The sequence below is a fragment of the Choloepus didactylus genome, chromosome 2, assembly GCF_015220235.1.
Source record: "Choloepus didactylus isolate mChoDid1 chromosome 2, mChoDid1.pri, whole genome shotgun sequence".
Classification (NCBI taxonomy): Eukaryota; Metazoa; Chordata; class Mammalia; order Pilosa; family Megalonychidae; genus Choloepus; species Choloepus didactylus.
The window spans coordinates 185187751-185476108 of record NC_051308.1 but is presented as its reverse complement, the minus strand read 5'-3'; the positions used below and the strand labels follow the sequence as shown (position 1 = coordinate 185476108).

The 288358-nt window shown below is 39.2% G+C and overlaps 1 long non-coding RNA gene across 1 annotated transcript; it reads right to left on the bottom strand.

Annotated features, from left to right (window-relative positions):
• Positions 1-153806: 153806 nt before the first annotated feature.
• LOC119527237 lies at positions 153807-288033 on the bottom strand. Its single transcript, XR_005215349.1, has 5 exons — positions 287736-288033; positions 247466-247572; positions 187651-187811; positions 187141-187364; positions 153807-154140 (listed from the first exon to the last, which is right to left on the bottom strand). It is a non-coding gene; the product is annotated as an uncharacterized LOC119527237 (long non-coding RNA).
• Positions 288034-288358: the final 325 nt, after the last annotated feature.

Here is a 288358-nt window from a genome sequence, read left to right as displayed (position 1 = left end):
ATATCCAACACATCCAGGAACAAACTGGCTGAGGAATTTTCTAAGGGGACTACTTAGCTATTATTTTTATCCATTCTGGCCACGATGATTTTGACTGTAATATTAAATTAGTCTCACCAATACATAATGATACCAGAATGATTCTTTCCCTCAGAATTTGCCAAGTGATAAAAACATTTGTTATGGAAATGAGCCTAAGGGCATTCCGGGCAGAAGGCATATCATGATCAAAGGCAAGAAAAGCATAGAATGTACAAAGAACAAGTATAAATTGACAGAAAGAAACTTAGGATGAAAGAAAGTAGTGAGAAATAAACATTGGAAAGGATAGACAAAGTCAAATCATTAAGAGTTTGGATGATTAGATAAGCAGTTTGACCATTTTCTGTAAGCACCAAAGAATAATGCAAGGTTTTTCAGCAAAATTGACATAATCTGAACTTTGCTACAGGGAGAATTAATGTGATAGACATGTGGGATTGATCAAAGGAGGGGGAAAGAATTTGGAAAATCATTTAGGAATGCTAAAAGAAAATGTGATGAAAACAGGAGGCAGCAAAGTATCAGTATAACCTTGACATTTGTGAATTTCTTCATTTTTTTTGTGGCATGAACCTGAAGCATGTGCTTTGTAAGATAGATGTATAGAAATGAGTCCACTATTCTACTAAATGAGCCTAGATGAATGCCCAGTAACAACTTCTCAACATATTTCTCCACTTCCTCATCTACACCTAGGCATTAAGCAGTTAGTAGACAAAGCTTGACTGAGGAACTATGCAAAGACAAAACAGTAACTCCAGCTCAGCTGAATGAAGGATGTCAGGGGTTGATAATGGACAAAATGAATGTCTCCCAATCAAGGACAACCTCACACAAAGGCAAAAGAACCAATTTCTTCCATTGAATGATTTGACATGCTCCAAAATGCTCCATTATTAAAAATATTTTCCTCTAACAGCCTGCATAAAAATGTCCCCATTAAACTCTTTGAGTTAGGACCCTTGTAAAAAATACAAATTCCCTCACAAGAGCTGGAGACTATTGGCCAAAATTGTACTGACAGAAGCTTTTCCCATGAAGCTGTTTAACTCATAAAGAGGATTATAGGGATAGAACTGCACCAGGGCAATATTTTATTCAAAATAACCTGTGGCATTGTACCATAGAAGGTAATCCCAACTAATCAGGAAAGGAATCAATAGTCATATCAAGACATGGTTGGCCAGAAAGCCCCAACCAACATTATTCCTGAAAACCCTAGGGAGTGCCCTGAGCTCTATCTGAGTCTCTATAAAAGCTTTTCTTAGTAAGTTTATATTTTTAGAAATTTAAGGCCTCCTGATTGAGCCCATGCCAGATAAGCCCTGAAACCCAGAGGTACCAGTCTCTCCAAGAACATCAACCAGTTTCATCCAGTTTCATGCCTCTACCCCATTGGGTCAATGCCCATTTCCAGAACAAAGAAGTTAAAATGGTCATTGCCCAGATATCCCTAAGATTGAGAGGATGATCAAATGAGATGGAGGAGGTGTAACTGAGAAATCAAGATTTAACAAATGATATAGAGATTTTGCATAATTTCTTTTTAGTGTCTAGTGTTTTAGAATAGCTAGAAGGAAGTACCTGAAGTTGTTGACTGTAATCCAGTAGCCCTGATTTTTGATAATGATTGTGTAATTACATAGGAAAAAAAAAGAAAAAAAGGAAAAACAGCCAGTTGCCCATGTTTGTATGGATCTACTTCTGGAAGTTCTTTCTGTACCACTGATCTATATATCTATCTCTGACAATACTACACTGTCTTAGTTAACCTACCTCTATTGTAAGTCTTAAAACTGGGTAGAGCACAATACTAGTTGCCAATAAGGTTGGGATGGGGGGCATGGTAAGGGGTATGGGATGTTTGGGGTTTTCTTGTTTCTTTTTATTTATTTCTAGAGTAATGCAAATGTTCTGGGGATGATCATGGTGAGGAATGCACAACTATGTGATGATTCTGTGAATCATAGATTTTATACTTTGGATGGATTGTATGGTGTGTGAATATATCTCAATAAAATTACATTTAAAAAAAAGTTAAAGGTGGAGCCATTTTCTTTCTTTTTGCTGGCTCCCACTTACTTTCTTCCTCCAATAAATCTTAAACTTTATACTCAAACTTTGACTTGCTGCGTTGTGTGGATTCTTGAACGACTCTAACCCAACATCTGGTGTGTGACTCAGATATGGAGGTTCGACTGAAGCTTGAGTCTCCAGCCCCTTAGGGGCAATGGGACAGCCTCTTGGTCAACCCCGTTCAGAGGACTAACTGAGGTTTGAGTTTCCCAGCCCCTCGGGGCAACGGGGCAGCCTTCCAGTCGACTCTGTTCCCGGACTACACAGTCGTTCAGGTTTCCATGCATTCAGCAGCTTGAGTCCATCAACTCAGACCACCTTGACATGATGCTGGCTCACCCTCACGGCTCTCAGATATCTACAACTAATTCAGCCCTAGGTAAGTGATGTCTTTCTACCCAGATCCTCCCCTCGAGAGTTTTGTTTGGTGTCCCGGGGACACTTCAGCCCGCTCTAACGCAGCGACCGGCTTCCTAAGCCTAAAAATCTGAGTGCTCAGTCAAAACTCTCCAATGCTCTGGGAGCATTTTTTCCCATTGCAGCAGTCAAAGTAACTCAGGGGATGCCTTGAGCGAAAGACTGCATGCAATTTCCTGATCCTCAATAACAAACCAGGGATGCCTGCTTTGTTGTGATGGGTCGTGCAGATCTGGGTCATTAGTCTCACTTGAGCAATGTTTTGGGTGGCCTCTGTAAGCCTCTAAAGGAACAGGGGGACTGTGAGCCTCTCACAGGTGAGCTCCATAAGCCTCTGATGAGCAAAGTTCCCTAACAAACCACAAGCCTCTCAAATTCAGGGAGACGGTAAGCCCCTAAAGGAGCAGGGGGACTGTGAGCTTCTCATGGGCAATCTCCATAAGCCTCTGATGAGCAAAGTTCCCGAACAAGCCACAGGCCTCTCAAATTTCTTAAATTATCGTGGGTAATATCCAGTCACTTTTAAGTGACTCCAAAACTGAATTTCCTCCTAAATCTACTCCCCTCAAATGTTTACTCCACAATCTCAATAAACTTCAATTTAAAGGGGAAGTAAAACAAAAAAACATTTCTGTAATACAATTTAGCTGCAATATTCTTTAGAACAACAAAAACATTGGCCAGAAAATGGCACTTTTATTTGGCACAATGGCAAGTGGTCTAAAGCTCCTATTCTTAAGCTTTCTAAACTCTTCAGACCCAGATATTTCTGTGCCACTCTGTCGCCTCCCACCAAATCCTCCTCCTTTATAAAAAACCTTCCAAGTCTTCCACTCCCCCTCTACAGAAATTGCAAAACTCCCTTACCCTAAAAAGGCTTTAAACAGCTTCTCCTCCTTTAACACTGTGAACCATCCCCCTTATGACTATACTCCCCCTCTCCATTCTTCTCCAACCCCTTCCACTCCTCTCCCCTTGTCCTTAACCCCTTCCCTTCCCAAACTTACCCCCATCCATAACAAGCCTTAGCCTCTAATTTACAAACACTAAAGTTACATCCCAACCTATTTGATGCAAAATCAGGCAAGCCTAACTATTTAAAACTGTGTTTTCAAATGGTAACAATTAGCAACCATGAAGAGACACCTGCTGCCTTTACTGCAGCCCTAATCCATGTCTCATCAGCTGTGGGGCTCCCCTGGACCCCTCAGCTCTGTGCCTACCAGCTGTCCAAAAATCTTTCCTAGAGTACCAGGACTGGGAAGTCCAGGTGAAAGCACTCACCACAGACGAACACCAGGTGCATCTAAGTTGAGGTCAATAGCAGCCATGAATAACCAGCAAAATTCCAAAAACATACTCCTGTTGCAACAAAAATTCAAGAATTTGCTCCTGCCACAGCAAAAGCCTCACTATCAGCCCGTTCCTGCAGAAGATGTACAAGCATCAACTTAATAATGCTGAAACTTAGTTCAAGGTAACTTTCCCCAATTACATCCCCACCCAGCCGGAAGAAGCTAAAGAAAGAACACAATGCCCCAACTCCCTCTAAAAGTTGCCTTGAGCTACGTTAAAGCATTAACCCAAATTCAACCTAAACTTTTGCCAATTTTATTAAAAGTAAAATGCAGGAATGTCAGATCCCAGAAAAAAGAGTCTAACATATAGAAGGAATGTCTGATCCAGGGTCCCCACAGCTTATCTCATAGAAACCAGGTGCACCATAAACTAAGGTTTGAAGGCTGTTTTAGAAATCCCAGTCATAGTGGTGCCTCAATCCCAAGAGGCAGATAAGGCAAGATCAGATAGGTCCATAAGATGAATGACCACAAGCAAGCCAAAAGGCCTGCTTCCTCCACATAGATAATACAGCAGCACATCAAAGAAGAGTACTGTGTTAGAACCCTAGCAACCAACCAGCTCAGAAGTTGATAAGCCCTCACCCACTCAAAGCACAAGACACCCTTCCCTCCCCATGTGGTTTTTTTCTTTAAAAAATGCCACTCTCAGAAAGAGAGCTGGAGCCATTTTCTTTCTTTTCACTGACTCCCACCTGCTTTATTTCTCTAATAAATCTTAAACTTTATACTTAAAAAAAAAATTTAAAGAAATGGTTGGCCAGAAACATGTTTAAAGAGTGAAGTAACACATTTTAGTTGGTATATGAGTAATAAGGTCAAAAGTTTAAAAGATAGGGAACACATTTGAATCCAGTGCACAGTATAGCTTGGAGCAAGGAATTTAGGTCAAATATAATAAATAAAAAAGAGTATTAGGGGCTCATTTAATGCCTCTTGGTTTATCTTTTTCTATCCCTTAACTTTCAATCTTTCATGTATATGTGTTTTAGGTATGGCTCTTATAAACACTACGTATTTTGAGTTTGCTTACATACCCAATTTCATAATCTTTTTCTTTCAGATGGAGAGTTTAGTTCATTTATATTCATGATATTAATGATATACTTGAATTTATTGTTACCATGTTATTGTGTATTTGATCCCATGACAGAATTGTGTATTTGTATTGTGTACTTTCTCTTTTGTTTCATTTCCTTTTTTCTTGGATACTTTTAGACAGATTATTTTTCTCATTCAATTTTTGTCTCTCTACTTTATATAATATTTCTATTTGTTTAGTGGACATCCTAGACTTTTAATATGCATACTTAACTTACCAAAATCCAAATTTTTTCGACAACTTTATACTCCTTCTTATCAATACCCACCCAATTTATTTATGGTATTGTTGCCATGTATTTTAGTTTTACACTGTTTATTTTAGAGCCTGCTAAGACATTTTCAGTTTACAGAGTTAATATTTAATCATTTTGGTATTTATATTTGTTGTATACCATTTTACCTTACATGTCAAACTTCTAATCTGAGATATCTTTCTTCTGCTTTAAGTAATACTTTGCAACTTGCTGTAATGATTTGTAGGTTAACTCAAATTTGTCTGAAACAATTTTATTAGTTTCATTTGTTATACAATTCTAGATTGAAAAATATTTTCCCTCAGCATATTGAAAATATTATTCCACTGTCTTCCAGCTTCCATTGTTGCTTTTAAGAAGTTAGCTGACAGATTATTTAGTATTCCTCTGTAGGTAATCTGTCTTTTATCCTCTGGTGTTTCAAAGGTATTATCTCTGTCTTTTATGTTCTACAATTTTGCCATCAGGTAAATTTTACTCCCGTATTGCCATTATGTGTCTAGGTATAAATTTATTATTTTTAAAATTCCACTTGTAATTAATTGTACTTCCTGAAGTTGAGAATCATGTCTTCTCTAAGTTTTGAGAAATTCCAAGCCATAACTTCTACACATATTTCCCCTTCCTTAGTCTCTCCCTCTTCTTCTTTGACCAAATGTTTGTCAGGCATTCTGTCATCCAATCTTTTCCCCTCCTGTTCACATTTTTTTGTCTCTTTGTTTCTTTGTGCTGCATTCTGGATAACTTCTTCAGATCAATGCTCTAGAATGTTAATTCCCATCTCAGCTATGTCAAATGTGCTGAAAAATTCCATTGAATCTTCATTTAAATTATTATACTTTTCATGTCTATACATTTATCTAACTCTTCTTAAAATTTACTTAGTAGTTTTTATAGTCTGTTCACAATATTTTCAATGCCTTTTTCCTTTCTTTAAGCACAATAATCATACTTAGTTTAGTAGGTTGGATTATTGTCCATAAAGTATTCATTCTCCTTTTGCTCTAACTCAGTGGGAGACTTATTCCTCCTTGCACCATTGATGTTGGACTTGGACAGGACTTGCTTTGGCCAATAGAATGTGAGTAGATGTAACAGGCACTGTATTTGAGCATAGACTTTAAATGTGCTTGCATTACTTGGCTTGTCTCTTGCACTACTGTAATCCACCTTAAGAAAAGCATGTCCCAGGTAGCAGTTGAACCTTTTGTCTGAGTCCCAGAATTATAGGCATATGGATAAGACCTGAAGCCAACTTTCAGCCTGAAGTCAAGCTCAAACAAACCCATCAGATCCCAGGAAAAAAAAACAAAAACAAAAACAAAAAACAAGCAGAACCATAGACCACATACAAACCCTTAGCAAGAAATTAATGAATGTTTTAATGAACTGCTGAGTTTTTAGGTGGTTTGTTATGTATATTTATAGAAAGATGATTCATACATTTATTTTGTATTCTGCTCAATGATCTCAATATCTGAATTTTTTTGGATTAAGTCTGATTATTTTATCTGTAGTTTCTGCTAATTCTCACTCGTGTACATTTGCTACTATATAACTATGAATTTATATTTCTTGAAACTTCAAGTGTTCACTGAGGTTTAATTGAATGATTTTCACAAAGATTCATATATTTGCTTTGGCTAAGCATTTTGAATGCTACCAATCTAGTACTCTTTTAATAAACTCTCAAATTGAGTTAATTGTAACAACCCAGGTAGAAACAATTTGACTACAAATTGGAATTAGGGTACTTTATAGTTAAATTTCTTAGGATAGATAGTTTTTCTCTCCACCAAACACTGTGACAGACACTTTTCCTTGTTGTCTCCTCAGAGTTAGGAAATTCAGACTTAACCTAAGGATGCAGTAGGAGGTATCCTCAGTTAGAAAAAGGTGGGGTGTCATGGATCAGAGTCTCCAGAACCACTGACTTGATCCTTTTTTCCATTGTTTCTTTCAAAGTTATGCAAATTAAGGTAACTAGGGTTCATCAAATACCTTCAGAGCAAAAACAGTACGCAGTGATATTGTCCTGGGTTCCCATATCGTGTTGGTTTTAGCCTCCATTCCTTGCCAGCTATTCCTTTATTTTAAAAGACTCATAAAAAATTTAGAATTTCTGTTTGTTTTCATTAGAATTATCAATTGATTATCTAATCTGCCATATAACTGGAAATGAACTTTCCCACTTGCATTGTCTTTCATAAATTTGTTGAAACATTCCATCTGGTGACAGCCTCTCCTCTGTTCATTGTCTTTCATTTAATCACATATTTATTAAGTGCCTACCAGGTATCAAGCACTTTTCTACTGTCTGGCTATACATGAGTAAACAATAAAATGAAATCCTTATTTTCATGAGTTTGTATTTTTTGGTTGTTTTTTAAATTATTTTTTACTATATTTTTATCAAACTCAAGGGAAATAAACATGAGTGGTCAATCAGTCAGTGTTTACTGGAAATTCCACCAAATACTGTTCAGTTTCAACCTCTTTTGTTGAGCTTAATACACAATGCATGGTATTCACATTATTTATGTACTTGTTATATACTCAAGAAATGTTTAATCATATGAATCATGCACTTTGTTAACTTTGGTGAGCTAAGGAAATGATAAGTGTAACTAATGTTTCTGTTGTTACTAGGTTATAAGCTCTGAGGGAACCAGAAGTATATCAAAATTTTCATGTAACATAACATTTTACACTTAGCAAATGTTAGAACATATTTTTCAATTGAAAGACCCCACTGACAAGATGATGTAACGAAGAAAATTTCATGATTTATCATATATGAGAACTGGCAGGGACCAGAGCAGTGACCTAGTAAAACTCCCTCAATTTATCAATGATCAAATACTAATCCCAGAGAGGTAAAATTACTTGTGCAAGGTCTCATAGCTATCTAAATACAAACTGAAACCAAAGGTCTCATAGCTATCTAATAACAAACTGAAGCTTTTTAAAACTCTTTTGTGTGTTTCATTGAGGCAAAATTCATACATACTGAAATGCGCTGGTCTTAAATATACAGTTCAATGAGTTTTGACAAATAAATGCATTCATGTGACCAGTATCAAAAGCATAAAATAAAACATTTCTACCATCTCAGAAAGTTTCCTCACACCACCTTCCACTGTGTTCTTGTCCCCAAGAGACAACCAGTGTTCTTATCTATCAAGATAGATTAGTTTTACCTGGTTTTGAACTCTATATAAATGGAATCATAAGTATGCTCTTCTTTCTTTCTGGCTTCTTTTGCTTAAAGTAAAATCTTTGAGATTCACCAATATTGTTGCATGTATTAGCAGTCTGAATAATATTTTACAGTGTAAAGATGATACAATTTATCTATCTATTCTTCTATTGATAGACATTTGGGTTGTTTCCAATTTTGGCCTATTTGGAACCAAATACTACAAACATAATTACAAGTCTTTTTGATGACATATATTTTCATTTCTTTTGGATAAACAGCTAGGAGTAGAATTGTTGGGTGATAGGGTAGATGTATGATTAACTTTATAAGAAACTGCAAACTTATTTCCAACAGTTGTTTTTAATCTTATGAGCAATGTATGAAAAGGCTTGGATAAATGATATCATGAAATTTTTTAAGTGGTCATATTTACAAGTAAAGTATAGATCAAAAGGAATCAGAAACCACTATCGACAATTATATACCAAACACTTGAAAACCTAAATAAAAATAATTTTACCAAAATTATCTCAAGAGAACATAGAAAGCCTTGGTAGTCATATAAACAGTAAAGTAACTGAAATAGAAGTTTAAAAATCTCCAAACAAAAATCACCAGGCCCAGATGACTTTAGGTGAAATCAACCAAGATTTCAGGAAACATATCATCCCATAAAACATTGTATGGGGAAACCAAAACCAGACAAAGAGAATATGAGAAAGGAAAGTAAGCCCATTTCACTCATAAATTATGGAAGCAGAATCGTAAGCAAAATATCAGCAAACCAGATCCAATAAATATCATACACCATGAAGAACTTGGGTTAATTTCAAGAACATTAAGATGGTTTTATATTAAAGTATCTATAAATGTAATTTACAACATTGTCAGATTAAAGTGAAAAATCATATGCTTATTTAAAAGATGCATAAAAAGTATTTGCTAAAATTTTACTCTCATTAATTTTTAGTAGAAATGCAAAATAGTACAGCTACTTTGGAAGACAATTTGGCAGTTTTTACAAAACTAAACATTTGCTTATCCTGCAATCCAGCAATCACACTCTTAAAGCTTCCCCAGCAAAGTTGAAAGTTTATGTCCACTCAAAAACTGCACATGAATGTTTATTGAAGCTTTATTAATAATTGGAAGCAACCAAGATGCCCATCAATAGGTGAATGGATAATAAACTGTGGTACAGCCATACAATGGAATATTGTTCAGCAATAAAAAGAAATGCGCTATTAAGCCACAAAAAGACAAGGAAGAAACCAGAAGGCATATTGCTATGTGAAAGAAGCCAGTCTGAAAGGCTGCATACTAGACAAAGACTATGTCAACTATATGACATTCTGGAAAAGGAAAAACTATAGAGGCAATAAAATGACTATGGTGCCATGGGTTCAAGGGGAGGGAGGAGGGATGAATAGTGGAGCACAGGAGACTTTTAGGGCCTTATACTATAATGGTAAGTACATACCTTATGCATTTGTCAAAACCCATGTAGCTGTACAACATAAAAAATGAACCCTAATGTAAACTATAGTTTTAGTTATTAATAATGTATCAGTGTTGGTTCATCAATTGTAACAAATATACCTCACTAATGCAAGATATTAATGATAGAGGAAACTGGGGTGTGGGAGAGTATATAGGAACTCTTTGTACTTTTTTGGTGCAATTTTTCTATAAACCTATAACTGTTCTAAAAGTAAAAGTTTATTATTAAAATAATATTTTTAAAGTAAATGATATGAGACATAAAAAATATTCAACATACATTCATGATAAAACTTGTGGTGGTTTGAAGCTGTATGAACCCCCAAAAATCATGTTCTTAAATTTAATCCATTCCTGTGGGTGTAAACCCATTGTAAGTAGACTCTTGATGAGGCTGCTTCCGTTAAGGTGTGACCCACCCCATTAAGAATAGGCCTTAAACCTTTTACTGGAGTCCTTTATAAACAGAATGAATACACAGAGAGAGAGAAAGCCACAGAAGCAAGAAGCTGACATCAACAAAACCCAGGAGAGAAGGGAGAGACCAGCAGATACCACCATGTGCCTTGCCATGTGGCAAAGGGGCTAAGGATCGATGACAGCTGATCTTTGGGAAGAAACAATTGCCTTGATGATGCCTTGATTTAGACATTTTTTAGGCCTAAAACTGTAAGCTAATAAACTCCCATTGTTTAAGCCAGCCCATTTCATGGAATCTGCTTTAAGCAGCCTAGGAAACTAAAACCCGACTCTTAGTAAATTTGGAATGGAATGGAATATTTTTAGCTTAATGAATGAACAGGGGTGATCATTGTTCATTGATGGGATTATAAGTATTGGTGCCACATTGAAGGCGAGCATGATCAAAAGTGTTTGTTTAAAGGCATGTATCCCACAGACAAGTACTACAAATATAAGTGCATGATATACTTCTAAGGTATGACACTGGTACAAGAGTTAATAACAGAGTGGTATATGGGAAAAACTACCCACTGCATATTATAGACTATATTAAATAGGAATACCTTGTCAGTTCTACACTATCACTAGAGATGAATAATTAGGGGCTGATAAGAGCTTTGGGGTGTTTTGTGTACGATAATTGTTTAAAATTGAAAGTAGTGATGATTGTACAACTAAGTGAAGATAATGTGAGACACTATTTGTTTATCTTGGACAGGATATATGCTATGTGAAATTAGGAACCCCCTACTTAATAAGTCAAGCCCTCTATCCTGAGACTTGCTCTTGTGAAACTTATGGCTGTGAAAGTGAGGCTAAGCCTACCTATCATGATGCCTAAGAGGCACCTCCAGGGAACCTCTTTTGTTGCTTATATGTGGCCTCTCTCTAAGCCCAATCTCCTAATAAATTCATTAACCTTCCCCTCAACATGGGACACAACTCTCAGGGGAGTGAATCTCCCTGGAGATGTGGGACGCAACTCCAGCATTGAGCCTGGCCCTGGCATCAAGGGATTGAAAATGCCTGCTTGACCAAAAGGGGAAAAGAAAGGTAGCAAAATAAGATTACAGTGACTAACAGATTTCAAATAGAGTTGAGAGGTTATCCTGGAGGTTACTCTTATGCAAGCTCCTGCTAGGTATACCAGAAGGCCACGGTATGCCAAGCCCAACCAAAAGTAATCCCAAAATACTTAGGTCCCTGTCTGAGATTGTATAAAAGTTTCACTCACTAAATTTATATTTCAGAAACTTATATCTGCCTGAGTGTTCCTATGCCAGATAAGTTCCAAAACCTGGAGGCAACAGCCTCTTCAAGAACATCAACCAGATGCAGCCCCCTTCCACATGTTGACATCCCTTTTCAATATGAACAAGTTAGGGTGGTCACTGTCTAGATATCCCTGAACACTGAGAAAGTGATTTAACAAGAGGAAGGGGTAGCAACAGACAAGATGAGATTCAACAAAGGATTACAAATACTGAATCTTTATGTAAATATTGATAGATGATTGATAGATAGATAGATAAATGATAGGGTATTAGAATAACTAGAAGGAAATAACAGAAATGGTGTAACTGTAACCCATAACATTCTTTGAAATTTGCTGTATAGCTACTCGTTAGGTTGTACTTTAAAATTTATCGCCTTTCTGTATATAGGTTATATTTCACAATAAGGAAATAACTGAAATTGTGTAACTGTATCTCATAACATTCTTTGAAATTATCTATATAACTACTTTTTAAATCATACTTTGAAAGCTATCATCTTTCTGTGTAATGCTATATTTTACAATAAAAATGTAAAAAAATTTATTTACGAAAACAGGATCTATTGATCAAAAACACATAATAAATACTAATGGGAAACTGTAAAATTTTTAAAGTATTATTTTTAATTAATAATTTTTGAAAATTTTTCAGCATAAAAACTTTTAAAATAAGGAATTAGACATTTCAATCACTGCTTCCAATATTTCATTCAAGTTCTAGGCAGTACGTTAAAAATAGAGATACAGATAAAGATACAGATAAAGATACATTAAAAGCATGAAGAATGGCTATTAGGAAATTAAATTGTCATTAATTGTGGTAGATATGATCATCTACATGAAAATTCAAAAGCATTTATAGGTAAAAATTGGAAATAATAAAAGATTTTGTTACAATAGCTAAATCAGTATACAAACTCAATTGCATTTCTACATACCCAAACAGCTAGGAAACCTAAGTAAAAAGAAGATGCCACTTGAAAGAGCATCAAAGTATCTCAAATATTTAAGAACAGATCTAATAAAATAAATAAAATACTTGCAAGGCTTCTACAGGGAATATAATAAAATTTGATTATAAGAGAGCAAAGAAAATCTAAATAAATGAAAAATATACCACATTTGTGAGTGTGAAGACTTACTATTTTAAAGATGTTGATTCTTCAGTTATCTCCAAATTAAAGTACAGATTCAAAACATTTCTAGAAAAATCTCAGTATGGTTCTTTCAGGATATATGGTAAGCTTCAAAAATGTATATGAATTTACAAAGATACAAGAATAGTCAGGAAGAAAAAGAAAAGTGGAAGTATAAGAAGAAGAGTAAGGAGAAGCACTTTCCTTACAAGGTATCAATAGCTATTACGAAGCTCTAATAGCTATAGAAATTAAGAGAATGTAGAATTGGCATAGGATTAAATATATTTACCAATGAAATACAACTGAGATCAGAGAGACAGACTTCCAGATACACTAAACTTTAATATACCAAGGAAAATTAGTGAGGAAAAGGAGGACTATACACTAAATAGAGCTGAAAAAAATATTTATATATATGCAAAGAAAATTAAATTGGACCCATATGCAAAAATCAGCTCCAGATGAATCATGGACTTAACTTTAATATATTTAATAAAATAATATAAGTGACTTTTTCTGAGCTTGGATTTCTTAAATATGGTGCAAAGTGAATTAAATATAAAGAAAATTTGTCCATATTCCATTTAATCTTTTCTGTTCATCAATATAATTTAAAGGTGAAAAGTTAAGTGGGATAAAATACTGGCAACACAGACAATTGACAAAGGATTATTATTAAAAATATGTATGAAGAATATATTAAGACTATATTAAGAATCCTTACAAATCAATAATAAAAGGGCAAATAACCTAATTTAAAATTGAGAAAGAAATGAATAAGCATTTCACAAGAGAAAATACATATTGCAAAAATACCTACAAAGAGGTCATACCATTCAAATACCCCAAAAGTTAGAAACTCTGTCATTTGGAAACATTGGAGAGGAAGTAGATTAGTGGCTACTCATATATCACTGTTGGAAGTTCACAATGATCCAGCTACTTTGGGAGAAAAGCTGACATTACCTTTGTTAATGCAATTTTATTGAGATATAGTCACATACCAGATAATCATCCAAAGTGTACAATCAGTGGTTCACGGTATCATCATATAGCTGTGCATTCATCACCACAATCAATTTTTGAACATTTTCATAACTCCAAAAAATAGTAATAAAAATAAGAATAAAAATTTTAAAATACCCAAAACATTCCATACCCCTTATTCCTCCCTATTATTTATTTATTTGTTGTCTTTGTTTTCTTATTCATCTGTCCATACACTGGATAAAGGGAGCGTCATTCAAAAGGTTTTCACAATTACACAGCCACACCATAAAAGCTTTATACTTAAAAAAATCATCTTTAAGGATCAAGGCTACTGGATTACAGTTCAACAGTTTCAGCTATTTCCTTCTTGCTATTCCAATACACCAAAAACTAAAAAGGGATATCTATATATTCTCTATGCCTCAGTTATTCCAAACCTAAGTGTGTACCCAAGAAAGGCTCTTGCAAGTAAATGCCTGAGGACATGCACAATTTTAGTCATAGGAGTACTATTTGTAGTAGTAAATGCAAACAACCCAAATACCCAAGAGCAGAAGAATAGATTAATGTAATGTGACATCTTCATAAAACATATTAATCAGCAAACAAAACGAGTTATCTACAGCTACATGCAACACTGTGGCTGAAACCTAGAAATATATTGAGGGTATAAAGTAGTCTCAAAATACTTCATACAGCATGAGAATCTAAATTAAAAACAAATGAAAAGGAAGAATATACTTTTTAAAACTCTGTACAGATATGACTAAATAACTCTTGCTTGATAGATGATAGATTCTATAGGTAGATGATTGATAGATAGATGATAGATATAGAGATGGATGGAAAGATAGATAGATAGATAGATAGATAGATAGATCAGAAACAGAGACAGAGATGATAGAGATGAATGGATGGATGGACAGAAGGATGGACAGACAGATGATAAGGATGGATGGATGGATGGATGGATGGATGGATGGATGGATGGATGTAAGTAGATGACAAATAAAGCTAGATAGATGAATACAGATAGATAAATAGATAGATATAGATAGATAAACAGATTAGAAAGCTGAGAGACAGAGATACCTAGGGGATGGAGATTTTGCTCGTGTGCGTGTGTGTGTGTGTGTGTGTGTGTGTGTGTTTGTCAAGGGCATGATCAACATAATATCTAGGATGATAGTTTCCAAAGGTGGGGTAAGAAGGAGAATAGGATGGGAGATGTACATAAAAGTAGTTATTGTCAATATTCTGGTTTCCATTCTGGGTGGTAAATTCATGGGTAATTATTTTAGAACTAATAAACAGAATTAAATTAAGGTGGGCCTTTCATAGACAAATAATAAATCCAAATTATGGGTAAATAATAAAAATAAATTAAATTCATGCATGGACAAAGATGAGAGTGTGTCATGAATCAAAATGTATGGTTAAACTATTATGAATAGCTGACATCCAAGAAAAAAATTAATATGACACTTATTAAAGTTGCACATTCCAAAACATAGTCCTTATTTATGTACTTAAAAACAGATTGCAAATCTTATTACTCTATTTACAAGTTTAATAAATTTTAACAATCACTTTTCAAAAGCTATGAAAAATGGTTAGCCCATTGACCAAAGCACTTAAAGAACTTCAAATACTTTGAAATGCATTCATATATTAAGTATATTTTGTTTCATTTTTAGGTAAAACAAGTATTTGCCAAACTTTCCCATGAATGTAAACAATTCTAATAAAGCTATTCATTTAAATATATAAATATAGTAAAACATATGTTTCCTTAAATATTCTGATACTGGTCACAAGCCTGGTAAGACTGTAACAAAATCATAAATCTAAATTAATTAGTCAAAATCACATTTTAAATTAGAATTACAAGACTAACATGTTATTGTAATGTTCCCTAATTCTCTTAAGTAGGACAAGAATGTAAAATACCAAATATAAACAAATTCCTAACTTAAAGTATTTATTTCATTATTAATACTATTAATACTATTGATTTTCAATAGTATTGTTACTACTATTACTATAATAGCAAACACCTATAAAGTACTTACTATGTGTCAGAAACTTCTTAGTCCTCACAATGACCCTATTATTTTCTCCATTTTACAGATAAGGAAACTAAGGAGTTATAGAGAATTTAAGTAACTTACCCAAGGTCATACAGTTAGTAAATGACAAACATAGAACTGGATATTGGCATTTTGGCTTCAGAGAATATATTCTTGATCTCCACTATATTTCTTTATTATAATATTTCCAGGAAATAGGAAAGTAACCTAATAGGCAAAATATTATATCATACCACACGATCTTCTGTATTATCTTCTCCTGTAATATAGGGATTGCCTTGTTAGCTTGCTTCAAGTTCCGTAAAGACAACAGGTTGTGACTTCACAGCCCAAAAGTGGTTCTAATGTGTCCATAGCATAGTATTGAATTATACTTTACATGCCTACCTGGTGACTTAGCCATTTATTGAGACTTCATACTTTTTAATTCTTACTATATGTTAAAACCGTTAAACACAAAGAGAATCCAGCTTTAGTTCATCGACTTACAACACACACAAAAAAAAACCACTTTATGTACTTTAAAATAATGCACAATTGAATTTTGGATATCACTGTGACTTTGTTGACCTATTCACCTGTAACTTTGATGGTCATTCTACTGATTATGTCTCTCCATTCTGCTCCAGTTGTACCAAGTCCACCCTTACATTATAAAATGACCACACTCCATGCAATAGTGAATTTACACATTTATCTCTCAGACAGTGATTTGCTGAGGGCATGGGTTATATCTTTTTATCTTTGCATCTCCAGTGCCTAGATGGTGCCTTGGCATATAGAAGATCCTCAGGAACTTTGTTGGAGGAATGAAAGAATGAATGAATGGAAAGCAACAACCCATGAGGCACAGATGATAGTTCCTATTTGGCAAACAATGAAATGAAGTTCAGAATTCATGTGATCCCGCCAAGTTTACAGAATCAGTTAGTAGCAGAATCATTTGTCAGTCAACAGAGCCAGACTTTTGACCCAAAGCCACACTCCTCTAAATCACACAATGTGTGGAAAGGGCTTTACTGTATATTTTTACAGCAAGACCATAACTAAAAATCATGTGGCTTTCTATGTCATTTGTGTAAGAAAACTAAAGTTTAATGGATTATGGTGGAAATGCTAACCCTTATATCAAGCTTATAAACTGATCTCTAAAAACAGTTTATTTTATAAATATAGTAACATATGTCAGAAACCACCCCAAGCTTCTTTCCTATAAGAAATGCCCTATTTTTCTCTCAAAAAGGACATCTTTTGCCAACTCTGAATTTGAGAAAGTGTTAATGAAAAGCTGTACTAAAAAAAGAGTCAGATTCATACTTGCATGGAAAAATCATGGAGAATTGGAGGAATGCCAGATCACCAGACACAGGTTAATCCTGCTATAATGTCAAAAAAAGGGGGGATGGGGTGGAATAAGTGAATCCCAGGGAATTAAGATATGTAAGAGTGACATTTATTCTTGGCAAGAGAGATGATCATAAACAAATTTTCTTATTATCATTTTGGGAGACACAAGGTGATCACATGGAGCCATCACAGGTTCACTGGGGATACATTCTATCAAACAAACCTCAGGACAATACCATAGAGAAAGTTTGTCTAATATGATCTCTGACAAATTACAAAAGGGCCAAAATTAACCTTTTTAAACTTTAGTCAGATCATTTCATTGATCTGCTGAAAATCCTCAAATAGCACTTCATTTCACCATAGTAGAAGCTAAATTCCTATGAACCTATGAATCCCAACATGACCTAGTTTCCCCATTAACTCTCTCCTCTTCATCACTGACTCAATCCATCCTATTCCTCAGACATGGCAGACGCACTCCCACTTCAGGGCCTTTATTCCTTCTCCCTGGAATTCTTTTACCCAGATAGCCACAAAGTTCACTCCTTCACCCTCTTCAAGACTTTTCTCAAAGCTCACCTTCTCAATGAGGTCCACCCTGACCAGCTTACATAATACAACAATCTGTCCACCCATGCAATGAGCCTCTCATCTCTCTTAGACTTCTACTTTGCTTTTTTCCTTAGTAATTATGACCTTCCAATAAGCTGAGAAATTTCCTTCTTGATTAGTTTGAATGTTTATTACCTGTTTCCCTTTGCTATAATGGTATCTCCAGGAGAGTGGGATTCTTCATCTGTTTTCCATTGATGTACTCTAAACATTTAGAGGAGTACCTGGAAGAGTCAGTGATCAACAAATATTTGTTGTATTCATGCATTTTAGAACATTCCCCATTTTCAATATCCTAGGTGTAAGGTGATGAGAGCTCTACATTCTCCCAGTAGGAAAGAAAATCTCCTGATATCAAAGGATTTGAGAACAAGGAACTTCTGGGCCAGACCCTATATGATAGCATCAGAAAAGCCCTTTAACCCTTTGAACAGAAATGCAAATTCTATTTCTATGTCTCCTGGATGTGACTGGAAAGGTATTGATACAATGCCTGGTTGGCTTTTTTTTTTTTTTTTTTTTTTTTTTTTTTTGTTTGAGGGTCAAGGAGCTTTACTCTTGCAAATAATTAATACTCTTTCCCAATAACTGGGATGAAATAAGGACCTAACCAGATTTGACAGTTTTAAAGATGGATGATTCATAGATTAATGTCAACTTATCTCTGTTCAGTTTTGCTCCAACTAAAAGTGTTTGGCACACTCACGTAAATGGCTTTGGAATGACCTAAAGATCTGTCATAGCCACCTACAGTTTCCATAGGGGATTACTAAAGGCTTACCTTCTATCTCTAGGAAACACTTACCCTGGTTTGTTCTCCCCATATTGACTATGTTCCTAGATGCTTCTCTCTTTCTTATATCCCCCTTTGATACTGACCTTTCCCCCTCTGGGATAGAACTTCCTTGTTTATTTTCTTGCATAGCCTCTTAAACATTATCAAGAGGTACCACACCATCCCTAAATCATAGCAGTTATCTGAAATTCTGACTAGTCAGATTTGTTTTACATCCAGCCCTAACTAGATGAAAACAGGAATTTGGCAACCTAGAAGGAATATCGCAGTGGTTTCTGTGGGCCACTTTATTTGGCTCAATCCTGTTCTATGTTTTCCCTCAGTGACTTGAATAATTGCACAGATGACACACTCATCAAATTTGCAGGTAACAAACAACTGGTAGATATAGCTAATATTTTAGATGACAGACTCAAGATACTAAAATAACTTAGGCAATTTAGGAAGTAAGTCAACATGAATAAGTGTCAATTGTTAGGGATAATTAAACCAGTGTCTGATACATAGTAGGCACTCTATAATTGTTTGAGGGCTTAATCAATGACTAATTTAACAAATGCTGATTTTTTATTGAGATTGTGAAAATCAATTCCACACACCCAGGAGAGTTGTGACATGTGGGAAAATAGATTTAGAGTTTTATTGGACAGCATGGAACAGATGAATCAGTTCTATGAGAGAACAAGTCCATTGCTCGTGAAAACACACCTAAACTATCGTATTAATCTGTGGACTCCATATTTTTCAACTGATGCTGACAAATTTGAATGAGAAGAGTGATTGGAATAGTGAAGGGTTACATTTATTCATTCTTTAAGTTATCCTGAGCACCTACTTTGTAACCAGCTTTGGTCTAATCATCAAGGATAAAGGACATCCATATATGGAATGGCATATAAAACTGAATATATTTCTTATCATTTTGTTATTTTTAATTATAATGTAATAGGATTTTATGGCAATATGACATAATTTTATAACAAAATGCAATCATTTCCACTATAATAGTTAATATAATATATCAATATCATCCTATTTTGTCATATTATTTATATGACAGTATTTCATTTGACTCCATGTAGTAGTAACATTGTATATGTAATAAATCTTCTTTTATATGACAATCTTTCATAAATTGGAATTCCAGTGTAAGCTAGAATGCAGTTTCCATGAAGCAAGGATCCATTACCTTCATCTATGATTCCCAGTTAAATAAAAGTTTTAAAATATCTGAAAATAATCTAAATAACAGAATCCTTCTAAAATTGCAATTTTTCCCAATCTCTATAATAGAGATTGGTCACACCTTATTAGACGGTAATTCTTTAGCACTTACCTCTATTGAGCCTTTCTAAGGTATTTAACCTACTTCCATTGAGACAAAAACTGTCTTTTCCTACCAATATTTTCAGAGGTTACATAATATTTACTCAAAGTATACATCTACAGTCAGAACTATAAGTGGCATATATTATTTGGTCACTAAAACAGAGACTCTTTCCAAACATATGACTCAATTGATTGGAGCAAAAGTGTATGAGAGTGTTAGACTGTTGCCTACCAGTCACAAGGTGCCATGGAGATGGGTCAGAATGATTGTTAGGAAATTTCTAACTGAACACCAAGGCAACTTTCTTCCATCTCCCAGATGTCTCCTCCTAGAAAACAGACCCAAAAACATTTCATTCTTCTCCATTCAGCCCTTTGAGGGCTCTATGGTAAAATCACACTCCATGGATAGAATGATATGCAAGAGATGAAGTTTAACATATCCAAAACTAATTCCCTTCAGGTTATTTTTTATTGAGTTCCAGATATTTTATATTAAAATGAAAATTATGAAAATAATTGAGGCCTAGATTAATGTTTTCTGCCCCTGCCTCTGCCTGTGGCTAGGGTCACTAGCAGTGACACTCCATCTTACACCATGTACAGCAGTTGAGTCCCCAGGACAGCCAGATTATTTCTGGTTTACTAACACAGGTTGAATGGAGTGCTTCTGGTTCCTAATTCAATGTCTGAGGGATTTACTGGTGCTCCCCATCGGCAGTGGGCCATAGACCTTGCATCTCAGCTTCTCAGCTGTCTGTCCTTGAACTGGTAGATGTCCCTGGAAGACAAGCTGCTCCATATCCATGGGTTTCTTTCTCCGGAATTTGACCCTGTGATTCCTCACTGACTTGGTAATGTTCCTATTTCTTCAAGCAGATACTGTTGCTTAATGTTTTAGCCACTGGATTGTTGGTTTGCATTGCTTATTCCTATGTTATTCAAACCCACAGCCCTCAATTTTTTTTTTAAGTAAAGAAGGATCAGGCCATAGACTTGAGGCCAGAAGACCATAATACTATCTCTGCTTCTGTCATCTATTAAATATTCTCATAGTCTTAGTTTCCCATAAAATAAAGATAATAATATATCTACCTGCATTATGCAATTTACTGAGATGTTGGATAGAAAAGCATTATAAACTGTAAAGTACTAGTTAATAGATGGTTACAGTAATATGCATTCCTAGACAAGTGTGTGTGAATGTGTGTGTGTTTTGTCAGCTGTTACCTAAGAATAGGAAACGGACATTGGTTATAAGACAGTGTGTGGATTAATTTATCCTTTGCCAATGTAAATTTATTCATTCATTCATGTATTCAATAAACACTTATTGCATGCCTGCTCTGTCCTAGGCCTGGTGCTAAACTTGTTGATAAAGCATTAACACAGATCCTGCCCCACATGGATTCTACCACCTTCTAAAGGGCTTTCTGAGGGTTGCAACTTCATTCTCATGGACTTTACGTTGATTTGCATAATGATCTCCATCTATTTCTTAGACAGCTGATATAGTCTTCCCTCCTGATTTTCTAGCATCTACACTTTCCCTCTACAATTCAATTTCCACATAGCACCCGGAGAAAACTCTTAAAAATGTAAATCTGATCCTCTCATGTTCCACTGCTTCTAAGCCCAAAATCCTTAACATAGCCTAAAAGGCCCTGCATGGATAGCCCTTGCCTTTTTTCCAGCTTCATTTCATTCCAACATCTGTTTGCTTACTAAGCTCTAGCTATACTGGTTCCTCTATTACTTATTCCTAGGAAGCACAAAGCTCTTTCCACATTAGAGCTTTCAACTATTCCAGCTATATCAAATGCTCCTCCTAACATCATATACCTAATTAATACCTATTTATCTTTCACATTTCAACTGCAATGACACTTGCACTGTCTCTGACTCTTCCACAGCCCCCTGCTGTGCACACTCTTGCCATTCTGAGTGTCCCTATCATAATTTAACTTTAGGGTACTCATCATAATTTTATTTACTTTTATGATATATTATTTGTTAAATGTCCTATTTCTACTACTAGACCACAGTACTATGAGAATCCTGACCATATCCACATAATAATCTGTGAATTATCATTAAATGACATGAAAGGAATGAATGATGAATGAATGAATGAATGATTAATCACACACTGAAGTTGGGGTATCTGGCAAGGTGTGATAGGAGATAAAACTGGAAAGGAAGAAAGGGCTCTGTTTCTGAGGGGCCTTGAATGCCCTGCAAAGTAATTAAGGCTTTATCCTCTAAAGGGGAAGGAACTGCTGGAAACTGAGATAATAAAACTGACAAAGGCAAGAAGATGTAGAAGTTAAGCCCTGAATAGGAGGATGGCAAGTAATTCTATTTGGCAGGAAGATAATATGGTCTTGCCTCAGATCACTGAGTCAGAGAAGGGCAAATAAAAACATGTAATTTCTTAAGATACATTTGAATCCCTGATCTGGAGAACTGCTTTGCATTCTCCTGAGTACAAGATGCTCTTCTAAGGGAAGCATAATGGCACTGATTGGGATTAAACCTCTGGGGTTAATTCCATCTACTGAGCTAAACCTGGGAGGCAGGAACACAGCAGCAATGAAATATATTGATTGCAAATCTCTTGAGATTTGTCAAGGATGTTCCAGGATCATCAGTGCAAATATGAAAGCTGATTGTCTTAGTCTTAAATGGAGCCACTGGGGGAGAACCCATGGAAAGGGCCAGTGCATGTGAATAGAAATCAACACACACACACACACACACACACACACACACACACACACACACTGCTTGACTGATGCTCCCATTGCAGGATCTCAGCGGGTAACAAGGCATTTGCTCATTCATCCAGTAAATGTTTACTGAGCACCTTCAAGGGGCCAAGGTACTGATTCAAGGATACTCTAGGGAAAGAAAGATTGGGGAAGGGGGAGCTAGGGCTGAACAGTCTAGTTGGGGAGAAGGGCAAGATTCAGGCATTTAAATAAAGTGAGATAAGTGCTTTGCTATTATTAAGTATAAAATAAGTCCAGAACAGTGGTCTCTAATACTGCAGTGGGCTTAGGAAGGTTTTCTGGGAAAAAAGTCTCAACTTAGATGTGAAGGTAAGTGGAAATTAGCCTAGCCAAGGGGAAAAGTGTTAGTCACAATTTTGTTTCAAGCAGTAAAAGCTGATGCCAAATGATTACAAAGGAGAGGAGTGTATTGTTATTGCTATCATTAAAACAACATTTATTGAGCACCTACTATGTGCCAGGAACTATTCCAATCACATTATACATTTGTTTAATCCTAGCAAGACCCTTAGAAGTAAGTACTATCATCATCCCCATCTTACAGATAAAGAAACGAATGTAAAGAAAAGTTATGTAACTTGTATAGTATTACACAGCTAGTAATTTGGGGAGAGAGGATTTGGACTCAGGTTTTCTAACCTGAAAGTTCCTGTTATTGGTGTCTCTGTTAGAAAAATAAGAGATAACACCTTGTTTCTTCTGTCTTATATCACAAGCTTCTGAGTCAAATTCTGATGGGCAGAGCATAGGTCTCGTGCACATGTCTTAGCTGCAAGGAGGATTGGTGATGAAATATACATTTTCGACCCCTATGCAATAAAATCATCTTTGCCCCATACCACATCTCAAAGTGGAGAATCCCTCACACTTAGAAAATGGTCTAAATGCTAGGAAGCCAAAAGGAGTGATACCTATCAATGTCAAAGAAGAATATTCCAGGCACATGAAGATATTTGCAAAGGTGTAGAGGCAACAGAAAGCATGGATGGTTCAAGAAACTGCAGGGAGTTTACTATAGGCAGCACTTAGAATAAAAGACTGGAGTGAGTAAGAGATGAAGGTCCAAATGGAGCAGGATTAGATTAAGAAGGGCCTTATGCACTATTATAAAGACATTGGATTTTATCCCTAAGACAATGGCATGTGGAGTTTTAAGCAGAGGAGACATGCATTCAGATTTGTCACTAGAAAGATTCAACTGGGTGCAGAGAATAAAAGCAGGGAGTATCTAGGAAGCAACCACACTCACACAGAGCATGACTATAAAATTCATTTTGCCCAACAGGGACCCACTTAAAGTGAAGATAGCAACTGTAATTACACCAGAAAATAGGTGCTTATGGTCACCACACTTCGAATAAAGAGAGGAGCAAGAGGAAAAGACGGGAGAAGAAAAAGTGAATTATTTGCTGAATAGGTTCACCAACCATTGACCTAGACATTTCAAATACATTTTCTCCTTTACTCTTCTAAGGAGGTAGTTTTAGTTGTCCCCATTTTATTTATGGTAGGACTGAGGTTTACCAAGTCAATTGTCCAGAACTCCGCTGATTGGAAATCAGAGAACTCAGATTCCATTGCAGTTCTGTCCGATACAAAAGCAAGCCCTCTGTCCAAATCATCTTGTCCCCTTTGTCACCCCATCCCCAAATAATTATTGGCCATATGTTATGAACTAGCATGGGAGTTAAGAATTTGACTTTGGAGGCAGACAAGTCTAGGTTTGAAGACTGGCTTCATCACTCACTAACCAAATGAACTGAAGCAATTCCCTTAACCACTTATGTCTTGGATTCTTCTTCTACAAAATAAGAATTATGATAGTATCTACTTTAAAGCTTGTGGTGAGAATGAAATGAAACAGAGTATGCTAAGAGCTTATTACAGAGCTTGGTACACAAGTGATCGATAGCCAGTAGCTCTCATGTTACTGGAATACTTGGTACATTGAGCAAAAGTAAGGAGCAGTGACTAAAACAAGAGATTGTTTCCTTAACAGGGGCTAAAGCTATTCTGTCTGGCTTGTTACAGGAAGTGGAGAAAGACTGAGTTCTCTGGTGGGAGGATCTTTGGGCCCAGTCAGTTCAGCCTGGGGGAAATCAAAAGAGGTGGAGGATAATACATACTACTACATCTATAGAACATGCTGCACGGAACTTCTAGACAGACTAGAGGGTTACACACATTTATAAATGCACATTTTTGAAGAGACATTTGAAAATGGAATTCAGAGTGAAGAAGGGCTCTGGTGGTAAGGGGATGAGAGGAATGGGTACAAAAGTGAATTCTTTTTGCCCAAAGGAGAAGGTACTGACATGAGAATCTATTCATCATTTATGGTATCCTTATCCTATGGGAAATAAACTTCCAGATTTCAAAGAGCTGATTTGCTAGAGTATTTTGAAACAAACTTAGTCCCTAAGTTAGATTTTACCTCTTCTTCTGTCATCCTATTGTAGATCCATACCCATTTGTTGATTTATAATATTCTGAGAAATTTTCTCTGTGCTAGGTTGTGAGCTTGGCATTCTGGAGAATTAAATACGACTCAGAAACAGTCTGTCTTCAAGTCATGTATCAGTTTAGTGATAGAAATAAAATACATCCAGAAATATGTGACATTCCATACAAAAAGTGCTAAGTGACATAAAAGCAGAACAGATAAAGCATTAGGAATTTTAGAGGGAAAATAGATTGTTCTCACCTAAGGGGAATCAGGGAAAACTTCTTGATTGCATTGGCCTTTGAGATGGGCTCTGATGAATGTATGGGTGAAGATAGAGGGCCCTCAACCAAAGATCCAAAGAAGAAGAAACCAGGATACAAATGGAGAGCAAGTGTTCTTGAGATTGCTGCTAAAAAACAAACAAACAAACAAAGGAGGATTTTGGTTTTCTATAGTCAACATAAAAGAAGCAAACACTTTCCCTGTCACTAAAATGTTATAAGCAGGTTTGTCAGAGATTATTTGGTGACTTTTCCTTCTCTGTGAAACCCTTAAAGGGATATGGAAGATAGAAAAGATCATTAAAAAACCACACACCATCAGCAGGGGTTTTCAGACGTTGCACACATATTCCAAATGCCAACTCCAGCTCACGTTCAGTGCCGGGGCATAGACCTTCTAGCAAATGGCCAACAGAGATTTCTCTTCTTCTTTCTGAGCCTGCCTCACTGAGGTTTACATATCAAAGTCTTTTCACTAAAACTCTTCAAATTCAGACACCAACTGATTTTGCAGTGTATTAGTGGTGTATCTTTATTAAAGGTGAAAATATCCTAGCAGATTTCATCACTTTACAATTGTCAAACAGCTTTCAAATTCTTTATCCTTTTAACTTGCAGAGCAATCCTGGTGGTTAGGAGGAGAGGGACTATTATTCTCCTCATTTTACTGATGAAGAAATTGAAATCCAGAGAGTTTAGTAAGTTGCCAGAAATCACAGAGCTAACATAGGACAAAATGGGTATGGCTTTCAATGTTCTGATCCCCAATCCTATACTGCTTCCCACCTGGCTGGGAGACAGATGAGGCTGAAGCCTCAGGCATTTGCATTATTACCTATATTGTGTTTTCACAATATTAAAGAAAAATATAAAATAAGAATGTCTGAGGTTTAGAAAAAGATTGAAAACAGGTGACATCCTTAGTGTTTTCTATTCCCTCTCTTCCCCAGCAAGATCAATTCTAGAAGTAGGGGTTTTGAAGGGAGCTCTCCTGGCTATTATCAGTTACCCATCCTTTGAGGTCAGCCAGCCTTCTGTGCTCTGTGGAAGATCCTTACACCACTCAACCAGATGTAACTTGATGGTTAGGCTGTTTAAAATGATCAGAAACAAACACACACAATGCATTAGTAACTTTTTAAAGGAAATCTTAACTGTTGCAAATCCCAACCTCAGGAAAGTGGAACATTGTTCAGGAACTGGGAGGTCATTCTAGTGACCAGGTGTCTCAGTTTGCCAGGCTGCTATGACAAATTCTACACTATGTGTTGGCTTAAACAATAGGGGTTTATTGGCTCACAGTTTTGAGGCTAGGGAACGTCCAAAATTGAGGCATCAGCAAAACAATGCTTTCTCCCTATGGTCTGTAACATCCTGGAGCCCGCTGCCAGGAATTCTTCGGCTTCCCTGGCTTTGTATCCCTGCCTCATGTCTCATGGCAATGTCCTCTCCTTTCTCTTCTGGTTTCCACTGACTTCTGGCTTCCAGTTTCTTTCTCTTTATGAGCCCTCAGTTATCTGGATTAAGGCCCAACCTCATTCAGTTTGGCCACACCTTAACTAAAAATAACACCTTCAAAAGATGCTTTGTACAGTGGGTTCACACCCACTGAGATGCAGATTAATAACATTGGGTTACATATTAAATTGGGGTACGTACTTCTGCATCAGCAATAAATGTCTACTGGTCCTTACTTTAATGTTTGCAATTGCCATGACTCACCCATTCTTCTTCCCCTGGGTCCACTGATAAATTTCTGCCTAGTGTCCTTTCTTCTGTTTATTCATGTTTTCTTACTCATGTCTTCTACCACCTCAAACCCTCAGACTTCTACTAACTCCCATCTATTTGAGTACTGTGGCATCTGCCCCCACTACTAATTGCTATCTTTCTCTCTCTGTGTCCCACTCAGATTCACTGAGGTCAGGATCTGATTGGTTCAATTGGTAATTCACATGACTACTGGACAGCTCTTTTACTGCCCTTGATCCAGGTAATCACCTCTGAGCCAGTCAGCTGCAACCAGCCCATGAAGGCCCCAGCAGCTGCCCAGAGAGGAAGCAGTGGGTAGGACAGGCATAAACACCTCTCCAGTAAAATTTAAAAGGGGGGTGGAGAATACCTGACTTTTCAAAAGTATATTTACATGGAACCTAGAGGAAAATAGGTCAGGAGGGCAAAATAAGTGAGGTGATCCTAACACTTAGAAGAATACAAAATATTTAGTTTCAAGCTGTTTTGTCCTGATTCACTGTGGAGCTGCTAAGGGGATCATGTAGAAATGAAGCAGACTGAGAGGTATGAGTAGCCTCAACTGCTTTCTTAAGAAAACAAAGCTGATACTTGGTCGCAGAGTGGATGAATGGTGTGCTACATATTCTTCGTGTGGATGACATGGGATAATGAGAAGATCATAGACTGTGGAGGTAGACAGACATGATTTACACTCCTGGCTGGGCAGGTTCCTGCTTGGGTGACCTTGTACAACCTTGGGCAACCTTTACTATTTTTACCTCTGAACTGAAAACAGGATGTTATATTACAGAATGGTTGTGATGATTCACTGAAGGGAATATGTGTAAAGTGTCCAACTCAAAGTAGACAGTCCAGTGACGGTACTTAATACATCTTCTTTTACCACTAGTATTATTGTTGTTGTTCCTAAAACTCAAAAATGAATGAGGGGCCTCATTATTAAAACTCTTGTGCTAAGACTTGGGAGGTAGGTGCTTAATAGGTAAGGATGGAACCTCCTTTGATATTCTTATGTATTTGTGTATGTAAATCATTTATCATTTTGAATAATTTGTACAGCAAGTTTCTTTGTGGGAGTAGGTGTGAATACACTGGAGTCTCTGTAGTCCCTTGGGAACAATAAATAAAAATGTATGCAGAAACAAGAAATTTTTAAAGTAGTTTTTAAACTTTTTTTTAAAAAGGAAGATCTATTATTTTTCCAATGCAAAAGTAACATTTTCTTATTATGGAAATATGGTGAAAATGGAAATTAAAAAGTAAGGGAGGGGAATCACTCAGACTTTCCTACCTCAAAAGAAAACCCCTGGTGTTGGGCTTCCCCACCTCGATGGTTGCTGATGTGCTCACAGACATAGGGGACTGGTGGTTTGATGGGCTGAGCCCTCTACCACAGGACTTGCCCTTGGGAAGACTGTTGCTGCAAAGAAGAGGCTAGGCCTGCCTATAATTGTGGCTAAGAGCCTCCTCCCGAATGCCTCTTTGTTGCTCAGATGTGGCCCTCTCTCTCTAGCTAAGCCAACTTGGCAGGTGAAATCACTGCCCTCCCCCTTACGTGGGATGTGACACCCAAGGGAGTAAATCTCCCTGGCAACTTGGAATATGACTCCTGGGGAGGAAGCTAGACCTGGCATCGTGGGATGGAGAACATCTTCTTGACCAAAAGGGGAATGTGAAAGGAAATGAAATAAGCTTCAGTGGCAGAGAGATTCCAAAAGGAGCCGAGAGTTCACTCTGGGTGGGCACTCTTATGCACAATGTAGACAACCCTTTTGAGGTTCTAATGAGTTGGAATAGCTAGCAGTAAATACCACCTGAAACTATCAAACTACACCCAGAACCCTTGAATCTTGAAGACGATTGTATAAAAATGTAGCTTATGAGGTGTGACAGTGTGATGGGAAAGCCATACAGACCAAACTCCCCTTTGTCCAGTGTATGGATGGATGAGTAGAAAGATGGGGGGGGGGAGAAAGACACCCAGTTCTTTTTTACTTTAATTGATCTTTTTCACTTTAATTTTTATTCTTATTACTTTTTTGTGTGTGGTAATGAAAATGTTCACAAATTAATTTTGGTGATGAATGCACAACTATATAATGGTACTGTGAACAACTGAATGTACTCTTTGTATGACTGTATGGTATGTGAATATATCTCAATAAAATCAAATTTAAAAAAAAGAAAGAAAACCCCTAGTAGCACTGGGTTGTATTTCATTAGAGTTTTTCCCCTCTGAGCACACTTTTTGCTCATTTGTTTTATATCATTGATATCTTGCTGCATATAAAGTTCCTTATACTGATTATTTGCCTTTAAATAATACCATATCTTTCTATTTACTTAAATTTAATGTTAATGAGATTTAATATGTGTATGATTTTATTTAATATAAATTAAATATACTTAAGATATATATTTGGTAATTATTTAATAATGAAATAATTTATATTTAATATGTGTGTAATTAATATGTAATTAATTTATATTTAATAAGTGGCTATGTCTTGATTTACTTAATCTTTCTCTATAACCAATGGGCAAGTAGTTTCTTTTCCCTTTTTATTGCTTTCTTTTGTTTTGTTTTGGCTATTTTAACTAATGCTATAATAAAAAATCATTGCATAAATCATGTGCCAGTTCAATGTATTATGTCTCCCAAAATGCCATTATCTTTGATGCAATCTTGTATGGGCAGACATATTAGTGTTGATTAGATTTTGGAGTCCTTTGGGTGTTTCCATGGAGATGTGATTCAATCAACTGTGGACAAGACCTTTGGTTGGATAATTTCCATGGAGGTATTGCCCCACCCATTCATGGTAGTTCTGAATTAAATTACTGGAGCACTATATAAGCTCAGAAAGAAGGAGCAAGCTTGCTACAGCCAAGAGGGACACTCTGAAGAATGCCCAGGAGCTGAGAGAGGAGCTGCAGATGAGAGACAGTTTGAAGACGGCCATTGAAAGCAGACTCTTGCTCCAGAGAAGCTAAGAGAGGACAAACACTCCAAGAGCAACTGAGAGTGACATTTTGAAGAGGAGCTGTGGCCTGGAAAGGAACATCCTGGGAGAAAGCCATTTTGAAACAAGAACTCTGGAGCAGACACCAGCCATGTGCCTTCCCAGCTAACAGAGGTTTTCCAGACACCATTGGCCATCCTCCAGTAAAGGTACCCGATTTTTGGTGACTTACCTTGGACACTTTAAGGTCTTAAGACTGTAACTTTGGAGGGGGCGGGGCAAGATGGCAGACTGGTGAGCTGTATGTTTTAGTTACTCCTCCAGGAAAGTAGGTAGAAAGCCAGGAACTGCATGGACTGGACACCACAGAGCAATATGACTTTGGGCATACTTCATACAACACTCATGAAAACGTGGAACTGCTGAGATCAGCGAAATCTGTAAGTTTTTGTGGCCAGGGGACCCGCGCCCCTCCCTGCCAGGCTCAGGAGGGGCTGTCAGCTCCGGGAAGGAGAAGGGAGAACTGCAGTGGCAGCCCTTATCGGAAACTCATTCTGCTGATCCAAACTCCAACCATAGATAGACGGAGACCAGACACCAGAGAATCTGAGAGCAGCCAGCCCAGCAGAGAGGAGACAGGCATAGAAAAAAAACAACACGAAAAACTCCAAAATAAAAGCGGAGGATTTTTGGAGTTCTGGTGAACATAGAAAGGGGAAGGGCAGAGCTCAGGCCTGAGCTCAGGCCCTGAGGCGCATATGCAAATCCCGAAGAAAAGCTGATCTCTCTGCCCTGTGGACCTTTCCTTAATGGCCCTGGTTGCTTTGTCTCTTAGCATTTCAATAATCCATTAGATCTCTGAGGAAGGCCCTTTTTTTTTTTTTTTCATCCTTTTTTCTTTTTCTAAAACAATTACTCTAAGAAGCCCAATACAGAAAGCTTCAAAGACTTGCAATTTGGGCAGGTCAAGTCAAGAGCAGAACTAGGAGAGCTCTGAGACAAAACGCAATAATCCAGTGGCTGAGAAAATTCACTAAACACCACAACTTCCCAAGAAAAGGGGGGTGTCCGCTCACAGCCATCATCCTGGTGGACAGGAAACACTCCTGCCCATCGCCAGCCCCATAGCCCAGAACTGCCCCAGACAACCCAGTGTGATGGAAGTGCTTCAAATAACAGGCACACACCACAAAACTGGGCGTGGACATTAGCCTTCCCTGCAACCTCAGCTGATTGTCCCAGAGTTGGGAAGGTAGAGCAGTGTGAATTAACAAAGCCCCATTCAGCCATCATTTCAGCAGACTAGGAGCCTCCCTACACAGTCCAGCAGCCCAGAACTGCCCTGGGGGGATGGCACTCACCTGTGACATAGCACAGTCATCCCTCAACAGAGGACCCGGGGTGCACGGCCTGGAAGAGGGGCCCACTTGCAAGTCTCAGGAGCCATACGCCAATACCAAGGACTTGTGGGTCAGGGGCAGAGACAAACTGTGGCAGGACTGAACAGAACAATTAGACTATTGCAGCAGCTTTAAAACTCTAGGATCACCAGGAATATTTGATTGTTAGAGCCACCCCCCCTCCCTGACTGCCCAGAAACACGCCCCATATACAGGGCAGGCAACACCAACTACACACGCAAGCTTGGTACACCAATTGGACCCCACAAGACTCACTCCCCCACTCACCAAAAAGGCTAAGCAAGGGAGAACTGGCTTGTGGAGAACAGGTGGCTCGTGGACGCCACCTGCTGGTTAGTTAGAGAAAGTGTACTCCACGAAGCTGTAGATCTGATAAATTAGAGATAAGGACTTCAATTGGTCTACAAATCCTAAAAGAACCCTATCAAGTTCAGCAAATGCCACGAGGCCAAAAACAACAGAAAATTATAAAGCATATGAAAAAACCAGACGATATGGATAACCCAAGCCCAAGCACCCAAATCAAAAGACCAGAAGAGACACAGCACCTAGAGCAGCTACTCAAAGAACTAAAGATGAACAATGAGACCATAGTAAGGGAGACAAAGGAAATCAAGAAGACCCTAGAAGAGCATAAAGAAGACATTGCAAGACTAAATAAAAAAATGGATGATCTTATGGAAATTAAAGAAACTGTTGACCAAATTAAAAAGATTCTGGACACTCATAGTACAAGACTAGAGGAAGTTGAACAACGAATCAGTGACCTCAAAGATGACAGAATGGAAAATGAAAGCATAAAAGAAAGAATGGGGAAAAAATTTGAAAAAATCGAAATGGACCTCAGGGATATGATAGATGATATGAAACGTCCGAATATAAGACTCATTGGTGTCCCAGAAGGGGAAGAAAAGGGTAAAGGTCTAGGAAGAGTATTCAAAGAAATTGTTGGGGAAAACTTCCCAAATCTTCTAAACAACATAAATACACAAATCATAAATGCTCAGCGAACCCCAAATAGAATAAATCCAAATAAACCCACTCCGAGACATATACTGATCACACTGTCAAACACAGAAGAGAAGGAGCAAGTTCTGAAAGCAGCAAGAGAAAAGCAATTCACCACATACAAAGGAAACAGCATAAGACTAAGTAGTGACTACTCAGCAGCCACCATGGAGGTGAGAAGGCAGTGGCACGATATATTTAAAATTCTGAGTGAGAAAAATTTCCAGCCAAGAATACTTTATCCAGCAAAGCTCTCCTTCAAATTTGAGGGAGAGCTTAAATTTTTCACAGACAAACAAATGCTGAGAGAATTTGCTAACAAGAGACCTGCCCTACTGGAGATACTAAAGGGAGCCCTACAGACAGAGAAACAAAGAAAGGACAGAGAGACTTGGACAAAGGTTCAGTACCAAAGAGATTCGGTATGGGTACAATAAAGGATATTAATAGACAGAGGGGAAAAATATGACAAACATAAACCAAAGGATAAGATGGCTGATTCAAGAAATGCCTTCACGGTTATAACGTTGAATGTAAATGGATTAAACTCCCCAATTAAAAGATATAGATTCGCAGAATGGATCAAAAAAAAATAAACCATCAATATGTTGCATACAAGAGACTCATCTTAGACACAGGGACACAAAGAAACAGAAAGTGAAAGGATGGAAAAAAATATTTCATGCAAGCTACAGCCAAAAGAAAGCAGGTGTAGCAATATTAATCTCAGATAAAATAGACTTCAAATGCAGGGATGTTTTGAGAGACAAAGAAGGACACTACATACTAATAAAAGGGGCAATTCAGCAAGAAGAAATAACAATCGTAAATGTCTATGCACCCAATCAAGGTGCCACAAAATACATGAGAGAAACACTGGCAAAACTAAAGGAAGCAATTGATGTTTCCACAATAATTGTGGGAGACTTCAACACATCACTCTCTCCTATGGATAGATCAACCAGACAGAAGACCAATAAGGAAATTGAAAACCTAAACAATCTGATAAATGAATTAGATTTAACAGACATATACAGGACATTACATCCCAAATCACCAGGATACACATACTTTTCTAGTGCTCATGGAACTTTCTCCAGAATAGATCATATGCTGGGACATAAAACAAGCCTCAATAAATTTAAAAAGATTGAAATTATTCAAAGCACATTCTCTGACCACAATGGAATACAATTAGAAGTCAATAACCATCAGAGACTTAGAAAATTCACAAATACCTGGAGGTTAAACAACACACTCCTAAACAATCAGTGGGTTAAAGAAGAAATAGCAAGAGAAATTGCTAAATATATAGAGACGAATGAAAATGAGAACACAACATACCAAAACCTATGGGATGCAGCAAAAGCAGTGCTAAGGGGGAAATTTATAGCACTAAACGCATATATTAAAAAGGAAGAAAGAGCCAAAATCAAAGAACTAATGGATCAACTGAAGAAGCTAGAAAATGAACAGCAAACCAATCCTAAACCAAGTACCAGAAAAGAAATAACAAGGATTAAAGCAGAAATAAATGACATAGAGAACAAAAAAACAATAGAGAGGATAAATATCACCAAAAGTTGGTTCTTTGAGAAGATCAACAAGATTGACAAGCCCCTAGCTAGACTGACAAAATCAAAAAGAGAGAAGACCCATATAAACAAAATAATGAATGAAAAAGGTGACATAACTGCGGATCCTGAAGAAATTAAAAAAATTATAAGAGGATACTATGAACAACTGTATGGCAACAAACTGGATAATGTAGAGGAAATGGACAATTTCCTGGAAACATATGAACAACCTAGACTGACCAGAGAAGAAATAGAAGACCTCAACCAACCCATCACAAGCAAAGAGATCCAATCAGTCATCAAAAATCTTCCCACAAATAAATGCCCAGGGCCAGATGGCTTCACAGGGGAATTCTACCAAACTTTCCAGAAAGAACTGACACCAATCTTACTCAAACTCTTTCAAAACATTGAAGAAAATGATACACTACCTAACTCATTTTATGACGCTAACATCAATCTAATACCAAAACCAGGCAAAGATGCTACAAAAAAGGAAAACTACCGGCCAATCTCCGTAATGAATATAGATGCAAAAATCCTCAACAAAATACTTGCAAATCGAATCCAAAGACACATTAAAAAAATCATACACCATGGCCAAGTGGGGTTCATTCCAGGCATGCAAGGATGGTTCAACATAAGAAAATCAATCAACGTATTACAACACATTAACAAGTCAAAAGGGAAAAATCAATTGATCATCTCAATAGATGCTGAAAAGGCATTTGACAAAATCCAACATCCGTTTTTGATAAAAACACTTCAAAAGGTAGGAATTGAAGGAAACTTCCTCAACATGATAAAGAGCATATATGAAAAACCCACAGCCAGCATAGTACTCAATGGTGAGAGACTGAAAGCCTTCCCTCTAAGATCAGGAACAAGACAAGGATGCCCGCTGTCACCACTGTTATTCAACATTGTGCTGGACGTGCTAGCCAGGGCAATCCAGCAAGACATAGAAATAAAAGGCATCCAAATTGGAAAAGAAGAAGTAAAACTGTCATTGTTTGCAGATGATATGATCTTATATCTAGAAAACCCTGAGAAATCGATGATACAGCTACTAGAGCTAATAAACAAATTTAGCAAAGTAGCGGGATACAAGATTAATGCACATAAGTCAGTAATGTTTCTATATGCTAGAAATGAACAAACTGAAGAGACACTCAAGAAAAAGATACCATTTTCAATAGCAACTAAAAAAATCAAGTACCTAGGAATCAACTTAACCAAAGATGTAAAAGACCTATACAAAGAAAACTACATAACTCTACTAAAAGAAATAGAAGGGGACCTTAAAAGATGGAAAAATATTCCATGTTCATGGATAGGAAGACTAAATGTCATTAAGATGTCAATTCTACCCAAACTCATCTGCAGATTCAATGCAATCCCAATCAAAATTCCAACAACCTACTTTGCAGACTTGGAAAAGCTAGTTATCAAATTTATTTGGAAAGGGAAGATGCCTCGAATTGCTAAAGACACTCTAAAAAAGAAAAACGAAGTGGGAGGACTTACACTCCCTGACTTTGAAGCTTATTATAAAGCCACAGTTGCCAAAACAGCATGGTACTGGCACAAAGATAGACATATAGATCAATGGAATCGAATTGAGAATTCAGAGATAGACCCTCAGATCTATGGCCGACTGATCTTTGATAAGGCCCCCAAAGTCACTGAACTGAGTCATAATGGTCTTTTCAACAAATGGGGCTGGGAGAGTTGGATATCCATATCCAAAAGAATGAAAGAGGACCCCTACGTCACCCCCTACACAAAAATTAACTCAAAATGGACCAAAGATCTCAATATAAAAGAAAGTACCATAAAACTCCTAGAAGATAATGTAGGAAAACATCTTCAAGACCTTGTATTAGGCGGCCACTTCCTAGACTTTACACCCAAAGCACAAGCAACAAAAGAGAAAATAGATAAATGGGAACTCCTCAAGCTTAGAAGTTTCTGCACCTCAAAGGAATTTCTCAAAAAGGTAAAGAGGCAGCCAACTCAATGGGAAAAAAATTTTGGAAACCATGTATCTGACAAAAGACTGATATCTTGCATATACAAAGAAATCCTACAACTCAATGACAATAGTACAGTCGGCCCAATTATAAAATTGGCAAAAGATATGAAAAGACAGTTCTCTGAAGAGGAAATACAAATGGCCAAGAAACACATGAAAAAATGTTCAGCTTCACTAGCTATTAGAGAGATGCAAATTAAGACCACAATGAGATACCATCTAACACCGGTTAGAATGGCTGCCATTAAACAAACAGGAAACTACAAATGCTGGAGGGGATGTGGAGAAATTGGAACTCTTATTCATTGTTGGTGGGACTGTATAATGGTTCAGCCACTCTGGAAGTCAGTCTGGCAGTTCCTTAGAAAACTAGATATAGAGTTACCATTCGATCCAGCGATTGCACTTCTCGGTACATACCCGAAGATCGGAAAGCAGTGACACGAACAGATATCTGCACGCCAATGTTCATAGCAGCATTATTCACAATTGCCAAGAGATGGAAACAACCCAAATGTCCTTCAACAGATGAGTGGATAAATAAAATGTGGTATATACACACGATGGAATACTACGCGGCAGTAAGAAGGAACGATCTCGTGAAACATATGACAACATGGATGAACCTTGAAGACATAATACTGAGCGAAATAAGCCAGGCACGAAAAGAGAAATATTGTATGCTACCACTAATGTGAACTTTGAAAAATGTAAAACAAATGGTTTATAATGTAGAATGTAGGGGAACTAGCAATAGAGAGCAATTAAGGAAGGGGGAACAATAATCCAAGAAGAACAGATAAGCTATTTAACGTTCTGGGGATGCCCAAGAATGACTATGGTCTGTTAATTTCTGATGGATATAGTAGGAGCAAGTTCACAGAAATGTTGCTATATTATGTAACTTTCTTGGGGTAAAGTAGGAACATGTTGGAAGTTAAGCAGTTATCTTAGGTTAGTTGTCTTTTTCTTACTCCCTTGTTACGGTCTCTTTGAAATGTTCTTTTATTGTATGTTTGTTTTCTTTTTAACTTTTTTTTCATACAGTTGATTTAAAAAAGAAGGGAAAGTTAAAAAAAAAAAAAGAAAAAGAAAAACAAGGAAAAAAAAAAGATGTAGTGTCCCCTTGAGGAGCCTGTGGAGAATGCAGGGGTATTCGCCTACCCCACCTCCATGGTTGCTAACATGACCACAGACATAGGGGTCTGGTGGTTTGATGGGTTGAGCCCTCTACCACAGGTTTTACCCTTGGGAAGACGGTTGCTGCAAAGGAGAGGCTAGGCCTCCCTATGGTTGTGCCTAAGAGCCTCCTCCCGAATGCCTCTTTGTTGCTCAGATGTGGCCCTGTCTCTCTAGCTAAGCCAACTTGAAAGGTGAAATCACTGCCCTCCCCCCTACGTGGGATCAGACACCCAGGGGAGTGAATCTCCCTGGCAACGTGGAATATGACTCCCGGGGAGGAATGTAGACCTGGCATCGTGGAACGGAGAACATCTTCTTGACCAAAAGGGGGATGTGAAAGGAAATGAAATAAGCTTCAGTGGCAGAGAGATTCCAAAAGGAGCCGAGAGGTCACTCTGGTGGGCACTCTTATGCACACTTTAGACAACCCTTTTTAGGTTCTAAAGAATTGGGGTAGCTGGTGGTGGATACCTGAAACTATCAAACTACAACCCAGAACCCATGAATCTCGAAGACAGTTTTATAAAAATGTAGCTTATGAGGGGTGACAAGGGGATTGGGAAAGCCATAAGGACCACACTCCACTTTGTCTAGTTTATGGATGGATGAGTAGAAAAATAGGGGAAGGAAACAAACAGACAAAGGTACCCAGTGTTCTTTTTTACTTCAATTGCTCTTTTTCACTCTAATTGTTATTCTTGTTATTTTTGTGTGTGTGCTAATGAAGGTGTCAGGGATTGATTTGGGTGATGAATGTACCACTATGTAATGGTACTGTAAACAATCGAAAGTACGATTTGTTTTGTATGACTGCGTGGTATGTGAATATATCTCAATAAAATGAAGATTAAAAAAAAAAAATGTAGCTTATGAGGGGTGACAATGGGATTGAGAAAGCCATAAGGACCACACTCCCCTTTGTCCAGTTTATGGATGGATGAGTAGAAAAATAGGGGAAGGAAACAAACAAACAGACAAAGGCACCCAGTGTTCTTTTTTACTTTAATTGCTCTTTTTCACTTTAATTATTATTCTTGTTATTTTTGTGTGTGTGGTAATGAAGGTGTCAGGGATTGATTTTGGTGATGAATGTACAACTATGTAATGGTACTGTGAACAATCAAATGTACGATTTGTTTTGTATGACTGCGTGGTATGTCATTATATCTCAATAAAATGAATATTAAAAAAAAAAAAGACTGTAACTTTGTAACCAAATAAACCCCTTTTTATAAAAGCCAATCCATTTCTGGTGTTTTGCATTCTGGCAGCATTAGCAAACTAGAACAAATCATTAGGTGCATCTCTGATTATTTCCTTAGACTAGGTTGATGGAATGAATACATCTCTCTGAGCATCGAGAGTGTGCATGCTCCCACACCTTTGACAGTGTTACATATACTATTTTCTGTCCTTGCTGATTTCATAGTTCATATGCTAGGTCTCATTATAGGGGGCTCTGATTTCTGGGACCCTGTGCAGCTCCAGTTATTCTTTTCAGTTTCCCTGAAAAATTCCCCATTAAACCTTCTCTTAGTGAGACCATGCAGGAAAAAACAAGTCTGCGTCTGCTCCTACTCAACAGCCCTTCAGCTATCTGAGGACAATTCTCATGTGCTGAGATTTCTTTTTAGCAATGAGGAAAAGTTTCAAACTGTGGTTATATTTCTGGAGCAAACAAGCTTATAACAAATGACCCTGAACTTTTTGTAGCAAAGTTTTAAGTTTGAACATGGAGCTTCTCATGTCCAACACTTTTCTTGGCTGACAAGGTCATAGTTAACTCAGTGGAATAATGAACACTCTATTAGTGGAATAGAGAACTGAAACCAGAGCCCCTAAACAGCAATAACAGTAATAATAACAGCCATAAAGATGATAATAGTTAATGTCGGATTGTTTGCCATGTGCCAGGCATTGTTCTAAGGGCTCATATATTCTCTCAGTAATCCCCCAATAATGCTATGAAAGTAGTACACAATATTTATTCTCATTTTACAGTAAGGAATCCAAGGCACAGATTTCTGCAAGATCTCACAGCTGGTCCAGTGATGAGTCAATTTGACTCAAAAGGCCACACTTCTAACAATTGTATCTTAACAGGGCACAAGAGCAACCTCTGCCTTCACACGGAGTTAAATCTACTCCCTTCAAAAATGAAGAAGGGGAGAAAGGAAGAAAAAAACTCATAAAGCCATGATAGGTTAGCCTATGTATTATTGTTCTATAGCTGCTAAAACCGTAGATTTAGTGCTTAAAATGACGTAAATTTATTCCCTTACATTTCTGTAAGTCAGAAGTCTAATATGGATCTCATTGGGCTAAAATCAAGGTGTTGGCAAAACTACATTCCATTCTGGAGGTTCTGGGTGAATCTGCTTCCTTGTCTTTTCTAGATTCCAGAGGTTGCCTGCATTCCTTGGCTTATAGCCCCTCTTCTCCATCTTCAAATCATCAAGAGTGAGTTGAGTCCTTCTCATGCTGCATCTCTCTCACTTTGTTTCCATCATCACATCTCTCTCACCATGGCCAGAAAAGAGTCTCAGCATTTAAGAACTCCTTGACTCAGGTCCACTGGATAATCCAGAAAAATCTCCCCATCTTCATGTCTGTAATGTTAATCACATCTGCAAAGTCCCTTTAGCCATGTATGGTAACATATTCACAGGTTCCAGGAATTAGTGTGTGGAAATCTTTGGGAAACCATCATTTTGCCTAGACTACCAATAGATGTTATTTTGCTTATTCTTCCTGGGAATTCCACAAGGTACATTATCAGTTATCTATTGCTGTGTAACAAATTATCCCAAAATTAAATGACTTAAAATGACAACATTTATTAGCTCACAGTTTCCACTCAGGGTCAGGCATCTGGTTAGGCTTAGCTGAGTTATCTGTCTCACGGTCTCTCATAAGGCTACAATCAAGGTGTCAGCTTAGACTTCAGTCTCATCAGAGGGCAAAACTGAGGCTAGATCTGCTTTCAAGCTCACCACATGGTTATTGGCAGGATTCATAGCCTTGCTGACCAGAGACCACCTCTATTCCCTGTCATATGGGTCTCTCCATATGGAAGACTGCTTCTTCAGAGTGCCTAAGCAGAAGGAATGGGAGTGCCAACAAGATGAAAGTCATGGTTTTATAACTTAAGCTCAGAAGTCATGCCCTGTCACTTTTGTCATATTCCACAGGTTAAAAGCAAGCTCACATACAAGGAAAAGATATTGCACAAAAGAGTGAATATCATGATGTGGGGATCATTGGGAGGCATTTTAGAAGCAGCCTACCATGGTTAAGTATTTGTATAAGTGAGCAATTGCTGCATAACAAGCTGCTCCAACACTCAGTGGCTTGAAATGAAAATTACTCATTCTTGCTCACATATCTGTGGATCATACGAGGCTTGGCTGAACATCTCTGTTTCAAGCTTCAGATCTGTGTGTGTTTGGCTCCTTGCTGTGGATTGGGATGTAGGTCTCTGTCATTGAAGCTCAGGCTGAGGGGGCTGCAAAATCCCAGGAAAGCTTTGCTCCTGTTAATTGTTGAAATGCAAGAGGTAATGGGAAATATGTGATACCTTTTAAGAACCAAAGATAGGGCCTGTCTCACTGTCACTTCCTCCCATAGTTCATTAGCTAAAGCAAGTCACATAACTAAACCCAAAATAAAGCAACAAGGAAGTATATTCTGCCTCTAGTGGGAGAAACTGTTAAGCAGCATGGTCAAAGGAAAGGATTCAGGTAGAGGTGAATAACTAGGGACAGTAATTCATGTTCCCACAGTATTATCACTCACTCACATTATTTCATTTTATAGATAAAGAAATTGTGGCTCACAGAATCATTTTTTTTAACAACTCAAACCATCATATGTCTAATTTTCCACTAGCTGGTGAAACTGCTATTAAAATTTCAAAGGAAAAAAATCAATTTAAGCTTTTACTATATTAATCAGTAAGAAACATTCAGTAACAGATAAATAGTGTGTTGTTGCTTATTAATGGATGTGTGGCTTCTTGTGCTTTCCATCCAAATTTGGGGTAAAAATCCCCAATTACTTTGTATTCAAAGAGATTTGATTGTAAATTTACATTAAATATCTACACAAATCAATCCTTTCTTCAGCACAATTCTATCTGAAAATACTAGCAAATAGTGAAGACTCATGATGTTGTGTGAAAATGGTAATGTGACTTGCCCAAGTTCACAGAACTCAAACTCAAATTTTCCCGACTTTAAAACTCATGCTCCATTCTTTTATAATACAAGGTCTCAAGATACATTCTCTCTGAATCATTTCCTACCAAATAAAAGAGTTCACAAATTGGGATCTAAAAATTTCTTTTGCAAACAATTGTCAGAAATTCTACATTGCCTTTCAGTCGCCTGTTTGACTTTATCAGCCTAAATTTGTAACAAGGGCAAGAGCATGCAGATGAAATCAGCTCTGAAAATAAGAAAATGGATTTTCTTGCCATGCCTTCACATTACAAATGGGCTCAGTCCACGGTAATCATGGTTGCACGTGGAACAGTGCACAAGCCCCATGAATAATCCATGTTTCCCACACATTCTCCTCCCTGCAGTTCTGACTCAGCAACTGCTCTCCTACCTTCCGTAAAAGCAACGGCAGCATATAGATCAGGTGCAGCAGCACTAAGAATTCAGCAACACTCTGTACCTTGGGTTGAATCATGAGGGCAGACAAGGGACTTAGAAATCTAATTAGATGTTAACCAGCCTGTGGCCTTTCCCTACTTAGAACAGCTCATTTCCTTCAGGATAAAGTCCAGGCAACTTTATGTGGCGTGTAGGACCCCTCATGAATTGCCTTTCATCTTGAACCCTTCTGCTACCTCCATCTCCCTTACCTTCTGCCTTGGCTATGCCAAATTACTAGTACTTCCCCCAAAGCAAACACATTCATCTAAATTGCACAGGGGTCATGTTTTCCAGGGAGATTTTCCTAGCCTCATTCTCACCCCAGCTTCAAGCTCACTCAGGGTTAAAGGATTTTTGCTTAGGAAACATTTTTTGCTTCTACCATAGCCCTTATCAATTCATATTAGAATCATCTATCAACTTATGTGTCAATTCCACCAACCTTGGTCCATTTAAAAGAAATGATCTTTGGCTCTGAATTCACATCATTTTTAGCACAGGGTCCAGTGGATATTAAATCTTGTGGGAGAAAACCCTGAGAAGCAAAGGGAAGGGAAAAACAGGAAAGGAAGGCAAAAAGGGAAGGAAGGAAGGAAAGAGAGAGGAAGGGAAAGAGGAACAGGGGGAAGAAGAGAGGGAAGGAGGGAAAGTAGAAGGGAGGGAGGGAGAAAAAAAGAGATCATGAGTGAGAAAGGAGGGCATTTGTTTTCATCTGGAATATTCTGAAGTGCATGGTTGGCTTCTCTCATGGCAAGCCTGTCTTCCCTTAAAGCCTTCTACAACAGTAGCCCAGACCCACAACATCCTTCGTAAATTCAAGCAGGTGAGCTTTAAGAGTGAAGCCTCTTAACCAGCTCCTCAGTGTGCTCCAGTGCAATCAATAACCAATCCAAATGACAAATTAATGTTAAATACAGTCTGAAGCATGGCAAGAGAAAACATAGTAGGAGAGGATTAGCAGAGAGTCTCTCCACAATTGTGGTCTCACAGAATATTTAAAGACCCTGCTGTGATTCAGTGGATAAGAAGCAAAGGATTAGAAGATGGACCGTAGGTTGGTGAGGAGATGATCAGTAATCTGGCAGGTAGGAGGGTGCTCTGGAAATGGAGTTCTTATTTCTCCTGTAGAAATTGGACTCCTGAATCAACCCAAACAAGACTTTACAGGTAATAGTTCCAAATGCCAATTGCTGCTATTTTCGCTTCAGCACCACGGCTGGCTGAGTGTGATTGCGCGATGGTTTTGAAGCTGCCTTTACACTCTAATAATTGCACTTTCAGAATTGCACCTGAGGCATTACCATACCTGATAAGGCTCTTAATTGATGCTTTAGTATAATTACTTGGAAAACATATCCTTGGAAAGAATAGTTTGAACAGAAAACAGTTAAAATATATTTCAGGATTATTCTTTGCAGTCATTATGATAAGTGCTTCGCTCTCCCTCACTCCCTCCTCGGCCCCAAAAACAGTCTGCAGTTTTATGGTGTTCAGGCTTCAAAGAGTTGCTAAAACTCTGGAAGCTTTACTCTTCTAAAAAAAGTTGTTATTTTGTTTTTTTCCTGTGAATTCACCACAGCATATAGCTGGGGAGGGAAGACGCAGCTGCTATGATTTAAGATTGCCAAGCCCCTGACCCTTTAAATAGTGTTTTTATTTGAGTTGGACTAGGAATGAACTTGGAGCAAGGAGACCTTACTTGACACTTACTAGCTGAAACAGTAATTTATTTTCACTGGACTATTGTGAGAATACAATGAAACTTGATGGGGGAAGAAAGCAAAACAAAATGAGTAAGCTATTCTGTTTTGCTTGGGAATCATGGGTTAATGTTAGAATTGTGGGCTAGAATTAATTGAATGGATCCAGGGTACTCAAAAGGACTTCTCTTCAAAATTATCTCCTGTACCACTTACAGAACTCAGATATTGCTTTGGATTCCAATTATCATGTTTTGGGCTGATTCAAAATGTTGACTTTTCAAAGAAGTCTCCTCTACTGACCCTGCAGGGCTAGTCCCTGCCTCTTCTTTACACTGCCAGAGTTCTCCTCTTCAATAGTGTGTAGCTCCTTATGACTTTTCTGTTTTAGGAGGATGGCTGGTCTTCTGGCATAGAAAACATACTATCTTTTCAATTTCATGCAACCAGATGATTGGGGATTCTCAATATAGTGTGGTAAAAACATGAAATTATTTTACCTTTTCCACCATCATCTTCTTCAATACCAGTCTGAAAAGTCACCCTTTCCAATTTCTTTTCATATTTGGCAGGTTTTAGAATTTCCATTCATTTTCATGGAATTTCTTAGTAGGGTTCAGTTTAAAACTCATCTTTTCCCTTTTCCTGAGATCAGCCTTGGGCTATGACCCCAACTTATCAGAGTAGGGGGGATCAGAGATGAGGGTGGGAAGGCTTGGCTATGAGATCTGTGCAGAGCAACTACATTCTGGGGCATTCCACAAGCTGAGAATCATATGAGTAAACCCTGGATACATATATTGTATTCCATCTTCCAGGTTTAGTTATTTCAATTTGCTATGGAGGAGGGGAAGTAGCAGTCACCTTATTGGTAAAGGGAAGGCATCTCTGGTCTAGCCCTGATGTTGTCTGATTTATCTTCTGCTGGTGATTTCCACAGATAATTATAATAAATTATAACCGTAATAATAATTATATAATAAGTAACTCTTCTTGACCACCCACTACTACTGTATTTCATAAATTCTAAAATAAATTCTTTCAGATTTTAACATTTCTGAAATAGTAAGGAGATTTATAATTGATAAAGGGGCATAGTATAGCTGTAAACATTTTTTTCTCTTGTAGTTGTAGCAGTCAATGGCATCTTATGGCACCTTAGAACAGATGAAGTACAGAATGTGCAAGACACAGTTCTAAGCACTTCATATGTAATAACTGGTTTAAATCCTCAGGCAACACTGTGAGAGCCATTATGATTATTATCCCATTTTACATATGAGGAAACTGCATTAAGGAGATTAAGCTAGCCACAATCATGCCTAACAAATAATCTTTAAGTAGACGGGGTATTTGGTTTCCTTGGGGTGGTGTTCAGTTTTCTCCTGATTTTCTACTTCTCTGAGCACCCCTCAGAGAGGGACAGCCATGCCTCCTTCGATCCTGCCAATTGTCCCTTCCCCAAATGTCCTCTCCAGGTGGATGTCTCCATGCTTCTTGGCTTTCTAGACAGCCCCAGAGTGCATGCCACTTCTCTATCCTTTGGGCTCCTTCACATGGAGCCATATGATTGCTATGGTCTCCCTCCCAATTGTCCTTAAGGCTGCAACAACCAGATAAACTTATAACCTCTTATTGGCCTGTTAGTTCATAATGTGCTAACAAGCATCCAACAGTCAGAGAACTCTAAAAAGGAAAAGATAACCAGTCTCTGTGACCAAGTAAACCTCCCATCTTTCAGGTTCACTCATTAAGCTCTTCCCAAAACTTATCCACCAGATCCTCAATACAACATCCACCTAAGACCAGAATTTCTGAACTTAGTAAGCCCATTCAGCCAGGGAGCAAAATGCCAGTCTCCTCATCTGTTCCAGTTTGATAAAGCTTCTGGAATACAATATACCAGAAATGGATTGGCTTTTATAAAGGAGATTTATTAAGTTACAAATTTACAGTTCTAAGGCCATAAAAGTGTCCAAACTAAAGAATCCACAGAGGATACCTTCACTGAATAAAAACCAATGGTGTCTGTAACACCTATGTCAGCTGGGAAGGCACATGGTTGGCGTCTGAGGGCCCAGTGCTCCCAGCTTATGTTACTTGCAGCTTCTGATTCCAGTGGCTTTCTCTTTAAGCATCTTTGGGTTCTCCCTTAGCTTCTCCTGGGCAAACTATGGGCTTCATCTCTTAGCTTAGCATCTCCAAACATCTTTCTGTCTGCATCTCCAAGCATCTGGATCTGAGCTCTGAGCTTCTTCTCTCTATGAGCTCTCTTTAGGACTCCAGTAAACTAATTAATACTCACCTTCAATGGGTGGGGCCACATCTCCATGGAAATAATCTAATCAAAAGGTCTCACCCACAATTGGGTGGGTCATATCTCCATGGAAACAACCTATTCAAAAGATCCAACCCACAATAGGTCTGCCCCAACAAGAGTGGATTAAAAGAACATAATCTCTTATGGGGTACATAACAGATTCAAACCAGCACATCATCTTACAGTTATCCTAGGTTCTTTAAGTAACTCCTCAAAGCTACTTCTTACTCCTGCCCATGCCTGCCTTTCAGATAAAAGAAAACTTCCTCTACAGAAATATTATGGCTTTCATAAGTGAAAACACTATGATTCTCTTACATGGACTTAGGGAGGTATTTTAGTTTCCTAGGCTGTTGAAGCAAATACCATGAAATAGGTTGGCTTAAACCAAGGGAATTTAATAGCTTACAGTTTTGAGGCTGGGAAAAGGTCCAAACCAAGGCATCATCAAGGCAATGTGTTCTCCCAAGACTGTGGTGTTCTGGGGCTGGCTGCTGGCAACAGTGCTCTTAGTTTGTCACATGGAGGGCACATGGCGACATCACCTGGACTCTTCCTTCTCTTCTAGGTTATGTTTCAGCTTCTTGCTTCCTGTGGCTTTTTCTCTGTGTGTCTGAATTTCAATCTCTTATAAAGGACTTCAGTAATAGGACTAAGAGCCATCTTGACTGAGGTGGGTCACACTTTAACTGAAGTTGCCTCATCAAAATATCCTACTTACAATGGGTTTACATCACAGGAATGGATTAGATTTAAGGACATGTTTTTCTGGGGTGCATACAGCTTCAAACCACCACATTAGGAGAGAGGTCAGATTTGGCAGGGCCAGTTCTGACAGCCTTTAGTAAGTCTGAATACTGAGTGACAGCATCTCTCCTCAATTCTTTTTTATTTCTTTTTTTTTTCATTGATGGAGATAGAAGTTTAGTGGTTAGTGACAAAGCTTGTTGGGGAAAGTGAGTGAAGAGGGCATGTAAGGAAGCTTCTGGGGGTGCTGGTAATATTCTATGTCTCAACCTGAGTTCTGATTATACATAGCACTCACTGTGTAAAAATTCTCTGAGCTGAGCACTTACTGTCTGTGTACTTTTTTTTTAATTCATTTTATTGACATTTATTCACATACCATGCAGTCATACAAAACAAAGCGTACATTTGATTGTTCACAGTACCATTACATAGTTGTGCATTCATCACTAAAATCAATCCCTGACACCTTCATTACCACACACACAAAAATAACAAGAATATTAATTAAAGTGAAAAAGAGCAATTAAAGTAAAAAAGAACACTGGGTGCCTTTGTTTGTTTGTTTGTTTGTTTCATTCCCCCATTATTCTACTCATCCATCCATAAACTAGACAAAGGGGAGTGTGGTTCTTATGGCTTTCCCAATCCCATTGTCACCCCTCATAAGCTACATTTTTATACAATTGTCTTCAAGATTCATGGGTTCTGGGTTGTAGTTTGATAGTTTCAGGTATCTACTGCCAGCTACCCCAATTCATTAGAATCTAAAAAGGGTTATCTATATTGTGCATAAGAGTGCCCACCAGCGTGACCACTAGGCTCCTTTTGGAATCTCTCTGCCACTGAAGCTTATTTCATTTCCTTTCATTTCCCCCTTTTGGTCAAGAAGATGCTCTCCATCCCACGATGCCGGGTCTACATTCCTCCCCAGAAGTCATATTCCATGTTGCCAAGGAGATTCACACCCCTGGGTGTCTGATCCCACATAGGGTGGAGGGCAGTGATTTCACCTGCCAAGTTGGCTTAACTAGAGAGAGAGGGCCACATATGAGCAACAAAGATCTCCTCAATTCTTGATAGGTATCTTTTAAATGTGGGGAATTTGGATCTTTGTCCTCAATTCAGACCATATTCACTAATTCTGGAAATAGAAGTAACCACTGTCATTCTATTACATTAATTTTTCCCCTGAATCTAAAATATCATGTGGCAGCCAGAACTCCCTTTAAGAGAACCCTCTGTGAGGGGCGTAATTGACTGGCAACCTCCTGCTGCCACACCTTCAGATCTGATGTGGCATTCATACTCAGCCAGTACTTCCTCTGAGCTGTTACCAGCCAACAACTGAGTATGGTGGAAAGGTACAAGACACAGGTCATTTCTGCTCCACACAGGGTTCCTCTAATGGGCAACATTTACTTGGCAACTGCCCATTAGACCGGCCAGATCTTTCTCAGATCTGTGCCATGATCTGAGGGTTTTCCTACTCATCCTCCTCCTCTTTTCTCTCCTTTCAGGTGTCACACCTAAATCATGGTTTGAAATTTCTTCACACTTACTTCTGCTCCCTCCACCTTTATCCTTCACAAGCATTCCCCCCAGTAAATCTCTTACACATCTAATTGTATGGGTTACTTCTTCTTGAAGGACAAAAACTAACATATCTTACCTGCAGGGTAGGAAGTATTCAATAATCTGAAGATTACACAGGCTTTTTTCTATAAAACACAATTACCTCCCTAGAAGAATAAGATATATATCTATTTTAAAATGTGATATTGATAATCACTAGTTTCCTCCCTCAGCTTCTGACAAAACACACATATATAAAACTTTTAAGATTCCAGAGACTTCATAAACCTCCTGAAGTCAATGAGGCTATCTGGTCTATAAGATAAGCTCAAACTTCTTAACATGGCTTTCCAAATCCTTACTAAGCAGCCCCAACATCTTTTGAATTGCCCCAGCTGTTTTGATTTCCAAAGAATGGGTCCTTCTCTCTGAAAGTCCTTTTTCCAGTTTGCTAGAGATCCATTATGCAAAATACCAGAAATGGCTTCGCTTTTATAAAGGGAATTTATTAGGTTACAAAGTTACAGTTCTAAGGCCATAAAAGTATCCAAATTAAGACATCAGCAGGAGGATACCTTTACTGAAGAAAAGCCAAGGGCATGTGGAGCAACTCTGTCAGCCTGGAAGGCACATGGCCAGCATCTGCTTGTCCTTTGCTCTTGGGTTGCATTTCAAAATGGCTCTCACCAAAATGTCTTTGGCCTTGTGTCTCTTAGCTTCTCTCAGCTCTCTGCTTGGTTCTCCTGGGGCATTTCTCTCTAAGCATCTGGGAGCCCTCTCTTAGCTTCTCCAGGGCAAATTCTGAGCTTCATACCTTAGCTTAGCATCTCCAAACATCTTTCTGTCTGCATGTCCAAGCATCTGGGTCTATGTCAGCTCTTAGCTTCTCCAGGGGAAAACTCTGGATTACATATCTTAGCTTCTCTCCAAAATGTCTCTCTCAGCTTCTCTGAGATCCTTCTCTCTGTGAGCTCTCTTAAAGGACTCCAATGATCTAATTAAGACCCATCCTGAATGGGCAGAGTCACACCTCCATGGAAATAATTTAATCAAAGGTCTCACCCACAGTTGGGTGGGTAACATCTCCATGGAAACACTCAATCAAAAAGTTCTACCCTACAAGATTGGATTGAAAGAACATAGTTCTTCTGGTGTCCATAACAGCTTCAAACTGGTATAGTCCTCCTTATTTTCCCCTTTCCCCCAACTCATCTCAGCCATTGGCATTTTAACTGACTCTTCTAAGAGTCAGTTAAAATGACTCCACCATTTTGGAACCTTTTCCATGTGCCTGGCACAGATATATATCTTTGTATACTGCATCGTACTCTAAACACAGCTCTATCATGATACCAATGCCATTTGATTTACAACTGTTTACATGCTTTCAAGACTGTGAGCTCCCTGAAGGCAGGAACTCTGTCTTATTTTTCTTAGGTTCCCAGCATGTTGTATAGTACTTGCCACGTGGTAGGTACTAATAAGGTATCTGTTGTTACTGTCAGTAAATGACTGACCCAGCTACGTAATTGTGCCAGTTTGAATGTATTATGTCCCCCAAACGCCATTATCTTTGATGTAATCTTGTGTGGGCAGACCTATCAGTGTTAATTAGATTGTAATTCTTTGAGTGTTTCCATGGAGATGTGCCCCACCCAACTGTGGGTGATGACTCTGATCAGATAATTTGGGTTGGCCCACCCATTCAGGGTGGGTCTGAATTAAATTCTGGAGCACTATATAAGCTCAGACAGAAGGAGCAAGCTGCTACAGCCAAGAAGGACACTTTGAAGAAAGCACAGGAGCTGCAGATGAGAGACAGTTTGAAGATGGCTGTTGAAAGCAGACTCTTGCTCCGGAGAAGCTGAGAGAAGACAAATATCCCAAGTGCAACTAAGAGTGACATTTTTGAGGAACTGCAGCCTAGATAGGAACATCCTGGGAGAAAGCCATTTTGAAACCAGAACTTTGGAGCAGTTGCTAGCCATGTGCCTTCCCAGCTAACAGAGGTTTTCCGGACACCATTGGCCATCCTCCAGTGAAGGTACCTGTGCCAGTTTGAATGTATTATGTCCCCCAAATGCCATTATCTTTGATGTAGTCTTGTGGGACAGACTTTTGGTGCTGATTAGATTTGCTTGGAATGTGCCCCACCCAGCTGTGGGTGGTGACTCTGGTGAGATAGTCCCATGGAGGCGTGGCCCTGCCCATTCAGGGCGGGCCTTGATCAGTGGAGCCATATAAAGCATGCTGACTCAAGGAGACTGAGGGGAGTGCAGCTGTGAGTGATGTTATTTGAAGAGGAGCAAGCTTGCTAGAGAGGAACGTCCTGGGAGAAAGCCATTTTGAAACCAGAACTTAGGAGCAGATGCCAGCCACGTGCCTTCCCAGCTAACAGAAGTTTTCCGGACGCCATTGGCCATCCTCCAGTGAAGGTACCCAATTACTGATGTGTTACCTTGGACACTTTATGGCCTTAAGACTGTAACTGTGTAGCTAAATAAACCCCCTTTTTATAAAAGCCAATCCATCTCTGGTGTTTTGCATTCTGCAGCATTAGCAAACTAGGACAGATTTTGGTACCAGGAGAAGTGGGGTGCTTTTGCTGCTGAGTTTGCAAATGCCAAACATGTTGGAATGGCTTTTTAAATGGATAAGGGGAAGATTCTGGAAGAATTGTGAGGAGCTTGATAGAAAAGGCCAAAACTGCTTTAAAGAGACTGTTTGTGGAAATATGGACTCTAAAGATACTTCTGATGAGGTCTTGAACAGAAACGATGACTGTGTTGTTGCGAACTGGAAGAAAGACGATCCTTGTTTTAAAGTGGCAGAGAATTTGGCAAAATTGAGTCCTGGTGTTAGATGGAAGGAAGAATTTGAAAGCAACAACCTGGAATACTTAGCTGAGATCTCCAGACTACATGTGGAGGAGATACCCTGGCTTCTCCTGGCAGCTTAAAGTAAAATGCGAGCAGAGAGAGATAAACTTAGAACTGAACTCTTGGGTTCAAAGAAACCAGAAGCTGATGACTTGGAAAATTACGAGCTTCCAGGGGGTGGAATCCCTGAAGCTATAACCCAACATGAGGATGTAACCAAACATGGAACCCAGCCGCCATTTCAGTACAAGCCAAGATTGGAAAAGGAGTTAAGCAGAAAGGATTTGTGGAAAGTCCTATTGTCTGATGGCTTTGACCCCTGCGTGCTTCATGCAAAGCCAACAGAATTTTTGCTAGATCTTTATAGACAGAGCCATTGCCAGTCTGGACTGGAGGAGACAGACAAGGAACAAACTGAAGGAAAAATTTCTTCAAAGACAGAGCCATGGAGGTTGAGGTCTGGAGTCAGGAGGTCTCGGGCTGGGAGAGCGGAGCAGCCCACATGCATGGAAAGGGTGAGTTTGCCCTGGAGGTCGAGGGCGGGCTTTCCGCCTCGATGCTATGGAAGAGTTTTGCCACCTCAGGTCCCAAAGAGGTTGGAGCACATTCCCAGGGAATTGGGGAGAGCATGGCTGCCACCACACTGTTCTGAAGGGGTTGAGCGTGTGCCCCGGAGATGGAAGGGAATCTGGGAGCAGCCCCGATGTTTGAGGAGGGTGGGGCCAAGAAGGTGGTCTCCCCAATGTGTGGGTATGTTGGAGCACTCACCTAAGCATTTGGAGAGGAAAGGGCTGCTGAAAAGGCCCTTGGGAAGGGTTAGGCTCCAGCTCTCTCAAGCCCCAAGGATGCAACGTTATTCTGTTAATGACTCTCAGACTTTGAAATCTAATGGAGTTTGTCCTGCAGGTTTTAGGAACTGTTTTGGTCCTGTTAACCCTGTTTTTCTTACTCTTTCTCCTTATGGCAATGGGAATGTTTATCCTATGGATGTCCCTCCTTTGTATATTGGAAGCATATAACTTGTTCTAAGTCCACAGATCCAAAGCTAAAGGAAAAGTATGCCTTAGGACTGACCACACCTATATTTGATTTTGATGGGATTTTGTACTTAACTTTTGTTACTGAAATGATTCAAGTTTTTGTGATACTGTGATGAAATGAATGTATTTTGTATTTGGAAAGATAATGTCATTTTGGGGTCCAGGGGGTGGAATGTGCTGGTTTGAATGTATTATGTCCCCCAAATGCCATTATCTTTGATGTAGTCTTGTGGGACAGACTTTTGGTGCTGATTAGATTTGCTTGGAATGTGCCCCACCCAGCTGTGGGTGGTGACTCTGGTGGGATAGTCCCATGGAGGCGTGGCCCTGCCCATTCAGGGCGGGCCTTGATCAGTGGAGCCATATAAAACATGCTGACTCAAGGAGACTGAGGGGAGTGCAGCTGTGAGTGATGTTATTTGAAGAGGAGCAAGGTTGCTAGAGAGGAACATCCTGGGAGAAAGCCATTTTGAAACCAGAACTTAGGAGCAGATGCCAGCCACATGCTTTCCCAGCTAACAGAAGTTTTCCGGACACCATTGGCCATCCTCCAGTGAAAGTACCCAATTACTGATGTGTTACCTTGGACACTTTATGGCCTTAAGACTGTAACTGTGTAGCTAAATAAACCCCCTTTTTATAAAAGCCAATCCATCTCTGGTGTTTTGCATTCTGCAGCATTAGCAAACTAGGACAGTACCCGATTGCTGATGTGTTACCTTGGACACTTTATGGCCTTAAGACTGTAACTGTGTAACCAAATAAACCCCCTTTTATAAAAGCCAATCCAACTCTGGTGTCTTGCATTCTGGTAGTATTAGCAAACTAGAACAGTGATCTTAGATGATTCATGCCACAACTCTGGGCCTCAGTTTCTTCACCTATAAAGTAGCAATAATAATAACTATTTTCCTAAAAATGCTTTCACTGGCATAACTAATACAAATGGAATGGATGCATTTCAATCCTTTTCATACTGGCCCTCTCCAGTTTACCACTGTTGATGATGTCCTCCTTCTTAGAGCTTTCTGTTCTCTTCTCTTTTCCTTTTGTATATTCTATCTTATTTGGTTTCATCATAGTCATTCAGTTACCCAAGCCAAAATCTTGGGTGTGATCTTTAAGTCTTCCCTTCCGCCTTATTTGGCAGTTCCAGTCAATTACCAAATCCTGTATATTTTGCCTTCTAAGTATTTTCCCTATTTCCTCATTGATGCTAGTCTAGTTTAGGACACCTTCACCCCCTGGATTATTACATTATGTCAGCATATGATCATTCTGTCTACTTCTGGCCCTGACCCCTCCAATCCATACTCTATACCAATGCCATAAATATTACCATGTCATTCTGCCACTGAAAATGCTTCATGAGTCCCTAATAACAGCTAACATTTATGAAATGTCTGCCACTGCATGGCCAGAACAGAAATGAGAGGTAGGTATCATTATTATTCCTCTTATGCAAATGAAAAATTTGAAGTCCAGAAAGGGTAACAACTAGTCAGTTGCCAGTATTTAAATTTATTTCAAAGTTCAAGTAAGAGTGTATGATTCTATATGGTATAGCCCCTATTTAACTTGACAGCCCTGCCTAACATTTCATACATCACCTGTACAAAACTGCTTTCCTTCATGCTCTGTCTTGCCTCAGAGTCTTTGGTCATGCTGTTTCTGTGACTGGAATTCATTTTCTAGGCAATTCCTCTCCCCTTTTCCTAGCTAATTTCTCTGTTCCCAAGAAGATTAATTCTTACTGCTCAGTGATCCAGTGTACCTATTGAATATATTTGTCATTGCATTTACAACGCTCCATATGCATTCTTCTCTCTCTCAACATATAACAGTACTCATAATACTTATACTGCTAATAATAAATATAAAAGGACCAGATGACATATGCTAGAAGTGCATGCAAATTAACTCCTGATGGGATAAATGTTGACCAATGAGGAAAAATAAATTGAAATAAGCCAGGCAAATCATTTCTGTTTCCATTTTACCGCTCCTGCAATGCACTGAGGCATAGGTTCTATGTATAGCCTACCTGGAAATGTTTCATGAGGCCAAGTGAACCCAATTGCTGAGAGATCTGGGTTGCATATTTGTGGCACTTGTGAAGCAATGAATAATGAGCAACACCTCACCTAATCTTGCTTCCTAACTTCCAGGATGTGGAATATGCATTGAGCCAAAAAGCAATATATGGTATTGGGCCTGCAACAACTAATATACACAGGTCATGTGTAAGTGGTGGAAGTAGGCGTGGCCTCTTTCACTGTCACATCTAGGAACCCACTTGCAGAATTTGGACTTCCATCCCCACAACTTTGTTCTTGATTATAGGGAGCACATCCACCAGGGGATTCAATAATGGTTCTGCTGTGTGGGAAGCACTGTGACTATAACCCATTACATTAGGCTCATCCTTGGAACTCAGAGAACTCACTGGAGGTTCTCTCAGTATTTGCATGCCAAACAATAACCATCGATGGTCAATGACAGTAACCATAAACCATCAAGGGTATGGCAAGTAATGGCTCAGACCCACCAGGGATGAAGGTCTGTGTTATTCCACCAGGCAACTGACTAAACTAGCTTATGTACTGGCTAAGGGTCAGAAAAATCTAGAATGATAGAGAATGGAGGTAATGAACATAGTTTGGCCTCAAGACCAGCTCTAGTAACAAATACTGTAGCTAATTTCATTGACTCTCATGCTTTAAGTCTCTAGGGAAATTGTGAATGGCCAACACCTGTGAGAGGTTCTATTTGTGAATGAACCTGAACCTTCCCTCTTTGGGAAGATATAAGGGCAACTTGTTGTCAAAAAGTTTGGGAAGCTCCATATCACAGAATGAGAACCAGATATCATAAGAGAGCAGGAGTAGATTAGAATGACCCAGGAGGTGAATATAGGAGATATTTTAGTTTGGCTGTGGATTCTGTTAGCTTCACCTGTCACACAGGCCTTTGGATATTTGCTTTGCATTGGCTGCCTCAGAGTTAGACATACTGAACACCGTGTGAGACAGAACATACACTTGCTCAAGAAAGCTGAACCATCTTTCACAGCAGGCACCACGCAGCCAAGCCGATCAGCCATGTGTCCTGCATGGCTCCCTAGCCACTTCTGGACTCAGATAAAACACCATACCACAGGATGTGGGATCTTATTTCCCAACAGCTGCTCAAGAAACCAAACGATGTAGTCAGAAAGTTCAGGGAAGTTAATATCTAGTGGGAGAAATTTTAACCAATGGGAAAAAGGAGACTGGAGGGAGCCCTACAGATGAATTATCTCTTCTTTCTCATTCCAATGGACTGCTCTAGGGTATGCTTTCTCTTTACAGCCTATCTACAGACATCATCCCAAGTCAAAGCTACCAAGCTATCTGCTCTGTGTCATTGCAGTTTGCTATGAACTAGTGACCTGAGTGGTAGCACACAATATTGCACTGCTTCCTAACCTTCCTGTCTCAATTTTCTTTTCCCTCACTCTCATTGCTCTAGAGTTCCACCTCCCAGATAAAGAATTATCACTTAGTCTTGGCTCCAGCACTATTTTCTTGGGAATCGTGGAAATGACAGATATAACAACAAAACCAACCATAACAATAATTATCATAATAGTAAAGCTAACATTTATTGTACTCTACTCTGCTGGGAATTGTTCTATGTATTAACTCATGTAGTCCTTTGATAAAAGAAAGCATGTCTTGTCTTTGGAACCTCAGTACATAGCATGTAGCAGAACAGAGGGTATTCTCAGAAAATGTTTGAGAAAATATATTATCTTTATAAGGGCTTTTAAGCTGGTAATTTCCAAAATCTCCATTTTCATTTAACTCCATTTCTCAAGAACACTTCCTACTGAGCACCTACAATGTGCAGAATTTTTCACATCTTACTATCTCATTTTGTGCTCCAAACTGCCTAATGAGGTAAGATCAATATAATTCACCTCTTCTAGATGATAAAACTGAAACCAAAAGATGTAGAATTGCATCTCAGAATGGACATTTACTTTCCCTGAGTTAGAAAACAATAAGGAGCAAATTATTTAACATGTCTGAAACTTTTAAATGGTGATAATGGACAGTGAAGGCCCCAATTTTCACAAAGAATTGTTGCCAGGGTGAAATGTAAACTACTCTATCGTTACTATTTTCCATATATTAATGAGGAAATTGAGATTCAAATTTCAAAAGACTGGTTTCAACATCCTACAAATTGTGTAGTGCAAAAAGTTGAATCAGTCTCTGAATTAAATCCCTGCACAATTTATACTACACCTCATTGTGGGACCTTGAGCAAAGGTGGAGAAGAGATTTTAAGTAGTCCATTGTGTTCCTACAACACCATTCCAATGGCAGCAGGTAGGAGTAGACAAAGAAGAACTTTTTTAAATGGTGTGGGTACACTGACCCAATGAAAAGGAGACCAGTGCAATTTAGAACATCTCTGTACCAAAGTTTTCCATATTAATAAGAAGCTCTGGCACTTGGTTACCCTCCAAGGCCTTATTCTGTTGATATTTAGGTTGTAAGGTTAATAATTAATTCTAGATAAAAAGAGAAAGATAAGGATGGAGATGATGCAGAGATATCTACTTTCAAAGTAAAAACATTTGGGTTAAGAGTAAGGACAAAGGAAGAGTCATTGATAACAGTGAACAACACAACAACAACAACAAAACTGTCCTCTTAATAACTGCAGGGCTTGTACGAGAAACACAATGCAGAATTCTGTGTCAAAGGTATGGAGATAACATATATGCATGTGCCCAGACTCTTGTACTTCTAAGCAACCTATCCTTTCCTAAGAACACTGTGGATGGTTGCACATGGGTTGAGGAAACATGCTCCTTAAGTATGAAGTATGGAACATATACATGGTTACAGAGTTAGATTTTAGGATTTTCCATCAATGGATGGTGTTGAAAGGGAACTGGAACTTAGGAAGTCCGATGAGCCCTCTGTAATTTTCACTAGCCCATGCAGCTGGATAGCTAGAATTCTAAAAAGTGAAAGCAACTTGAGCAAAACCACAGAAGGGTGTTTGGTTCCATTTGGTTAAAGCATACAGAGTGGGAGGTATGCCTAGAAATATTGGGTTTGGTAAAACTGCAGATGCTTTGTAGGCACTGGTGAATGTTTATTAGGCTATGAGGAATTAATAAGATTTTGGCAAATGAAATAGTATGATTTAAAATACAATTTAGAAAAAAATAATCTCGATGAAATGTTCAGGAAGGATGCAAATAAATAAGACAGTTTGGATGATTATAGTAGGGCAGAAAAGAAAAAAATGATGATTTCCAGGGACTCATCTACTCTCTTCTCAGTCCTCAAGTAGTATTGTGGCTATCTGAGGTTGTCAGAAAAGAGATCTCCAAATAGAAGAGTAGGTGTCCTCAATCCTAGAAAATCTCATAGCAAAAGAAGAGAGATTTCTCAGTGAGAGCATTTCTGGAGAGAGAAGGCAGGAATAAAGAATATAAATGGCAGAGTTTGCTAGAAGCCATCCAATAAACATTTTTCCCTTCTTTCATTGTAAAAGAATCCTAATGTTATTTGAGATGACAATAAGTCCAGCTAAATGACTGCACTTCCTAGCCTTCCTTGCAGCTGGATGAGATTAACTTTTAAAAGATCTAGGCAATGATATTTAAGTAGAAGTGTTGTATGGAACCTCCAGAAAAATGGCTTACAGAAAGTTGACTCAGTTGGAAGCTGGACCCTTTTGTCCTATCCTGCTTCCTCTTGCTATCAGTCTGGAATGCAGATATCATGTTGTTCCAGCAGCCAACTTGCGCAATGAAGTGAACTTGAGAATGAAAACAATTTGTTGAAGGTCGAGAAACAGAAAATAGTCTAGAACATCTTTGGCATGAGAGATGAGTTCCTCTCTTATTATTGTTTGAGACTCAAATCCCTTAATTAGTAGGGAACTATGCCTGTTAAAGAATCATAGAGATGTTATTTAGCCTAACATCCCACCTCCTACAGAGCTCCAGCTATTTCATCTACTCTACATAAACACCCTTAGATGAAAGTGTTGTCAGTTCTTTCTCCATAAAATCTCTACAATGCACACCTTCTTTTCCATTCTTACCACTATAGCCTTAGCTAAGTTCCTCGCATTTCTCTGCCACACTTTCCTAGCCTGTAATTTTGTCCATCTCCCACCCTACCCCATTGCCTACCCATCTTCTACAATGCTAACAAAGTGCCATGTCAAAACCCAAATCCAATCACATAATTTCCTTACTGAAGACCTTTTAAAAGCTCCATATTGCCTGGCAAGGAATCTTTCTTCTTCAAACTTCTCTCTCCATAATCCACTCCATATTTTCCATCTGCATATCTTCTGATGCTGTTGAATATGCTCACAATGCTTCATGTCTCTTTGTCCTTTGTCAATTTACTCTCATGATAAAGTCCTTTGAGGCCCAAAAGGTTTTATTTTGATGCGGTTCTATTTATCTTTTTTTTTTTTTTTTTAATTGCTTGTGCTTTGGGTGTAAAGTCTGAGAAACTATTGCCTAAACACAAAGTCCTGAAGGCAATTCCCTATGTTTTCTTCTAGGAGTTCAATACTTCTAGCTCTTATATTTAGGTATTTGACTATTTTGAGTTGATTTTTAATATGTTGTGAGGTAGGGGGCTTCCTTCTCTTTTTTTGCAAATAGAGATTTGGTTTTCCCAGTACCATTTTTTTGAAAAGTCTGTTCTTTCTCAACTGACACTTCTTTTCCCCCTTGTCAAAATTCAGTTAGCCATCAATGAGAGGTTTGATTTCTGAGCTCTCAATTAAATTCTGTTAATCCATATGTCTGTCCTTGTGCCAGTACCATGCTTTTTCAAGTATAAGTTGTTTTGTAACAAGTTTTAGGATTGGGAAGTATGAGTCGCCCAACATCACTCTTCTTTTTCATCATGGCTTTAGCTATTCTGAGCCTCTTCCCCTTCCATATAAATTTGAGGATTGGCATTTCCATTTCTGCAAAGAAGGCTGTTGGAACTTTGTTGCATTGAATCAATAAATTGCTTTGGAAGGATTGACATCTTAACAATAATTAGTCTTCCAATAAATGAACATAGACTGTCCTTACAGTTACTTAGGTCTTCTTTGATTTCTTTTAGCAATATTTTGGAGTTTCCTGTGTACAAGACCTTTACATCCTTGATTAGATTTATTACTAGATATTCGATTCTTTTAGTTGCTATTGAAAATGGAGTTATTTTCTTGACTTCTTCTTCTGATTGTTCATTGCTTGTGGGTAAAACACTACTGATTTTGGGGTGAAAATCTTGTACCCTGCCACATTACTGAATTCACTTATTAGCTCTAGGAGCTTTGTTGTTGATTTTTCAGGATTTTCTGTATAAAGGATCATATCACCTATGAATACTGAAAGTTTTACTTCTTTCTATCCAATTTTGGATGCCTTTTATTTCTTTTTCTTGCCTAATTTTTCTGGCTAGAACTTCCAGTACAATGTTGAATAACAGTAGTGATCTTGTTCCTGATCTTAGAGGGAAAGCTTTCAGTCCTTCACCATTAAGTAGGATGTTAACTGTTGGTTTTCAATATATGCCCTTTTATCATTTTGAGGAAATTTCCCTCTATTCCTCGTGTTCTAAGTGTTTTTATCAAGAACAGGTGCTAGACTTTGTCAAATGCCATTTCTGCATCAATTTAGATAACCATGTGGCTTTTTTCCTTCATTCCATTAATGTTGTATATTACATTAATTGATTTACTTATGTTGAACCCATCTTGCATACCAGGAATAAACCCCAATTGCTCAAGGTGTATAATTATTTTATTATGCTGTTGGATTGGTTTGCTAGTATTTTGTTGAGGATTTTTGCATCTATATTCATAGAAGACATTGGTCTGTAGTTTTTTTTGTTATTGTCATATTTTTATCGGGCTGTGGTATGAGTGTGATGTTGGCCTCGTATAATGAATTAGGAAGTATTCCCTCCGCTTCAATTTTTTAGAAGAGTTTGAGCAGAAGTGGAGTTATGTCTTCTCGGGATGTTTGGTAGAATTGCCCTATGGAGCCATCTGGTCCTGGACATTTCTTTGGTGGGAGGTTTTTGATTATTGATTCCATCTCTTTACTTGTAATTGGTTTGTTAAGATCTTCTTTTTCTTCTTGAGTCAATGTAGGTAGTTTGTATGTTTCTAAGAATTAGTTCATTTCATCTAGGTTATCTACTTTATTGATATACCATTGTTCATAGTATTCTCTTATAGTACTTTTTCTTTCAGGGGGGTCAGTATTAATGCCCCCCTTTTCCTTTCTGATTTTCGTTATTTGTATCCTCTCTCATTTTTTCTTTGTCAGTCTACCTAAAGTTTTGTCAATTATAGTGATCTTTTCAAAGAACCAACTTTTGGTTTTGTTGATTCTCTCCATTGTTCTTTTTGTTTTCTATTTCATTTATCACTGCTCTAATCTTTGTTCTTTCCCTCCATCTGCTTGTTTTGGGTTTAGTTTGCTATTCTTTTTCTGGTTCTTCCAGTTTTGAGGTTAGATCTCTGACTTAAAGCCTTTCTGCATATTTAATGTAAGCATTTAGAGCTATAAAGCTCCCTCTCAGCACTGCATTTGCTGTATCCCATAAATTTTGCATTTTCATTTTCATTCATCTCAGGATATTTCCTAATTTCATTTCTGTCTTCCTCTTTAACTCATTGGTTGCTTAAGAGTACATTGCTTAATTTCCATATATTTGTGAATTTTCCATGTCTCCCTCTGTTGCGGATTTCTAGTTTCATTGCATTGTGGTCAGAGAATATACATAGGGTGATTTCAATTTTTTTTATTTATTAAGACTTGTTTTGTGACCCAACATATCCTTTATCCTGGAGAATGATCCATGTACAGTCATGAAGACTGTGTATAGTGTTTTTCTTGGGTGAAGTGTCCTATATATGTCTCTTAGATCTAGTTGGTTTAGAATATCACTGAAGTATTTTACTTCTTTATTGGTCTTCTGACTAGATTTTCCTTCCATTATTGAGGGTGGTGCATTAAACCTTCCTACTAATATAGAACTGTCAATTTTTCCCTTCAAATCTATCAGTATTTACATCATATATTTTGGGGCTCTGCTATTAGGTGCATATATACCTATAATTTTACATCTTCTTGTTGAATTGCCCCCTTTATCAGTATATCATGACCATCTTTGCCCCTCATAACTGTTTTTTTACTTAAATTCTATTTTATCCAATACTAGTACATACACCTCAGCTCTCTTTTGGTTATTGTTTGCATGGTATGAATTTTTTTCATCCTTTATCACTCAACCTACTTGTATCTTGTAATATGAGGTGAGTCTCTTGCATACAACATATAATTGGGTCATGCTTTTTTTTATACATTCTGCCTATTCCTACTTTTTGACTGGAGAGTTTAATTCATTTGTATTGAAAGTCACTAGGATAATAATACAGGAATTTCTTCTGCCATTATGCTATTTAGCCTTTGTAAGTCTTATATCTTTTTGTCTCTCACTTTCCTTAATGCCTACTTTTATATTTACTTGATTTTTGTATTGCAGCATATTGAGGGTCTTCTCATTTTTATCTGGATATATTTTTTATCATTTTCCTTATGATGACCATGGGGTTAAAATTTAACATCCTAAATACATAACAATCATATTTGGTTTGATATCAATTTCATTTCAAAAGCAGGCACATATACTTTTCCTATAATTCTCTGTCCCTCCACCTTTTTTTGTTACCACTTACATCTTTGTAGACTGTATGTCTATAATATAGATTTATCATTACTTTTTATGATTTGAATTTCAGCCCCTGTAGATCGCAAAAAGTGGAGTTAGAAAACAAAAATACACTACAATTATACTGGCATTTATAATTACCCAGATGGTAACATTTTCTGCTGGTTTTTAGTTCTTTTTGCTGCTTTAATCCATTGTCTAGTGTCCTTTCTTTTCAGTCTGAAAATCTCCCTTTAGCATTGCATGTAGGGGAGGTGTGATGGTGATGAACTCCCTCAGCTTTTGTCTATATGAGAAGTCTGAATCTTTCCCTCATTTTTGAAAGAAAATTTCACCAGATATGAAATTCATGGCTGAGAGTTGTTTTCTTTCAGCATTTTAAGTTTTCCAACCCACTGCCTTCTTGCAGTGGGTTGGAAAACTTCCATGGTTTCTGATGAGAAATCAGCTCTCAACCTAATTGGGACTCCCTTGTATGTAACATTTTGCTTTTCTCTTGCAGCTTTCAGAACCCTTTTCTTGTCCTTTGATAGTGTGATCAAGATGTGATGAGGCATTTTTTTTTTTTTAATGTTTATCCTGTTTGGTGTTCTCTGGGCCTTTATGATGTACATGTTCACATCTTTTGCTAAATTTGGAAAGTTCCCTGTCATTATTGCTCTAAATATTCCTTCTGTCCCTTTTCTCTTTCTTTTCCTTCTGGGACTCTCATAATGTTTATAGTGGTGCACTTGATGGTACCCCAGAGGTATCTTAGACTCTTTTCTCTTTTAATATTCCTTTTCTCTCTCTGCTCCTTAGCCTAATTCATTTCGAGTGTCTTGTCTTCAAGTTCACCCTCCTGGGAATTTTTCATTTCAGTTCTTGTGGTCTTCGACTCCAGTAGTTCTGTTTGGTTCCTTTTTAAAATTTTTGTTTCTTTACTAAGACTCTCATATTATTCATTCATTGTTTTCCTGATATCTTTTAGTTCTTTCTCTGTGTTTACGTTCATCTCCTTGAGCATTTTTCAGATCATTTTTTAAAGGCTTTGTCCAATGTGTCCGTATTCTGATCTTCTTCACTGGTGTTTTCTGGACTTTTATCTTCTTCTTTTGGATGGGCCATCATTTCCCATTTCTTTGTTTGTCTTCTTCTCTTCTGTTGCATAAAAGCTTGTCACCAACAAGCTAGCCAGGGGCTGGACACCTGGGTGGCCTGCCATGAGAGTGGGAGACAGGTGCTCACGGTTGCCATGTGTGGAGAGTAATTTACTGCTCCTTACTGTAATTCATCAACCTCTTCCTCTTGCTCTTCCCTGGATGCTTACAGTGTTCTTGCCTCCAGAGTTGTTGTTCCAGACAGTTCCTGCCTGTTTTATATTTGTTTTGGTGGAAGGACTGACCCCTGGACCTCACTATTCTGCCATCTTTCCACAATCCTCCTCCCCCATGAATGACTTTTTAACATGATTTAACATGACTTTTTAACATCATGCACGGATCTTTTGTAATATATTGATTTACTGAGCTATGCAGATCTTCCAAATGTTGATACATTGACTATAGGTAGTGTTTGGAATGGTGGCCCCAAAAAGATATGTCTACCCAGAATCTAAGAATATCAGAATATGATTTTATTTGTAATAAGGGCCTTTGCAGATGTATTGAAGATCATTCTGTATTTAGGTGGGCCCTAAAACCAAAGACTAAAGTCCTCATAAGAGATAGAAAAGAAGAGACACATGGGAGAGAGCCATGTGAAGAGAGGAGCAGAGACTGTACTTATGCTGACACGAGCCAACAAACACCAAGGATTGATGGAAACTACCAGAAGCTAGGAGAGAAGCATGGAATAGATTCTCCCTCAGAGTCTCCAGAAGGAATCAACTCTGCTGAAACCTTGGTTTCAGACTTCTAGTCTCCAGAACTGTTAGAGCATGATTTTTTGTTTTTATTTAAGCTACCAAGTTTGTGGCTGTTCGTTATGACAGCCTCAGGAAACCAATACACTATACAACATCAAAAACCACATTTGTTAATATCATCACAAATCTCATCAGAAAAGTTTAAATATTAGGAAACTGTCAAGCTCACAGTGGTCGATACAAGTTTTCCAAAATTCTGATTTTTATTTCAAAGTTCAAATTTTATCACTGGAACAAATATTGTCAGTTGTTTTCCTTGAAATGATAGGCTTACTTTTCTCCTGATATGTTTGCTTCACACCCAACTCCGAACAGCCATAGTTTTTTGTAAATTATTCTGATATTCCACGAAAAAGGAAGCTAGGTTAGCTTGCAACAAAAACAATTGCACAAGTATTTGTCCTCAAGGCAGCCCTTGTACTTCAGTTTGCAGCAAAAGTACTTTATACATGCTTCCTATCTTGAAGCAGATTGAAATAACATTCATAAGATGAGCTGATCCAGGCTGGGTATCATCAAGGAACAGGTCGAACTTGACATAGCTACTAACCACTATCACCAGAAGCCCAGCCTGGGCTTCCTGACTCCAAATTCTGCTCTTTCCATCACATCTGCCATCTCTCCCTGCTCAGGCAAAGAAAACTTAGGGTTTGGTTCAAATAAAAGACATGTATTTTATTCCATCTCTGGACAATTACATAAACAAATTTTGGGAAGAACTGAAAATTGATAGTATTTGAAGACATGACAGTAGGGCTAAAACTAATGACAGCAATTAGATTTGAAATAGGAAGCCATGAATTTCAGTCACTTCCCTGACACTTACTTGCTTGGCAATTTGGGTGAGTCTGTTAAGCAAAATGCACCCCATTTTCGTCATGGGTAAGAAGGAAGACACTTGTCTCATCCTACAGAGAAAGAGAACACACTCATTTTCTGAGCAGCTATGTCCTGGCACTTTATAAGTATTATCTCGATTCTTATAGCAAAACTTCTCAGTGTTATATATATTATCTCTATATTTTTCTGACAAGGAAACTGGGGCCCAATAAATTAATTTAATTTGCCCAAGGTCACGGAATTAGTACTTGTGATTCCTACCACCCCAAACTGTTCTACCTGCCTTAAAAGATTATCTTGAGATAAATTAGAATAAAATATGATAAGGAAAAAATCACACCATCCAAAGTCTGGTTGCATTGGTAAGAACAGTAGAATGAGCCCCGAACTGAATTCAAGTAAGGACACCTGAGTTTTACGTTCTCTCCTCACCACTTACTAAAAGCAATCTCGACAAATTCACTTCACCTCCCCAGCCCTCAGCTTTCTCATAAGTAAAATGGGACTCCCAGAGTCTCAGCCAGGCTCAGACACCTGCCTTACAGAGCTGTTCTGAGGCTCCAGCAGGATTGCAATTGTGAAAACACTTTGTGTTCCATAGAGCCCTATACAAATGTGTGGTATTACTATTATTGCTATTACCATTATTATTACAGCGTGTTCTTTGGGGAAGGCATTTATGTTAAACTGACACAGCACATAATTGGAGTGCTCAAGTTAAATAAATGAAGTCAGCTGTCTGACTCCTTTAAGATAAATGATGTTATTACAACATAATTGTATAACCCCATATAGCTTACAGCAGCAAAAGGATGTGTATTTCACATGCCCTCCTATAATTACATCCCCATTATAATTTTGCAGTTAGTTGCGATGAGCTCTGGTCATGAAAACATGCCAATTTTGTATGGGATTGAAGTCTGCCTAATTTTAGCAAATTGAGAGTCACACAAAAGAAAAGAGATAAATACTATGTTGTTATTTTTCATTAGAGAATTGCTATATTAAGAGGCTGCGATCCAGCTGTGTTTGTTTAAATAAAAGTGTGATTTGAATACCTCCTACAGCTAATGTTCCTGCCAATGAATAAAAGATAAAAACGCAGCTCTCGTTGGATGGGAGTCTCTGCGTTCTAGCTGACTCGGAGATTTATTGTTCCACATAAGGAAGTTGAAAGCGTGGAGGGCAGACCACATGCAGGGGCCTTTTATGTATTGTTTCAAGCCATACCACTAATAGATCTCTTCCACCGAGGCTCCCAGCAATTCAGCTGTGCTCAAATGCTCTACTTAACTGTGAAAAAAAAATAATAAAATAGTAATTATGCCTAAATGGCAAATGCAGCCCAGCTCAATGCCACAAGGAAGAAAGTAAACAGGAACAAATACCATTCAGAGAAGGAATGCTGTATGGTAGTGTCGTGGTGATAATGGATTTAAGCCGCCTTTACTTTCTCCAAACAGACTCTCTCACTTATTACCCGGTGCCTCTCTCACCCCTGTCTTCCCCAGTGAACTAGCAATAATCCCCTGGGAATAATCCCCTGAAATTCACTGGCTGGAGTACCGAGAATGGAAAAGGAAAGGGGACAGCCAAGTTGTAGCTACAGTGTAGTGCACTTCTAAAAGATCTTGAGCCTGGCTTATCAGGATACAGGCAGGGTAAAATCCCTGCCCCCTCCCCTCAGCCAACCCTGCAAATAAACTCACTGCCCACCCCCCTACGTGGGACATGACTCCCAGGAATGTAAGTCTCCCTGGCAACATGGGGCATGACTCCCAGGGATGAGCCTGACCCTGGCCTCATGGGATTGAGAATGCCCTCTTGACTAAAAGGGGGGAAAGAAATGAAACAAAATAAAGTTTCAGTGGCTAAGGGATTTCAGATAGAGTGGAGCGGTCATTCTGAGGGTTATTCTTATGCATTATATAGATATTCCTTTTTAGTTTCTAGTATATTAGAATAGCTAGAAGGAAATACCTGAAACTGTTGAACTGTAATGCAGTAGCCTTGATTCTTGATGATGATTGTGTAACTACAGAGATTTTATCATGTGACTATGTGATCTGTGAAAACCTTGTGACTGACACTCCCTTTATCCAGTGTATGGGCAGATGAGTAATAAAAAAAGACAAAAATATATATAGAAATAATAGAGGGGGATATGGGGTATGGGATGTTTTAGGTGTTCTTTTTTATTTTTTTATTTTTTTGGAGCAAAGAAAATGTTCTAAAATTGATTGTGGCAATGAATGCACAATGAATGATGATACCATGAGCCATTGTTGTATTCTTTGGATGCATTATATGGTGTGTGAATATAACTCAATAAAATTGCATTAAAAAAAAAACCCTGCCCTCAAGCCAATCACAGTCTTATGATGGACACCCTCCCCATTCTGCAGACCACTAAGTGTGACTTTAAAAAATACCACCATCTGGACACTGCCTGCCCTTGACCACTCAGTTCTTGCCACTCAATACCTTGCCATCTAACCTAGCCATACAAGACTTTATACACACACTCACACATTCTGTCTCTTACCTCTAGGCCTTTGCAAGTGCTACCTACCCCCTACCTGACTATCCTTCCCTCATAGTGAACTCCTACACAATTTCATGATTTAATGCAAGCATCATCTCCCAGAAGCCTTCCCTGCACCACCCTCATGCCCCAGGGGTGGGATGAGCATACCTTTTTTCTGTGCCTATAGCAGACCATGTTATCCTGTCACACTGATTCTCAGCTGAGGAGGCTGAACTAGAGACACATGCCTCAATGTTCCTACCCCATTCTGAGGAGGGGGACATAGCTCTTCTTTTCTCTCCCCCTTTTCCCTCCCTACCTGGCCTCACCATCCACCAGAATCATAGTCATCATGAGCAGCTATTACTGATAGGCTGCATTTTTCAGATATGTTAAGCTGGAATAAAGATTTTATATACAACTATACAGCTGTATTGCAATTTTGCTTTACTTATCTGTCTTACCTACTAGGCCACTGAGAGTGGGAACTGTGTCTTTTGAGCTCTGTGTCCACAAGGTCCACATTGGTGAACAGAACGTTAAACATATTTAGTAAATGATGGATGAATAGACGAATGGATGAACACATCAACATAATTTAAAAGAACATGTACCTAGCAACATACAAAAAGTGGAAACAAAATGAAATGAGAACCAAAATGGGAGAGAGTTCATTTACAGCTGGAAAAATCAGAGGAGCTTTATGGAGAAAGTGACTATTAAGCTGAGACTTACATACCTTGTGATTAGGAGCTGGACATTCCAGACAGAGAACAGGAAAAGTTCTATTTAACAAACTCATCAGAACCTTCTCTATCCCAAGAATGTAGTTTCTTTAGAAATCAACACTTTGAAAGGCTAAACACTTGTTCCAATAAAACCAACCTCAGAATGCTTTAGGAACCATCTTCAAGGCCTACCTACATAGCCACTAAAGAAAATCTATCCCAGATGGATTTTTAATTTTTAATTTTAAACTTAACTCTTGACTATCCAGTTTGATTTCCCATCTCACTCTTCCTTCAAAGGCTGAATACGTATGATTCACCTAAATAGGATGTGCTCAATATATTGAATGCGAGTGAACCGACAAACAGAATTGTCACTACCAGGGACAATAAAAGTGTCACATCACTTCATCATAGTCACCACATCATAGTGAAGAATTGCCTGGTGGGGAAAAAAATAAAAAAGAAAACACATACCACTTACTGACTGTGTAACCCTGTGCACATTATTTAGCCTTGCTGAACTTCAGTTTCCTGTTTTGTAAAATGATTTTAGCAACAGGTGCATCATAAGACTATTATTAAGATCAAATAAGACGACTATTGAGTTAAACCATATGACATTTTCATTTTGTAGGTGAAAGATCAGCAATTTCATGTGATTCAACCTAATGGAAAACCTAATAGAATATAGTAAATGCTCAGCTTATATGAGGAATAAATCTTTATTATATATATGTGGTAAATGCTAACTTATGTATAGCTGCGTTGTTTAATAGCAGTTAGTGAGCAAGTTAATTATTGTTCTAATTACAGTTTCTTTATCTGTAAGATGTTCTTGATGATATTTTCCTTGCAGGTATTCTATGAGAATAGGAAATTCAAAATATCTGTTACAAAGAGGGTACTGAACAAATAGAAGCCAGTATGACTGCAAAGCCCCGGGATTATTAAAAAGGCTACAGTATTTCAGAAAAGGATAGAAAGTTTATTCAAAAGCAGGTTTCAACCATAGGTACTCTGGTCTCATTTTGGAATATTGTTTAGTAAAATCCTATGAGCATGCACATAATTCTAAGGAAATGATGTGTTGGAGCTGACTTAGTTAAGGCCAAGTGGAGGACTGAGTGGCTGCTTGCCAGAAGCAGTTGACTCTTGAAGGCTCTGGAATGTCAGGGAGTCTGGTTTGTACTGTTTGAGTCAATTTAAGTAACCAGAATGCCTGAAGTCTAAAAATTCTATTCAAACAGTAACCTGCATGATCAAATTAAAAGTACATGTTTATTCTAAGAATACAGTATGGGGATCAAAACTAGATGTGAAATACTCAGAGGGATCTGATTAACAGCAGAAGTTTCTGACCTAGAAAACATGAAGTGTTCATTCCATCCATCAGAAATTATTATTATTAACGGCAATCATAATAAACCAAGTTTTGACAGCATTCTAAGGCACTGGGCAGACATGGCTTTTATCAAGTCGAAAACACTAATATTCATCCAATAAAATAATTGTTTTGGTTAAATTTTGGAGTATCTGAGAAGTAGTATGTATGGATTGTAAACGGATATGGTAGGGGAATGTTCACGGCATGTGCACAGGGGAGTGCTATAAAGATGTTTGAGAATGTGGGCTCCGGGACCTCAATCTCACACACAAAATTTAGAGGACACATCTTAACATCTTAACATGGTGTTGAAAACAATCACCAAATCTCAAGAGGGTTCTTCAATTACAAGAATTTGGACCATAAATGATGTGAAGTATCCTCGAGGGAACTTCTTGGAGATTATCCCTTTTTTAGAAAAGGAAAAAAGGAAAGAAAAATAACAAAATTCTGAATTACACTGTGAGGCATTCAAATGTGGGGAGGGAGAATGTTTCCCTCTTAAAGCCAGGACTTGAAAGCCAGTCCACTGCTCATATTTGGTACCAAGAGACAACAGAGGTAGGGATTAAGAGCATAGACTGTGGGGTCATCTAGAACTGGGTTTGGGTGCCAGCTCAGCCACTCTGAGATCTTGGGCAAATCAGGTAACTTCCCTAAGCTTTAGTTTCTCCGTCTGCCAATGAGGTGAATAATCTCTACCTCAGGAAGTTAGCAACACAGAACCTAGGAAACAGTTATTAGACAATACACGCAGGCTGATGTATACATTCAGTTTTGCTCAGCCCTTCAAGAAAGATTCTGTACCTAAAAGGGCAAATGTCAGGGCCCTTCATGAGGCTTTGGGTTTCTAATGAAGCTCTGTGTTAGGGAAGGCTGGTACATGGGTGGACCCTGGGCTCTTGAGGCCCAGGGACTGGCTGAGCCCCGAGGAAAGGGCGCTCTATCTTAGAATGAAGATCTGTTTGGAATGCCCTGGAGGCCTGACCTGGCCCTGGGGAGGCTGTCGCTCTGACAGACTAATCAGATCCAGGCTGCTGTGTGATTGCAGCAATATTGTGGGGAAATGATACGTTTTCTCCTGTCGGAAGTCTGAAACCAATTCAGCGTGAGATTTTTGTCATTTGAGAAAGAGTTTGAATGAGAACCAGGGGAAGTTGAATATGAACATATCTTTTCAATAATCTTGACAAATGTCAAAAGAAAAGTTAAGAAATGAATAGGATACAATAATGTTTCCTAAACTGTTACCAGAACACATGGTTGAGATATTTATAGGGGTTCCACAAAAAAAATAATAATAATGCTGCAGTCTAAATTTGTATCCATCTTGAATAATACAATTTACATTGGCAAATCAAATGCTCTAAGAAAGTGTGTAATAAAATATGTATATTTAATTTGGTTTATTCTTGTTTAACCCCTGTGTTTGGATGTTGTTTCATTTTGTTTTCTTTTCAAAATACGATGCCTATGAACACCTCTCAAAACACCAGTGTTGGGAAGAGTAGGGGTTAAAAAAAATAATAGTATCAATCAACTATTTCTAAGGCAGTCTTCCAGGAACCTGACTAATCCCTCCCTATATGAAAATAACTACCATGAGGCATCTTTCCCATTTTCTTCACCAGGATCAGCATTCAGGCACAACTTCTTTAAGCCTTCTTTAATTTCCTCCTCCAGTGCAATTTAGAAGTTTCCATGAGGACTCCCACAGTCCCTGTGTTTAGTATATGTGGCAATGCATTAAAATCATCTTTGGCTAGGATCTGTGGAACCCCTAAACTGTGAGTGAGCTCCCTATGGCCAGACTTGTGAATAAGACATCCTGTTTCCCAGCAACTTCCCAAGTACCCACAGACACAAAGTTAGTATCTTTTGAATGATTGTCAGTCTTTGCTGAACCAAACTTCAATGGTTGGCCAAAAACATCTGTACAGTGCCAGAAAGTCAAAGCAATTCCATGCGTTTCTCTAGAGAGGCAATTCCTTATCCCTGCTTTTGTTGTCTGTACAAAATTGGAGAGTCTCGTGAGAAAGGAAAGCTAGAAACAGTTTCTTACCTACCGAAAAAGAAGGTTTTATCTGTGGTATATTTAATAGCCAAGTAGTAAGAAAGTTTATTCTAGAAGATTTTGCTTCTGCAATATTTTCAGAGTATACCTAATCCACATCAATCCTGTCACCACTGTCCTGATTCCAGTATGTGATAACTCTCACAAGTGACATTGCAAAGGTTTCTACACTGCTCTTCCTGCTTCTGCCTCTTGTCTCCAATTCACCTTACACAAGATCAGCAGTTTTCTTTATTAATTATAGGTACCACTTCTATAGCAAACTGTACAATGCATTTTCACCTCTGTTATGCTGTTTAATCTTCTCTAGATCATTGTTTTTCCCTGCCCCAAAAAAATATTTCTTAGACTTCTTGACAACCAAATTCTTCTATCCTGTCATTCAAGGTCACACACAAGTCCTTAAATGAAAATCTAAAGAGAGGCCCATATTTTCTGTTGATTGCAAAACTGATGTTGATAGTTTTAGCATTTATATTATTAAATGTTCTTTATTTAAGAACTCAAACAATAAACTTCTTCCTAATTTAGTTCCTGAAAATATTTACTTTTTTAGATGACAATCTAATATGCTTTGATTTAATATGCTGCAAAACAAATTCAAATATATTGCACAGGTGTTGGATCTGTTAAACTCAGATATCTGAATCACCAGTTTCCTCTACTCCATTCAAATATATTCTGTTTGGAATTATCCTCAAATATCTTTATCTTGCTTGTGCTTTCTATAATCAACTTTATAAAGGTACCATTTATGCATAATAAAATGCATCCATTTTAAGTGCACAGTACAATGAGTTGACAAATGTACATAGCCAGGTAGCCGTTATAACAGTAAAGAAACTGAATACTATATCCCTCAAAGAAGTTCCCACATGCCTCTTTGTGGTCAACTCCACCCACCCTTTGTCCTAGGCAACCACTGATCTGCTTTCTACCACTATAGATGAATTTGACTTCTCTATTATTTTGTGTTAATGGGATTAAACAGAATGTACTCTTTTGTGTCTGGCTTCTTTCACTAAGAATAGTGTTCTTGAGATTCAGCCATGTGGTTATATTTATTGACAGCTCAAAGCTTTGTGATTGCTGATTCTTTTTCCATTGGGTGACTATATCATGATTTATCCACTCACCTTTTATTGGGCATTTGAATTGTTACCAGTTGGGGAAAATTACCAATAAAATTGCTAAGAATATTGCTTTATATTGTGTTTTGGGGACATATGTTTTCATTACGTTTGGGTAAATAACTAGGAAAGTAAATTCTGAATTGGTTAGTGCATGTTCAGTTTTATAAGAAGCTGCCAAACTATTTTCCAGAGTGGTTGTATCATTTTCCATACCTACCAGCAATGTACCAGGTATTTATTGTTCAAACTCTTACAAAATTCGGTCTTGCAGACATTTTCATTTTAGCCATTCTAATGGAAGTGTAGTGGTGTCTTATTTTGGTTTTAAGCTGCATTTGCCTAATAACTACTGATGTTGAGTATCTTTTTATGGGCTTATTGGCCATTTATATGTCTTCCTTGGCAAAGTACCTGTTTAAATCTTTTCCTTGTTTTTAATTGAGTTGTGTTTCTTCCTCTTATTGAGTTGTAGAAGTTCATTACATATTCTGAATACCAGTCTTTTGCTAGACACATTTATTGTTACTTATAATTATTTTTTCCAACTTGTGGCTTGCCTTTTTGTTTTTTTAGCAATGTCTTTCAAAGAGCAATGGTTTCTAAAGTTGATGAAGTCTAATTTATCATTTTTTCTTTTCAGGTTTCAAACTTTTTGAGTTCTACTTAAGAAATCTTTTCCTACCCTAAATTTTCAAAGATTTTATCTTAGGTTTTTGCCTAGAAGTTTAAAGCTTTGGTTATTACATTTAGGTCTATTATCTACTTTGAGTTTGTTTTGTGTATGGTGTGAAGCGGGTCAGGTCCATTGTTTTTCAATCTGGATATCTAGTTCCTCCAGCACCATTGCTAATCTGATGATCAGTTCCCTGTTGGATTGCTTTGAAACTTCTGTTGAAAATTATTTGACATATAAGGGTGGGTCTATTTCTGAACTCTCTATTCTGTTTCATTGATGTATTTGCTCCCTTTATATCAATATTATACTCACTAGATTACTGTAGCTTTATACTAAGTCTTGAAATAAGGTAGTTTAAGTCCTCCAACTTTGATCTTTTGCAAAATTGTTTTGGCTAGTTCTAGTTCCCTTTGCATTTTCATACAAATGTTATAATCATATGAAGTTTCAACTTCTATTTCCCTACTGATATTTTTATTGGTATTGATTTGCATCTATGGATAGATAATTTGGGGGAGAGCTAACTTCTTTCAGAACTTTGGAGAGGGTGTTCCACTGTCTTCTCACATATAGTGCTCCTTTTTTTCTCATTAAAGATTTATTTATTTTGGTCTCAAGTTCATGTCTACCTTTAAGAATAACCTATAAATATTCCCAGGAAAAACAATGTCTCCAATCAAATGAGCTAAAACTCTATCATTCTTTCTCACAGAGTTTTCATTGGATTTTTAGGTGGGACAAATCTTTTTTTTTTAAACTGTTTTATTCACACACCATACAACCATCCAAAGTGTACAATCAATGGCTCTTGCTATAATTACATAGTTATGCATTCACCACCACAATCAATTTGAGGACACTCTCATTTCTCCAAAAAAAAAGAAAGAAAGAAAGAAAGAAATCCCATACCCCTTACACCTCCCTAGTTTTGATGCTTAGCTTTGGTATAGCACCTTTGTGACAACTGATGAAAAAATATTTCAATGTTCCTGTTAACTATAGTCCTTAATTTGCATTAATTGTACTTTTACAATATACTACTTTATTATTAATAATATCTTATAATAGTGATGTACATTTGTTCTTGTTCATGTAAGGACTTTCCTATATTTGTACAATTAACCACAGTCCTCATTCACAATAGGTTTCACTATGTTGTACAATCCCATGTTTATCCTCTAGCTTTCCTTCTAGCGACATACACGACCCTAGACTTCCACTTTCAAACATACTCACATTCAGCATTGTTAATTACACTTCCAGTATTGTACTACTATCACCTCCATCCATTTCTGAACATTTACAATCAACCTTATTATACTTTCTGTACACCGTAAGTATCATCTGCCCATTCTTTACCCTCTTTCTATCTCCTGGTAACCCATATTCTAGATTTTAACTCTCAGAATTTGCTCATTGTAATTATTTCATGTATTAGTAAGACTATACAATATTTGTCCTTTTGTGTCTGGCTTAGTTCTCTCGACATAATGTCCTCAACTTTCATCCATGCTTTTGCATGCCTTGGGACCTCCTTCCTTCTTATAGCTGCATAATATTCTATCACACATATATGCCACAGGCTTTTTTTATTTTTATCCACACATCAGTTGATGGACACTTGGGTCATTTCCACTGGCAATTGTAAATAATGCCACTATTAACATCAGTGTGAAAATGTCTATTCATGTCCCTGCTTTCAGTTCTTCTGAGTATATACCTAGTAATGGGATTACCAGATCATTTGGCAGTTCTATACTTAGCTTCCCAAGGATCTGCCAAACTGCCTTCCAGAGGGGCTGCACCATTCTTGTTTATAGTGCTTCCAATGAGAAATATGCTGTATTCTTAACTTTGCTCCTCTGTACATGTCTCTTTTGTCTGGCTGCTTTTAAAATTTTCTTTTCATTACTGGTTTTGAGCAATTTGATTATGATTTGTACTTGGTGAAGTTTTCTTCATGATTTTTGTATGTGAAGTTTGTTGGTTTTTATTTGTGGGTTTATAAAAGTCATCAAATTGGAGAACTTTTGGTAATTATTTCTTCAAATATGTTCTCTGTTCCTCCCTGCCCCTCTATCTACTGGGAGGCATATAGCTATGTTAAGCCACTTGAAGTTGTCCTGAAGCTTATTGATACTTTGTGATTTTTAATTACTTTTTTCTCCCAGTATTTTATTTTTGATAGTTTCTATTGCTATGTCTTCAAGTTTGCTCATCTTTTCTTCTGCAATATCTAATCTATGATTAATCCTGTCAAATGTATCTTTCATCTCACACATTGTAGTTTTCATTGCTAGAATATTTTCCATTTCTCCACTTAATTTTTGAGCTATTGAATGCCACTGTAATAATTTTTTAATTCCATTTTATTGAGATATATTCACATAACATACAATCATCCACAGTGTACAATCAGCTGTTCACAGTACCATCATATATAGTTGTGCTTTCATCACCACAATTTCTAAACATTTTAATTGCTCAAAAAAAAGATAAAAATAAGAATAAAAATAAAAGTATAAAAGAACACCCAAAACATTCCAATCCCCAATCCAGCCTTTTTTTCATTTAATTTTTGTCCTCATTTTTCTACTCATCTCTCCTTTCATTGGATAAAGGGAGTGTGAGCCACAGGTTTTCACAATCACAAAGTCATTCTCTGATTAATATCCATGTCTGATAATTCTAGCATCTTTGTTAGCACTTGATCAATTTAGGTTGATTGAACTGATTGAATTTTTTACATCTTTATAAATCATATTTCCTTCTTCACTGCATGCCTGATATTTTTTATTTAATGACATATTTTGTGAATTTACCTTCTTTGTGCTATATGCTTTTCATATTACTGTTGGTACTCATGAATTTTGTTCTGGGATACAGTTGATTGGAAATAGTTTGATCATTTCAGATCTTGCTTTTAAGATTTTTTAGGTCATTTCAGAGAAGTGCTCCATTTAGAGATACTTATTCCCTACTAGTGAGACAAATTGTTTTGCATATTCTATCCAAATCCCAGTGAATCATTAGGTTTTTCAGTCTAGCTGGTAGAACAGGCACTATTCCTAGCTCTGTGTGAATGCCAGGTTCTGTTATCTCTATCCTTTTAGGTATGTCTGTCTCCATCCTCAGATAAATTCCTCACAAGCTTGAGTTGAATTATCTGCTGAGTACTCAAAAGGGATCCTCTGCAGATCTCTGGAGTTCACTCTCTGTGCAGCTCTCTCCTCAAACTCTAGCAGCCTTGTCTCCTCAGACTCTCAACTCTATCTCTCAATTTGGGTTCCAGTGGATTTCATGTGGGTTCCTCCTCCCAGGGCTGTGGCCTGGAAATGCTCTTAAGACAGTTAGATGGGGTAATCACAGGGCTCACACACTTCATTTCTTTCCCATCTTTCTAGAATTATTTCATATATTTTGTTTGTTTGTTTGTTTGTTTTGGTTGTTTTAGGTGAGAGAGTATATCTATTCCCTTTTACTCCACTTTGGTAAGAAGTGAAAATCTATCTGTATTAAATTTTTAAGTCTTTTTCCTGTCTATAGTTCCATTTGGATGTTTCTGTCATAGGCCTTCAAGATCACTGAACTTTTTTCTGAATTTTCTAATCTACTCTTAATTCTGTTTTTTCATTTCAAACATTACATTTTTAATCTCTTGAAGTAGAATTTGGTCCTTTATAATGTTCATCATTACTTTCCTTATTACATTTATGGATTTTTTTTTTAAATCCTTGAGCATATTTTTATTATTTAGAAATTTAATAATAGGAGCTGTTTTAAGGTCTTTGTAATTTCTGGTTCTGTTACTACAGACTAATTTCCCTCCTGGTTATGAGTCACAATTTGCTGCTTCTTCACATGTCTAAAATATTTTTATTGAATTCTGGATTATTAATTGTTTGGATTTTTGTGTACTCTTTTTAATAGTTTTGAAGTTTGTTTTGGTGAACAGTAAAATTACTGATGATCACTTTGATCTTTCAAGCCTTGTTTTCAAGCTTTGTTAGGATGAGCATAACTCCTACTATTATTATTGTAGTATTTCCTTCCAGGGTCTTTATTGATTGCTCTAATTGTCTAATAGGGTCTTTCTACTCTGACTGGACAATATTCAAACATCTCCCAGCCCAAATGTGAGGTCTTGGAATTGTTTAATATAGCTTAGATTTTTTTTTTTTTTTTTTTTTTTTGGACCAACCTTGTGAAATATCATTCTATGCCCTAACAGCTTAGGATTTAGCCAAAGACTCAAGAGGACCCCATTCACATTTCTGGAGCTTTTCTGCCCATAGCTCTCTCTTATCCTATAATTTTGACTACAAAATATCTGCCTCATACCAGCATCTGCAACTCAGTAAAAATGCCATGCTCTGTGAGCTCCCCTTCCTTGCACTGCAGTGCATAAAGTTCCTTCAAGACAATAGTAGAACTCAATTTTTCCTCCCTCTAAATTATCACTCTCTGGCCGTGCCTGTTGTCCAATGTCTGAAAAAAATATTTCATAAATTTTGTTTAGTTTCTTAATTGTTTTCCAGTGGAAGGGTAAATCTATTGCCACTTACTCCATCATGGTTGGTAGTGGAAATCCTCTTTATGTTTTCATTCAGCACTTTTAAGTATCACGCCATTTTCTTCTAGGGTCTGTGGTCTCTGAAGAGAAGTCTGCTGTAATTCTTACCTTTATTCCTCCAAGTAAGATGACTTTTTTCCTGTCTAGCAGTTCAAGATTTTCCTTTTCTTTTCCTTTATTTTTAGCAGTTTTAACATATGACATGGTGTTTTCTTTTGGTCAGAGGTATTTTGCATTGTTGATATTTATCTTGTTCAGGTTAGGGTGGTAACTGGTTTGCCAGAGGGTTTATTTTTCAGTGTTTACTTCACCCTCAGATTTTGATTTTCTAATGCTCCATCTCAAAGAGAGTCTGTCTTTTGTACATTACTTGTTACTCAGTGCTTCTTAGGCTAGCAATGTGGGGTGAGGGTCGTTTTTCCTATTCTGATGAGTTTTCATGCTTACACAGGCATTGTGTTTCTGGGTGCAGCCTTCTTAGTAATTCTGAGTCCAGCACATAATACAGCCCCTTCAGTGTTTGTGTTTTAATACAAATGGTATTAGAAAACTTTTTCAATGTATAAATAGGATACCTGGAAATAGACAGATGTTAGAGAAGGGGAAGTGGTAGCCTAATACATTCAGAATGTATAACAAAGCTGAACTTAGAATGTTTGGAAATAGCTCTGGGGTGAGGGTAGCTCGTAAGTGGGAATACAAGGAATAGTGCTGTGTTGTAGGTGACTTTGGTGGAAAGGGGCTGTTTGGAGTCATGTGTGTCACTGATTAACACTATAAATTTAGATAAGTACCTGAATGAACTGGTACAAATGTATAACTAGTACAAAGAGCTAATAATAGAGTAGTATGTGGGGGGAAAATTCTTATTGCAAGCTACAGACTAAGTTAACATAATACCTTAAAATTCTTTCATCAACAGTAACTGGTGTACCACATCAATACTAGGGTCAATAATAGGGGGAGATAAGGGATATGGGGTGTTTTAGGTTTTCTTTTTTTATGTCTATTTGATAATTTTCTTTTTGGAGTAATAAAAATGGTCTAAAAGTGAGTATGATAATGATTGCACAACTAAGTGATGATAATGTGAGATATTGATTGTATAATTTGGATGGAATATATGATAAATAAATATATCTCAATAAAATATGAAAAAAAGAAAAAATATTTTTCAGAGAAAACCAGCACTATCACTTTCTAGCTGTGTGACCTTGGGCAACATATTACTTCTCTGAAGCTATTTTTTTCTTATATAAAATGGAGTCACTAATACTAACGATATTAAACACCATAAAAAAAAAAAAATCTGTGTCCGAGGTATAGTAAGTGTTAAACATATATTTTTTTCTTATTATTTTAATAATTAATTATAGTATAAGATTTGGTAAGCTACAACTTTTAACACACCTGAAAGTTATTCTTTATACTTAAAATTCAGCTTGCAGGACAAGAGTCCATTTCCTCTGTTACTATCCAGAGTGAAGGCAAAGAATATTCCCCATTTAGATATGAGTGTGCTGTATCAAAGGGCTAAAAACAGCAATATGTCAAATAATGGTGGAGGGGGGAGCCCACAGCGCTTGAATTGCCTCCTTGAGAAATAAACAATGTTCAGGTAAAATGTAGTAAACAGGAAATACAGTGAGATGACATGTTGGCCTAAGAACACACTCAGAAGTCAGACAATCCTGGGTTCAAATCTCACATATTCTATTTACACAATGCCGTAATTTGGGCAAATCATTTAATCTCTCTAAGCCTTACTACCTGTATCTACAACTTAGCCATAATAGTGCCTCCCTTATAAATTTATTATAAGAATTAAATGAAATAAAGATGTAAAAGGAGACTTAGAGATAAGAGGATTTCACAGTACATTTGTTTATAAAAAGCACATGCACATGGCAAAAAAAAAAAAAAAAAAAAAAAATTGCTATCTAGGAGGAAACAGTAAGCCAAGCCAAATTCAAAATCAAGCCAAGACTCAGAAATCTAAGCAAAAGATGCCAAAGCAGAAACTCAGATGCCAAGATGAAGTAGCAGGGGTGAAAGTCAGGTAGTATACAACCAGTAGGCAGGGACAGGCTTAGCCAAACTAAGGGATTAATGAAGACAGTATGTCTGAAGGGGATAGGGTGGGCTGTATAAGGAATTCCAGTTCAAAACCTCTAAGGAATATTCCAACATTTGGATTTCAGGATTCCATTGTTTTGCTTAAATATTTTTCTCTACTAGTTCCCATTTCTAGACTGGGAGGATCAAGGTATAGCAGTTAACTCTTGGGTCTTAGCAAACTCTTCCTCAGTAATCTCACCTCTGTGATTTTTCATGGACATTCGCCACACTTATAAATTACTTATTAGCTAAAACTCCCTGTCCAATGTTTGGGGAATTCCCCACCTTATAAATCTGATTGGAGTAGAACCTAATTCTCACCATAGAAGCCGAAGAAGCAGGGTGCTTGTTTTCACAGCCTACCCAGCAGCCAGGGCTTAGGCACTTGACTCTGCCAATCAGCAGCATCCACCATGGACTTAGAATGAGTAGTCCACAACCCCAAGAAAAGGATCATGAAGAATCTTCTCCTGTAGGAGTTATCACTGTGAGATACCATCCCAGCCCTAATATTGGCCTCCATCTTCCACTGCACTAGATAGTTCTATGGTGGCAGCAGCAATGTTTTCCTCTCTGAATCATTTTGCTGGGGGTGATTTGAGTAAATTTTTTGTGTGTAGCCTCTGAACCTAATTCTCCAATCAGTCTGAAAATTCTTTTTTTTCCAGTTATTTTTATTGAAATTGTTCACAAACCATACAATTATCCAAAGATCCAAAGTGTACAATCAATTGCCAATGTTAGCATCATACAGCTGTGCATCCATCACCACAATTAATTTTTTTCCAATTTTTAGAAAATTTTCATTACTCCAGAAAAGAAATAAAGACAAAAAAAAGGCAACTCAAATCCTCCCATACCCCTAACCACCCCACCCCACACCTCCATTACTGATTCATAGTTTTGGTATAGTACATTTGTTACTGTTGATGAAAGAATGTTAAAATACTACTAACCATAGTATATAGTTTGCAATGGGTATACATATATTTTTTTCCTATATGCCCCTCTATCATTAACTTCTAGTTATAGTGTCATACATTTTTTCTAGTTCTTGAGAGAGATTCCTAATATTTGTACAGTTAATCACAGACGTTGTCAACCACAAGATTCACTGTTTTATACATTCCCATCTTTTAACCTCCAACTTTCCTTCTGGTGACATACGTGACCCTTAGCTTACCATTTCTACCACCTTCACACACCATTCAGCACTGTTAAGTTATTCTCACCATAATGTGCTACCATCACCTCTGTCCATTTCCAAACATCTAAGTTCACCCTAGTTAAACATTCTGCTCATGATAAGCAACTGCTCCCCATTCTTTAGTCTCATTCTATATCCTGGTAATTAATATTACATGTCTATGAGTTTACATATTATAATTATTCATATCAGTGAGACCCTGCAATATTTGTCCTTATGTGTCTGTCTTATTTCACTCAATATAGTGCCCTCAAGTTTTCTTCATCAACCCATTTTTTAGAACAGTTTTGTTCACACACCATACATTCTGTCCTAAGTAAATAATCATTGGTTCCCTATACAGTCATGTATTTATGTATTCAGCACCATTGCCACTATCTGTATAAGGGTATCTCTGTTTCTTCCACAAAGCAGTAGGAAGAGTTAAAGAAGGTAGAGGGACAAAAGAAAAAGAAAAAACAAAGAGAGAGAGAAAAAAAGACAGCTAAAAAGCAACAAAAGGAAAGATAGCATTAAACTAAAGAAGAATAAAGAGTCAGACAACATCACCAATGCCAGGAATCCCAAACCCTTCCCCTATGCCCCACCCCCATATGCATTTAGCTTTGGTATATTGCCTTTGTGATATTAAAGGAAGCATAATACAATATTTCTGTTATAGTCTCTAGTTTGCATTGATTGTATTTTCCCCCCAATCCCACCATATTTTTAACACCTTGCAATGTTGGCATTTATTTGTTCTACCTCATGTAAAAACATATTTGTACCTTTTATTACAATCGTTGGGCACCCTAGGTTTCACTGAGTTATACAGGCCCAGTCTTTATCTTTCCTCTTTCATTCTGGTGTCCCACATGGTCATAACCTTCCTCTTTCAATCATGTTCACAGTCATCTTTGTTCAGTGTACTTACATTGTTGTGCTACTATCTACCAAAATTGTTTTCCAAACCTCTCACTCCCGTCTCTTCCTTTCTGTCTGCAGTGCTTCCTTTAGTGTTTCTTGTGAAGCAAGTATCTTATTCACAAACTCTGTCATTATCTGTTTGTCAGAGAAAATTTTAAGCTCTCCCTCATACATGAAGGATAGTTTTGCCAGATACAGGATTCTTGGTTGGTGGTTTTTCTCTTTCAGTATCGTAAATATTTCACCCCACTTCCTTCTTGCCTCCATGGTTTCTATTGAGAAATCCACACATAGTCTCATCAAGCTTCCTTTGTATATGATGGATCACTTTTCTCTTGCAGCTTTCAGGATTCTCTCTTTATCTTTGATGTTTCATAATCTGATTATTAAGTGTCTTGGTGTAGGCCTATTCAGATCTATTCTATTTGGGGTATACTGCACGTCTTGGATGCATAATTTTATGTCTTTCAAAAGAGAGGGGAATTTTCATTGATTATTCCCTCTGTTATTGCTTCTGCCCCTTTTCTCTTCTCTTCTCCTTCTGGGACACCAATGACATGTACATTCCTGCATTTCATTTTATCCTTAAGTTCCCAGAGATGTTGCTCATATTTTTCCATTCTTTTCTCTATCTGTTCTTTTGTGTGTAGGCTTTCAGGTGCCTTGTTCTCCAGTTCCTGAGTGTTTTCTTCTGCCTCTTGAGATCTGCTGTTTTATGTTTCCATTGTGCCTTTCATCTCTTGTGCTGTGCCTTTCATTTCCATAGATTCTGCCAGTTGTTTTTTTGAACTTTTGATTTCTACCTTCTGTGTACCCACTGTTTTCATTATATGCTTCATCTTTTTTCCCATATCTTCCCTAAACTTTTTGAATTGTTTTAGTATTAGTTGTTTAAATTCCTGTATCTCAGTTGAAGTGTATGTTTGTTCCTCTGACTGGGCCATAACTTTGTTTTTCTTAGTGTAGGTTGTAGTTTTCTGTTGTCTAGGCATCTGACCTCCTTGACCACCCCAATCAGGTTTTCCCAGACCAGAATGGGCTCAAGTCTTAGGACAAGGCAATAGTATCACATCTCCCTGAGGGTGTGTCTTAGAAGATTGGTGCACCCTGTGAGGCCTCAAGTCACTGTGCTTGTTCACCCAGCAGGTGGTGTCTGTCAGCCTGTAGCTCCAGACTGGTGTAAGGAGGTGTGGCCCATGACTGTTTTCCCCCAGGCTCTGGGATCTGGTTCTGAATAGCAGGTGGGTAGTAGAGCTGGGCCCCACCTCTCTCCTTTTAGGGAAGATACTCCCCTAGGGAGAGGTCATTAGCATTTGATTAGACTCTGCCTGTGCTATCTCCACCCTTGTCTGGGTCAGAGCACTGGGAACTGAAAATGGCTGAGGCTTTCTCCAGTGAGCTGAAAAAGGACAGAAAACTCCCTTCAGGGCCAGTCCATGGCCATCCTCCAGCTCTCCAAGGTCAGTCATCACCAAAAGCTTCTGTCTGCTTGTTGGGAATTCATAGCCTGTATTGAGCAGTCCATGCTTGTTAATTAAAACCTCAGTTGGAGTTCAACTGAGCTATATTCACTTGCTGGGAGAGTGCTGCTCTCTAGCACCACGAGGCTTTGCAGTTCAGGCCACGGCAGGAGGGGGCTCCCGGCTTGGATCCACAGTTTTTACTTACAGATTTTATGCTGCGATCTGGGGCATTCCTCCCAATTCAGGTTGGTGTATGATGAGTGGACAGTCATGTTTGTCACCCACAGTTATTCCAGATTTACTTTTTGTTCCTGGTTGTTTATTAGTTGTTCCAGGGGGCAAACTAGCTTCCACTCTTTATGCTGCCATCTTCTTCCCTGATAATTCTTTTAATAAATTTTTTTTTCCTAAATCAGGCAAAGTTAGTGAGTTTCTTTTCCCTGAAAATTAGTCTTCTGACTAATATATTTCTTTCCATCTTCAGTTACATCATTTATAAAATGGTGTTCCTCTTTGCTAATGCTGCCATTTTGCAAAATACCAGAAATGGATCAGCTTTTATATAGGGGGTTTATTTGGTTGCAAATTTACAGTTCTACCACCATAGAAGTGTCCAAACTAAGGCATAAAAATGAGTATACCTTCACTGGAGAAAGGCCATTGGCATCCGGAAAACATCTGTTAACTCAGAAGGCACGTGGTAGGTGTCTGCTTGCTCCCAAGTTGTGTTTGAAAGTGGCTTTCTCCCAGGATGTTTCCCTCTTGGCATCTCGGGGTATTCCCTTAGTTTCTCCCAGGCAAACTCTAGACTAGCAAAAGTTTACCTTCAACCGCCATCTTCAAAATGTCTGCCTCAGCTGCAGCACTGAGCTCCTTCTGTCTCAGCTCTAATAGGAATCCAGTAAACTAATCAAGACCCATGCTGAATTGGTGAAGCCATACCTCCATGGAAATAATCTAATCAAAGGTATTACCCACAGTTGGGTGGGACACACCTCCATGGAAACACCCTAATCCAGAGATTCCAGCAGTAATACGTCTGCCCCCACAAGACTGCATTAAAGTACATGATGTTTTGGGGGACATAATACATCCAAACCAGCACAAATGGGGACAATAATAATTGCTGCCAAAAAGGATGTTGTGACAATTCATTGAGGTTGTGCAAATAAAATGCTTAAAATAGAAATTCAAGTTATACTTAGTAAATGTAAGCCATTATTATTTATACTTGACAGAGAAATGTTTTATGCTTTATAAAGAAATTTTGCCGACACCGTGTGATTAAAACCTCATAACAACACTAAGAATGATATGAATTTCCCTAATATGGGAAGCATACAAAAAGACCAAAACTATATGTACCCAGAAAATTACCATGCAAAACTTCCATTAAGGTGACTTTTGAAACAGTGGGAGTAGGTGAGATCCATGCAAGAAAAAGTGTGAGAAGAGGGTCCCAAGCTCTCACTAACTCTAATGTTTAAGGTACAATATAGATGAGATGTTGGCAAAGAATATTAAAAAGAAAAGTAAGAGGTAGGAAAAAAACAGATGCTGAAAAAGCCAAAACAAAACATATTTCAAGAAAAGAGTAGTCAGTTATGTTAACTATTCTCCTGCTTCAAATTCTTTCCCATCTTCCTACTCAGGGAAGAAGAGGTGTTCAGAGGGGGTGAGAGGAGTATAAATGGAATGTTTGGCTAAAGGAGAAAAATGGTGCTGTATTGACACATGCAGGAGTGACCAGAGGCAACTGACTTTCCTGTTTGATGATTCTTAAGCAGGACATCCCACAGTTCAAGATGGAATGCCCAAAGGGATGTAGCAAATTCAGGTGAAGCCTAACCATGATGAACAAGAAGGAATGTGATACTATGGGTAAAGCACAGCTTGAGTTATCTCCAGGCAGATTGTTATACTTTATGTCAGAGTAAAGTTTTGTTCAGAATCCTGGTTACCAGACACTTCAGACTAAAATTCTGGTTTGTCATTGTGTTTATCAGGAACAGCATCCACATACAAAAATGAGACCCAACAAGAGATGTTCAGTCACTAGCCAAGCAGTCTTATATTCAAGCCATGGCTCACACCCAATATGGAACTGAACCACAAAACAGGAATCTAACAGAGAAAAACAAGGTCAAGGTATATTGGCAAGTTAGGTGATAGCCAGGCCTCAAAAAGCACTCATTGTGGAGAGCCACCCCACACGCACCATGCAAGGTGATTATAGGAGCAGAAGTGCATGGAGGAGGAGATCCTTATTGTGCAGAGGCACAGTTTCAGGGACCCCACTTTGGCAGGGTTGGGTAAAGCAGAGACTGAAGGGAAGGAAGTAAGAAGGGGAAGGAAAGGAAAGAAGGAAATCAAGAGGGAGAGGCTAAGGTAAAGAAGGAAAGCATGGAGATAGAGAGATCTGGAAGGAGAGCAAGAAGGGAAAGAAAGGAAAAAGGGAGGGAAAGAAGAGAGGGAGGTAGAAGTGAAAGAGAAACTGAGGGAGGAAACAACCTGTGTGTTAAAACAGGAAGAACATGACTAAGTTATTAGAGGAAGGGGTACAAAAAAGAACGTTTGAAAGGTGTGTAAAATATAACTCAATTAACTAAGAACAGCCCAAACACAGAGGAGAAATCACATCAGGTTGTAACTGCTGTAAGTACCAAATAGTTACATTTACTGCATTAATAAACAGATATCTTTTGGCAAGAGAATAAAAAAGGCCTCCACAAGACATGTGATTCTGGGCTTGAATCCATTCACTCTGTGAATTAATTGACTTTATTTGAACTCTACTGTTTTCAGTTGGAGAATTCACTGTGAACATGTTGTACATATCTCAGATATCAAATAGCAAATGCACTGCAGCCAGATTCTGCAATGGAGCCAGAAATTGTTCATTAATCAGACAGGGGTTTCTTCATGATTAGGAAAGATAGCCAAGAGATAAATAAATAAAACAAACAATTAAACCCTGAAATGCCTTTCACATTTTTTCTTCTACTTAGGAAGCAGAGGCTCCACTGGAAACCAAGCAATTGTATTCAATAGGGTGAGGGAGTGGCATATGGCACCTGCCTTTGAAGTAGCATTTCTCCCCAAAACCTCATTTCCAATCTGTTTTCTGTATCTTACTCAAAATAGCAATATATTCACAAATCCAATTGTTTTTCTTCTCTTACACCATAAAAACATAATACTTTACTACATTGCATTTTAATACTTTGCTACATGTAAAAAGTTTCTTTTAGCTGGTAAGCCCATGAAGTTTATGTTCAGTTAATATCAAAAGTCATTACACTTTAAAAAGCTAACCTATGCAGTGTTCTATTCAGGATTATTGGGACCTAGCAACAAAAATCACTCTGGGTCTCTTTCACAGATAAAAAATATATAAAGCTCTGATAATAGACTGGGCAGCAGTGTCCATAGGAAAAGGCAAACCACAGGGCCAGCCTGGTCTGCCTGCCACTGCTACCAGAGCTGTGATCAGTCTGACCCAGGGCTGCTCCATCTGCCTCTGTTTAACTTTCTCAAATGCAAAATCCCCTCATTATTTCTTCCTCTCCCTTCCATGACCAATCCTTGGATTCAGCAGCACAATAAACCTGACAGCCTCTAGAAAAAGAGTAGTACTTAGAAATTTCCCTAAGGAAAAAATCCCCAGACATGGAGACAGACAACTACAAATAATAAATGGTAAAGCCTGAAGTTTAACCCCAGAAGCTCTCTACACCACTACCTCCTGAGAAAGTTTCTTTAGAAAATCACAGGGGGGCTGGGACCCAGATGTCAACTATCTATCTAGTAGCAAAGTGTTCCAAAGGAACATGAGCTCAAAGGGGAAAGTCATGACAAGACTAAGGAGGATAAATAAAAAGAAGGAAAGACCACAAACTGAACACTGAAAAGCAGTGGCAGCAAAACCAATGAAGCACATAGAGGGATAATTTGTATATTTACAGAAAAAATGGTAGCATAATGCAAGAACAAATCAGCAATAAACTATTATGAAAAATAATCACCCAGATTTATTGGGTATAAAAATCATTATTGACATAATAAAGAACTCAAAGAATAGGCTGAATAAGAAAATGTAGAGGCAAAAGTGATTTTTAGTGGGCTGGAATATACAGACAAAGAATTATTCCACAGGTTTTTGGAAAGTTCAAATTAAAAGAACAAATAAAAAATTAAGAGATATAGAAGAGTAAAGGAAAAGTGCCAATATTTAATATTATTCCCAAAAGAAAAAAACTAAAAAGAGGAAATAAAATATTGGAGAATAAAGACCAAGAATTTGCCAAATAAATATATATGTAAGAATTCAGATTGAAAAGGATCCTAGAGTTTATCACGGAATAGATTTTTTTAAATGCCTTGTTACAATGAAATTTTAAATCATCTGATTCTCAAAGAGAAAAAAATAAATATTTCCCAGGGTAAAAAGTAATGCAACTGAAATAGGACTGGAATTAAACTGATAACAGATTTTCCAATAGGTTCACTGAATACAAGGAAAAAATGCTTCTTGTTCTGAAGGAAAAGAATGTGAAAGAAATTTTATATCCACCTGTATTGTCATTTAAGTGAGGAGGAATGTCACACAACTTTTGAACTAGCAGAATAAAATATGATCTTAGCAAAGGGAATTATGATAAAAAAGAAAGAGGAGGATAAAAAAGAAGGAGCAGAGGGGAAAGAAAGGGATGGAAAGGAATAAAGGAAAATATGGCAATTAGGAAGTATAAATATAATGGCAGAAATGTTTTATTATTTGTAATAGTTACATAAGTTAGAGTAACTACTCCAAAGGCAGAAAAATCCTCAGGATGGAATTTTTTAAATCCAAAATTATACAGAATATAAAAAAATAGATTTAAATTGAAAAGTTAACAAGAGTTGAAAGTAATCATAAGGAATTTTATTCCATGCAAACATTGAAGAACTGAATACCAGAGCATTAAATTTAATATTAGACAAAATAGAATTTAAAACAAAAGTTATGTAATATAAAAAGCAATTTTGTAGAGCAAGAATATAACAGATATGAATATATGTGAACTTAATAATATAGCATCAACTATAAAAAGTAACAATTTACATGCTTGTACAAGCAAATAAAATAAAAAAATTTTGTGAAAATGTTAATATCTTTATTACAGAAAGTGAGAAATCAAGCAGACAAAAATTGTAAAGTTACAATTTGAAAAACATGCTTAAACGTCAATGAATAGGGAGAGAAGGTGTACCCCAACTAAATTACATGTTTTTTTCAAACATGCTTAGAATTTTAGTATTCAAGAAAATAATGAATTCTCAATAAATAGACTCAACATTATGCAAACTATGTTCTCTAAGTGTTATATAATAATATAAATATATTATAAAAAGATAACTTAAAATCCCATATCTAATAATTAAAATACTACTACTAAACAATCCAGTTCAAATTAAGTCATAAGAGAAATTATTGAAATTTATATCTGAAAGACAATAAAAGAACGACATGAAAAATTTGCAAGATGTGCCTAAATTGGTATTGAGAAGGAAAATTCTAGCTTTAAATGCATTTATCAAAAAAATACAAATTTTATACAAAAGAAGTAAAATTTCTTTTACTAAAGGAATAATATCAGAGTATAAACATAAAGAAGCAAGAGGAAAGAAATAATAAATATAAGGACAGAAATAAATGAAAAAGAAAAAAATCACATTATCTGGTTTTTTGAAATGATTAATAAAAATCTCTAATGAATCTCAGGAAAATCAAACTGACAAACTTAGAATCAACAAGACACACATACACATACACACACAGTGAGAGAGAAAGGAGAAATAGTTACATCAGATTTATATGAAACAACTGTATTTCCAGAAACCTATATAAAAATTGATACATTTCTAGAAACATATAAAATTGCAAAACTGACCCTTTAAAAATTATAAAATCTGAAGTACCAAAAATCATTTTAAAAAATAAAATGGTTACAAAAAACTTTCCCCACCTAAAAGCCACAAGAATAGACAGTTTTTCTGATAAATTTTACTAAATTTCAAGAAACAAATATTTCTATCTTAAACAAGTTTTTTCAGGTAATAGAGAGGAGAAGCTACTCTACTAATTTATGAGTTTAATACATACTTGAAACCAAAATCAGATGACAATATAAAAAACAAAAATATAAGCAAATTTCAATTTTAAATGTAAGTGCAATGTCCCCAAGAAACACTGCCTGCAAATATTTATAGCAACTTTATTCAGAATTGCCAAAAACTAGGAGCAAAAAGATATCCTGGTTTGGTGACTTGATAATCAAACCATTATAGCTATAAAATGAAATATTATTCAGTCATAAAAAGGAGGCTATTAATCCATGCTACATAAATTAATCTTAAAAGCATATTGATAAGTAAAAGGAGCCAGTATGAAAAGGCTTTGTACTGTATGATTCCATTCATATGATATTCTGGAGAATGCAAAACTAGAGAGAAAACAGAGCAGTAGATACCAGAGATTTGTGCAGGGAGGGAGGCTGACTGGATGAAACACAGAGGATAATTTAGGGTGATGAAACTACTCTGTAAAAAACTCTAATGGTGGACTCAAGACACTATGCATTGTTAAGACCCATAGACCTTTATAGCACAAACAGTGAACCTCAATGAATGCAAATTAGAAAGAAATCTCAAGGGATCCCAGGATGTAATGCAGACTGAGACTGATGAATCTAACTGCACTATAAATGAATGGCATAATCTCACTAAAGAGTGGTGAAAAAACAGTGGCTGATCTAAGCAACTTAGGAAATGACTTAAAACTATAAGTCCAAGGACAAAGGAACTGTTCATAAGCACTATAGTCTAGTTGGTAAAGTTGTTTATCACAGTGGTATGGGTTAAAATTAGGAAATTGCTATAAACATATACCGGTATTGAGCAAATAAGTAAGTAGATGGGGATGGTAGGAGTCAGGTTTTTGCTGTTGTTGAGGAACAGTACAAATAAACAAAGCTAGAAGGCTTGAATGAATCATTTGGTGCTGGATTGGAGTTGGAGACATCAGAATGAACTCATGTTTAGCTTAATATGAAGACAGATGATGATAGATAATAGATAGATTATTATAGATATGTATGTATACATGGGTTAGTGTACATGATGTATGTATGTGTATATATGTATGCATGTGTGTATGTAACTCTGAATACTGAGAGGGCCTAAAAGCAATGACACCCCCGTAGCAGTGAATATACCCAGCACCCAGAAATTGGTTTCTAATACCAGTCTCCAATTAAAGGAACCAGGGCTTCTTGGAGAAATGGCTGTTTTTTGGTGTTCTAGTTTGCTAATGCTGCCGGAATACAAAACACCAGAAATGGATTGGCTTTTATAAAGGGGGGTTTATTTGGTTACAAACTTACAGTCTTAAGGCCAAAAAGTGTCCATCAACAAAGGGTACCTTCACTGAAGGATGGCCAATGGCATCCAGAAAACCTCTGTTAGCTGGGAAGGCATGTGGCTGGCATCTGCTCCAAGTTCTGATTTCAAAATGGCTTTCTCCCAGGACATTCCTCTCTAAGTTACAGCTCCTCTTCAAAATGTCACCCTCAGTTGTTCTTGGGGTGTTTGTCCTCTCTTAGCTTCTCCAGAGCAAGAGTCTGCTTTCAATGGCCATCTTCAAACTGTCTCTCATCTGCAGCTCCTCTTTCAGCTTCTGTGCATTCTTCAAAGTGTCCCTCTTGGCTGTAGCAAGTGCCCTCCTTCTGTCTGAGCTTATATAGTGCTCCAGTAAACTAATCAAGGCCCATGCTGAATGGGTGGGGCCACACCTCCATGGAAGTTATCCAATGAAAGACCTCACAAAAATTCTGTTGGCTTCGCATGAAGCACACAGGGGTCAAAGCTGCCAGACAATAGGACTTTCCACAGATCCTTTCTGGATAACTCCATCTCCAATTTTGGCTTGTACTGGAATGGCAGTCAGGTTCCATGTTTGGTTGAATCCTCACATTGGGCTGTAGCTTCTGGAGTTCCACCCCCTGTAAGCCCAGAGTTTTTCAGGCCATCAATTTCTGGTTTCTTTGAAACCAAGAGTTTATTTCTCAGCTTCTCTCTGTCCTCTCACATTTTCCTATAAGCTGCAAGTAAAAGCCAGGCTACTTCTTCTATATTTTGCTTGGAGATCTCATCAGCTAAATATTCCAGGTTGTCTCTTTCAAATTCTGTCTTCCATCCAACACCAGGACTCAGTTTTGCCAAATTCTCTGCCACTTTAAAACAAGGATCACCTTTCTTCCAGTTTGCAACAGCACATTCATCATTTCTGTTCAAGCCCTCATCAGAAGTATCTTTAGAGTCCATATTTCCACAGTCTTTTCAAAGCAGTCTAGGCCTTTTCCATCAAGCTCCTCACAGTTCTGCCACAATCTTTCTCTTATGATTTAAAAAGCTGTTCCAACATGTTTGGCATTTGCAAACTCAGCAACACCAGCACCCCACTTCTGGTACCAAAATCTGTTCTAGTTTGCTAATGTTTCCAGAATGCAAAACACCAGAAATGGATTGGCTTTTATAAAGGGAGTTTATCTGGTTGCAAAGTTACAATCTTAAGGCCATAAAGTGTCCAAGGAAATGAGGTATCTTCACTGAAGGATGGCCAATGGTGTCCGGAAAACCTCTGTTAGCTGGGAAGGCATGAAGCTGGCATTTGCTTCGGGGTTCTGGTTTCAAAATGATTTTCTCCAGGGATGTTCCTCTCTAGGCTTCAGCTTCTCTCCAAAATGTCACTCTCAGTTGCTCTTGGGGTGTTTGCCCTCTCTTAGCTTCTCTGGAGCAGAAGTCTGCTTTCAAAGGCTGTCTCCAAAATGTCTCTGTAAGCTTTAGCTCCTCTCTCAGCTTCCGTGCACTCTTCAAAGTGTCCCTCTTGGCTGTAGCAAGCTTGCTCCTTCTTGTTGGAGCTTATATAGTGCTCTAGTAAATCAAGGCCCATGCTGAATGGGTGGGGCCACACCTCCATGGAAATTATCCATTGAAAGGGCTTGCCCACAGTTAAGTGATTGCATCTCCACAGAAACATCCGAAGTCTTCAACCCAATGAACACCAATATGTTTCCTGCCCACACAAGACTGCATCAAAGGTAATGGCATTTTGGGAGGACATAATACATCCAAACCAGCACACTTGGGTTGGGGAAGGAAATACACTAGATGAGCCTAGGGTATCTTATAGTGCTGGAAAGTAAGGACATGCTCATAAACAAAGCAATGAGGTTATGACAAATGGTCATAGGAGCCAACCTGAAAGAGTATTCAATGGCCAAAGATGGAATAACTTAAGCAGCAAAATAAATAACATAGTATTTATCATAACCCAAAGAATAAAATGAATATCCATAAGTCCATACTTATATAAATAAATGATTGGATAAATAAATTAATGAGAGAGAAGAGCTAAATCTATACAGAAGAATTCCAAACAAATTAGGTGGATACTGCCCCCTCAAGGAAATGGAGCTTAAATCCAAACCCTTCAGTGTGGGCTGCATTTAGTCCCTTGTTTCCAAAGGGTGCAATATGGAAAGAAGAAAAAACAACAAGTAACTTTACAGAGAAATCTGGCAAATATTACCTCAGCCAGGTGATCAAGGTGAACATCATCAGTGGTAAGTTATGTTTATATAATATACCCTTGATATGAGGTGATGATGACACTTCACCTCTATGGTCTTCTTCAAAACCCATAACCACAGTCTAACCATGAGAAAAACATCACACAAACCAAATTAAGGGCTATTCTAGAAAATTCCTGACCAATACTGCTCAAAACTCAAGGTCATTAAAAACATGCAAAGTCTGAGAAACTGTCACAGTTCACAGGAGGCTAAGGAGACAAGAAAATAAAATAAAAATTTTCTTTTAAAAAGATGTAAAATCCTAAATAAAATATTGGCTACCAAATCTACAAGTATAACAAGAAATAATTACCAAGATCATATAGCTTTGTCCCAATAATTCATAGGTGACCCATCAGAAAAATGGACTAATATAGTTCCTCACATTAATGGGCCAAGGAGACAATCTTAAGATATAGATGCTGATATTTATAATAGCACCGCTTATCATAGCAAGGAATTGAAGACAACCTGGATGTTCTTTATTAAGGTAAGGAATGAATAAATAGTGGCCTCACATAGAATGGAATATTTTGCATGAATTAGAAATAATGAATGTAGGTGTATGTATAGCAAAAGGCATAGATTTCAAAATTTTGGTGTTCTATGAAAAAAGTAAGCTAAATGATATTAACCGATCTATAAATCTATACATTTAAAAACAAAAAATATACATTTTTTTAGTATACAAGCACTTACACTATGCCAGACACTATTCAATTTTATGCTATATACAAGTTGTTAATCTATTTAATTCCTCGAAGAACCATATGCAAATGAAGAGAGGTTAAACAAATTGTCCAAGGTCACAAGACTTGTACCGGCAGGGTGAGGATTTGAAGTCAAGCTTCAATGCCTGCACTCATAAGCAGTGTGGTACACTGCCTATTGTGTGGCAGTTGGTTTAGAAGGACATACTGTATATCAAAGATACCAATGTGAGTGGCATTGAGGGTGGGGATGAGGAGAAAGTGGGGGTGGAGAAGAAATGAAGGGAGAAAGTACCAAAATAAAAGCATAATTAAAGGGGTACCTACAAGACTGATGATGAGAATCAACCAAAGACTGAAGAGTGGAATTAACTTAAATAGGTACATCTGACATTTTCTTGACGAGCTGACATTAGCTGGAAAGTCTGATTACTCTTCTGTCTTGGCTAACCAAATACTTTAGATGCATAGTTTTGTTTTGTTTTGTTTTGTTTTCACTAAATCAGCAGTTTTTAGATCAGAAATGCCTAGCCCAAGTTCCTGAGTACCTATCTGAAACATATGAAAGATAACTCCCAGATTCTTTTAACTCTGGCACCTACTTAACATCTTGGACTATAGCCTCAAGCCACATAATCTTTATTTGTATTTGAATTTATTGATTGGGATTTCTCCCAGTGCCTGAAAATAAGTTTACCATCTAGCATCCACAATTCCCCTACCTAATGAGCCTGTCTATTCCCCAAGCCCCTTGTCCTATTCTGCTTTTCCCTAAGCTTTGGTTCTTAAGCCCTGTAGGATATTCACTTGACACTATGCCTTGTATTTATCCAGTATCTACCCATCCAGTTGTCCATATATGTATTCATTCAACAAACATCAAGTCCTTGCTATGTGCCATGCACTGTGTTGGGTGCAGAAGACACAGAAACAAGTCAAAGGCTAATCCTGATGACAAGAAGCTCACAGTTCAAGAAGGAAAATAAATACACATATAAATTGGTGTAGTAAAATGAAACCTGATTCTCTGGATTCAAGTTGGGATTAAATGAAACAATGTATGTAAATAACATGTTTTTAAAAGTTCTGTGGTCAGTCTTTAATAGCTACATCAACTTGCATAGAGCTTCAAAAATGTAGGCATCTGCTTAATCATGGGTCATTTATTCATTCAGTATTTCTAGGCATTTTGAAAGTTTCATGGAGCTAAACAGCCAGCTAACTGATCACCCAAAAGCTGTGCTCCTGTTTCCAAAGTATTAAAATGGTTTTCACTGGGAAGTAACAGCCAATCAAGGGACCAGTGTTTCTAGCCCATTTTGCTTTCATATGAGACCAAGCATATTTGGTAGAGTAATGTTAGCCACTATAGAAAGAAATTCCAACATTTTAGTAACTTAACACAATATAAATTTATTCCAGTTCAGCTATAACAAAAAGCAAGTAATCAGGGTGAGTGGAATGGGCAACATTCCATACAGTCATCCAGAGACCCAAGTGCCTTCTCTTGGAATTTTGCCATCTCTCAGGGCCTTATCATTATGGTAAAGGAAACAAGAGGGTGGCAAAGCACACTCACTTTTAACACCTTGGCCCAAACATTATATATATGACTTCAATTCATAGTCCATATACAAAAACTAGTAATATGGTCCCAGCTTTAGACAAGTAGGGCTTAGTAGTACTTATATGGACAGCTACCTTCAGTGATAACTCTATACCATTGAAAATGAAGCATGAATTTCAATGGACATCGTGTGACAAGTTCTCACCAATGAAATATAAGGCTACAGAATATCACTTACAAGCTAAGGTAGTTAAGCAGCCAGTGTACTTCGTCTCTAGTTTCTTTCTTCTTCTTCCAGGAGGATGGCCTAAAGGATGATAAAGCAAAAAGAATAGGGAGGTTGTATTCCCAAATCACCAAATGGAGAAACCACCCCCCCACCACCACCAAACAAGAATGCTTGTCTTCAATTATAATGTAAGTGAAAAATTAACTTTGCCTAAAATAAACAAGGAAAAAAAATTCTCTTCTAAAATGTTGGAATGTGTTCATTCCTGCAACTATTACCCTACTTAATTAAATACTGTAATTATTATTATTTACTCATAAATAATAGCTTAATAAATGGCTCAGCAACCTGCATGGCATAGCATTGGAGCTCAATAAATGTTATATGCCATTTGCAAGTGCTTTAATGTCTTTTAGGGAACACAGGCCCCTCTTGCTGGTTAAATGACTCCCCATACATTTTCTAACCTCCCAAAGGCCCATGGGACATGGCTGTAGCCTTGATGCCTCATATATGAATGTGGAAAAGGAAAACTACATTGGATGACACATTTAGTATCAGAGAGAGAAACTCTGGGACTTGCTCTGGCACATTTTCCCACCTGTCTACTAATTCTTTAGACCTTTTCTTCTCAAGCTTTTCTCTATTTCATCAAAAGATGCCCTGTTATTGAATTTCAGCAATTTAATATAGACAACTACCTTCCTTAAGTGGCAGAGGAATATTACCCTTACAAATAACATGAATTAATGAAACTTCTGAGAACAAATCTAAAAATATTCAAAGCCTCCATAAAGATAAAAGAGGCCAGGTGCCATCCTAAGAAGATACAAATCTCTTCATCCTCTAGGAACTCGTATCTCTTTGTGGCCACACAACATGAGATAAAACCTGTAGGTTCTACTACAAAAATGTAAGGCCATTTTTGAAAAAGCAACATTTGCTACCACCTCTTCCTGCTGAATTCCAAAGGGTCTTGAGATCTCTGAGTTTATTCCTTAATTTGTCCGCTGGCACAAAAAAAAAGCTAAAAATGGTATTTTGGCAGCAAGGACATTGGTGTTGAAGTTTGAACTGAGTTTTTCAATGCTGATTCTGATACTTGTCAGCTGTATGAACTTGGCCCAATTATTTAATATCTTAGAACTTCAGGTTGCTCATCTTTTAATAAGAAAAATAATGGCTACATTATGAGGTTAGTTGAAACATTAGAAAAAACATATGTAAATGCAGCTTTGTAATTTATAGTAGACATCTCATGATTTTGTCTATGTAGCACCCCCTTTACTCTCTAAACAAAATGTTGTGAAATGGGTTATGGTTCCCAATTCTTCATTATTTCCTGGTAATAAAATTATGCATCCATGTCTTTTGCCAAATGTCTAAAAAAGAGAGAGTATATTCCTTGGCTCATTGAAGTTTAGCTTCACTGTGTGATATGCCTTGGCCAATGGAATATTGGCCAATACATGGGATATGAGCAGAGTCTTTAAATGTGCTTGCATGGCTTGGCTTGGCTTTTTATTTGAGAAAAGATGTTCTGATAACTCTTGGTCCCAGAGCAAAAAAAAAAAAATAGATGGAACAGGCCTATACCCACTCATATCCTGAAGCAGAGCTGCCCCAGACTACTTGTGAGGGAAATTATTTGCTGCACTAAACCCCTAAGATTTTGGTGTTATCTTTTATGCAGCACTATTTCAGCAACAGTTAACTAATACACTCAAATTTTTTATGAGGTTCCTTCAGTTCAGGCGTGACCAAGCTGAATCAGGATGGGTCTTAATCTTATTACGGAAGGCCTTATAGGGAAGGTTACAGAGAGAGAAAGCCAGAGGGAGTAGCAAGAAGCTGAAATTCAACAGAACCTGAAAAGATAAAGGAGAAGCCAGGAGAGACCACCATGTGCATTGCCATGTGACAGAAAAGCCAAGGACCAAGATCACCAACAGCCAGTTCTAGAATGCCATAGTCTTCTGGGACAAAGCATTGTTTTGATGACACCTTGATTTTGGGCTTTTCCTAATCTCAAAACCATAAGCCAATAAATACCCATTATTTAAGCCAACCCATTGCATGAAATTTGCTTTAGCAGCCAGGAAACTAAAACAGTTTGGTGACAGTAAGTGGGGTGCTGCTATTGCAAATATCTAAAAATGTGGAAACAGATTTAGAATTGGGTAATGGGTAGAGGCTGGAAGAATCGGAGGTACTTTATTAAAAAAGACTAGATTGCTTTGAAGAAACCATTGGTAGCAACATAAACACTAAATGTATGCGATGCTGCCTTAGAACAAAATGATGAATGTTAATTGGAAACTGGAGGAAAAGCAATCAGTGTTTTAAAATGACAGAGGACATGGCAAAATTGAGTTCTGATGTTGGATGGAAGGACAAATTTGACAGTGATGAACTTGGATATTTAGCTGAGATTTCCAAGCTAAATGTGGAAGGTACAGCCTGGTTTCTCCTTGCAGCTGAAAAACATGAGAAGGAATAATCTGAGAACTGAACTCCTAAGCACAAAGAAACTAGAAATTGATGGTTTGGAAAATTCTGAGTCTATCCAGATAGTGTGCATTGAGACTAGGGCCAGAAGTGATCTTATCAGGGACCTCCCTGAGCTTCTGGAAAGCAACTCCCTGGAGAACAGGACCTATGTCAGGGTTTAACTGAACATGGATCCAGTCAGCCATTTCCATGGAAATTAGAATTGGAAATGCAGTTATGCAGGAAGGATCTGTGGAAAGTTCTATTATCTGAGGGTTTTAGCCCCTATGAACTACATGCAAAGCCAGCAAGATTTTTGTGAAATTTGTATCATTGGAACCACTGCCAGCCTGCAATGAAAGGCAGGGAAAGGATGAATCAAAGGAAGAATGATTTCAAGGGCCAAACCATGGAAGCAAAGGTTTGGGACAAAGATATCTGCTCAGCCCAAGAAAGTAGCATACCCATGTGTGTGGAAAAGGTAGGTTCACCCCTGCATTTGAAAGGGGTAGGCCATCTGCCCCAGTACCTGGAGGGGGTGGGCCTTGCACCCCATTGTCCAGTAGAGTGCTACCACCCCAATGCTGAGAGAGAGTGGGGCTTGTGTCCCAGCATTCATGACGAGACTGACCGCCATCCTGATGCTTGGAAAGGGTAGAGACTATCCTGGAATTTTCAGAGACACTGGCGGCCTTTCCTATGTTTGGAGAGAGTGGGGCCTTCTCCCCAGGGGTTTGGGGAGAGCATGGCTACAGGGAAAACGCTTGGAAGGGGTGGGGCTGCTTGCTCCATCAGGCCTGGAGGACAAAGCATCAATCCATAGATGACTCTCAGGCCTTGAAATTGAATGAAGATTGCCTTGTTGGGTTTTGAAACCATTTGGAACCCATAACTCCTGTTTTCCTTCTCATTTTTCCCTTCTGGAATGGGAATGTTTATCGTATGTCTCTTCCCGTTGTATGTTGCAAGCAGTTAACTCGTTTTCTAGGTTTCACAGGTCTGTAGACAGGGGAATTGTGCCCTAGGATAGACCACAACCATTAATGATTTTAATAAGACTTTGTACTTTGCATTGTTATTGAAATGACTTAAGACTTGGGGATGTTGTGATGGAATAAATGTATTTTGCATGTGGGAAGAACATGTATTTTGGGGGTCCAGAGAGCAGACTGTGGTGGTTTGGAGCTATGTACCCTAAAAAACATGCCTTTAAACTTAATCCTTTCCTGTGAGTGTGAACCCTTATAAAAAAGGACCTTTCGATGGATGACATCACTTTAGTTAAGGTGTGGGCCAGCTGAATCAGGATGGGTCTTAATCCTATTACTCAATGCCTTAGAGGGAAGTTTACTGAACAAGAAAGACAAAAACATTAAGTCAACAGTACCTGGAAGCAAAAGAAGAAGCCAGGAGAGGCCACCATGTGCATTACCATGTACCAGAAAAGCCAAGAACCACGTATTGCTGGCAGCCAGCCCCAGAATTTCACAGGCTTCTGGGAGAAAGTATTGTTTTGATGATCCCTTGATTTTGGACTTCTCCCAGCCTCAAAACTGTAAGCCAATAAATTCCAACCCATTGCATGTTATTTCCTTGAGCAGCCACAAAACTAAACACCTATAATTTTTTTTTAAATGGAAAGTAACAAATGGTGGAGAGGAAGTAGAGAAAATGGAACCTTTGTACATTGCTGGTGAGAATGTAAAATGTTTCAGTCACTGTGGAAAACAGTTTGACAGTCCCTCAAAGAGTTAAATATAAGATTTCCATAGGGCCCAGCAATTCCACTCCAGCATATACCCCAAAATTTGAAAATAAGTACTCAAACAGATATTTGTACATGAATATTCATAGCAGCACCATTCACAACAGCAGTGAGAACAACCCAAATGTCCATCAGTGAATGAACAGATAAACAAATTGTGATATTTACATATAGTGGAATATTATTCAGTCATAAAAAGTAATGAAATAGTCATACTTACTACAATAGGGTTGAACCTTGTAAACACTATGCTAAGTTAAAGAAGGCAAAGATCACGTATTCCATAATTCTATTTATATGAAATATCCAGAATAAGTAAATGCATAGAAACCGAAAGCAAGTTGGTGGTTACCAAAAACTGGGGAGAAACTGCTTAATGGGTGGTTTTGGAAAATTTTTTGGAACTAGATAGCGGTGGTAGTTGCTCAACATTGTGAATGTACCGAATGCCACCAATTTTTTCTTTTTAAAATGGCTAATTTTTTGTTATATGGATTTACCTCAATTAAAAAAAAGAGAAAGGGTAGCCTGATGTTTATAGCAGTTTTATCCATAACTGACAAAACTGAAAGCTGCCAAGACGCCCTTCAATAGATGAAGAGAAAAACAATCTATGGTAAATACATAGTATTATTCAGTTATAAAAAGAAATGAGCTTTTGAGCCATGGAGAAACTTGGAGGAAGCTTGAATGCATATTGCTAAGCGAAAGAACCTAGCTTGAAAAACCTATATACTGTATGATCCAACTATATGACATTCTGGAAAACACAAAACTATAGAGACAGTAAATAGACCAGTGCTTGCCAGGGGAAGAGGGGGGATGGTTAGGTGGGGTTTAAGAAACAGGGTTGAATAGATGGAGGACAGGGCATTTTTAGGGCAGTGAAATTATTCCATATGTTACTGGACTGGTGTATACATGACCTTGTGCATTTGTCAAAATCCATAGAACTATACAATACAGAGTGAACCCTAATGTACCCTATGGACTTTAGTTAATAGTAATGTATCGGTATTGGTTCATCAATTGTAAAAAAATTTATCACACTAATCCAAGATGTTAATAATAAGAGAAACTGTGGGAGAGGCAAGCGGGTATATGGGAACTCTGTCCTTTTGCCCAATTTTTCTTTAAATCTAAAACTGCTATCAGAAAAAAAAGTCTATTAAAACAAAGTGATGCACTGGAACTAAGATTGCCAATTCATTTTACAACCCTTATCTCATGGGATTATTAAAGCAACTGTCAAGTAAGTATCAGGTGTTAATATCCTTCATTTTATAGTTGATAAATCTGGGGCTCAGAATTGTATCCAAGAATTGCCTAACTAGCAGGTGCTGATCTGAGTTTTGAATCCAAATCTTTCTGACTACAAACCCAACTACTCATCCTTATTCTTGCTTGTGGAAATTTTACTCATCTTTCAAGTCATTGCTCAAATTGTCTCACTCTCTCTGGGTCTCAGCTTCTTCAACCATATATCACATAAAGTGGTTGAAAAAGTTAAATAGCATAATATATGAGAATGTATCCAGCAGAATGCCAGTGATGTACCAGGTGCTTAATAAATATTTTAAATCCATTTTGTAGATTATGAAACCAGACTTAAATATAGCTGTAAGGAAGTCTCTATAGCTAGTTCCCAGAGCTATTCTGTAGAAGGGGCACTTCCCAAATCTGGGTTCATCACTCCATGAGGTCAATAGAAGTCACACTGAACCAGCGTGAGAAGGAAAAAAAGGTTTATTTACGCTTGCAGGAGACAGGAGAAGCTTTCCCAAATCTGTCTCCCAGAAGTGTTTCTTCAATTGGTTTTATACCCAGCGACAAAGAGAGTTAATCATTTAATTAACATGCAACAAGAGTGATAGATAAAAGGCTTATCTATATCTAGGAGGTTTGGGGGCAATCTCCCCAAAATGATTTTTAATTGGCTAAACCCACTAGAGACAAAGAGAGTTAATTATTTTAGTTAACATGTAACAGGTTGGAGAACTTCAGTAATTTAGTTATTTCCTGTTTTCTTCAGGAGCTAGGTGACACCTGGGAATGGTGCAAACTTTACGTTTACATATTGTTGCAGACTTCACATCTTGCTCGTTTGTGAGACTAAAGGTTTTCAACCCCTGCCTACTTCCCATTTTAAGGTTACATTTAAATTTGCTCTAGGTTACATTTTAAGGTTAATTTACAATTTCCTGCTTGCTTACAATTTAAGATTATATTTAGAAAATCACTATTACAATTCTAATAAACAAAATCTTTATATACCAGTAATCCTGATATATATATATATATTTTTTAAACCTGTCTTTTCTTTATGTGTATATGCACAGGAAAGGAAAATCAGTCTTCCAACCAAGCACAACACCCTGGCTATCCAAGGTTACCAATAGGGGAAGGTCATGTGCATTTACTGGGTACCTACTATGTGCCAAGCACTATGCTCAGTTTTATAGTCATTAACTCATTTAAGCATTGGAACCACCTTATGACAGAATATTGTTACCTTTTTTAGCAGAAGAGAAAACTTGAGTCTCAGAAACATTAAGTAACTTCTCCAAAATCTCAATAAAGGGGAAAGAGGATATTGCTACAAAAGTGCATGGACTTTGAGATGAAGGAAACTAAAATCCCGTCAACTATTAACTATATGAACTGAGGCCAGTAATTTAACAGCTATGTAGGAATTGATTGGAATAATGTCTGTAAAAGCCCAGCTCAGGGAAGACACTTAGTAACTAGTGATCCCCCTTCTTGTGGGCAGTCTGAGCCTGTGATTTGGTCTCATTTCTCTCTGACTCCAAAATCCCTGTTCCTTGCCCTTCCTAAGCCTCCCTTGTGACAGAAAGCCATCCTGAGCAGTTTTTGGACATGTGTTTTTATACAATGCAGAGCTGGAAAAGGATTATTATCCACAGCAACTTTAAAAATTAAGTATTAATTTACTTTTATTTAACATGACCTCCTGAAAAAACTCATGTCTCCTAAAGATTCAATTGAAATGATTAGCCCATAGGCATGTATGGCTACATGACACATGCATCTCTAATAAAAATGGGTAAAGCTATCTCTTTCATACGTTAAACTGAATCAGGCACTGAAAACTAAGTCTGATATAATAGATCTCTTTTGTGTTTCTAATCATAACAATTGTGCCAAATGACTTTTTTTTTGCATGTGATAACATCATAATGGAAAACTAAATCGATAGCATATTTTTCGATCTAATTATATGCGTTGCATTTCTAAGCCAATTTTAATGAAATACAATAAATGGTAGTGTGGAAATTAGAAGAGGCTAAAAAAGCAGTTGCAAATAATAATGTCAGTGACAGAACAGAAGTATGAACCAGGTCAGTCTATGTGACCAATGCCTTCCCATTGTGGCTGTGCATTAAAAACATGCAAAAAGGGGGAAGGGGAGAGCTTAGCCAAAAAAAATCATCACTTTCAGAAACAAAGATTTTTACAAGTCTAGGCTACTGCAATTCACAAATGGAAAAAGAAGTGATCAGAGGTTGTACAACCTCATTTACTCAAACCTCACCTGTGTACTACCACCTAGGTCACCGACTTATAAACACACTAACAACTTCAGATTATTTTTAAATAGCTTCTTTCCTTATCTGGGAGAGTAGCTCATGCTCATTGTAGAAAGTTTGGAAAATACTGAAAGATTAAAAAGAAGAAAAGAAAAAAATACAATAACCCACAATCAGGCTTCCAGATATAGCCACAGTTAATATATCTCCTTCTAGTTTGTTTCTATGTATATGTTACCTATTTGAAATGATATGATAATTTCATCAATCAACATAGATAGTTCAAAGAAATGAAGTAGATAGGTCACAAACAGACCCTAATATAAAAATATATTACTGTTATAGGTATAGAATATGGCAACACAAATACATCCCACAAATATACCCAATAAAAAGATATGCTCTAGGCTATGTAGAAGGCACTAGAGATATCAAGATGAGTAAACTAGAGTCTTGTCCCCAAGAAGCTTAAGTCACTGGGAAAGGAAGAACAATTTAGTAAATGGCATTTGTGATTTATTAGTACTCTTGAGGAAAATACATGTAAAAGCCTAACTTGAACCGTATACCAAAATAAATTTAAAAACTAATTAAAATAATAAATGTTTAAAAGAGGAAGAAGAAGAGGATGATGAAGAAGAAGAAGTTTCAGCGTTGGCAAAAATGGCAAAGGGGAGAGATAAGAAAAGGGATCAAGGAAAAGGAGAGGAAAAGGAAGAAGAGAGTGAAGAAAGAAAAAGTAGAAAACTGGAAAAGAGTTTTATCTTTTTGACTTATGAATGAGGTCAGGTTTTTTATTATTATTCATTCTTCATTTCTTTAATAAATACTAGTTGATCACCTACCAAGTATCAGGGGATGTGCTAGGCACAAGATGAACTAGGGATTTGATGCTTTCACACACTGGTTTGTTTATAATATAAAAACAAGTTTGTTTTTCTTTACTGGATTGTTCAGGATTGGCCATGTCTCCCTACACCAATGTCACCAGCTTTATGCAGTCAATATGTTCTTGCATAAGGTGTTTTCAAAGCATTTTTGTAAATCAAATCCTATTAGAAACGCACGAAAGGAGCCGGCTGTTTAAAGGAGCCCTGGAGGGAACCCTGTGGTAAAAAGAAGCTTCCTTATGTAAAGGAAAGAATGCTGCATTGCTTCTAGTGCTGTGTCAATTCTGACTGTCATACCTGTGTCCTGGCTTGCAGGTTATGCCTGAGCGCTCATCTGTATTCACACTGTCTGTCCTTCTGCCTTGGATTGCAATCCCCTGGAGGTTGGCCCACCACATCTGTTCCCTTCACTGTGCCCGGTGTCACTATGAAGCATTTACAAAGAGATCCTGGTAAGTGCTTTCAGATGCTGACAACAATGTAGAAAAGGAATTCAGCCTGCATTGTCCATCGTACTACATTGAGTAGATGGTTCCGTGGGTCCTACTTTTAAAGAGTAAAGCCCTATGCCCTATGCATGGCATGGCAGTGCCAGCTGTAGAAAGCAGTCTTCCGGGATCCTTCAGTTTTATTTATGTCCCCAGCAATAGACAAATTATTTGAGGGGATGACATAAGGGAGTAAGAGAGATGGCAACCCCTTGGGGCACTGTAAGAAGCTCAGTCTGGGCAGTGTTTGGGTGCTCACCACCCAGTCAGTGCCTTTGAAGGGTGCAGGCTTTCCCATCTGCTTCTTGGATAGTGGAGAGTGAGGGCTGCTCTTTTCCCCACACTCTCATATCAGTAGCAATTTACACCAAGGCTTACTCCCAGAAATTATCTATGCAGATGAAATGAAGAGACACCTGCCTTTATATTGGGTTCAGAGAGAGACTTTAGCCAAACATTACTTTTTTAATAAATCATTTTATACCCTATTGCCAATAAATAAGTGGTATAATTTCTGGCTGACAATTGTTCAATTCAAACAAAATTTAGTGACCCTAAAATTGTTTGGACACAATGTTCATGAATACAAACATTTGAATTTTCTATTCAGTAATATTTTTCTTCTTTATTTCTATTTTACTAAAAATATTTCATGAATCCAAAATTTTCCAAGTATTTTTTATGGTAGAGATTTCATTCATTGATCATGTTTTGTCCATATCAAATCCAATGATTACAGCTTCTACCATTGTAAGTCTTCTTTCAGAGCCATTATTTCCACAAACTCTAATTTTCTTAACTCAACTTTACATTTATAAATTTTTCAAAGAGTATTTGATTTATTCATCAATGTTTTGTCAATAAAACTTTGAACCATGTCTAATTTTAGCCTTTAATGGTGTTTTAGTTTCCTTACTGCTAAAACAAATACCACGCAATGGGTTGACTTAAACAATGGGAATTTATTAGCATGGTTTTGAGGCTAGGAGAAATCAGAATGAAAGATGTCATCAAGGCGATGCTTTCTGCTAGAAGACTGTGGTGTTTTGGAGCTAGCTGCCAGCAGTCCTTGGTCCTTGGCTTTTCTGTCACATGGCAATGCTCTGGTGGCCTCTCCTGGCTTCTCTCTTCTTTTCCAGGTTCCATTGACTTCCAGCTCCTGGCTACTCCCTGTGTCTTTCTCCTCTGAGGCTTTCTCTATAAGGCCTCCAGTAATAGGATTTAGTTGAGCCACATATTAGCTGAAGTAACCTCATCAAAAGATCCTATTTACTGAGGTTCACAACCCACAGGAATGGATTATGTTTAAGAGCATGTTTTTCTGTGTACATAACTCCAAGCCACCATAGAGGTTTTACTGGGTTGATTAGCCAAAGACTAATATTTCCCCAGTTTGTTTGTTTTTCATTTTTCTACTTTAACTGAGGATATATTTATGCAGTCAATTTTTTCACCTATAACATGTGCAGTTTTCGCCATTGCCAATTTTGTTTATTTCTACTAATAATAGTCCACATAAATTACATATAAAATAATAGATTTTTATTCATTTGTGAAAGCAAATAGAAAACAAGCAGTTAAAATATCTGTGAAGTCAAAAGAGTGCCGTGAAAACCTACTGCTTCATTCCAATACAAACACTCACGAGAGTGGTAAGCCACAACATATGTATTTGGAATATGGAAAGAGAGATTCATGTCCCATGCTTTCCTGAGAGTGTGCACTGAGGTGCAGGCATATAACCTGGGCTCCATCAGTCCCTTTCTTTGGCCTGAGACTTCAGCCCTAGAGATGGGGAAACAAAGAAACAGGAAAGGGAGACTCTTCCCTTGTGACACAGCTGTGGCATCAGGAACTATCATGAGGGTCTTGAATACCATGTTATGGAGGTTGGACTTCATCCAGTAGACATTGGGAGCCTCAGAAAGCTTCTGTTTGGGGACTTATATGCTCAGATCTGAGATTCAGAAAGATGACGCTGGTAGCTGCATGGAGAATGGATTTGGAGAAGGCAAATACGGAGACGTACTCTGCAGAGTTGACTGGACCATTATCTGCATCTTCTCAACCCAAGACACCAGATGCCAATGCTGACACCCCAGCCCTTTATGATATGGCCCTTGCCAATCTTGGCATCTTCCCTACCTTCCCTCACTCTACTTCAAAGGCATTAGGCCTCTCTCTTTTCTCCAGGCAAATCTTTGCTTATATACATAATCTCACCTCCATACTTATATACATAATCTTCCCATAATTCAAGAAATTCTTTCTTCCTATTCTCTAGGAGAGGATTCTACACATAATTATTCCAATAAAAAAATAAACATTATGAACTATAATAATAATTATTATTCCACCAGCAAACATTTGAAAGCTTACCATGTGCCATATATTTCCACCCATATTCTTTAATTTAATACTCATGGCAACATAGTGAGGTAGGTATTATTTACTGCAGAGAAAACTAAGTCTTGGCAACTTTAATTTATTCCTCAAGCAAATCCTGAGAAAAAGATGGGAAAAAGTCCCCAGAGTAGCACAGATATTGCTAGTCTATCTAACTACAAAGTCGTTACACTTCCCTGTAAGTGCCTGACTCATAGATAGTTATTGACATATATTAGCTCATGTTTTGTACTATGTGATTCTGGTCTTCTACTACAGATAACTGGACCTAAAAGCAGACAATTTTTAGTTAAAATAAGGAATGTAAAGAGGATGAGTTAAGTTAATGCTAGGAACCAAAGAGGAAGCCAAAGATACAGGGGGCAGAAACAAAGAAGATGCTTAGAAATTGAGGTGGTGACAAAAGAAGAATGAAGTGCATGTGCTCAGGGAGAAGTGGGAGCACTGAAGAGGGAGTTGTGGTGGGGGCGGGGGACCCTAAGCCTCAAGAGAGAGAAGGGAGAAGGTTCTTAAAGTCACCTCATGTCCCTACAACTCTCCAGTTTGTATCTGTAGTGGGTTGAACAACGCCCCCCAAAAACTCATGTCCCTGGAGCCTCAGATTGTGACTTTATCTGGAAATAGGATCTTTGCAGACATAATTAGTTAAGATGAAAAATTCTGGATGTGGGTGGGCCCTAAATGTAATGACTGGTATCCTTATGATAAGAGTCCATGTGAAGACACAGGCACAGATTAGAGTTAGACTTCCACAAGCTAAGGAACACCTGGAGCATTCACCAAAAGCTGAAAGATACAATGAAGGATTCTTCCCTAGAGGCTTTAGAGGGAACATGGTGCAGCTAGCACCTTGATTTTGCACATCTTGCCTATAGAACTGTAAGAGAATAACTTTCTGTTTTAAGTTACCAAGTTTTTTTGCAATTTGTTATGGAAACCACAGGAAATTAAAATAGATTTCCAAATGTGTCCCTAAGAATATTCTTTTTTTCCTCAGGTAATGTGGGTGGCACTCTGGTTCACATCATCCAAAGAGCCAAAATTAAAAAACAAACAAACCAATAACATCTTGTTGCCCAGTCTTAAGGGCCTCCTAGAAAAGAATTTTTAATCCCTAAATCTCAAGAGAAAGATGGGAAAAAGTTAAATTATGAGATGCAAACTCCAAACCTTTAGGCTGAGACTCTACCCTGATCTGCACCCACATAGCAATCCTCCTGACCCTTCTCCAGCCCCTCCTTTCTTTGGGTGTCCACACAAGCTCTCAAGAGTCAGTTTCAATCACATTGGAGCCCAGGGTGGCTGGGCTATGGGAAAAGGCAACACAGAAATTCACTAGTGCCTCTTTGGGAATGAACTTATTTCCCTCATTAATAAGTGGATTTAAGCTTGGGCAAGTCGGGAAAGGCAGAGAGGAAGAAAGAAAAGTTAATTAATAGTAAAGTCTGCATTTTCTGAATTTTATATAAATACTTTCATACTAAGATGAAAAATAAATAAATATTATAAACATTTTTGACCCAGTATCCTCAGAACTATATTCCTTTTTGTCAGGTAGCTCAAATATCCCAATTTGCTTAAGCTAGCATGCCTTTGACCTAACATGAGGATTTATATTTAACCTAAGTTCCCTGGAACACAGATCCTGAAGCAAAAGCTTCCATTCCAGGGAAGTAGGAGGGGAGAAAGAGGAGTGAGACAGGGAAGAAAGGACAGCAAAAATAAGGGAAAGCATTGCCAAGCTGGTCACAGTTCAGTTGCATGGGATGTCTTCTGAGAAGTCCTCTGAAACTACTGCTTCTCCATACAATCTTAATATGGAGGAAAAGAGAGAATGATCCCATCATTAAAGTTCGCCTCACAGGATGTCAACTCCCTCACATTTTCAACTCCCTCACACTGTCCAGTGCCTGGGCCACCTCAGGGAAGCCAGATCCCTGGATAGCAGTGGCAGCAAAGGAGGTGTAAGTCATCTGCAGGCGGTGAGCCTGCAGCTCTGCTTGCTGGTGTGTGTACAGCCTGCAGCCCTGCTGCCCAACCCCAATGAGCATGCTTAGCACTGAATCTCAAGATCCCACGATGTTTCCCTCTTTAGTAGCAACAGGGAAGCCCCCAGAGCAGGAGCTGCTGAGTTGAGTTAAGAGACTAGAAGCAGGTAGAGGACCATGGCAATTTGACCCCTGTTGCAAAGGTGGCCACAAAACTCAAGGTCAGAACCTCCCCTCTTCAGACTTTAAGAATTCAATTGGTGTCAGGTGCTCTTTTTGGAGAGACATCAGTAGCATCAAATAGAAAACTATGGTCAAGGAAATATGGAGCAGTACATAAAATGGATCCAGAAGAACACTTGATAAACACTAAATAATTTTCTTTTTAAAATTAAACACCAGCTCTACCAATTATTGGCTTTGTGGTCCCAATAAGTTAATTAAATATACCAGTTAGCACATACTAGGATAAGTTACAATAAGAGAAAACTCCTCAAATCTCAGTTGCTCAACATAATGAAATATTACTTTTTGTTTATGTCTCAGTCCAATGTCAGCTGGAGCCCTCCTCCATCTTGCAGTGACTCCATCTGGGATGGAAGGCCTCCAAGGTCACCACAGAAGGGGAAAAGAGAGCTGGAAGCCTGTGCAGGATTATTTTAAAGACCAGGCTTGGAAGTGGCTTACATCACTTCTGTCCACATTCCAATGGCTCATATTCCATGACCCCCTCTAACTGCAAAGGAGGCTGGAAAATGCCATCTCTGCCACATTTAACATTTCTGGACCTCAATTTGACCTACATAATGAAAATAATAATACTCTTACACAGTTTATTATGAGGATTAAATGAGGTGATATTGGTAAAATCACATGTTCAGAATTTAGCACATAGCAGGTGCTCAAAAATAGCAGAGATAGCAGTGGCAAAGGAGGTAGTAACAGGAATAACTTTTGTAGTCATAATAATAGATATTATTATATTGAAATATTATTAAGTTTAGAATTTAGTGACCATGTTTTCGCAATATACATTAGAATCTTGGATTTAAAACAGTATTTTTTTCTCTTTTCAGTTACTTCCAGTGTAAATAATAATCTCTTCTTCCTGAGGTCAGAGTTCTCCTAGCTCAATTTCCCTTTAGGAGAATCATCTATTACTGACAATGTTTGCTAATAGTAGAAGTTCTTGTTTCTTTCACTCCGAATTGTATTACATTTGACACTTTCCAACCTCTTGCCCTCCCGGTTGGGAAGAATATGTATCCATTTCTTGGCCAAGTCTTGTGTGGCCTTGGTTACGTGGCCATAAGCCAGAGCTGTCCAGGAGCAGGGAAACTAATCAGAGCAGCAGAGTTGGTGTTTACTCCAAGATGGAGCCAGTTTTCCGAATTACCAAGTCATTTATGTATTCCACATATACTTAATGAACATCTCCTTGTGCCAAGCTTCATGCTAAATGCTAGAGATATGGAAATGAGCAATATGTGGCTCCTGCCTTTAAGAAGGAGTGGCAGGAAGGATAAACAGACAGGTAATCATTAAAGACCCTAAATGGAAGAGAACAGATAGGAAGATTTAGGAAGAGGTGGGTCATTAGCAGTTGGTGTCTCAGTTCTGTAGAGTCCAGCTCACAGGAAAGGGGCCTGGCAGGAGCAAGGTGATGGCCTCAGAACCCAGCTTAAGCATCTTCAGGTTAGACTTTAACCCTTAAGGATACTTGAGAACTAAGCTCAAGGATGGAGAGGGTGAGATAAGCAGGCCATAGCCCAGGACTCGGGAAGGCAGTGAGGGTGCTATACTCATCGATGGCTTACCTAAACTTCTGTTGGGAAGAAACACCCTTTATCCAGACCTCATTCACTGCAAGGAATGATCCCTTAATATCCTAATATCCTGGATAGGCTGAGTCTTTAGTTCTTAGATTTGGAAGTGGGAGGATGGAGGCCAGAACAATGCAGGTTCTCATGGTTCCTCGAGTCCAGCCTCCATCACTTCCATCAACAAGTGAGTAAATCCCTCTGAGATGCCAAGTTCCTGGTGGAGTAGAATTGTTTTCCATGGCCAGACTACCTTATCTCTTAGAGCTGTGTTGGATGAAATGCATTATTATTTCTATAGTTGTCAAGGCCCCATAAGATCTAGATTCTTGCCCTCTTTTCATCACCTGACAGCCATGATTCTAGAGGCAGCATGCTTTCATGAGAAAACATTGGCACCTTTTGCAGTTAGGAATTATTTTCCTCGAAAAAAAAAAGTTCAGAGGTTGAAGTCCAGGACTAGTAAGGTGGGTCTCTGTTTTTAACAATACCTCAGGCTCCCTCGGTCATTCTTCTCTGCCATTCTGATCCATGTCTTTTATAACCAAAATTGTCTCGGGGTCCAAGACAGCTATGGATCTTCAGCTCTTATGAATAATCTCAAGGAGGAAGAAGAAGGAAGGGAGGAGCCACAAAGAGCACCTGTCAGCTCTTTCCTGAAAGCTCCCCTGGTGATTTCCACTGACATCTCATTGGCCATACCTCTTAGAAAGGATGGTAAGAATCTATAGATTTTCTCATCAACTAAGGCTTGTTCACCAGTAGAGGGGCCTGTTTTTAAAAAGGAAAGCAATCACGGGCACTAAGAGGGCAGCCAGCAGTCCAGATATGGTATTTGGTCAGGCTCACATCAAATGCTGGCTTGGCCACAACCTTTCTGTAAGTCTCTTTCTTCATCTCCAAAATAGAGTTAATATTTTCATACCTCACATGAGGATTGAACTTGATAATATATGCAATGCAGCAAGCAAAATGTCTGGCCCCTAATAAGTATTCAATATTTTCCATTTCTTTCTTTCCATCTTTACTCTCTAGTGTAACACATTCCATGGAACACGGGTAATGAGCCAGATTTCCATTTAATTCCCCTCTCTGATGAGCTAACAGGTAACTGCTCAGCCTATGCAGCTCTTCTTAGAATGCACACTAAACAGGCCTGGTTCACTACCTCACAGAAATGTGAGTACCAAGTCCTTAGATTCTCATTCCTTAGGGACTCCTTTTAATTCAAAATTGTTTTACATCTTTCATTCTCTCTTGCCCCGGTTTGAAGTTTGACTTACTTTGCTCTCTGCTTCTTTAAAAATCATTTCTGTGAAGGAGAACCAGAATAGGCTGTCTAAGCCTTTTGCTCCAAGGAAGCTGGCATTTTTATTGCTTTGAGAGTATAGAGTTGCTTTATGACTGTCCGTCTGTGAAGATCTTTACATTGTGAAAAGATGGATGAGAAAGGCTCAAAGGCAGCTCGGATTTGCCACACCTTCACTGAGCTCTTACAAGAGATCTTTCTGGGGTTAAATGTTCTGCTTAATGATCACTGAATGAAACTAGACAAAATGCAACTGCCCTCCATTTTTGTGAAATGCCCCAACATGAGATATTTCAATACTCTGGCCTGTAACTATCAAGCCTTATGAATCAAAAAATGATGAGCTATATTTATCTTATGCAATTCAGCCAATCTCCATGAGCACATCTTAAATTTGTCAGAAACTCTATTCAGCCCTGTGGACACAGAGATGAACAAGGCATAGTTCATACCCTCACAGAGCTCACAGTCTATTAAGGAAAACAGAAGAGTAAGAAATATTTACAAGATGATGCCAAGGAGAGCATTCTTAATTTTGATGTCACCACAAAGGAAAGAACAATTAACCATTTTGCTAGCAGTGAGTGATAGGAAGAATTCCTAGACGCTGTGATGCGCAAGCCAGATCATGAAGAATTAGCAGGAATTTACAAAAGATGAAAGGCATGGTAGTGAGACATAGCTTGGAAAATCTGGATAGCTGGGTGAAGTTCAGTGTGACATAGGGGTATGGATGGGAGCAGGAGATGGGGGACAAGGAGTGGGTAGAGGGCAGGGACCAGTCAGGTGATGGTGACAGTCCCCCTGAAAGGACTTAATTAGGTAATGACACAATCAGCTTTGTGTCTGAGAAGATCACTTTGTCATCAGTATACAAGAGAGTAGAAGGTGACAAGAATTGGATCAGTTAGAGTAGCTGGTGAGTCCACTGGAGACATAATGAGGCAAGAACTAGGATGGTGATGGGAGGAAACTTTGCTAGGAAACAGTTTTGATCTGAAGTAAAAGCCAAAATAACAACATCTAAATGAGATAAAGGAATTTCTTTCTTACATAACAGTTTGAGCATAAGCAGTACAGGACATACCATATTTTTAGGGACTCAAGCTTTCTCTATCATTCTCAAAGTTTCTTGGACTCAAAAGGCTTCTCCAGCTCCCACCACCTCATTGCAACTAGCAGAAAGAGGAGCCCTTGTAAGGGCACAAAGCAGATGTGGCACGCATCAATTCTGCTCATATCTTACTGGCCAGAACCTAGTCATCTGGCCACACGTGATTGCCCAGGAGGCAGTCTTTAGGTTAGTTACCACAGGCTTAACTAAAGCTTCTCTTAGTTTAAAAAAAGGTGAATAAAATTTGGGGACAAGTAGCAGCCTATGCCAGGGTAGGATGGAGAGTGGGTGCCCATGAAGTGTTTACGCTGGTGCCAGTTGTCCCACTGTGGGGAATAAATAACCATAATCTCCTCTGGGGTCTAAAGTCAAAGTTCCAGGACCACCCAAATGCTCCAACCACACAGATCCACCACCTTTGAACTGTGCTCCTTTGCTTCAACAGTTAAAACTCTTAGCCAATTTTTGTTATCATTCCTTGGCCTGTCCAGTGCTGAGCAATGTGAGTGTTTGCAAATGCAAATGCAGGCAGCCCCCATAACCTGAAAATCCTTCAAAACAGGGAGCTGAGCCATTAAGGTTTATCTCTTGAGATCTGGGATTCAGAGCCACACAGCTTATCTATTTAATAGTGTCAGAAGATGCAAAAGAGTCATTAAGTAGCAAAAGGTGAAGAGGACAGCTATGATAAACTGAAACCATATGTAAGAAAAAGTGCTGAAGCACCAAAATCTAGAAGTAAGCAACAGAACCCAGTCAGTAGAGGGAGGCAAGCCCAAACTTGTAGAAAGTAAAAAAGATGTCCTGATAAAAGACCTGTAGGACTCAAGTTTACTTCTTCAGATCAGCTTGGGTAGATCTCTATTCCCTTCAAACACAGAAACTTAATTAGCATAGAACTTCTTACCATGCTAGATGCCAGAGACACACAAAGGCATATGATACAGTTCCTGACTTCAGAGAGTGACTTGTGTGTGTGTTTGGGGGCGGGGGGGAGGGATTCAGAGGGATGAGGAGAGGCTAAAAAACAGAGTATTATGAGACCATAAGATAACTACTATGATAAAGTGTGTTAAAGTATGCTCTGGAAACACAAAATAAAAGCCTATGTTTCAGTCTGTGTTAAGATAGAAGGGGGAAAAGAAAATCAGAGAAGGCTTCCAGGAGGAGGTGATTCCTGAATTAAATCTAGATGGTTTCATTGAAGTTAGCCAAGTAGAGAATTGCAAGTACATTGGGATGATCAGTGCCTGTTACTGCTTGAAAATTTTTGCTTTGTTTTAACCGACTCCTGAAATGTCAGCAAAACTAAATTTTGCCATATTCTCCAAAAATGCATATCCTCCCTGTGAATGCAAAACTGAAAGCAGTAGTTTATTCCTTAATACCAGTTGATTTCAAAACATCACTATTGCTAGGTAAAGTTTTGGATTTTTCAGTGTCACAGGGAAGAAAGGAGGATGACTTTGGCATTGAGAGCACTGTGGAAGTTAGATGTATTAAGAGAGGATTTTTATGGGTTCAAAGGAGGAACAAGCTTCTGTTAGCTTCATTACAAGAGATTTATCACAGGATGGAAGGGAATGTTAGATAGGTGGGACACCACCTCATTTCACCCATGGAATCATTTGTCGTTTAGTACTTTGAAGACTGGCGTAATGTAACAGGCCTCAACATTCCTACTGACCCAAATGGAATCCTACACGTTTGCTTCTGTGTACACTGTTAATGCCACAAAAATGCTATTGAGCACACTAATAGTTAAGATGATGCTGGCCACTGCAACACATAAACTCAAAAATACATGAAAGCTCAAATACAACAAAAATTTCTCGTTCAAGTGCAGTCCACAATAGGTCAGCCTGATTGGTTATGGCTTTATTCCAAGTGATGGTTCAGGGGCACACATTTGTTTCATCTTCAATATGAGGTTTTCAAAGTCACTGCTCTTGTCTCTCATAAGCCAGTGGTAAGAAAGAGCAAGGAAGAACCCACGTGGACAGTTTTAACAGGCAAGGCTGGGAAGTGACATGTTACTTCTGCTCACATTGCATTGGTGGGAACTCAGCCACATGAGTGGACAGTAGGAGATGCAGCCTGGCTCATGTCCTTGAAGAAGAGGGAAAAGGTTTGGTGAAAGCCACTCTGTCTCTGACACAACTGCCCACTCTGTGCCAGGTGTTGGGCCACGTACCAGAAAGACAGCAGTTAACAATGCAGACGGGGCCTAACTTCAGGGGAGCCTAAAGTATAGGGAGGAAGGAAGAACTTTAACAAATAACTACAAATACATGCACACACATATTTAAATAATATATTTAGAAAGGTGATCAGAATTAGGTCATACAGTATGAGGGGCAAACATAACAAGCATCATAACATAGCTTACAATGGGCTAAGGTATATAGGAATACGTAGGAGTTAACAGAGAGAGAGAGAGAGAGAGGGAGAGAGATTATAGGAAGCATTCCTGAGAGTGGGTGTAGCATGTGTATTGGCATGATATACCATTTGTTACTTTTAGCAAGTAGGTATTGAGTACCCACTATATGACAAATACTGTGACAGTCTCCATGGAAGATTCCAAAATGGAGAATGAAAATTCCTGCTGTCTATTGCCACTCCCTTGAAAACCTTATTCTGGTCCTGAAAAAACAAGACCTCACCAATAATCTCATATATTTGGTATGGTTTCAAGTGTGGAAAAGGGTCTCTCTGCCACTGAATAATTTTCCTCCATCTATTTACTAAGCACATTATTGAGCCGACATCCAGGATATCAAAGATCCACCTCCAGCCTACTGAAGAACAGGCCACGAAAATTTGAGTACTTCCTATATCCATAGTCCCCTTTTGAGGAAATCACCCCAAGCAGATTATTTTGCATGACCTTTCTGCGAGAGGTACAGTTCCACCCTGCTCCCCTCCCCAGGCTGGTCAGATCAGGGATTAAAGCATGAGATCACAGCCTAAGCTTAGGTAGTATAAACCTGGCCAGCTGTTTTGTGCATATAGTAATGGCAATTTTTTTCAGAGAGGTTAGTGCCTTAGTACTGCTGTACTAAGTACTTGCTAGTACTGCTGTAACAGATACCACAGGATGGTTGGCTTAAATACCACAGGGATTTATTGTTTTACAGTTTTGGAGGCTAGAGGTTCAAAATCAATGTATTGGCAGACCATTCGCTCTCCAAAGTCTGTAGCATTCTCCTGGTGTCTTGCCAGCAATCCATAACTCAATCTCTGCTTCTGTCACAATGCAATTGTCTCCTTCCATCTCCTACTACTACTGTGCCCAATTTCCTCTGCTTATAGATCTTCAGGCATATTGCATTAAGGCCCACCTTGATTCAGTATGGCTTCATCTTAACAGAATCTTTGAAGATCCTATTTACCAATGGGTTCACATCAACAAGACCAGAGGATTAGCACTTGAACATGTCTTCATTGGGGACATAATTCAGTCCACAACAGTTAATTACTTTACTCAGAGTCATTCAGTGACTAAGACAGAAATTGGACCCACTTATGTCTGGCTCCAAAACCTATACATGCTTTCTCCACTACCCCATGCTGCTTCTCAGGAATCCAGGGAAGCATATTTCAACTGGTTTGAAGGAGACATCTTCCTTCTCTCCCTGGTGTTTGCTAAAGCAGTTATCACTTTCTTCTTGAGGACTACCCACCCTGGTAAATTATATAGTAATGTTAATTTTAATTGTAATAGCAGTAGCAATATTTTACAGTAATAATTTGAAATCAAACTTACCCAATCAGATTCCTTCTCTTAGTAGGATAAAATTTAGATTCCTTCTTCTTTTAGAAAAAATGTCCAAGACTTTTTACTGTTTACTGAAAAATAAAGTTTGCACACAACAAGGTCTCCTATGGGAGGATAAGAATTTAAAAAAAAAGAAGAAAACAAAAGTTGACTTACCTTGCACAGAAAGTAATAGGAATTTTGGAATTGTGGTCTAATGAAAGATGTCTTTAAGCATGATCTGAACATAAACATGTCAAATAAGGCATTCCCTGTGGGAAGAGAGGCTGACAGTTTTTGAGACATCTAGCATTCCAATTTCCATTTCATATCAGTTCCTGGTCTTAGCTATGCTATAATCCCTGCATCATACCTACTCTTTAGTAAAAGTCTGTTGCATATAGGACCCTTCTGTCAGCGGCACTTTGGCAAAAGAAGGAGGAAAAACCTGTCAACAATTGGGACGGGGTGGAGAGAGGGAGAAGGGCAATTACAAGAGGCAAGAGGGTGAGCTGGTTGATCAAGAAGCCAAACATCATAGCAGGAGCCTGTAAGAGAACAGCAGCAGTTCTGGCACGAATCCTCCCATATCTTTGGGAGGGCACTGGGCTTTTCGCCGTCAACTGGAAAGGGGTGCAAGCCATTTTGTCTGATCATTAGATTAAAAAGTGGCCTGTAGAAGGCCAAAGTTCATGGGGCCATTGAGGTCAACTTGAGGTGTCCACTCAGATCCTGCCAACATCAAGCCCACATGGTTTGCATACAGTGGTGAAGAGGAAATACTGGTCACTTAGCTTAGTAAGAACACTTGAATTCTTTGAGCAATCAAATAAACTGACAGAAACATGTCTCCACTCTCCTTCTTATCTTATTCTTCTCAAATGTGAATATTGTTGATTGGTTGTAGGCTGTTGTTTCACTTTTTTTCTTTAAGAAAATGAAAAATTGCATCTTGAAAGGCAGCCATAAAGATTTTCTGTAATTACCAACAGATCTATCAATTTTATAGACAATCCAACTGACAACATATGGTCCAGCACTGTTTGTTTGGTGGTTGGATTTTTTTTCTCTATGAAACCAGTAAAATTTGGAGTGATATTTTAATTTATTATTATGAAAGGGACAGCAACTGGTTTTTAATGGTTATAGAATGGTGACTTGCAGCCCTGTCCCAGCTGCTGTCATCACCATGCTGCAAGCAGATTTGCAGCATCTTGTCTCAAGCACACATCAGTGCTCCCGCCTGCTGCCTCTCTCCCTCCCAGTGGACAGGCCACCACCTGCTGCTGGCACAGCGCCGGCCCTTCAGGGAACAAATGTTCTCTTGCTGCTGGGGGATAGGACAGGACAGACGCCGGGTTTCAAGGGAATGAGGGAAAGGCACCCTCAGGCTGACTGCCCCCATCCTCCACCCATCTGCCTTCCCTGCCTGGCAGAGATCTCATGAATCAGGGCCATAGGAGTATGGGCTTTTTGGTCAGACTGTGGTCTAGATTGTTCCGAATCCTTTTCCCTACCAGTCTCTCTTAAGGCTATAGGAGCCATTCATTTATTCAGGCCACAGGCATTTCCTGAGTCTCTGTTGTGTGCCAGGCAATTTGCTAAGTGCTAGGAATACAGACTTGAATACTTCCACCCCTGTCCTTGAGAAGGTCACAGTTTAGTGGAGTTCACAAGCCATAAAAACCAATAAATTATGACACAACACTGAGCATGCAATAATAACAGAGCTAAGGATGAAATGCCCAGAGAAGAACCTTTAAAGTACCACATATGTGTCATATGTGTGGGTTTGGAGAACTATTAGAACTATCAGGCAGAAGGGTCTGATCAGAGAGGAAAGAACTAAATTTAGGACAATAGAACAGAAACCAGAGGTATCAGGCAAAACTTATACAGAAAGGAGAATATAATGCAGGGGGTGAAAATCTGGAGAACCAGAGGATGAAAAAGACTGATAAATCTTCTCAGAGAAAGTGCATTTGACCTAGGTCTTAAAGGTTAAGTAAGAGTTTGCAGGAAGAGAACTTAGGGAAGGACAATCCTTGAAGGGGGAATAGCAGGGACTAGAGCACAGTGACAGGCAAGGGTAAGAGCAAGAGTTTTGTAGTGACCAAAACATCAAATGTATGGAATAAAGTGGAAGGAAGTGAAGCTGGAAATGGGGCAGGAGCCACGACATGAGGACCTGGTGTGCCAGGCTTAGGAAACTGGTCTTTATCCTGTAGGCTAATGATGGCTACACAGTAGTCACCAATGAGCTCTTACAAAGAGCCATTGGGTAAGGCCCGATCATGGGTATTCTTTAAATCTCCCCAGGTGATTCTAATGTGCAGCCAGGGTTGAGAACCACTGTTGCCCGCAATTAGAGGTCAATGAAGATTCTCCTTGTGTGCCCAGAATGCTGTGAAGCTAAAAGATAGTTATGTAAGTTCAACAAATGTTATTAGCACCAATTCTGTGACAGGCCCTGTGCTAGGCCCTGTAAATATGGAGATAAGCGAGACAAGGCCCACTGCTCTCTGTTTAATTCTTTAGGGTTCACAAATCCCATTCACCTTCACTGTCTTATCCTGCTTGGGTGTTGGGAGGGAATTTGGTTGCAGTCCTGCAGGGGAAGCTGTGCACATAATCAGCTCAGTCACCGTGGGGCCTACCCTGAGGTCGTGTGTGGGGCTGCAGCGGAGAAAAGGAATTGAGCAATCTTTTACAGAACAAAATCAATAGCATCAGAACAAGCATCAGCAGCCGGGGCTGGCAGGACGAGGGGAGAGGTAAGGGGGATTGAACAGGGCACTGAAAAGCAGAGGAGAGAAGAAAGAGAGGTATCATGGCAGAGGGGAAAGGAGGGCCAAGGGAAATGAGTTAGGGAGAGGACGTGGGGGTTCCTGAGAGGGTTTGGACAAAACCACTGCCCCCTTCTCACCTTAAGCTGTTTCTGCTGCTCAGAGCCCTGAACGTAGATGTAGGTAAAATGAGTAGGCGTAAGGGAGAAACTAACTCTTAGCAAGTTCCTGTCACGGTGCTAGGTGTTTTGCACACATTAGCGTAACTTAATCTTCGCTAATTACTAATTTTACAGATTAGAAAACAAACCTAAAAGGTCACTAGGCTACCCAGTCATATATGATGGAGTCATTTATCCCCTTTCAGGCTAAAGACATAAATGTGTGGGGAAGTCACTCTGTAAAAGGTGAAGGACTTTAGAAATAATTATTTTTCCACCCCAACCCCTCACCACCACCCACATGTAATGTTTGTGCAGGCTGAGCGTGGGAAGGGACCTCACAGATCATCTGGTGTAGGTATGAGTGAACCCTGAACCTGGGGCCTCATTCGCCCACCTAACTTCCGGATAAGCTTCAATCTTCATCAAAATGCAATCATTTGTGTGACAGGGGGCAAATGAAAGGAACACGGAAAAGTCTACCATGCAACCAGAGAGAGAGAGAGTTGCTTAGACTCCTCAAGCATAATGTCCTACTAGAAAAGTCCCATAGAAGAGACTGTGGCCTTCTCCCAAAAGGCCTGCTACAGGTGGGGAATGAGCTCGGTGCAGCTCACTGGAGTGAGAGACAGCCAGAAGCCCTGGGAGCCTTTCTGGAGACCAGTGGAGTCCAGCTCTGGCTCCCTGAGCTATTGAACCACACGATCAGGTCTCTTTTGATTGCTTTAGACAGAAACCTAACTCTGACTAGCACAGGCAAAGGGGTAACTCACTGGAAGGGTACCAAGCTATCTCATATAATCAGAGGCAGGCAGTTTGAACAACCAAATTGCAGGAATGGGTGCTTGTAGCTGGGCTTGGAGCAATTGGAATGTGAGATGTAAACCATAAGGACTTGGCCCACCTCTTTTCTGCTCTTCTCTGGTTTCTGCACTGCTGGTTTCCTTTACTACTTTTGGAGACTGTCTTCTACCACAAGGTGGAAAACATGGCCACCAACAGCTCCTGAGCCTCATATTGCACAGATTCCACCCCTGAGCACTAAGTCTACTTCCTCAGTTACAGCTTGAAAAATCCGAAGAAGGATTCTCTTTGGTTCCACTTAACCAATCAGCTGGACCAATCAGCTACATCTAGAGGAGCAGGGTTATGTTTGTTCGGTAACATGGCATTCCCAAGGGGACCACAAGAATTGGGGGAGAGGGAGAGTGGATACCACCAAAAGAAGGGAGGGAAATTAGGATCTTAGACATCCATCTCACCAACATGAAAAAAGACCCTACAGCAATAGCAGAGGGAAGTTCAGATGGTGGGAAGGCTCACAACACATACCAACCATATGCCAAAAACAAAGTACAATATAGAGAAATGAATAAGACTTGGCTGGCCCCAGTCCTCCAGGTGCTCACAAGACCCATGTGGCAGATCATCAAGCCAGTTTCCTTACTGTGTATATAGTAGGAGTAAATGGGTGTAAGCCATTTCCAAACCTGTCCACTAAAAATGTTCCTCATACAATCCCCAAGTATGTATCCCAATTCTCCCTTTCCAGCTGAATGACATGGAGAGGACCCCCGGTAAATTTGGGGTCATGTGTTTAAGACTGCAGAGCCACAGATGGAAGGAGCTGGGCTCCATGAATCACTGCTTGGGAGAGATCCACTAACTATACATGCTCATATTGGACCCTGAGATCATCAAGAAAAAATATTTTATAGTATAAAGCACTGAGACTTTTGCAGGTTTATCTATTACAGCTGCTAGGAATACTGTTCCAGTTAGCTAAAGCTGCCATTATGCAAAATACCAAAAATGGATTGACTTTAATAAAGGGGATTTATTAGGCTACAAATTTACAGTTGTAGGGCCATAAAAGTGTCCAAACTAAGGATTAACAAGAGGATACCTTCACTGAAGAAAGGCCAACGGCATCCAGAACACCTCTGTCATCTGGGAATGACATCACATGGCTGGTTTCTGCTGGTCCTTTGCTCCCAGGTTTTGGTTTCAAAATGGCTTTCCCCAAAATTTCTCTGGGCTTCTCTCTCTCTTAGTTTCTCTCTCTCAGCTCCTGTGCATCCTTGCTTGTTCTCCCAGGGCGTTTCTTCCAAGTGTCTGGAGGTCCTCTCTTAGCTTCTCCAGGGCAAATTCTAAGCTTTATCTCTTATGTTAGCATCCCCAAACATCCTTCAGCCTGCATCTCCAAGTATCTGGGTCTGTGTCAGCCCCTGAGTTCTCTTAAGGAGTCCAGTAAACTAATCAAGACCCACCTTGAATGGGTGAGGCCACATCTCCATGGAAACAATGTAATCAGAAGGTCTCATCCACAGTTAAGTGGGTCACATCTCCGTGGAAACAACCTAAAAGATCAAAAGGTCTCACCCATAATAAGTCTGCCCCCACAGATTGTATTAAAGAACAAGTCTTTCTGGGGTGCATAACAGTTTCAAAATGGCACAACTGCCTTCATACTTAGTCAGTGTTGCATTAACTAGAATTAACTACTTCAAACTGCAGCTCTGTGGAAACTTACTGGATGACTTGGAGAAAATCAGTTTACCATTCCGAGTCTCCATTCTTCATCAGTTACATCTACTAATGCCTACACAAGCATTCCTTGTGTGGTGGTTTGGAACTGTATATACCCCAGAATATCACATTCTTAAAGCTAATCCATTCCTGTGAGTGTAAACCTATTGTAAGTAGGTTTTCATGAGGTTACTTCAGTCAAGGCATGACTCAGGGTGGGTCTTAATCCTCTCACTGGAGTCCTTTATAAGAGAATGAGATTCAGACAAAGAGAGAGAAAGCCATGGAAGCAAGAAGCTAACAGCAATGAAACCTGGAAGAGGAGGAAGAGACCAGCAGACTCTGCCATGTGCCTTGTCATGTGACAGAGAGGTCCAGGATCACTGGCAGCCAGTCTTCAAGAAAAAAGCATCGTCTTCATGAAGGCTTCGATTTGGTCATTTTCACAGCCTCAAAACTGTAAGCCTGTAAGCTACTAATTCCCATTGTTAAAAGCCAACCCATTTCATAGTAGATTGCTTCCAGCAGCCTAGCAAATAAAAACACCTTGCATTATTGTGCTTTGCTTTATTGCACTTCACAGATACTGTGTTTTTTTACAAGTTGAAGGTTTGTGGCAAACCTGCATCAAGCAAGTCTATCGGCACCATTTTTCCAACAGCATGTACTCAATTCATGTCTGTTGCATTTTAATTAAGGCATACACATTGTTTTTTTAGACATAATGCTATCGCAAACTTAATAGGCTATGGTATAATGTAAACATAACTTTTACATGCACTGGGAAACCAAAAAATTCGTGTGACTTGCTTTATTGCAAAATTCACTTTATTACAGTGGTCTGGAACCAAACTCACAATATCTCTAAGATATGCCTGTCCTTTGCAGGATTTTTTCAATAATAAATAGAGATAATGCATGTGAACAAACTTGAATGCTAAATCACTCTGCAGTTTAAGGATAGAGCATTAGAAACTGGTCTCTGCATTGCCATTTCTCAAATATGCCAAGATATTATCATTTTAGTGGCTAGAAAGCTTTCAGGTTTCTCATTGAAAGTCTCCTATTTAATAAAAGAGGCAATATAGGTTATGAGTATAATTTTTCCCATAGAAACTCAATAAAGTTATTTTCATTTGGATTTTTTTGAAAATAAATGGCACTTAAGCATTTCTATTTCCTGAAATAGTCAGCATTAGGAGAAAAATAACCTGTTCATCACTGATATTTTCATGCTTCATTTACATCTTGTAAATATCGAGGCTGAATTGAAGGGAAGTGGGCGTTTGTCATTAGTAACCGGCAGATTTGAGTCTTGAACCTGGAACCTTTGACTCTAAGTCCCGTGGAATTCCCAGTGAGCACTCCTATCCATCCATTTTGCCAATTCTCCTCTGGAAGCATGTTCATAACTTCCACTGCCCCTGTGTAGGCTCACATGAAGCTATGCATAAGGACTCAATTTCAATTGATTCTTCTCTCTACCCTGAACAGAATCTTTGAATGAAGATTCGTGTGCCGTGTTATACCAGCAGTTTTCAAACTGTGCTCCTCCAAGCTCCCCAGAAGCCATGTTGGTTTGGGGATTTTAGAGATTGGGGTGAGATGGGAAGGCAGACCCCTTCACTGTTACTTTAATCAGAGCAGCCAGCGCTACCTTTATCTGTTCTACCTTCCGAGGTCCAGATAAGATTTCCTTTGAACAAAGGGTTCCCTAATTTAAAAAAATTAAAATAAAAGGTTGAAAGCTGCTGAAACAGAAAACTGAACTTTGGTTTCATATTATGGTGGCAAAGCAAGGAGGCAAGAGTGGTGTCTTCTAATTGCCAGGTCTGATAACTAAGTTTTTTGACTTTAGGCAAAAGTCTTTTCCCTTTTAGGCTTTGGTTTCCTTGTCTGTAAAATGGGAAAGTTAAACAACATGAGAGTTTAGCCCCCTTGTGATTTCGTTTAAGAAAATCCATGCTGAGGGAATGAGATTTTGAGCAAAGTGACTCAAGGTGTGTGTTCAGCACTAGAGGTGGAGGCAGGGGAGGTTTGAGAGGACTATGAGAAGAGGAGAAAAGGACAGAAGGGAGAAGTTATACTTTATTTTAAAAATAAGCACTGAGCTCCTATTATGTGCCAAGCACTGTGCAAGAATATAACATTGAACAAAACAGCCATACTGTTCATAGTGCCAGAACTTACAGTGATGGATGCCAATCACAAAAGAGAGCAGGGGGGCTGTCCAAGAGGAAGAGACAGGCACCTGGAGAAGGACCAAAGGTTCTATCTTTGTTTCCTTTTCCCTCCAAATTCAATTACCATTGTCTTCACAGAGTCCTAACTCCCTTTCCAAATCTTTCAGCCACTTCTCCTGAATAGGAGGTAGAGGCTAGAAAGAACCTATACCTTCCTTTAATCATCCGTTCACTCATTCATTCATTCATTTACTTAACATCCATTTACTGAGAACCTCCTATGGACAACATACTGTACCCTGCACTGAGGATCCAGAGATGAATTAAATTTGATATCAGCCCCCAGGATGCTCGCAGTCTGGTAAGGAGACTTGTACGGCGCTTGCAATACATGGGCAAGGGCTTGAGAAATCATGAGTGGTCCTTTTCCACTCCTCAAGACACCCCAGATTCCTTCTTCCCTCCCCTCTCTTCACCTCACCTATGCCATCTGGATGCACCTCCTTGTGCTGAAGCAACAAGAACAGGCACAGATATCCACAGCGAGAAAATAATGAGGGCACCAGAAGGTCACTGCAAATAGAAGGCAGTTATGTTGCTTCATGATTTAAAGTACTAAATGGTACATTTATTTCCATTAACTGCAATGAGATGGTGTTCACGTGGGTGATAGCGGGATTTTCATGACATCACTTTGGCCTATCTGGTTACAGATATTGTGAAGTTTCCTGAATACTGAATGCCCCTGAAACACTGAGGGAAAAAACAGACTATTCCGTGCTTTATCTTCCTTGCTCCCCTCTACCTGGTCATTTTTAGTCATAGACAAGAGTCCTTATTCTTCAATTATTCAATCAAGAAATATTTATTGAGTCCTAATCTATGCAGGACAGGGCTTTATTCAGAACCATAAATGAAAGGGAAATGGTCCCTGATCTGAAAGAACTCACAGTTTCTTGGGAGAAACAAATCAAGATGATTAATGTCAATGTGATTAGTCCTGCATTAGAAGGGAGGCCAGTGTACCCAGGGAAAGTAAGGGAGGGTTGTACTACCCAGATGGGAGGTTCTGTAAAGGCTGCCTAAAGGAGAAATCCAACCAAAGCCTGCAGTGAACAGTCACAGCTAGTCAGCTAGCCAAGGAGAGTGTTGAAAGGATGCACAGGCAGAAGGGAGCTTTCCTCTTAGAAATATTATCCAATGAACCGCCAAAAGCAGTTGTGCTCATAGTGCCCAAAACCCAGCATGCAGTGTGGGCTTTGGAGTCTGAGAGAATTTATTGGTATTCTTGGTCTGTCACGTCACCGACTTTGAGAAATTATTGTGAAGCTGAAATGAGAATACAAAGTAGGTACTGTATCTGGCACTAGTAAGTTCTCATGAATGGTTGTGGAGGGTGAGAGGATGAGTGTGGGTCTGTGAGTATGTAGATCAGAGAGGAGAAACTTGAGCAGGTCTTGGCAGAACTGAAGGTTTAATTTACCTAACATAAGAAGCTGGGTACCTCCTGTTTGTTCCCCCAGATCCATTCCTGACCATTTGCCAACTGCTCTCTGCCCTAGAAGTTTCACTTGTTTGGACTCTATCTCCCACTTTTGCAGTGTTATGTCAGGCTGGTGGCATCCTTGGAAGAAGGTCACAACTCCTGCCAGGTAGCCTTCTCCATAACATTTTCTATGCCTCTAGATTCTGTTCACTGCTCCCTCCCTTTACTCCTGAGTCAAAATAGCCAGCTGAAACTAGCCCCAGGGAACTGCACTATCCTTTTGCTTCCCTTACACCCTACCCAAAGCCTTACAAATTGATCCTTTATTCAATTCTCTAATTACCCAGTTTGAGTGTGCCATATATTTCCTTCTGGGACCTTAAAGATACATATCTGTAAGTCCTGCAAATGGACTCCAAATAAATATATGGATATGGGAATTAATACAGAGGGGAAAGGAAATGAATACTTTTTCTCAAGACCTCGTGCTATGTATTGTTAGGGATGGACACAGAAGCTCGACCAGCTGACAGCTGAATGGGAGAGATGGGAAGGCTCTTCTTTCTATCTCTCTCTTCCTACTAAACTGAGCTTTTTGAGAACATTTCCAAATTTTTTTCTTCTTTTGATCCAAACCTTCAACATCTAATCCAGGAACCAGGGTACAGAATACGTACTCAATATATGTATGTTGAATAGGTTTCCACAGAGTTATCAGGATTCAAATAGAAAGGTTAAGGAAGATTTTAAAAATTGAAGATACATCTGTATTTGTTTCTCTCTCCACACTCAAACTCACACACACTTACACCACAATTATGACTTTTTAAAACATTTCAAGAAATCTTCATTTGGCCATTCCAAGCTTGATCAAAATGACTCACTTCTGCAGGTCCAAAGGAAAAAAGAAACTCTCTTCTTCAACTTGTGGGATCAGGACCCAAAAATGCAATACAGGGATTGAATGGAAACTCTTCCAACCAAAGACCTCAGAGCCAGGTGGGAGCGTGGAGGTTATGGGACTCAGCCCTGCATGCTGCTGGCTCCTCTGCTTGAACACTCCCCAGATCAGGAAGATCCCTGCCTCCTCACAGCTGCTCACTCATCCATGGTTGTTCAGCTCTTGCTGATAGGAAGGGTTTTCTACAGCTAATTCAAAATCAATGCCCAAGTAATTTCATCTCTCTGAGAAAAAGTAAACATTCTCCTGACAGACGCTGTAGGTTGTTTTGGGGGCCCCAAGATAACTGTTTCCTGTAAGCTTCCTGACTTTAAATATTGGTGAAGTATGAAGTGGCCTAAGAGGTGTGATTTAGAGAGGATCAGGCAGATAATGTGTCTGAAAGAACCACATCTGTGTCCCATCTCCCACCACCTAAAATGTCTCCATTGGAATCACAATTATAGGTGGGAACTTTTCCTCTAGGGGGCTCCCCTTTGAAGTGGAAATAGTTTATTGTCAATTTCTTTAAGAGAGCAGCTGTTTCTTCTATGTGTTTTATATTTATACATACAGGCATGGGGGGAGTGCAAGGCTGGGAACTAGAGGGTGTCTGATGAGGCAGAATCTTACAAAATGAGGAGGTGCCACCAGGCATCCATATAAGAGAAAGTATCCTGGCATAGGGAACAGCACGTACAAAAATTTAGAGAAAGGGAAAGATTTCAGCCCATTCAGGCCCCCGGTAGCTGGTGAGGGTGCAGAACACCTGTTGGGAGAAAGGTAAGACATGGTTAGGAGAAGCAGAGCCCAACTTTGCCACCTTCTATCTATGACCTTGGGCAAGTCTCTTCCCTTCTCTGTAAAATGAAGAAGTGGGGCTGCTAGATCATTTCTAAAGGCCTTCCTATTCCATAAATCAACGATTCTAACAACTCCTCACATTTCTATAGCTCTTCACAGTACATAAAGTACATTACCTCATTTCATTTTGCAGCACTAAAGGCAAAACTTGGCAGAATTCAGAGCTGACCTTACTCTTTTCTGATGGTTTCTCAACTAGAATGCAAAACTGAAGGCATCCCCAGGTTCTCACTTCTGATCAACTCTCTCAAGTAACCTATCACCTCCCTGCCTAACCACACACACACACACACACACACACACACACACACACACACACAAGGTTTCTCAAGGACAAAATAGTTTTTAAAGAGTTCCCACATTAAGATTTCAAAAAGTGGCTCACTACCCTACCCCCAACCTCAAATAAAATGCTAAAGGGAAAAGTCCCTAGTGGTTTGAGGATTCAACTAGCATTCCCAACAACAGGGTCTGAATCCAGGGCCTCAAAAAATGTGTTTCTAATGGGGCAGCACTTAGCTTCCTCACTCTAGAATTAAATATGGTATAATTGATCCAAAAGGGCTCTGGTAGCAGGCTGTGTAGTCATGGGAGACGCTGAAAGCTGTTTCTAGTCTAGATTCTAATTCTCCCTGACTGGGTGACCTTGAACAAGTTAACTAACTTCTCTGACTTTCTGAGCCTCTGTTTTCTCATGTATAACACTAAAGCTTAGATTAAATGATCAATAAGATGCTCTTCAGTTTACTGTTTCTTCACTCATTCAATGTATATTGATTCAGTATCTACTCTGTGTCAGGTACTGTATAATGCACTAGAATAGAATGTTTAAAATTAATTAAATTTTTACATATAATTTTTTTTATATATATGAGAGAGAACACAGTCTATGCCCCCAGGAGCTCACATTCTACTTGGAAAGATATATATGCAAACAAATAAATGCAGTATAGAATCATTTGTCGGGGGAAGGAAAAAACAAACAAACAAACAAACAAAGGCACCCAGTGTTCTTTTTCACTTCAATTGCTCTTTTTCACTTTAATTATTATTCTTGTTATTTTTGTGTGTGTGGTAATGAAGGTGTCAGGGATTGATTTTGGTGATGAATGCACAACTGTGTAATGGTACTGTGAACAATCGAATGTACGATTTGTTTTGTATGACCGCATGGTATGTGAATATATCTCAATAAAATGAATTTAAAAAAAAAAAAGAATCATTTGTGCAATGATAATCATCTATACAGAGGGAGCACAAGGAATTCTTCCTGGTTGAAGGATCAGGGAATTTTCAGAGAGAAAGTGATGCTTAACCTGAATCTGAAGGTGAATAAGGCAGAAAGAGGCATTCCACCCACAGAAAGGTGAGCAAATGAAGACATGCTTAGGGCACCAGAATTAATTCATAATGCTTAGAGCATAGAGTGAAGAGGAGAGAAAAAGGCAACTGGACGTGGAGGCAGCAGCCTGATTACGCACAGACAAGTTAGGCTGGCTAAGACAATGAGTAGTTGTAAACAAGAGAACAACATTGTCAGGTCTGTATTCAATAAAAGTCATTCTAGTTTTTATATGAATTACAGACAGAAGGAGGACAAGACTGGAGGCAGGAGCTCACTGAGAAAATGAAAATCACTGCATTTTTTCAGGGGAGAGAGAGTCTGAACTAAGGCAGCATCCATTGAAAGGGAAAGGAATGTGTGAATTTAATATCCTTTCAAGAAATGCTATGTGTGATGTATTTGTTTAACAAACACTTTTATAGCACTTACTATGTACCAGGCACTGTTATAAACACTGAGGAAATATTAACTCATTTAAGCATCACACCAAAACTATGAGGTCAGGACTACTATACTCTCCATTTTACAGATGGGACAAATAAGACGCACAGATATTAAGTCACTTATCAAAAGTCCTACAGCTAGTGAGCAGGCAGTCTTCCTCCAGGGTCTGTGTTCTTCACCACTAATGCTATGCTGTAAAGAGTGACTCCTAGGTTTCTGGTTTAATGAGGTACTGGATGCATGTCTGTGCCATTTACCTCCTGACAGGAGGGAAAGCAAATGTAGAGGAAAGAAATGAGCTTCTTTGGGAGCATGTTGACTAAGGCACCTATGACATTGTGGTGGAAAAGCCCAAAGGAAGCCTGGAAAGTGACTGTGGAGCAGAAAAGAAAGATCTAGGCTAGAGATCTTGATTTGGAAGTCATCTGGGTACAGGTGGCAATGGTCACGAAGGGGCTGGCTGAGACTCTTGAGGCCCATGATGAATGCAGGATTGTGTTCTTCATGTTGCACATCTGGTTCTGATTGCATGTCAATAGCTGTGCCTCATCTCCTATGGAATGTTTGTTATTCTGCTAGTCGTGAAATAGCTCTTGTCAAAGAGCATGGTCGTCTTCACCCAATTGCCATGTGTGAACTATTTCAAAACACACAAAAATAAGAAGCAACTGAGTTGTTGGCAGGAAATGGGGCTTTGATAGAGGGCCTATAATGAGACATCAAGGCAGATGAAACCTCTAGAAAGCTTTGATTTCACAAAGTATGGCTTAGTAAACCTAGTTTCTAATATTTTAAAATGTAAGCACAAGAAATGGCACAAAATACTGTGACTAATTTGGTCATGCCAATTCTGTATTTACATTTCTTTTATTAAAAATTTAGAGCAAATGCATAATTGAGGAAAGAACAGAGCCTAAAGAATTTTGGAACTGCAAGTTAAAGGCTGAAAATCAATCTACTGAAAAATGATTATTTTCTTCTAAAAATTAGGGTGTTTTGTTTTATTTTGTTTGGTTTTGATTTACAGCTCAAAGAGTTACAACAATTTTATGGAAAGCAAAGACAAGGTTCACTGACTGTAGGCAAATCACTCCATTTACATGCACCCCAGATTACTCTTAGGTCATAATAAATAAAAGTACAAAGTGTTTACTATTTGCCAGGCATGGAGGTATTATGCCTTCTAGACATCGTCTCATTAAGATCTCACAACTGCCAGGCAAGGGCAAAATCACTGTTCTCAATTTAAGGATGATGAAACTGAGGTTTATAGAGAGGAATTCACTTATCCAAGCTCAATCAGAAAGTAAATGTCAAAACTGGTGACTCCACCAAAATGTACCAAGTACACATTCAGTTTGGACAGTAATCAAGGTCTCCCAAACTCCAAAGCCCAGTCATTTCCTCAATGCCAGTACAGCTTCTCTTGCTCTCTGGAAGGCCTATCAAGTATTCTCCAACTACTCAATCTTTCTCTTCCTTCCAGAAATCATCTCAAGTCCCATTTGCCCCACCAACTTTTCTCTTTGTCCTTCCCTGCCCTGGCTGCTCAACCCATGTGGTTGTGGGCTTCCTGTTGTATAAGTCTGCCTCTCTCCATCTGGAAGCCCCTTTTCAGCCTAGATGGGCCTCACTTGACTTGTTCAATAAATAATTGCTGCAGTAAACTGAAAAGTGCTTACTGGGGACCTCTGAAGTAGCCCACCATAAACAGAACTCCTCTTCTTCACTTGAGTTTTAAACAAATTGAGCAAAAAGTAAAAGAGTGACTTATGAAGGTCAAAAGATAAGCTTAATTGCTTGTACTGCCTGGGTTGGAAAGTGTATGCTAGCATGAGAACCAAAATGGCCCTCCTAGCACCAAAACAAGAACCTGGAAACGTAGGCTCATTCATGGCAAGGCTAGCCAGGGGAGCCTACGGTGGTGGTACACACAGTCTGGCTGACAGAGGAGAACTTAGCTGCCAGGTAGTGGTTTTGCTCCTTCTCAAGATGAAAAAGTTCCCTAGTTATTATTGCTTAATTTGTTAATCATAAAGTCAAGCCATCTCTCCTTGGGCAGAGCAAGTTCACAGGAAAGAGAGACAAGAATGTGCATAGGGCAAGGGATAGGAAAAAAGTATTCTCTTCAATCAGTGTTGAATAAGTCACCAAATTTTCTCATCATATTCTACCCTATTGAGCACATAACAATGATAGCATCCTCTAAAAGATTCCTGAGAGTATCTGAAAAGATATTAAAGATAATAATAATAAAAAAGATTGAACACTTACTGTAACTAGAAATTATGCTAAGTGCTTCAGCTCCTTCTAATTGTCATATATTTTACACTACTGTTACTCCCAGTTTACAGATGAGGCTTATCAAAATTGAATAAAATTTCCAAGGTCAAAACTCAAATCCAAGTTTTCTAACTCTACAGCTCTTAATTATTACACTATATAAATAGTCATTCCTATTTTTGTCTACAAGATAAATAACTCCAAGTCATAGAATCCTTATAATTCTCATGTATAGCACATTGGATATATTAAAATATGGCTCCCAGAAGCAACAAACCTTTTATTCTATTTTTATTCTGCCATTAAAGTGATTATCAATGTCAACAGCAAACATATATGGAGGTTGAAAAGAGGTAGCTATAGTATCATGTCAAGTGTGACATACTGGAGTGCAAACAATCAGACTTAAAAGCTAGCTCTGATATTTACTGGTCATGACAGGCTATTTTGAACAAATTACTTATCCTCCCAGATCTATAGATTCTTAAATGGGGTAATAAAATGTATCTTATAGCATAGTTAAGAGGACTGAGTTAGATGGTTCAATTAAAGTGCTTAGCACAAAGTCTGGCCTATAGTAAATAAGTAAGAAATTGTTACCAAGAGGAAGGCAGAGGGAGGGGGGCGGAAATGAGGCAGAGGAGGAAGGGAGGAAGGATCATTCAAACTTTACCTTGCTGTTGTTTTTATAGACTGAGAATTGAAGGAAGAAAGGATGGCAGTAGAAGAAAGGATGCAGAATTTACAAGAAAGTACAAATGCAAACTGCTTATGCAACTGTTAAGAGCTTTGTAAGAGTGAGAGCTAGGTGTTTGGGGCTGTATCTCCAGTGACTAGTGCATGTGAAATGAGACCAGTTGTTCTGCAAGGCCATCCTATACTTGTGGTGTTTATCAAACAACTTCTCTGCTCCTGACCCACCTTGACTCTCCATCTGACCTAAATCATGGTACCTTTTCTCATCAATGGCATCACTGAAGAACACAGTCCTCTTCCCCCTCACCCCTGCCTAATGTCAACAATCCCCTTTGTGTGGATTTGCATCCCAGTTCTGCCAGTGACTGCTATGGGCAGGACACTTAAGCTTTCTGGACTTCAGTTTCTCAAACTGTAAAATAGGGGGTTTCTAATAGCTGCTTCTAAAGGGTTATGGTAGAAATATAATCATCATCACATTTGAACTATGCTTGGCACATTATAAGGGCCTTCATCATACAGGCACTTGCTCATTTTTCACAACGACCCTGTAAACTAGGGAGTGAGGTTTTGGTGTAAAGTGACAAGCACTTGATAATTAATTTGTTCCAATCCTTCTTACGTTAGCAGAGTCTGTTTCATTATAGTTGAACTTAAGTTAATGCACAATATTTTTTCTCGGTTTGCAAACAATATAGGTGTTTAAATATATTCGGTTAAGTCTCTTGTAGGAATTGTATTAATATCTAACATTTGTATAGTGTTTTGTGGTTGCACAGTTTTCATTGACTTTTTTTTTCATTTGACCCTCTCAACAACACCATGATGAAGCAGAGCAGGCACAATGATCCCCATTTTGCAGCTGACAAAATAGTTCAGAGAGATTGAAAGCCCTTACCCACCTGGCAATTTGCAAACCTGGGACCAGATTCAGCTCCCTAACATGGAAACCCAGGTTCTGTCTAGTAGGCAACCCGGCCTCTAATGGCAAAGGAGGTGAGGAGCACAGTAGAACACCTCCAGAAGGGGGCACTTCTTTGGAACTATGCAATAATTTAACTAACAGAAGTACAGAGTGAAGACAGCCAGCCAGCACCTGAAATCTTCAGGCTCCTGTAATGAGGGAGGGGAGCTATCAGAGAGGTCCCATGTCATGGTTACTGCTCTTTCTCCCACTGTTGAAAGACTTCCACAGACAAAGGTGAAAGCCTCTGCTGCCCTACTTCTGCCCTGAGCTCACCAGAACATGAGCTCCCCAGTCCTAGGGTTTCCAGATGCACTGTAACCCTGACACCCCATTTTTAGCACACTTTATCTTTTTTTTTCAGATTGCACCTGCACATAAGATTTCCATTCAGGAAGGGTTTTGCTGCTGATGAACAAATAGTTTGAAAACCACAAATTACATCTATGCTCTGGACTGGTATGCCAATCTTCTTCATAGCCGCTGTAGGGATTTGTCCAAAGAACTTGACATCCCCAGTGATGAGAATGCAGCCACGGCAGGAGGCAGTTCATGCCATGTTCAACTTTTAGAAATTCCTTCCTTGGGTAAGGAGTGATCAGCCATTCTATGAAGCTTTTTGTCCTTTGATCTCAGATAAGGGTGATATTAAATTATTTAACAGCTGGCGGGGCTGATGTGCCACCTGCATATCAGCCCAGGACCAGGTTAAGCACTAAGACGAACCAGAAAAGGTGTAATTGCCTGTGCCTTTTCACTTAAGTGCACAGAGCTAAACGGAAGGGGATGCAGGTAAGGAGAGAGCCACCAATCCGAGGCACTTCAGATTCGCTGGTTTCCTGAGACATTCCCAGTCTACACATCAACGAAATCAGGAGGAAAAAAAATACATTTTGATTCTCACTGCTTCCCTGTTGTTGACATCACCAGCAGAGAGGCTCCTGGCCTGGTAGAATAGAAAGAACATGACCATTTATTCATTCATTCATCCATTGAACCAACTCTATGTCAGACCCATGCCAGGTGCTGGAGGTACACAGGTTAGATAATAGACGTTTTCATCCTCAAGAACCTAAAGTCTCAAGGGGAATGTTTGGGATATGACAAAACTGCTTTGAAATCTAGCAGATCACAGGAGTCACAGATCACAGGAAAGTAACTTAACTTCTTTGAGCTTCACTTTCCTCATCTGTGAAATGGAGATGATAACACCTGTCCCAAAGGATCATCATGGTTTTTAGATGAGATCAAAAATTTAAGGACCCTGGTACTTAATAAATAGTAGTACATTTTCTTATTGTTATTATTGTCACTTAAAAGCATCTATTATATTATCTGGTTCATATTAGTTTATAAAAAGTGCTTGTTTCCTCTGCATATAATTGTACCTAAGAGTCTCCCCCTGAGTACCTCTTTGTTGCTCAGATGTGGCCCTCTCTCTCTAGCTAAGCCACCTTGGCAGGTGAACTCACTGCCCTCCCCCCATGTGGGATCTGACTCCCAGTGGTGTAAAACTCCCTGGCAACATGGGCTATGACTCCCGGGGATGATCCTGGACCTGGCATTGTGGGATTGAGAACATCTTGACCAAAAGGGAGATGCAAAGTGAAATGAAATAAAGCTTCAGTGGCTGAGAGATTTCAAATGGGAGTCAAGAGGTCACTCTGGAGGACGTTCTTATGCACTATATAGATAACCCTTTTTAGGTTTTAATGTATTGGAATAGCTAGAAGTAAACACCTGAAACTACCAAACTCCAACCAAGTAACCTGGACTCTTGAAGACGATGGTATAACAATGTAGCTTACAAGGGGTGACAGTGTGATTGTGAAAACCTTGTGGATCACATTCCCTTTATCCAGTGTATGGATGGATGAGTAGAAAAATGGGGACAAAAAACTAAATGAAAAATAGGGTGGGATGGGGGGGGGGTGTTTGGGTGTTCTTTTTACCTTTATTTTTTATTCCTATTCTGATTCTTTCTGGTATAAGGAAGATGTTCAAAAATAGATTGGGGTGATGAATGCATAACTATATGATGGTACTGTGAACAGTTGATTGTACACCATGGATGACTGTATGGTATGTGAATATATTTCAATAAAACTGAATTTAATTTTTTTTTAAGTGCTGATTTCCTTCCTTTGCATGTCAGTATTCTCCTTATCATTGAAGTTTAACAGTGAAGTCCTAAATCTTAGATTACAATTCTATGCATTTTGCATATTATACATACATAAAACCACAACACACCTTAAGGTATAGAACATCTTCATTACCCAGACGATTCCTCTCCCAGTCAATTCCCACCCACCCCATTCTAAGGCTAATCACTTACTGACTGCTATCATCAATTAGCTTTGTTTATTCTTGAACTTCACATAAATGGAATCATACAGTATGAAGTTTTTTATGACTGAATTCTTCTGCTAGAAGAATTATGTCTATGGATTCGTCCATGTTATTGCATATAGCAGTATTTCATTCTTTTTATTACTGTGTTGGCCACATAAAATGAACCATAATATACCTTTTCCACTGCTGATAGACATTGGAGTTGTTTAGTATTTGGCTACCATGAATAAAACTTCTGTATGAGCATTCTTGTTCACATCTTTCAGTGGACATAGATACTCATTTCTCTTGAGTATATACCTAGTAGTAAGGAACGACTGGGTCTTAAGGCTGGTGTTTATCTTTAATACCATTGCCGATCTGTTTTCCAAAATATTTGTACCTATTTACATTCCCACTAGCAATATATGAGAGGTCTACATCATCGTCAACATTGGTTATTATCCATTTTTTAAATTTTAGCCAGTTTGATGGGTGTGTGCTGGTATATTGTTGTGACTGTTATTTGCATTTCACTAATAAATAATGATGTTGAGTAACTTTCAAACCATTTATCTATCTTTCTTTATGAAATAATTGTTAGAGTCTTTTGCTCAATTTATAAATTGTGTCTTTTCATTTGCTTGACCTGAAGGAATTATTTGTATATTCTAGATATGAGTCTTTTTCTACAAACAAATATTGAGAATATCTTTCATATAACTTTCATATTCACTCCCATAATGTTTTTTTTAATTAACAGAAATTCTTAATTTTAATGAAGCTCAACTTATTAATCTTAATTTTATTTTGGCCAGTGAATTTTCTGTTTTAAGAAATCTTTAACTAACCTTCCTTTGAGTTGTAAGTTAAGGGTTTACACATCTTCTTTTTTTATTCTTCAGATTGCATAAAGGCCCTGCACTCATTCTAGACTTCCAAAAAAAACTTGTCAATAAATTTCATTTTTATGCACAAAAGAGTTAGCATGCTGGCAGCAGAGCTCCTCTTAGATGCAAGAAGAAATTGATGATTTCTGTAAGTTCTTTTGTTGATTAGTTTATTCAACCAATATATAGTAAAAATAGTGTAGCATAATAATTAAGAGCAGGGCTCTAGAATTTTCTATGTGAATTTAAAGCCTAATTCTGATATTCCTAGAAAACAGGTTCTGGTTTATACTAAACTACAAACATCATCCCTTAACTAGACTGGGATCATAGCAAGAATTTTTGATACACAAGTCTTCTCAATTCCATGTTGAGTATATACAATTCCTTCAACTGTATCAAGTTTCCACAATATGCTGGTTATTCTCCTTTATATGCACTTCAAATTTTAAATATCCTTAAAGTGAGTTGCTCAAAATTGACCTCAACACTGCAAGTGCATTTGCTCCTTCATCAATGCAAATTTGGCTCACATTATGGTATCTTTTTTTCCCCAGACATATTACTGTGTTAATTTATATTAAATCCAAGGTAAATTAAAACTGTTAATCACCGGCTCTGAAACTTTGGTGTGCCTGAGAATCACCTGGAGTGTCTTTTAGAAATTCAGATTTCTGGTCCCAACTTATATATCCTAATTCAGTAGATCTATGATAGGGCTTGGGAATCTGCAATTTTACAAGCCCCTTAAATAATTCTAGTGTTGGTAGTGTTTGGACGGCACTTTGAGAACACTGCTTTAAATCTTTCTCACCTGTACTTTAGATAAAGTGCATCTTCCAGTAGTGGTCTTTGTGCATTTGGCTTTGAGGGTCCAAGTTAATAACTTTGCATTGATCTCACTTAAACTCACCAATGGAAATTTGTGGTGAGAAATAAAAGCATTGACTTTGGAGATACGAAGGCTTGTGTTCAAAATCCGGCTCTGCAAATGCTGGCCTTGGGCAAGTTAGTTAACTCCCTGAGTTTTGATCCCGTCTTCTATATAACAGGAGAATACATTACTGCTGGGTTGTTGTGACCATTAAGATAATGCATGTGCTGTGGTAACACAGTGTCTGGCTTTCAGAAGGTGCTCAATATATATTAAGTCCTCTCAGTGCAGTCTACCATTATCCCACCATATGGACATCTTTGGGAGACCAGATAATATCACTCAATTAATTAATTCTTCTTTCCAGCTTCATGTCATTTGAAAATTTTGCTGGCATTTTACCTTTGTCTCTCTCTCAGCCAGTGGTACCCAACTAGATGTGCATATAGGAATCAGCTGGGGAGCATCTTAAAAATGCAGAAGACAGGCCCTGTGCCAGTTCCCTGGAAAAAAAACTCTCCAGGGATCAAGCCTGGGGAAGTATAGGTTTTAAAATCCCCCCAGATGATTCTGAACTGCACCCTGATTAAAGAATCACTGATCTAAGTAATGGGTAATAACATGGTTTTCTATATATCAAAAACCATAAAATGTGCAGTCCTTCTGAGCCATATATATTCACTTTTAGAAATTAGCCTTGAGGAAATAATCATGGATAAGTGCAAATATTTGTTTATAAGGATGTTTAATACAGATCTCTTTATAAATAGAAGGGGGAGAGGGACAAAGAGAAAGAAAAAAGATGGAGAACAAACTTGATTGCCCAGCAATGAGATATTGAACTATTAGTTCATTAAAAAGTAAAAAAATAAAATGTAGTACTCCTTACTGAGCAATACTATGCAGCCCTAAAATAGGCTGCCACATTTTTACAATGATTACAAAAAAGTATGTGAGGCATGATTACATTTTTAATTTAAAATTGTTTCTCTGAGAAATACACTACAAAATGTTAGCACTCATCTTAACTGGATGTTAGGATTGTAGGTTACTTTATTTTTGTTTATATTTTTTAAATTCTCTACCAAGAGCTAACATCATTTTTATAATCAAACTTTTTTCTTTAATTTCTATTTCTCAGGACAGGATTTAAGTCAAAATTCTTAGTATCTGGCGAGAGACTTTCTCCAGGTTAATATTATTCCAATAACCAGCATCCTTTGGCTACTATCACGCAGTTCTGAGAATATTTGTATGTTTAGGGCAGTCTAGATAAACATACTGTGCTAAGTTGTTTCACATATATTATTTCAGAAGATCTTCAAAACAATCTTAGGTGGTATCTATTCTTACTCTCATTTTACACATGATGAACATGAGATTTAGCTAAAGTAAATTGCCCTAGGTCAAAAAGCAACTAAAGGGGAAAATTGAGTGAAGGATACATCTCTCTACATATTATTTCTTAAGCCCTGCATGTGAATCTATAATTATCTCCAAATACAAAGTTTAATTAAAAAAAAAAAATTGAGTAACGGGCAGAGCAGTGATTCACATATACAGAGTACAGTGACTCTGATGCCTGTACTTTTTCAGTCACATCAGTGCTAAATTGTCCCCATTTTACCATTGTCTCACCTCTATTTCTCCATCTGGTCTACCCCACTTTGTTGGAGCTTTCCTAAAGCCTAGCTCGTTGTCCACCAAGGTGCTACTCTGCTTAAACTGTTCATGAAGTCTGCTTGCCAGGCCTGCTAGGAGCAGTGGAGAGGCAGCCTACCCATTCTGGTGCCAAGGAGGAGCAGGGTAAGGGAAGTAAGAGTCAGTGGGCATTTTGCCCGACTAAGGACTCTGGGATTGGACCCTCAATAGAAATGCAAATGAATTCTGTGTAATTTGTGCTTTTCAATAACCTCAGCATGTGTTGGATGTGTACAAAAAGAACTGTAAAATAAAACTGCAGACAAAGGGAGGAGTCAGAACATAGAAAAGGGAAGAATTGGTTTATTCCAGAAGCCAAACAATGGGTCATAATAAATTCACCAGCCATTAGCTCTTTGGTTGCACAGAAAAAAGAGATTAAAATGAAATGGGGAAAAGAGAATCACAGTTAACTGTTAGGTGGCTGGCCTGCTTCCATTTGGCCAACCAAACATATCTAGAGATGGGCCAGGGAGCTGCCCAGGGGCATCTGCCACCTCCATGGGGCAGCCCCCACCGGTTTGCAACCCAGCCGTGGCTTTTCCATATGTTCAGGTGCCACTGGGGCAATTTTTCCTTAGGAAAAAAATGTAATGAAAAGATCCAATTGTGTTTTAATCAGCCATCCATTAGCCCATGGTATTAGGAAACCAAAGGAAATACAAGAGGGAGGAGGGAGGAGAAATGAAAACATGTAAAGTTAAAAGAAAACTGAGAGATGCAGAAAGAGACTGAAAAGAGAGAAAGAAGAGAGAAAAACTGACAGAGAAAGATGTTAACAATAACCAGAACTCATAGTACCAATGCTGCCACTACCACCAGCAGTGCCGTCATCATTTTTGAGTATCAACTATGGCCTCAAACCCAAGGGCAGCCCTCTCCCCAAACAGAGGCCTGGCAGCCCTCCATGCACTTCCCACACAGGACCCCCTGTGCAGACGGCTGTGAAACTGTCTTCTGGCCTGAGCATATCTCAATCACTAGTCTTCTTACATTAGTTTTTAGTTACTTTTTAATTTTTCCATCCTCCCAATACACTCTAAGGTCCTCAACAGCAGGGACTAGAGTTCAACTGTAGATTCTAAATACCAAGCATTGTAAAAGTACCCATTTTAGGTACTCGACCAATATTTAGGAAAAGAATAAATGAGTTGAATGAATGAATGAATGAATGAATACCAGGTGCCCTGCACCTCACAATAACCTAGTGGGTTAGCTGTTATTAATCCCATTTTACAAATGAGGAAATTAATGTCCAGAGAAACCCAAGTCTATTTGACTCTTTATCCCATAAAATAGCACCAATCAAAGGGGACTAATATATTGAAAACAGAGGGGAACAAAGGTTGGGAGAGGTTTGGGGAAGGAGTGGATAGAAAAAAAAGAGGAAGTGAACAGAAAAAAAAAAGGAGGAGGAGAGAAATTTTGGTTAGAAATAAAGGGGGTTCTGCTTGGTGTCCTTATAATAGAGGACAAGGTTTTGGCTTTGTATGAAAAGTAAGTAATAAAGTCTATGGTAAGCATAAGCCAAAAATGAATGACATCATAGCATAAAATCAGGAGTTTAAGAAAGACTCCTAAATCCTATTTGGCTCTGACAGCAGGTGGACTGGGGCTGGGGATTTGTAAACTGGTCAAGGTCATCCCTGATAGTCCTAATGCAAAGTGAAAGTCAACAGAGATTTGATAAATAAACAGGATGTTCAGAAATTCTGGTGTCCACATTAAAAAGAGGAAAGTAGTGACGCAGTTTAGTTTGGGTGAGACTAAAACAATCTCTCTCTTAAAGACATAAGCCCCATGGATCCCACTTGCCATAATTTTCAGAGTAATATGATTTTTGACAAATTCATTAAGCAATAAGACATGACAGACTGTAAATTGCTCCACTGTTAATTTATGTCCACTATATTGTTAGGCATCCAGCCAAAGCCTGGTCCTATCTGAGAGCAAAGATATAAATTTTCGTCATGTAACCGCATTGTGGAATGCCTTTTGAGAATCAGAAAATGATCAAATTCTAGAATCTTCAACTCAGAATGAGAAATCAATCCCTTACTCATGCGTTACCTCCCACTGCATACCTTCTTTGGAACAGCCATTGCCGTTGAGGAGAGTTTATCAAGGAGTCAGGAATGCACACAACCTGCTATCTACACAGTGCTAAGCCCTATAACAAAAGTAAGAAGCAGTTAGTTTCAGAGCACAGAAAAAGGAGTACTCAATTCTAGAGTTCAAAGGAGATCAAGGACATCTCCGAAGAGAAGATGGTTTTTTAATTGGGTCTTAAAGAATAGGTAGATATTCCTCTAAAAGAGGAGGCTAGAAGTTCATTTCAGAAATTTTTCATTCCAGTAAAAATTCATGGAGGCATGAAGGTATGGTGCGTTCAAAGAGCTTGAGCAATTCAGGCAACTCTAGCCCAGAATGCTTGGAAGAGAACCCGAGGCAGGTCATACTATAAGAATGTGAGTGTGGGTCAAAAGTGAGAAGCCTTGAACTCCATGCTAAACACTTAGGAGTTGATCAGTAGTACCCTTCTCTTCATCCCCATTGCCACTGCCTCATTCAGGTTATCATTGGCACATTGGGAGGTTGGAATAACCAAGAATGGCCATCTGGATGAGTCATTAGTTTTTAAGAATATCAACCCTGGACATAGTACATGTAACGGCCCAAGAGGACTTTTGTAGCCCAATGTTGGTAAGCATTGGGGCTTACCAACAGGGTGGGAAGTCAAGTCACATTGCCCTGAATTCAGGAGCATCTCTGAATGGATTCAACAGCTGCTCTGAATGGGGGCGGGTTCAGAGCTCAACATGAAAATAGTCCGCACTTTGTGGGGGATGAATAAGCTGGTTATAAGGGCTCAACATTCCAATGGGTATGAGAGCAGAAGGCAGACTTGCAATGTAGGGAGGGATTGATTGTAATCAACAGGGAGGAGGGGAGAATAACAGATTATCTTGTAGATAACAGTATCTCAGGGAGTCTCAGGGAGGAGGTAGTTATAGATTACATTTAGCATGGACAAGATTAGGTCAAACATTAACTCTCCTAGGTCAAGCAAACTGCTCTGTGCAGTCTTTAAGACTCTTGGGGGCCCGGGGTTCCCACAGTACACTACTCTGATAATCCAGACAAGAAAACACAATAAAAAGAACAATGGTGATGATACTGTGAACCACTGATTGGACATTTTATTGAATATATCTCAGTAAAACTGTTGAAAAAAGAACAACGGCTAATATATTGGTAGGGGATTTTCCAGGCCAAAAAGCCTCATAATACCAAAGACTAGTTAGTTCAGGTCTCCTCATTTCCAAGCAGTTAGGGAAAGCTGAAAGGTAGACTTGAGTCTTGGACAACACAAATTTCCATGACAAAAATTTTCCCACCAGCCCTATTCCCCATTTATTTGTCAGAGCTCCTTCTACACACCCCTAGACTGAATCAGCAATTCTAACTCCAGGTACTTAACTCCTCTTTAAGGTTTCTACTAGGCATATCTAAGGAAAGGCAAAGAAAAGGGAAGGAATTGTGGGAACTGCTTCCAAACCTATGGCAGCAGAATCAAAAAACTTGTGCTTTACAACAACCAGGAGAACTGGACTTTATTCTCCACCCTCTCACTAAGCTGCCTGGTGGCCTTGAGAAAAGACATCTCATCTCTCCAGACTGCTATATGAATTGAAATGAGATTATGCATGTGAAAACATCTGGTGCATAGTAGGTCCTCAAAAGATTCTTACTGAATCTGAGTTGACAGTCAGCTAGTATTGATTTTCAGAAATGTCTAAAATGTCGGGAAAGGAGTCCAAACCCACCAAACAAGCTCAATGAGAGCATCAGCATAATCTCTTGACATTGTGGATTGTTTTCTTTAGTACTTTGTCCAGTTATTTTCAGCCTCCAGACACCTTTATCAGTTCCCATTCTATGCTGGTATCATTCATGAAGTTGGCACATGTTTAGTCTTCTTTAACCTACACACAGTGAGACAAGTCCCAGGAGGTGGAGGGAAATTTTGTTTCCTACGAATCTTCACTATGTTTGAAATGCATTGAGTCCTTGGAGATTCCTGACATGATTTAGACGTTCTTTGGTGTTACAAAAAAGGCATCCTGTCATCTCACTAAACAATGGGAAGCAGATGAGGTACAGTAGAAAGAAAGCTGGTGTTGTTCTCAGGAGACCTAGGTTCAGAAGCTCAGCTCTTTCAATCAGGAGACCTCGGACAAATTAACTTTTCTTTGCCCCAGTTTACTGGTCTAACTTGTGAATAATACGACCTACCATTTTTTTTTTTACTCAAATGATATAACTTATGCAGAGGTACTTTATAAATTGTAAACTGCCAACAATTGCGTATGAGTGTTATAACTCTCATCATTATTATTTATGGTGATGGAGTGTATAGGCTTTGCTGCCAGCTAAATCTTTCAGTCATCATGTCCCCATTACCTCTTAGCTACTGTCTCTTTCATTCAGGTTCACAATAGGGGACAGAATTCATGCCCAGATGGTTCAAATAAAGAGACTTTAATGAGTCCCTACTTAGAGAGCTAAGGGTAGAGTTAAGGGAACAGAGGATGATGAGGTACAAAGAGTCTAGAAGTGATTACTACCTGCTATGGATGAAGGAGCAAGGAGAGGAAATGGTTCTACCAGAGCTCAGTGAGAACTGGAATCCTGAAAGAGAAGGGGCTACCCAAAGGGGTGTAGCTATTGCTAGATGTGGAGCACCAAAGTAGGGGAGTCTCCTCTCTCTTCCTGCCACCAATCTCCCATTGGCCAACCCCAGTCAGAAGGCAACCAGCAAGGGATCCCAGAGATTTAATTCAAAGGATCAAACTCTCAAAGATGCAAATCCTTGTGTTCACCTGTTACTTTCTATATTTTTTTTTCCTCATAATGTTTTGTGCAGGTTATCTACATGGAAGTATAGTTTGTGGTTATGAACAGTACTCTGATCTATACAGGTATGTGTTCAAATGCTGGCTCTGTCACTTTCTAGCCTTGTGACCTTGGGTAAATTGATTTAACCTCTCAGAACCTTGGTTTTCTCATCTGTTAAAAGGGGCTTAAAAGAATGCCTATTTCATGGTTTGCAGGAATATTAAATGCTCTAATACCATAAAGCAGTTTCCAAGGTACATAGAAAGCACTCCAAGAATATGATTGATGTAACTACTTTATTTTCTGCAAGCACATTTTCTCATTGCTCCCCTTTTTCCCAACCTCCCCACTGGAAACCCTTTTCCATGGTGGTCTAGTTTGCTAATGCTGCTGGAACGCAGAACACCAGAAATGGATTGGCTTTTATAAAGGGGGTTTATTTGGTTGCAAAGTTACAGTCTTAAGTCCATAAAGTCTCCAAGGTGACACATCAGCAATCAGGTACCTTCACTGGAGGATGGTCAATGGTGTCTGGAAAACCTCTGTTAGCTGGGAAGGCACGTGGGTGGCGACTGCTCCAAAGTTCTGTTTTCAAAATGGCTTTCTCCCAGGATGTTCCTCTCTGGACTGCAGTTCCTCAAAAATGTCACTCTTAGTTGCACTTGGGGTATTTGTCCTCTCTTAGCTTCTCCAGAGCAAGAGTCTGTTTCAATGGCCATCTTCAAACTCTCTCATCTGCAGCTCCTGTGCTTTCTTCAAAGTGTCCCTCTTGGCTGTAGCTCCTCTTCAAAATGTCACTCACAGCTGCACTGAGTTCCCTCTGTCCATCAGCTCATTTATATGGCTCCAGTGACTCAACTTAGACCCACTCTGAATGGGCGGAGTAACACCTCCACGGAAATTATCCAATCAGAGTCATCACGCACAGCTGGATGGGGCGCATTCCAAAGAAACACACAAAGAATTACAATCTAATCAACACTGATAACGTCTGCCCACACAAGATTACATCAAAGATAATGGCGTTTGGGGGGACATAATACATTCAAATTGGCACACATGGTAACCTCAACCCCTCTTACCTCTTTAACCTGTTTTATGAAAAATGTTTCCATCATTTCTTCTTAACCGAAACGTCAATCTATCTGTTGATTTTCAAGTTTCTTTCTTTCTTACTTGAATTCTTGGCAGCATTTTATACTGTTGATCATTCTCTCCTAGAAAAGTCTTCTTCCCTTGGCTTCTGTGTTATTTTTATCTCATGGTTTTCATCTTGCTTGGCTAGATACTTCCAAAACTGAATTTATTTTCTTTCCTGAAAAATATGCTCCTTTCCTCTTACCTTAATTAATGACCCCCACATCATCCAAATGCTTAAACCTGGATGTATTACCTCTTTCTCACTGCTTATATTCAATAAATCATGGGATTCTGTACATTAAAACTCTAAAATATACCTAGAATCCATCTATTTTCCCCATCCCTATTACCACTGTGCTTATATGAGCCATCACCGTCTCTTGCCAACTTTACTGCAATAGCTACCTAAATGGTCTCCTTGCCCCTTGTCCTTCTCTCTCTACCCATTCTTCACTCTGTAGTCAGAATACATTCTAAAGAAAATATTTTCTCATGTTGCCACCCTTATTTAAAAAAAAAAAAAACCTAAGGTGGTCCTCCTTTCCCTTATTAGAAAGCCCATTCTCTTAATTGTTAACGAGACACTTTCTGACCTAACCTGCAGCAAGTGAGGTGATACGTATCTGAAGACACATTCTCTCACTCTATTCCGATCATAACAAATGACTTGAAAATCCCCAACACTCCAACTTTCTCTCTCCTCTGAGTGGTGTGCACACTGGCCAGGAGCCACCACCCCCAAGATTCACTTGGCTAATTCTCACTTGACCTTTGCATCTCAGTTTAGATGCAATTTCCTCCAGTAAACTTTCATGACCCTGAAACACTGATATAAGTGGCCCTCCTAAATGAGCCCCCATGGCCTTGAAGCACTGATTCTATGAAGGCAGAAATCACATTTATCTTTATGTACATTTTTAACCCCCATGCCTGGTAACTGGCACTTTTAAATAAGTGAAGATTCATTGCTTCAAGACAGTCTCAGTCTGCTCGCCTTTCTCCCATGAGCTCACAGCTGTGACTCTAGATGTTCTCCCAATTAAAGGTAAAATTTGGGTGGCTCTAGCATGGTCTTTATCTTAAATTAAGTGCTATACACATCTATATGTTATAGACAACATGTTAGAAGACATGTCAATCCAAAAAGAAACTCAAGAACCCTGTTCAAGTTCACAAAACAGTCAAAAGTCAGTCAGCATGCAATGAAGTGGCACACAAAGAGGGCTATTAATAAGGCAAATGCAAAGATGACTTGACCTGAGTTAAGAAAGTATAAGCACTTGCTTTCCTGATGTTTTAGAGCAGTTTCTCATCTTAATCTGCTCAACAGACTATTTAGTGAGGGGTTTACTATCTTTAAATGTATATATAGATTTTTGTTACCGGACAAGGTCATAATGCCCATATTTCTATATGAAGAGTACCAGAACTCTTCAGCCAAAAAGACCTTTACTGAACATTTTATATGCATATTATTTAAAGATCAATCATCATTCTTTGTTTCCTTAATTTATGTCCTCTATTCTCAGCTAGATTGTATGCCATGAGAAAGAATTCTAAATAAAACTTTGTTGCAAGGTAAGAACATACCTTTTAACAATAAATAGTCGAGTTTCAGATCTAAAGCTTAACAAGTACATTTTCCAAACTAGAGACTGTACTATGAATTGGATACATACTGGGTTCCAGATCCCTATTCTTCAGAGAAAACTAGTGTTCCGGTTTGCTAGAGCTGCCATTATGCAAAATACTAGAAATAGATTGGCTTTTACAAAGGGGATTTATTTGTTTACAAATTTACCATCCTAATGCCATAAAAGTATCCAAACCAAGGCATCAACAAGAGTATACCTTCAGTGAATTCACTGAAGAATGGCCAATAGTGTCCAGAACACCTCTGTCAGCTGGGAAGGCATATGGCTGGTGTCTGCTGGTCCTTTGCTCCCAGGTTGCATTTCAAAATGGTGTTCTCCAAAATGTCTCTGGGTTTCTCTTAGCTCCTCTTTCTCAGCGCTTCTGTGTCCTTGCTTCTTTCTCCCAGGACACTTCTCTCTAAAAGATCTATGGGTCCTCTCTTAGCTTCTCTGGAGAAAACTCTGGGCTTCATTTCTTAGCTTAGCATTTCCAAATGTCCTTCTGTCCATATCTTCAACCATCTCTAAGTATCTGGGTCAGCTCTTGAGTTCCCTTAAGTAATCAAGTGAACAATCAAGACCCACCCTGAAGAGGCAGGGCCCATACCTCCATGGAAATAATACAATCAGAGGTTCCACCCTCATCAACAGACTAATCAGTCTGCCCCCACAGGATTGCATTGAAGGATATGGCTTTTCTGCGGGACATAGTATATCCAAACTGTTTCTCTAATGCATCACACAGCAGTGCACAGAGGGACTATGCCCTGATATAATCTAAAGGAAATACAGCTATACTCTAGTTATTACCAATTATGTCATTAAAAGAACTCTCACCTTCTACTTCAAAATCCCAGGCTTCTTCCAATTCACTGTACTATCTTCCTTAAGATAATGAAAAAGAGATAAGAATAATGATTCCTTTACTCATTGAATTAACTGAACATGCTTGTAATTTTCAAACAATATCAGATAGTATATAATTAATTATGTAATACTTGGCATAGATGCTGAAGGAGTTAAGAGGAAATAGAGCTCAGAATACTTCCTGGAAATTTTAGGAAGGTGAAGTAGAGGAAAAAGGGAAGGGCATCTCAAACAGTGGAAAAGCTTTATTAAGGGAATAGATGCATGAATAAGCATAGCATATTCATGAGAAAAAGCAGAAACATATGTATTGAGAAACAGTGGGCAATGAAGTTAAAGACAAGTAGAGATGGCTCACATTTTGAAAAGAAAAAGATAATATTAAAATACACATCTAGGAGAAGGCAGGACAAGATGGCAGCATAAGGAGGTGTAGAATTTAGTTAGTCCCCTAGAACAACTAGTCAATACCAGGAATACTAGCAAATAGTCTGGAACAACTTATGGGGGGACATCCATAACTGAACACACATCATACACCAGTCTGGAATGGATGGAATGGCTGAGATCACAGCATAGAACTGTAAGTAAAGCTCCCCAAACTGCAGAGCTGGTGTCCCTCCCCCACTTGCATGGCAGGCTGAGTTGGAAAACTTCACCATGGGGAAAAAGAAGCAGTCACTGTCAGCAGCAAGAGAATACAGCTGAACCAAGCTCCAATTGCAATTTTAATTTAAAAATTTAGACTACTGAATACATGCTATGAGCACAGATAAACCTAGAACAAGCAGGAAAGGAACCCAGAGTTTTCTCCTAGCAGAGAGGAAGCAGGGCTGATGGAAAAAATACATAAATAAAAACAGAGACTTTTGAAGTCTTGTGGGCTCAGAATACTGGAAAAGGGCTGTGTCCCAAGAAAAGGGGCACAGAGAATCAGCTACCAACTCTGGTTCTTGCCTAGTGAACTGAAGGGTTGGGGACTGGCTCTGAAAAGAGGACTTCTTTTTTCCTTCTTTTTCCTCTTGTTCTAAGTAGCTCATTAGAAAAAGCCTCAGGCATTTTCAATTGTCAGCACTGACCCAGGCCAGGATGGAGTTAAGATAGAGAGACAAAGGAAAAAGTCAAGTGAAGTAGATAATTCCCTAAAGGGCATATCTTCCCTAAGAAAAGAGGTGCAGGCCCAGCTCAAGTGGCAGCCCTCCCTCAGAGAACTCAGACCCCAGGGCCTGGGAGGGTGAGAGGGAACAGAAACAACTTAAGCTTGGCTTCTGACACCCTCAGTCCCTGGCAGGGATAGGGTCCACTGAGAATTAAAGGCAATGCAGCTCTTTACACTGGTGGGAAGCTGCAGACTGATAAGTGCCACCAGCTGGGCAGGATAGGAAATGCATAGATTCTAGAGACCTCACAGGAAAGTCTGACAACCTGCAGGATCTCATCTTAGAGAAACCTGATACTGAATACATCTTCCTCCTGAGACCTGGGCCCATCTGGTCTGGGAAAATCTGATTGGGGTAATCAAGGAAACCAGATGCCTAGACAACAAAAAATTATGAGTTGCATTACGAAAAATGAAGATATGACCCAGTCAAAGGAACAAACTTATACTTCAAATGAGATACAGGAGTTGAAACAACTAATTAAAGATCTTTAAACAAATATGCTAAATCAATTCAAAAATCAAATCAATGAGTTGAGGGAAGATATGGCAAAAGAGAAGAAGGATATAAAGAAGACATTGGGCAAACATAAGGAAGAACTTGAAAGTTTGAAAAAACAATCAGCAGAACTTACAGGAATGAAAGGCACAATAGAAGAGATGAAAAACACAATGGAGACATACAACAGCAGATTTTAAGGGGCAGAAGAAAGGATTAAGGAACTAGAGGACAGGACATCTGAAATCCTACGCACAAAAGAACAGATTGGGAAAAGAATGGAAAAATATAAGCAGCACTTAAGGGAACTGAAATACAACATGAAATGTATGAATGTACATGTCATGGATGTCCCAGAAGGAGAAGAGAAGGTAAAAGGGGCAGAAACAATAATGGAGGAAATAATCATGGAAAATTTCCCATATCTTATGAAAAACATAAAATCATAGATCCAAGAAGCACAGCATACCACAAAGAGAATAGATATGAGTAGACTGACTCCAAGACACTTAATAATCAGATTATCAAATGTCAAAGACAAAGAGAGAATTCAGAAAGCAGCAAGAGAAAAGTGATCCATCACATACAAAGGAACCTTGATAAGACTATGTACAGATTTCTCAGCAGAAACCATGGAGGCTAGAAGGCTGTGGCATGATATATTGAAGACACTGAAAGAGAAAAACTGCCAACCAAGAATTCTATATCTGGCAAAACTGTCCTTCAAAAATGATGGAGAGCTTAAAATATTTTCAGACAGACACTGACAGAGTTTGTGAACAAGATACCTGCTCTACAAGAAACACAAAAGGGAGTACTACAGGTACATAGGAAAAGACAGGAGAGAGAGGTTTGGAGAAGAGTGTAGAAATGAAGACTATCAGTAAGAGTACTGTATGGTCTCACTAATATAAACTAACATTGATGACCAAAATTTGAGAGGTGAGAACACAAGTTATCAGGAGATAGAAAGAGGTTAAAGATCAGGCTTTCGATGCTGAAGGAGTACAGAAAGTTCATCAAGATTGATGGTATAGATCCAGAGATGGAATAGATAGTACAATAGTGTGTGTTGGTAACACAATATTGTAAGTACCCTGAAAAAAGATGAGTATGATAACGGTTGAAAGAGGAAGGCTAAGGGCATGTATAATACCAGAAGGAAAGATAGAAGATAAAGACTGGGATTGTATAACTTAGCAAAACTGAGAATGGTCAATCATGGTGATTAAATGTACAAATATAAGAATGTTTTTAAATGAGGGAGAACAAATGAATGTCAACATTGAAAGGTATTGAAAATTGGATGGTAAAGGGGGAAAATGCGATCAATGCAAACTAGAGTTTATAGTTAATGGTAACATTGTAAGATGCTTCCACTAATTGTAACAAAGGCAATATACCAAAGCTAACTGTCTACAAGAAGGAGATATAAGGGAGTGATATGGGATTCTTGGTGGTAGTGGTGTTGTCTGACCTTTACAGTGTATCTTATTTTTATTTTATTTTTATTTTCCTTCAATATTTTATATTTTATTCTTCATTTTATTCTCCTTTTCCACTTTCTTTGTGGAAGAAATGGAAATATTCTCATTTAGATTGTGGTGGTGAATGCATAATTATGTGATTATACTGGGAATCACTGTTTATAAACAGAGGGATACAAGTGCTGGGGAATGTGGAGAGAGGGATGTACCTATTCCCTGTTGGTAGGGAGGTAGAATGGCACAGTCCAGCTGGAGGGCGGTGTGGTGGCTCCATAGGAAGCTAACTATGGGGTTGCCATATGGTCCTGAAACCCCATTATTGTGTATATACTTGGAAGAACTGATAGCAGGGGCATAAGTGGACATTGCACACTGGTGTTATGGCAGCAGAATTCACAATTCGCAATGGATGGAGTTGGCCCAAGGGTACATCACCTGGTAAACAGAATGGTGAACTGTGGTGTATACTTACAATGGGATACTGAGCAGCGGCAAGAAGTTGTGAGGTATGCAACTAGGTGAATGGACCTTTAGTACAGTATGTGAGTGAAATAATCCAGAATCGAAAAGATAAACATTATAATGCCTCACTCATATGGACTAACGTATAATGTACAAACTCTGAGAATTGAATCTGAGAGCATAGGTTATCAGGGCAAAGCTTATGGTAAAGGTTCCTAGATTATAAATTCTCACAGCAATCACATCTATTCATGAGTTGTAATGGTTGTCTTTAAATTCAGAGATGCTGGGCTGTTAATGTGTAACCTGGTTAGGCCCGGACAACTGACACCTGAGACTCAGAGCCAGAGTTCAGTAGCTATGAATGTCAGCAAATGTTAAAGAAGCTGAAAAAGAGATCAGACTTCAATTAGAGATATGAATGAAACAGACTTGATTAGAACTAAGGTAAACCAGACTAAAGGGAAAAGGATGATATTGACTGTGTTTTAAAACTTCACGTTCTGTGTAAGACTAAAGGAAAAGATGTGTATTTGCTGCAAAATCTATATTTTCTGTAGCACACTATATAAGTTAACTTGAATTGTCAGTTTATTCAAACACGCATAATTACATGGAAACTTGAATAGAGGGTGAGATCTGGTTGGTTTGTACAGGTTAGCATGAAGCCTCGATACATCCCAGAGTAATTTGGGCAGAAAATAAACATGCATTTGCAAAGCCCTCTTGAGGGACTGGGGAATTCCTGATATTCTCACAAGCATTGGGGACTACCACTGTAGTAGGCCAAGCCCTCAATCTTGGGGTTTTCCCTTATGAAGCTTGTTACTGCAAAGGAGAGGCTAAGACTGCTTATAATTGTGCCTAAGAGTCACCCCCCAGAGAACCTCCTTCATTGCTCAAATGTGGCCTGTCTCTCTCTAAGCCCATTCAGCAGGTAAACTCACTGCCTTCTCCACTACATGAGTCATGACTCCCAGGGGTGTAAATCTCCTTGGCAATGTGGGACATGACTCCTAGGGATGAGCCTGGACCCGGCATCATGGGATTGAGAAAGGCTTCTTAACCAAAAGGGGAAAGAGAAATGAAACAAAATAAAGTTTCAGTGGCTGAGAGGTTTCAGATGGAGTCGAGAAGTCATTCTGGAGGTGATTCTTATGCATTTTATAGATATTCCTTTTTAGTTATCAGTGTATTAGAATAGCTAGACAGAAATACCTGAAACTTTTTAACTGCAATCCAATATCCTTGATTCTTGAAGACTATTGTATAACTATATAGCTTATATGATATGACTATGTGATTGTGAAAACCTGTCGCTCACACTCCCTTTATCCAGTGTATGGACAGATGAGTAGAAAAAAGGGGGACAAAAAGTAAATGAATAATGGGGGGGGGGAGGAGTATAAGATGTTTTGGGTGTTCTTTCATACTTTTTATTTTATTTTCATTTTTATTTCTTGGAATAACAAAAATGTTCAAAAAGTTGATTGTGATGATGAATGCACAACTATATGATGATACTGTGAACAACTGTACACTTTGGATGATTATATGGTGTGCGAAAATGTCTCAATAAAATTGCATTAAAAAGTACACATCAAACTCAACACCCTGCTTTGGGAGAAAGCTCTCTGTCTTAATCTTTTTGAGTAAAAATAGTGGCTACAGACACTCTTGATAAATTTCAAAACTGGGAACTAAGAAAATGCTTTTATTTCAACATGTATTGCCCACTTCTCATCAGTACATATTGTAGTAAGTGCTTTGCATAATTTATCACTCGTAATCTGCACAGTAACCCTATGTGGTAGGTACAAACATGTTTCCCTTTTTACAAGGAAGAAACTCAGGCTAGAAGGATTAAGGCACATTACCAAAGCACAGAGTATTTAAGCCAGAATTGAATGCAAGTCTTTCTTATTCTAGAACCTGAGTCTTTAACTTCTGTAGCACTCCGCCTCTCATAACAGTTCAAAGATGATGACATTTGGTGGTTTGATGGTGGGGTGCTGTTTCTTAAATCTTAGCACACACCCCTCCTCACCTCCAGGATTCCCAGTCGAGGTACCTGGAAAAATCATAGAAAAGAAATCTGGTGAGTGCCCAATTTAGGATTTCTAATAAGCAGGAGTGAAGCACATGGCTGAGGCTGATAGGTATAAAAAGGGCTTCCTGCTTCTTCCCACTGAATCCACGATGCCAAACCTGCAAAACAGAATCATCCTGGCATACCCACCAAGACACCAAAAGAGAATACAGCCAGTCTGCCCTTTGGGACCAGGTTCTGCCAGGGTGTGATTACACAAGAGCAGAAAATGCAAGTCAGCAAGCAGAGACTGAGCCCTTTCCCTTTAGGGAACAGCATCTTGCACACTGCAATTGTTGATGTCTCAGATCAGAAAATTGCCTTCCTATGTGGACACAGAGGGACCTTAGAAGAGGGGAGAGATGGCCTGAGATATTACTTCCCCTGTAGGCAAGAGCAGAAACATGGAAGAGGAAGCAAGGCATCCCACAGAGACACACAGAGAAAGGATAAAACCCTGCATTCAAATAGCTTCTGCAGTTCCCTAAGCATTTTAACATTCATTATTTCACTTTAACTTCACAACATCCCCCTAAGGACAAAATTGAGGCACAAAGAGGTTAAATGACTTTCCCAAAATCACACTGCCTTAAATTACACATCCAGCTTCCCGAATTCTAACCTTCATCCTTCCGAGTTCACAAGGACAATTCTTACATCACCACTCAATGTGGAAGTGAAAAGGTCCATTACAGTTTGGTTAGACCACTTAGACACAGCCCACCATTCCAACATTTCCCTTAAGTCCTATTTCAAATTTCAGATGTTAAAAAAAAAGCACACATCTCTGTCCTACCCAAACTATACATATTTTTCAAAATATGCTAGCTTTTAAGTATTCCAATGGTTTCAATCATTAAAATCAACACTTAAAAATAAACAATTATTCATGTGAAAAAGTTATCTCTTCATGGTTGCTAAGAATGTCTTTTTTGGAGCCACTGTTTCAAAGATTCTCTGTGAATGGTGCCCCATGAGGTTGTTGAGTGCACAACCTGCATGGCCTTTACAGTTAACATTTTTCTACTGCTTCACACCATCCTACCTCAATCTCCATGTAACTACTGAATCAATGAAACAAAGAGTGATATATCCATTGATTCATTCTGAAACAAATCCTGAGCACCTACTATATGCAGGCCCTTTGCTAAGTTATAGGGATGCAACAGTGAACAAGACAGTATTCTTGCCATTAAAAGCTCATAGTTTTGTAGGGTATACAGACAAGTAAACATACATTTACAATTCAGTGTGATGATTTTTTTGATACAGAAAAACACAGTGAGCCTGTTTGAGCAATTTTAATAATAGCACTTGCTTCGTATGGTTTTTGCAAAAATTAAATGAATTAATGCATAAGAAGCACTTGGAATAATACCAAGCGCATATGAAATATACATGTTTCATACTATTCTAAGTGCTTCTTATGCATTAATTTGTTCATCCTCATATCAAACCTAAGAATTAAGAGCTATTATTAAATCTATTTTACAGATGAGGAAACTAAGCCACAGAGCAGGTAAGCAATCTGGCACAGGTCCAAAACGTTTTAGCAGTAGGAATATGGCTCTGTATCAGGCTGCCAGGTTACAGATTCTACAGTATCTAATCACTACCCAACATTACCTCTTCAGGGGTAAACACTAGGTACCATGCAAACAAAAAGGGAGAGAATTTCACACAGGCTGAGTGTTAGAGAATGGTATGAATTTCTTGCCTCAGTTACATAGTTCAGACCATGTACATACTAACACTAATACAGATATTCTGGTCTCAAAGTGGAGCTGTGCATCAAACAGTCAATTTTGTATTAGCATGTCATATTATTAGCCAGTTAGGGTTTGGGAAACTGACAAAGAAGCAGATGTTAGGAAGATTATATGTAGTATAAATATCATAATAATGTGCAGTTGCCAAAATCATCTACTATTCTTAGTTAAAAAGAGGAGCATTTTAAGTGGGAAATTTCTTACAAAGTCAAGGTTTCAACTGAGAGGAAGAGAAGAGAGTAAACATGAGAAACCCAAGGAAAGGTGCTTGGAAGCAGAGGGTGAATGTTTAGTCTGTGTCAATTAGTCTGCAAAGAACATGTGCAATATGTGAAGATCCTTGGGGGAATTGCCAAAGCCAGGCAAGGTCTCTGTAGAATATATGGTTTACATATTTAGAAGGCACCAGACCACACTCTCCTGAGCTAGGTTGCCTTTTCCTTTGACCAAGTGGAATGGCACCCAAAAGGGACAGAAAGAACCCACCACCTGGCAAGCACCTATGTGCCAGGTGGTACCCAAGGTCCTTTACACACAATATTTCATTTAGCCCTCAAAATATTATGAGGGAGATAATATTATTTATTTTAAACAATTGAGCAAAATTAATTTCAGAAGTATGCCTCGAGTTGTGCTTTTAAGTTGCAGTCTGAATTTGAATTCACACTTGACGGCTGCTGAAGCCCTTTCTACTCTCGTTTGCTTCTCTTCTGAGAAGTTCTAGGGCTCCTTATTAGGTATCACTTAATTATTAGGTTGGACCTCACAAGCTCCATGAGGGCAGGGACTATCCCTGTTTTGTTCACTGTGTAGTCCTAACTACCTTCCATGGTACCTAAAATATAATGAATGCTCAATAATATTTTCCCAATAAATAACTTTTTCAATCAATTATGATGAAATAAAGTTTTCAATCATTAAGAAATATGAGTTATAAAATGTTATTCACATCATCACTTTTAAAAGACTGTCCATGATCAAGCCCTACCCAGCCACTTTCTTGCTACTGTCCACCACTCCCTTGGACAAACTGCCTGTCTGCTCCAGGCTGACAATCTATCAAGTGTGTGTGGATGGGACATGCCCAGAATGATGATGGGGATGTACTATTGATTCTTAGTCCAAGATCCCTCTCAATGCTACATTTTTATGCTTCTCTATCCCCTGGGTTCTGCTCCCCAAATTTGAAATGAAATATAGTTCACATCTCTTTTATTATTATAATTAATTGCTCTGTGGCCTACTGCCATTATTAGAAGTAAAACCAGTAGCTCCACTTTGATATAACTCCCCTTGTAAGTCTTCCAGATAGTAAAATACAGTGTAAAGCCACAATAATTTAAACTGGCACACATAAAAATAAAGCATGGCAAATTATGAAATAAGCCCAAATACAGAGAGGAATTTAGTATCTGATATGTGACATTTCAAATCAGTTGAGGGGAAATGGATTAGTGAATAAACAGAAGTAGGATAACTAAGTAGCCTTTTGGGGGAAAAAAGTTGGGTCCCTACTTCATATGGTATACCAAACTGAATTTTAGAAGTATCAAATTTTAAATAATTTAAAGGAAACTGTAGAAGAACTAGACGACAATACAGAGACATGTTTGTGTGTGTGGTTTTATTTTTTATTTTTTGGTAGTAATCTAGGAGTATGGACAGCATTTTGACACAAAACCCTGAAACTTTAAACAAACTGATGTTTGACCATATAAAAATAAAACACTTATTTGTGGATAAAAATGCAGAACCAGAAGACAAATTACATATTTGGAAAAATATATTTTTAACTTATATCACATCAAACTGCTAATTTTCCTAACACATAAAGGATGCTCAGGGTTCAATAAGAGAAAAGAAATCGATTAAAAATGGTCAAGTTATATTTGTTTACAGAAAAAAATACAAATGGATATTTAAAATAAGAAATGATGTTCAATTTCACTTATAATGAGAAAAATACCTGCTAAAATATAGGGAGAGACAATTTCTTTCTTAACAATCTAACGTTTGAAAAAAGAAGTCTGAAGACGAGGGTATGGGAAAGAAGCAGGAGGTGCTACAGAACAGCAAATTGGAAATACCCTTCAAAAATTACTTGGGCAGGCACATACCCTTTGACCTAGTAAATTCATTTCTGGGTATTTAATCAACAGGTATACCTGTACATGTGCTCATGCTTTTTTATTGCAACTCCCATCTATAATAGTGATAAAGCTTATTGCATTCTTATAATGTACTACCATGTACTGTAATCATAAAAGAGGATGAGGAAGTTCTTTATGTTCTTTATCTTTATGTGATACAATCATGAGAATCTTTTTTATTAAACAGTACATGATGTTGAGTGAACAGTTCATATTATATGAATCCATTTATATAATATTCAAGACCAGAAGAAACTAATCCATGGTGATAATGGTAAGAATGGCAATTACCTTCTGGAGAAACTGGGAAGATGCATGAGGGAGATTTTGAAGTGCTGAAAATACACATCTTGATCTGGGTAGTGGCTACATGGGTATATATTTAAATAAAAATGTATCACACTGTACACGAGACTTCTGTTCTCTACAGCATGTTACAGCTTATAAAAATAAATATATAAGCAAGATGCAGAAGAGTAGGCAAAACATTCTATAGTTTATTCAAAAAAAGAGAGAAAATATATATGTCTCTCTGCATTTCTTATACCTGCACAGAATATCTCCAGGAGGCTACACAGGAAACTGGTAACATTGATTGCATCTGAGGAGGAGTTCTGCGTGACTAAGAGCAGGGTTGAGGAAATCTCTCACTATATGCCTTTTAATTCTTTTGCATTTTAAATTGTATGCAAGTACTTCTTCAAAACACACATCAAATTAAAATTTTTAAAAAAGTACCACCTAGAAATGTTGAAGACCCTGGGGCTTACTCAGCCCTGCTTCCAGAACCTTGGTGGCCAAGAGAAAACTGGGGAGGTCTAAAGTCAGCCCTCTGCTGACATTGTCTCTCATGCCATTTGATGCCAACATTGAGGGTTGGCCCTGTGAGATCTGACACACTCTTGTCCACCACCAAGGGCCCCCAACCCCAGAGCAAGAACTATCACAATCATTTAGACTCTTAGGCTGACCAAGATCACAGGCCCAAATGACATGCTTTACTCACTTATTTACACATGCCTATTAGGTGCCCATGAGTGTTCCAGGTACAAGGGACACAGTGATGAACCAAAGTCTCTACTTTGACTGAGTGTATATTCCCAATAGGGGAAGAAAGACAGCAGGCCGATGAATATGTCAGGTGGTGTTAGGTGAATGAAGGAAAACAAGGCCAGCTACAGAGATAAAGTATCAAGAAGAGTGAGGGATAATCCTGGCTATTTTAGGTAGGTGCCATAGGAAAGGCCTTGCTGGGGAGGTGGTATCTAAGATCTAAATGAAACAAGAGGACAAGTAATGTTAATGAATATCTGGGGGAAGAGAGTTTGAGTCAAGAGTGAACAGCAAATGCTAAGTCCTGATGTCAGAGCCTGCTTGGCATGACTGAGAAACATCAGGGAAGCCAGAGTAGATAAAGCCAAGAGAATGGAGTGGAAAAGCATAGAAATAAGGAACAAGAGAGAGGTAAGTAAGGACCAAATCACTAAACACTTTACAGGCAATGTAAAGACTTAGGCTTTTAATCTGAACAAGATGGGAGAGTACTGAGCAGAGGAAACAGCTATTATAGGGGGGTGCTCTTCAATGGTAATACCAGATGAGAAGTTGGATATATAAGTCTGGGCTTTAGGAAAGAGATTCAACTGGAGGTATAAATCAGAGGATGATTGGGGCTTATCTTTCCTCCAGATGAATCTTTGGAGTCCTTTCTTTCTAGGACAACGTGGTTAGGGCCACCCCAGTCTACCTGGCCAGGTTTCCCTAACATCAAACATGAGAAGCAGAAGCTTGGGTCTGTATTACTCTACCTCAGAAAGCAAACTTACCTGCCCCTGCCTGAGCCCCCCATCTGACACACATACACAAGTCCAGGTACACTCTTCTTCTAGGTCTATGGATGCACACTTCTTTTACATTTCCTGAACCAGGTGGAGCCACCTAACTAAATCTTCTCTGGACTAAAGACTGCATTTTCCATCCAATATAGAGCTATGCAGACAGCTTGCTACCACCCAAAATATTTAGTTATGCTTTACTATGACTCCCACGACATTCATTTTTATATCCTCTCACTAACTTTTATAGATTTCATAAACATTTTTCCTTCTTTGTCTGTTCCTGTTCCTACAACATTTGAATTATGCTTCTGCTCCTCTGTAAAAATACATGCCATCTGACCTCTACAGCCTAGTAATCAAGGCAGAGCCCTCTCACCTACCAGCTAAATGATCACAAGCAACTCACTTCACTTCTGTCAGCCTCAGTTTCCTAATTCCTATCTCTGTGAATCAAGTTATTTATATTTTTATTTATGTTTTTCTATAGTTTTCAACTTAAATTTATGCTGATGAAAACAATGATACTCATCTGGTATTGTCCTGGTGAACTAGGGGCTTTTTATGCTCTTTTCAGGGAAAGAAGGAAAAAATTTGCCAACTGAAGTTTGGAAATGTGAAAGGAATTCCTATCATGTAAGTTATAGAAAGAACATATATATTATTATTGTTGTTGTTATTATTATTATTATCCTGAGTTAGCCATTTATTAACTAGCTGTGTGACCTTAGGCAAACTTATTTAACCTCTTTGATACTCTGCTAATCTTTGAAATGTAAGTAATAATTCTATTCATAGGATTGTTTTAAGGAAGATTTAAATGTTGTGAATAAGCACTTAGCACCGTGTCTGATACCCTGACATGACAGAAAACACTTGGCAAACTTACATTATAACTACTCAGCACCATCAGGGAAGAAGTTCTGCTATAGCAGGAGGATGCAGAGAGGAACTGGGCACCAGAGGAGGACAAAGCCAGGAATTCAGGTACAGAGGTCAAGGAAGTTCAAGATTTTAGAAGTGAAGCAGAAGAAGGTAAGTGTTATAGAAAAGGAGACTTGAAATAGCAATATTCCATCCAGGTCAAACTAGAAACTAGCACATATTGAGTTTGCTTGTACCAGGGAGGCAGTAGAACATAGTGATCAAGATGTTGGGTTTGGTAGAAAAGACAGCTTGTGTTTTAATTTTGACTCTGGAACATATCAAATGTGTAACCTTGGGCAAACTCCCCAAACCTCAATTCCTTGCCAATAAGGGGAAAAATAAAAGTAATGGGATTTGGGCACCAAAGCCCCACCCTGGACCCTTCAATGACTATCATCCTCATTGGCGCATGATGAGGCATCGTGAAAGGCAGAAGTGCCCCAAGGAAGGGAGCTCCCGAACTCCAGAAACAGACCCACTGGAATGCTAGTTTATGTGACTTTGGATAAGTTTCTTAATCTCTCTGAACCCAAGTTACTTCTGCTATAAATTGGGGAAAACGGTTTCTAACTAAGATAAGTAAACAAAACACTTATTACAATGGCTGGCACACAGTGTGTGCTCAGAAATGGTGGCCACCATTGTTTGTAGTTGATCTTTACCAGGCACTGTACTTGGTGTTGGGGACAAGGCAGCAAACAAGAATACATTTAATCCCTTGCAACATGATACCTTTCAGATATTTTAAGAGAGGTGCCATGTCCTTCCACCCTCAAATCCACTCTAGTCCCCTTCTCCAGTTCCCTAGCTACTCCCCACATAACGAGACTCCTCCACGTGACCCTCTCCTCTCTTGCCTTCACTAGACACCCTCTCTTTTGTCAGTGCCCAGAATCGAGATAATAACCAGACTGTGATCAACTTGGAATATCACAGGATGAGAATTTGGCTTTACCTTAGCACTGTACTTGAGCGAATCCAGCCAACGTTTCAGTTAGTCTCTTTTTTTCTGTAACACACCGTAGAGAAACTACCACGGGGATGCTGAGTTACTGGACCAGTGCATAACCTGAGAATGTATTGTTTTTTTTAAGCCAATTTAAAGTAAAGAAGCAAAGATCCTGCATGCAGATCCAAGATAGAATCATGGAGCAGGAAGAGACTGCTACACCTCCTTAATTTTCTAAGTAGTCAGGATCCCCTTAATTTAGCACCACAGAGAAGATGGATATTATAGTCGGGGTGGGGGGGTTAGGATTAAAATGACTAAGAATAGATGTACTTAGCCAAGAAGAAATAAGTTTTATTACATTTTAAAGGCAGATGCCATGGAAAAGTTGAAAAGATCTTTATTATTAATGTCAACTATCCTTTTTTCAAAGCTCATAAATTTTACCAGGGGAATAGACTGGAGACTGAGCAGATTTAAGCCCTCCTACTAAGGCAGAGTCTTCCAGAGATGCCTCCAATTAATGCAACCGGTCATCAGAAGCAGCAGCTTTAAGGCAAGCAAGTTGTTACTGCAACCACAGAACTTAGTCAACCCATTTAAAACAGAAAAATATGTCCTAATGTATAGATTTTATCCTCGGTACATCCATGAGGACTGTTTCCTGCTCCTTGATTTATGTGCCTAGACTTGAGTGTCAGAGACCTGAGAAAACACAGCTGGGTTGATGAGATGAGGCTAGCGAGAAAGTCGCATTTTGTTTTACAAAAGAAGCTCAAGCATCAGGGTTTCAAAGGCTCAGCACCTCTTTAATCAAACCAGGGCTGTTCAGTCCAGGGCTTTGTAAGCGAGCTAATTAGTAATGTGCCAGAGACTTACCTGGTTAATCAAATGATTAATCACTCGGTAGACTTCATTCCTCTTCTTTCCTCACTGTCTTCAGATTCCATGTTTGGATTTTTGTATTTTTTTTTTTTTTTTTTTGGAAATTAGCATTTTAATAGCTGGCAGTCACCATTCAGGGTAAAAAAAAAAATGGCATTGTCCCATTTTAATCATTTTTTGCACAAGTAAAAATGGGACTGCAAAGGTTCTTTCCTAGGACTGACTATGGCTTGACCAAGAAATGTTAAGCCATTTCTGAGGAAATAATAAGGTGTTTGGGAAGAAGAGGATTTGAAGTTCTGTGGAAGGTATATAAACCTGGTTGGATAAAAGATTTGTGAAAATCACACGATTGCAAATCAGCTGACTGGATTTCCAAATTTCTTCCTTTTATTTATTGATTTTTTTAATGCTTAAAGTAACTTTTAAAGGGACAACAGTCTTGGCCCTATGGCAAGCTCTAATACGGTAAATAAAAATTCATATTTTATAGTTTCCTTGAATGGTTAAGTTAACTTTAAGCCCACCTTAAATGCTTTCAAGAACAAGACATACTAAAAAAGAATAAATATATTTCCTTAATGGAAATGTTCTAGCTCTGCTCTTTTCCAGATCAGTGATATTCTTAAAATTTAGATATCCTAACTTTAAAGGAGCTCAGTTATTTATTTAAAAGGTAATAATATAATGGTCCAATTTCAATTTGACATCTTAAAATAGTTAGCACTCATAAAAATAAGTTAATAGCTAAGAACTATAAGAAACTCATCAGTTATCAGCAAGTGCCCCATTATTTCACTTTACTCACCATGGTAACCCCCATCGTGCCCTGTCCAAATGCTTCTCCAGCCCACCTGTCATAGCCCTTTGCATCATTCACCATGTCCCACAGGGAATCGTCTTCTGATGATTCCAATGGCATTTTAAATGAAGGAAAATTCATAAATTCACATATAGTATTTAGTATTTCTTCTGTTTTTGTTTTTTTTTTTTTTTTTTTTTTTTGGTTGTTTCCCATGCTTGCATTTCTGTGTGAATTTTCTTCTACTGCTACACATATAGACTTCTTATGTCTAGTACAGAAAAGGTGATCATACAAATATTTTGCTTCATTTTAAAGGCCACTGTAGCTGGGTCCTGAATATTGGTGAAAATGGAGATAAGGGTCATAGGCCTCCATCCTGTAAAGCTAGTGATTCTCAGTCCTTCTAGAAATATAAAAAATCCTGGGTGGAATTTTCTGAAATGCATGCCTCTTCACAGAGTCTGACTTCTTGCTATGGTGAGCCAGGAGTGATGTGTGAGGTATGTGTGTGTGTGTTGAGTCAAGAGAGAGCTGAAAGTTGATAGACATTACTAGGGGCACTGAAGAGCAAAGAGAAGTTTTAATAAAGGGAGTATCCTTAATACTTTAAGGCAAAATTGAGAAAACACAGGAAGACTGAGAATCCAACTGGTAGGATCATATTTTATTCATTGTTTCTTTATTTACATTCAGCTTGGAATAGTCATTTATCCTAGAAACCTATAATGTAGGTAGGAATTAATTCTTGAGACAAAAGCATCGATTGTTCAGAGGACTCATAGAACAAAGATTTCTTCAATAATTATCTCTAAGTTAAAGAACTCTTTGATAACTGTAAGACAGAGAAATCAAGAAAAAGACTACATTTTTATCTCATTCCCCAGAAAGTCAGCCTATCCTAGTAGAGGTCCTGAGGGAGAAAATGCTGCCACTTCTGAACTTGGCATATCCTGTGGTCAGGAACAGCCCTAGAAATATTTAGAATTAGGTACAGTTAACAGTTTCCCCTCCTTCAATTTTACCATTCTATTACCTACCAGCCTCCAGAATTATCTTCCTAAGACACAAATCTGATCTCAGTCTTCAAAATATATTCAAGCTGCCTTGGCTGTCTATGAGGTTGTCCATGATCCTCCCCTATTGGCCAACTCAGCCTCCATCACTCCTCCACCCACACTCTCTGCTTCTATATCTCATTAACCTTAATAACCAAACTTTGTGACATTTTTTTCCCAACTGGACAACACAGGACCTTTGGCCATCTTCAAAACTTCTCCTCCAGGTAATTTATGGAATTCCACAGAGAAAATCTCACTCCTGACAAGTCCACTCACCTGGACCCTAGGCACCCCAGAGTTTGCTGCTGCTGTATGTCACTCAACCAAGCCCTAGATGAAGATTCCATAGCCGATTTCCTCTGCTCTGCCAAGCCTCCCTTCAATGCCCCAGGAGATTCAAGGCAATTTTAGAGCCAAATTGAAGAGAATACTGCTAACCCTCTTGCATAAATCTCCCAGAATGGGGACACCAAAATATGTATATTGTACTCCAAAGTTTTCAGGGATTTGGACATAACAGTCAATTCTATTTTTCTGTATTGTCCCCTGTGCTCCTTAAGACCACCCTTCAACAAGCCTACAGCAGGTTAGGAGACAAATCCAGATGACAGACACCGTGCTATATATATTCAGAGTTGTCTCTTCCTGACCTCTGAAGGTAATCTTGTTGCTGTATCATGATCTTCAGGTGACATTTATTCTCGCTAGAGGATTTTCTCTCCCCCCCCCTTGGGTGTCTGCTATCCCTCCCTAAAACCTGGAGCCACTCTACTGATTCTCCAGACATGCCCAAATGTGCCTGGATCCCACAAGTGAAAACATCATGATTTCTTTCACAGGAGGATTCTCAACACTCCTGAAAAGAGACTGCCATCAAGCCTGAACCTGCAGTTTTCCAGACACTTTCAGACATGCCTGGACCAGAAGAAGACATGGCCTATGCTCATGCTGAGACCCAATTACACCTTGATTTATGGGTTAGGGGAAGAAAAAAGTATCTGTTGAAAAGAAGGTACTGGAGCCACAGTTTGAAGGAAACATGAGGCTTACACACACACTGTGGCACATAATTAATGAAAAGGAAACATGAGCAAGGGAAAAAATTACTATAGAAGCCAAATATCAAATGAATCCATTTTAACCAAAGTCTATTAAGTCATCCATAATGTCAGTATGTCTAGAGAAAGATGTACTGATGTTCTTTGAGATCATACTCTATTTTCCTGACTCATAGTAACAGCTCAACAAATATTGTTGAATGGATGAATGGGTGAATTGTTGAATTTTCTTTAAGCAGATTAAATTTGGCTCTGGGACCCTACTTGCTAGAGGCAGGGAAGATTCAATCTCAGTAATTTTTTAGGGGGATTTCCTTCCTTTCCTAGAGTTGAGGAACCACCTCAGGGGTTTATGTGGTGCTCAAGAAATAAGGAATCATCCCATGGTGTTCAGCATCCTTATAGTTGCCCATTCTGGACATGATGCTATTGGCCAAACTGGACGTCCATCCTCTAGCAGTTGATGATGCTCCAGGTGGGCTCAGGGATACCCCTCACAGCAGTCCTCCCAACTCAACACAAGTTCACTCAGGGAACCAACTCTTGCTTCAAAAGCTTTAGTGTTTGGCAACAGGCCTACACACTTCTCTCTCAGATATCATCCCATATTTGTGCTTCATACATGTACGTCATAAATCCTTGTCACTCATGTAAACATACAAATCCTAACCCCATCCCAGTCACAGAAAAGGGAAATCCATCCTTTCACTTCTGGGTGGATCTCTTCTACTTACCTGAACCCTAGCACTAACCTCTCTCCATGTGTTTATAAGCCCAAATAAAATCATGCATTTTTACTCCAGATACTTTACAATTTCTGTTTTTATCCCTGCACATACAAAACCTATTGAAAACTCCTTAAACAAGGAGCCCAAACTCTGAACAGAGAAATCTGGCTCTTTTATTAGATTAAGGAAGGAAAAAATATCTCTTGTTCTGTCAAGTCTCTTAGAGTAGCAAGAACAACAAAACCCAAAATAATACTGCAGTGTGTTATTAGCTCCCTCCCCCCTGACACTAATTCCAATGTATAGTGGTTTGGAGCTGTATGCACCCAGAAAAACATGTTCTTAAACATGTGGGTGTGAACCCATTGTAAGTAGGACCTTTTGATGAGGCTGCTTCAGTTAAAGTATGGCCCAATTCAATCAGGATGGGTCATAATCCTATTACTGGAGTCCTTCATAAGCAGAATGAAATTCAGACAGAGAGAAAGCATTGAGAAGCAAGAAACCGAAAATCAATAGAACCCAGAAGAGAAGAGAGAGGTCAGGCAAGGTTGCCATGTGCATTGCTATGTGACATAGAAGCAAAAGACCAAGGATCACCGCAGCCAGCCCCAGAATACCAATCTTCAGGAAGAAAGCCTCACCTTGATGGTACCTTGATTTGGACTTCCCCTACCCTCAAAACTGTGAGCCAAAAAAATCCCCATTGGTTAAGCCAACTCATCACATGATATTTGCTTGAGCAGGCAAGAAAAATTAAAACACCATGATACTGTGGATAATAGTGTCTTAGAAAGAACTCTGAATTGGGAGTTAGAAGACCCCACCATGTTGGATCCACTCAGCTCACATGACTCCATTTCCTCCTCTGTAAAAGTTTTCCCATTAACCTCTAAAGACCATTCTGAAAATCAAATGAGAAAAGGGATTTTATAAATGCTAAATGCTAGGCAAAGAGTGGTTGCAAGTATGCACCATGCCAAGAGTCCGCAAAAACCTAGATTAGTTGTGCCTGGTTGCCTGTGACTCTAAGAAAAGCTTTTGTAGTTCAAGTGCCTTCTCTGGCCTAGGAACAGATGCCCCATCTTCTCAAGTGTTGATTCTGCTACTGTCACCATCACCCCACATAATCCTGGAGGGAGAACGGGCCCTAGTGGCGACTCACGAAATGCCAGGCAGGTATACAATCTCTGGGCCATTGCAGGGCAAGAAAGCAAGTCTAGCACCTGTGCAATGTTTGCTGTGGGGCCTGAGGTCTGAAAGGCAGCTTTGTTCAGCCACCAGGTGAGCTGCAAGAGGAAGGCACTTCTCCAGCCACTGCTACCAAGACCTGCACAAAGCGCCCATTCAGAGACCCAGTTCCGGCTGTGCCCTCTGATGCTGCCTCTGACTTATTGGGTTGCCCGTACAGAGATCATTTCTCTGCCTGTCCCCACCCCCCCCATCCACTGCTGACCCTGCTACTGCACAATGCCACTCTGAGGGCACGGGTAGAATATTACATTCCAGAGAGAAAAGGCAATGTTCAGGCTAAAAAGACCAGGCTGCAATTGAGGACACTCCCATTTCACCACAGAGCTCCCTGTGTCCCTGCAGACAATAGGCCTCTGTGCAGCCTCATCTCCTAATGCAAGGACTGCTTACATGTTTTCATCTTTGGAAACTTCAAACTGCTCAGTCCCCAGGAATGGCTGTACAAGGGAGGGTCTGTCTAGGAAAGAAGGGAAGAAGAGAAGGTGAGATTTGTCCCTTCAAAATAACCTCCCAGCCAGGTTTGTTTATTCCCATGAGCAGTCAAGTTTTCTCCAGTTTATTCTTTCGATTGTCTAAACAGTCAATATCTACAGACCACCTACTATGTACTAAGCATCTTATGTGCTAGCCCTGCAGAGAAAAATTAAATGACTGTTTGCCCTTAATGGTGTTCAAATGTCTGAAAAAGCATATTGTGAATTGAATTTGTGTTGGATATCCTTTTTCCCACTCTATGAAGTACTTAAACGTTGATCTTCATTCTGCTTGGCTCCTGGATCTCTTCTGATTTATCATCATGTGAGAAAATATGTTGGGTTTCTTAGTCACTTTCATACTAATGGGAATGCAAAATGGCATAATTCCTGCAGAGGATAATTTGGCAGTTTTGTCTAACAAAATCATATATGCATTTACCTTTCAAACTAGCCTTCTCACTTTTAGAAATTTACCCTGAATATACACTTCCAATAATATGAAACTATATACACAAAACGTTATTCATTGTAGCATCATTTTTGTTTGCAAATTATTGGAAACTACCTATATGCCCACGCATAGAAGACTGGTTTAGTAAACTATAGCACATAAACACTATGCAGCTGTAAAAGAAAGAATGATGATCTCTATAAATTCATATGGTGTGAATTCCAAGAGATATTGGTAAGTGCCAAAAGCAAAATTCAAAATAACATATATAGTATGCTATCTTTTGTGTACAATAAAAGGGGAAATAAGAAAACATACATTCTTCTGCTTATCTTTATGAAAAAAAAAAAACAGATAAACTAGAAAACAATTAAGTTGATTACCTTCAGGGGTAGGGAAATAGGTAGGAAGGGACAAGAGGAAATGACATTCTTTGAGTGTTCCTTTTGATATAGGTTTGATTTTAGGAAGCATGTGAATGTTCTATGTACTCAAAACAGAAAATGTAACTAATAAGGATGGGAAGGGGAGAAAAAGCCAAATCTAATAGCAAACCAAGGAATAACTGAAGTTATTTGAAATGAATAGCCTAACCTCACAGGAGGGAGAAAAAAAGACTAAAAGAGCAACCCAAGTAACATATGAACGCAGCATTGAACAATGTACTCTCAGTGTTAAGCAGAGTAGAGAGAGGAAAATTACAAATTCTGAACTTTTTTGGTGGGTTTTTTTTGTGTGTGTAGTCATTTGGGTGAAACAATGCTGAAACTATTTTAGGTGCATTATAAGAATGAGCAAATAAATGTTTTGATGTTGATGGGAGCTAGAGTTTTCACTATGGAAGAAGGAATATGAAAATATGGAATGGAGGAAATAAAGAAAGAATCCTGTGTGGCTAGAATAGAATTGGAGTTTATTGGTATGGATTTTTGATTTCTAATATATATGTATATTAACATGTATTTATTTCCTAGTTCTGCGTGCTAAAAGGACCTAGAAGAAAAGATACCCCAGTAACAATGAGCATACGTAGTTGCCAGATTTTGGTCTCTAGTGCCATTCTCCAAAAAAGAAATGGCTAGTCTCTGGGCTGGAGCAAGGTGAGTATCATGTGGGCCTAGAAAACCTTGTTGTGCCAGAAAGTAAGAAAGTACTCAAAAAAATGACAGAATCATGTTACAAGGACACAGCAGCCAGCTTTAAAGGGCCCCCTCTGACCAAATCTGGGGATAATTTGAGCACCTAATTAATTAGAGGCAGTAATGAATTACAGAACATTAGAAATAGGAATTCATGAGTCCATTTTGATAATAAATGATAGATATAGATAAATGATAGATAGTAGATAGATAGATATGATAGAGCGAGATCTCAAGAGAAAGGTGGAAAATAAATATACAGTGGAGGACACCACCTTCATTGGCTAATCAAAATTATCATCACCAATAAGGAGCAGAGGGACATTGTGCACCAACAAATGTGATGCCCTGAAAAGGATACTATATCATTTAGGAATTCTGACCTGTAAGGCATAACTTGAACCTAATGATGAGGAAATATCAGTCATACCCCAAATTAGGTCCATTCTCTTTTTAAGAGGAGTTACATTCTTTTAAAATGTCAATATCATGAAAGACAAAGAAAACCTATAGAAATGTTTCAGATTAAAAGAGACTAAAGAGACATGGCAACTAAATGCAAAATCTGATCCTATACTGGATCCTTCAAGCGAGATAAAAATGCTATAGAGGCTATTATTGGGTGTACTAACAAAAATGAAATAAGAATGGCAGGTTATATCAAAATATTATAATTATTTACTGAAGTTGATGACTACACTGTGGTTGTGTAAGGGAATATCGTTCTTAGCAATTAGACACTTTCATATTTAGGGCAAAGGCCATAATATATGCAACTTACTCTCAAATGATTCAGAAAAAAATATAATCTATGTAAGTGTGTGTGTGTGTTTGTATGTTTGTATGTGTGTGCATGTATGGGAAAGAAAGAGAGGAAATTATAAAGTAAATGGGGCAAAATTTTAACAATAGGACAAAATGGGGCAAAATGTTAACAATAGTTTGCTAATGCTGCCCTCATCCAAAATACCAGAAATGGATTGGCTTTTATAAAGGGGGTTTATTTGGTTACAAAGTTGCAGTCTTAAGGTCATAAAGTGTCCAAGTTAAGGCATCAACAATTGGGTACCTTCACTGGAGGATGGCCAATGGCATCCGGAAAACCTCTGTTAGCTGGGAGGGCACGTGGCTGGCATCTGCTTGCCCCCAGGTTGCATTTCAAAATGGCATTCTCCAAAGCATCAGTATCAGCTTCCAACGGTCATCTTCAAAATGTGTCTCTCAGCTGAAGCTCTGAGGTTCTCCTGTTTGTGAGCCCCTTTATAAGGCTCCAGTGAACTAATCAAGGCCCACGCTGAATGGGCAGGGCCACACCTCCATGGAAACATTCAATCAGATGTCACACCCTAACCAAAGGTGTCGCTCACAGTTGGGTGGGTGATATCTCCATGGAAACAACCTAATCCCAATATCCCACAAGATTGGATTAAAAGATCATGGCTTTTTCTGGGGACATAATATATCCAAACTGGCACAGGTTGTATCCGTCCTTTGTACTGTTCTTATTCTTGTGACTGGTTTGAAGTGATTTCCAATTAAAATTAAAAATGTTTTTAAATATTGGGTTTCCAATAATTAAAATGAAGAAGAGAAGGGTGAACCTCCTGGCTTCAGACCATCCCGCTGCTCCACTTCTGAATGCTGCAGCCTCCTTGCCCACCTTTGTGTCCTTCCTAAAGCCATTCTCTTAAGATTCTAACAGGTAAGGGATGCAATGTGGGTGTACTCTTCATTGCCGTGGGCAGAAGGCAAGGTAAAGGAAGTTAGAGTGTGTCCATCAGGCCAGGAGTGCTAGACTCTTGAGTCACTTTAGGTCATTTAGAATAAAACTAGCTGCCATTTTACATGCCAGGACTATGCCAAGAACTTTACACCTACTGTCTCACTTAACTCTCACAACTTTGAGAGTAGAGCAATACCATCCTCTTTTAACAGAAGGAAGCTGAGACACAGGGGGCATATCCTGTGAGAAGTGACAGCATGACTAGAAACCCGATTGCCTGGTTCCAAAGCTTGTGTTCTTAACCTCTATAATGTAATATCACCCCAAAGGTAAAAGGACAAGCCCATCTGGCAAATGTGACTGCTATTCTCAGTTCAGATGCCATGTCCTCGATGAAGTCTCCCTTAAACCCCAGAAGGCATGGGTGCTGCTTTTCCTAGTCTCCCATCTCACTGTGTAGACACCGCCAAAACATTTATCATTATTTTGGCATGTCTGTTTTACTTTCTGAACTTTGATTTCCATAAGAGCAGAAACTATGTCTTTTCTTCTTTATATCCCTAGCACCATTCACAGTGCCTAGTCCATGGCAGGTATTCTTTAAATGCTACTGGAAGTTATACTGGATTTTAGTAAGTTCATTAAGCCTTTAAAACAGCTCTAAGGTGCTCCCATTGCATTCATTCAGAAACCAAGGCTCAAAGTTGAGCCTTGAGTCAACAACTTGACAAGATTTCCCACAAAAGCTCATTTAATTTTAAACCTCACTGATGGAAGAACCATAAGTATAAAGAGGAAATAGATGGCCTGATCTACTGAAGCTAATCAGGCCAAGCCCAGAGACTTAAACTGAGTACTACAACTACATTAAGGCAAATGTAGACAAACTGGATGGAGCCTGGGAGCAGGATGAGAGCAGATGGCACTGAAAGCCAATGTTATATAAGTGGAGACCAAAGAACTTAGGGAAGGATTTTTAATTTTCAAATACAATATTTGACTTTTCTAGTTGGCACCAAATGATGAACTTCATCTGATGAGTAAATATCACTGGGAGAATAATTTTGCTTTAATAAAGAGTATTCTTTTGTATATTGATACAAGTTAGAGTGAGCTCTCTGTCACAAAGTGTGTAGCAGGTAATGGATGGAACACCACATTAAGAATGTTTCAGAGGGGATTCAAGCCCAACAGATGAATAAGTAGGTTAGATTAGTAGCTCCTAAATGCTGGTTCTCAGACCAATGTCAAGCCATCACTAGTCCACAAAAAAAAAGCAAAAATAGTGACTCACAATGTAGTGAGATTTTTACAAAGCTGTATTATTCCATTTAAAGAATTGCCCTTTATATGCATTTTTGATTTTCAAATTCCCTATTTTTACAAAATTAGGATGATAGATGATTTTTTTTAGTGTCTTTACTTGGCAAAAATAAAAAAAGGCTGACAAGTCTGTGTTGGTTGCCAAAATGTCTTTTGAAATTACAGTGACCTATGAAACTCAAAAGCCTACCAGCTAATGAACTAACCTCTGAGGTTCCTTCCAACCCTGAAATCAAATGGCTCTACATCCCACAGACTCTGAATCTTGAGTTTCACCAACAGGCCCAGTGGAAATCCACTGGCTTTAAAGTCAGACATGCCTGGCATAGCACCATGATTCAGCTACTTACTGGTGAAGGGACTTGGAGCAAGCTGCTTGATATCTTTGAACCTAAATTTTTTTCAGTGATAAAAATAAGGCTAATAATAAAATCCTGCACTACAGGGCCATGGGCTCTGGAGTCCAAAACCCCTAGGTTTGAATTGTAGATAACAAAAATGGCCACAATTCTTTGCCACATCTACCACTAAGAGGTTGAATCTACTTCCCTAGCCTTTAACTCTGGACTTACCTTGTGATGCTTTAGCCAAAAGAATGTCGCAGAAGTGACATTCTGAGCCTGAGCCTCAAGTGTGGTTGCTCCCTTTGTTCTTGTTCTTGGAACACTCCCTGACTCCCATGTGAACAAGCCCAGACTGGCCTATTAGTTGATAAGGCCCAGTCACTCCCACTGCTCCAGTGGACAGCCCAGAAAGGCTGTTGGAGAAGGCCAGCCCACCTCAGCAGTTCCCCACCTGACCAGAGGGACACAGGAGCAAGCCCAGCTGATATCAGCCAAGCCTGGTCTAGGTAACTGAACTCTAGACTCATAAGTAATAATAAACAGTAATAAACAGTCGTTTTCTTAAGCCATTGCGTTTCAAGTTGGTTTGTTATTCAACAAAAGCTAACTGATAGGACTTCCTTCCCAGAGTTTAAATTTTCTAGTTAAGTGACCTTGGACAAGTTATTTGTAGTACTTTAGCTTCCACACCCTTATCTATAACACAGATGAAAAATTTCTACTTCATAAGTATTTTATGATATAAGGGGTATAATGTATTTAAAACATTAAGCACACAGAGCTTAGTACATATTGGGTACTCAATTAGTGATAGTTGCACATATTAGCACTAATAATGGTAATAATAATGATAGTAGCAGCAGCAATAAGTCTTCCCCACTCTACCCTCCACATGGATTCCAGCTCTGAGAATCTGCAAAGAGGTTACTTGTTTCTAAGCAGCTATTTGTCCTGTGATTAATAAACTGTCTTATGCAAAATTTAATCAGTCAAGGTTTGATTTATTTTATATTCCTGGCTCACTATCTGAACTTTTTAGTAACACAAGGGTGGTGCTAGGGTACCCCAAAATACAGAATTTTTATCCCAGTGTTCAGAAAGTTGCCAGCATAATTCTTCCTACAGTCAAAGAACCTAATATCAGGAGTAGGGTGGGAACGGGGTGGGGCTAAGTCATTTTGAGGAGCCACCGGACACCATACATTTTCCAAGGGAGTTTGCATGTGTTATTCACAAAAATCTTGCATTGAACTTTTTTGTCCCCATTTGCAGATGGGGAAATTGAGGCCAAGGTTGTTTAGCGACTCTCCCATGAACCGCAGCCAACAAAGGACAGAGCCAGTATTGCGCACAGGTCAGGTGAATCCAGAGCTACTGATCCTTTTCCTAAGCCTTACAGTCTTTCTTAGAAATTGCCTAATACCTCTCTCTCAGGGCAGCCCTCTCTCCACTCTCACTTTCACCACCTTCCTAGCCAGTCAGGCCCACGTCAAGTGTCTCACCTGCACACTTACAGTAGCCTTTTGTCTCAGTCCCTGTAGGCTCACCCTCTGGTAACAACCCCCACTCACCGCCAGAGTGACCCCCATGACTTGCAAATCTGATTATAATCAAATTCCTGCTTTTCAAATTTATTCTCTTTCCTTCCCTTACCAATAAAATCGAAACTCTTTTATATAGCAGACAATGCTCTGCTACCTCATCAAGCACAGATGCCAACTTTCCTCCCGCCAAGCCATGCTGGGCTATTTCTAGATCCCTCAACCCAGCCTCCTTTTCCTTGCTGCCACTTTTTTTTTTCGTGCATTCTATCATTCTCTGATTGCACTCTGTCTAAGGGCTTGACTGCTTGACAAACTCGGACTTGATCTTCAAGTCTTCCTTCCAATGCCTAATCCTTTGTAAAGTCTTCCTTGACTCCTAAATTGATTTAGATCATCTTTTCCCACCATCCTTCCTCTGATCAATTCAGAGCACCACTCTTAATATACAACTGTTTCTCTGTCTGTCTTCCCCAGTGGAATCACAGGCATCATACAAAATTAGTGAGATAAAGGAGAAAACACTTTGTATTTGTACCATACTAACAAAAAAGGACTATAATGGTTGCCTCTGCTGTTTAGTTGAGTGGACAAGAGACCAAGGTAGAAATGAAGTTAGAGGTCACTGATGAGTTACAAGACTGAATCAATGATTATTTCAGAGCTGGAAGGGAACAGGTCTCTGAAAAGCTCCACATCTTCAAATACCGCAAAGAACTGCTCAGCGCAAGCAGCTATTTCCTGAGCTGAGGAAAAAACTGGCTAAAAAGAAAGAGACAACAAGGAAACTTGAATGGAATAAGTAGCAAAACCTGCAGAAAGGCTTAGAGAAAGCATTTACTTCCATTTTCAGAGGCGCCAAGGACAGAATGTATTTTCCTTGTGAGTAGGAAAGAGGAAATTTTGTGAGAAACAAAGTCTTTCCAGAGCAAGTGCTAAAGAAATTAAATCTCACAGAGGATGGACCAAGGCCAGTGCTATGATCCACATGGCAAAAAAAAGGTATCTGGCTGGTCCAAGGCGAGGAAGGAAAAGGAGAGAGACCGAGAGGTGGGAGGCAGGTGAAGGGGCCTCCTGGTGCAGCCTGGGCTGGCTCTGAGCAAAGGTTTATCCTCTCCAGACATCAGGCAGAATTCCAGAGAACACCTACACACTGAGCCATGGGTCCTTCTTAAGTCACTCTGCAAAGAGACAGTAATATCATTTTGTTGTCTGGATCACAAAATTGTAAGGAAAATTCAGTTATCTGCTCTTCAAATATGAACATTATCAAGCACTTAAAAACTCAAAGAACACTACACCCATCAGCCAGACTCCTGGAAACGATACTTCATGACAAAATACAGCCAACCAATAAGGCTCCAAAATAAAAGCCATGGTAAAAAGACTGGCAGTAACATGAAATGGATGTGCATATGGAAGTAAGATTAAACAACTCAGAAAATTATGGTTACAGAAAAGAATATAAATATTATGAATTCCAACTATGTAAAATAATTTCACTAAGAAAAATTGTGAAGTGTGAGGAGGGGACAGGGAAACACAGATGACCTAATACAATATTCTCATATTTCAAAAACAGCATTAACAGATACTGCCCAATGTGAAACAAGTAATTTAAAAACATTTTCACTTCATCCCCTGAATGTTGTCTAGCACGTTTTTTCTTCACTTTTGAGGCACCTTTTACGAATCAACATCTCTTATTGTAAAGAAACAATCTGAGGTTTATCAGTTGCTTCTGTTTTTCCTTCCACTCAATTTCAGAAAAAATTGATCCCATTTTTATAAAAGTATTTGTATTTAGCTTTATCTCTACATTTGCAAAGAGAAGTGTGCAAAACAATACTTTCTAAAACTTACAATGCTAATTTCTGGGTGGAGGAATTTGGGGTTACATTTTCTTCTGTGAAATTTTCTATCCTCCTTGATCTTTATGCTTAGCATGTAACATATTGTCAAAGACAATAAAGATATTATTCTCTAAATATATGTGTGTGTGTGTGTGTGTGTGTGTGTATGGCCATAAAATTTATTTCAGCTCTCACACCCACTCACCCACTCTGCTTGGTTGGTAGTGGCTGCTGAGAGGGCAGGTCAAGTATTTTGAGCCTGCATCAGGCTCAGCGGAAAATGATGCTCTGATTGAACAGCAAATCTGCCCTCTGGGCCCCAGGAAGGAGTGATGCCACACAGGCTGCACAGTCACCATTCCAACAGTCCAATAAAAGTGGGAGTGATATTTTGTGTCTGACCATTAGATAAGTCAAATAAGGACAGCTGCTTACATAATTCACTCGATGGAAGTTTACTGAGCATAGACTTACATATGGTAAATATGTGCAGAAGGGAGTACAATTTATGGCAACCATAAAAAGAGGCAAATGTTAATTGTTTGATATGCTTCTCTCTCTAACTGAAGTATATTTGAAATTTTCATAAAATATTTTACAAACAAAAATTGGAATAGAATTATCATAGAGGCCTCTGTCACTCAAAGAATAAGCAGTATTCACAGATGTGTAAACTACATGAGCAAAAGCCCATTCATCTCATGGAGAGATGCCTTTTCAAGAAAAGTCTAATTTCATGTTTAATAATTATTTGTCAACATTTACAACATATTTAGATTATTCTGATCAAAAGGAAACAAATAATAACTGTAGTGGTAACACAATCGAGAAGAAAAAATATTTAAATGTAGACCATGATGGTAACATGATTTTTTTTTAATTATATTTCAGAGGGAAAAAAAGTCAAATAAGGAAAAGCCCATTGTTATTTCTACACTCTACAAATGCTTGGAGTATGAAATGTGTGGCAGGTTCCATCTTGGTCTCTGGGTTATAAAGATGGAGGTGATGTGGCTGTCGTCTAGGAAGGGAAAAATAGGGCCTAAGAAAGAAAGACTGGTCACAGAGGTAGAAGAAAAGCTAGGAAAGCATGGGCACTTGGAAGCAGAGCAGGAGGAAGTTTCCAATAGTGACCAGTCAGCTCCATGGCCAAAAGGAAAAAAGTGGGGTGAAAATGGAGAGCTCCCTTAGGAGATCCTAGGGTGCTTCAATAGAGCATTAAGCACAGTTCTTTATTCTCCAATATCTATGACTGAATTGCAAAGGGGCTATGATTAAGCTAGACATTTTGTATTTGTAGCCCCCAGGGTAAGGAACACTTAATAGCAAGATGGGAAAGTGGGGTAGCGGTGTCTCTAAACCCTCCTAAATATCTACAAAAATTCAAATGTAAAGACAGATGCTGGTTTTAAGTGAACTACTCCAGAAACAAAGGCAAACACTATAATGCCTCACCAATATGGACTAACTATGATGTGTAAACTCAGAATTGAATCTGAGAGCACAGCCTAACAGGGGAACGATTATTGTAATGGTCCCTAGACTGTAAGTCTTACAGCAGTCAAATCTATTCCATATTTTAATGGCTATCTCCAAACTCTGAGATGCTGATCCCTTTGTGTATAACCTGATTGGTTTCTAGAACATTGGGTATCTGTGTGACACCTTAAACTCAGAGCTAGAACTCAGCAGATATGAATGTCAGTATTAGAACACATAGCAGCTGTTAAAAAAGCTGAAAAGAGACCAGACTTCAACTAGAGATATGAATGAAGCAGATGTGGTTAGGACTAGGGTAAATCGGGCCAAAGGGTAAAGGACAATACTGACTGCATTTTAAAACCTCAAATTCCAAGTGAGACCAAGGGAAGAGATGGTTATTGGTGCAAGAGCTGTATTTCCTAAACAATTTAACTCGTACAGTTTGTTCAAATACCATAATTACATGGAACTTTTCATAGGAAGTGAGACCTGGTAAGTTTGCATAGGTTAGTGTGAAATAGCGACACATCCCAAAGTAATTTGGGCAGAGAATAAAAATATATATGCAGGGGCCGCCTGAGGAGCCAGGGGAAAATGCAGAAGTGTTGGGCTTCCTCACCTGGATTGTTGCTGATGTTCTCACAAAAATTGAGGACAGACAGTTTGATGTGCCAAGCCCCGTATCATGGGACTTGCCCTTATGAAGCTCGTCACTGCAAAGGAGAGGCTAAACCTGTGTATAATTGTGCCTAAGAGTCTCCCCCTGCGTCCCTCTTTGTTGCTTAGATGTGGCCCTCTCTTTCTAGCTAAGCCAACTTGGTGGATGAACTCATTGCCCTCCCCCAATGTGGGATCTGACTCCCATGGGTGTAAATCTCCCTGGCAACATGGAATATGACTCCCGGGGATGAATCTGGGCCTGACACCATGGGATTGAGAACATCTTGACCAAAAGGGGGATGCGAAATGAAACAAAACAAAGTTTCACTGGCTGACAGATTCCAAATGGCATCGAGAGGTCACTCTGGTGGGCACTCTTATTCACTATATAGATAACCCTTTTTAGGTTTTATTGCAGCAAGACAGCTAGAAATAAATACCTGAAACTATCAAACTCCAACCCAGTAGCCTTGACTCTTGAAGATGATTGTATAGCAATGCAGCTTACAAAGGGTAACAGTGTGATTGTGAAAGCCTTGTGGATCATACTCCTTTTATCCAGTGTATGGATGGATGAGTAGAAAAATGCCGACAAAAGACTAAATGAAAAATAAGGTGGGAGGTGGGGGGATGATTTGGGTGTTTTTTTTTAATTTTTTATTCTTTTTTTCACTTTTTCTGGTACAAGGAAAATGCTCAAATAATTGATTAGGGTGATGAATGCACAACTATATGATGATACTGTGAACAATTGATTGTACACTTTGGATGACTGTATGGTATGTGAATATATCTCAATAAAAATGAATGTGAAAAAAAAAAAAGAGAGCCACATGCTGAGACTTTCTGGCAGGGAAACCTGGGACCAGAGAGAAAATGCTGGCTCGGTGGACACCACCAGCTGTAAGTACATTCTGGTGAATTTGCCTCATCCGAATTTCCTGGAATCCAGGTTGAAAGGAGGTTTTAGGGCTGCCTAGCAACAGTGTTTATGCAACAATCCCCAGAACTTGGAGGGAAGGAGAGAAAAAAAAGAACCTGTTTCAGAAGAGGCTGCCAGAGAGTAAGAGCAACCCAAGTGGGGGAGCCCAGCTTGGAAGCAGGCCTGCCAAGGCTGAGGCTGGCCATGTGATACCCTGATTCCACAGGCTGTGTGCTGACATGGGAAACAGGCCTTGTGGGTCCCAGATTTCCCCAGCTTCCCCAACTAATCACAGCTCTCTTCAGCTGCTCCATTGTTTTCACAGCTGTTCAGCGGCTCCTGCTCAGAGAGGACAGACAGGCAGACTCCGAACCATGGAACAGGGAATAATACTCCACTGCAGCCCAAGAGAGGGTGCACAGAGGACATTTATGGGTGGGGTGGGAGTGGTAAGGAGAGGGGAAAGATGCAAACTCATAACCCTTTTACTGGCTGATCAAATGTGAGGTTTATTTTCAGGAGATACGAGACGTGCTTGGAATTACAATCAGGCTGCCATGCAAAATTTGCCCAAGTTTGTGTTTTTCTAACTTGAGACCATATTTGCCAACAAAAATAACATTGGAAATGGTAGCCATTTGCCCAAGCCAGACTACAAAAGCTTCTTTAACCCTCAATGTATTCATTCAGTTATACTCAATGACTTGAGAGATGAGCACCTGGATCAGGGAGTAGAGAAGGGGAGGGAACTTAATAATAATAGTATAAAAGAATTCAGTAGCTATTCTTTATAGATTATGTACTCAGTATGATATGTATACGATTTCACAAAATCCATACTCTATATCTAAGAAGTTGTTCCAGTTTGCTACTGCTGCTGTTTTGCAAAGCACCAGAAATGGATTGGCTTTTATAAAGGGGGTTTTTGGTTACAAAGTTACAGTCTTAAGGCCATAAAGTATCCAAGTTAAGGCATCAATAATCAGGTAGCTTCACGGGAGGATGGACAATGGCGACTGGAAAACCTCTGTTAGCTGGGAAGGCACGTGGCTGGCATCTGCTTGCTCCCAGGTTGTGTTTCAAAATGGCATTCTCCAGAATGTCAGTGTCAGCTTCCAACAGCAGTCTTCAAAATGTGTCTCTCAGCTGCAGCTAGCAGTGAGCTCCTCCTGTCTGAGCTTTTATAGGGCTCAGTGAACTAATCAAGACCCAGGCTGAATGGGTGGGGCCATACCTCCATGGAAACATTCAGAGGTCACACCCTAACCAAAGGTGTCACTCACAGTTGGGTGGGTCACATCTCCATGGAAGCAACCCAATTCCAGTATCCCAAGAGATTGGATTAAAAGATCATGGCTTTTTCTGGGAGACATAATATATCCAAACTGGCACAGAAGTAGATGCAATTATGTCATTTTACAGATGGAAACTAAGACTTGCAGCAGTCAGTAACATGCCTAAAGTTACAGAACTAAAAAAATGATTGTAAAAGAAGCCCTCTGACTCCCAAATCAAGATTCCTAATCACTTTATTATACTACTCCCTTTTATACACCCCTATTAATTTTCTGTGGCAATTGTAAAAATTACCATGGATTTAGTAGCTTAAAACAACAAGGATTTATCTTACATTTCTGGAGGAAAGAAGTCTGAAATCAGTTTCACTGGGCTATAATCAAAGTGATGGCAGGCCTGAGCTCCTTCTAGTGGCTCTAAGGAAGAATCTACTTCCTTGCCCTTTCTAGCTTCTAGAGGCTGCCTACACTCCTTGGGTCATGGCCCCTTGGCATCTTTGAAGCCAGCAGCATAGCATCTTCTCTCTCTCTGCTTCCATCCTTGTGTCTTCTCTCTCTCATAAGGACCTGGTGATTATATTGGACCCACCTTGATAACCCAGGATAATCTACCCATCTAAAGTCCTTTACTGAATCACATCTGCAAAGTCCCTTTTGCCATAGTAAGGTAACATATTCACCGGTTCTGAAGACTAGCATATGCATCTTTGGGGCCCATTACTTACCCTACCACATCTCTATTAGGTATGCATATTTTAACCAGTGCACTCATCACACTGTGTTGTGTGTATCTGTTTATGTTCTGCTCCTCCCTACAAGTGTCTTGAGGAGAGAAGCCATGTCCTACTCATCTTTAAATCCTTAGTTCCTAATGAACGCATGATAAAATCCAATAAATATTTGTTGTGTTTGACAAATGAATAATGAGTTAATAAAACAAATAGTTTTAAATGTGACAATAATTTATAAGGGTTAACATACATGTCGCCCTTAACAAAAACAAGAAATTAACAGGCTTGAACACATGCTGATCAGCAGTAACTACCAAAAAGTGCTTTGAATATCTCTATTCCCATCACTCACACTTTTTTAGGCCTTCTTCTCAGCTCATGCCGTTCCTCAACCTGGGATGTCCTTCTTACCTTTCTTAGCCTGGTTAACTCTTACTTGTCTTTTCAGACTTCAGTCAAGGGTCACTTCTCCCAGAAAGCCTTCTCTGGCATGTAAGCACGCGTGTGAGCACGTGTGCACACACACACACGCCCACTATTGGTATGTTGGTGGCTGGAACCAGCTTGCTAGAACAGATTATGTTCATTTTTTCTCAACTCCACATTTTTCAACATGTTGATAACTTGAAATCAACCATGTCATGAGAGTATTTACACCACAGAAATTGGCAAATGTCACTTTCTGCTTTGTATCAATACCATCCCCTACTTACCTCCACCACACTATTTTCCTATTCTTATAAAATATTTTATTTATATATTGACCATCAATATTTGTTAGGTGTTCACTGAAGCCAGAAACTCTTTCTCTTTCTCTTTTTCTAGCATACATATAACAAAGTTCTTGCTCAGTAAATTTTCAAAGGACAAACAATAATAATTGCAAATTCACAGCTAAAATGTAATTAGTAACTGCTTCCTATAATTAAGACTTGTCTACTCAGGAAAATACAGAGTGAATCTATTTCATTTTTTCTAATAACCACTACTGATTTTTCAAGCTCCACCTCCACCATCACATGCTAGTGGGGTAGAGTTAGGAGAAAAGTTTGGGGATACCTTAAAGTTGCCAAAAAACCATTTGACAGTACCTCAGTCCTTCCACTAAATTCAATCTCATTCAGCAATTTGTAGACTGATCCAGAGAGTATAGCCTCAGACTCATTTCAGGTAAACATTCAACCCAATGTAGACATTGTCATATTCCACCCAGCATCCTTAGTTCCTAATGAACGCATGATAGAATCCAATAAATGTTCGTTGTGTTTGATAAATGAATAATGAATTAATAAAACAAGCAGCTGTGGGAGGTCACAGGCGAGAAGTGTGCAGCCTTCCCATTCCTGACCATTTATTCTCATGCTCTTGTGCTTCTTCTTTCTCCCCCATGTCTAATGCACCAGCTGACATGGGGGTACTAGTGGATAGGGGAGCAATCTGCTCCAGGAGAATGTGAAGGGCATGCTTACGAGTTCCAGTGACCTTTCTCCTTTCTCTCTCATTCCCTTTCTACTGATCTGAGGCAGGTAAGCACTAATTGCTTCAGGCAGCATGGATGTGGCCCTGTGCAGGTGACTCCCAAGACATCCAGAGACAACTACAGTCCGACTCCCAGTCCAACTTCTGCAATGCCTACAGTAGTCTCTTAAAAACTTTCAGACTGCTCATCTCCTTATCTCATCATCCCAAACTCATAGCCTATGGAAGCAGGTAAGATTTCCACTGTTCCTTGAGAACCCAAGGTAACAGGCTAAAATTAAAAAACACATTGATTTAACTTCAGAATCTGAATTCTTAACCAGTACTCTCTTCCTGTATCTCAAAGCTGCCACCCCATGTTCTATTGGGCCACCTCTGCCTTTCCATAACTCCTCTGCCTACACCTCTTACTTGCGTTATATTATTACTTATCTTTTAAAACATATTTTGCTGCCTGGAAGGCAAGATTATTAGCCTTTTTTATTAAAAGGATTTTTATAGTTTGTCACTGCCAAGAAACAAACAAGGGTTCACCAAATAGCAAACAGATGTAAGTTTAAGTTTGAAGGCATTTTACCAAGCTCCTGATGGGCTTGTCCTCATCTAGTTAGGGTAAGAAAACTGGCCAGTTCATGGAGGTCCTTCCATCCCTTACCCCAGGAATGATCTTAGCTTCTAGGGGGGTATGTAAGTAGCTCACACTGATCTCTCAGAATTATTCTGGGCCTCCACGGAACAAAGAAATTGCTTTTGCCAAAACCTTATGCTAGTCATATATATTTATATATTTGTTACATGCAGGGCTGTGGCCCTGAGCTTATAGCACTGATGAGATTAAGTAGCCTTGACAATGGTGGTTGGCCACAGTTGATCTGGTTAAGACAAAATTGGTTGAAATGATGATTTTGCATTTCTCTGATTTCTTTTTGGAAATTCTGTATATATATACACATATATATTATATATATATATATATTCTGATGGGTATGGTAGGAACAAGTTCACAGAAATGTTGCTATATTAGGTTGCTTTCTTGGGGTAGAGTAGGAACATGTTGGAAGTCAAGTACTTATCTTAGGTTAGCTGTCTTTTTTTTACTCCCTTGTTATGGTCTCTTTGAAATGTTTTTTTATTGCATTTTTTTTTAATTTTTTTTAATTTTTTTATTTTTTATATAGTTGATTTAAAAAAAAAGAGTTAATTAAAAAAAAACAAGGAAAACAATATGCAGAGACCCCTTGAGGAGCTGGTGGAGTATACAGGGGTATTGGGCTTCCCCACCTTGATAGTTGCTAGTGTGCTCACAGACATAGGGGACTGGTGGTTTGATGGGTTGAGCCCTCTACCACAGGGATTGCCCTTGGGAAGATTGTTGCTGCAAAAGAGAGGCTAGGCCTCCCTATAATTGTGCCTAAGAGCCTCCTCCCAAATGCCTCTTTGTTGCTCAGATGTGGCCCTCTCTCTCCAGCTAAGCCAACTGAGCAGATGAAATCACTGCCCTCCCCTCTAAGTGGGATCAGACACCCAGGGGAGGGAATCTCCCTGGCAACGTGGAATATGACTCCCGGGGAGGAATGTAGACCTGGCATCATGGGATGGAGAACATCTTCTTGACCGAAAGGGGGATGTTAAAGGAAATGAAATAAGCTTCAGTGGCAGAGAGATTCCAAAAGGAGCTGAGAGGTTACTCTGGCGGGCACTCTTACGCACAATATAAACAACCCTTTTTAGATTCTAATGAATTGAGGTAGCTGGCAGTAGATACCTGAAACTATCAAACTACAACCCAGAACCCATGAATCTTGAAGACAATTGTATAAAAATGTAGCTTATGAGGGGTGACAATGTGATTGGGAAATCCATATGGACCACACTCCCCTTTGTCTAGTTTATGGATGGATGAGTAGAAAAATGGGGGAATGAAACAAACAAACAAACAGACAAAGGCACCCAGTGTTCTTTTTTACTTTAACTGCTCTTTTTCACTTTAATTATTATTCTTGTTATTTGTGTGTGTGTGGTAACAAAGGTGTCAGGGATTGATTTTGGTGATGAATGCACAACTATGTAATGGTACTGTGAACAATCAAATGTACGATTTGTTTTGTATGACTGCGTGGTATATGAATATATCTCAATAAAACGAATTAGAAAAAAAAATCCAGGGTGTTGCAGATTTCAAACCTCATTTATTTCATGTGAGTAACCTCAGCTCAGGCATCTCCAGAAGTGGGTTCCCATCTCAAGGAGCTAACTGATGGGCAAATTCTGAGAATCTATTGTAAAAAATAATAGCACACACATAATAAAATGTTATGTGCCAAGCACTGTCCTAAACACTTTCCAACTATATCATTAACCCTTTCAATTCTCACAACAACTTTATGATCCTGGAATCTTTATTATAAAACTCGTTCAGATAAGAGAACTGAGATAGCGAGAGCAAATACCCTGTCCGAGGTCCCACAGGCAGGCAGCGACTGAGCTCCTGACCACTGGACAGCACCGCTGTGTTAGCCAGGCAGGAGGCGCCGGCATCAACAGCAACTGGAGCACCGCCTGGAAGCCACCCCTCAGGTGAGGAGAGCTGAGCAAACCGGCCAGCCCAGCACCACTTACCTCGGGATGTTTCATGAAAGAGAAACACATTTCTATCTTCTTTACACCATGTGACTTAGGGTCTCTTTGTCCGAACAGCTCAGCCTGTCCTTGAACACACCTTGTCTCATGGCCTTTGAATGGAGCATGTTTCAGTCCCTTTGCCTGTGTGGGAGACTGAATTTTATACCCCCTCAAAAGTCATGTTCTTAATGTTAGTCCTCACTCCTGGGGGTGTGAACCAATTTGTAAGTAGGACCCTTTGAAAATGTATTACCAGTTAACATGTGGACTGAACTTGTGAATCCTATTTTGGTACAGCTCAACTGAATCAGGCTAGGGTGTAATCCATATTATTGGAGACTTTACAAAAAGTCAGAGGTCAGAGAAAGACACAGGAAGATGAAACCAAGGACATCATCTTGTGAAGAAGGGCTTAGAAAATTACCTAAGGGCACATGGCTTATAAAACATGGAGCCATACAGATGAGTAATAAAATAAAGACTACATATAGTCTAGACTATTATATATATATATAGGGAGGGTTGAGGGGTATGGGATTTTGGGGGGTGTTCTTTTTATATTTTTCTTTTTTTTTGGAGTAATGAAAATATTCTAAAATTGATTGTGGCAATGAATGCACAACTATATGATGATACCATGAGACATTGATTGTATACTTTGGATGCACTATATGGTGCATGACTATATCTCAATAAAATTGCATTTAAAAAACATGGAGCCATAACTGAAGCCCAGCATTTGTTCAAGAAGGGCTTACCTCTTCTGCCAGAGCTCTAGCTCAGTCCTGACACATGACACTCACTCATCGTATGGTTGTTGGTAAAATAAATTATTCTCAATTAATGTAGGATTTAAATGGAGTTGGTGGTATTATAAATTCCATTTTTTATGATTTAAGAGTCACATTTCAATCTAAATCTGTAAATAGAGGTTTAATTTTAATTGGCTGTCTTTTATAAGCAAGAATGAACAAAGATAAAAAGCTTACTATGTGCTACTATGTGCAAGTGCTAGACTAAGTAGGCATCTGGGTTTCTTTTCCACAAACCCTTTTTGAGCTGGAGGGAGGGGAATACATATGCAAGTAATATCATATTATTTTTAGAGCCATAATCTATGGAACAGATTGTATTTGTGATATTTGTTTGAAATAAGCCTATAGTCAGTTATACTCCAGGGACTAGTCACTGCAACTAACCTGTCAAAAATAACCAGGATGAGGAATTGGAGGTTCCTGATATAATCTGTATATTTATAGGAGGCTTTGCTTCAGAAAGGTAGCTCCAACCCAGGATCTCAAGACCTTTATTTGAACTCTTGGCTGTGGTATAATTGACAGAGAGAATTAAAGGGGATATGAAGACCTGGGACTGAACTTTTTCAATAGCCTCAGCTCAGCTCACATTGCTCACGATATTAGAGGCTGCCGTGATGATATTAAATGATGCCGCACTGACAGAGATTAACAGAGTATGCAATTAGATTTAAATGCTGTAATTGGAACATGCTGTTAAGTGCCTACCATCAGTCCTGGGTCTCCCCTTATGACAAACAAGTCTCTCCTTGGGTTGCTCAGTAAATTTAACACTGTCCTTGCCGGCAACAAATCCTCCACCTCTTATGCAGGGTCTGTGGACAGGCATGACGTGATTAAGAAATTGTTGTGTATTGTGCTGCACATTTCTGATACTTTATACTTTCAAAATGCCTTCAAGTTCTGTTAGATCGCTTGAGTCTCATAACAACCTGAAAGGGAGGGAAGACAGATATTGCAAAGGGGTGTGATTGAGAATCAACAAGATGAAAAGACTTGCCTACTATACTACACTGTGGAAGAATCATCAATCTAAACTAGGTCCAAATTCCATGTGCTTTCTGTCATCCATGTTGCCTTCATAGGTTGTGATCTGAAATTAAATTTTGCCTGCTGAACAATTCTTTCAGGAGATCCTCCCCAGCCCGTAACAGGACAAGCTACTGTATTTTGACAACTTTCACACACATCCCCATCAGCCTCCACCAATAATATTACCTGTATTAATCACTGACATTAGTGCAGAGTGAAGTCAATCAATCACTGTGTGTTTGTCGAATGCCTATTACATGTCAACACACAGAGAAGCACCATATATGGACTATAAAAGAGGATCTTAAAATCTCATTGACTCTTCTTGATGGTGTGTCTCATTTTTCCTAGGCACAAAATATAAAATAAAATAATAGTTAGCATTTACCAAGATAAAATACTTTCTAGAATGAGATGCTCCCTTGTTCTTCTTTTTTCTGTATTTCCTGGCTATTACTATTTCTTCCTTTTTCCATGTTAACTTCAAAAAACTCTTGGTATTTGTATTGGAATTGTATTCAGTTTATAAATTAATGTAGGGAAAATTACATCTTCATTAGGCTGAGTCTTCCTAACCAAGATTCTAGTGTTTGCCTTTCAATTTGTTCCACTCTTCTTTTGTGAAAATCAGGAGAGTGTGTGTGTTTGTGTGTGTTTTATATACACATAAAAATATGTGGGTGTTTATGTGATTGCATTTATACATTTATAATACATGTAATGTATTATATATATTATTTGTATATGCGCAAGACATATGAGATGTTGCATTAATCAGTTGCCTCTCATTACCTCTAGAGAATGATCACATGAATTCCTGGAATAGCTACTTCTCCTCATGATATAGTATTCTTTTATTATGTTTCTGGATTCTGCTATATAATAACAGATAATAGATAATATTTCATTTGGAATTTTTGCGTCTTGATAACAAGAATTTTTTAAGGGTGAAAACATTGGCTAGATGATCTCTAAGAAGATCCCTGAAGTTCCAACATCCATTTAACTAAATCCAAGAAACAGTGTGAGAGTAATTAAGTGCCACACAGTTTGGTACTGACTGTTAATGGAATTAAAGGAATTAAAAGAATTCTTTTCCATTCTCTGTGCTTACTCCAGAGTCCAGCACAAAATAAGTGCACAAATAATGCTTGTTAAATAAATAAATGAACAAATCTTTACTGAACATTAGTGGGCACCATTGCACAGTGCAACGATAACTTAGAGGATCCCGCAGACTTCTGTGATGGACCAGAAATAACAGGGAACTTGGAATCAAGCACACTAGAATCTAATCCCAGCTCTGCTCCCATGGTAGATGAAAACCCCTAGGTCTGACATTTAACTTTCTGAGCCTCAGTTTCCTCATCTGTAAAATGGAGAGAATGTTATTTAGCATGCAGTGTCTTGGTGAGCGTTAAGGGAAATATTCTACGCAATTAACACTTTGCTGGAAATACAGCAGATTTTTTTAATCACTTCCCCTCCCAACTCCTTCTCCCTACTTTATTAAGTACTTATACTTTAGTATAAGGGATAATTAGAAAAAAAAAAAAAAAAAGAACTCACACACATACGACTACAGTAACAACAACAACAAAAATGCAGCCTTGGACAGTGGAAGGAGCATGGAACTTGGAGCCAGACAAAACTGGGTTCTAACCACAGGTCTGCCACTGTCTAAATGTGTGAACATGGGCATGTCATCCAAATCACTGAACCTTAGTTTCCTTGTCTGTCAAATGGTAAGGAATATACATACTATTTCATACAGTCGGTTTGCAGCCTGAGACAATGCAAGTGAAGTACACTGTAAAGCAGTAGTGCTATCCCCATGTCCTTGATCCTTCCCGATAGTTGCACAGCTGACAGCTGATGTATGGATTTACCCACTGCTGCCAAAAATTCTCCTCTGCAGTCAGACCTCATCCTACAGCATGGAGAATTCCAACTGGTTGCTCATGAGAAGTGAAAACAGGAAGCCCTTTCTTTCTCTGTTTTCTTTCCTGACCTCCAGTCATCCTGGTCGTGTGGACCCCTCATTATATAATTTAATCATATGCTGTCATATATAGTTAGTCAACTATTGGTGTGTTATATTCTAATCCCCAAAGCGCCCCAGCTTATGCTGTTCTTTTCCATCTCAAAGCATCTCTCACTGGGAAGCATCTCTCATCTCTCAAAGTCAGCAAGCAATTAAATCCTTTAAATTATATAATCTTGAGGTTGAAAGATTACTGAAAGGCTTGATATGTGAATCCTCTACTAAAGTTGATTAACCTGTTTGAAAAACTCCATTGAAAGATTATTCTTCTCAGGACAGTCGATCCCCTTACCTCTTTTAGTCCTAGTTGTATCACTCTTAAAAACATCTGTTCATTTGCCTTTTCCTCTGGGAAGCTTTCTCTCACCTCTCAACATACCTTTATAGCTCCCTGCACTCTTCCTTTACTGCATTATCACAGTAAATATTCTAATATGTGGTTATTTTAAAAATAAACATCTTTCTCACCTACTAGAATATAAACTACATGGGACCAGAAGCAAATCTATTTTTACTCACCATATTATCACCAGCACCTGACCTGGCACCAGGCCCACCCTTGGCTTTTCATAAATGTTTGCTGGACCAAACAGCTGCTAAGTGGCTTCCCAGCAAGGCTATATTTTACATTCCCTAAGTCACTGGATCCTCACCACAGCTCAATCATGAAGTCACTTTCAATCATTTCTTTGCACTCCAAATATTTTACCTCGACTGGCAGACAGCTTACCACCAAGCATCTCCTATTTTGTTCACTACTTGGGAGGAATCTCTTTCCCTTTTTCTTCCAGACAAGCTGGTTGTCCCATCCCACTCCCACCTACCACCAGGTGCACACTCTAGACACATACATATTCACACATACTGATAGTTCCTCAGCAAACAGCAGACTTTACATATGATGTGTGTTTCGTGTAAACACTTTCTCTACATAAATATAATGTGTAGTAGATAGTGATAAATCCCAGGGTTCTGTGCAAGTTTCAGGCTAGTTTGCCCTCAGATCCAGTCATACCCCTTCTCGGTATCACAGGGAGCTCACCTCCATAGACTGTGACTCCCAGCAAAGGTCCTGAAGAAGATTAGAGAGCAAGAAGAATGGAGAGGCCAGGGTGACCCCCTTCCCTTCTCTATGCAAAGGAGCTGCATCTTTTTTGTGGCTCAAGCTCCCATCTGACAGGTCTGCATGGTTGCACCTTCCGCTGGTGACCTCTGCCCCTGGGTTCCAGGAGTACTCTCCTCTCTTGATCCCTAGAGACTAGAAGGGATAGGGACTTCTTGCTATTGTAGATCTTTGGGTTGTCTCACCATCACTTGCTGGCTTCTTATCTTTCCATCACCTATATAACCAATTCCCTGCATTAAATTCCTTCAAAGTGGTTTTGCTTTTTCCTAGTTGGACTGATATAAATGAAGATGACAATAGAAAGCTAAAGTGCCTATTATCTATCTTGCTATTTCACTTTGTGATTATTTGTGCACCTTTCACTACCATCTGAGGATGCAAGTGCCAAGGGTTACCCATTTTCTACATTACCACACCAATACCCAAAGCACCTATTACATATTAAACTTCTATAAATATTTTTGAATGAATGAATGAATTGAACCTTGGGAGTTGTAATATCTTAAATGTTTAAAGCTTCTATGTATATCATAAAGTTGTTATACATTAATTAGAATCAGTCAGTAAGCACATTCCTCAATAACATACAAATCTGGAAGTAATATAATTAATTCAAAATTACATAAGCAATCAAGGTGTGCTTACTTTTCTATCAATCAAGGCATAATTACTTAGCTGTTAGAAAGCTCAAAGGGGCTTTGTATAGCCTTTAATGGGGCTTACATAGCATATGACAGCTCAGGCATCAGCAGAGCATAGTTGAAAGCACTAGAAAATTAAGGCTGCTTAAACATCAGGCATGAAAGGAAGGTTTATTCCTTTCAGACACTATTATAATTTCCCTAACAGAATTTCTTGAAGAGGTGGCCAGATCTTCTATATGGATGCAATCCCCACCCTCCCCTGTACATACATGCAAAACAAAACAAAAATCCAACCAGGTTAGATATATAAGATAGATAGACTATGATAGATAGATAGATGATGAATAGGTAAATTCGATAGATAGATGACTAGATGATGATAGATGATAGATGATGATGATAGATAGGCAGATGACAGGTATAGATGATTAGATAGATGATAGATTATATGGATCAGTAGACAACAGAAATAGATAAATGATAGAGAGATAGATGATAGAAAGATAAGCAGATAGATATGATAGAGAAAAAGAGAGAGAAATATGATAAGAGTGATAAGAAGGAACAGAGAGATACTAGTGATTTAGCTTGGGTTCTCCTACAAAAGCAGAACTGAGAGAGAAAGACTTGTGTGAAAGTAATTTTTTTTAGTAGGTAATCTTAGGAAGCTGGGTTGAAGTTCAGGAGTAGATAATGGAGCATGGGAATAGTAAGATATATGTTCCTAATTCTACCATCCACTCCTTGTTTAAGTAATTTCAGGCCTCCTTGCCATCATTCATTCACTCATTCAACAAACACTTGTTTTTATTAAGTGCCCAGCTCTGTGTTATCCTTATAGATACAGGAGAACAAATTCCTGCCCTAATGATTGGAACATAGCACCAATATCCTCCTTATGATTCTGGAAGCTCTGTCTTTAAGGCAGTTCAAATGAGCAGTATGCCTCTTATATCAGACCTTACAGGATTATATCAGATCTCACAGGTCACCAGTACTCCCATACCCCATCCACAGCCTCATTTTATAGTTCCCCTTCCAGATTTTCCTGGCATCTCTTGTATTCAGATTTATTCAGCATTACTTTTCTAGGATATTCAGGAATGTCGCTAAAGAGATCTAAATAATTTATCACCATAAATTATACTACTGTTTCCCACAATGATAAATTTTAACAGCACCAAGCAGCAGCAGGAAGTCTCTTCCATTTTCACTTTTCAGTATTGTGTCTAGTGTTAAGGATCTAACCTTTAGACCAAATCTCCAACCAGAAATAATTACTGCAAAGTGGGCAGGGAGAAGGGGTAACATAATGTCAATCACCTCTGATATTGCTAACAGCACTTAAGAATGCTTTGCAGCCCTTAGAAAAGGACACTGGCATAAGACATTAAATCGAGACCGGAAAGACTCTGTGTGTCCTGGCTTAGCCCAACCCATATTTTAGAGTATGTGGGTAGTGTAGCATTGCAGAAATAGCCCGGCTTTGAGGTCACACAGACCCAAGTCCAAACACCTACTCACCCACTAACTCCTTGTGTGACCTTGACCAAGTTACTTCACCTCTCTGGGCTGAGGTCCTTCATCTAAAAAACAGAACTACCACCTAGCTCATAGACTTGCTGTAAGGATGATATGAGCTAACTTATGAAAAGTTCCTCTGTATGGTAACCAGAATGATCCTCTGAAAATGTGAGTCAGATCTTGTTAATCATTGGTTCAAAATTCCTTGAAGGCTTCCTGTTCTAGTTTGCTAATGCTGCCAGAATGCAAAACACCAGAAATGGACTGGCTTTTATAAAGGGGTTTATTTGGTTACACAGTTACAGTCTTAAGGCCATAAAGTGTCCAAGGTAACGCATCAACAATCGGGTACCTTCACTTGAGGATGGCCAATGGTGTCTGGAAAACCTCTGTTAGCTGGGAAGGCATGTGGCTGGTGTCTGCTCCAGAGTTCTGGTTTCAAAATGGCTTTCTCCCAGGACATTCCTCTCTAGGCTGCAGCTTCTGTCCAAAATGTCACTCTCAGTTGCTCTTGGGGCATTTGTCCTCTCTTAGCTTCTCCAGGGCAAAAGTCTGCTTTCAACGGCCATCTTCAAACTGTCTCTCATCTGCAGCTACTCTCTCAGCTTCTATGAATTCTTCAAAGTGTCCCTCTTGGCTATACCTCCTCTTCACAATGTCACTCTCAGTTGCTCTTCAAAATGTCACTCACAGCTGCACTGAGTTTCTTCTGTTTGTCAGTTCATTTATATGATTTAATTTAGACCCACCTTGAATGGGTGGTGTAACACCTCCATGGAAATTATCCAATCAGAGTCATCACCCACAAGTTGGGTAGGGCACATCTCCATGGAAACACTCAAAGAATTACAATCTAATCAACACTGATACGTCTACCCACACAAGAGTACATCAAAGAAAATGGCGTTTGAGGGGACATAATACATTCAAACCAGCACACTTTCCATTTCTCTCAGAGTGAAAACCAAAATCCCTACATTATGCTAATGGCCCACTCACTCTGAAACCCCTAACCTCTCTGGCCTCATCTCCTTCTTTACTCCCCCTTGATTATTCCATTCAGCCATTCAGTTCTCCTTGGATTTCCTGAACATATCAAATATGCTTAGATCCCAAGTCCCTTGAATTTTCTCTTCCTTCTGCCAGGAAAGCTCTTTCTCCTACATGACACATGCTCTCGCTTCCTTTAGATCTACTCAAACATCATCGTTGTGGTGTGGTATTTTCTACCTAGGCCACTTTATAACTAAAACTGTAATCCCACCCCCCAACACCTCCTATCTTTCTTCCCTGCTTTCATTTTTTCTCCTTAGCACTTATCAGCATCTGACACTCTCTCTTTATATCTCTTTATCTCTTTTTACTTCTATACTACCACGAATGGTATGTGGTATTGTTGAATGAATCAATGAGTGAATGAATCAGTGAATGAATAGGACATTAAAAGGTACTCGTTAAGTATTTGCTGAATGAAGCAATGGGCCAGAGTCTAACTCAAATGGCTGGCAGAATGATGCAAGTACAAAATAGAGACACTACCAACTAACTGTGGCTTTTCCCCACAGGGAAGCCTAAGATTTGACTGAGACTTGACCACAAAGTGCTTTTTTAACAACAGGATTATTCTGGGCAAGTATCTTCTTAGCATCCTAAATTTCTCGCAAGTACCCAACTGGCTGGCAGACAGCCCTACTTAATAACCTCTGACCCTTGAGGAGCAGTATCCTTTGCTCAAAGCACTTTCAGATACAAATTTTATTAAAGTTCTATAATCTTTGCAGCAAAATGCTCTTCCACCACTTCTATCCTGTGTGTTAGTAAAGAGACAAGGCTTCCAGCAGAGCAAGTCTCAAAGAGAAATGATGCTGGCAAACTAGAGAAAATGTGCACTAACCAATTTGAAGTAAAGGCAAAAAAATAATATCCGTTACTGTTAACATGACCTCAATTTTAACCCTCAGGCTCATTCGGCCTGGGATACAGCATAGGTTCCACAGACAGAGCACAGTGAGGGAAGAAACGGATGCTTAATAGACATGTACACTGGCTGACTCAGGACTGACAGTCAGTGAGGTCACAGAGCTGATGAGTACATGGTCCTCAAAGCCCAGTGGGAGTTGAACAACTGTTTCTCCAGCAAATAGATGAATGGATGAAATATTTATTCCTTTCCATCATAAATATTTATTAAGTACCCCTGTTGCACCAGGCACTGGGGTGGGTACCAGCTTTATGAAGATGAATGAGACAGGGAGAGCAACTTGGGCTGTACAGTGACTACCAAGCATTTTTTCGCCTTGGGATCTTTCTTCAAAAGAACAAAAGCTCCATATGCTGAGCTGCTCCAAATTGAAACAAGACTGGGAGAGGGGAGGGGAGGGAAGTTGATAGGGGGGAAGGGGAGGGGAGGGGAGGGACTTTCACTCATGTGGGGTGTCTAAGGAATCTCTGTGTCTCCTCAGAGCATGTTTGAAAGCATTGACCTAGATGACCATTCAAGTGCCTTCTACAACAGAGATGATAGGATTCTGTGGGTAACCCACTAACCTCACTATAGGAGAAAAGGGTTCTGAGGGGTAGAAGATGAAAAAGGAAATATTCAATGTTCAGAGTGTCCTCCAGAGAGGAAGCTGCTATAGAGTTTCATGGAAACCAAGTGTCTGAGACAGACAAGGGTACAGGGCAGGAGACTGTAACAGACATTGGTCCATGCATCTTTTTGGAAGGTAAAATTGCCCTTCCTTATAGAGGCTGAAATACTAGATACTTGCCTTCCCAAGCTCATTTTGCATCTAAGGCACAAGACTGAACCAAAATCCAGGGATATAAGTGACACAAGTGGACATGTGTCTTCTTTTCTTTTCTCTTCTCTTCTTGCCTCTTCTCACTTCTCTTCCTTTCTCGGCTAGACTGCAGTGTCTGAGGTTGGAAGGCTAGATCCTGACACAGTTGAGCAGGGCTGGGGACTCAGGCAGTAGTTTCCTCATCAGACCAGTTCCACTGAAAGCTTTACCTCAAGCTTGTTCTGCAGCCTTCCAACAAGTCTGTGAGTCACCAAACACCTTCTAATAAACTCTTTTTCTATATAATCAGCCTGAGCTACTCTCTGTTGCTTACAACTAAGAATGGTGAGAGGTATGAACCATGAAATTGGAAGGAGGTTGAGTGGGACACTGGGAGATAGACATACTTCTACTCCATCAGAAGCTTACCTCAAGTCAAACCAAGAAACTGTCTACAATGGGACAGTAAAAAGAAAAAGCCTGAAGATTTTCCAGTAGTATCATCTGGGAATAGTCTTGATTTCTGTGTCTTTCAATATACAGCCTAAAAAATATTTCCTACACTTGGGCCTTTGTACTTATATTTTGGGAACTGTCAGCCAAAGACAGTGGCTTCTTCCTGTCGAGAACTTTGGGCAATTGAAGAGTCAGATGTTTTGGGAAGCCGTTTTTCATTAGGGAAACTCCTCAATGAAGAATTCAGGTGGCCTTCAGCTTGATAGCCAACTTACTTAAAAAGCACCATAGTTTCTGATATTTCCTGAACACCAATCTATATTGCTTTAACAGAATTTCATTGTGTTATACTTCACATTCCCTCCAACACTATTAATCCAGTCTCAGCTACTTCTGTTGGTCAGAATTGACTTGGCACTTGTACCTTAGAGAGGCTCAGGGAAAGGAAAGTTTTCCTGTAATTGAACAAATGGTGACCAAGAAATAAATCTCTCACTGAGGAATTAGTAGTTAGAAAATGGGGGTTCTTATCATGGACTTGCCAATTTCCATCTTTGTGGCCTTGGTTTGTGTGATGGTTTATTTCACATGTCATCTTTGCTAGGTTATGGTGTCCAGTTGTTTGGTCAAACACTGACCTAGATTTTGCTGTGGATGTATTTTGTAAATGAAACTAGCACCCTCTAAAATCAGTTGGCTTTAAGTAAAGGAGATTACTCTCCTTAATGTGGATGGGCCTCATCCAATAAATTTGAGGTCTAAATGCAAAGAACTGAGGGCTCTGGGAATAAAAAGGAATTCTGCCTCGGGACACCTTCCATTCCGCCATGATTCGCCAGCCTGCCTTACAGAATTCAGACTTGCAAGCCCCTGAAGAAATTTATACTCAAGACTTCATCACTCCTCTCAGAACTTCCAACCTCTGGACTGCCCTACAGAAATCACACCTGCCAGTCCCCACAATTGTATGAGCCAATTCCTTATAATAAAAAATAGATAGATAGATAGATAGATAGATAGATATCCTATTGGTTCTGCTTCTCTGGAGAACCATGACTAATCCAGATCTTGGTGTCAGAAGTGGTTTTACAGGAACAGAATCTTAAGTCTGATTTTCTGAATTGGCTCTGGGTTTGGGAAACAGTTTCTTTAATCTGATTAGATTTGAAGGCACTAATAATTTCATTTACAGTGATAACAAGGGAACAAATTCTCCATGGCATGTTGTGGCAATAGAGCTATGCAAAATATCACCATTGGATGATCCTAATCAGATCCTTTTAAGAGGCTAGGTTCTGGATGACTGTGCATGTGATATAATAGAATATTTGTGTCAAACTAACAAGTATAGTGAGATTGGTTTATTATTTCTAAATGCAAAGGAGAAAGTGGAGGAAGAAAAGAATGCGCTCAGGTCTTCAAATTCTCAATTCCAGTGCTACATAAATGATGTGAAAGTTTCTATGTGTGCCTTGAAAGAAGCCCTTATCTTCTGTAGATACAGAATTGAGATTTCTGTAAACCAAACTCAGAGTCTCATCATGCAAGTACTGGAATTACAACTCAAGTTGGATTCCCCAACTTTGAAGGGTGACTGCTGTTAAAGTGAGGGCATTGATTGGGAAGGAATGGAATCCTGAATATTGGAATGGGGGCATATGGAAAGATCATAAGGCCGGGGACATTGAACCCCCAAATACCCCTGAGTCTTCTTTACTAGTAGAAGGAGTCCTTTCATCCTGACTGAGGAGACTGGAATCCCCTGAAGTAGTTAACTAGCATGACACTGCTAATTTTCGTCAGGACGCACACCCACCACCCCAATCTGTTTCCAGATCTACAACTAGACTGAAGTCCCAGCCAGCCCCACATGGTAAGGTGCAATGTGTGATGCATGAAGAGATGCACCACACACCAAAAGAATGCATGATTTTTCCAATTTATGTAGACAGAAAACTGGGAGCTATGTGTAGGAATGGTTATTAAGGGTGTGGGGTAATGGTGGAGGGAATACAAAGTTGGATCGGGCTGAATCTATTGATACGAGCCCACTAAGCAGAGATTCTGGATTCAATGGTATAACTCAAGGTGTTAGAATGGTCTCTAACTGTTTGGTTGGTTGGCTGAAACACGGACTTACACTAAATGAAATTGAGATACCAGAACTGCCTTGTTATAATACAGAAGAAGGTATCCAAAGGCTTAGGGAAATTGGAATGTTAGAATGGATTAATCATGTGAGAACTGCTTATCCACCCCATAGGACACACCTTTCACCACAGCTGTGAGCTCACTGAAGAGCTCTGTAGCTGCTCTTCTCTGTAGGTCAGATAGTATGGTGGAAAATTCTGCCACTGAACTGAGATCTTGAAATGTGATGAGGAGAATTGGATCCTGATATGGCAGGAGCCAGGTGAGGTGGCAGCACTTCATCACCAAAGATAAAGTAGGCATAGATACAGTAATGGAAAAACAGAGTCAAAGCAGTAATCAGAATAGTCTGAGTCTCAGAGAACTATGGGATTGACTAGTTGAGCATGGAAGCAAAATAGATGGCCAGTCTATGAAATTCTTACTTGACCTGTATAAGCAGAATAGTTCTAGGTCAAATGAACAGAAGTGAACTTGAATCACAAAAGCAGAGCACCATGGTCCCTCAATCAATTCCCAGACATGAGACAGTTTATAGACCCAGAACCACTTGAATTAAGGGGAGATTCAGCCCCCTTGAGGGAGGACCCTAATACACTGCCAAAAACTCATACTTTCAATCTTTCTTACAGCCTTCCGCAAAGAGACCTCCAGACTTTTACCAGGTGTTTCGGTTTGCTAAAGCTTCTGGAATGCAATATACCAGAAATCAGTTCAATTTTACAAGGGGATTATTAACAGATTTACAGTTCTAGGGCCATGAAAATGTCCCAACTCAAGGCATCAACAGGACAATACCTGGACTCTGAATACAGGCTGCAGTATCCGGGACACCTCTGTCACATAGGAAGGTACATGGCCAGCATCTACTGGTTCTTCTTGTCCAGGTTTCATTGCTTTCAGCTTCTAGCTTCAGTGGCTTCCTTTCTAAGCCACTCTCTTAGCTTCTCTAGGGCTTTTCTGGGTGAATGTTTCTTAAGTTCACCTCTCAGCTTCTCTGGGGCTCTCCAGCTTTTCTGTGTTTCCTTTAACCTCTTATAAAGGACTCCGGTATGAGGATTAAGACCCACCTGGGAGCAACTCCTCAATTGAAATAACCTAATCAAAAGGTCCTTACCTACAACAGGTCTGCACCCACAGGAATAGATTAGAAGAACATGGCCTTTTTTCAGGTCCATAACAGCTTCAAACCACCACATCAGGGTAACTGTACATTGGACAAAAGGAAATAATCAGACTTTGGGGGAATTCCTGGGCACTCACTCTGAAATGACACTATTCCAGAAGACCCAAAACTTCACTATGGTCCATCAGTCAGAGTAGAGGTTTATGGAGGTCAAATGATCAATAGAGTTTTAGCTCAGGTCCATCTCACAGTGGGTTCAATGAGTCCCCAAATCCATTCTATGGTTATTTCCCCAGTTCCAGAATGTATAATTGGAAGAGAACTACTCAGCACCTGCAGAATCCCCATAATGGTTCCCTGACTGAAGAGTAAGGGCTATTATGGTAGGAAGGCCAAGTGGCTTCAGGCAAAACTGATGACAGAAAGATATTTGGGCTAAATATTACCAGAAATTGAGGGATTACAATTTTGTTGATGCCTCTGAGATATTGAAAAACTTAATATTTTCTTCTATTTGGTTTCTTTACTGGCAATTCAGGAATGCCACAACGGCTAGTGAAGTGCATAAGGCGGCCTTTGGATATAAAGCCTTCACTATAGTTTTGAGTCCTTTCTTTGCTTCTGGCTTCAAGCTATGATGGGAAAATTTGGGTGACAGTTTGATAGAATTTATCTGAACATTAAGAGATTCTGCTCCAATTATTTTTTGTATGTCTGTGGAATTTTTAGTCCATACAGTGCCAGACATGGTGTCTAGAGCTTTATCTGGGGTATGCATCAAATATAATGGAGAAGGCAAAGGTATATCCATATCAGACACAACTTGATTATGAATAGAAGAGATCTCTGGAACTTCTAGAAATTGTCCATCTGGTGTGCATTTAATATAATAATTCCATTGGCAAAGTAAGTCTCTTCTTACTAAATTCACACAGGTGGTACCAAAGAATAGCAGGGAATGTTTTTCAGTCAAGGTCCCAAGTGTTACAGTTAAGGGCTGGGAGACAGGGAATGTCTGTGGGTTATTTGAAGAACCCACCAGCTGTGTAGTATGTTTACTCTAAGGAAAAAGTTGCACAAAGGTGGTAGAGTTTCACGGAAAAAGAGTAACACATGTCAGGAATTGGTGAGGTTAACCATCTATATTTATAGTTAATTAAGCTTGAGTGTTTAAGACTAAGACAGAATTTGGGGCAATTTTTCCCTTCTCAGAGCACCCTCATTGATTTGCATTGAGGAATTTTTCTTAGTCTTGGTTTTTCTTTCACAAAATGGGATAATCCTTTATCCATTGTTCCTTCTGTTTGCAATTTCTACAGGCATCTTTTCAATCAGTGTGTATTTGGAAGTGGGCCACCCAGCTGTTTGATCTTCAGGGTCATAAGTTTATTATGGATCCAGTCTCATTTTTGTTCTAGATCCCTTTCAAAATGTTCTACCAAGTGCTGTAGTAAAGGAGCTATTTCCCATTCTAATGATTCTAATGTGCTTTCCAATTAGGACTCCAATGAAAGGGCTGCTGTTATATCAGAGTCCTCTTTAACTCCCACTTAATCAGAAGGTATTTTCTGGTGTATCCTTCATCTCCTATAATTTTGTCTTTTTTCTGTTTGCATAATTGAATCATGGTCTATTCAGGATCATAATTTCCAATTTTATTAGAAATGATTTAGGTATGGCTTTCAGGAGACTTTGCTCTACTATGCAGCCTTTCTTTGACCCTCATGTTTATTGTTGAAAGAGGGACTTTTTAGATCCCTTTCTGGGTCAGTCCAATTGGTTTTGCCTGCCAGGATTTCATTTCTGACGCTCCAACCAACATCTGCACAAGTTTATATAAGTCAGGTGGTCCTGGGTCATATAGACCCAAAACAATTCTAAATTATTCTATGAATATTTGCTGGTATTATCTTACTTTAGGGAAATCCTTAAATTATAATTCTTAATTTAGCTTGATACCAAGTCTCATGGACAAGATGGATCTTTACAGGCAACTGGCATCTGAGGGTCTTAGGAGGGTAGATGGGAAGTTCTGAAGAACAGAAAGAAGTAGGAGTAGTCAACAGAAGTGCAGCAGAAGAGCAATTGGAAGAATAGGAATAGGAGAACCATATATAGGGAGGGAAATGGAGGATGAGGAAGGAGAGAATTTATTATAGAAGATTGGTCTAGTTTGTTGTTACTTAACTTTGTCAAATTGCTCATTAGCTTTAGGCAAGGAATCACTTTTTAATGTTAATTTTTAAAATTTTTATTACAGAAGTCGTAATTTTACAGAAAAATCATGAAGAAAACATAGAGTTTCCATATACCCCTCCCACACATGCAGTTATACCTATTATCAACACTTTGCATTAGTGTGATACTCATCTTAAAATTGATGAAATAATGTTATTATAACTATACTATTAACTACAGGCCAAAGTTTACAATAGGGTTCACTGTTAGTGCTGCATAGTCCTATGGTTTTTTTTATTTTTATTTTTTTATTCTAATAATATATATATAACCTAGAATGTCCCCTTTTAAACATTTTCAAATATATAATTCAGTGGTGTTAATTATATTCACGATGTTGTGCTACCATCACCATCACCCATTACCAAAACATTTCCATCTCCCCAAACATAAACTCTGTACCAATTATGCATTAACTCCCCATTCTCTGCCCACACCCTGGCCCCTGGTAACCCCTAGTTTCTGACTCCATGAATTTGATCACTCTAATTATCTCATATCAGTGAGAGTATACAATATTTGTTGTGCCTGGCTTATTTCACTCAAAAAATGAGCCTTCAAGGTTCATCCACTTTGTCACATATCAAAACTTCATTCCAACAAGGGGATTATGGGAAGATGGCAGAGTAGAAAGCTCCAGGAATCAGTCTCTCCATCAGAACAACTATTAAACAGGCATGAACTGTCTGGATCAACTATTTCAAAACTATGAAGTACAGTAGAACACTGTGTAGCATCTAGAGAAGAGGGGGAGGAAGAGGAAGATAAATTGTCATAAATATCACTGAGTTGCACTCTCCACACAGTGGTAACCATCACCCATCCCACAGCCTTGCAGCATGCAGCAGTAAGATACTGGTAAAGATTTCCAGGGCCAGAATTCCCCAAGATCCAGTGGTATACCATCCAAGCACTGATCAGTGCTTTTGATTAGCTATTTCAGATCACTGGGCCATTATTCCAACCTGCCCCAGACAAAGGCAGCAGAGGAGACTTAAAGACAGTATGCTTCCTCAGAACTGCAGAGGACAGTTAAAGGGCTGCATTTTTTGGACAGGCAGTGAGACAAGAAAGCAAAGCTCTGTGGAGCCATGGAGGAAGCTCCTGGTGCCTTTCCTTGCCACTTCCTCATCCTCTCCCCAGGGCAATTTGGAGCCAGCTGGCATTCACATTGTGGGTCCCTGGCCTTGTTTAAGCTGGGAAAGACTGACTTGGGAAACTTGTCTCTGGCATGCCCCTCACTTCCCAGAATGTGCCTTCCAGCCAAAAGCAGCTTAAAACAGCAAAAACAAAGTAAGGGACAGTTCAGTCAGATGGCCTGGGGTAAAAGCTCACCTTCTTTAAGTATTGAAGAGAAACACCCAGGAAAATGAGAGGTCTGTTTACTAGGGACTACAGCAGGCACTCAAATTTCTGTAACAGCTGAACTCCTAAGGCCACCAGGAAGCACAAGTCTAAGGCAAAACACAGGACCAGAAAAGACAAGGAGGATCCTGCACTTTGCATTCACCTTGGGCTGAACTTCTTCATAGGAAGATTGACTTCTGAAAGAGAGCACCAGCCAAAGCAAAGCCAATTTGAAAAGACTGGGAAAGGTGTCCTTTGCTTAAGTTTACTTGGTTTTCTTAGCTCCTGACTCTCAAGAATATCTCTGTCATCTTACTAGCTGGATACAAACTCAAGAAACAGACATCTCAGGGAAAAAAGTCCAGAGTTAAAATTTTAAAATATTAAAATGTACAGGGTACAACAAATGATTACAAGGTAAACAAACAGGAAATTATGGCCCACCAAAAGGAAGAAGATAAAAATCAAAAAAGCATCAACAAAGAAGGCAAGACTGTGGACATACTGGACAAAGACTTAAAAAATAATCAGCAATATGCACAAAGAGATGAAGGAAAATACAGAGAAAGAACTAAAGGATATCAGGAAAACAATGAATGGACAATATGAGACTCTCAATAAAGAGACAGAAACTTTCTAAAAGAAACCAAACAGAGCTACCGGATTGAAGATCACAATAACTGAAATGAAAAATTTCCAGGAGAGTTTCAATAGCAGATTGGAGCTGACAACAGAATCAGTGAACTCAAAGACAAGACAATTGAAATGAGTCACACTAATGAGCAGAAAAAAAAAGGAATTATAAAATGCACAATAGCCTATGAGACCTGTGGGACACCTTCAAGCATACCAATATATGCATTATGGGAGTCCTAAAAGAAGAAAAAGATAACGGGCAGAAGGAATATTCAAAGAAAAAATGAGAGAAAACCTCCCAAGCATAACAAAAGACATGAATATGCATACCAAGAAGCCCAAGGAACACAAAACAAGATAAACATGAAAAGAAATACACCACAGCACATACTGATCCAACTGTCAAATGTAAAGGAAAAGGAGAACATTCTGAAATCTGCAAGATAAAAGTAATGTTGTACGTACAAGGCAGTGCTAATTATATCAATTGCTGATTTCTCATCAGAAACCATGGAAGCAAGAAGGCAGTGGATTGAAATACTTAAAATGCTAAGAGAAAACAATTGGCAACTAAGAATTTTATATCTGGCAAAACTTTCTTTCAAAAATGAGGGCGTGATTAAGACAGTCCCAGATAAACAAAATCTGAGGGAATTATCACCACTAGACTTGCCCAGCAAGAAATAGTAAAGGTAGTATAATTCTTTTGATGTGTTGTTGGATTTGGTTTGCTAGTATTTTGTTGAGGATTTTTGCATCTATATTCATCAGGGATCTTGGTCTGTAATTTTCTTTTTTTCTTTTTTTTTTTTTTTGTGGTCTTTATCTGGCTTTGGGATTAGGGTAAAAGTAGCCTCATAGAAAGAATTAGGAACTATTCCCTCCTCTTCAATTTTTTTTGAAGAGTTTGAGCTGGATTCATGTTAATTCTTCTTAGAATGTCTGACAAAATTCACCAGTAAAGCTATATCTGTTCCTGGGCTTTAATTTGTTAGGAAGTTTTTATTATTGCTTCAACTTGTTATTGGTCTGTTGAGATTTTGTTTTTTTCTTGAGTCAATGTACGTAGTTTGTGTATTTCTAAGAATTTGTCCATTTCATCTAGTTTACTAATTTGTTGACATACAATTGTTGATAGTATCCTCTTATCATACTTTTGGTTTCTGTAGGGTTAGTAGTAACGGTTCCTCTTTCATTTATTATTTTAGTCATCTGAGTCCTCTCTTCCTTTTTTGTCAGTCTAGCACAAGTCTTGTTAATCTTATTGATCTTTTCCAAGAACCAAATTTTGGTTTCATTGATCCTCTCCATTTTTCGTTAATTCTCTCTCCCATTTACCTCCATTCTAATCTTTGTTATTTCCTTCCTTCTGTTTGCTTTAGGGTTTCTTTGCTGTTCTTTTCCTAGATCATCCAGTTGTGACACTGGGTCTCTGGTTTGAGATTTTTCTTCTCTTTTTAATATAAACATTTAGAGTTATAAATTCCCTTTCAGCTCTGCCTTTCACTCATCCCCCAACTTTTGGTATGTTGTGTTTTCATTTTTACTTGCTTCTAGATATTTCCTAATTTCCCTTGTAATTTCCTCTATAATCCATTGGTTGTTTTAGAGCACATTGTTTAATTTCTACATATATGTTAATTTTCCATTTCTCCCTCTGTTATTGAATTCCATCTTCATTCCATTGTGATCAGAAAAGATATACTGTATGATTTCAGTATTTTTGAATTTATTAAGACTTGCTTTTTGACCTAATATATGGTCTATCCTGAAGAATGATCCAAGCACACTACAGAATAATGTGCATTTTGTTGCCACTGGGTGAAGTGCTTTGTCTGTTAGGTCTAGTTAGTTTAGAGTATTGTTCAAGTCTTCTATTTCCTTATTGATCTTCTGTCTACATGCTGTATCCATTCTTGAAAATGGTGTATGAAGTCTCCTACTATTAATGTAGAACTGTCTACTTCTCCCTTCAAGTATGTCAATATTTGCTTCATCTATTTTGGGGCTCTGCTGTAAGGTTCATATATATTTATAATTTTTATATCTTCTTGTTGAAATGATCACTTTATTATATATAGTGACTTTCTTTGCCCCTAATAATAATTTTTGACTTAAAGTCTATTTTATCTGATATTAGTTGTTCCAGTTTGCTAATGCTGCCATTATGCAAAATACCAAAAATGGATTGACTTTTATAAAGGGTTTTTTTTTTTACAGTTCTACAGCCATAAAAGTGTCCAAACCAAGGCATAAACATGAGTATACCTTCACTGGAGAAAGGCCATTGGCATCCAGAAAACCTCTGTGAGCTCAGAAGGCAAGTGGTTGGCATCTGCTTGCTCCCAGGTTGTGTTTCAAAATGGCATTCTCCAAAATGTCTAAGTGACAGCTAGCCTCTGGGATCCACAACTCCCAAGCATGTCTGAGCTAAGCCAGCAAGTATCTGGGTCTGTGCCAGCATTTTTAAAGGACTCCAATAAACTAATCAAGACCCACACTGACTGGGCAGGGCCATGCCTACATGGCAATATGCCAGAAATGGATTGGCTTTTATAAACGAGATTTATTAGGCTACAAACTTATAGTTCTAAGGCCAGAAGAGCTCCAAACTAAGGCATCAACAAGAAGATACCTTCACTGAAGAAAGGCCAGTGGCATCTGGAACACTTCTGTCAGCTGGGAAGGCATATGGCTGGCATCTGCTGATCCTTTGCTCCTGGGTTGTATTGCTTTCAGCTTCTGATTCCAGTGGCTTTCTCTTTAAGCATCTGTGGGTTCTCATTTAGCTCCTCCAGGGAAAACTCTGGGCTTCATCTCTTAGCTTAGCATCTCCAAATCTCTTTCTATCTGCATCTCCAAGCATCTGGGTCTGTGTTGGCTCTGAGCTATCTCTCTCCCTCAGCTCTCTTAAGGACTCCAGAAACTAATTAAGACCCACCTTGACTGGGTGTGGTCATAACTCCATGGAAATAATCTAACCAAAAGTTCTCACCCACTTGGGTGGGTTATATCTCCATGGAAACAACCTAATCAAAAGATCACACTCACATTGATCTGCCCCCTCAAGAGTGGATTAAAAGAACATAGTCTTTTATGGGGTGCATAACAGACTCAAACCAGCTCATCAAGTGTGTCCAAAGTCTGGTCTTCTTTGTTGATGATTTCTGGATTTTCATCTTGTACTTTGGATGGACCAACACTTCTGACTCTTTTTTTGTCTTGTAATCTTTTGTTTCACGCTGTACCTTTTAACATTTTAAGTGTTACCTCTAGGAATTAGTCCCTGCGCTGACTGTTTCTTATGTTTATATCCAGCTAGTGATATGATAGCTATTTCTCTGAGTGTCAGGAGCTAACTAAAACAAACAAACCAAAGCAAAAAAAAAGAACACCTTTCACAGTGTTTGTAAATTGGTTCTTTATTGGCCAGTGCTCCCCTTTAGAGTTTACTGCTCCTATCAAAATTTGCCTGAAGTGAATGCAAAGTTCAGCGTCCTCTCCATGTTTTCTGAGTTTGTGTCTTGTCCCAGCATTTTGCTAGCTCATGGCCATAGGAACTCCCCCATGTACAGGAATTCGAATGCCCCCTTACTTCCTATGAAAATAGACTTTCTACCCATCCACCCACTCTCCCACTCCATGGGTGCTCTACTGTATGACATAAAGCAGGTAATCCCTTGCCCCAGGCCATCTTGACTTCATTGATTCTTACACTGCCTTAGTTGTCTGCAAGCTGCTTCAGCCTGCAGGGCAAATTCGGGAATGGCAAGCCAGAGACAAGTTTCCTTGTTCTGTCTTCATGCTGCCAACTGACAGATTGACACAGACACACAGAGACCCCTATATACATTTACTCTGCTCCCTCAAGAAATGGGCCAGAGACCCACATTGGGAGTGCAGGGAGGCTCCACACTGCCCTGGGGAGGCACTGGGGAGAAGTCAGCAAGGATACCATAAGCTCAGCTTCTCCTACCAATTTTTAAAGCTGTGTTTTCTTGTTTCTGCACTTGCCCAGTTACTGCAACCCTTTAACTCTTTTTCAGAGTTCTGAGGAAGTTGGCTGTGCCAGCTATTGCTAGTCATTTCTTCTGGTTTGCTAATGCTGCCGGAATGCAAAACACCAGAAATGGATCAGCTTTTATAAAACGGGGGTTTATTTGGTTACACAGTTACAGTCTTAAGGCCATAAAGTGTCCAAGGTAACACATCAGCAATCGGGTACCTTCACTGGAGGATGGCCAGTGGTGTCCAGAAAACCTCTGTTAGCTGGGAAGGCACATGGCTGGCATCTGCTCCAGAGTTCTGGTTTCAAAACGGCTTTCTCCCAGGACGTTCCCCTCTAGGCTGCAGTTTCTCAAAAATGTCACTCTCAGTTGCTCTTGGGGTGTTTGTCCTGTCTTGGCTTCTCCGGAGCAAGAGTTTTCTTTCAACGGCTGTCTTCAAACTCTCTCATCTGCAGTTACTCTAGCTCCTATGCGTTCTTCAAAGTGTTCCTCTTGGCTGTAGCAAGCTTGCTCCTTCTGTCTGAGCTCATATAGTGCTCTAGTAAACTAATCAAGGCCCACATTGAATGGGGGGGGGCACACTTCCATGGAAATTATCCAATTAGATTCATCACCCACAGTTGGGTGGGTTGCATCTCCATGGAAACACTCAAAGAATTACAATCAAATCAAAACTGATACATCTGCCCACACAAGATTACATCAAAGATAATGGCATTTTGGGGGACATAATACATTCAAACTGGCACAACCCCCAAAGACTCAGAGAAGTGTGCTAAAACCTGCCAGATTTATTTTAAATGAAAATGTGGAACATGCTTTCACACTGGCCATTTTACTGAACCCTCACAACCACCCTAGGAGCCAGGTATTTTTAATCCCCTGTCATAAGCAAAGAAAACAGAGATCAGACTATTGAAGTTACTTCCCAAGTTCTTGTGCTTCCAGGGGTCAGAAGCAACATACAAAGCTTGGTCTTCAGTCTCCAAATCCAGAACCCCAAATCCAATTCACATAAGAGCATTGAAAAGCCTGGACAGGGAGCTATTTACCCAAACTAAGAAAAAAACCTTAAATTTGTATATGTAATATCTAAATACAAGGATCCCAAAGTTGTTCAGATGTAAATAAGGCAATAGTGGCTTAGGTCTTCTGTCAGGCAGAGACGTTAACCACAACTTAAGAGACTTGTTTTCTCCATTGTCTAAGTGCCCTTGGACCTCAGACAAACCCCATATTTCTTGGAAACATGTATTCCTCTGAGAGACAGGGAAGGCATGTGGTCCAGTAAATGCAATTAGCAGTCTCACCACGTGCTTCCTCGTCTGCTGTCTCCCAAAGCGTAGCCATCAGAACACTCACATTTTCAAAACACAGTCTTCCAAATGACCAGAGTCGCCAGCAGATTTTAAGTAGGTCTGAGAGGTCTATCCAGGAATTCATGCTTTAGGATATAAGAAAATATTTATTGAGCATCTCCTATGAATAAGGCACTATTCTAGGCACAGAGGGATATAGGAATGTGAGAAAGAGAGAGAAAGAGAAATCATATAAGATATGGGAGAGATTCCAGCCCTGTATGACCATGAGCAAGTTATTTAAGCTCATCTGGATGATAATATACAAATTAATATCTCCAGCCCAGCCACTTTTGTAGCTCCATCCAAATGCCTACAAAAATTTGCTCTCGGATATTTTACAAGGGCCCCAGAATTGACATAAGCAAAACTAAATACATGATTGTCTCCCCCAGTTCTGCATCTTCTCTGGGGTTCATATTTTTGCAAAAAGTTCACAGTAATTCCTTCCAACATTTCCATCAGATTAGAGATTTTGATCATTACTGTAGAAGACACATCAAACATGCCACCTTCTCAGGTCTGTGAACTCCAAACACTCAGCTTTATGCCCCTTAGTTCAACAAACTGGTGGGAGGATGGGGAGAGTCTACAATTCTAGTGCTTCTTGCACTGGACTGCCTGACCTTCCCACATACAGGTACACCTGGTCTCTGTGCCTTTGTCTGGGACCCTGCATCACTTACCCCAGTGGTCAGGCCATATACCACTTGTGCTGGTTGGTATTTATTACGTCCCCCAGAAAAAGCCATATTCTTTAAAGCAATCTTGTAGGGGCAGACATATTAGTGTTGATTAGATTAGAATTCTTTGATTGAGTATTTCCATGGAGATGTGACTCAATCAACTGTGAGTGAAATGTTTGATTGGATAATTTCCATGAAGGTGCTACACTGCCCATTCAGGGTGGGTGTTAATTGGATCAGTGGAGTCTGTATAAAGGAATTCACAGACAGAAGGACCTCAGAGAAGCTAAGAGTGACATTTGGGAGAGCAACTGAAGCTGAGAGGAAAAAAAAATGCCCCAAGAGCAACATTTTGGAGAATACCATTTTGAAACACCACCTGGGAGCAAGCAGACGCCAGCCACATGCATGTGCCTTCTGAGCCAACAGAGATTTTCCAGATGCCAATGGCCATCCTTCAGTGAAGGTACCTGATTATTGATGCCTTACCTTGGACACCTTATGGCCTTCAGACTGTAACTTTGTAACCAAATAAATGCCCTTTATAAAAGTTAATCTATTTCTGCTGTTTGCAAACAGCAGCATTAGCAGACCAGAACACCACTAAACTAACTATTTTGAGCAGCAACAATCTATGAAAGCAACAGCATCAGAGAATGGGACCATACAGGTCATTGCTCTGAATTTTTTATTTTTTCTCTGGAGGGCAATAGTAATCTAGACTGATCCCTTGAACTAAACTAGTCCCTTGGAATCCTTGACCCAATTACAGGAGTGACTGTGAGTTCAGAGGAAAGGTATAATTGTGGTATATGGGACTGGAACTGGAAAATGTTTAATTTGTACCTCCAAAAGGGGTTGTTAACCATAGCATTGCTACAATAGTATTAATTGTTTTACTAGCAGGGAGTGCCCCCAAATATCTCTCTCCCTAGACCATGAGCTCCTTGAGGACAGGAACAATGTCTAAATCACGTGTTTTCTTCACAGAACTTAACACTGTCAGCACTCAGAATAAGTGCATTGAATCACCTTGAACATTACACTCCCAGAAGACAGTATGTCTTTTCCATTTCTGTCATTAACCTTATAAAATCAAAAGACACTTACTGAATTGAGGGGTTTGGGTTTCAGCCAGTCCAGGGTTTTTAGTAATTAGATTTTGATTTGTACTTTTTATTAAATAGTGAATTGGATTTGATTGAGTAGATAGTTCACTAAGACAATAGCCAATGGGTATGAAGGTTGCTTGCTTTGTGGCAACCATTTTATGTGTAAGGAATTTAAAGTTCTTAAGAAGTAATATCAACAGCAGGGAACCTAAGATGGCAGCTAGGTGAGACAGGGCAAAAAAACACCTCCATGAAAAATACTAGAAAAAACCAGTAAGTGACCCAGAATATCAGTTCCAACAATGCACCAGATGGACAAGTTCTGCCAAATCCACAGGGACCGTGAATTTGGTGAAACCGGGAGTCTGCATTCTGAAATGAGTGAGTGAGCCAGCTGAAAGTCCAGCGGCTGCGCTGCAGTGTGGGGAAATCATGGGTTGGCATTTGGAGATGAACTAGGTCTTTTTAAAAAAAAAAAAAACCCGGGAGCAGCTGCGGATACCACGGGGAGAACTGCTCAATGAAGCACGGCAGGAGCAGGCTGTACCAACACCTCAGTGTTTGGCATGGAGGATAGCCCTTCCCACACCTGCTGCTGATTGTCTCAGGGCCAAGGGGGCAGAGGGGAGCCAAAAGGAGAAAGAAACCATGCCCATTGCAGACATCTCTCTGGCAGCCCAGGGCCAGACTCACAGCCCAGAGCCACAACAAGAAACCCAGTGTGACGAAGAATGTTTCCCTCAGCACTGCGCACATGCCACAGTATCTGCTGTGGACAGTGGCCTTAAGTGCACCCACAGCTGATTGTCCCCAAGCTGGGAAGGTGGAGCTGTGCAAAAGGGAGGAAATTAACATGCCCCATTCAACCATCTTTACATCAGGCTGGGAATGCCCCTGCATGGCCCGGCGGCCCAGGGCTTCCCTGGAGGGCCAGCGCACACTTGTGAAGTGGCACAGCTTTCCCTTGGCAGAGGTCCTGGAATAGCACAGCTGAGAAGGGGGACCCACTCGGAAATCCCAAGGACCCTATCCCAATACCAAGGACTTGTGGATCAGTGGCAGAGACAATCTGTGGCAAGACTGAAATGAAGGCTTAGACTCTTGCAACAGCCTTAAATCTCTGGGAACACCTGGGAGGTTTGATTATTAAAGCTGCCCTGCCTCCCTAATCACCCAGACACGCGCCCCACATTCAGGCGGACAGCACCAAAAACACACCCAAACTTAGTACACCAGTTGAACCCCACAAGAATCAGATCCCCACACACCACAAAAACAAAGTTGGGGAGAACTGACTTGAGGGGAATAGGTGACTCACAGACACCATCTGCTGGTTAGTTAGAGAAAGTGTACACCACAAAGCTGTAGATTTGACAAACTAGAGATTGGTATTTTTTATAACCTGAAAGAACCCTATAAAGTAAATCAAATGCCAAGAGGCCAAAAACAGCAGAAAATCTTAAAGCATATGATAAAACCAGACAATATGGAGAACCCAAACACAAACACCCAAATCAAAAGATCAGAAGGGACACAGTACTTGGTGCAATTAATCAAAGAACTAAAGACAAACAATGAGAACATGGCACAGGATATAAAGGACATGAAGAAGAGCATGGCACAGGATATAAAGGACATAAAGAAGACCCTAGAAGAGCATAAAGAAGAAATTGCAAGAGTAAATAAAAAAAAATAGAAGATCTTATGGAAATAAAAGAAACTGTTGACCAAATTGAAAGACTCTGGATACTCATAATACAAGATTAGAGGAAGATGAACAACGACTCAGTGTCCTCGAGGACCACAGAACAGAAAATGAAAAGAAAGAATGGGGGATAAAATAGAAAAAATCAAAAAGGATCCCAGGGATATGACAGATAAAATAAAACATCCAAATTTAAGACTCATTGGTGTCCCAGAAGGGGAAGAGAAGGGTAAAGGTCTAGAAAGAGTATTCAAAGAAATTGTTGGGGAAAACTTCCCAAACCTCTACACAATGTAAATACACAAAGCATAAATGCCCAGTGAACTCCAAACAGAATAAATCCAAATAAACCCACTCTAAGACACATTCTTATCAGACTGTCAAATACTGAAGAGAAGGAGCAAGTTCTGAAAGCAGGAAGAGAAAAGAAATTCACCACATACAAAGGAAACAACATAAGACTAAGTAGTGACTACTCAGCAGCCACCATGGAGGCAAGAAGGCAGTGGCATGACATATTTAAAATTCTGAGAGAGAAAAATTTCCAACCAAGAATACTTTATCCAGCAAAACTCTCCTTCAAATTTGAGGGAGAGCTTAAATTTTTCACAGACAAACAAATGCTGAGAGATTTTGCTAATAAAAGACCTGCCCTACTTCAGATACTAAAGGGAGCCCTACCGACAGAGAAACAAAGGAGAGAGAGATACAGAGAAATTTGACAGACATGTATAGAACATTACATCCCAGGTCACCGGGACACACATTCTTCTCTAGGGATCACAGATCTTTCTCCAGAATGGACTGTATGCTGGGACATAAAACAAGCCTCAATAAATTTAAAAAAAAAAAGAGTCTGTTCAAAGCACATTTTCTGACCACAGTGGAATACAAATAGAAGTCAATAACCATCAGAGACTTGGAGAATTCACAAACACCTGGAGGGTAAAAATGAGGGGGAGATGAAAACATTCTCAGATAATCAGAAGCTGAGGGACTTCATCATCAGTAGATCAGTCCTATAAGAAATGCTAAAGGGAATTGAGCAGGCTGAAAGGAAGGGACACGAAACAACTGAAACTACATGAAGAAATAAAGATTTCAAGTAAAGATCACATGGTAAATATAAATACCAATACTACTGTATTTTTGATTTGTAACTCCACTACTTACTTCCTACAGGATCTAAAATAATAAACTGTAATGATAAATCAGTGGTTTTGGGCTCAATGTAAAATATGTAATTTTTGACAAGAACTACATAAATGTGGGGGAATGGAGGAGTAAAGGAACATAGTTTATGTGTCCTATTGAAGTCAAGTTGGTATCAAAGAAAAACAAGATTGTTACAGATTTAAGAAGTTAAATTTAAGATTCACAGTAAACACAAAGAAAGTATCAAGAATATGACCATAGAGATGAAAAGTAGAGTACCAGTTACAAGAAGTGGGGGAAGGGGCAACAGGGAGTTAAGAAATGAATGTAGGGTTTCTGTTTGGGGTGAAGGGAAATCTCTAGCAATGGATGGTGGGAAGGTGATAGCATTGCAACATTCTAAATGTGATTAATCCCAGTAATGCAATCCTAGGGAGGGGTCAGAATGGGAAGATTTAGGATGTATATATGTTTCCACAATTGAGAAAAGACAGTCTAAATAGATGGCAATTAAATGCCAAGGATGATCCTGGATGGGATCTGAGAATGGAGGAGAGGAGGCTCAAAGGGACACAGATGGGACATAAGAAAAAAAAAAAAAAAAAAGGAAGCAGAATGTAAGCTTTGTATCAATGTTGAATTTCTTGAACTTCTTAGCTGTGCTTTATGGGATTGCATAAAAGAATGTTCTTGTTCATGGGAAATGTATATATGAATTATATTGTTTTTCAAGGATGTGTGCAGCTTGCTCTCATGTTCAGAAGACAGACTAATAGATGATGGATGATAGATAGGGAGGGAGGGAGGGAAAGAAAGAAATGGTGGTGTGACAGGATGTTAAAGTTGGTGGATCAGGGTAGCGGGGGAGGGGGGTCGGGGTATGCTGGAGTTCTTGTATGGGGTTTGCATTGTTTTTGCAACTGTTCCTGTAAGTTTGAATTTATTTCAAAATAAAATTTAAAAAAAAAGTAGTATCACATTGTGGTCCACTTGGCCCGGCAGCATGCTCTCATTCTTTGTGTTGACAAGCCAGTACTAATATTAGAGGAGAAAGGGAGTTGAAAGTTGAACTATGGAAACTACTCCTTTCCTGTTGGTGCTACAATTTTATGGTATGTGGCATATATGTAGGAGAGTTGAAGCCACAAAAAGAAGGACAGTGGCTGCAGAGGTCGTTGAATTTAGGGTTGAATTTGGATGGGGAGGGGAGAGTTCTCCTGTATGGTACTGGAATTAATTTGGTCTTGTTCTCTCTTGTTTCCCATGCTTGGGCACCTGTTTTATATTTGACTTTTCATAGCTATCCCACAGGCTCGCATACCACACAGGAAAAGAACAGGCATGGTTGGTTTGTGGCTTGACTCTTTTTTTATTTAAAGTCCAATGGAATAGGATGTTGAAGGAAAATCATAAAAGGCATGACTGACTAAGACATTTATTCTCTCCACAGATAGTACAATTGCACTCCAGAAAAAGTTTCCAGGGGCTGGAAAGTGTTATGGGGTGGAAGTCAAGCCCTGTTAACAGGGATCTTTTGTCTTCATCTTAAAGAGACTACTGGGATCTCTTTAAGGTGTTGCACCTGTCTCCACATTCCACATAGAGCACCAGCCAAATGAGCTGTGCTGGTGACTTCTCCCACTCACAAATTCATTCCTGAACCACTTTCTTCATTAGCAGCTCACACCTCACACTGTTCTGATCTAGAGACTTCTACTTAATGGCCTAACTTTTCATGTTTACATCATTGTCTCCCCTCCCAATTCCACTTACACTGCCATGTTGCAGTGTAGAACCCTGGCTACACTGAACATGGATTGCTCCCCACTGGGATCTCCATTGCTGGTTGCCGTCCTAACCAACCCCACTCCCCAGACCTGGAAATCTGTGCCACTCCTGTGGGGAGAACCACCAAACAGTCTTTGGTACAAGCGAGGCCTGGTCACTCCTTTGAAATCTTGAAATGGAATTGAAGCTGCATTCTGAAAAATATAGGGCTGAAATATTGGAGGGAAGGAAAAGTCAACGAAAAATAAATTAAAATCAAAATATCTTTTCCTTTTATGGAAAAGGCCATAAAAATGATTGAAGATACATCAGGTGTTAAAAATCCACCCAAGATTTTCCTTAAATTACCAGTACTCCCCAGAAAAGAGACATGGGCATATCCATGCCCACCAAATTTTTATGCTGACCAACTTACTTTTAATTAAATAAACTGGAACCACTCTCACCCTCCAGACGGCTTAAAACATTTCCTTCTCTGAACAAAAGAACAAAAGGTGTAGTGAAAGCCTGTGTGAAAAATTATCTCTGGAAGTTGAGTAAGTACAACAAACCCCAGTGGCCCTGTATTTTTTTTTTTCTTTGCTTCATTAGAGCTCTATCTAATCTATTTTACAAATCATTTAAGAAAGGTGGCAAAAGACTGAATGGATAAGAGAAAAATGGAGGAAGGTCTGTTTGGAAAATCACCCACTTCTAGAAGTATTATGGATTCTCTTTCCAAAATGAGAAAGCGTGTTTGTGAATGTTCAATTTCATTCACAAACAATTACTGGGCACCTTCTATGTATCAGGTGCTGCATTTGAGAAGAAGCCAAACAAAATCCAGTCCCTGACCTCAAGGAGTTGACAGTCAAACAGGAGGACACAGAGCTGCTAGAGGACCAGTGCCAAGGCACCTAACCAGACCTGAATGCCCAGAGGCTTTCTGAATGACACAGCTGACCTGAGCTTTCAAGGCCAATTTAGTAATCTTTTGGCTGCCCAAAAGATTTTCATTAATGCATCATTATTTTATAATGAACCAGCCCAGTGCATGTGTTCTGGGGCATGGAGACTTGGGCACATCCCTAATGAGTTTACAATATGTTCATAGAGAGAAGGGTTCTACATACACACATAACAGCTAGAGGGTCCACTGAAAGACTGTAAATACAAGCTAGACAGTTTGGTTCCAATTGTATGGGCTCTAGTTTAATTTAAGAAGTGGGAGGAAGCAAGAGCTAAAGAAGTCAAACAAAATTACTTTTATTAGCATCATCAGTAGTGTACCTCATCATCACAATAGTTAGAACTAGAGTCCTAAAAAGCTATTGCTTCTAATCCTCTCAGAGAAAAAGTTAGGCAGCAGGTGGCAAATTTCTTTGTCCAGATTCATACAACCAGGAAATGGTAGAGCAAGACAGTTCCTGGAAATTAAGTACCTTATCATTCAAGTGGGTTTTTCTAGCCCCTAGAATATAATTGTTGCTCAGAAAAGATTTGTTGCATTTATTAACAACCTGTTTTGTAGGATAAATTTCAGACAACCCTAAAGCATTGCTTTCCAGTGAGACAACTGAAGATGCAGATATAGCAGTCTATCAATGCAAGCAAAAGAAAGATTTGCCCCTTGAATGAACTACATATGGTGTCAGATTTCAGAGATCAAACCAAACTGTCCACTTGCAATGACATAATGTGGTTTAATAAATAGCTGGATTATTGGACACTGTAAACTTGAACTCAGCAAATAATTTTCAAATACTTACTATGTGCCAAATCTTTTGATTCATCTCTGGGACATAAAATTAATAAACTAATCTCTGACCTCAAGAACTTCCACTTTCTAGGGAAGGAGACAATACATCCACCCATAATGCATAGCTGATATCATAGAAGCAAACATGAACTGTTAAAGGACCAAAACAGGAGGGATAAGTTTGGTTCCAACTCGGGTGATCTGTGAAGGTAACATGGAAATGGGAGCATTTGAACTTGGCCTTGAGTCTTCAGCAGGAAGAGGCAACGATATTCCAGGAAAAGGAGAAAATGTGAGAAATCAGACAAAGGCAAGAAAACATTGCCCACATCTGGGAACTGATGAGAGGTCTGGTACTGCAAACCCAGCAGGAGCGCCTCCTGTACAGAAATGCAGCCCAGGGATAGGGGTGTTTATTCAGAACTACAAAAGGCCTAGATAGAGGAGGAAGCTGAATCAAGAAGAGCCAAGGTCACTGGAACAGACTGTTGGGGCCTCACCTTAGCATGTACTATTTCTGATCAAGTCAGCTCAACTTGCAACTGCTATCTCCTAGGACTCTGTGCCTAAGGGCTTTCTCTGGTTGGTAGAGCTCACTCTGCCTGCAGACAGGAGAGACCAGAATCCCAGAAGCACCAGGGAATTAATGCCCCTCTCCCTTTACCCCCAGAACAGTAATTAATGGATGACGGGAGTTAGTGAATAAATATCCCTGTTCCCCTGCCCCTCTTGTAGGAAAACATTAAGACATGTTACTCAGCAAGATTAGGCTCCAGAACCAAACCTGTTAACTTGCTAAATAATGATCCTCTATCGGTTCCTCCTCTGCCCTGCCTTACTTCTTCACTCCCCTACTGGTGTTTTCTAGGATCACCCCCCAAATATACCAGGTGCACTTGACTTAAAGTCTCAGGGTCTGCTTCTGAGGAGAAGCCAAACTAAGACAGTCATTATCAGGAAAATAGAACCAAGGATCAGCTTTGAGGATCAAGACAAAGCCAGCAACTAGGAAAATAAGAGAAGGTATGAGTGGTGGCAATAGAAAAGGAGTGAGCAGGGGTGCATCAGGGCAACAGACTCAGAACTAAAGCTATGAGAATGAGAGTTTGTCATGCCAGTTACCTGATTCAAGAGCAAGCCTAATGGACTGATAGATTCTTTATTTTCAGACCCCTTTGAGAACTGATGAAAGCTTTGGACTTTCAACCCAGAAAAATAAATGTAACAAACAATTTTGCTTGGAACATCAAGGAATTTCCAAACCCCAGATTAAGAAGCCCTGATTAAAGAATCTATATGAAGCTGGATTCTGAGGGAGGTGATTGCCTACAGGGTGCTTTAGCATTCATTCCATAGGCAATGGAGAGCCAGCAGAGGTTTTCACTACCAGAGAGGTCCCAAGTGATTATAGTTTCCCATTCTAAATAGAACCTAAGAAATCTGGATGTTTTTAGCAGATTGAAAGAGAGATTGGAAAAAAGTGCATAGATAATTAAGCTCCTTGTTGACCAAAAACATTTGCAACCAGATGCATTGTAGGGCTCAAAGTCTGCTGCATGCAGAATCCAGATGCACCTCAATGGATGCTGTGGGGAGTCACTTCCACAGCCAAATATTTCAGCCTCAAAAATTCCTGGAGCAAACTGGATGCTGAACAGAGCTGGAAACAAATTCAGGGCAGACACAACTATCTATATTACCACATCTGAGAGGTCTGGGGTGAAAAGCCCCAAGTGATTGGGTGGACAGGGAGAGAGAGGCAAAAAAAAAAAAAAAAGAGGAAAGAAAAGAATTCATTTGGGAGAATAAACACAACTGGGAGAGGAAAGCATAGAAAATGTGGAGAAAGATAAATCAGAAATATAATTGCAGAAAACATGGGCTGATTTGAGAATAAAAGAGAAAGGTATAGAGATAAGGGGAAAATTGTAGTAACTGGACTTGAAGGACCTTGAGTTCTAATAGGGAGAAAGAAAAGTTAAATGATTTTTTTTCTTCCCTTTTCTACAGATGAATTTAAAGAATAAGCTACCATTTATTGAGTATCTACCAAACAAGGAAACTCTATGTTCAAAATCATGCTATGCAAAAATCCTACAAGTAAGGTATTATTTCCATGTCACAGGTGAATAAATTAAGACCCAGCAGAAACTTTCTCAAGGCCACCCAGTAAGTAAATGGTAGCACTAGGATTTAAACCCAGGTCTGTTTGACTTGGAGTCACACATACTGGCTCCTGCTGCTCTTGACCCAAAGCTCAGATTTGTAAACCACACACAACTCAAGTGAAGATAAATTACATGACCTGGGCATCAAAACCAAAGAAAAGAATTTTCATGCTTAGGCTTTCATGAGCTAAGCTGGTAGAACAGGAAGTGGGCAACTAAGGTACCTGGGGAAAAGATGAAGGCTGGTCACCATGATCATCTGCATGATGATCTCTGAACCTTCCCCACTGGATATTACTTTAAACAATGACACAATCCTACTGCTCAGCCAGGGCAGGACCTGTGCAAAATGGGAGTCCTTAATTTGTCAGAGGCAGAAGGATCTCAGACTGGGTCATCCAGAGAGATGCTCTCAGGTTTCTGGAATGGCCCATGATGTGGCAGAAAGAGCATGAATGCAGAGTCCAGTGACAAGGGTACAAATACTTTCCAACCACCCACTACCGCAACAGCTTAATGAACCTCTTGGAGCCTCTTGGAGTTTTTTCATTGCTAAAAATCAAACTGGCTGTTTTTTTTTTTTTCAGGATTAGTGTGATGATTATATAAAATAAAGGAAGTATTGGGTCTTACATAGTGCCTGGCACAAACAGGCTCTCAAAAACTAGCAATTTTTCATTCCAACATCCTTTCTTTACCCTCCCTTTCTGAGTCCCTTCTTTTTTATATTCCCTGTAAACCCACCACAAAGGCTTGTCCTTCTGGTTAGCACCCCTGGTTATAACCCTTTCCCTCATTTCACATCCCTTCAATACACATGCATTTACAATCTATCATAACAGCACATTAAATTTGTTTGGAATTGTGCAATTTACAAAACTCTGCCACTTTTGCCCCCATGTCTATCCTTATCAAGGTCCTGGGAACTGAGCAGGACAGGAATTATTACCCCTTTGCAATATATTTTGGAAACAGAGGCTCAGAAAGCATGTGTGATATGCTTAGTCACATGGCTAGCAGATTATAGCACAGCAAGTAAGGGTCAGTCAGAACTGGCTGAAAGGAACAGAACTAAGAAATACAGTAGTTGCTTTAGAGGGTTTCATTTCGTCATCTAAAAAAAAGGCAGTTTGGTATATATATATTTGCAAGACCCTTTCCTGCTCTGATATTCAAGGATTCTACTCTAAGTCCAAGTCGGGGCTATCCAGCAGCAAATTTACTGGTCTACACACAGAGCCTCCTCAGGCTTTGTTCAACTCACTTCACTAGGGAAGATGCTGCATTGCTGTTTTCAGAGAGTTTCACCAATAGAGCTCTCATTCATTCTGTCAGCAAATATTTGATGAGCACCTACTGTGTGCCAATTACAATACAGCCAATGGGGATATTACTTTAAACAAGAACAAACAATCCCTGTGTGCCAATCTGGAAATATTATGTCCCCCAAAAAGCCATGTTTTAATCCAATCTTGTCGGGTATTTGGATTAGGGTTTTCCATGGAGATGTGACTCACCCAGCCACAGGTGAAGCATTTTGATTAGATATTTCCATGAAGGTATGGTCCCACCCATTCAGGATGAGTCTTAATTAGATCACTGGAGTCCTTTAAGAGATGCTAGTGGCAGACCCAGTCACTTGCTGATGCTTGGAGATGCTTGGAGTTGCAGACAGAAGGGCATTTGGAGATGCTAAGCTAAGAAGACGACATTTTGAAGAAAGCAATTTTGAAACACAACCCTACATCAAAGACCAACAGATGCCAGCCATGTGCCTTCCCAGATAATGGGTGTATTCCAGATGCCATCGGTCATTTTTCAGTGAAGGTATCCTCTTGCTGATGCCTGAGTTTGGATACCTTTATGACTTTAGAACTGTACATTTGTGACCAAATAAATTCCCCTTATAAAAGCCAATCCATTTCTGGAATTTTGCATAACAGCAGCATTAGCAAACCAAAACACCCTACTTTCCAGAAACTTATAATACAGTGCAGAGACAGAGAAGAAAATAGGCAGGTACAAGGTGCCAGTTAAAATGCTGTCAGCTGCAAATAATGGAAATACTCCAAATCAAAACATTACAACTATCTCATACAAGAAGTTCTAGAGGGAGAACTCCTCCAAGAATGATTCATGCAGTGGCTAAATAATGTTACAAAAACTCAGATTCTTTCCATTCCTGGCTCACTGGCATTCACAAATACCTAACCTGCCTGCCTTAGATAGTTCCAAGACCTATGGATAGACAATGCAGTGGCATAGCTTCTCACATGTCTCTTTATATGTGAAGAAAAGCCCTCAGATTTTTCCTCTCATTCCATTCGTCACTATTGTACCGCATGCCCATCCCAAAGCCACTGACTGGAAAGAAGAATGGGACTGTGATGAACAGACAATCATGACTTACCCTATATTTCAGGTGGGGTCCCTTCTCCTAAGTCACATGGCAAAGAAGTAGGCGGTTGAACAAAATCAGTCTCTTTCAGTGAAGAGAAGGGGCATGAATGTTGTGGGGGCGAGTAGGGGCGCTGGCAGCACATAATTCACTACTTAAAAGAACATAATAGGAATAGGTCCAAGATGCTAAGGGAACAAACAGGAGAGGCTCCTAATGCAGTTTGCATGAGTGTGGCTGGATGGGGATGTTATGGAAACTTTTCCAGAAGAGATAGCATCATTCTCATCTGAGATTCAAAAATGAGGAGCTACTAATCCAAACTGAGAGAGACTTTAAGCAACTGAGAATGGTGCTGGATTGGTTGCTCTGAGTCCATATAATTTCTCTGACCCTTATTTTGCACCCACAATCATTACAAGACTACTTCAGTAAGGTACACAAAGAAGGTATTTCTAATTGGCTGCACACATTAATTATGCTGTAAATGGGAAGATCTTTTTTTACAACTAGCCTTTCAGATGGGGTTTGAGACAGAACCAGAAATGCAACTGCTTTGGGATACAGCAGTGATATTTACAGACTCTCCTGTGTGCCTCTGTCATCAGCTGACCCAGGTGAGACATTGCCAGCCCCTTGCAGCAGCATCCCTACCAGGACTCAGGGTCAGAGAAGACCGGGCCACCCTAAGGGAGCTTGGGCCCCAGAAGGGACAAGCAAAGGTCAATTCTCCAACTATGAAACCAGAGTCAGGATTTAATATGCTATGAGTCAAAGGGTGTGGGTTTTGTAGACTGCCTAGAGTTTAATCCAAGCTCTGCTATTTATTGGACAAATTATGAAAACACTTTGGGTCTCAGTTTCCTTATCTATAAAATGGGGCTACCTACTTGGCTGGTAAAGATTAGAAATAATGGGTGTAAAGCAGTAACAGAAAGCCTGCTACACAGCAACCATTAATCCAGTAAATGGGAACTATTATTACTAGAAGAAAATGCAAATGGAAATGAAATAGAGACAAACAAGTTATGGGGGGTAAACAAGCCCTTAGAAATTCAAACTGAGCTCAAAATTCAAATTCAGTGCTATTTTCATAGTTCTTTACAGTCTGCAAAACCTCTTTCTCAGTCATTGTCTCAATGGATCTTCACAATTAAGGCATTATTAGGACTCTCCCTTTTTACAGATCAAAACACTGAGATCCAGCAAGATTTAGACTTGCCCCCAGGTCACACAGCAAATGGATGGCAGAGTTGTTATTCCAATTCAGGCCTCTGATGCCAGCTCTTCCCGTCACGGCAAACCTCTCCCATCCATGCTGGGTAGGTACAGGGTCAGTCATCCAGGACACAGCAGCAAACCAACAGCAGGGGGTGGGGGCAGACAGGCAACATCAGGGAAGCCCCAAGCTTCTGCTCTTGGTTCTAGAGATCCCAGGGTCTGCAAAGGACCATCTATTTATTTACTAAATGATATCTGAATGCCCATGGATTTGTTCTAGGCACTGGAGATATGAGGACCAGCAAGACAGACCTGGTCCCTGCACTTATAGAGCTTCAGTTGAGTAGGAAAGACAAGTAAATCATTAAATAATTTCAATAAATGGCACGCCATGGGAACACAGTTTAGGGGACCAGTCTCATCCTGAGAGTCTGAAGGCCTCCCAGAGGAAATGGCATGATTCCTGAAAAATGAAAGAACATAGCTGGCCAAGGAGAGGGATGTTCTAGGCAGAGGGAAGAGAAAATGGTATAGGGTTTGATTTTGAATTTCAGATAAACAATGAACACTTTTTAGCATGATTATGGAGCTAAATATTGCATGGTACATACTTACACTAAAAAAAAAATTGTTGCCTATGTGAAATTCAAATTGAACTGAGTAGCCTGTATTTATATTTGCTACATCTGGCAATCCTAACTAGAAGCAGCAGCATCACCTGGGATCTTGTTAGAGATACGTACTCAATGGCCCCACCTCAGACCAACCAAATCAGAATCTCTGGGGCTGGGGCAATCTGTGTTTCAACAAACTCTCCATGTGGTTTTATGAATACCGAAGTGTGAGAACCACTGATGGTTAAATCCACCTATGGGACAGAGTGGCATCAGCGTGAAGATGAGCACCGATGAGCAAGAAGCATAATCACAAGGTACAGTTGAGCTGGGGGCAGCTCTTAAATTCTGAGATACAGTACTCCATGGGAATGAACTGCTTTTGATAAGCAACTTTGAGCCAACGATAACTGTATTATTATTCAGAAGTCTAATGTTATTATAGTGCTGTTTCTTTGACACAGCATTGTCAAAGAAAATAAGATTGATTTCTATGAAAGTCAAGAAAATTTACCTGGTTAGGGTGACCAACTGTCTCCGCATGCTGAAGACTTAGGCTATTCCCGGATGCAGAACTTTCAGTGTTAAAACCAGGAAATTCCTAGGCAAACCAGGGCAAGTTGGTCACCTACCTGGACTCCATTATGACAGTGTTTGACATCTTTAAGAAATCATCTTTCCTGTACTCCTTCCAACATAAGGTAGGTATAGACAGAGGGAAAGAGCCCTGGACTTGAAGACCTGGTTCTGGCTGTCGTGTAACAGCAGCATGACATGTGGCAACTCAATCTTTCTGAACCTCTGTTTTAGCATCAGCAGAGTGGGGACAAAAACCTCTGCTTCCAACAGCTCACAGGATAATTTTCAAGGGGAAGAGAGCTGACATTAGGAAAGCACTTTTTGCATTACGAAGTACTCTTGGAATATAAGAGAAGACATCTTGGTGTCATGAAAAGAGTACAGGCAGATCCAGGTTTCCATCTGAGCACCACATTGAGTGCCTTATTTCATCTCTCTGCAATGATTCCCATCTGTAAAATGGGGGTTCAAATTACCTTTCTCCTAAATATCAAGATGATTAAAAGAGATAGTGGTTACAAAGTGCCTGGCATATTTGGAGCTCCGAAGTATTAGTTCCCTTCCCCATTATTATGAGACATGCAAAGACTTAATGATAGTTTTTTGCAGTTAATGCAATGAATAGCATCATTATGCTTGCTTCCTGAAGTGAGAAGCCACAATAACACTCCTCCCTGCTCCCAGGGCGCCTTTGATGTGCAGGGGTGGGAAAGGACGTTACTTCCACTTGGTGTGACCGTCAGGAAAGGCTGCCTGTTCCTGCCCACTGAGAGGGGAGAGCTATTGGCTTTAGAAAGGCCTGAGGATGAAATTCACAGTAACCTTTGCCTCTAGCAATGCCAAGTCTCTAACATCCACACCTATCCAGTCATTCCTTTAATAAATCATACTTAATGTGAACAGATACTTTTTTAAGATTCATCCCCCCAAATCTCTAAGTAATGTATGAGCCTATGCTGTCCTAGCAGGGGAAAACAAAGTTCCTTTAGCTGAAGGTCTCTTTCACGAAGGGATATTGTAACATTTCATTTCTAAAGGATGCCATTCTTCACAAAGCATTTACAGAGCAAGATATCCCACGTTTAGAGCATCTACTTTGTGCCAGGCGTGGCACATAGTAACTAGGGATAGTTTCTGCTTAGTAAGAGGCTCACAGATACAAATAAACACATAATTACAATCCAGGGTCAAAAATTTATTGATAGGGGTAAGTCTGAGGGATACTGGTAGCAAAAAGGAGGTTCAGTAACTCTGCTTGGGGCAGTGCTGGAAGTGGGCCACACTGTAAATTAAGCATGCACATGGGATTGAAGGAAATTATGTCACTCTCCACTGTCTTCACCTTGGCACATGGTCTCTTCCAGGGAACCTGAGAGTAAATTTTGTTCAGTGGGATCTGAGTGTAAGTGATGTGTATAATGTCCAGGCTCTATCTTTAAAGGGAAATGTATGCCTGCCCCTTCCCTTCTTTCCCTTCCTCCTGGCTGGAATCTAGGTATGGTGGCATACAATCTCAGGCCATGTGGTTGAGAGCCATGCCATAGAAATGGTAGAGAAACAAGAGAATAGAAGCCTGGGTCCTTCTTTCATGAATTCATAAAGCAGGGCTACTACCATAGCAGTGAGGTCTTTCACATGAGAAAGAAATGAACCTATATCTCACTATTATCTTTAATCTCTGTTACATGCAGCCATAGCTATATTCTATTACACATGCCTATACAACAAGTTATCTGTATGCATGAGCACTGTGTACTTCTCCAAAACAACTGACAAATAATACAAATAGCAGTGATCTCCAAAGAGTGGCTCTTATAGGATGATGAGTTGCAATCAGAAGCCCAGCTGAGCCCTCCTGTGTGTCCTCCAAAGGCTTACATGTCACTCAGAGGTTGTAATAGCCTGAAATCTACAAAGTCTGTATCTAGAGAGGACAGTGCTAGGCTCTTGCTGGTTTCCAGCTTCTGCTGCGCTTCTCTCCTCCGGGCTAAAGATTCAAGCTCCAAACCTGCCCGACAGAAGAGAGATCCAGTAGCTCCACAGCCACATCCTGGAACTCTGCGTCAATTCTCTCTTTCCCATTGTTTAACTGGGATGTTTCCTTCCAGTTCATCACTGGTTTTCTGCCTCAGAACTGGATCTAAAGCCTAGACCATGAACACCCAGGAGCAGGGATTCAGTAAGTTTGTATTTCCATTCCCAGCTAGGACAGGACTTATCATGGTGCAAAAATGCTTTAGATGTTAAGAGGGGAAAAAAACTGAATGAATGATATGCTATATTCTACCATTGTCCTTTAGGAGCCTCTCATGTTTTCCCAGCCTCTACTCCAAAGGTTAGAAGACTGTCAAGGAATTCGATGGACTGGATGGAGCCCTTCTGGATACCCTTCTGCTACCCAACGAGATTTCCAGGCATGGTATATTTGACCTCTATCCACCTGTTGGAATATCACACTCTCTTACAGTGAGTTCCATTTGGTGTCTTGTCCAGCCTCTCTTCCAGGCAAGCAGCGCCAACTTATTTGCCCAGGCTGGGATTCAAAAGCCTAAGACCGGGAATGAGCCAGGTGGAAAAGAAGAAAGGGTAATCAAGATTTCTAATACCCTGAGCAAGAGTGGGTCTTGAAAACAAAGTATGGTCAAAACATTCAACCCAAGAGAGGATCATAGAGCAAATGTGAGCTCTGAACTATAGGGTCTGCTCCAGGAAAATAGGTAGGAACAAGTAAGAGGACCCAGAAGGCCTGCCTGCCCACTCAGAACATGACTTTGGGTCAGATTCTTTGGTGATCCTAGTTGTCAGAAAAAACTGTCCCTCATGTGTCAGTTCAGGTTCTCTTAAAAGCAGATGCCAAAATGGAGTTAGAAGTTCAAGAGATTTATTGAGGGTGATGTCTACAAAAGAGAAAGGGGAAAGGAGAAGCAGTAGGCAGGGAAAGCCCTCATGATGCAATGTTGATCTGCCACTTGTAAAAGAAGATAATGAGGGAGGAAGATTAGGTAGAATGAACCTTAGGCTATAGTTCAGCTCTGAGAAAGATCAGCCAGCACAAGTGGGAGCTCCAGTACAAATATTGCCCATAGAAGATTCCTGGGTTGGGCAGAAATGGCATCTAGCTTAGTCTCTGACACATAAAAACACTTCACAATTCCCGAACTGACTCGGAGAAAATCAGGGCTAAAAGGTCCCTTAGAGATAATCTAGGCAGCATTGTTCAAAGGAACCTTCTGCAATGATGAAAATGTTTTTTCCTTTTTCCAATATAGTAGCCACTTGCCACATGTAGCTATTGACCACTGTGACTAGTGCGAATGGTGAGCTTATTTTTTTTCATTTTATTAAATTAAATTTAAATTTAAATTGTCACATGTTGCTACCATATTGAATAGCACAGGTCACAAGTTCACATTTTTAAAATGAAAAAACTGAGGCAAAATATAACATATCCAAGTACATATGAGAATTTAAGGGTAGACGTGGTTTAACCCAGTCTGTGCAAGTCCAGTCTTCTCTAAATCAGCCACTCTGAGTCAGGATATGAAATATAGCACTCCCATTTAGAAACATGGGCTTTCATTTCCAAGTCGCTTCACATATTGAAAGGGCTACAGACTCTGATTTTTCTCTAAGTACTTAGCACCTAATTTCATGCCAAATAATGTCTCTTTCTTTATGACCAACCCCTTGTCCTTGACCCTTGTTCTTGTCTACTCATTTGTACGTGACTCCTATGACCTTTGAGGCTTAGAAAGTTTTTTGATCTACTTCTTTTCCAAACTTGAGTGCTCTTCCATTTTTATTTAGACTGTACTTCCTGCTCCCAGCACTGGACCCAAGCATGCTGGAGTTGAAATTTCCTCTGCCTAGCCATGACTGCAGCCTTAGTGTTAATCCAGTCAGATCTCCTGCTGAGCCCAGGGCCCTGGATCCCTTCTGGGAATTTTTCCTCCTCCCTGATCTAATCCTTCTCCATCACCTGCAGCCCAGATGCAGAGACCACAAATCTTCAGGAATGCATTCCTGGCAGAGCACATGTGATTGCTCCAAGGCTTACCATTCATTCCAAGACCTGGAATCCGGCCACCTTGGAGAGTGCACACTTACTTTGGGCCCAAGATAGGAGAGCACTTTTCTTATAGCATCTGAAACACAGAGGCCTTTACTATAGTCAAAGACATCTCAAAACAAGTAACACAAAAGCACTTTTAGAGACCCCACCGCCACCCGAAAATCATTCCCATACTCTCCATCCTTTACCCTGAATCCCCCTTCTTTTTGAATAAAATTATCATCACTTGTAAAAACCCCAATAGATATTCTTCTCATGTGCTCTCTCTCCTCCTTTGACTTGGATTGGCTCAGCTACCAAACACTTATTATATCCAAACCTCTCTTTCTTTTCTGCAACAATATTCACTATCATTTGAACACTTACTTCTCTTTATTTAAAAATGAATTACAAAATTGGCAAGGATGGCAATCAGGCAACCGAAGATACAAAGTATATGTTGGTCAGAGAAGTTCAGCACTTAGTTTGGAAATGGAAAGTATGTATTGGGGACCCCCTTTAACATGTGCTATGGGCATGATCATTTAAGGAGCTACGTTGAACTGATACACTGTGAGTTTACAGTCTACATTAACCCAGATCATGTGACAAGTGACTAGTTCAACAATATAGTAACCTGCATTTACTTATGCCTGCTATACATAAAGAACTGTGCTAGAAGCTGCTCTGTTTAAAAATCTCCATAATACATGAAGACTTATCAAAGGCAGCATTTTATTTGGTGTCTAATTCAATAAGGAAACATACTGTTTTGGACACTCAGGACACTGGGTTACTACAGAACCATATCCTTGGGACAGAGAACATCTTATACAGAGTGACAATATAATTTAATCATTCAAACCAGAACTGTTTTGAATGAAATGGAATGTTTTAAATAAGTATGCTGGAATAAAGTAGTAACCAAGGATTATTCCTGGTAAACCAATGTCAGATCTTAATTTTGGTTGATGTCCTTGTCCATCTTATCCTACAGTGGATAAGAGAGAGGTGGGGATACTGACCAAGCCAGTGCCATCAAAGTGTTGAGGGCTGAATGCTGGCCATGGGCAGGGTGGTGTTGGGCCACTGCTAAGGAAACTAGGATGCAAGGACATGAGAGTAAGTCAAGCCTAGGACCCGGAAAAACTTGGTTTGAGGAGCCACAGAACTGAGAAACAATACTTGGGGCAGAGGAAATAGTTCAGAAAAGTCTAGTCAGATTGAAGGTGAAGGGTGTGTAAGTGTGCATCCTAGGTACATCGCTGGCCTTTAATAGTGTGGACATGGTCTAGATGATTAAAGAGCTGCTAGAAAACCTCCTGGCTACCTAGATGCCTTCAAATTAGTTGAATCAGCCCTATAGGCACTTAGTTGTAGAATGAGGCAGCCTCCAATATGAATGGAGCAGGCATCTGGAAAAAAAGGCCCTTAACCTTTACTGGTACACAGTGGGTCCCAGAGGTTAGACATCATTTACCTGGCAATGCAGAGGACAAATAGCCATAGCAAATGTGAGACCATTTTTTATTTTTCTCGTTTTGTTGAACAGTCTCTTGAGATTCTGTTGGTGTTAATATATATAGCCCCACTTCAAGGGCAGGTGATTGGGTGCATTCTAAATTATAAAAATCAATAAATAATGTCAGTATATCTTCAGCACACTGAATTTCTGTTTCAGGCAGCTCACACATATGAGGAAAATAGAATTCTTTTTTTAAACATTTAACATTGGCTTCAGACAGTTACTTAGAAGAGAATAGAAAGTTATGACCATCAGATGCCAGGTTCAATTCCCAAAGATATTCTTTCTGTGGCTGGACGTCTTTTATTAGATACGTAGGAAGGAAGACTGTTAAAAATAGACTCATATCCTTACATATCACTTAGACCATACAGAGGGAGGAAACTGAGGGCCAGGGACATGGCTAACACCATATTAGAGTAGTGACTAAGTTCATTTCTCCTGATTTATACTTAGTTCAGGATAGATATACTGGCAATTTGGTATGGTGTAATCAGGCAGGAGGCTTTGATGTCAACTGAGGCTTCGATGTCAATTACACCTAAATTTCCATCTTCTTCTTCTTTCACTTCTAATTTTGGGACCTTATATATGATCCTCTGCAATGAGTACCTATTTCATAGCATGGTTGTAAGAGAAAATGAGGTTATGATGGTGAATCACCAAGCACCTTGTCTTGGTGCCAATATGGCTATCTTCCTTCCCCATTTCTCTGGCTGAGATAGTTTGCATCCATTGATCATTAGGGCTGATTCAACTAATTTGAATCTCCTCCATCCATCATACATTCATAAAAGAATGCATCATCAGGAAAATAAAAATAAATTCATTCTCTCTCCCTCTCTCTCTCTCTTTCTCTCTCTCATAATTAGCATTCATGAAATTCCATAGGGCTTTCTTTCAAACCTGTCCTAAAAAGCAAGCAAAGTCATAGTTGTAAAACGTGCTTTGAAAGCTAAAAAACATCATACCCATGCGAGGTTCTATAAAAATAATAATGATCAACATTTGTCATAGTTTTGCCTGGGGCCAGCCTCATAGGTCTGGATCTGCCTTCATTTTTGATGCCAATTGCCAGCTGCTTCCCACCTTGAGTTTCGAATGATGGTCAGATTCTTCTCACAGCTGTCAAATGAGTCTTACCAGTGCCTATCCAAACAGCATCCCTTCTACTACCTCACCAGTTGGAAGGAGAGGGAAAGAAATTCCATTTATTATGAATGTTATGTGAAGAGAACTGTGCTACTTATTCATTTATTTAATCAACAAGTGTTTATTGGCATGTGCCAGCCACTACACCAAACAACTGGAAGATCCATGCAAATGAACAAGACTAACATGATCTCTGTCTTCATAAGTCTGGTGTATCCATGCTTTACATGCATTACCTCATTCAAACCTATGAATAACTCCTTAGGTCATCCTATTATTACCATCACTGTGTTGTAGATGAGAAATACGAGGCTAAGTAAGGTGAAGCAACTTGCTAGAGCTCACACAGCTATTGTATTTGAATATGGAATTGACTCCAAAGCTCATGAGAAATTTCTCTGTAAATTTTCATCCTGCTTATGCCTACTTTTACAACAAGCTAACACACAACTCTCAGTTCTTACCATTCCAAAGTCAAGAAAAGACTTACTGAGAACCTGCAACAAGAAATTAACGCAAGAGTCAGAGAGTCAGAGCCTTTCAGATTTGGCCTTAGTTGGCTGGAACAGAACTGGCTGGACTCCACCCACCTCAGTTCTTCTCATGCCTGTGCAATGAAAGTAGCACCTTGAACCATCTCATCTACTTGGCCAAAGCAAAGAAGATATATCAAAGTGAGCAAATACCTCAGTGCCTGGAACTTCCCACTGATTGAGACAGATCAGTGACCAAATGACTAACTCCTATAAATAGTCCTTAAAATTCATGTTTTTTTCTGTAGTTCTTAAGAATGCAATATTTCAGATATCTTAATACTAATAAGTTATCTACTAAGTATGATACTAAAATTTATAAAATGCATTATTCATAAACTAAAATTACCGCATTACTAGAGTTTCCTAAGGAAGTGAATTCCATTTTCAACTAGGAAGACTTACGTCTTCAAAATACTTCTCTATGTTGCAGTTACTGTAGCTCACACAAACAATTAGAATGGCTGCAATTTACAGGAAGGAAACTTTGTTATCATTTCATCATCAAAATTGCTTTGATTTCTGCTGTTCTTGCTTTGTAATATTCATTTACTATTAGGTTAGCATCATCATCAATTTAATTTATTGTGGGTTTTTGGTTAACCATATCATAGATAATGATGGATATTTGCATATTTTGTCATCTAATGATCCAATAACTAGATTTTGCATGCATACATTATGGTTCAAAAATGAATCATCTGTACTTCACTGATAAAGCAGATGTATACATAATCATGATATTTTTATGTAGAATGACACTTGATTGGTGTTGCCTGTGAATTTGTCATTCAAATTTTGACATAATAGCATTCTGCTTCCAATATGGCTATGTAATCTCCTACTGAACCAGAAATCCTGCAAATAACTACATACTCTAAACCAAATAAAAAGAAACAGCTACTGACAATACTGGAGAGTAAAAAGAAGACAGATTCTGGAGGGGAGTCAACCCTTAGAAGACAGGAGCAGCAGGGTCAGTGTCTCATCATTTTTTATGGATTTTAGCTTAGTGCAAGCCACGGTTAACACCACATAGGACAGCTAAAACTCCAACAGCCACCCCGAAGTCTTTCTGGTGTACATAACCAGAAGACAGAGTTTAGAGTAACCACAACTGCTTTATAGTGAGGAAAGGAGATCTTGAAAGGAGAGAAAAGGAAGTAGGAGCCCCAAGTTCTCTACATAGGCTCTGTTCAAATTGCTAGCTGATCTCTGAATAATAAGTGCATGGGGAAAACCATAAGCAGCAAAGATCAGAATAAAAGAAACTGAATTAAAACTTGCAGAGCTTCCAAGGGCACAGATTTTTCAGTTTGAGACCAATTAAGTTAATATTCTGTCAGAACAAAAAATGAATACTCTTCAGAGGAATATAACAGAATCCAGGGTCTGCAAAACAATAATATTCACAATGTCCAAGATATAATCCAAATCACTCAATATACAAAAAAAAAAAAAAAAAAAAAAAAAAGAAAGAAAGAAAAAGAGATCCATTATCAAGAGTAAAGCTAATCAAGAGAGACCAATCCCAAGATGACCTAGAACTTGGAATTAGCAGGCAAAGATTCTAAACAGCTATTATAACTATGCTCAATGATATAAAGAAATGTTCATAACGAATGAAAAGATGGAAATCTCAGAAAATTAATAGAAACTATAATAAAGAGCCAAGTGGAAATATTAGACTGAAAATACAGTGTCTGCCTAACAACAGAGTGGATAATACAGTAGAGTCAGCAAGCTTGAAGACAGTTAAATAGAAAATATCCAATCTGGAGAGAGAAAAAATATGTTTCAAAATGGATAGAACCTTGAGAATTTGTGGGACAATACCAAATCGCCTAACATATACTTTATTACAGTTGAGGGACAGTACAAATTCAGGAAAACTATTTGAGAAAATAATGACCCAAATTTCTCTCAAATTTCGTGGAAGATATAAGGTTAAAGATTCAATAAACTCCAAGTAGAATAAATAGAAGCAAACTCACACCTAAGCATATCATAATCAAACTACTCACAACCAAAGATGAGACCATCATGAAAGCAACCATAGAAAAATAAAATGTTGCATATGTTTTAGTTTCCTTGCTGCTAAAACAAATATAACACAATGGGTTGGCTTAAACAATGGAAATTTATTGGCTCACAGTTTTGAGGCTAGGAAAAGTCCAACATCAAGGATTCATCAAGGCAATGCTTTCTCCCGGAAGATTGTGGCCTTCTGGGGCTCACTGACAGCAATGCTTGGTCCTTGGCTTTTCTGTCACATGGCAATGTACATGGCAGCTTCTCTTGGTTACTCCTTTCCCTTCTGGGTTCCGTTGACTTTCAGCTTCTGGCTGCTTCCTCTGGTTTTCTCTCTCATTGTCACCTTTCTTATAAAGCCTTCAGTAATAGGAATAAGACATCCTGTTTCCCTTGCACCACACATTGACTGAAGTAACCTCATCAAAAGGTCCTAGTTACAAAGGTTCACACCCACAGAAATGGGTTAAGTTTTAGAACATGCTTCTCTGAGGTACATAGCTCTAAGTCACCACAGCATACAAGAGAAGAATGACTCAGATGACTGCTGACTTCTCACCAGAAACAACAGAGGACAGAAGACAGTGAACCAACATCTTTAAGGTGCTGAAAGGAAAAAACTGTCAACCCAGAATTCTAACCTGGCAAAATTATCCTTCAATAATGAAGGCAAAATAAAAAGACTTTTAAATAAAAGACAGCTAGAAGAATTTTTCATCTTACAAGAAATGCTCATGGAAATTTTTAGACTGAAGGCAAGGAGTAACATGGAACTTCAGGAAAGAATGAAGATTACTGGAAGAATTAAATACCTGGGTAAATATAAAATATTATTTTCCTCTTAATTTCTTTATATATGACTAGTTTAAGCAAAGATTGTAACATTGTCTTGTGAGTTGATAAAATATATATAGAAACCACAGCATAAAAAGTAAAGAAAGGTAGGATGAACCCATATGATTGCAATATTGGTTATATTTTACATGAAGTGTAAAAATATTATTAATATTAAAATAAAGGCTGTATATGGTAATCCCCAGAGAAACCACTAAAAATATACTGCCAACAGTTATATCTTAAAAACTAATAGGTGAATTAAACTGGAATTCTAAGAAAATAGTCAAATAGTTCAAAAGAAAATAAGAAAGGAGAAACAAAGGAACAAAGCTTCAGAGCGGACATGCAGAAAACAAATTGAAAAGCTTAATATAATTATCAAATTATTTTGAGGGCATTGGGCATTGTTCTATCATCTTAAATCATGCACACAAGCTCATCTTCTTTCACTAGAAATTAAATAATAATTTTTTATATGTCCCTCTCAGCTTCTTTATTAGCATTAAAGTTTTTGGAGACTTGAAAAGCAATTACATGTGGGGTAAGTGCTGAGTAAGGGTATGCTAATAAAAGTGAAGATCATGAGTTAATTTTTGAATATTTTAAATTTGGGTGGCTCTAAATTCTCCAATTTGAGATGACAGGTGGACAATTGGATGTGTCTTATTTAACACAGTATCCAGTGGCCAATACAGTGTATCTTTCAAAGTAAATATTCAATACATGTTTGTTAATTGAGTAACATGGAACCAGAAGGAAAGGGAGCAATCATTTATTAAGCATCAGCTCTGCCAGGCATTCTGCCAGGCATTTCATCTATATCATCTTGTTTAATCTTGTAGTAACAGTTCAACTTTGTTATTATGATTCGAACCTTACAGACCAGGGAACAGACTCAGGGAGATTAAATAACACAACTAGTAAATCACAGCGGCAAGATTAAAACTCAGATCTGCCTATTTTCAAATCCCTTGCAAAGTCTCTGTTCTTGCTCACTCACACACTCCAAAACCACGTAACATTTATTTTATGGAAAATGAAGCAGCTTCTTCCAGTGTAACTGACAAAATCTCTCCTTCTTTTCTTCCCCATACTCAATTCTTTTTTCCCACTCAGGCATGCATACTTCAGAACTCAACGCAGCAATTTCTCTTTTGCTTCTACTCCAGATTAAGGGAAGGGAGTCTGCTCTCTTTTCTGCCAGTGCTTTGCTGTGGAAAAATAAAAATAGCACAATGGAAAATGTTCCCAGTGCTACAAGATTATGGATGCACTCATTTCACGTGTATTCTTCAAAAATTTCAAGGAAGCTGAAGTCTAATTTAATCTATTACATGATTGCACTAAATTACTTAACCACATCAAAGCATCAATGGCCTCGCACTCTGGGAGGGGAATTGTAAAATGGTTTTCAAATATATAATGCAGTCTCTCAGGTGCTTGAGACAGAGACACCCACCCCTGAATATAAAGCTTCCCTTACACTTCTGAGATCAAAACAACAGAGCCATTATTTGAGAGGCTGGATGAAATACCAGGGCCATTTCTTATTAGCTTCAGTCATTAAAGAGAATTTAGTAGCCTGGCTTTTATGCATTTTTCCCCTCCTTTAAAAAAGGGCAATCTTAATGGAATGAAAGGGTGGGAGATTTTGGAGATCAAGATTATGGGTAAATTTCACACTAATTACATTGTTTTCTGCTTTCAGAAAAGAAAACCAAAACCAGTTTTCCAATTCCCTTCTCCATCTCATGCCAAACATTTAAAAAAGCAAAAAGAGATGTTAAGCATACTGCCCTTCACGAAGAGGGAGGAAAATTACTATCACATCATTACTGCCACCATAAGTAGTAATGAAAAATACCTCTGTGTGAATCTATTCTATAGAATGTAGAATTCATTTTCCCATAGAAATAATGTTATGAACAAAAGTTGGATTCTCAGTAAGACCCTCAAAAGCCAAGTCAAGCTCTGATGGTGATGTAAGGGAAAAATCTCAGAAATATATCTCATCTCCTCTCTCCTGACAACTATTTTCAAAGTCATGTTAGCTATGGGAATTCAGCCTTCGTATGAAGAACAGAGTATCTCAGAAGGCAGTATAGCTTAGTATTTAATAGCATAGTTGGTAGGGCCATTTACCTGGGTTTGATTCCTGTTTCTAAACACTTCCTAGCACTGAACTTTGGATTAGAGACTTCTTCTGTTCTGTGCCTCAGCTTCCACATCTATAAAGTGAGCATTATAACCTCAAAGGAATTCCTCAAAAAGGTAAAGAGGCAGCCAACTCAATGGGAAAAAATTTTTGGAAACCATGTATCTGACAAAAGACTGATATCTTGCATATACAAAGAAATCCTACAACTCAATGACAATAGTACAGACAGCCCAATTATAAAATGGGCAAAAGATATGAAAAGACAGTTCTCTGAAGAGGAAATACAAATGGCCAAGAAACACATGAAAAAATGTTCAGCTTCACTAGCTATTAGAGAGATGCAAATTAAGACCACAATGAGATACCATCTAACACCGGTTAGAATGGCTGCCATTAAACAAACAGGAAACTACAAATGCTGGAGGGGATGTGGAGAAATTGGAACTCTTATTCATTGTTGGTGGGACTGTATAATGGTTCAGCCACTCTGGAAGTCAGTCTGGCAGTTCCTTAGAAAACTAGATATAGAGCTACCATTCGATCCAGCGATTGCACTCCTCGGTATATACCCGGAAGATCGGAAAGCAGTGACACGAACAGATATCTGCACGCCAATGTTCATAGCAGCATTATTCACAATTGCCAAGAGATGGAAACAACCCAAATGTCCTTCAACAGATGAGTGGATAAATAAAATGTGGTATATACACACGATGGAATACTACGCGGCAGTAAGAAGGAACGATCTGGTGAAACATATGACAACATGGATGAACCTTGAAGACATAATGCTGAGCGAAATAAGCCAGGCACAAAAAGAGAAATATTATATGCTACCACTAATGTGAACTTTGAAAAATGTAAAACAAATGGTTTATAATGTAGAATGTAGGGGAACTAGCAGTAGAGAGCAATTAAGGAAGGGGGAACAATAATCCAAGAAGAACAGATAAGCTATTTAACGTTCTGGGGATGCCCAGAAATGACTATGGTCTGTTAATTTCTGATGGTTGTAGCAGGAACAAGTTCACTGAAATGTTGCTATATTATGTAACTTTCTTGGGGTAAAGTAGGAACATGTTGGAAATTAAGCAGTTATTTTAGGTTAGTTGTCTTTTTCTTACTCCCTTGCTATGGTCTCTTTGAAATGCTCTTTTATTGTATGTTTGTTTTCTTTTTAACTTTTTTTTTCATACAGGTGATTTGAAAAAAGAAGGGAAAGTTAAAAAAAAAAAAAAAAGAAAAAAGAAAAAAAGACAAACAAGGGAAAAAAAAAAAAAAAAAAAAAAAAGATGTAGTGCCCCCTTGAGGAGCCTGTGGAGAATGCAGGGGTATTCGCCTACCCCACCTCCATGGTTGCTAACATGACCACAGACATAGGGGACTGGTGGTTTGATGGGTTGAGCCCTCTACCATAAGTTTTACCCTTGGGAAGACGGTTGCTGCAAAGGAGAGGCTAGGCCTCCCTGTATTTGTGCCTAAGAGTCTCCTCCTGAATGCCTCTTTGTTGCTCAGATGGGGCCCTCTCTCTCTGGCTAAGCCAACTTGAAAGGTGAAATCACTGCCCTCCCCCCTACGTGGGATCAGACACCCAGGGAAGTGAATCTCCCTGGCAACGTGGAATATGACTCCCAGGGAGGAATGTAGACCTGGCACCGTGGGACGGAGAACATCTTCTTGACCAAAAGGGGGATGTGAAAGGAAATGAAATAAGCTTCAGTGGCAGAGAGATTCCAAAACGAGCCGAGAGGTCACTCTGGTGGGCACTCTTATGCACACTTTAGACAACCCTTTTTAGGTTCTAAAGAATTGGGGTAGCTGGTGGTGGATACCTGAAACTATCAAACTACAACCCAGAACCCATGAATCTCGAAGACAGTTGTATAAAAATGTAGCTTATGAGGGGTGACAATGGGATTGGGAAAGCCATAAGGACCAAACACCACTTTGTCTAGTTTATGGATGGATGTGTAGAAAAGTAGGGGAAGGAAACAAACAGACAAAGGTACCCAGTGTTCTTTTTTACTTCAATTGCTCTTTTTCACTCTAATTATTATTCTTGTTATTTTTGTGTGTGTGCTAATGAAGGTGTCAGGGATTGATTTAGGTGATGAATGTACAACTATGTAATGGTACTGTAAACAATCGAAAGTACAATTTGTTTTGTATGACTGCGTGGTATGTGAATATATCTCAATAAAATGATGATAAAAAAAAAAAAAAGAAAAGAAAAAAAAATAAAGTGAGCATTATAATAGGACCCTTAGTGCTGTTGTGATTAAATAAGTTATTACTCCAAAACACATAGAACAGGTACATAGTGAGTACTCAATAAATTTTAGCCATTACTGGTGCTATGCCACAGATGTTACCTCATTTAATCCTTGAAAGGAACCCTCGAGATAAATTTATTTCCTAGTTTATAGATGAAGAAGCCGAAGCCTAAAAGGATAGGCAATTTGCCAGAGAAACAATTTGAAACAATTCAAAGAAAATTTTATAAAGAAGTCAGATTGCTAATCGAGTACTGACTCCCAAATTCCAGGCTCTGGAATATATGACCATCGTGCATTGTCTGTGAAAATGCAGGGTCCTCAAGAACACAACTGTTCCCTCTTCTCCCAAACTTCCTTCCCAATTCTACAGCCACTAACTTCACAGTTAGAAGAAAAGATGGGTGGTGATTTAAACTCTTCCCAGATGTGAGGAGTCTGCCCAGCTCACTGCCAACATATCCATGGATACTGGGCATTCAAGAGCCAGGGAATGCCTGTACTGTGAATTTCCATTTTAGCTTTCTATCAAATCTTAGAGTGTAAGTTCCTTCAGAATGCCACAAGCTTATGGAAGCTCTGAGTCTGGCCTTGGAAATCCTTGTGGATATAATCAGTTAGTTAGAGAAAGTTAAGGTGACTGGCCGTTTCCAGTCATAATCATAAAGAACTGAAGTATTACAAAGACTATGAAGCCAAAAACACAAGGAAGACTGGAACTGAAAAAACAAGTTGGGTGCACAGACATATTACAGACAACAAGTGTGAAAGAACTGAGAAGGGTTCTTCTCACAGGCCTGATGCTGGTTTGGTCCAGATTCCCCTCCCATTCAGAGATGGATGCTGGAGAAAATGGAGCAAAGACAGATATAGAGAACAAAAATCAGTCAAGGCCTGGAAAACAGGTCTTGTGACCTGACACAGTAGGTTTCCTTGGAAGAAGGGAAAGATGGGATTTGCCCTAAAATTATCCTTATTTCTGTGAACCTGCAATAGTGCTCAAAATACTTCTTGATTTTCTTGAAAATTTATTTTTGATATGAGAAAGCATTCTTTAAGGCATTATAGAATCTCAAACCCAGAAAAGGAATTAGCCTTGATGGAGCACTTACCATGTGTCAGGCATTGTGCTTTCACCATAAATCCTCCCAGCAACCCTGTAATTACCATCCTCGCATTACAGAGGACTCAGAGAAGGTTAAGTAGCTTGCCCAGGGTCACAGAACCAGGAAGCACACACTGGCTTCCTAGCTTGCCCAGCCCCACAGGCAGAGCTCTTGTTCACTCACAGCTCACTGACCCTGCTAATGTCCTGTGAAGTCTAAACTCATCCAGCTTCTGTACCCTGTACAAGTTACCTGAACAGCATCCCAGCAAATGACTTTCCAATCTCTGTTTGAGTACTTGCTGTGAAAGGAAGCACACGACATCTTAAAGAAGGTTACTCAGACTTCAGATAATCCCACCCCCATATTAGAAAATCCTTCCTTACTTTATGCTGATATCTGCCTCACATGACTTCTAACCACTGATCCCAATTCTGATCTCTAGAGCCTCATCATCATTTTCAACAATAATATCATCACTAAACCTTAAGCTTTCAGATTTTCCAAGTACCTTTTAGGTGTTTCAACCTATGATAACATTACTCTATGTCATCAAATCCTCTAGGTACAATTATTATGCCCGTTTCATAGATGAGGAAGCTTGCATGGAGAGGTTAATTGACTAACCCACTCCTGGTTATACAGTAAATAACAGAGCCCAGATTCAAACCCAGACAGTTCAAGATTCCAGCTACATTCTTAACCCACAGAGCAGCTGAGCAAAGGTTTGTTGAGTGCCCGCTGAGTCAAACACTAAACAAACAGGTCGCCGTCCTTGACTTCATGGAGTTCTCTGATTTGGTGAGAAGACATGGGTCAATATAAAGTTTGCCTGTGGAAAGTACTGTAACACAGGAACACCAAGGACAGGTGCTGTCCCTGGGAAGGTAGAAGAAAGCTTTACAAGGAAAGCAAACTTTGGGATGAGTCTTGAAGTAGTAGAAGTTTGCTAGAATACAAGGGAAAGGACTGTGGAGGTGTGATCTGCTATAAATTAATTCTATAAGATGCAAATATTTTTTGTTGATCTCAAAGACTTTACATGTTTTCCTTGTATATGTCATCTTGATGAATTCAGTCCCATATTCCTGTGTGCAAGATCATTTTGAACCCTGAACATTTTACTCAACATATACTGGCTTTCATTCCCACTTTTGTATCCTCTGAAATAGGATATATTCTTGTCATGTCATCATCTAAGCCTGCTGAGGGTCTATCCTGATCTAAAAAACACCAAAGTCTTGGGATTCTTTGCTTCTCCTACAGAAAAAGCATTCCTTTTATTTTGTAGGATCACCAGCCCACTGTCATTTTCAACCAGCACAGAATAAATTCCTTGCATAAAATGACTTTCTTATATCCTGTATTCTTTCTGCTTCTGAAATAATGAAAGATATTGTCAGGTAAGTTGCATGGGCTAAGTTGTAGCCTGTCAGATTTGGTTGTAACGGCATTTGTTTGAGAGTGTGAGGAAAGATTTTTGAGGGAAAATCCATGACTGGGTCCTTGGAAATCTCCCGTTTCCCAGGGTCTTGAATTGTGTATACCTGGAGGTTTACTAGAAACCTAAGGATCTCAGCCTCAGTCTCAGTACACAGGTGACCTGGGCTTTTCCCAGGGTTGTTCAGCAGAGCAAGGGGCAGAGCCTGCTGAGACACTGCTGTGAGAGGACAGTCAGGACATGGCTGCGTCCATGTTAGGGGATAGTTTTAGGGCTGTGCTCTGCAAAGTAGCCAATCTGCCAACTGTTCGTCCTTGCCTAAGACAGGATAAGGAGCTCACACCACAAATATAAATCAGCGTATTGCTGCCTTCCTCCAAAAAGTTTTGCTACAAAATATATCAGAAGAATTAAACCATGTGCTTAGTTATAAAGTTAATTTACGCTTTTCTCAAAGTCCTTTTCTTATCCTATCCCAGTAACAGTTTACAGACTGGCAGTGGTCCAGGGACCACTCTTTGAGCAGAACAAATCTTGGAGAAAGACTCTTCCAAAAGGAGGATGTACTTCTTCCTTCCTCTCCCAGCTGCAACTTTGTCACCCAGGGTAGAAACAAAGCAACCTTATTCCTTCCTTCAAGGAACCAACCATATGTCTGTGGGCCATCAGTTCCAGGCCCTTAGCCAATCTACAGGGATTTATATAGCTCAGCAGCATCTTGGTACCACGAACAGAACACAGGCTCTGGGGATACACAAACCAACCAAGTTTCAAAGCTGATTTCTTCCACCTACTAGCTTTGCAACATGAAGCAATATCTTACTTCTAAACTTCAGTCTCCGTATCTATAAATAGGGTGGTAATACTTACCTAACACTTTTTTAAATTAAATTTATTAATGTATATCAAGTATCATGTAATTATCATGTACAAGAAAGTAACTTTAAAACTTTTCTATTCTTTCCTCCTTTTCCCATCTCTTCCTTCTCTCCCTTAAGTCCATGAAAACCTTATACCAGAATGAATTAATATATTTTGAGCCTGCTGTTTTTATTTATTATTACTGATATTTACAATACTAGATATCAGTCCTTTTTACCCAATATTCAGATCCCTCCCTCTCAAATAGTTTGGTCTCAAGACCGAGGTGTATGTTACCTCTAATTCTCCTTTCTTGCCCTGAGTATCTGGAACATAGCAACAAAAATTCCTATTTTTCACATTTTATTTCTTTTTCTCTTCCCAAACATTTATTTTCTTTCTTTGCAATTACTCCAAATTTACAGAGTAGAAGGACCTATAAGAATCAAACTCTACTAAATTCACAAAGACCCGGATCCTTACCTCTCACCACCCCACCCCATCCAACTCCATCCAATTTGCCATATGTTCATGGTATCACTATTCATATAAATACTTCCATCTCTTAATAAAGACTCAGACTCTCTGGACCACTGATGGGCTCCTGAATCTCACATTACTCCACTTTGACCTAGAATACTGAAATGGATCATTCTCCAGTAATGAGGTTTGACTTCATAGATATATGTTCATATTACCATTCCCAAAATAATTTTCCCACTCACTTCCCACAGTGCCTGAAACTCCTCCCGTTATAAATTCTTTCTTTTGGTAAAGACATTTACTCTTCAAAAAATCAAATATCTAAAGAAGTAAACAAGTTGAGAACTATGCTTATTGACGATCTATCATATGCTGCCTTTTTTTTATTAGACTATCTCACTTTATCCCCAGAACAACATAATGGAGTGAAAATTATTAGATCTATTTTATATATGAGAAAACTGAGACTCAAAGTAGAAAGAACTAAGTAGCAGAATTGATATCCAAACCCAGGACCATCTAATCTCCATGCAAGAATCCCTGTGAAAGCTTCTCTGAAAAGGGAAAATTAAGTTTATGTTTAACCACTTCCTGGGATTGATAGCTGGTAATCTCTACATTTGACCCAACCTATCATGGAATGTCTCTGATTATTAAAAAGTTCTTGCCTCTAATAATGAAAGAATTCTAGAAATAAAATGGACTGCTTCAAGAAGTAGTGATTTCCCCATCCCATGACTTCTTAACTGCCAAAAGGTGTTTGCTTAGTTTTGAATGGAGGTTCTCAGTCCCTATTTAGCTAACCCATTATCACCAACAACGTGCCAAAGATGACAATCCACCCCAGAGCCTTTCTGAATTACTAAACCATCCCCTAAAAGCAGGAAGGACAAAAGTGATGAGAAAAAAAAAAAAAAAACTAAGTTTATTTTGCCACTTTTCCCAGGGGCAAGGGCATTGCAGGCAATGGAGAGTAAGAGGAAAATTAAACTATAAAGAAATATTTCACAGTGTTTCCTTAGTCGTGGTGTACATCTGCTGATCCAGCCAAAAGCAAGAGGGCAGAGGTGATCTTTGCTATGCCACAGTGAATAATACAATCATATTCTTGATACCAAACCACATCTAACTACCATATAAATCCTGCCTGCCTCCATACCACACCTCATTATCTCACAGGAAATGTACAGTCTCTGGAAAGTCAAATATGGTCAGACTTGTGCCTCTGAAGCTGGGATGGAGACCCAAAGCTTAGAGTCAGATGTTTGCTGCGCCAACAGTCGGGCTTCCGAAGGGCACATTGAGCCTTGTCCAAGTATCCTCGGCACTAACTTACTGTGTGATATTAGGCACAATTTTAAAGCTTTCTGGGATTCAGTTTTTCATTTTCAAAACGGGAGTAGGGGGGACCATTATTCCTATTTTGCAAATGAAGAAAATCAGGTACAGGGAGGTTAGCAATTTGCTCAAGGTCAAAGACAAGTAGCCACTCAAAAAGAATGTGACTCACAAGCATGCTTTTCTAAAAATGAAAAGCTCTAACACTGTGACCCTGTGATACTCTGCTGGAAGCATTGAGTTCAAAAAGTCTTAACAATGGCTTCCATGATTTGGAGCATCCATTCTCAACCCGCTAAACGGCCCAGATTCCCAAAGAGGAAAAAAAAAAAAAAGTGAGAAATAAGCAAAATTAGAAATGATCAGGTTTGATTTTAGGGACTGTGGTGGGGTGGCAGGAATGATTGGTACAGAAGGGGAGAGAGAGTGCTTTCTCAACCTATTTGGAAATCCAAGAGAAGGGTGATTTGGAAACCACTCTCTGAGTTAGGAAGAAGAAGAAAAGAGCACATTGGATCATTTTGGCCTTGTTTCCAGCTGCATGAATTGAAAAGCTGAGTCCAGGTTCAATGCATCATTCTTGAATTAGTGAACAAAATCCCTCTTTGTTTCCCAGTGAAACTTATCTCTGAAGAGCTGCACTACTTCCTGTGGGATACAGCCCTGCAGATGTGCCGTGGGAGACGCGCCCGCCACACTGCTTTCGGTCAAAGTGCAAGAATGGGCACTTTGTACTGCTGAACTGAAAATGACACTCGCTCCTCAGATCCCCACTGGGGTTACCAAGTGGGCAAAATTTCCTGCTTAGGGAGGGGCTTTAGGCAGTGGGTTGGTGTGATTTTTTTGTTCCATTGAGAATTTGTTTAGCTATTTATAGAGCTAAAGAAGAAGGCAAGGGAGCATAGTGTAACCCAGTGCTTTTCAAACAAAACCATTCCAGGGGTTAGAGACCCAGGGGGTTGGAGGCAGAGGAGGATGTGGATGAGAGCAGAAGGCACAGCTCCAGGCTCCTCTACCTGCCTCCAATCCCTGCCACCATCAACAACAAAAACAATCAGAGCAGCTCTATTTCTAACAATTCAAGTAGTGGGCTTGATACCATTTCCTTTGAACAAAGACTTTTATAACTAAAAAGAAGTATTTAAAAAACACAGGTGCTATAGAAAGATCCACTAAGATAAGATGGCATTATCTGAATTCCATTCCCAATTCTGCTAAACACTAGCTCTGCAATTTTGAGTAGTTCATTTCAACTCTGATCTCAGTCTCTTCATCTATAAAATGAGGAGGTTCTCACTCCTAAATGTGAGTACTCTACTACACTTACTAACTTAGCAGACTTACTCCAAGTTTATCCTTCATGTCCATTGACATTAACAAATGTTTACTAACACTCACTTGGAGTTAGGCATTGTCATAATCTTGGGAATACAAAGATAGAAAACAGTATTTTTGCCCTGAAGTTGCTTATGGTCTGAGTTGTAGACAGGCAACTAATTGAATTATTACAGTAAAAGATAAGATGTGCCCTGTTCTGAAAAGGAGCAATTATTTCAAATGGAGGATTCCAGAAAAGTTTTCTGTGGGGATGGAATTGCTGAACTGACTCTAGAAACAAAGTTAACTGAGACCTTAATTAAACCATCCATTCTTATTTAGGCACAAAGACTTAAGAAGAAAAACAGAATCATCAAACATATTCAAAGGACAGCTGGATCAAGGGGGACCTGGGTGACAACAATTTAGCAGCCAGGATAGTGTTCTCTGAGGTAGCCATCACGTGGTTAACTATTCAGAAGATGCTAAAAAGTGGAAGGGCTATTGAAAGGAGAAAAATAAACATTTCCATTATGCTCAGTTTTACCCTGGCAATCCCTAAATTTAGGGTTCATCAGCTGCTCCTTTGCACTGCATGAAACACAGTTTTGACGTGTCAAGAGCTGAAGTGAGAGCTCAGTGATTCGAGTGAAATGGTGTAGTTAAAGGATCACTTGAATCAAATACATTTGGAATCCAGCCCAACTTAACTATTAACTGGCTGTATGATTTGGGGAAAGTTGCTTAACCTCCGTGATTCTGCTTTCTCCATTTATAAAACGGAAGGGTAACAGACTTTATGGAATTAGGGTAAGACCCTAGCCCACAGTTTCCTCACCCATAAAATCAATAAAATCCAAAAATCTAATTATACCAGATGCTCTCTGTGGTTCTTTCCAGCCCTGTTTCCCTGAAATTGTGCCTTATGTATAGTTCACCAGAGTTGGAGGAAGCTTTTCAATGCAGGGTGAGCGTTCACCACAAGAAAGGTAGTTGGAAAAGGTAATAACACCAAGATGCATAAGCCGTAAAATATCTTGGTATACTTTAGGTCAAAGGAGGAATTGGCTATAAGGAAATATGCAGAGCTTTCTCCCAGGGGAAATCTGAAAAGAAGGAAACACTCCCTTGTGATAGAGTTTAATTTGCAATTAATATAGAGTAAGGCTCTTTATGACATTCCTATTTGTGGTCCCAGAATTAAATGAATACCAACAACTGCACATGGTACATAGATGGACTATTTAAACAGTGTATTATAAGGAACAGTGATTTTTCTCCATTGGTAAAATTACTTAGTGATCTATACTAAATTGATTTCTAGACATCAAAAAATGGTAGAAAGGCTGTGCAGTTGGGATAGGGTGGGGAGAATGAGAGCATCAAACTCTTCTGACTAAGAGTACATTTAGTAACTATTAATGGCATAAAATATGAATTAGTTTATGCTGGATTTTTCTATTGACAATTTGATGAAACTGAATACTTTGTTTCCCAGAATCCTTTTCTGATATGATTCTGAGTTAGTCAGCCAAAAGAGGAACTTGCATGAGATTTGAGAAGCAGAAGTGGAACCGTGACCAATACTTTTTGAAGATCTTCTTCTGGTCAGTGACAGACACAGAAGACTCCAGTGGTTTCCACTTGTCCTCACTCTTTTCCTCTCCACATCCAGCTTTGCTTCCACACCATTGGCTCTGCTGAATGACAGCTGCCCCAGGTTCATCACCAGACACTGGAGAGCAGATCCACACAGACAGACAACACATTCCCATTGACTTCATGATGAGCTGTCACCCTCACAGTCCCACTTCAGCAGCAGGACATACTTAGCTTCTCAGGTTCCTCTGTAAACTCTAACTTGTCCATCTGTATCAAAGCTTCAGCAACATTTGCTACTTACATATTTCTCTAATACTTAAATCCTTCTTGTAGAACTTCACTTCATCAGCTCCTCCCACAATTGTGGAAGATCTAATTTCTACAGTCAACCCTTATTCAATAACACTTGCAGGGGCTCTGCTTCCCTGTGACTGATCTATGATTGATACAGAAAGTTCTGCATTGAAGTGAGAAGGTGCTATAACATAAATCTTAAAATATGTGGCATAGCCTTTTGAGACTGGAGAGTGGGCATAAGTTAGAAGGGCAATTAGGACACTATTTGTAGAGGCTAAAAGAGCAGTGAGCACATTATTATTGGAGGCTGAAAAAGAGGCAATCATATTATGCAGTGGTAAAACAACTGGCAAAGCTGTCACTTTTAGTAACTTGGACAATAGAAAATGTACCTGGTAAACTTGTAGATCTGGCTAAGAAGGCTTCCAGGAAGAATGATACAAGTGTCAGTTGACTTCTTTTATCTACACATGATAAGCTGAAGGAAGAGAGATATGACCTAAAGAGAGAAATTTATTAATTTTTAAGCAGAAATTTTTAAAGTATATATAGGGTTTTAAAACTTCAACTTTTGTGTGAGACCAAAGGGAAAGATGTTTACTTGGTGCAAAACCTGTATTTTCTGTAGGACACTATAAAATTTAACTTCTATGGTCACTTTATTCAAACACCATAATTACATGCAAACTTGAATAGGGAGTGAGATCTGGTTGGTTTATAGAGGTTACTGTGAAGCCCCAATATATCCCAGAGTAATTCAGGCAGAGAATAGAAAAGTACTTTTAAAGCCCCCTTAAGGAACTAGGAAAAATGTGGAAATTTCAAATTTTCCCACCTGGGAAATTCCTGAAATTCTCACAAGCTTTGGGGACAACCAGTTTAGAAACCTGAGCCCTCAAGCTTGGGGCTTACCCATATGAAGCTTTTACTGTAAAGAAGAGGTTAAGCCTACTCGTAAGAGTCACCCCCAGGGAACCTCTTTTGTTGCTCAGATGTGACCTCTCTCTCTAAGCCAACTCAGCAGGTGGACTCACTACCCTTCCCCCTACATGGGACGTGACTTCTAGGGGTGTAAATCTCTCTGACATGACTACTGGGGATGAGCCTGGACCCAGCATTGTGGAATTGAGAAAGCCTTCTTGACCAAAAGGGGGAAGAGATAGGAAACAAGATAAAGTTTCATTGCCTAAGAGATTTCAGAGAGAGTTGAGAGGTTATTCTGGAGGTTATTCTTATGCATTACACAGATATCCCTCTCTAGTTTTTAGTGTATTAGAATAGCTAGAAGGAAATACTGGAAGGTAGCCTTGATTCTTGAAGACAATTGTGTAACTATATAGCTTATACAGTGTGACTTAGTGATTGTGAAAACTTGTGGCTCACACTCCCTTTACCCAGTGTATGGAAAGATGAGTAGAAAAAAGAGGGACAAAAAATAAATGAATAATAGGGAGTAATGGGAGTATAGGATGTTTTTGGTGTTCTTTTTTACTTTTTTTTTTTTTGGAGTAATGAAAATATTCAAAAATTGACTGTGGTGATAAATGCACAACTATATGATAATATTGTGAACAACTGATTGTACAATTTGGGTTAATGTATAGTATGTGAATATATCTCAATAAAATTGCATTAAAAAAAAGAAGTCAAGAACAGGAAAATAAACCTAAAAAAAGGATTAATAAAGAAAAATAGAGAAATTAATGAGCCAGAAAATGTAACATGTAAAAATAATTGAAAGGATAAATAAAATAAAGCTATGAAAGAAAAGAAAGTATATACCGAAACCCCAGGATGTGCCATATTGAGAAATAAATCTATTTCACATTCCCTAGTCTCTCTCCAGCCAGAAGAAGCTTTTCAAATTAAGAATTGGCCTCACAATAAGGATTAAATCAAGGGTGTGGCTATAAGATGCTTCATTAAGACCTCAAGAACATGTAAGTCAGTGACTAATGTAACTTCTCAGCTACCAAAAAGAGAAGCTAAGAATCTTAAGAGCACTGGCCATAGCAGACTGACTGACAGCATAAGGTGGAGAGAAGTCTTTGAAAAGACTTATTGATATGGCTTTGTGGACATGGAGTAAACTCCAGTAAACCCACACAATTTTTAAGAGATTTGTAATAACAAAAGCATTGCTAGCTTGGTTTAGAAGGAACAGAGGCCATTCAAAATGAAAACAGCCTTATTTCTAGATGCAAAAATTGGGCTGATAAATCAGCTGAATACCCAGGCCATGTTTTATTTAAGATATCTCAGAGTGCTGAGCTAAGGACCCATAGAACAATATCAAGAGCAAAGGAGAGATGGTTTAGAGAGCCAAACCCAGGGAACATAACTGGATAGTAATAAAGGAACATTCCTTACTACTGGAGTGGGGAGCTCTGACAACATGTACCTTGCTGGATTTCAGAATTGTTATGGATCAGCTACAGTTACTTGCCTTCCAATCCTCCCTTTTTGAATATGAGTGTCTTGTGCAGTCTTCCTTTCCCTATCTCACCAATGCATGTCAGGTGTGTGAGGGACAGAAAACTTGTATTTTAATTTATAGGTCTCTGAATCAAGAGCAGCCACCCCCAAGGAGCTGCATCCAAAGAACCTCATCTCCATCTACACCTGTTGCAGATTAAGAAATCATGGATTTCAAGCCCGTGCTATAATAGGATGAGACTCTGGAGCAGGGTGCTGTCTTGGGAGACAGTGGATGTAAATTTTATGTGAGAAGAATTTAAATGTATCAACAGAGGATATACTGTGGAGGATGAGAAATGGCTACAGATTCTTTGCAGTTCTTACTGTGTACACATGGAGTCTATTTCCCCAGCCCTTGAATACGGATAGCCTTGTGACTTGCTTTGACCAATCAAAAGCAACAGAAGTGATGTCATGTGACTTCATAGTCCTTCTGCTCTCACCACTGTGAAATGTTCAGTTTCCACTCTTGCCCTTTTGGAACATTGCCTGGCTAGCCTCTAGAGGACGAAACACTACATGGTGTGCCAGTTTGAATGTATTGTGTCCCCCAAATGCCATTATCTTTGTGGTCTTGTGGGACAGACGTTTTGGTGCTGGTTAGATTTGCTTAGAATGTGCCCCACCCAGCTGTGGGTGGTGACTTTGGTGGGATACTCCCATGGAGGTGTGACCCCACCCATTCAGGGTGGGCCTTGATCAGTGGAGCCATATAAAACAAGCTGGCTCAAGGAGAGGAAACAGAGTGCAGCTATGAGTGACGTTTTTAAGAGGAGCAAGCTTGCTAGAGAGGAACATCCCGGAAGAAAGCCATTTTGAAACCAGAACTTTGGAGCAGACGCCAGCCATGTGCCTTCCCAGCTAACAGAGGTTTTCTGGATGCCATTGGCCATCCTCCAGTGAAGGTACTCGATTACTGATGTGTTACCTTGGACACTTTATGGCCTTATGACTGTAACTGTATAGCCAAATAAACCCCCTTTCTATAAAAGCCAATCCATCTCTGGTGTTTTGCATTCCGCAGCATTAGCAAACTAGAACACATGGTGAGAGAGACCATATAGAGAGAGAGAAAACCAGTCATCCCAACAGTTCCAGCCAGCTCAGTGGAGTCCTAATGGAAGCCCAGAAACATAAATGAGGCCATCAGCAGTAGCCACTCCCTCGGAAACCTACCAATTAGCTGCAAATGTATGCGTGAGCCCAACCAACATCATGTGAATGTAGCCAGTCCAAATTCCCAACCCACAGAATCATGAGTAAATAAATGGTTGTTTGTAAAATAACTAAATTTGGGTGTGATTTGTTATACAGCAATGGAAAACTAAAGTGGTTTCAGGAAACAGGAAACAGCACCTTAGAGATGGAAATCTGAAATTGGTTCCATAGAGTAGGACTAGAATGAGGCAAGCAAGGCACCTAGGGTGCAAATATTAAGGAGACACTCATTCTCAGGGTCACACAAGTGTAGGACTGGCACTAAGCACCCCCTTAAATTTTGTATATGAGGCATCTCACTTCCCTCACCCTAGTCCATGCCCCAGTTCTCTTATTTAATTAAACTAAAAGGCATTAATGACCCAGTTGCCAGTAGCAAAAGGGATGCTGCTAGTCCATAGCATGAAGTTGCAAAACAACTTCATTGTTGTTGAATGACTCAATTATCATCCGTAGCACCTGGAATCATGCATCTATAGAAAACAAGGCCTTAGGTTACCAAGTAGCTGCTCTCAAGAGAACATTTTAGTAGCTCCTAAGAGTACTGGAGACATTGAGGGAAGAAAATGATGAGTTTAGGTCTTTAAATTCCCAGTTCAAGGTTTGGTTAAAGAACAAGAAAGCTTCAATGGCTGTAACCTTGTAGCCACAGACTGAGATTTCATAAACCCAAAATGAAAATTTAATCCTAAAAGTAGCTGAAGTACATCACCAAATGTATCATGAGCTCATGGTGTCTTGTATTAAAGTTAAGGCATTGAATGGAAATGAGTGGGACTCTTGAAATTTGGGTGGTGCATATGGACAAGTTTCAATGAAGCTGATGACTTGGAACCCTAATTTTTCTAAGAATTCTTTGCCAGCAAAAGTAGGAAAAAGGATAGTGAAGGGGCTGAGGAACATGACTTGGAATAGGGTTTCTTTGCCTAAAAAAGAATACATGGCAGGAACATAAGATTTGACTTTAATTATATGAAGGACTATAATAAGATTTTTTTATCTAACCCAAAGAAACAAATCAAGGACCAATAGGAAGTCATTGTGTGTATACTAGCATTTGCATGTGAGAATATCACATTTCTTGAGAAAATTATGTTTTTCCAAATCCTAAATCCCAAGAAAACCAGTTGAGAGATTGGCAAATTGGGAAACAGTATCATTATTATTCTCCCACAAGAATTAAAGCTCAACAATCAACACAGAGATGGTATGGCTGAAAGGAATCTACTAAGTTGAGAGCAAGAGCAGGAAATTGTCAACAATTCTGGAAATCAGGACAAGAACACATAGGAAAGAAGCAGTCAAAATCTAGGCAGTAGCACTTGTTTATAGCTGAGGCCATGTTACAAGTGTTTGTGACTCATCTACTGCTAGCACTGAGTAATTCTTGAAAATACAATAATTACCAGTTAGTTTATATGCATAGAATATAAACCTTAAACAAATCCTATGAATGGTATAACAAGAAATAACAATTTTGCAATCAAAATAAGTTCTTAAGTTGGCAATTTTGACACAATTTTTGTGTACTGCTGTTTTGTGTAGTGCTGTCAGATCTTGCTACATCCGAATGTTAGGATATTTAAACTACCTAATAATTTTTGCTTGTGTTTTCCAGTGTTGAATATTTACTATAGACTTTGTTCTTTTTTCTTTGTAAATACCACTGAACTTAATATGTATTTGCTAAATACGTTCTTTAGATATTCGTAATGTTAAGTAAAGAATATGAAGAGTGTTGGAAGTAACTCAATTTAAAGATTGTTGTCTTTCTGCCAAATCTTTCTGTGCAAAGAAGGAAAGAACTACTGGTAGGTAGCAAGTTCCTGACCACTGGAAGTATCCAAGGAGCACGGGATGATCAAAGAATTCAAGCACAAAATGAAGAGCTGGACAAAATGCCTCCCCAGTATCCTTGCTTTGTTTGGAATATGGCTTCCAACCCACCTTCAGTGCAGTTAGTAGCTATGTGTCCATATGTATTAGTCAGGATTTCAATCAGTTACAAATGACTTAATTTCAATACAAACAGGCTCAAACACAAAGGAGCATTTATTGGTCCAGGAACATGAAATAACTACACACTGTTTTCAGGCATATCTAGAGCAACGTTCTCATGAGATATCATAGGTATCTGCATTCCTCTTCTGTTGACTAAGCTTTATTTGGAATTGTCTTAGGTCTCAGTCAGGGACTCCCTGTGTGAAGACAAAAGGGCAAAAATGGCTACAAATGTTCATCCTAACAGCTTAGGATCTCCATTTGCACCAGGTGTCTCCATTTGCCCCCACATGTCCACTCTCCACCCTTATCCCAGGCTCTGTGCCCTGGGAGGCTTCTTGTATGGACTCTTTCAGATTTCCATTAGATTTCACCAATGGCAAGCAATATTTGGAGAGCGGAAAGAGAATGAGACATTCATTCACTTGGCTCTCTGCCTAAATGATCACCTTGGACTGTCTGTGTCATGAAATGAAATGAAAACACATAGAATCTAAGGAAAACTGAAGAATGAAACTTTGGAAAGAAGAGAAATCACACCCCCTTTGGGAATCTGAGCATTGGGGTGATCCCTTTAGGCACCGCATATGTAATGATTGAACTCTGTTTTTCATCCTTCCATCATTCCACTCAAGATACATTCCGAAGAGTGAGAGTGGGGTTGGATCAGCTTGGCTGACATCTCATTTTGTGGCTTGGAGTGGCAGACTCCATCGTGGACATTCTCACCAGGATGATACATCATGGGGGAAGAATGGTGCCCCAAATGTAAAGCGGATAGTGAGCAGACAAAAACATCTGATATCCTCAATACATGCCTAAAATGGTATCAGAAGCTGAGTGCTATTTTGCTTTGCTCATATTTCCAACACAGTTCTGTGTAAATCCCTTTTAGAAGCTTTCATAGAATTGTATCTGTTGTGTATAAGTCGTAGTCCCAGAATATTTAAAAAGCAGGTTCAACCTCCAAAATTCAAACGAATAGATTAGGTCACAAAAAAAATCTAGAGATTAGAAATGGTAATTTTAAAATGAGATTCACTTCTCAGTAACATTGTAAAGCAAAGACCAATGACTCGGTTTTGTTTTCATTAGAGTCTGTTATTTTTCAGCCAGGGGCAAATGCTCATAAAATGAGATATTATTTGAATATATGAATGCAAATTCAAGAACTCCAGCAGGACAGGTGAATAATTTATAAGTGTACAAAATGAACCAAGTCCTCCTTCAGCCACTATCTGTGTATATAAATACCAAAAGCCATGTAATTACATAGTAATTATCCAGTTCCTGACTTGAGGCCTCAATATCAGCAATGAAAACTGTATACTAGCTACACTTGGAACTGTTGTAAGGTTTTATAGCTGAATGTAATTACCATGAATTAGAAAATAGTTGGCACCTTTAGGGAGAATTTAAATATTTGGTGTTCCAATGGACATGTTACAAAGGTCTGCATGTGCAGTAGTAACACATATCATATGTGCAAGTGCATTATATATTTATAGGTTTGCATTTGCATGATTATGTATCTACTTACCTTGCAATTCTAAATATTCACAATGATTACATTTTTTAATTTCAGGTAAAATTTTCATTTTTCCAAATATGCTTAGCCTGCACAACTTAGCTGATGTGTTTCACTGATAAATTAAAATGAGTTTGTAGAAAATATACCTATTGCAAACTATGTACTAGGTAGTATTAGTAGTATTTTAACATTCTGTCATCAATAGTAACAAATGTACTATACCAATACTATGAGTAAATAATGGAGGAGGGATAGTTAGGGGTATGGAAGGATTTGAGTTTTCTTTTTTTGTCTTTATTTATTTTCTGGAGAAATGAAAATGTTCTAAAAATTGAAAAAAAAAATTGTGGTGTTGAATGCACAGCTGCATTATGGTACCATGGGCAATTGTGCACTTTGGATCTTTGGATAATTATATAGTATGTGAACAATCTTCATAAAATTAAATTTTTTAAAAAATGAGTTTGTAGGCAGTTATACAGCTAGCAGACAGGACCTTCCAAGACTTCACAGTGTCTAACACAGGGCTTGGAACACCAGGTACTCATCAAATGAGTTATCCATGGATGGATGAAAGAATGGATGGATAAATAAATGAATATAAAACAGTTCACATGAACTTTGGGCTAGAGTTAAAATCCTTCTCCAAATAAGGGAAAAACAAGAAACAATTAGAAAACGCCAAAGCAGATTAGAAATAAGAGATATTTTCCCAAGCTATATTCTATTCCAGACCCCCAATGAAACAATGTTTTTAGCTTAAGGTATTTTTTCATTGCAATGAACACTGCACCTGATCTAACATTCTCACACATGGCCTGAGAGTGTAGTAAGGACGGTAAATTAGAAAACTCTGCCACATAGGATCCCTGTTCAACATCCTGAACTCCTACCTTCATCCTAAAAATGCATTAAATGTAAAGAGAAAATAGAAAAATGAGAGTTTGTGTTCCTTCAATTTTCACCACATCCACAAAGTGGAATCTGTTCACTTTCCTAAGGAGAGGGCAATCAGCAGCAGCAGCAAGCATTTCCTAAAATTCTGCTGTGGAAAGACACGACTAGGGACCAGGATGGGATACAAAGATGGATACAGCATTGCTTCTGCCCTTATATATGGGAATATGTGTTAGCATGTGTGCCAGTTTGGATATATTATGTCCCCCAGAAAAACCATACTCTTTAATGCAATCTTGTGGGGGCAGACTGATGAGTCTGTTGATTGGGGTGGAGCCTCTGATTGAATTATTTTCACAGAGGTGTGGACTCCACCCATTCAGGGCGAGTCTTAATTAGATCACTGGAGTCCTTTAAAGGGAGCTCTCACAGAGAGCAGAGAGGACAAAACACCCCAAGAGAAGCTGAGAGAGACATTTTGGAGATGGCCGTTGAAAGCTGATGCTTGGAGATGCTTGGAGATGCAGACAGAAGGACATTTGGAGATGCTAGCCCAGAGTTGGCCCTGGAGAAGGTAAGAGAGGACCCCCAGATGCTTAGAGAGGAACATCCTGGAAAAAAGAAGCAAGGATGCACAGCAGCTGAGAGAGAGGAGTGAAGACAGAACTCCAGAGACATTTTTGAGAAAGCCATTTTGAAACACAACCTGGGAGTAAAGGACAAGCAGACGCCAGCCATGTGCCAGCTGACAGGGGTGTTCCAGACTCCATTGGCCTTCCTTCAGTAGAGGTATCCTCTTGTTGATACCCTAGTTTGGATACTTCTGTGGCCTTAGCACTATAAATTTGTAACCTAATAAACCCCTTTTATAAAAGCCAACCCAATTCTTGTGTTTTGCATTCCGGTAGCAATAGCAAATCGGAACAGTGTGTGAGCGAATTACAGAAGAAATACTCACTGAAAGTTGGACAATAAAGGGAGGCTTTGCAAGCAAGGCATTTCATTAGCTGGGCAATCAAGGCTAAGATGGCTTATATAAAGATGTCAGAGTGAGAAGCTGTGATGGTTGGGTTCAAGTGTCAACTTGGCTAGGTGGCCTAGCTGTCTGGTCAAGCGGGCACTGGCCTGACGATTGCTGTGAGGCTCTTTGAGGCTGGTTAATAAACCAACGGGCTGGTTTGTCGGATCATCAGTCATTTGACTGCAGCTGACTGATGACTCATCAAGGGGCGTGCTTCTACAGTGAGAGAATGCAATTGGCTGGATTTGGTCCAGGTGATCAGTTGGAGGCTTATAAGCCGGACGGTTAGAGAACCTTCACTTCTTCTTCAGCTGCTCAGTGAAGCTTTTCCTGGGGAGCTAATCAAAGTTGCCAGTTCATTTCCTGAGGAGTTCGTCAATGTTGTTGGTTCATTTCCTGAGGAGTTCGTCAAAGTTGCTGGTTCGTTTCCTGAGGAGTTCGTCAAAGTTGCCGGTTCGTTTCCCAAGGAGTTCGTCGGACGTCTTCCTTGGAGTTGACAGCTTGTTGACGGCTCTGCAGAATTTGGACTCGTGTGCTCCCGCAGTTGCGTGAGTCACTTTTACAATTTGATAATCAGAGACATCTCTCATTGATTCTGTTTCCAAGGAGAACCCTAACTAATACAACTTGGTACCGAGAGTGGATCTTGAGAAACGGAATCTTAAAATGGGCTTTTACAATTTGTTTTCTACTCTGATTAGATTCAGAGGCACTAATGACTCTATTTCCAATAATCAAGAGAGTACTAAGAGTCCATGGCAGGAGTTGGCAAAGGAAATACGCAAAATAGCACCATTTGATTCTCCTAATTGTGCTCTAGTACGAAGCAAGGCTCTGGGTGACAGCGTTTTTGACACTTTCACGGAGTTTTGCAGTATTAAGAGGTATAATGATGTTGGCTGGCTGCTCTTAGATACTTTGGATATAGTTGTAAGAGAAAGGGATGAGCTAAAGGCTTCAAATTCAAAACTTGAATGCCGTATGACAGATGTAAAGGGTTCCATCTGTGCCCTGAAAGAAAATCTTATTTCCTGTGCCCGCAGACTGGAGGTTTCTGAAAATCAGACGCAGTCTCTTATTGTGCGAGTAGCACATTTACAGCGTAAACTAAAATCTCAACCTCTCAGGGTGTCTGCTGTTAAAGTAAAGGCATTGATTGGAAAAGAATGGGATCCAGAAACCTGGGATGGGGACATATGGATTGATAATAATGACAGTGAGGACATTGGAACCCTGGATTCTGCTGAGTCATTGTTAGATTTACCTGTAGAAGGCTGTCCTGGGGAAACAGCTTCTCTGCCTCCAGTCTTCCCTAAGGAGCCTGCCACGCAACTCCCACCTAAGGAGATTAACCCTTCAATGCCTGCTAATCTTGTAATCACCTCCCCTGAGGAAGCAGCCCTCACTCTTTTGTCTGGAGAGATTAATCCTGTTTTAAGAGATGAAAATGTAACAGAGTGCCCTGAGGTGAATGGCTTGAGAGATAATTCTAACTCTTTTCATGACCCACCCCCACCATCAGTTTTTGCTTCAAGACCTATAACTAGGCTCAAGTCCCAGCAAGCCCCAAAGGGTGAGGTACAAAGTGTGACCCATGAGGAAGTACGTACGCTATACCCCAAAAGAACTGTATGAGTTTTCCAACTTATACAGACAGAAACCAGGGGAATATGTGTGGGAATGGATATTGAGAGTGTGGGATAATGGTGGAAGGAATATAAGGTTGGATCAGGCTGAATTTACTGTTATGGGCCCACTAAGCAGAGATTCTGCATTCAGTGTTGTAGCTCGAGGGGTTAGAAAGGGTGTTAACAGTTTGTTTGGGTGGCTGGCTGAAACATGGATCAAAAGGTGGCCAGCATTACCAGAAGTTGAAATGCCAGAACTGCCCTGGTATAATGTGGAGGAGGGGATTCAAAGGCTTAGAGAGATTGGAAGTTAGAGTGGATTTATCATGGAAAACCTGCTCACACAGCCCTGGAATGTCCAGAGGACACACCTTTTACCAGGACTGTAAGGAATAAATTTGTGAAACTAGCTCCATCATCCCTGAAGAGCTCTGTAGTCGCCCTTCTCTGTAGGTCAGATATTACTGTAGGAACTGCTGTCACTGAACTGGAATCCTTAAACACAATGGGGATAATCGGGTCCCAAGTCAGCAGAAGCCAAGTGGCTGCAGTTAATCGCCACAGACAAGGTGGACAGGGCTACCATAATGGAAAACAGGCTCAAAGCAGCAATCAAAATAATATGACTCGCAGAGACTTATGGCGTTGGCTAGTGGATCATGGAGTACCAAGTAGTAAAATAGATGGGCAATCGACTAAATTCTTGTTTGAACTATATAAGCAGAAGAATTCTAGGCCACGTGAACAAAAATCTCCCTTGAATTACAAAAACAGAGAGTCACGGCCCCTTAATCAATTCCCAGACTTGAGACAGTTTACAGATCCAGAGCCTCTTGAATGAAGGGAAGGCCGGGTACCCTTGGAGAAGGACCCTGTCACACTGCCGAAAGTTTATACTGTTAATCTTCCTCCCAGCCTTCCCCAGGGGGACCTACGGCCTTTTACCAGGGTGACTGTGCATTGGGGAAAAGGAAATGATCAGATATTTCGTGGATTATTAGACACTGCATCAGAAGTGACATTAATTCCCAGAGACCCAAAACGTCACTCTGGTCCACCAGTCAGAGTTGGGGCTTATGGAGGTCAGATGATTGATGGAGTTTTAGCCCAGGTCCGTCTCACAGTGGGTCCAGTGGGTCCCCGGACCCATTCTGTGGTTATTTCCCCAGTGCCGGAATGCATAATTGGAATAGACATACTCAGCAACTGGCAGAATCCTCACATTGGTTCCCTGACTCCTGGAGTGAGGGCTATTATGGTGGGAAAGGCCAAGTGGAAGCCACTAGAGCTGCCCCTGCCTAGCAAAGTAGTGAACCAGAAGCAATACCGGATTCCTGGAGGGATTGCAGAGATTAATGCCACTCTTAAGGACTTGAAGGATGCAAGGGTGGTGATTCCCACCACATCCCCATTCAACTCTCCTATTTGGCCTGTGCAGAAAACAGATGGGTCTTGGAGGATGACTGTGGATTATCGTAAGCTTAACCAGGTGGTGACTCCAATTGCAGCTGCTGTCCCAGATGTGGTATCATTGCTTGAGCAAATCAACACATCCCCTGGTACCTGGTATGCAGCTATTGATCTGGCAAATGCTTTTTTCTCAATTGCTGTCAGCAAGGACCACCAGAAACAGTTTGCATTTAGCTGGCAAGGCCAGCAGTGTACATTCACTGTGCTACCTCAGGGTTATATCAACTCTGCAGCCCTATGTCATAATATTGTCCGCAGGGATCTTGATCATTTCTCCCTCCCACAAGACATCACACTGATCCATTATATTGATGATATCATGTTGATTGGACCTAGTGAGCAAGAAGTAGCAACTACTCTAGATTTGTTGGTAAGGTATTTGCGTGGCAGAGGATGGGAGATAAATCCAACAAAAATACAGGGGCCTTCCACCTCAGTAAAATTTCTAGGTGTCCAGTGGTATGGGACCTGTCGAGATATTTCTTCTAAGGTGAAGGATCAGCTGCTGCATCTGGCCCCTCCTACAACCAAAAAAGAGGCACAATGCTTAGTTGGCCTCTTTGGGTTTTGGAGACAACATATTCCTCATTTAGGTGTGCTACTCCAGCCCATTTACCGAGTGACTAGAAAAGCTTCTAGTTTTGAGTGGGGACCGGAGCAAGATGAGGCTCTGCAACAGGTCCAGGCTGCTGTGCAAGCTGCTCTGCCGCTTGGACCATATGATACAGCTGATCCAATGGTGCTGGAAGTGTCAGTGGCAAATAGAGATGCTGTTTGGAGCCTTTGGCAGGCTCCTATAGGAGAATCACAACGCAGGCCCTTAGGATTTTGGAGTAAAGCTTTACCATCCTCTGCAGATAACTACTCTCCATTTGAGAAACAACTGTTGGCCTGCTACTGGGCCTTAGTAGAGACAGAACGCTTAACCATGGGCCACCAAGATACCATGAGACCTGAGTTACCTATCATGAGCTGGGTGTTATCTGACCCACCAAGCCATAAAGTTGGGCGTGCACAGCAGCACTCCATCATAAAATGGAAATGCTATATACGAGATAGAGCTCGAGCAGGTCCTGAAGGTACAAGTAAGTTACATGAGGAAGTGGCCCAAATGCCCATGGCCCCCACTCCTTCCACCTTACCTTCTCTTGCCCAGCCCACAGCTATGGCATCTTGGGGAGTTCCTTACAGTCAGTTGACTGAGGAAGAGAAGACTCGGGCCTGGTTTACAGATGGTTCTGCACGATATGCAGGTACCACCCAAAAGTGGACAGCTGCAGCACTGCAGCCCCTTTCTGGGATATCCCTGAAGGACAGTGGTGAGGGGAAATCCTCCCAGTGGGCAGAACTTCGAGCAGTGCACCTGGTTGTTCACTTTGCTTGGAAGGAGAACTTGCCAGAGGTGCATCTGTATACTGATTCCTGGGCTGTTGCTAATGGTTTGGCTGGATGGTCAGGGACTTGGAAGGAACATGATTGGAAGATTGGTGACAAAGAAGTCTGGGGAAGGGGTATGTGGATAGACCTTTCTGAGTGGGCAAACAACATGAAGATATTTGTGTCCCATGTGAATGCTCACCAGAGGGTGACTTCAGCAGAAGAAGGATTTAATAACCAAGTGGATAAAATGACCCGTTTGGTGGATACCAATCAGCCTCTTTCCCCAACAACTCCTGTCATTGCCCAAGGGGCTCATGAACAAAGTGGTCATGGTGGTAGGGATGGAGGTTATGCATGGGCTCAGCAACATGGACTTCCACTCACCAAGGCTGACCTGGCCACAGCCACTGCTGAGTGTCCAATTTGCCAGCAGCAGAGACCCACACTCAGTCCCCGATATGGCACCATTCCTCGGGGTGATCAGCCTGCTACCTGGTGGCAGGTTGATTACATCGGACCACTTCCATCATGGAAAGGGCAGTGATTTGTTCTTACTGGAATAGACACATACTCCGGATATGGGTTTGCCTTTCCTGCATGACATGCTTCTGCCAAAACTACAATACGTGGACTTACAGAATGCCTCATCCACCGTCATGGTATTCCACACAGCATTGCTTTGGACCAAGGAACCCACTTTACAGCAAATGAAGTGAGGGGATGGGCATATGCTCATGGAATTCTGTGGTCTTACCATGTTCCCCATCATCCAGAAGCAGCTGGGTTGATAGAACGGTGGAATGGCCTATTGAAGACTCAATTACGGCGCCAACTAGGTGGCAATACCTTGCAGGGCTGGGGCAGTGTTCTCCAGGAGGCTGTGTATGCTCTGAATCAGCGTCCACTCTATGGTGCTGTTTCTCCCATAGCCAGGATTCATGGGTCCAGGAATCAAGGGGTGGAAACAGGAGTAGCACCACTCACTATCACTCCTAGTGATCCACTAGGGAAATTTTTGCTTCCTGTCCCTGCAAGTTTAAACTCTGCTGGTCTACAAGTCTTGGTTCCAAAAGGAGGAGTGCTTCCACCAGGAAACACAACAATGATCCCATTGAACTGGAAGTTAAGGCTGCCACCTGGCCACTTTGGGCTTCTTATGCCTCTGAATCAACAAGCAAGTAAGGGGATTACTGTACTGGCTGGGGTGATTGATCCTGACTATCAAGGGGAAATAGCACTGCAACTACACAATGGAAGTAAAGAAGAGTTTTCCTGGCATACAGGAGATACCCTGGGGCGTCTCTTAGTACTGCCATGCCCCGTGATTCAAGTCAATGGAAAACTGCAACAACCCAATCCAGGCAGGACTGCCAATGGCCAAGAAACTTCAGGAATGAAGGTTTGGGTCACCCCACCAGGCAAAGAACCACGGCCAGCTGAAGTGCTTGCTGAGGGTAAAGGGAACACGGAATGGGTAGTGGAAGAAGGTCGTGATAAATATGAACTACAGCCATGTGACCAGTTACAGAAACGAGGACTATGATGATATGAATATTTCCTCCTCGTTTTGTTATGATTATGTTTGTATTTGTGAAGAAAATATTTTTGCTTTCTTCTCTGTCTTATCCCCTTATCATATGGCATAAGCTGTAACGTTCATTTTGAAGATATGGTTTAGGTGATGTGTACAACTGCCAAGTTTACAAGGGGTGGACTGTGATGGTTGGGTTCATGTGTCAACTTGGCTAGGTGGCCTAGCTGTCTGGTCAAGCAGGCACTGGCCTGACGATTGCTGTGAGGCTATTTGAGGCTGGTTAATAAACCAACGGGCTGGTTTGTCAGATCATCAGTCAATTGACTGCAGCTGACTGATGACTCATCAAGGGGCGTGCTTCCACAGTGAGAGAATGCAATTGGCTGGATTTGGTCCAGGTGATCAGTTGGAGGCTTATAAGCCAGACGGTTAGAGAACCTTCACTTCTTCAGCTGCTCAGTGAAGCTTTTCCTGGGGAGCTCGTCGAAGTTGCCAGTTCGTTTCCCGAGGAGTTCGTCAATGTTGTTGGTTCGTTTCCTGAGGAGTTCGTTAAAGTTGCCGGTTCATTTCCTGAGGAGTTCGTCAAAGTTGTCAGTTCGTTTCCCGAGGAGTTCGTCGGACGTCTTCCTTGGAGTTGACAGCTTGTTGACGGCTCTGCAGAATTTGGACTCGTGCGCTCCTGCAGTTGCGTGAGTCACTTTTACAGTTTGATAATCAGAGACATCTCTCATTGATTCTGTTTCCAAGGAGAACCCTAACTAATACAGAAGCCATGTTAGAAAGTACAAACAATGAGAACCAAAGACTTTGAGTTAGGAATGGGTATGGATATCGGACATTGACTAAACCTGTGTGACAGGAGTAAGACAAGCAGAGAAGCAATTGGAGATAAAATCTTGCACTTTTCCTTTAAGCCAATTGTTTCCAATTTTGGCTGCTCATTAGAATCATCTGAGAAGCTTTATAAGACAGACAATATATGAACCTCACCCCTAGAGATTGTGATTTAATTGGTCTGAGGTGGAGCTCAGGCATTATTTTAAAGATCTCTAGGTTATTATATTATACAGCCAGGGTTGAGAAGCACTGTTTAGACCATCAGTCTCCCTTCCCCAGTACTATGCAACTGGCATCACTTAAAAGAGGGCTTTGAGTAATCCTCAATGTTTTACAACCCAAGACCCAAGTCATTGGATGTAATGGAGGTAACATTTTTTTCAAACCTTAAGCCATTGACTTTTTTTTAATTCCAATTTACTAAGATATATTCACATACCATACAATCATCCATGGTGTACAATCAACTGCTCACAGTACCATCTTTTAGTTGTGCATTCATCACCCCAATCTATTTTTGAACATTTTCCTTATACCAGAAATAATCAGAATAACAATAAAAAATAAAAATAAAAAAAGAACACCCAAATCACACCCCCATCCCACTCTATTTTTTAGTTTTTGTCCCCATTTTTCTACTCATCCATCCATACACTGGATAAAGGGAGTGCAATCCACAGGGTTTTCACAATCACACTATCACCACTTGTAAGCTACATTGTTATACTATCATTTTCAAAAATCAAGGCTACTGGGTTGGAGTTAGGTAGTTTCAGGTATTTACTTCTAGCTATTCCAATATATTAAAACCTAAAAAGTGTTATCTATATAGTGCATAAGAATGTCCACCAGAGTGACCTCTCAACTCCATTTGAAATCTCTCAGCCACTGAAGCTTTATTTCGTTTCATTTCGCATCCCCCTTTTGGTCAAGAAGATGTTCTCAACCCCATGATGTCAGGTCCAGATTCATCCCCAGGAGTCATATCCTGCATTGCCAGGGAAGCCATTGACTTTTAAATCCCCTACTCTGTAATCTTTTACCTGGAAGGCTGAGCCACAGGGAAGAGGACAGAATACCTCTTTGAAAAACTATGGTACCCAGAGACCATGATCCAGAGATTCTGACACTAATGGCTTGAGATGAAGCATAGGCATCTGTATTTTCAAAGCTCTCCTGGTGATTCTAACATGCAGATCTGCTAGAGCAAAGAGGACATTGAGTTTCCAGTCCCCAGCCCAGCCCAATTAAATTACAACCTCTAGGGGTGGACCAAGTCTCTGTACTTTTTAAAGCTCCCCTAGCAATTACAATGTGCAGACAAAGTTGTTAACCAGAAAAGGCAGAGATTTCCAATATTTTAATGTCATGGCACACAGAAAGACAATTATTTCTAAGTAATACTGGATAAATAGGAGGACACTTCGGGGCTTGGTATATGACAATATTGGGACTTTGTTTTTAAAAATACATTTTCAATATTATGTAATTATGATATAAAATGTGAAAAGATTAGGAATGATTATACATTTTGAATTTATAGAAAATTTCAAAAATATTTTCAAAAATTATAAGCCATGTAAAAGTGGAGGGAGCTTGCTTCTACGAAGAGAACTTCATTTTCAGACTTTTTAATGCTTTAAATAACTACATGCAATCTTTTATAAAGACTTTGTAAATGATAGTAATTCTTAATAGTCACTCTGAAGAAGAAATTTTATCTTTTACAAGTAGGTGATAAAAAATTCAAGCCATTTTTACAACTGTTCACAGACAAGCAACACTTAAAATCGTATTTAAAGATTCTAAGAGGTTTCTTTGCTTTCAACAAAGATGACATTGAAATTTATTTTGAAAATGTGAATTGATGTGGATACCAACCAAACCTCCTCAAACCCAAAATTTCAAACAGTGATGAAACTATAGACAGGCTTGCATGATGAGAGTAGCCACCATGTACCCTGCCAGAGGTCACTCAAAGGGCATCAGCTATGATGGACCCGAAGGATGAGATATAAGTGGAGAGAGAGAGTCTGCAACCGTAAGATGTCCTACCAAGAACTCTGATCACAGCCCCTTCCTCTCTACCACCACCACCTTCCTTGGGCTGAGCACAGTGCTCCTAGAGCATTCTTCAAAGAGTGCCACAGGAGTGACCAGCAGGCTGCAGCAGGTATATGTTGTAACACACTGCTTAGCCACACCACAGTGGCACAGCAAGTGTTGGTTGGTAATCCATTCAGTCCAGCCCCAAATAGGTATGGGGCTGGGACAACAGGACAACCAGAGGCCAAATATGATGCATCTAAATTTTTAAAATTCATAATCAAACTGGTAAACTTAAATAAAATACATTTTATATTTCTAACTTGGCAATATATTTTGATAGCAGACATATTTTTGCTAAATCAAAAAATAAGTGTAAAATCTAAAAATTTGCATAAGCTATGGTTTTTATTTGACTGACAATTAGCAAAGTAGCAAAGATAATGGAATTTAATTATGATTGTGCATTTCTGGATAATTGATATACTCCAAAAGAACTGTATGAGTTTTCCAATTTATACAGACAGAAATCAGGGGAATATGCATGGGAATGGATATTAAAGGTGTGGATAACGGTGGAAGGAATATAAAGTTGGACCAGGCTGAATTTACTGATATGGGCCCACTAAGGAGAGATTTTGCATTCAATGTTGTAGCTTGAGGGGTTAGAAAGGGCATTAACAGTTTGTTTGGGTGGAAGGCTGAAAAGTGAATCAAAAGGTGGCCAACATTACCTGGCTGAAATGCCAGAACTGCCCTGGTATAATGTAGAGGAGGGGATTCAAAGGCTTGGAGAGATTAGAATGTCAGCGTGGATTTATCATGGAAGAACTGCTCACATAACCCTGGAATGTCCAGAGGACACACCCTTTACCAGAACTGTGAGGAATCAATTTGTGAGACTAGTTCCATCATCCCTGAAGAGCTCTGTAGTTGCCCTTCTCTGATGGTAGGAACTGCTGTCACTGAGCTAGAATCCCTAAACACAATAGGGATAATCGGATCCCAAGTTGGCAGAAGCCAAGTGGCAGCAGTTAATTGTCAAAGACAAGGTGAGTGTAGCTACGATAATGGAAAACAGGCTCAAGGCAGCAATCAAAATAATCTGACTCTGAGACTTATGGCATTGGCTAGTAGATCATGGAGTACCTAACAGTAAAATACATGGGCAGTCTACTAAATTCTTGTTTGAGCTGTATAAGCAGAAGAATTCTAGGTCAAGTGAACAAAAGTCTACCTTGAATTACAAAAATAGAGAGACACAGCCCCTTAATCAATTCCCAGATTTGAGACAGTTTACAGATCCAAAGCCCCTTGGATCCCTTGGGTTCCCTTGGGGAAGGACCCTGTTACACTGCCAAAAATTTATACTGTTAATCTTACTCCCAGCCTTCTCCATGGTGACCTACGGTTAGATTCATGTGTCAACTTGACCATGTGATGGTACCCAGGTGTCTGGTCAAGCAAGCACTGGCCTAACTGTTACTGCAAAGACATCTGTGGCTGGTTAATAAACCAGAAGCTGATTTATTAAATCATCAGTCAACTGGCTGCAGCTGTGATTGATTACATCAATGAAGGGTGTGTCTTCCACAATGAGAGAATGCAATCAGCTGGATTTAATCCAATCAGTTGAAGACTTTTAAGTGAGACAGATAAAGGTCCTTCTCTTCTTCTGATAGCCAGTGAAGCATTTTCTGAAGAATTCTTTGAACACTCTCATCAGATTGCCAGTTACTGCCTGAGGAGTTCATCGAACACCTTCATTGGAGTTGCCAGTTTGCTGCCTGCCCTATGGAATTTGGACTCGTGTATCCCCACAGTTGCATGAGACACTTTAATAAAATCTTTTATTTAGATATCTCTTGTTAATTCTGTTTCCCTAGAGAACCCTAACTAATACAGTTGAGTACTGAAGTAAAAGCATACATAATTTATAAATTGCTATACACTAATCCCATGAAGTGTATTTTTCTTCATTTTGGCAAAACCTTTACTTATGTTGTTATAAACAAGACTGTCACATAACCTGTTCCTTTAGTAGTAATATCAAATGACAGGGTCTTTCCTACATCACTGTAGTTCTTAGATAAATTTTCATTTTAACTTAGAGAAACCTCATTCTTACTCTTCAAAGGCAACAGTAATTGGAATTGTTAACAAAATAATTAGAGCAGTATGTATATTTAGAAAGATGCATGAGTTTTAGATAAAATGTTCAAACATTGTAATGAGATTGCATATGATACATTATCATTATCATAGAAAACATTATAAGCTATTTTTGATTTCATCATATAAATTACTACTGATAATTTCATGATATAGATTTTCACCATTTTTAAAACAATATCTAAATTCATAGAGTAAGGTAAAGAAAACAGTATCACACTTCACACATATTACTTCTAGACCTACCTATTTAAGAGTAATGTGAATTTTTGATAATACCATACATTCTTCATTTCTCACATATAACTGTTAAAAATACCACACTAGCTCATGTGTGTCCCTGGAACCACACTGGAAGAAAGTGAAGCAAGAAAAAGGACACTCTGCACCAGCTGGAAATGATTCTTTATTGAGTAAGGATCAACCACATTCAACTACTGAAAAGATCTGACAACTTGACTAATTTGCTCCTTTTTTTACCTAGGATTTCTACTATTCAAAGATTCCCCACATTCTGATGTTGAGACTATCTGTGATGTTGGCAATGGCACAAACCTTTCGAGGACAGGGCAAGAAATGGAAGGAAGATTTTCCTTGGGATCTGAAAGGTGTTAGTCATGAGAACAGATGCTTAGGGTTAAAGGTCGCATGTGCCATCTCTTGGCACCAGATCCTCAGTGATAGAGATGCCCACGTGTTCTTCAATCAATCTGTCTTTGTATGTCTATTGTATGTGCCACCCTCAACAGATCCCTCTAATGCGGGATAGAGGAGAGGGGCTCCTATTACTTAGACTAAATGTAGTCCTAAACCTATTCATGGAATTTCAGGGGGGACTGGAAGGGCAATGCTGAGGAAGACGGCACTTGATGGGGTGGGCAGGGATTATGGAAACAGAAGGGGGACAGAGATAGGAGAATCGGGATAGGAGTTGTGTGTCTTTGCACATATGGGTGTGGTGTGAGCAAATTTTCATTTCTGTTTAAGAGGTATGAACAGCTGCTTCATTCTAAAAGCAGTTAATGATCTAGCTATAGACCATCTAGATCATCCAGTCCAGTGGTTCTGAAACTTTAACAATGGAATCATTCTTCACTTAAAATCTTCCAATAAATCCAGTAAGGTGTCCATAGAAGTAGAACCATTTGTGTTGAGGTTGGGTTGAGGGAAGGGGTCCAGATTTCTGAGCAGGCACTCCCACTGCAACTTCTCTCTCTTTAGCAAACCAATTCCCAAGAACCCCTGATCTAATCCAAGCTCCTCATTTGCTTTACAGATGAAGAAACTGAGGTCCTGGAAAGTAAAAGGACCCACCAAGGAATACACAGTGAGTGAGTGGTGTGGCACTAACTAGAATCTACATCTCCTGACTCACATTCTCCTTAAGCTTCTCATGGCTAATCTGGAGAATGCCCAGATATCCATCAAAAGCAAAAGACAGAAAGGAACAGAGGTTGCCTGTGGAGAAAGGGAGGATTTTTAAGACAAATCACAAGCAGACCCAGAATTCCAATTTCAACAGATTTTTCATGTCTATTTGTTTCTGTTATAGATATAATACCCTTCATTAAAGGAACTTCTTAAATTGCAGAGAAGCAGAAAACGGAGAAAAATGTATAATCCCACCAATTATATACACAACCATTAACACTTGAATGTGTTTTCTTTCTGTCTTTTAATGAATAGATTGTTGGTTTTTCACTGAGCTGTGTTCATTCAATTTGGTATGCTGCTTCTTTCACTTAATACTAGCATAAGCATTTTCCACTTGTAAACAACATTTTCTTCTATAGCTAGATAATATGGTTTGGAGTAATTGAGCCATGTAGAAACACTTTTTTTCTGTTTTCACCATTTCAAATAATGCTAAAATGAATACAGTTCTGTGTATATAATCATTGATCTACATTTATGGTAGTGTACCAGAGGTGTAATTACAGCATTAAAGAATTTGACACAGTTTGCTACATAGTGCCAAATCATTTGTAATATATATTTTTCTCATTTATATAAAATTACATAAACATTGTTGGGAAACTATGGAAATAGAAAATAATAATACTCACCATTATTCCCTTGACCCAGAAGCAGATAACTACTGAATATCCCTTTTGAAAATACATACATACGCACATGTAAATGCCAAATTGACACCATTGTGCATGGATGTGCTGTTGTTTTTTGATTAAAAAAAAGTTTGTGAACATATTCCCATTTCAACAAATAATTCTAAGAACAGACATATTTTATTTTTGTCTGTTTTATTAATGGATTGGAATACTAAATATCGTTAAAATATCAATCCTACCCAAAATGATTTGCAGAGTCAACTAAATCCCAATAAAAATTCCAACAGCCTAGTTTTCAGAAATGGAAATGCCAATCATCAAATTTATTTGGAAGTGCAAGGAGCCCCGAATAACCAAAAACATCTTGAAAAAGAAGAACAAAGTTGGAAGTCTCGTATTTATTGACTTTAAAGTATATTACAAAAGTACAGTGATCAAAATAGCATGGTACTGGCACAAGAATAGATATATTGACCAATGGAATTGAATTGAGAGTTCAGAAATAGACCCTCACACCTACAGATGATTGATTTTTGAGACGGCTGCCAAATCAACTCAATTGGGAAAGAACAGTCTCTTCAATAAATGATAACTGGGAGAACTGGATATCCATATGCAAAAGAATGAAAGAAGACCCCTAACTCACATCTTATACAAAAATTAATTCAAAATGGATCAAAGACCTAAATATAAGAGACAGGACCATAAAACTCCTAGAAGAAAATGTAAGGAAGTATCTTTAGGATCTTGTGTTAGGCAGTGGTTTCTTAGACTTTACCACACATAGTACAAACAGTGAAAGAAAAAAAGAGATAAATGGGATCTCCTCAAAATTAAAAACTTTTGTGCATCAAAGGACTATGTAATGAAAATGAAAAGATGACCTACTCAGTGGTAGAAAATACTTGGAAACCACATATCAGAGAAGCGTTTAATATCCAGATTATATAAATAAATCCTACAACTTAACAATTAAAAGACAAACACCCAATTTTAAAAAATGGGTAAAAGACTTAAATAGACATTTCTCCAAAGAGGATACACAAATGGTTAAAAAGCACATGAAAAGAAGCTCAACATTACTGTGCAATATAATTACTATGCAAATAAAAACCACCATGAGAAATCATTTCACACCCACTAGAATGGCTGCCACTAAAAAAAAACAAAAAAACAAAATTTCAAGAGGTGGACAGGATGCAGAGAAACAGGAACACTCATTCCTTGCTGGTGGGAATGTAAAATGCTGCAGCCACTGTGGAAGACACTTTGGCACTTCCTCAGGAAGCTTAATATAGAATTACCTTATAACCAGGCAACCCCACTACTAGGTATATATCCAGAAGAAGAACTGAAAGTAGGGACTCAGGATATTTGCACATTGATGTTCATAGTGGCATGCACAGTTGCCAAAAATGGAAGCAACCCAAGTTTTCACCAACCAATGAGTGGATAAACAAAATGTGATATATGCACACAATGGAATATTATTCACTTGTTAAAAGCAATGAAGTCCTGATGCATGCAACAACATGGATGAACCTTGAGGACGTTATGCTGAATGAAATAAGCCAGGCACAAAAGAGCAAATATTGTATGAACTCACTGTTATGAACTGTTATGTTAATTATAATAAGCAAACTCATAGAGTTAGAATCTAGAAAATTACCAGGGGCTAGACTGGGGGTAGAGAATGGGAAGCTGATGCTTAATTTGTACAGACTTTCTATTTAGGTTGATTGTAAAAGTTTGGAAAAGGATGGTGTGATGGTAGCATATTATTATGAGTGTAATTAACAGCACTGAATAATGTATGTGAATGTGGTTGAAAGGGGAGGCTTTGGGTCTTGTACATTACTAGAATGAATGTTAGAAGATTAAACTTGGGACTATATAACACAGTGAACCCTGTTGAGGATGACGGACGGGTTAATAATATAAGAATGTTCTTTCATAAATTGTAACAAACATGTGACACTAATACAAGTTGTCAATAATAGGATGGTGCATGGGAAGCAATACAGCTAATGTAAACTAAGGACTATAGTTCATAGTACTATTTTAATAGTCTTTCATCAATTGTGACAAAGGTACCACACTAATGCAAAGTGACAACCATAGTGGGATACACAGGAACATTGTAGTTTTTACATGAATTTTCCATGTAAACTTCTCCATTTAAAAAATAATTTAAAAACACATTATAAGTGAAAGAAACCAGATACAAAGTGCTACATATTGTATGATTTCATTTATATAAAAGGTAAATATAAATAAACCTAGAGAGACAGATATAGATTAGTGGTTATTTAGCAGTGGGGAAGGACAGAGGGATTGAGCAGTGACTGCTAAGGGGTGTTGGGCTCTTCTTTATCGAGTAATGAAAATGTTCTAAAATTGATTGTGATGACAAATGCACAATTCTCTGAATATACTAAAAGCCACTGATTGTACACTTTGGAAAGACTGATGGTATATGAATATATATCAGTAAAACTGCTTTAAAAACAAAACAAAACAAAACAAAAAAGAGTAGATACACACAGTTGCAAAAGCATTTTCCTAATTCATCTCTTCTGCAGAGCTCCACTGAGAGTGATGCTTCAATGTGCAAGCACAGGGAATAACCCTGGGCTCAGAAATTTAGATCTTTGGTTCTCATCAGACGATGTTTCCAAAAGCACAGTGGTTAAAACGGAAACTTTGGCATCAGACGTCCCTGGTTCAAGTCATGACTCTACCTCCTACTGGCTGTATGATTTAAATTATTTAACCTCAATCTCCTTGTCTGTAAAATATGAGTGACAGTAGTAGCTACGTCATAAGTTTGAAGTAAGGATTAGATAAGACAATACGTGGGGAGTACCTAGCAACGTGTGATAGCAGGCACTCTATTTTAGCTGCAATTGTTACTATTATTTTGAGGAGTTCTGGCAACAGCTTGTCTGTTCTCTCTCAGCTTTCTACTTTCACCCATAAATATGAACTTCTCTTTCCCCAGTGATATTTAACAGAAATACTTTTTAACTAATTCCCTAAGCAGTCTATGGCAATGAACATGGCAGTTCACACTGTTATCATATTTATCTTATCACAATGGTATTAACTTCTCACAATGTTTGAAATTGTCATTAGCTATCTTTTAATTTAAATAACTTTATTTCAGCACTTAGTATTCCCAGGAGTCTTATATGAAATATTTCCTTCAATCTTCACAGCAAACCTGTAAAGTACTGTTATTTCTATTTTATAAATGAGCAAATAGAAATATGGGCAGTTTAAGAAATTGTTGAAGGTCACAATCCTTAAAGTCAAGAAGCCAGGATTTGAATCCAAGCACTAAGTCCCCTCCATTAGGTAAGATTTCCATAAAAGATCAGAGAGGAAATATTTTAGTCTTTGCAGGCCATACAGTCCCTGTCATAACTACTCAACTCTGATATTGTAGCACGAAAGCAGTCATAAACAACACATAAACAAATGAACACAATGTTCAGTAAATGTTATTATGGGCCCTGAAGTTTGAATTTCATACCATTTTTATGTGCACAATATATTATTATTATTCTCATTTTTTCAACCATTTAAAAATGTAAAAACCATTCTTAGTTCTTGAGCCATAGAACAATACTTGGTGGTCTACAGACAAATACAAATGCTGGGTTACCTGTCTGTCAGCCCTCAGCACCAGCCCTGTGAAGGGAAGTTTTTGTTTTGATTATAACTGCAGCCACTTAGTAACAAATACAACGTCTGGAATGTAAGAGGAACACAATGAATGTTGTTAGGAAAGACAAGAGGGAGGGAGGAAAGAAAGGAAGGAGAAAGAGACAAATGAAAGAAGCTCTTGACTGAAAATACAGGCTCTGAGTGGGATATGCAGAAGTGGGGGAGAATAGGGACAGTACCTCCATCTGGCCATTAGGAGAGAAATCGAAGGAAAATTGCCAAAAGCAGATATGGAATTCCTGTATCTGCTTCTCCTGAGGGACAGTTTTTGATCCCCTATAAAAAGGGTTGCCATTGTGTTATGACAGTGAAGAAAAAGGCTGAAACAAGCCAAAGGAAAGATACCAACTTTGAGGTTCTGGGTGCCCATGGATTCCCAAGCCATTTACATTGCATTCACTGCCCATCAAACATAGAAATCATAATGACTCAAAAATCAAAATGGCTTCTTTTTAAAAAAATATATAGCAAATAAAATAATCCAACCAAGAATGCAAAGGAAAATGAAATTACAGAGCCAGGGGTTGGAGGATGGGGGTACTCTGCAAGCCTTCTTTCAGCTCCATACCAAACAGATTTGCTCTTTTTAAGAGATTCTGTGGGCATGGATTTGTTCTCCAAGGCTGTCCTTTGAAGCAAAGGGCTTAATCATCACCCACCACTAATACTTAATCATCATATACCATTAATGCTTCATATTTTGGGGTTTTCTTTTCTTTTCTGGACTAGGTGCTCTATGGGAGAGTTTCTGTAAGATGAAAACATCTGGAATAAGAAATACCAAATGTTTCACTCCGCTGATGTCCTTTTCTTCCCTCTCTCACCCAAATCCCCTTCTCCACCAGCACAATGCCCCAGGGAGATGCCAACACATGCTTCTACCAGGAGACGATCTGACTATGTGTATCTGACGCTCCAAATCTCTCTTGCATTCATCCACCGAGTTTTCCTATAAGCCAAGCACTGTGTTTACCATGCCACAACTGCAGAAGAAGCCAAGAAATGCCCAACAGTGTCCTCATAGCTTTGTCTACCTTATGCTGTTCCCTATTATTACTGCATGAGAAATGCTTCTGCTCATCTATCAGGAGGATTCTGCTCAGATAGGGCATGAAGGCCTCTCTCTGCCATTTGAGAAATGAGTAGGGCTCTGGGGTGGGACTCATGAATCCCCAGCCCAAATCTGCCACTAACTTGGTGATGTCTTCAGGTAACCATCTGACCTCTCTGGTGTAGATAGATCCTGTGGTGCACCACCCAGATCCCACCTCCAGTGCTCAGGACCATTGACGTCTTAAGACGAATCGCCTACAAGTGTTGTCTTTGTCTGAAAAGAGTTGTCCATCCCAAAGTCTCTCCTCTTTCCCTGGTACAGACAGCCTGCATTCAATGACTGGTCTTTGCAGAAACACAAAAGGCCTGCCCTACGTTATTTTTCCCGCCCACCCCCCACCCCCAATTTGGGACAATTCTGCAGGACCAGCCCAGCTTCAGAGCTTCATGCAAGATTTACTAGGCCTTTGTTGCAATGGCATTGATTTTTTTTAATAGACTTTATTCTTTAGAGCAGTTTTAGGTTTACAGAAAAATCACAGGGAAAGTACATCGAGTTCCTATAACCCCTCCCTTCTGCCCCCCTGCAAACAGTTTCCCCTTTTATTAGCATCTTGCATTAGTGTGGTACATTTGTTACCATCGATGAACCAGTATTAAGACATTATTATTAACTAAGGTCAGTAGATTACATAAGATTCGCTGTTTGTATTGCACAGTTCTATGGGTCCTGACGTATGCAGAAGGCCATGTTCCACCATTATAGGATAATGCAGAATAGTTTCAGCACTCTAAAAATCCTCTGTGTTCCACCTATTCATCCCTCTATCCCTCGCCCCACACCCCACCACCCCAAAATCCTGGCAACCACTGATCCTTCACTGTCTCTACAGTTCTGCCTCTTCCAGAATGTCATATTGTTGGAATCACACATTTTCGCTAGCCTTTTCAGACTAGTTTCTTTCACTTAGCAATATGCATTTAAGGTTCTTCCATGCCTTTTGGGGGCTTGTTAGCACATTTCTTTTTATCACTGGGTAATATTCCATTGTATGGATATAGCATAGTTTGCTTCTCCATTCACTTATCTTGGTTGCTTCCAATTTGGGGCAATTGTGAATAAAGCTGCTATAAACATTCATGTGCAGGTTTTTTGTGGACATCCGTTTTTTGACTCATTTGGATAAATACCTAGGAGTGCAATCGCAGGATGGTGTGGTAAATCCATGTTTAATTCTGTAAGAAACTGCCAAACTGCCTTCAACATAGTTGTACCATTTTGCATTCCCTGCAACTACACCAATTTTTAACTCTTCCCTCTGTCCAGTCCTTCTTCCTTTACTTCCCCGCAAGTGTTTATACTAAGAGATGCCCCAGTGAACTTCTTGCACACAATTCTCTATTCAAAGTTTGCCTTCAGGGAACTGAGCTGAGATCCTGGGCCTTAGTTTCCCATTTATCCAATCAGGGGGCTATGCTAGATGGCTTCCATTTTTGCCTGAAAACATGATGCAAATACAATGATCCAACTACCAGATGTACCATACACTCAGCAGAGGGTCTGGGGTGCAGCTGAGTCCATCTGAAGCACGGAATTCAGGACACAGCTCTTTAAACACTGTGAAATACTTGGTGCCATGACAAAGAGAAACACTGAGAATTAGGGTCTCTGGGAAGCCTTGTTCCCGCCACTACCTTGCTGGGTGGATCCAGGTAACCTTTTACCTTTGCAGGGATTCAGTTTCTTAATATGCAAAATAAGAAGTATTGGCATGTTCCTCCCCTCATTTTAATGAACTTATGTGATCTCTGCTTCTTAAAGAACAAAAAATTCCTTTTTGGAAAACTCAGCCTCTGATTTAGCATAATCCAAAAGAACATTAGGTCCTGGAGGTCAGTGTGGTGGTTCCACAAGAAGCTAAGTATGTGGGGGCCATAAGGTCCTGCAACCTCATTATGGGGTATATACTTGGAAGATCTGAGAGCAGAGACATGAATGGTCATTTGCACACTGGTGTTTATGGAGGCAGAATTCATGATGTGCAATGGGCGGAGGTGGCCTAAGGGTACACTGACTGAGGAACAGAATGGTGAACTGTGGTGCATGCATCCAATGGAATATTGAGCAACTACAAAAAGGAGTGAAGCTGAGAGACACCCAATGAGGGGAATGGATCCTGTAGACAGCATTTTGAGTGAAGTACGCCAGAAACAAAGGCAAACACTATAACGCCTAACCAATATGGACTAACTACAATGTGTAAACTCAGAATTGAATCTTAGGCACAGCCTAACAGGGAAATGATTATTGTAATGGTTCCTAGATTGTAAGCTCTTCCAGCAGTCAAATCTATTCCTAAATTGTAATGGCTGTCTCCAAACTCTGAGATGCTGATCCCTTTATGTATAACCTGATTGGTCTCTGGAACACTGGGTATCTGTATGACACCTGAAACTCAGAGCTAGAGCTCAGCAGATATGAATGTCAGTATTAACAGATACAGCAACTGTTAAAAAAAAAAAAAAAAAGTGAAAAAGAGCCCAGACTTCAATTAGAGATATGAATGAAGCAGATCTGATTAAGACTAGGGTAAATCAGGCCAAAGGGTAAAAACTGAAACTTACCGTGTGTTAAAACTTCAACTTCCATGTGAGACCAAGGGAAGAGATGTTTATTTGGTGTAGGATCTATATTTTCTAAACAATATAACTTCCACAGTCAATTTGTTCAAACACCAGAATTACATGGAACTTTGAAAAGGAAGTGAGATAGGGTAGTATAGGTTAGAGTGAAATAGCAACACATGCCAAAGTAATTTGGGCAGAGAATAAAAATATATATGCAGCGCCCCCTGAGGAGCTGGGTGGGGAGGGGATGTGGAAGTGTTGGACTTCCTCACCTGGATTGTTGCTGATGTTCTCACAAACATTGAGGACTGACGGCTTGGTATGCTGAGCCCTCTATCTTGGGGCCTGCCCTTATGAAGCTTGTTGCTGCAAAGGAGAGGCTAAACCTGCTTATAATTGTGCCTAAGAGTCTCCTCCTGAGATTTATTGCTCAGATGTGGCCCTCTCTCTCTAACTAAGCCACCTTGGCAGGTGATCTCACTGCCCTCCCCGCTACCTGGGCTCTGACTCCCAGGGGTGTAAATCTCCCTGGCAATGCAGGATATGACTCCCAGGGATGAATCTGGACCCGGCAGTGTGGGATTAAGAACATCTTCTTGACCAAAAGGGGGATGCAAAATAAAACAAAATAAAGCTTCAGTGGCTGAGAGATTTCAAATGGAGTCGCAAGGTCACTCTGGTGGACAACCTTACGCACCATATATATATAACACTTTTTAGGTTTTAATGTATTGGAATAGCTAAAAGTAAATACCTGAAACTATCAAGCTCTAACCCAGTAGCCTTGGCTCTTGAAGACAATTGTTTAACAATGTAGCTTACAAGGGGAGACAGCTTGATTGTGAAAACCTTGTGGATCACATTCCCTTTATCCAGTGTACGGATGGATGAGTAGAAAAATGGGGACAAAAACTAAATGAAAAATAGAGTGAGATGGGGGGGTGATTTGGGTGTTCTTTTTTACTTTTATTTTTTATTCTTATTCTGATTTTTTCTGGTGTAAGGAAAAGTTCAAAAATAGATTGGGGTGATGAATGCATAACTATATGATGGTACTGTGAACAGTTGATTGTACACCATGGATGATTGTATGGTATGTGAATATATCTCAATAAAACTGAATTTAATTTTAAAAAAAATGACATTGGGGGGCTGAAGCTTTACTTCAGACCTCCACCATGCTGATGGTGCCTTTCCTTCGTACCCCCACCATCCTGCCATCCTGCTGCGTGAATAAACCTTTCCTGCCTGAAGAAAAAAAAAAAAAGACAAAAGAACATTAGGGGCCTAATTCTACACCACTCTGTACAGCAACCTCTGCAGGAAAACCCCAGGAAACCCAAAGCTGGTTAACAGATACATGCAGCCACAACTGAGGCACTGGATTCCACGCGCCACTCATCCACAAAGGAGAAACCTGGCAGAGCATCACTCTATAATTTACAAGGTTCTAGAATATTCAGGAAATAATTAGAGGGGATAGAAATTAACATTTATTGAGCACCTGCTAAGTACCTGTCACTGACTCCCCTCCTTTTGCATATGTTAACTCATGTAATTTTGACAACGGCCCCTGAATTCAGTTACCACCATCCCCATTTTACAGATGACACCTGCAGGGGGATGTGACAACCCAAAGTCATGCAGCAAGTGTATGGAAGAACCAAGGCTAGAACCCTGCAGGGGTCCTATCCCACTGTAATGTAAGTGCCTGCCTGTTTATCTTCTCCTCAACAAGATAATAAGTTCCTCAAAAGCAGGTCCCATGTCTTTCTTATTTTTATCCTGAGCACCCAGCACAATGGCTAGCACCTATTACTAAATGTGTGTTTATAACATTAATTAGGGTTTTCTGACTTCTATTCTTGCTATTTCTATCACACTATCAGCCTTGCTATTTCACCTCAAATTTTTCTAAAAGGGATCAATCACGTTTATGCAGCTGGCTCTGAGTTGGGTGGAAGTTCAACCCCAAACAACAAAGATGTGGCTTATTACAGTCCCCTAACTTACACAGCAACGCCAGCCATTTGGCCCCTTTGGGATTTAATAGCAAGTTGACAAGCCTCAGCTCTCAACTTGCATGCGATTACCTCCTTGGGCCAAGGCTCACATTGTTTATTCCTAAAAACCCATTACACTTTTGAAAGCTGTTACACTTTAAGATAGTTTAACTACATTCATCTTGTCATTTTTAACCATGCCCACAAAAAGCATGCTAAAGATATGTGATCATTCAATTAGACCAAATGAGGCCAATGTACACGCTACTGCCTCGGAAGTTATCACGCTTAATAAAACATACTTTATAACCTCCATGAAGGCTGTAATGAAATTTATAAGCAGCCTTCCCCATAATTTTAACAAAAGATGTCTGCATGTTGTGTGTGTGTGTTTTGTGAGTGTGTGTGTGCATGTGCACATTTCAAAGTCCTGTTCCATAAGGATTATAGCTCCCCTGCTGTTTGGAAAAGATAATTTCACTTGTAACACTAATAACTTGAGCAGGGGAGAAGCTGGCCTGGTGAATGGAATGCACTTCTCTGCACATCTTGGCTCAGCTAGAAATCGGAAACAGATGGTCCTTGCGGCTGGTTTCCCACTCGAGCCCACTCACTGCCAGCCTGTGGGCTGCAGTGGGCTGCTGCTGGCAGTTTGTGACTTGAACATAGTAGGACAGTGGCAAAAGAAATCAAATCTTTTCCAATGAGCAGCAAGTTATAATGAAATTTGACAGATCTGACATTCTATACCCAACATCTAGTTAGAATATATTAACCTTTTAGTTTTCTTAAGCGCCTTGCATAGAACTTGTGAATGTACTTATTAGAGGGCTGTGTTGTATGTTTTTTTTTTCTCTTTTTTTTTCCTTTTTAACAGGGAGCAGAGGGTTTAGTCCAATCTTGAGTGGCATCTGGTTAACAGAAGATGCAAAGAAAGTAAAAGTCAAAGAATTTCTCAATTGAAATGAGGCATAGGAAATGCCACCAAGAAGAAAACTAATTATTTGCTGTGTGCATAAGGTGAGTTTCTGCCGAAAAAAAATCAGTATTTTTTATCAAGCAAAAAAAAAAACAGCCCAGAACAAAAATCTGGGCAATCTCTAGACTTATTAAAATGAATGGGCTGTCTGGACCCCCTGGCATTTTCTTCAATCCTGCTCTTTTCAGCTTCACAACATTCGTTTCTACCATACGGTGTGAAACCCATGCCAGGTGACTTGGGACACTGGTTCATTTAAGGAACCACACTCATGCCCAGTAACGATGTGTCCTTTGCAGAGAACTTTGCTGCTTTCATCATAAAGGGATAAATCTCCCACCAGTGACTGCGGGAATTTTCTTGTCTTTGGAGGGACAAGACTATATCCTTTTGTGTTGAGTCTTCCTCTTATCACAAAACTTCCATGTGATGACAATGATATCCCAAACACCATTTTAGGATTTTCCTCCTGATTAAGGTTAGAGGAAAGGCCTAGGTGTTAATAATGGGTAATCTCTCTTGAATACAGGCTTTAAAGATAAAGGAAAGAAAAGAAAACTACAAATCCATAAACCTAAACTGAACTTCTCTACAATTCTGGAACAGGGTAACAGGGTGCATTTGTAATTTCGTGATTTCCAAGATCCTGGAGATTAAGTCTTTGCTCTTCTTGATTAGTATGGGTATTGGGCAAGACTCTTACCTTTTTGACCCCAACCTACAAATAGGAAACAATAATACCCTCCCCATAGGGTTGCCGTAAAGATTAAATGATATACATCAAAAGTGCTCTAAAAAGCGCCTGTCACACAGCAGATGCAAAGCCCCGTTATTTCCCTTCTTTTACGGTTTAGAAGACAGCCAGAGTAGTGATGCTCTAGCGTCATAATGCTTAGGCTTGAATCCGGCTTCTGTCACTAACTCTGGGGCAAGTTGCTTCACCTCACAGAACCCCTGTTTTCTTGTTTACAAAATGGTAAGAATAATATAAAATGCTCATTAGGATCTACCTGGAAAAAAATACATCAAATTGTCTGGCACAGGGGAAGCACTCAGTAAATGTTAGCTGTTACTATTTGCACCATTCAAAAGCAAGTTGCTCTTTTCCTAGAGTTACAAATATCCAACAGAAAAGGAGGAGAAAAAAATTAATTCTCTGCATTTCCAAAGATGCTGTTAAATAGGTGAACGGATGAATGAAAGGTATATGTTCATATAAAGATAAATAATAATACAGTCTATGTGATGCACCAGTGGACAAAACAGATAAGGGAGGCAACAGGAATTCAAAGGACCTAGAGATCACTGTGGACTGGGGACTTCAAGAGCAGTTTAACTTGGGAAGGCAAGCAACAGCTTGAGCCAAGGTAAAAAGAAACATGAGAAGAACGCAATCAAATTTCAAATATGCTGGTGTTCTGAGCCTTGTACTGTCCCTCTAACCATTTAGGGAGCCCGTACTGTTTTCTCAGTGCTATCCTCCATCCTGTGGCTACCAAGATGAACAAGACACTGTCTCTGCCCTCAGGAATCTCGAGGTTGAGAAGGGAGGAGAGAGAGACAGATAATTGCAGGGGAGGATGCTAAGAGCTTCATCGGAGGAAGGGACAGGTTGTGATGGGAGCACAGAGGGAAGATACCTAACCCAGCCTGGCAGGACAGGGCTAGAAGGGGAAAGAAAGTGCGTTTCGTTCAACAGAGGGATAATAATAAGAAAAAAAAATCAATAATAAAACAATAGTACTGAGCACTCATTGCATATCAGGTATTATGCACTTCATGCACATTTTTACTCCTAACAATATAGTAAATATTGTTATCTTCATTGTACTGATCAGGACACAGAGAATCAGAGGGGCTCAGTGATGTGGGAGGGGTCACCCAGTTAGTAGCCAACCAAGCCAGCATATTAACTTGGGTAATCAGACTCAGAAACAGTGCTCTCAACCACTTCACGATCCAACCTCCGAAAATCATTAATATTCCACTTCATAGTGCCTCTTAACAATATACAACAAAAACTGAAACCACTCTTGGTACTGTACACCTGTTGGCAGCAGAGTCTTCAAGGCCCTTATCCAAATGTACTGCAACGAAGACAAAGAAGGAACTCCTCCATTCTCTGAGTGCTCCCAAGTTCTTCCCATTCAACAAAAGGGACAAAATGAGGCTGGAAAGTGACTAGAACTTCGCTTGAGAACACGTTATAAGAAGGTAAGTCCCTTTCTCATGCCCCTCCATAGGCACGGGGACTATTCCTTCTCATATTGCCTCCAGCAGATTAACTCATCACTTGACTCCGGAGCGAGGGGGTTCTTACTTCGTATCAAACATGCTCAAAGGAAGTAAGAAAGTCCACGTCCTTATTTCTAGACTTTGGTGCTGTTTTTGCCTCTGATTTGTTCACATGCAGCAGGAAGAAGTATTCAAATGACAAGAGTTAAATTCAAAACATGTAGCCACTTTCTGCTATTTTTTTTTAACTGAAGGCAAACCATTTAGATGTTTGTTTCCAAAAAGGCATCTGTCAGCAATCAAAGGGGAAAAATGCATAAAGCAAATGCAATTGTTTGGAGTAGCATTTCCTGGATCATGTTAAATGCTTGAATTGCTCCCCATTATGCTCACCAAATAATTATATTTCCCACAATAATTGCAATATTTAACATGTTTTATTTAATCTTGTTTTAAGGCTATTAACGATAGGCCACACTCTGAAAAGACTGATTGTGATATGGGAAAGGACAGCTTCCACCAGCCTCTTAGAGAACAATAATAAAGTTAAATGCACCTAATTGTTCTGGATTTAAAACACTATTATCCAATAATATTCATCATTTCTTTGTTCAAAACTACTGTGCACTCTCCAGCAAAATCTTCCTGGGTATTCCATCATTCACAAAGTGAAATCTAGACTCAGTTTATCTTGTGTACCATTCATTCATAAATAATGGATACGCATGGGACATTTTTGAGTCTCAGAAATTCAGCAGCTCGGACAAAAGATACCTCCAACTTTAGGGGTTACTGTGGGATAGAAATTGTAAGGCTGTGGGTCCACTAGCCCGAAATGTCCATGCCTTCATGTTCTGGGAGAAAGCAGAGGAGACCCAAAAGCAAAGAAGCATTGGTTTTGTCTGCTTTTCAGAGAAAAGTAGAAAAGGATGAAACGGAATAGAATGCTGAGTCAAAGACAGAACAGTATTTTAATTTCTTTTCTTCTTTTTCTTTTCCCTTTTTTTGGGTTTGTGCTATTTTAAATTTGATACAGAATTTCCAAATTTTCCCCTTTTCTTTCTCTAAGGGATAAACTGATGAAAGATCAGGTAATTTTAATAATGCTGCAGGGACACAACGAAACAAATGTTTTGGCTGTTGAGCTCAGGGCAAGTTCTTGGACGAAGGTCCATTTTCTCATGGACAGTGAAGGTAACTTAACATTTCCTATGCTAGTGCTGTCTCTTTTTGAAAGAGAAGTGATGTCAGAATACTAAAGAATACGAGGATGCTTCATTAGAGCAATGGCAACATCCATATTTGATGGTCATACACTATCTCACTTCCTACCTCTCAAATTATCGAATGTCAATAAAACCTATTACAATGAGAGATGGGAAAGAAAAAATGTCTTATATATTGTATTCGTTGTCCATGCCATGGAGTAGTCTGTACCTCACACTTTAAAGTATAAAACAATTCAGGTGCAACTGGGTAAAATTTGTTTTAATTAAATTATTTTTGTCAAAACTGCTATTTCCCTAATGATAAATGGTTAAAAAGACACCAAATAAGAAATGAAGGAAAAGGATCCGAAATACGAAAGCAAAAGCCACCAACCCTTTGGGACTTAAAATATGTTGTAAAAAAGTTCACCTAAATATTATTCAGTCAAAAACATGACTAAGAAAAAAAATCCACTGGGTAGTTGTGCTGTAAATGCACAACTTTTTAAATAATCACAGTTCACTTGCCCAATGAAATGACAGTAGATATATTTCCCCATGCTCAGGAGTGCCAGTATAGTGGGCCAGCAGTGTGGAGAACTATAGAATATCATTGCAAAGTTCTTGGTGATTAAGAAATCACTTATATTCAGAAAAAAAAAAAATAGGATGTGTCAGCTTTAATAAAGGTATTCCTGCAGTTTCTAATTTCATGCAGTTTGAAAGAATAAAATATAACAACTATAAGTCATTCTCTCTACTTCTTTCTCCCCTCTTAGACGAGAAATAAAATTACTTGAAATTCAGCAGTTGCCTGTTCCTCTTTTTCTCATTAAAAAAAAATAATTTTTACAGTCATTCTTATTGGTAGGTCCAAGATGTGGTTTATTTTTTCCTGATAAAGAGAGTATGTGTGGTCAAAAGCCCCTGTGAAGAAGATGGCGTGGTGACAGTAAGGAAATCAGATGTGATTTCCCCTGAACAAGGAAGTACTCATTTCAAGTTTAGCCTGAATTGTGTTAAACTGAATTGATAATGACTGATCACTTTATTTGCAAAGAATGATAAAGCCTGGAATTAAAAAAAATAAAAAAAAAGAAAGAAAGGTGGTACCCAGCCTACTAGGTTAGAACTTATGAAATATCAATAACATATTTACACATGAAAACACAAAAGTCTAAACACAATGCCAGCCAAACCAAAAATCAAGTGGCTCGAACATTGTTTTCTCATGTTTATGTTCTGTCACAATCAAATCAACTAATGGATTAATTTTTTAAAAATAAAGTAAGAAGGGGAAATATTTTCCCCATTTTTTTAACTCCTTGGAAAACCTGTTCGGCTGTACCCAGGTTTAGCTCTAGACTTTCCGCTTTGCTTCAAATGCAATGTGTAAGATACAAAACTGAACTAAATGTTTTTTAAAATGCGCAGCTCACGTTCCTGAGAAAAGTGGCTGTGAAAAACAGATACTGAATCAGACTTAAAGTCGAAGAAGGGGGGTAGAGGGGGGAAAAAAGCCCAAAACATTGCATGATAGTCTCTAAGCAGTTCCATCTGTCAAGCAGAAATTTTAGGCTAATAGCCTGTGGCGATCTCCCTCCGCAGTCCACTACCTGCCTTTGTCCTATTAAATCTCTTTATTCTCCTAAAAAAAAAAAAAAAAAAAAAAAAGAGGGGGGGATTGGTTGTTGGAAGGAAAGGAAAAACCTTGCAGACTAAAATCATTTGAGTGATGAAGCCCTAATTTTAACCACCTCCCTTTGATGTGTAGCAGTGGGCTCTTATTTTTAAAAAAAAGAGAGAAAGGAGAAGACAGTGTTAGGAGCAGAAGACTTTTCATCTCCACTTCACCTTGCCACTGGGTCTGTGAGAGATTGGTTCATTGTCAAGGAGATTTTTTTTTTTACCCATGATTCCATATGGTATGGACCGGACTACATGTTGCCCCACATGCCACTGCAAATGTTTTCTCAATTAGGTGTCTTATCTCCCGTGAGTTAGCATCAGATGAAGCTTGCTGACAGCGTAATGGCAGGGAAAGCTTCCGACGGCTCCATCAAATGGCAGCTCTGCTACGACATCTCGGCCAGAACTTGGTGGATGGTGAGTTGGCAGCCGGGGCTGCTTTTTTTTTTTTTTCCCTTTTCTACTTTCCCTCCCTCTTTGACAAAATGTCCCAGACCTCACATTCATCAAATTCACATTTGATTTTTTTCACACTCTTCAGCAAAGCAGACTCACACTGCTTCCTCTTGCCATCCTCTCTCTGCCACTCTGCAACTTCAGTTCCCAGGAATGCTCGCCCTGATTTTCCACGGGACAGTGTTTGGGAGTTTGCTATTTTTATTTTTTATTATTATTGTTGTTTTAAGAGTATGTGAAGTTTTAAGGTGGAAGTGGGTATTTCAGCCAAGCTGGTTTTAGATTAGAAAATGGATCATTAATTTGCCCTGGCCTCAGGTTTTGCTCCCTCTCTCTAGCTTCCCATCCCCTTTACTTTTGTTTTCAGGGACTATTGGATGCTTGGTTTTTCCTTGGCTGCATTATTTTCTGAGGACGCATGTTGGGCGCTGGGGAGCAGCGAGCCCTGGGTAATTCCAGTTCTGCCCCATTAATTGGATTGCCTGGCGTCACCTGTGAGAGAACTCTGGGTCCCCACTCCCTGCCTTACATCAGGGGACCCGTAGCTCTCATCTAACTTTTCCCCATTTGTTTATGTCAGAGCAGGTCTTCTGTCTCTTAGGAACTCTAGCTCTGAGTGGAAAACACCCACACACACACTATCTTTTAGTTACTCTACATATGAATAAAGTTTTAATAAAGTTCTACCATGCGGCTGCAGAATGAGTTAACTCACATGTCATGGTCAACCAGGCCAGACAACCTTTGACATCTTGGATCCAGAAGAAGTAGAGAGAGGTGGGAGGATGCACAATAGCTCATTGTCATGGGAGATGCAAATCGTGTGAGCAAGAGAGTCCTCAAATCATTACTGCCCTCGTTAGGTGGTGTCCGTTAAGAATTAATTCGTTAGCAGCGCATTTCTAGTTTTCCGTAATTATTATTCTTGCGGCAAGCGTAAGTTCTTCCCGGGAGTGAAAAAAAAGTTTGCTGCCAGGACAATGAATGTATTATCCGTTCCTAACTGGACCGTGAACTTCAGCTCATTTCACATAGATATCAGTTTAAGAAAGAGAGAGAGCAAGAGAGAGAGAGAGAGTGGTGTTGAAGGGGGAGACTGGCAAATGGAATTCAAAACAAGGCACGTTCGGTTTCACTGTATGATCTGCGGGAGGAGTTCTTTCCCCTTTTTGGACCAATGGTGCTATCATTTTGTCAAGTTTTAGGAGTTCTGAGGACTGAGAGACTATTAAAAGTGAACTACCAAAGGATTCTATTCGGCTGCTTCTTGGGGTGCAGTGTGTTCGTCCTAAGGACTTGAGTTAAGATGGTTGTGGGTATGTGTGTACATGTGTGTTTTAACTTGGAATTTCTTAACTAGACTTGAGAAACTTTGTCAGTGGTTTCGGGACAATGTTACATGCAGCGTTTGGTTAATTAGACTAGCAGAAAGCTATCCACTTAAACCCTGAACTTTTATTCAGGGCACTTATTTTCCCATTAGTTTCTGCCAGCAAGAACGTTTACTTCTATGCTATGATGTTGCCTATTGCTTTGCCTTTTGCGACTTGTTAAACACTAGAAATGAATATACTGATTGGTTTAGCTATTATTTTCTAAGCTAAGTTGCACGCCTTAAAAAAAAAATGTGCGCTGATGTCATATTCTGGGTGAAACGTTCTACTTCCTTGTATTTCAAGAACTCATAGATTTTAGAGACTGTTACTTTTTATGGCAAATCGTGTCTTTTTTTTTTTTTCCTTGCAAAGATCAGCAAATGCTCCTCTGCTTTTAACTTGGAAAACTGTAGTTTCTTTTTGTAAAGTTTAGTTGGAAGTTGCTTTTCATTTAAAATCATTTTACTGATGTTTTACCACTGGGAATATAAAATATAAAAGTGACGGTAACATTCAGCAGTGCAGTTGACTAAAAATAAACAATACTGCAAGATCAGATGCTGCTGTTTAGGCTGCGTCCTACAGGAAAATTTCTCTCAACTTCACTGCTTCTAGATCTTTGCTTTGAAAAGAGGTGAGAAGTCCGAGTGCTCAAAGAAGTTGTAGAAGTTAGCACAGAGAATAAATCGATTTTATTTCCCTGGAAGGTGACCACATATCACAGCATTTTAGATCTGCCAGTTACAAATAACTGTAATGTAAATTCCCTTTTATTGATGGGAACTTGAGGACTCTGAAGAAGGGGGAGAGAACTCATTAAAATAAGACAAATTTCACATTTTCTCCCTCAGTAGCAATCACTCCCTCTCTCTGCCTACCCCCGCCTCAATATCCCATGCTATTTTCCCCAAGTGGAAAAAATAAATAAATAAATAACTTTCCTCTTGCTGAGATGGTTCTTTAACCAAAAAGACAGTACAAGATCCGAGCTTCACACTAAAGGCAAATAAAGCTTTAAAATTACCTCATGCGTCATCTGGATGCACAGACGCTGTCTGCGTAGTGGGAACCTCCGGCTTGGCCGTCCCAGCATACAAAGGCGACGCACTGAATGCCCTCTCCGCCCGTGGAGACTCGGCCTCAGCTGCCAGCACCGCGATATGCAATTTTGCTTTTTAATGAATCGTAAACAATTTGTATGGCAAATGGGTTTGTTTGTTTTACTTTTGGGGCATATGTTGGACCAGGTTGTAGGCAGCCATTACCTACTCTAGAATTTTAGGTGGGGATGGATAGAGCCCCAGATCGTTTTTAGTTTTCTAAATAATAAAGACACACTAGAATGAAAGAAACTGGTTAATAAAAGAGGGAGAATAACAACCTCTCTTCTCTTTCTCCCCTCTCCCTTCTTTCTCTCTCTGTCCCCACCCCCTCTCACAGTTCATTCCGACTTACAGTAGGCTTTTAACTGCACTTTTTGCTAACTAACTACATGTCAATTGAAGATTTTTTTTGAAGTATAAATTTTAGCTGTGTCTTAAAAAAGGCTCCTTTTGCTAAAGAAACAATTATTTTAAAATGTGAGATACTGAGAAGGGCCATCTCTATCTTCTATTTTTTTTTTTTTTTTTTTTTTGGTTGAAGCTA